Consider the following 273,468-nt stretch of genomic DNA (forward strand, 5'->3'; position numbering starts at 1 on the left):
TTATGAAAATGTGTTAGTTCAAATAACTTAGAGGGTGTTTGGCTAAGCTTATTTTAAAAAGTTGATAAGCTCTTACGTCTGATAAGATGTTTTGAGAGTTGATAAGATGTTACATCTTATTTTTATGATTAATTTTCAGAGTGTTTGGATAATGAGCTGATTTCCTATTTTTACTCATTATAAGATCTTAAATAAAAAGGTGGGATAGATGTACTTATTTAAAAATATCTTATTTGCTCTCCAACAACTTATTTAACAAAAAAGTAAGATTTTTTTTTTTTAAATTTACCAAATATTTTGGAAGATCTTATAAGCTCTAAAACATCTTATAAGTTTCTTTAACATCTTATAAGCTTAGCCAAACACCCTCTTAATAATTAGAAGGATAATCATTTAAAAAAATATATATTTAAATAGTTGAATTTGTAAATGTCACGTGTGGCATCGATCAGGACAAATTGGTGATTAAATCCATAAACAACATTTTGGTGCGTCTTTCTGAGGATGCATGTTTGCAAACCCAAGACTAGGGTATATATAAACGAGTCAAACTCGGTATATTTTTCGAGCTCGAGTTCAATTTGACGAACTCGACCTTGATCTCATTGCGCTTTTGTTTTTTAGTCTAATTTGAGGAGCTCTAGTTCGTAGAGCTTTCATTTTCAAGCATGAGTTTAGTTTGTGGAGTTCGAGCTGATCAACTCATTCTATTATATATATATATATATATATATATATATATATATATATATATATATATATATATATATATATATATATATATATATATATATATATATATATAGTGAAGCCAAACTAATATCAAGCGGCCATTCACGTCGTGAATAGAGGCCGTTAAGGATGGAGTTGCTTCGACTTTCATTTTCTTTGTTGAGATTGGGTTGGTGTTCCGTTTACCAACATAGAAGATCATATATTTATTATTTTTTATTATTATAAACTGTTTATATTATATGATAAAAATGATATAAACTAAAAAATTAGCTGATTTTTTTTTCATTTTATATTATTATTATTATTATTATTATTATTATTATTATTATTATTATTATTATTATTATTATTGTTATTATCATCATCATCATTTATAATAAATATAAATAGAAAAGCTTGCGAACTAGCTCCTGGGCTCATGAACAACTGACTAACTTTGAAAATCTCATGTCGAAAAACTTGAGCTTTTGGTGAACCCACTCGTTCAGCTCACGAGCCGGCCCGCTCGACTCATTTACAGGGTGGCCCCATTACCCATACATCAAAACTTTGGCGAAGAAAAGTATTCTGATTGTTATTTTTTAAAAATCCGGGTCAAAGCCACACGAAAACAAATAAATCCATAAAAAATCTGTAAATGGGCCTACAAAGAATTAGTTGAAGCCCAACTTTGTAAATTCACGGTTTCAGTTCTTGTACCGGCGGCGATCGATCACAGAGAATCCACTCCCTCTCTCTCTCTCGTTCTCTCTCTCTCTCTCTGTGTTTAGATTTTAGAATCAGATTCTATTTGTTTTCCTCTCTGTATTATTATATATTTGATAAAACCGAAGACCTATTTTTGTATAGATCCCTTCTCCCTCTTACCTAATTACCGATCTTATATATAACCCCATCTGATCTTTAACGAGAATTGTATATTTTCAGTTGCCATCGTTTGTTCCGTTAATTGTCTCGCCAATGCGTTGATTAGTGGCTAAGTCTCCAATTGTTATATTTTTCTCTCTCCAAGAAAAAAGAAGAGATGCAGACAACAAGAAGACAACGGAAAGGTTGTTGATTCTTGCGTTTGTGGCGAACAGTTGGGCAAGAAAATCATAAGATTATATTCTTGTCCGATCATGCTCGTGCAGTAGGCTGTTATAAGGTGATTCTATGAGAGATGTGGTTTCAAGCAAATTAAAAGGAAGTACTTCGTTTGAAATTGAAAACTTAAAGAGGAAGAAGAGTCAGAAAACAAAAACAGAGAAAACAGGTTCCCCCATCATTTTTTTATTAAAGAGGAAAATGAAATACACACACAAGACCATGTGTACATTCATCATCACTTGTCACAAAACCACAAAGTACTCAACCCATTTATTCCAACATATTTACTTCGGACAAAGAGTCAAACACTAATCTCTCTAGAGAAAGAGAACATGGAACTGGCATTGCTGGGGGCTGCGGAAGTTGCACTGTCGGGGAAGAGAGCGTGCCTTCTGGTAGACCTGTTCAGACTGTCCGGTTTGGTATTGGCCGCCCTGTTGTTGGATCTCCTTCACTGCTTGCTTGATTGCTTCGCACCTGCATTGCTGGTTCACGTTCTGTAGTTGCTGGCAGCAGTCTCTCAGGTACTGTGATTGTTGTTGTGGGTTGCCGGTTGTCATTTCAATAGCCTCCTCTTCCTCGTATTGGCCCCTTTGGGAGAGGTACCTTTGGCATGACTGGAACCGGCGGCCCTGGATCTGCTGGCGGCACTGCTGCTGCTCGCCTCGGTTGGCCTCGTCGTCGATGGTGGTGGTGGTGACGGTGGTGGTGTAGCTGGTGGCGCTGGCTAGGGTCACCAGAGCCACCAGGAGAGCTGCTGTGAGAACCACCTTAATCGCCATTGTTAGTTTCTTGAGAGAGATTCTTGAAATGGGATATATATGATTTAGTAAAGATGAAATTGTTTTGGTGTGAGAATGGTGAAGGGGTGGAGGGGGTATTTATGGTGGGATTTGTGGGGATGCATGGCGTTTACGTGTTGATTCATTGGAGTAACCGTGTATGCATTTTGCTGGAGGTGTAAAGATTTGCGGTTTCGAGCTTCCACATCGATTTTGCATGCATATGCTGCCAAATATTCAGATTAAAAAAAAATATGGTTTTGGGATTCCGTGAGAATTTCACAAGTTGGTGTAGGATTTGGACATTTCTTGATCTAATAATTTACTTTTATTGAATTTTAGGGTAAGTGTTCCAAAAATTTTAAACTCCAATTTCATGATTTAAACTTCAATTTCGCTCAATTTTATCAATTAGTTAATTTTGATCTTTATTTCAATTTTGACTATCAACGTCGGTCAGTTGCTGTTGACCACCGGTCTCAGACTTATTTTTATTAGTATTTTTTTAGTTTTTTCTGAAGAAAAAAAATTCCAGTAGGTCAGCCACCGGCGTTGACTTTTTGTTTTTAATTTTTTTAAGAATTAAAAAATGGCTGCGGCTATATGCAATACTCATTCCACTTGTACAAGACCAAACTAAAGAAAGATTCCAAAAGATTCTATTTTATTAAGATGGAATGACAAGTATGCCCATAAATTAAATTGGCTTTTTTTTCTCATGTAATACCAAATACAAATAATGAGAAAAAAACAAAAATCGACACCAAGGTGTCGAAAAACTATGCTACAAATCGACACTTAAGCGTCGAATTTCATAGGTAAAAATCGACATTGACATGTCGAATTTGTAGCACAAATTCAAATGTCGAATTTTATACCTAAAAATCGACATCTAAATGTCGAATTTTATACCTCAAATTCGACATCTAAATGTCGATTTTTACCTGTAAAATTCGACCTGTACATGTCGAATTCGTTTGCGCGGGATTTTTTTTGGAAAATCGATATTCTAGCTAAAAAAACCCATAAATGCATACATTCTTGGGTTCTTCCATCGTAAAATCTTCTATTTTGTTGTCTTATGACTCCATACTTGCCATCTTTGTAAGATTTGTTGAGTTTTGATGATTTTGAATTTCTAGGTTTTGTGGGTTAATGGAGGAGGAAGGAGAAAGGTCTTGTGAGTTTTGGAAGATGAAGAAGATGATAGTTGGTCTTGTGATAGGGTTTTTTGTGTTTTTGAATTTTTGGTCTTGCATATTTAGAATTTTTTATTTTTTTAATAAATAAGGGTATTATAGTATTTATACATTGAAAATTTTAATTTAGTCTTGCACAAGTGGAATTAGTCTTGCATATAGCCGCAGCCTTAAAAAATATATAGTTTTGGGAGTCCGTGAGAATTTCACAAGTTGGTGTAGGATTTGGACATTTCTTAATCTAATAATTTACTTTTATTGAATTTTAGGGTAAGTGTTTCCAACCATTTAAACTCCAATATCATGATTTAAATTTCAATTTAGCTCAATTTTATCAATTTTGATCTTTATTTCAATTTTGACTGTAATCAGTCGTTGTTGACCGCCGATCTCAGGCTTATTTTTATTAGTATTTTTTTAGTTTTTTTTAATTTCTTTTTTCTAGTAGGTCAGCCTTCGGCGTTGTTTTTTTTTTTTTTTATTTTTTTTTTCAGCAGATCAGCCTCCATTTACAGTAAATAAAAAAGTTTTCGAAACATATACTGTCTGAGACAGTTACAAAAAAAATATGTAAAAGCACAAGTGTCATCGGCAAAAACTATAACCATATGGGGATTAAGTGTTATTCACCCTTTATATTATCTACTATTTTACAATTAAATAGATTCTCGAGATTTTCTTAAGACATAAGTTATTTTCTTCATTTTACAATTTTTTTAATTTTTTTTAATTGATCATATTTTACCCGAAATTGTTTCCGATTTATTTTTCTTTCATGATTATGTTTGAAGTAGCTTTTTACGAGGATTTGTTAATGATATTAGGTTTGCTGAAAGATATGCCCTAGAGAAGGTTCTTGGACAATTATAAACAATATGGAGAAAATAAAGTTTAATATCTACCTTGTTCTTTTGCCTTTGCATCATCTACAAAATGTATTGGGATAAAAAGTGCGATATTGCCTGCACGTGGCACGTAATATATGTACGATACCGTCTCCAGAAGAGATAAAGTGTACCGGCCCTCGACAAATTTCTTAATCGGACTTTACTACCTCTTCAAATCTCCGTTCCCATACTTGGTTATCGTAATTCTGTTCATGCAAGTCCCTCCCAGTACTATAAACGATTCTGTCTTCGCTAATGAATGTCCTCTGGGCCATGTCCCGGGCACTTGAAATCTGAAAACAATATATATAATTCCGTTTATCTTTTCTGTTTGTCATTAACATTTAAAAACATTGGCATTAAAAATTCAAGAATCGAATTTTGATCGAACAAGTGCGTTTACCTTCCACCTCAGAGGAAGATCCGGTGATTCGAGTGCCTTGGCGCAATGTTCCCTGGCTTGATTCCTTTTACTGATTTTACCATTTGTGATTAGAACGAAGAGCCATCGAGCTAATGGAATTGCAAAGAAAGAGCCAGCATAGATCTGCAAGGTTGTACATTATTAGACAAGTTCAGCAGCAAAAAGTCAGCAAGTACACATTCAGAGAGAGAGCATGCTAATATATTGCCGGTCGGAACAAGAACAAACCATTGAGTAAATCGGCTCCACATAATATATGGTTTAGTTTCTGCTCATATAGTCGGTTTGAAAGTAGATAAACATTAGCATACCTGAAGCAGCGGAAATATAGCCGACACGAATGATATGAACCTAATCTCAACCACTGTCGTATCCCTGTAATTTCAAATTCAATCAAAGAAGTCAGAGAAAAAGGGGAAATATATTATATCGGGAAAAAAAAAACAAGGTAAGCAGACTCGTACTTCAACATGGCACCAAGTATTATAACCCCAGCAAGATTAAGGCCACCAAAACCAATCACCATAGCCTTCCTGAAAGCAGTGGTTTTGCTGCAGAAAACAATCTCTCAATTAATACAAGATGCTTGATTGATACTAACCAAAAGTAAAACATTAACGAATAAGAGTACCTAAATTGCCAATCTGTTTCCTTAAGAAACTTTTTGACTTCTCCAGGCTGATGCCATCTTCTTTCAACGTCCTCCTTTGGCCCCCTCCTCTGAGGAGCAGCAGTTCGTTGTAATGATGGAAAAATGTACAAAATATTCCCCTGCATGCACACATAAAATCAACTATGAAGAGATATTTTGTATCCGTTTTAAAGAGTTACGTATAAGCATAACCCATTCCCAGGTTCAATTGATGCACTAGTATTAGTCTATCAGATAATATAAGATTTGTCCAAAAAGTGGTTTATGACTTGTCAACTTTTAAGTAAATGAAACCAGCATAAGGTAATGAAATGGGAAAGAGAAATGAGAAATCTGGGAGGAAACTAACACACGAGATTGGGCCAAGTTTCCAGAAATTCCACTACGAACTTATAATTAATAAGCTTCATTTAATACTCTAAATGTACACAAAAACCCAACGATGTCCTCTATTTATGGATAAGAAAAGTCGAGAAAATTTAATGCTAGCCATAGTAGATCAACAGATCAGATTGATAGTGCTAGCCAAGTCGATAAATCATTAGAAAAAATGGGCATCATGCAACTGTATTAAAGATGCCAAATCCATTTAGCAATCTAAGACGACATCTTACGTGTACCATCCTATGTAACTTCACTATTCAATGCTCCAAATATGAAACTAAAAATGATTCCATATTTAATTTTTTGTGGATTATGCAAAAAGAGAGCTGTTAACTAGTTTTGACAGGCAAAGATACCGTACCTTCTTCAACCATAGTTTTAGAGGGTTTAAGGAAAATGAAATTAGCAGAGTGTAACTAACCTCTTCATCAACTTCTGGTTGACCATCAAATCGAAGTAGCACTGGTAGTATGTAGGACTCATCTTTCTGGAGTAAATGAAAATAATGTAATAAATAACTCAATAGGAATACTAATAAAGACTTAGGGATCCCAACAAGCAGAAACACAAGCGCACGACATGCACACACGTTAACACAGCTATACATATATTAATAAAAGTGTTCCAACAACTAAATACAAACAAAAGTAACAAAAGTACATGAAGAATAATTATTCTAGTAACTAAGCTTATATTCAATTTATAAGTGAAGTTTGACAGTACCATCATTTCAGTAGTTTCAAGATCCAGATAAGGAGCAAGTTCTTCTGCTGCAACGACGCCACCATTTGAAGCTATGTACTGTCCAATCTGCATAAATATAAGAGAAAAATAAAATATTGGAAAAAAAAGTTGTTTACAAGCAGATGGATAGTAGCCAGTCAAGCCGGCTTCATATATGTGATTGAAGAGGATAATTTAAAGGAAACGTTAATTTAACGAGCAATGCAGAAAAGGTTCATTAAGTACAACCCCAATCAGATTGCAATTGTATAGAGTGCTTATAAAATCAACATGATGCAAAAGAAAAAAATTGAATAGCAGGCCACTGAAATTAGTATTCGTTCATTACCAACTTCCACCTCGTTTCTTCAATACCTTGATTGGGATCACCATCCCCAAATACAAAGGAAAAAACCTGAAAACGAAAGAATGCCGTGATGTATTTTTTGCAAATAAGAAAAAGCCTCCTAATTATCCTATCAGCAGATCAAGAGTTTTGTCCTTACAGATTTAAAGAATTCTATCCCGCCGTCACCATTTCTTACATTCTCCTTTTCAGAAGATGTATCCTCGTACCTGCATAAAGGAATTAATATGTAAACTACCTTCTCATTGTGTAAGAAAAGATTTAGAAATTAAATATGAATTTGTCATCATACGAGCAAATATCTTATTTGTAGTGTCGAGCAATCAATGGTACCACCTAGCACAAACTCCAACTATTAAAACATAGTTTCTTAGAACTGGACATGAATTCTTCCAATTAGACACTCGTTTTACTCTATACATTGCATAAACTGAAAGTTAGAGATATGGATATTACCTTCGACTGCTTCTGCTACTTTTTCTTGACTTAGACTTACTGATGAAAACCATCAAGAACAAAATAAAATTAAGAAACGAGCCATCAATATTATATAGTAAGCAGTTATCGGAAAAACTCAGTGGACGACGTGCATAGGTTAAGACTTGTACCTACTACCCGATGCCATTATAACAATAATCGCGGTAAACACAATAACAATGGAGGCAACCAGAATCGCACCGAAAGTAACCTTCACTAAATTCTTAGCCGCCATCTGTCAAGCAATTTAATTAAATTACAGTGAACAAGTTTCAGTTCACAAACAAAATGCCTATACCTTCCCCTTCTCCAACAGAGGTTCAGTTCTCATCCAAAATGACTTAGCCGCGAGCTTCGATCGATAATCCATGGGGAAAACATACAACACGTCACCTTCATCCGACACCTGTTAGAGAAGGCAGATCATCACAACTAAAATCAGCAATTTCCACATTATAAAGCACACCATTTGTAAGCATCACTTTTAAGTATGAAAAAAAAAATGACCTCTAAGAAGCCATTGGCGTCGGCGGCGAGAGCCTGGAGGGATTTTTGAGCTTCATGCAACATGAGCCCCGCTTTGCTCGCCACGTCACCGATGGTGACTCTCCTCCCACCGGAATCAATGGCGTCCATCGCTCGCTTCCGCACGTCGGACGGCAGCCTGTCGCTCTCGACAATGCCGCCTGGCCTGATTGTTGAGACTGTCTCGACATCAACACAAGTGCTGCTGCTGCTGCTGCTGCTGCTAGTGGTGGAAGCCCTAATTACGGGGACGGAGGCTTTGCGGCACCGGAATTTAGTGGGTGGTGGGAGAACGAGGGACGGCGGAGGAGTCAGATATTCAAATCGGAGGGTTTTGAAGGGTTTGGGAAAGATGGTTAGAGAGTGGGGTTTTGTAGCAGCAGTGAGGAAGTAAGTGGACATCGTCGCCATTTGTCGCTTAGCTTTCCAGATTTTTTTACTGAGCTTGTTAGTAAAAATAAACATTTATTTTCATTTTATTGTTTCTCAGTTTTACTCATTATTCTTTTTTTTTTCTTTTTCTTTTTCTTCGAAATAATTACTCCATTTCAGTAAGTTCAAAAGAATTGAACAGTTGTGTCTATGGGTGTAAATTGGACCGATCGGATAGGGTTAGCCCTTTTGGAAATATTCTGATTTTTTTCGGAAGTGAAAAACTAGTTCAAATTATGTTTTCCAAAAATCGGAATTTCCGAAATTGGAATGAAAAAACTTATTCCGGAATTGGAAATTTTCGGATGGAATCGGCGGAATTCGGAAATTTCCCAATTTTTTGTCACCAAAAATAAAAATTACATAATAATATTGGTATTTTATGTGTAATATTCACGTAAAAAAACGGAATTTTCGGAACTTAAGTCAGATCGGAAATCGGAATCTCATGCATATTCCAAATTCCATTCAAATAATTACTGACGTCGGTATTTTAGAATTCGGGTTTAAAACTATTGTTCAAAAATCGAAAATTTTTGGATCGGAATCGGCGAAAATTGAAATTTCGTTACAAATTTCACCCTTGGTTGTGCGCCTTATTTGGATTTCGTTTTGGGATAACATATTTTTAAAAACTAAGTGAAGAGCGAAAGTAATATTTGTTTATCAAATGAGGAAGAAAAAAAATGTAGAAGCCAAATCATATATAAAGCTGCTGTTAGAAAATAAATAGAAATTTTTGAAATTAGTTTGGCATAATTTTTGAAAAGCTTACTAACATGAATTTATTTTGGGAAACCAATGAGAAGAAAACCATCAAGTGGTAACCAAATATTGACTTCAAGATTTGGTTTGGATTTACTTTAATTATTTGTCTCCATTTTGAATGAAAAAATAATTTATGATAATAAATTCATTGATTTAATATTTTATGCCTCCTAGTAAATTTCAATTAACCTACTTGTATTATGGTTTAGGTTGTGTTGGTAAGAGCTTTTCAAAATGTAGAAGTTGGTATTCAAATTTAGGTCGTGTTTGCAAAACTTATTTAAAAGTAGAATTTATAGACTGTGAGTTAAGTTAATTTTCAAAGCTTATTTAAAAGTAGAGTGCGAGTTAAATTGACTTTAAGTATTTATTTCTAAAAGTTGAGAATATTTGCAAATTTGTTGGAAAATCAACTTAAGTAAAAAAATTATTGGTAATTTACAAATTATCACTTATTTTAAAAGAAGCAAAAATAAAAGTTCATTTTGTAAACACTTAAACATAATTTATGAGCAAAAAAAAGCTCATAAACTGTTTGTAAGAGCTTTTGAAAACACCACCTTAAATTAGTAAGAGAAATTACTCTAGGGAGTGCTTTTCTTATTTCAACTTAAAGAAACTTATTTATGTTGAAGCAAAAGTTGGTATTGCGAACAATTAGAAAGTGATTATGGGCCAAAAAAAAAGCTCAGAATCACTTTCCATAAATATGTTTCAATAATAACATATGATAATAGTTTTTTTTTTTTTATCATGCAAAGTCTACCTTGTTTACTTGCCTTTGAATAATTTAATATAATCATGTACAAACTGTATCAAGGGACAAAGTCCCAACTTGCCTGCATGTAGTACATATATCTCCTGTGAAACACAATGTACTGACCTTGTACATAGTTTTTTTCACTCAGATTTTTCGATCTCTTTGAGTCTCCGATCCCATTCTTGAGTATCATAGTCCTGCTCGTACAAATCTTTCTCGGTACTATAAACGATTCTATCCTTGCCAATGAATGTCCTCTGTGCCATGTCTCGAGCACTTAAAATCTGATAAACATTATATATAAAATAGGGTTATATTCGAGTTCGATCAGTAAAAAAAATCCATCGACAATCAAAATTGAAAAAAGGAAAAGATAACCGTTTATGAATTAGGATGAAACTACTGCATTTACCTTCCGCCTCAGAGAAAGATCGGGTGATTTGAGTGCCATGGCTCGCTGTTCTCTGGCTTGATTTCTTTTAATAATTTTACGGTTTGTGTTTTGAACGACAAACCATCGGATTAATGGAATAGCAAAGAAAGAGCCAGCATAGATCTGCAAGGTTGTAAGCTATTAGAGAAGTCGAACATCTTTTAACTAATTCAGCGGCATAAGAGAGCAAGAAGATTGAGCATGCAAATATATTGCCAGTCGGAAAAAAGAATATGTAGTGAATTAATGTTAGCATACCTGAAGCAGCGGAAATATTTCCGACACGAATGATATGAACCCACTCTGGCTAAATGTCATATTCCTTTTTAAATTCAAATAAAGAAGTCAGAGAAAAAAAAGTGGGAACAGCTTCAAATATCTAAACGAAATAAAATGCAAGTAAAAATCGTACTTTAACATGGTACCGAGAAATATAACCCCAAATAGATTAAGGCCACCAAGACCAATCACCAAAGCCCTCTCTGAAGCACTAGTTTTGCTGCAGAAAGCAATCTCTCGATTAATTCCAGATCCATGATATTAACCGAATTAAAACAATAAAGGAAAAAAGAATGAATACCTAAATTGCCATTTTTTTTCATTAAAAAACTTTTCAACATCTCCAACGAAATCAGCCCATCTTCTTCCAACGTATTCCTTCCGCCCGCTCCTCTGTGGAGCAGCAGTTCGTTGTAGTGATGGAAAACGGTATAAAATATTACCCTGCATGTACAGACAATTGAATATAAAGAGAGATTCATTTCACACGGTTTAAATAATTACATATAAGTAACATAAACCCCACACAGATTAAATTGATGCAGTAGTATCAGATAGTGTATGACTTGCCACCATATAAGTAAATGACAACTAGCAGAAGCTACGGAAAAATGGAAATAGCAAGGGGAAAATATGGGAGGTAACTTAATACATGAGACAGTGCTAAATTTCACGACAGAAGTTACTCTGGATATAAAAAATAAACCAATCCGTTATTTATGAATTAAGAAAATGCATGAAATTTTGAGGATATCCAAATTGATGAAGGGACCAGTTTGATACGTCTAGACAAGTCGATGCATCATTGGAGAAAATGGACATTATGCAACTGTTCCAAAAAGATGCCAAAATCGATATGGGTATCTAAAATGACATCTTATATTAACCATCTTATGCAGCTCCACTAGTATTCCAAATTGGAAATTAAACGTGATTCTATACCAAATAAATTATGCATATTCCACTGGTTTAAATTATCCGAAACTAGCTTATACGGGCAATTATTCCACACCTTCTACAACAACATATTAACATATTTAATAAGGTAAGGAAGCGACGTGTAATTAGCAGAGTATAACTAACCTCTTCATCTACTTCTGGCTGACCATCAAATCGCAGTAGCACTGGTAGTATGTAAGAGTCATCGTCCTGGAATAAACGAAAATAATATAGTCAATCGCAAGAAAGATGGAGATCTCAACTGGCATTGACCAACTTCGATCCATGTTTCTAAACCAGCCACTAAAAACTGGAAAATCAGAAAGTTTGGTGTGTTTCTAAGATGAAAGAGCCAAAAAAAAGGCCAAAGCTTTTATTTTCAATGTATAAATAACTAAATAAGTGAAGTTTAACATTACCGTTTTTTCACCAGTTTCCAGATCAAGATATGGAGCAAGTTCTTCAGCTGTAACAACACCACCATTTGAAGCTATGTATTGTCCAATCTGCAGAAATATTTTAGAAAAATAAATTTGTTGCAAGAAACTACTTGTTTACAACTAAAAGCATAGTAATCAATCAAGATTGAAGAGGATATTCCAAAAGATTTCAGGTTAAACTAACAAACAATGCTAAAAGGTTCAACATCAAGAACAAGGAGCCGTCGGATTTGATATCCTAGAACCAAACCTCATTTCATAGCAAAATACCAGTAACAATAGTATTGTAGAATATTTTGAATAAAAATGGTCTTCCTAAGAATTGGCAAGACGGTCTCGGATTCGTTAAGATTCTTATATATGTTACTTCCAATTCACTGTCTTACACGCTGGTCACAAATGATAATGAACGTTGTGCTCAATGATGAACTTCGGTAACCCCCCACTTATAATCTCATAAATTTACAAGAGTCATGAGAGGTACCAGAGTGATTGAATAATAAGAAGGAACATAATACCCAGTCACTCACGGAAACTGAGCTAAACAAAGGCCTAGATCATGAACTCTAGAGAGAGTCGTAGACTCGTAGTTTCAAATTTGGAAACACCCTACCACCCACTCCACATACAAAACAGCACCATACAAGATCTTATGTAAGAAAAGTAAGGTTGCTTGACAAAATTTTCAGTGAAGTATGCCTTCAACTTCCCTTATACTGCAACGAGAAAACCATGCACTTACCGAACAATTACAGATTTTTTTGCAGGATCTAACAGGTTCCAGTATGGAGCACAATGCACAGGCACAAATGAAAAATCTCAAATAAATGTCACAATATTAGCCCTTCTTTGAAAGATGACTTCAACTAAAAAAGAAAAAGGAAAGGGCAATACTGAAACTAGAAAAATATTTATTTTATTTGTACTTGGATATACAGAAAACAATTCAAATTTGCACAGTAGAATTTCGACAACATTATGAGAAACTTGTTTCCTGCCGGTGGAGTCTGTTCTAATGCACCAAAGGAGACTTAAATTTTGAAATATGTAATTGCTGTCAGTAGGGCAGCAGTTAAGAAGAAATTGAGGAGAAAAGATTTTTCCAACAGAAATTTAAGAGATTACAGTTCACACAAAGTTATTTATTTCTATCCTGACTCATTTTACAGATCCTTCTTACTTAGGTGCACGGGTCCTCAAAAGAGTAGTCTTCCTCTATCAACTTGTTTCTACCAAAAGTTAATAGAAGAAAACATATATTGGAAGAAAGATATTTTGCATTACTTAGTATGTTTCACCAAGCTGTTTTTTGTTCAAGAGGGATCTGAACCTTTAATGTACTTAAAACATCAATGTCCGATGCAACGTGAGATAGAAGAAAAAATGTCGAAAATTATATCCATTTTTGGTGATGCGTAATTTACAAAGTTTTGGAAAAATGGACATTAATAAAAGATATGTAATGTTTATAAAATCAAAATGATGCAATAAAAACATCAAAGTAACGGACCACTGAAATCAGTGCTCATTTATTACCAACTTCCACCTCTCTTCTTCAATCCCTTGATTGGGATCACCATCTCCGAAAACAACGGAAAAAACCTGAAAAGAAATAAATTACCGATAATATATCTTAGAAAGTAGGAAGCACCAATAGCTAAACAATCTGCAGATTGAGAGTTTTTTTTCTCACAGATTCAATGAAGTTCATCCCACCCCCACCATCACCTTCTCTTACTCTTCGTCTCCTGTAGTAATATGGATCCCAGTACCTGAGCAAATGAGTAAATTTGTGCATTAGAAACAGTTCTCCCCAAATTTCTCTAGACCAGACAAAAACTGACAAAACTATGATAGCTTTGTTCTTCTACAACCAAGTAAAAAGTTTAAAGCATTACTGAAAAATCTGTAATAAGCTGAAGAACAAGATATGGAATATATAATAATAATTAAACACCCCATGACTGGTCGAAAGTCGAGGTAACAACCCCTATATGCTTCTTATGCGGTGACTACATCGATGTCCAAAATTAAGTACGTTTTCTGTGTGTAACTATAAACGAGAAATTAAATGTCAAATTTTCACAACATGAAGAAAGCTTGTCTCCAGTGACAAGCAATCAATAATACCACCTAGCAGAAGTTCGCAGTGTCTTAGACATTGATAAGAATGCTTGCATTTCGACCCTCTTTTACTCTACATATTGGATAAATCAAAAGTTAGAGATATTACCAGAACAAATCAGCTGGATTCAAATAAAAATTGAAACCACTTCCATAAGATCTTCCTCTTCTGCCACGATCGTCCGACTCACTAATGTAAACCATCAAGAACAAAAATTATGCCCATAAATATTACATAATAAGAAGCTATCTCCAAAACTCAGTAGGAGTGTAAAGGCTAAGAAAGCGTACCGGCTACTCGATGCTATAGCAATAATCGTGGTATACACAATAACAATGGATGCAATCAGTGCCGTCCCAAAGGAAACCCTCACTACATACTCAGCCGCTATCTGTCACCCAAAATTCCGTTCGAATCAAAATATAACTATAATGAACCAGCATTAGTCCACAAACAATATGCCTCTATTATACCTTTCCCTTCTCCAACAAAGGTTCAGCTTTAATCCAAAACGACTTGCCAGCTAGCTTCGATCTATAATCCTTAGGAAAAACATATAGCACATCGCCTTCATCCGAAACCTATTAAAGAAAAAGATGATTACAAGTTACAACCATTACAAATTCAATGAAATCTTCCACATTACAAATCAAAAACAACCTCTAAGAAGCCATTGGTGTCGGCGGCGAGAGCCTGGAGAGCTTTCTGAGCTTCATTCAACTTGAGGCCGGCTTTGCTCGCCACGTCACCGATGGTGACCCTCCTCCCGCTGGAATCAATGGCGTCCATCGCCCTCTTCCGCACATCGGACGGCAATTTGTCGCTCTCCACACTGCCGCCGGGCCTAATTGCGGTGACATCAGCACTACCGCTGCTGCTGCTACTGGAAGCCCTAATTACGGTTTTTCCGCAGCGGAATTTTGTGGATTGGGGGAGAATCAGAGATGGCAGAGAATTCAAATGGTTGAATTCGGAGAATTTAAATGGTTTGCGAGAGATAATTAAGGAGTGGGATTTGGGAGTAAGAGTGAAAAAGTAAGCAGACATCGAAGAAGCCATTTCTGTAGATTCCTTGAATGGCTGTTACTTGATTCTGCTTAGGTTTTCGGCCATGGATGAAGATAATTTATGGAATTGAAGATTGCGAAGTATGTAGATTATATATTTACTGTGGAGAAAGGCATAAAATTGAACGTTAATTTTTTTTTTCTTGGCTGGGAAAACGCCAACGTCTGTGAGTGGAAGACTATTGTTGATTGGGGGAAGCGGGAGGATGACGCTTGTGAATTCTCTATTTTACCCTCACACGTTCCTGCAAAAATAGTTGTGCATAGAGGTTGAAATTTGAATATAATTTTATTTTATTTTTCATAATTTTTATTCCACGTATTTTGATTAAAAAACAATTCGATTTAAAATATATATATAATTCATTAGGAATTCTTAAAAATATAATTAAATTTTTTATTATTTTTTTAATATTTCAAATACATAAATTCAATTTTCAATATGATTATAGATTTTAGATTTTAAATTTCTTTTTTTTCAAATTTTTTTTCTATACCATCACATTTTTTATGTATTTGTATTATTATTTAGCACACATTTGTAACAACTTTTTTCATTCCCAATTTATCAATTTCCGATTTTTTGAATTTTTTTAGCACATCTATATCCGGTGAAAAGTACCGACTGATTTTGCACCATAGATCTATATAAATAACTACCCATTAAACACACATACACACATGTCACATGTGTATGTTATATAATGTGTAGATTAATAGTGCAGAATCACCCGATTATTTCACGGGGTAGCATCTACAAAATCATTTTATAATTTGTAACAATTTTTTTCTTTTTTTGTTTAATTCGGAATTTTCAATTTCCATTTTTTTTAAGCCCATAATTGGACAGACTTATTTATTTACTATCTGATCCCTCTGATTATCATCATCCTTTGATTAGCTGTGGGTATACTAAAGTATGAAAAGAAAATTGTAGTCCAAATATAATTATTAGAGTAAAAAACAGTTTGCCCACTAAACTAAGGGCCGTTTTGCACTTTGCCCTCCAAACAATTTTTTTTTACACAAGTTTACCTAAACTTGTTAATTCGTTGCACGGTGCCCCCTAAACTCAATTTTCTGGCAATTTTGAACGGAATGTTAAATGATGTGTGTTTCAGGGTGAAACACACATCATTTAACATTCCGAATGGCTAATTGAACACGGAAAACTCGAACGATAATTGTTATTCTGAATGGGAGGATGACATAGAAAATGGTGGTGTTGAGTTTGATGGGGGTTTCAGATATATGATTCTTGGCGAATCAGGCTAGAATGGGAAGATCGATGAGTCACTAGTAGAAAAAATGCTTTTTGCTACCACTCAAATTCGTAGCAAATAGTCCACTTTTTGTAGTAAAAGACTTTTTGCTACGAATTTACTACGAATTTTCTCCGTAGTAAATACGGGCGTGACAAAAAATTTGCTACGGAAAATTATCGTAGCAAATACTTTTTTACTACGGTAAAACTAGTATTTACTACGACCATTGATTTGTTACAAATACATGACTATTTGGTACGGCATATTGTGTAGCAAAAAGGTTGTCCTATTTTGCATCCAAACCCTGCCTTTTGCTACAACCACCTCCCGTAGTCAAAAATATAGTTTTTATACTACGACTTTTATTTGTAGCAAATACTAGAATTTATATACTACAAAAGTTATTTCTAGCAATAAACCTAAAATATGTAATTACATACCTGAAATATATTCAATACCATGTCATATATAATTAAATGATCATAAAATAAAAAAATATTATATCTTAAAATCATACAATATACATCTTACAATGAATCTTTATACAAATTAAAAGTTTGAGAAAGCTTATATGTTTCTCTTGTCCAAAACTAACCAAGATTTTATAAACCAATTCTTCATTCATTTGCTGCAATATTTTATTTTTCCTCTATTGGCCGTCTTTAAGCTTTTGCAACTACTGCTATCTTCTTGTGCCCACCTTGTTGGTGCAGTTGCAAAGATTGCACATCGCTGGGTGGTTCTTCCTAACTGTTGTGATTCTCTTTTCTCATACACTCATGAAATCTTTTCTATCAATTCTTTTATCCTCCATACTCTTGACCCTTTTAGACACTTCACGAGTATTGGGTTCTGCAAAGAAAATAAAAATATAAACAATAGTTCGTTCTTCTGCTTAAACGATTAACATAAATGGGAATAATAATTAGAGTTAGAAGAAAACTATAAGATAAACATAAATAACATTGATCTACAAAAACATAGTGCAACAATCACTTCTCAATTTTGCCAGCTAGAACAGTTGGCATGTTGAACCAAAAAGAAACAACCAATAGATCTAAGTAATTGGTACTAATTTAAGGTGACATGCGAAAAATCATATAGTTACAACACATTTGAAAAAATCCCTCCATCCAAATGCACTCTAACTTTTTTTTTTGGGATAAGTAGACAATAATGCAACTTAATATTGTCGAAAGACTGTTTTTTGCTCAACAAGATATGTTCCAAATGAGAATTTATCTCATAGATTACCCTTAAGTAACATGTTTAGATAATTACTATATAAGAAAACAACCAACGGAAGATAGAAAAGGGATTATTTGGTCATACCGCAAGATCCCTAGCAGCTAGTAATTTCTTCACCAACGAATTTTTCACATAATCTCTCTATTTCAGTTTCTTTCTTTAAGAAACTTCAATATTTCAGCTTTCGAGTAATCGTTTTCTGCAAATGGGCCCGCAGGAAAAGGTGTGATTTCCACAATCAAATGAGGCATAGGGAGCTCATCAAGCAAGGCCCACACATTGTTACAACTTACAACACAGTTTCTCCATGAGTATTTTTCCACCTAATTTGACACTCCTACAAAAGAAAAAAAATGAAAAAATGAAGAAACAGAAGATGCAAGAACTAATAAATAGAGAGTTATAACACAAATTAAGGTAAGTTGAAAGACTCCTACGAAATCGAAAAAATACCACAAACCTAGTTTGCTTAACCTGTCAAACCACTTTGAAAACACCAAATCCGGAGCTCCGGTGTCCATCTAAATCACAAGAGAAAGTCACAAGACGAAGTCAAGCAGATGACTAAAACAAAAATTTAAAACTAATGGTGGCTTACTTTTCTTCCCTTGTTTGAACTGAAATTCCAAAATTTATCAGGTTTAACATCTAATAAAACAGTAAATTAACACCAAAACCAAAACCAAAACCAAAATCTAGAAACATATCCCTAATTTTTTTCATCTAAACTTATGAGAACAAATGGGTGTTTGAAGAAGACAATGTATATCAGTAAATTTACTAATATAAACATCAATTCATACCATTAAACTGAAGAAGATGTCGAATACTACAAGAATGTATCAGATTTATGAGTAAAAACTACCTTATTTTTGTTTTTCGAAGATTTTCGAACGGTCACTTATGCAACGAAGAATAGATAATCTGGAAACGAAGAACATCCATCGGCAATTGAAGACAACAAAACATCTGCTCAAGTGGGCAACCGATTGGCTATGGCGGATCAAGAGAGAGAAGGAGAGAGAGGAGAGAGAGATGGGGGAAGGGGCCGTCGGATTTTATGGTTTAGGGATTTGGGCAATTTTGAAGAAACCCTTTTTAATAAGTACTTACTAATTCATTTTAGTTTTTACTACAAAAAAATAATTCTTTTATTACGGGTAAAGTACTGTAGTATAAAATCAATATTTACTACAAAAAACTCCGTAGCAACAAACAAAACGACTTCGTTTTATTCATGCTTTTGCTACGCTAAACTCTCCGTAGTAATAAATATTTTTTTGAAACAATCATTTACTACAGTAACATTCCTGTAGTAATAAACTACTATTTGCTACGGTATTTTGGCGTAGTAAAAAAATTTGTAGTAACAAGCCATTTTTCTAGTAGTGAGTGGAGGAAAAAGGGTGAGAATAACGGTGGTTTTCCGATGATTCTTTTTCCTTTATTTATTTATTCTTTTTTTTTTTAATATTTATTTGTATTTAATATTAAAGATATAAGTGAAGGGACGAATTTACCCCTCAAAATCTCACGTGCAAAGCACATGTTTTAACATTTCGGTTAAAATTGCCGAAAAATTGAATTTAGGGGGCACCATGCAACGAATTAACGAGTTCAGGTAACAACGTGCAAATTTTTTTTGTTTGAGAGATAAAGTGCAAAACGGCCCTTAATTTAGGAGGCAAACTGCTTTTTACTCTGATTATTATATATTATTAACGTGAATAATGTAAATTTTGAATTTAAATTTCTCTAGAAGAAATTCGTCGCCAAGTTCCAGTACTGACTTATATTGTTCATTGGGCTGACCTCTGTTCCTAGTTATTCCTAAATTGCATTTCAGGCCCACAAGTTGGTTATCTAGAAATTAATTATCCACGTGTACCATTACATTTTCATTTATATTAATTCATAATTTTAGGCGAATTAATTTGTTGAAATTAAGGAAAACACAGAAGTTGATTATTCATCATCTTTTATTTGAAAGGAAATAAACTTACACACGAACATGTGCATGCAGAGATACTTATTACAAAAACAGAGCTTAATTTTTTCACACAGCTCAAGTACGTACTTTCTCTCTCTACTCTCTCAGACCATGCATCTCTCTAGAGGAAGAGAACATGGAATTGGCATTGCTGGGGGCTGCGGAAGTTGCACTGTCGGGGAAGAGAGCGTGCCTTCTGGTAAACCTGTTCAGACTGTCCGGTTTGGTATTGGCCGCCCTGTTGTTGGATCTCCTTCACCGCTTGCTTGATTGCTTCGCACCTGCATTGCTGGTTCACATTCTCTAGTTGCTGGCAGCAGTCTCTCAGGTACTTTGACTGCTGCTGCGGGTTGCCGGTTGTCGTCATTTCAATAGCCTCCTCTTCTTCGTATTGGCCTCTCTGGGAGAGGTACCTCTGGCATGACTGGAACCGGCGGCCCTGGATCTGCTGGCGGCACTGTTGCTGCTCGCCTCGGTTGGCCTCGTCGTCGATGGTGGTGGTCGTGACGGTGGTGGTGTAGCTGGTGGCGCTGGCTAGGGTCACCATAGCCACCAGGAGAGCTGCTGCTAGGGCTGCCTTGTTAGCCATAGAGAGGGAGAGATTATAATTCTTGGATTGGGATATATAAAATTGGTAGAAGTGTAGTGTGAGAATGGTGAAGGGATTGAGGGGTATTTATAGTGGGATTGTGGGGTTTGCATGGCGTCTACGTGTTGATTCATCTGAGTAAAGTTGGCGAACCGTGGATGAATTTTGCTGGGGTTTTGTGGATTAGCGTCTTCGTGCTTCCACGTCGATTTTACATGCAAATACTGCCAAATATACAAGATTAAAAAATTTGGTACCTGATATGTCACTTGTTGGTACAAGGAATTTGGACTATTCTTGACCTAATTTGCGAGCTCGACCCAACTTTTAGTTGTCCGTGAGTTCGCGAATTTTATTTATTATTTATATTTTTTTATATATTAATTATTATTTAAATAATGTATAATAAGATAAAATATTATAGAACTATATGTATATATATATATATGACAATTTAGTATTTATTTTGTAATTTTTTAAAACAATTTTTAATAAATAATAAAATAATAATTAAAAACATTTAAAAATAGGGACTATTAGTCATAACTCCCTCTAATGTTTTTTTAATAAAGAGGAATCCAGCCATATTTACAATATTAGTAGGAAACCCACTATTTTAATAATTCCCGAAAATAGCCTTATAGAAGATATACACACAAAATCCGAAAATTTAAGATCCCTACAATCGTGTGTGATTGATTATATCCCAAAAAAATCGCTTCTCAAATCTTTCCATAAACTTCCATCTGCAAACTATAATCTTTCCATAATTTTTTTAAAATAAATTTAAATTTTTGTTTTTTTATTATTTTATTTCAAAACTAACAATAATAGCTTTAAATAATATTTTTCTTTTAATTTTTTATTTGAAAAATATTTTAATTTTTTCAATTTCAATTTTCTTTTTCTGAATCAATTATAAAGATTTCTGAAACTAACCATAATATTTCCGAAATCGACTATAATTTCGATTTTTTTATTTCATTTTTCTTAATTTTAATTTTCAGTTATTTTTAGCATTTTTTTCCAGAAAACAACTATAAATTGTAAAACAACTATTCGAAAAACTACAAAAACCTATCGAAAACGACTAAAAATAACAGAATAACGAAAACAACTAAAACAAATAGCAGAATAACGAAATCAACTATAAAAATAGCAGAATAACGAAAACAACTATAAATTGTAAACTATTCGAAAAACTACAAAAACCTATCGAAAACGACTAAAAAATAGCAGAATAATGAAAACAACTAAAACAAATAGCAGAATAACGAAATCAACTATAAAAATAGCAGAATAGCGAAAACAACTATTTCCTGGGAAAAATACTCAACATCAAAAGCATCAAAAAAATTTAAAAAGAAGACGGCGACAGGGCAGAGATGGAAGGGGCAAGATGCGGCGGCGGTTGGATCACCAGATCTAGCGGCGAAGACGATGAGTAGAGGTAGATAGGGATTTATGAGTTCTTGTTCTTGTCTTATACAACTATGTCGAAAATTATAGCAATGGCGGCAACGGCAACGACACCGAGATCTCCAGATCCGGCGATGAAGACGAGATCTTTTTGAGAATCTTTCATCACCAGAGTGCTGGGTAGATGGAGTGAATTTTTCACCTTCACGGCGTGCGGAGCGGCTTCGTCAGTAGAGAGGCGGCGGCAAACGGAGGGAGAAGGGAGAACTTGGCGGCATCGGAGCTGAGGTGGAAGGGGGAGATGGCAGCGACGGGGGCTGAGATGCAAGGAGAGAGACGGCGTAGAGAGAAAAGAGAGAGAAGAAGAAGAAATACAATTGGAACGTGATAGGGTTTGGCAATTTGAGAAATAACAAATCTGAAATAATATAAATAAATTATAATTTTGGGGTAAAATAGTCTTATCGTATAAATTGTATTAAAATATTAATCTTAAATGACAAGTGAGGGGGGTATGACTAATAATACAAAAGGGGTTAGATCCAGCATAATATAAGTAAAATAATTGGGGGGTTTTCACTAATTATCCCTTAAAAATAAAAGAAAAACAATAAAATTCGGGCTCGAGCTCGACAAAACGGACACGAGCCAAAAAAGAAGGAACTCGACGAGGTCGAGCTCGAGTCTGCCAAAAGAGGCGAGCTCGGCTCGTTCACACCCCTACATACACCACGTACATGAGGATGAACGAGAATATTGCAATGTGATCATCATTGTATTATTTTACATAAAAAAAAAAAAAATTCCCATATCATTAACTTTCTATGTTTTTTTATAAATATTTTAATAAAAATAAAAAAACAATATTTGATGAGTTTAATCATTTTTTAATTAAACATTGAGGATGTTTCTATAATGTTTTTGAATTATATGGTCTATGTGTAATTAGATATAACCTAGGGGGTGGCAGTTTAATTTATTTAATGTTTGGTCTGAGGGATATAATGGAACTCTAAAGTGAAGTGTTAATTAATATTATACCTCAAGAAATGTATTTGATTAGTTTCCAATCAGTTTAGTTATAAGCATTTTCAGTTGAGAACTACAACTTCTATATATAATTTGATGATTTTGAGACAAATCAGTTTAGTTACTCATACAATTAATATTTAAAAAAATATTTTTTTTTGAGTGACAACGTCAATCTTCAAATGGTTATGAACATATTATTGGCACTATAATTGTTACGAACGGGAAATCAGTTTAGTTACTCATATAACTAATATTCACTACAAAATATATTTTTTAGAGACAACTCAATTTTCAAATGATTAGGCAAATATTGTTGCCACTGTACTTGTCACTATCGAGATGCCGCTAATTATATCTAATACAATGGGATATATCATTAATTCTTATAATGATAATAAAAAAAAAAAGATTTGATGACAATAATAAGAGTTATTAGTAACAATAAAAATATGGTGTCACTTAATGTATTCATGCGTTAAATAACAATTTTTGATATTATCATAATTAGGGTGTCAGTGATGCTATTTTTTTCTTGTAGTGATTATAGTCTCTTAAATTGCATTCCCGCGCCCCATCAATTACTAATGGAGGTTGCGGGAATTGTACACTGTAGCACTTGGTTCTTCTTCTAGGGTTCCACTTCTACCGAGGAATGGAAATCGGACGAAATGAATCAGAAATGTTTTGTTTGGAAAATTTTCAATTTTGTTCGGAATTTAGTAAAATGGTTTTCAATTTTCGTTCCAAAAAATCGGAATACAAAGATTTATTCCAAATTCAGAATACCTCAGAATCGGTGGAATTTTGGAAATTAAATTAGTTTATAATATCTTGTTCCAAATTCAGATATAACGGGAATTTTCACAACACTGTTCTTTGTTTTTTTTAAGTTTTACAGAAAAATGCAAGAAAATCCAAAAGAGAGTTCGACAAAACGCAATTAATCAAAACACATATCAACAAATTGAAATTTAGATTTTCTTATAAAGAAAAATGCACCATAAATTTTCTGATTCCAATTAATGTTTTCTAAGGTTTTAATTTACTCAATCCTTCTTAATTTATATGTTTCATATAAAATATAACATAAGCTATATTATGGAATTACAAAGTATATCTACAAAATTATATTAATTATTTCCAAAATCATAGAAATATTCGGAACTAAAATCATATCAAAAATCGAAAAATTCAGTAATTTTATATACTATTCCGATTCCGTTCCAAATAAATTCGAAAAAAATAAAAAATAGGAACTTCGAAATTGGAATGGAAAATATGGTACTTTCAAATTCAGCTATTATCGAATCAGATTTGGCGAAACTCAGAAATTTCATTATGATTTCCATCTATATATAGTTCTACTAATATGACATTTTAGAAGTTATATATCTTGATGGATTCCTCTTTTGGCACCAAAAAAGAAATGAATTAACTCGAGATTCGAGAAGAAATTTGAGGAAATTAAACAACTCCGAAAAACAGGTTGTTTATTCGCCACATACACGAACACATGTAGTGTACAGATATATCATCGATAGTACTTATTACAAAAACAGAGCTTATTAATTCACATCTCTCTCTCTCTCTCTCTACTCTCCACTCTCCACTCTCAGACCATCTCTCTAGACAAAGAGAACATGGAACTGGCATTGCTGGGGGCTGCGGAAGTTGCACTGTCGGGGAAGAGAGCGTGCCTTCTGGTAAACCTGTTCCGACTGTCCGGTTTGGTATTGGCCGCCCTGTTGTTGGATCTCCTTCACTGCTTGCTTTATTGCTTCGCACCTGCATTGCTGGTTCACATTCTCTAGTTGCTGGCAGCAGTCTCTCAGGTACTTTGACTGCTGCTGTGGGTTGCCGGTTGTCATTTCAATAGCCTCCTCTTCTTCGTATTGGCCCCTCTGGGAGAGGTACCTTTGGCATGACTGGAACCGGCGGCCTTGGATCTGCTGGCGGCACTGTTGCTGCTCTCCTCGGTTGGTCTCGTCGTCGATGGTGGTGGTGGTGACGGTGGTGGTGTAGCTGGTGGCGCTGGCTAGTGTCACCAGAGCCACCATGAGAGCTGCTGCTAGGGCTGCCTTGTTAGCCATAGTTAGTTTCTTGAGTATATATGTATAATTGCTTAATTAGCTGAATATGAATGGTGTGTGAAAATGGTAAAGGGGTGGAGGGGGTATTTATAGTGAGATTGTGGGTTTGCATGGCTTTTACGTGTTGATTCATCGGCAAAGTTGGTGAACCGTACGTGGATGAGTTTTATGGGGATTAGCATTTTGCAAGCTTACACATGGATTATATTTTACATGCAAATGCTTTTGCCAAAAACAAGAAATTTATTAAAAAATAAATAATAAATAACAAATAACAAATAATTTGTTGCGGGAGTCCGTGAAATTGATGTCACAAGTTGGTAAAAGGAATTTGGATTTTTCTTTATCTAATTTACTTTATTGAATTCAATGATCTACTAGTTTGATTTTTTATCCAAATTCAAAGTGACAACCTTAAAATACAATTTTGAAGGAGTCCTAGCATATTCAAGGAAATATATGAAAATTCAAATTTCCAACTAATTCAAACTTTTTTTTTTTATTAAAATTTGACTATGTAACATGGACACAGAAATGGCGATACGAAAAACAAGGAAGCGAGCATGGGGAAACGGTATGTCCAAAAAATGGGAATACAGAAACTTGAGAAAAACGTATAAATATTAAAAGTTTCAGGGGATATTTATAAATATGTTATATTAACATATATAATATATAAGTTTTTATTTTTATATACTTTTTTTCCATACAAATATATTCAAAAAAAATATTATTAATTAATTAATTAATTAGGGAAGTAACAAAAATATATTGAATTTATTATTCAAACATGTTTTTAACTTTTTAGAAATTACAAAATGGCGCGTAAGGTCTCCGACAGGCGTCTTCGAGTGTCAAATATAAAACGTGTTGGAAATACGGAAACGTTAAGAAGTTGAAGTGACGATGATTTATAGAATTTTGGCATTTGTATATACTTTTTATGAGAAAAGTAGGTCAAGTCTAGGATATATATATATAAGAAGAATAGGAAATATTCTTGAAGAGCAAAATAATTCTAATGTTTCTTTTTTATGTAAAATAATAAATATTAGTACTGGAAATTTTATATTGGAAAATTACATATGATTTAACATTAAAGAAAACTGTAAGAACATTAATAATAGTGAAAAACAAAATTATGCTTATGCAAGTAAAGTAATATTGTTTGACGACCTCATTTTTAAAAGTTTAATTTATGAGTCTTGCTCTTGGAACTTTTGAAATCAGTGGTTGCGGAATTTGAACAAGTGACATTTCATTTGGTTTTCTTTTTTGAAAGAAAATAAAAAAAATTCATATAAAAACTTAATAGTACATTAATTAGTGAAGTGAATCATCTAATATTTAAATTCTCAACAAGTAACTATTATTATAAATGGGAGAATTGCACTTTGCGCCGTGAATAATCGAGCCTAAAATTTTAAAATTGATAAACATGACCGTAAATTGTATATACACACTTGTATATATGATTGGAAGAACTATATAAAATTATAAATACTCAACATAAAAATGAGGTAGGGTGCATTTTATGATTTTATCCATGACAAATATGATTTGTGAGTGGGACTTGGCCAATTCTTGAAATCTCGGTGTGCAAATCACCAATCAATGTCAATTATGGTGTGCAAAAGGCAATTAACCTATTTATTAATATTGGTAAAATTAAAAGTGAGTAAACTAAATTGTCCTCCCCCGAAGTATACCTAATCGCTTATAGACTTGTCGTATTTTAGAACTCATTAAAAATGTATATTTTTAAGAAAAAAAGCATATGAAAATTAATAGTATTGGAAAATAAATTTGCTTTTCTATTTTTGTATGCAAAATAATCCAATCATCTTGTTTTTTTGGCAGCATATGCATGTAAAATCGATGTGGAAGCTCGAAAACGCTAATTCTTACACCTCCAGCAAAATTCATCCACGGTTACTCAGATGAATCAACACGTAAAAGCCATGCAAACCCCACAATCCCACTATAAATACCCCTCAATCCCTTCACCATATCTCACAAGTCACAGCAAACAATTTCCTCTTTAATAACATATATCCCAATCCAAGAATACTAATATCTCTCTATGGCGAACAAGGTGGCTCTCGCAGCAGCTCTCCTGGTGGCTATGGTGACCCTAGCCAGCGCCACCAGCTACACCACCACCGTCACCACCACCACCATCGACGACGAGGCCAACCGAGGCGAGCAGCAACAGTGCCGCCAGCAGATCCAGGGCCGCCGGTTCCAGTCATGCCAGAGGTACCTCTCCCAAAGGGGCCAATTCGAAGAAGAGGAGGCTATTGAAATGACAACCGGCAACCCGCAGCAGCAGTCAAAGTACCTGAGAGATTGCTGCCAGCAACTAGAGAATGTGAACCAGCAATGCAGGTGCGAAGCAATCAAGCAAGCAGTGAAGGAGATCCAACAACAGGGCGGCCAATACCAAACCGGACAGTCTGAACAGGTTTACCAGAAGGCACGCTCTCTTCCCCGACAGTGCAACTTCCGCAGCCCCCAGCAATGCCAGTTCCATGTTCTCTTCCTCTAGGTTAACAAAGAGCACCAATCTCTTTGTCCGATGTAAATATGTTTTGGAATAAATGGGTTGAGTAGTACTTTTGTGACAAGCGATGATGATGAATGTACACATGGTCTTGTGTGTGTATTTCATTTTCCTCTGTAATAAAACAAGTGAAGGAAGGAACCTGTTTTTCTTTGTCTTGTTATTTCAATTTCAATGCCGTTGTCTCACTGTGGCTAGTAGCTAGTGGTGCTACTGCTGAAAATGAAAATCGTAAATGCTGCAATTAACGCCCTTTTTTTTCATATCTCCGATTTCGTCGAAATCCTAGTCCACAAAACTACTCTTTTTCATCTAACCACGACAACCTTTAGATTTAGCAAGGCCATCCATGAACATATTGTAAGTTGCAATATCAGGTACAAACCCTCTATCCAACATCTCATCCACCACAGCTTCCCCTTCCTTTCGTCTCCCTTCCCTCGTGTACCCCGATATCAAGATTCTGTACATCACACCATCCGTAACCAAACCCTTTTTCGAAGCCACCAGCCTCATCTTATTCGCCTCCACCGCTCCTCCACCACCACACATATCATCCAACAAACAACTAAAAGTCACACTATCCGGTACAATTCCCTCGTCGAGCATTCTCCTCATCAAACCAACCGACTTTTCAATCCTTTGATTTTTACGTAAACCTTCAATCAGAGTCGTGCAAGAAATCAAACTCGGTTTGTATCCTTTCCCCCAAAACTCATCCATCAATTCAAGAGCCCTATCTGCCTTCCCTTCGATACAGAGCATCTCTATTAAAACGAAATAATCGAACGCCTCAGGCAAAACCCCTCTCCTCAGAAACTCAATCATCAAATCAGCTGCCTCGATTATCTTCCCTTTTCGACCGAGCCCATTCACCAAGATCTCGCATGTAACAGACGAGAATTCGCACCCAAACTCGGTCATCTCGTGCGCCATTTCAACTGCTTGCTGTACTTTTCCACCCTGAAAGAATCCCTTGATCAATGTATTGAAGCTGATTACATTTGGTACACATCCTTTCTCTTTCATCTCTTTGAAAACTTCCAATGCCAGCTCGAATTTCTTGTTCCGACAATGCCCGCTGATCAAGATATTGAACGTGACTGCATCCGGCTTCACTCTGTCATTGAGCATCCTCTTGTAAAAGTTGAAACCTTTATCCAATTTCCCGATCTTGACATAACCGTGGATCACGATATTGTACAATGCGACATTCGGTTTGCCGTCGATCAGTCGTTTCATAATATCGAACGCATGGTGTGCATTGTCGAATCTACCGGACCTGCAGAACGAGCCAATGGAGACACGGAACAAGGGTTCGATTCTAGGGCAAGAGAAGATGCCGTCGGAGCAGGGGCAAGGGTTGGAGGATAGGAATTCGAGGAGGGACGGAAGGGAATCGAGGCGGTTGGTGGATACGAGAGACCGCACCATGTACTCGAATGTGGTGTGATCGTGGCGGAAGGAGTCGAGCGCGGCGGCGTAGCGGAAGAGATGGAAGTCGAGGTGGCTGAGGGTGGGGTGGCGGCGGAGGCGGGATTTGAAGAAGTGGAGGAGTTCTTTGGGTGTGATGGCGACGATGCCGTTCTTGAGGAAGGATCTGAGGAGGGTGTTGAGCTGAGTTATGTGGGTTTGGGCGGCGGCGGCGGTGGTGATGGGAGTTAGAGCGGAGAGAGATGACGAGATGTCCGGGAGATGGGGCGACGGCAGCGGTGTCCGGTGGTGGTGCCGGATTTCTGAGAGACTTCTCACGGCTACATTTCTACTAGACATTCCGATGTTGTAAATTGGTTGCTCCGTCGTCTTCTCGGCGGCGATTTTCCCCCAATTTGAGGTGAAGAAGGTAAAATGATAAACCACGTTTTTCTATTTCTTTTTGAGATATTAATAATAATAACTAATTGACCTAAAAATCAATTCTTTACTAAACACGATTCTTTCCATATATATTTTAACCTGTTAACTACCATCTGTAAATAAAACCCAATTAAAAATTTCAGCCACTCTCCATCTCATCGATCTCCGTACGTCGATTCCCGCCGGTAACCGGGCAACAACGAATCATCCCGTCGGCTAGGTACATTTTCTTGAGAACATATCTAAATTAATGCTGTTAAAATTATTTGGGTGATTCTATTGGTTGTTAATTTCATCGAAGAAACTTTACTGAAGCTTATTCGCGCCATGCCCGCCACCTGTTTGATAATATGTCGCTTCTATTTTATGTATAGGTGAACAATCCCAATCATTTCTTTATTATTATTATTATTATTATTATTATTATGAGGAGCATTCACAACGTTCAAGCAAATTCAATCTGGAAGGATTTTACTGATCTTTCAACCATTTATGCTCCTCGGGGCAAGCCAACGTTAGTGCATGCTGCTCCTCGGCCAGTTTCCGGTATACCTTTATTTCTTCCGTTTACGTGCCTTTTTATCCGGTTAATACTTATGCTTGAGGAAATTGGGATTTTAGAAATAATCGGAATGTTTAATTTCTTTTCTTCAGGAACTCGAAGGCTATCGATACAATGTGAGGTTAAGTTTCGCCCTTGCATCGACATACACAAGGTTCGATTCAGTATCTTGTTTATTTATTCCCTTAACTGTTAATGTGAGTAACTGAGGTCCAGTCGGGTTTGTGGAATAGTGATTCTAGTTCCTCTATTGGAGGATTACGTGTGGAAGTACGGTTATTTTAAAGATATAACTTCAACCATGGATGATTGACAACAAGACCGTTTTTAATAAATTTCAGGGGAAAGTGAAACAGATTGTTGGATCCACTCTTCAAGATTCTAAAGAGGGAGTTTCAAGTCTTATCACTAATTACGAATCTGATAAATCGGCTGCTGAATATGCGAAAATGTACAAGGAAGATGAGCTTACTGGTGGCCATGTAATAATGCTCGGAGCGGATCCATTGAGCAAAGCAGCAGCGATCGAAGCATTACATGAGTTTCCTGGTAGGCATGATTTACTCTATCGTTTGAAGCGTTAATCTATTGTATTATGTTGTATCTTTCTAGAGGCATATATATGTGTGTAAAAAAATATATATATATATATATATATATATCTTATATAAACATTACTGAAGTAAAAATAAACATGGTTAGAGATCATTTGTTTGTCATTAAATATCCCAAAGTCAAATATAAGCTTTGTTGGCTTATAGCAGGACTAAAAACAGTATATCTTGCTGATAATATTGTAGTTAGGCTGATACTTTTACTACAGGGATTTGAAACGGCTTTGTGGGAAGCTTTCGGATATTTTTCTAGCCCCAACTCAGATATTGTTTTGGATATCATTTTTTATCTACATAATTCAGACATTTACAGTTTTCATGTCAAAAATTGAATGACTGCCTTCTTGTGATCTTTAAAACACCTCCAGAAAATTCCTACAGAAACCTCATGATTTATAAACTAATTTTCTTGAATTCAGTATCAGATGTATGCAAAATAATCTCTTGTTTCGAGAAACTTTTTACCTGTTCTCATGTAAAAAGCCACTTCACTCGTCTCTCTGAATCTTCTCTCACCTTGATGTCAAGATTCTAAATAATTAAGAAATCAGAGTGTATGACAGATACATTACTGATTATGTACTTTTCTGACTTCAAAAGCTTTTCTGGTTAATTTGTTAGTGCTTTAAGTTCCAAAAACGTATCAGACACCATTAGCTAACCTCATTTCTTCTCTTGTATCCTAGTCAAGTTTTGCTCTCTGCTTATTTTTCAAAACCTATTTGTAGCCTCGCCGAAGTGAAAGTAGAATCCCTGATTTGGTTTCCTTGTCTTCATAATATCATAGACGAGAAACTATTCTGAGATATAGAAATTACCTAGTGTTCAGAATTTTGTATTGTATTCATAGGGTGGAGTATTAATCTATGACCTTTACTGTTGATAGTGCGCATGTATATACTGACTCTTTTTTTTTTATTATTAAACTTACTTCCTGATGGAATACATCTAGGTGGTTTGCAAGTTGGTGGTGGTATCAATTCAACCAATGCCATGAGTTACATAGACGAAGGAGCAAGCCATGTTATTGTAACATCAGTATGCAATATTTTATTGATTTCTCTCACTAATTCTTTTTAGCCTGCATTTCATGTTCCTAAAGCATTTAAAAAATAACCTTCTTTTCCTACTCCTTCAATCAATACTAAGTAGACTTTATGTGATGTTATGCAAACCATTCATAAAACCATATTTTCACCATACTTCTTGTGCATGTTAGGACCCCGTGATGAGCTTTTACTGAGATGGATATCATTATAAGCCAAGTGATCTGCATGTACGGGAATTGCATTAAAAAATTGTATATATCGGAAGATGCTTGATTGTTGACCGTATAGGAAGGCCTAGAAGCACACCTTTGTTCTTTGATATAGCGTTGTTACAATGTATAAGAGATCTGAAATTCTTGACTTGAATGGTGGTTGATAATCTTGAATATGATAGGCAGCTATGCTTATCGCTACTCATTCAAATAGTACGAAAATGTAGAAAATTGGATTGAGATATTTATGTAAACGTAACTTAGCAAGAGAGAGCTGCATATGGACCGTTAGGAACTCCCAGTGGTTTCAGTGGATGATTTTGACATGTTTTGCATATATTCATATTTTTTATTATGTTCCATACTCTTTTGGATGCAAAACATGCTGACCAAACGTTCTATTTGGTAGCTTATCTTATTGGTATGTGTTCATTGCAATGGCAGTATGTATTCAATGATGGACATGTTGATTTTGGGAGGCTAAAAGAACTAGCCAATACTGTCGGAAAACAGAGGCTTGTGTTGGATCTTAGCTGCAGAAAGAAGGTATATCTATGGTAAAATGAATTTTGGTAAACTGAAATTTCGAATTTAATCTAGAAATTTTTATCTGGTTGGAATTTTATTTTTTAATCACGACACTACCAAAAGATAAAGTTTCAGATCTTATTTTAAAGAAAAATAAATAATATATTAGGGTTGAGCATCCTTTGGCAAAATGTAAGATGCGTAAGTTGTCTTCAAATGCGATCTTGAAGTCCTGACTATATATTGATCATATACGGAGTCCTATAAATATAATAACAGTTTCGTCCGAACATTTTTCTTTTTCTTTTTTTGTATAATTCTTTCCTTCCTAATAAAATCCAAAGACCAAAGGATAAACACTAGAAATTTTCATCAGATATAGCTGTAAATAAGCATAATACTCACTGTAACTAGGTAATATAATATCAATGGTGGTGGCAGGCTCCGTAGAAAAACCTTTTTCTATTGCTCAACAACTTAAAACTTAAAATTTCACAGTAATTATCAAGTAATCATGAGTTTGGTAAATTATTTTATAAAATTACATTGGTGGATCTGATACATGATTTTTATACCAATGATTAGTAATTTTCTGAACTGGATGTAAGAGATGGTCAGTTATATATATATATATATATATATATATATATATATATATATATATTTGCAGCTGTTTCCCTTTCCGAAATAGAAAATGTGTCACGGTCGATATATTAGCAGTATTGACTTAAAAAGTTATATGCAGGGGGACAGATATGCAGTTGTGACGGATAGATGGCAGAAGTTCACCGATGTATATCTTGATCAGAAAGTGTTGCATTTGCTCGCAACTTTCGCTGACGAGTTTCTTGTTCATGGAGTTGATGTTGAAGGCAAAAAGTACGTCTTACCGAATCAATCGTAGATAGAGGGGGTATAATTATGTCTGAGCTTGGTTTATCAGCAGTCGAACCGAGCTTTATTCGAGCCGAACACTAATCGAATTCTAGTATCTTGATTTTTATTTTTTTTTAATAAATCCTTCATTATTTTTGCATCTGATTTCATCTGGCTACTCTGAAATTGCAGGCTGGGAATTGACGAAGAGCTTGTTACTTTGCTTGGCCTGCTCTCACCGGTGAGGAATTTTCATATCAGTTGCATACAATCATGCTATTGAAGTAGTCACCGTTATGCTTCAAAGATTATATATCTATTTATTTATTTATTTATTAATTTTTTTTTTTGATAAGATTCCGGTGACCTATGCTGGTGGAGTCACCGATAAGGATGATTTAGAGAGGATCAAAATGGCGGGAACGGGTCGCGTAGATGTCACTGTCGGCAGTGCTTTGGATATTTTTGGAGGCAATTTGTCTTACAAGGATGTCGTGGCCTGGCATTTTCAGCAACAAGCCTTGCCACTCTGGCACAACAACATGGTTTGACAAAATTTCCCTCTTTCTCGAGCTTTCTATAATTGATCTTTGGTCCTTAAAAAGAAAACTCCGGTGAAGCTGCGTTTTGTGATCTCAAACCCCGACTAGTGTTTTTTTCGTTTTTTTTCTTCTTCTTCTTGGAATTTGCTGTTGCACAATAACTTTTATAGAAAGGGGTGCTTCACAATAAATATCCATGCATAGCTATTTTTCTGTTCTTTTCCACGTCGATTCCTAGTTTCTATCTGTTATGGACAAATGAAGTTTATTCAATGTTAATGCTTCTATTTTTCGTCTCTAAACGGGCTTTCATGTTTCTGTGTCGGATGAAGAGTCTTTGTACAACATTTCTGATAAAAAGAAAAAGAAAAAAGAAAAACACAAGTTGGAATCTGTCTTCTGTTAACTAAAACCCTGATTCTCCTAGTTGCATATTCTACAGACAAAGGTCTTTAATTTTCTTTTTCCCTTTTCTTTAATTTCTTTTCCTCTAATAATAATAATAAAAAAAAAAAAAAAAAAAAAAACTAAAATTAGTGCACTTGAGGGATACATTCAATCTTGATTGTGCTTTGTTCATTCTGCTGCACATGAGAAATCATATCTTCAACAGAAACTCCCTCTTTACTTAGAATTGCTTGCAGCTCCTTTTTGCTAATCACAAGCTTAATTCTCGTCACTCCGTTCGATTGTCGGGTTTTTTCCTTTTCTTCTTCTGCTTCTTCTTCTACTATTACAACATCCTCTGCAAAACGAACTGTCTTCTTCGGCTTCGTCTTCGTCTTCTTCATCGGTTGTGGGACCACCGGTAGAGGAACAAGATAATACAAACGGCCTCGAAGCAAATCAGCATTCGGATGCATGTGGTTTACGATAGGAGGAAGATTATCAGATACTAATAATGCGTGGTTTGGAAAATCGGACAGCACTTGATGTACTTTAATCGGGGATTTGTACTCGATAATCTTCCCATCTGTTCTCATTACATTTACAGACTTGTCTTGAACAACAAATATGCAATTTCCCATACTTCGTTTTTTTTTTTTTTTTTTTTGGCAAGAACAAAAAAACCTTTGAAGAATTAGTAACTGAAAATTGGGTTTTGAATGTTTTTAACTAAGGCTTCCTAGGAGTACATGAGTGGTATTTATATGAACAAAGAAATGAGAATGCCCTTGTAGTTTGTTGATATTACAAGAAAACCTTAGAGCAGCTTTTAGGGCCCACATTTGATGATGATTTTTTTTGTTGGTGGTGCTACTAGGAACCATGATACAAACATGTACGACTCGTTTATTAAAGCATTTGAAATACAAAATTATAGTTAAACTTATAAATCCTATATCCAATCATCTTAAAATTTAAATCTTTAGAATAAAATTTGAGAACTTACAGCTTTAAAAATATCTTATCTGATATAAGAACTTATCAAATATTTTAAACGAGAGATAATTTGCTTAGTATCTCTGGCCACTAGTACTCTTTCAAATCAGGACAACGAGATTTTTGGCGTTTTGCTAAAAATCATTTATGTCTTCTTCTCCACCACTCCATCTATTTCTACTGCAATCTTTCAGATCTGCTTCACTCCCGCTCCCCACCGCTACCATCGCCGAAATTCTTTCATACACAGTCACACACATGCACACACGCCCACATAGTGACACACACGCCCACATACACCACACATATATAGTGACGCACACACACTCACACGAGCACATATAAATCACATTCACGCACAATAATCGTTTGGAAAATCAGATGTACGTATTTTGTGGCTCACTTCGTTTAACTACATGATTCGGAAGAGAGATAATTACAATAGACAAGTATTCCATAGTAGATGACGACCACTGAACATAACTAAGCTCTCACTAAACTTTGTAACTAAACTCTCTAAATAAATTTAAAAAAAAAAAGACCTTTAGCAAATAATAAACTAGTTACGTGTCCTTCCAGCTATAGAAAACATTTCGGAGCAAGGAGGAACTAATTTATTCTCATAAAATAAACTTAGTCAAACGGATCATTGATCACGATATGCTTACCTAAAATATTTGTTATTAGTTATTTCCCATTGTAGTCTCTTCTTACTAAGAACTAAATTTCACAACTTATATTTCTAAGGATGCATCTTATTCAACATACATGCGATTGTTTCAGATTACATTTTTTCATATAAATTCATTATTATATATTTATTTGTGTGATATTTATACCTCAAATAAGTGTCTATAATTTTTTTATATAATTACAGCAAAATTATATCATATGATCCATTTGTACCTTAGTGGGTAAATATGTATATCTATCTAGGGTAGGTCCATAAGGACCAGGAGGTGGAGCATTACCAAACGCTTTTTTTCCTTTTTTTAATTAATTAATTAATTAATTAATTAATTAATATATTTAACTGGGAAATTATGAGATAGGAATTAAGATCGAATCCTCAGTTAGTGGTTGAAAATTGCTTGCCATTAAATTTGTTGACTCCAATTAGATCCTTTTTAATTTGGTCGGTTGGACCTAATTATTATGATTATTACTTTATTTATTTATTTATTTTAATTTAATTTCACCCGTGCATGCATATTATAGTAGGCATATATAGTAATTGAATTTCATTCAATGTACAAGATGCTTGTGATATTGAAAAACAATTACTAATTAGATAATCTTAATGTTGGTCGTTCTAATTTTAGGAATAATGAATCAAAATTCAATTCAAATAATTTCATGATCATTGTTTTTTAGCCTGTATTAATATGCGTGATGCAAATTATATATAAATGAAGACGCGTTTGGTTTGGTTTATTTAGATGGGATTCCATAAAATAATGGTCTCTATTGAAAATGTTCAAATCTAGAGATCTATCATTGATCCCGATAGTCTTATTTGATGTTACCCTCGATGAAATACATCGGATAATTATTAATCGTTCATTTTTATATAATCACATGTGTACGTGTGCTTAATGGAAAGTGATATTTCATCACATCGATGGTTAAAAAATATCTGGTGTATTTCATTAGGTGTAGCATCTCAATGATTGATCCCGATATAATTCACTTGGTGCAATGAGAATGTTCCAATCAATTAGTGGTTTTCATTTAAAATATATATAAATTATACCCATAATAATTTTTGCTTTAGCTAAATATTTTTGTTTCATATTATGCACTTTTTAGAATTTCAATACCATATTGAATGCATTTTGTCATTTTTTATCCATATTCATCGACTATAATATCAATTCTCTCTATCACATCATTAAATTATCAAGATTATTAATCTCTTTAATGTATTTTTTAAAATCAAGAAATATTTGTTGAAATTATTAATACTTGTAAAAAACAGAAAATCAACGATTATTATATTCATATAGTAATTAATTGTGCCACTACGTTGTCATTATACGTAGTTGCAATATTGCATCATTAATTCAATAAAGTGACAAATAAGAGAAAATATTAGCGATAAAATATTTTATATATTATCTGCTATTTTGTTATCGTACAATATAGAACGCGTTACTGAATTAAAATAAATATTGAAACAGGAGACTGAGTGCTCAAATTGAAGAAAATAATCGTAGCCAAGTGGAAAAACAATTTGCTCGAAAGATTCCAATATGCATATGAAGCCATTTTATTTAGGATAAATTAAAGCAGAATACACATTGTTCAGTGGTAAGTGATGCCATAAATACGCATGTTTGATGTAAGGATATATATATATATATATATATATATATATATATATATATATATATATATATATATATATATATATATATATATATATATGCATGTCAATTTCATTTGGTGGAGTAAATTGGAATTTTTCATAATATCAAAAAAAGATGAATGAAGGTGGATTATATCTCATCATGCTATATTTGCATTTATATATGTAGCACGAAAACTTCAACTTTATAACGTATATGTTGTATATATATTCTGGACAAGTTTTGTGTCCGTCACTCAAGAACGCGTTTCGGACGCCTTGTGGGTCATTTTGTAATTTCTAAGAGTTAAAAACATGTTTAAATAACTAATTTTCAATTTTGTTTGCTTTCGTAATTATTTACATGATTAACGAGCAATTGCAAATTGATAGATGATAGATATATATATGTGTATAGAATATATAAAAAGAACTTATATAAATAAAATCTTATTTATGTTTTATATAGCATATTTATAAATATAACCCCATATTTTTAATATTTACACGTTTCCCTCACATTTCCGTATCTCCATTTGTGGGACATGCTGTTTTCCCGTTTTCATTTTCCCGTTTTCCCGTGTCGCTGTTTCCGTGTCCATGCTACATACGCTGCCACTAAAAATTAAATTACCAATGGATAAATTTATTTTATCCAATTATTTGTCAGATTAGAATCCCATTATTCAAATGAATGGCTCATTTTATCCACTACTTCCCTTTTGTCCAATAATAGCTACATATTCAACTAAAGTTAATTTTAAAAAAATAAAAAAATCACCTACAATCCATGAAATATAAAATTAAGTTCAAAATAATCTTGTACCACTTTATAACATTCAACTCCATTACTTCATTTAATTTGTTATTTTGATTAATTATACCGAAGTGTTGAAATATTATATTATTAATTTCTGATCATATTGCAACACTTCCCCACAAGCACCATTTTATTAGTTTGTTTAGAGAGATGCACTGCAAGCATTCTGTTTGATGATGAATGCCTTAATCTTGTTTGCTCTATACTAGGAAACACATTAAACATTTTTATTTATTTATAATTCATGGATTCTCAAAACTATTAATATAATTATTAGTTTATATTTATAATATCGAATGTAAGTGAAGGGACAAATTTATCCCCGTAAATCTCACGTGCAAGTCACAATTGCCGGAAAATTCAGTTTAGGGGAGCACTGTGCAACAATTTAATGGATTCAAGTAAAAACATGCAATTTTCTTTTGGGGGCAAAGTGTAAAACGGACCTAAGGGCATCTCCAACAGTAGTCCTTAAAAATGGGGCATCAAACACTCTTTTTGGGTCTGGTACAGTGTTTTGGGGCCTCTATTAAAGTTTTTTACTTCAGTGCAAAAACCCCAAATTGGGCCATCCTTTTTAATTTAATGAAAAACCCTTGGAAGTTCCCTCCAAATTTTAGCTCCCCACTTTTCAGACCCCATATTTGATGGCAAAGGAAAGGAAGTCCCAAAATGGGGTCTGGTTTGATGGCTCCCTTGGAAACGTTTTTTCAGACTCAAGCCATCAAACCGGCGGTTATTTCATTTGGGGCCTCATTTGATGGCAGCGTTGGAGATGCCCTAAGTTTAGGGGGCAAACTGCTTATTACTCTATATTATATTATTGGGTTTCAGATTTTCCCTTGTGTGATTAATAATTCATGGATTCTCAAAGCTATTAATATGAAGTCTCTAGTTTTCTTGATTTTACGAAAAAATGATGGAGAAAGTTGGAAGTGACGACTCTTGAAATTTGAGAAAAAGGAGTAAAAAGGAAATTAAATTCACTCGTTTTGTGATGAATATGGGATAGTGGAATGCAAAACATCTCTTTCTAAAAAAGTAATCTTTGGAGAATTTTTTTTCTCCATATTATCTGTCACTCCAGTTTATACCCTTATTAACTTTTTTCAATACTCTTTTTTCAACTAATTTCTCTCTTATATTAATTATAAGACAAGGTCATTTTAGGTGGTGTTTGCAAATGATTATTTAAAAGCAGAAGTTAGTGATTGTGAGTTAAGTCAGTTTTAAGTGCTTATTTCTAAAAGTTGGGGTGTTTGCAAATATTCCAGAAAATGAACTTAAATAGAAAAAGCAGGGTTATGGTTGCTTTTAAAAAAATAGCTTAAAACAGATTATTTTAAGAGAAGCAAAAGTAAAAGTTAATTTTGCAAACACCTGAAAACAGATTATGAGCAAAAAAAAGCTCATAATCACTTTTAAAAAGCGTTTGCAAACACCACCTTAGTCTAAAAGCATACATTTTCCTAAAATATATATATATATATATATATATATATATATATATATATATATATATATATATATATATATATATATATATATATATATATATATATATATATATACTGATTTTCACTTATTTTTATATCCTATTTTCTATTGGTTCATTTATTTAGTGATTAATTTCATATTATGACATTTAAGTGTCAAATATTTTTTTTCTGAATAAATTTATATTATTAAATTTGTATAAAATATTGATGTTGTTACTATTATCACTATATAAATGTGATTATAATAGTTATTGTATTGCCATATATATTAAACTAATCACTATTTTCACATCTCACTCGAAAAATTGGTGGAATGACTAATAAAATTAACACAAACCTCCTCTTCGATGTGATATATAATATTAGGGTTAATATGCTAGGAGCCCCTCAAATCAAACCTAATTTGAACTAAATGACAACCTTAAATTTAATCTTTTAATTAAATCCCTATTTTCAAATAATATATGAGGCACGTCCTTTAATTTTTTTAATCCCTAGTTTGCCCTTATGCCCTAAATATAATATCTTCTTCCTTTCGTTTTCTCTCTCTCACGTTCTCTCTCGCCGTTCTCTCGCTCTCACGTTTGCTCCCATCTCCCTTTTTCTCTCCTCTCTCTCTTCTTTTTCTCCAGTAGCACCATGAAGGCCGCCGTCGCCGGCGACGGAGGGAGAAGGAGCAGGGGCAGCGAAGAGCGTCGTGGTGGAGGCAGCGTCGTGGGAGAAGGAGCAGGGGCGGCGAAGTATATCACGAATCTGACGAAGAAATGTTGGGCGACGGATCCGAATCAACGGCCGGGTTTTTCACTATGCGAAGAGGTTTTTGGCGATGAATCATGAGCACAGCCAGATCGACGCGCCGATGCCGCCGATTGATTTTGGGGAGATTGAATTGGGGATTGTGAGGGGGTTTCCGTTGATTGGGAACTCGAATTTGATGTCGATTTGGCAGATTCCGTTTAAGATGTCTGCGTATAGGGTTACGGAGAGGGAGAGGGCTAACGTGAGCCAGAGGGAGAACTCTGAATCGAGAAGCGATGGGGCTTCGACTTGCGACGAGAGCGTCTGATATGATCCATCCATGCAATGAAGTTAACACTGAACTAACCGGAGTTCAAAATCCCATTGTGCATTATGATGAGATGGTGGTGTCGAGGTTTGACGCATTGGGAATTCGAGCTACAAAATATCCATGTTCGTACACATTTCAATGGCTGCAAGATGGTGTGTTCTGCGATGTGGTGCAACGATGTGTTAGTATGCTGCCAAAGAAGGAGATTGATCATGAAGTCAATTTTGTTTATACTCCTTGTGATATTTGTCCGGATTCGAGGACGAATCCTTTTAAAGAGGGGGAGTATGATACGATCCACACAAGCTCAAAGATGAAGAATTGGAAGAAGAGAAAGCGAGTGAGATTAATGGAGTTGTTCGTGTTGGAGTGGAAGAGTAAAGGCTTGAATCAGGCCTTTGAAGAGTCGTTGTTGAGGAATTGGAAGAAAAGGAAGAGGAAAATTCGTTGGACAAGTCGAATTCCATGCATCCGAGATTCTCGCCTATTCTGGCAGAGTTTACCATTCGAGTTATAACTCTTGCATCCGAAGTCCAATTGAGCTGATTCAAAATGATTCGGAAAGCTAACTGAAAGATATACAACTTTCATGTTTTGAGCGAAGAGATATTCGAAGTGGAACAATGTCGAAATTGAGCTTTAATTGCATGCACGTGCACAACCCAATGTCGCGAGTTAAGAAGGGTGATCGAGAAGCCGACTTGAAGATCAAGTTATCTAATTTAATTATGCACGTTTTTAATTTAGGTTTTATTATGTTTTTATTATTTTAGAGTCTTTTATGATTAGGATTTGCTTATTTACAAGTTTCCTTATTATAGTTTAGGTAGGAGTCCTTTTCCTTGTGAAAAAGGAGTCTTTTTAGACCTTATAAATAGGTTGCCAATTTGGCTTATTTTCTAAGACGAATTTTATTGAATATTTGAGTATTTTGAGAGATCAATTCTCCTTCGCTGTTCTACAGCATTCTTCGGAATTTTACAAGTGAATTCTTGTAACTTTCTTAGCGCCATAGTATTGGTTTCTGGTTCTCTATAACCACGGGGTCAATATTATATTTCACCTTGATAATAATGGTTTCTAGCTCTTTATAGCTATGGGGTCATTGTTCCTTGCTTCCGCCAAACTTGAATCTTTGTTTTTGGGTGTTTTCGATCTTGCTTCCGCGTAGGGTATTGGGTCCCGTAACAAGTTCTACGGGGTTCGTATCAGCGTCGTTCCGGTGGAGGATCCGTTCACTTCGCCGTCGGGGAGGAAATCGTCGCTGCCCGGAAATTATGATCAGTAAAATCTCTATGTCGAAGAAATCGATGGAAGTCAAAACCCCCCAAACAACCAGGTAATTATTTTTCTCGTGTGTGTGTCTGTGTGTGAGAGAATAGAGATAGATTAATAAAATAAAATGATAAAAATGTTTGACGGTAGATACGCCGAAGGGGAGATCGAGTTGCATACTCCGACGGGAAGAGCGATGAGGATGAATTCGGAGAGCCAACTACGATGATGACGATGAGTCCACGAACTCGGAGAAGTTCCGGACACGCCTCCGATTCTGAACTGCCATAGTATATATACATATATATATGTAGATATAAACATATGAAGTTGGAAAAAGATGATGATTATAGAACACTTCCATTTTGACTAGTGTCTCAATTATGCAGTGTTGAGCTTTTTTTTTTTTAGTTGTTAGTTTTTAAATTTGTGATGAACTGAGAGTTATATTCATAATTTATTTTTTTCTAATCATTCATTTCAATTTGAATTTTAAGTTATCTGGAACACAATATTGCAATAATTAACTACGAACTTGAAAATTAATAATTGAACATGGTGACGCGGTGTTGGGCATGAGGATGGCGTTCGCTGGTTTGCGGCCCTCGTGGTTGGGGGATGGTGCCGGTGACGCAGCGATAAAGGGGGTGGGGGATGGCGACGACAATGTGGGTGGGGTTTGTGATATCTTTAGCGGCTTGACGTTGGCGTTCGATTTCATATCTACAGTTGTCTATGGTGTCTAACGGCTAGGATTCAAAGGGCGTTCGATTTCATATCTACAGTTGTCTATGGGTGTCTATGGGTGTCTATGGTGTCTAGCGGCTAGAATTCAAAGGAGGAGTTAGAGTTTTAAGAATATTGTGACTTCGGATTACTACAGTTTTCTATGGATGTCTATACGTGACTATGGTCTACTACAACTTTCCTACAATTTTCTGTAGATGACTATGGCCGAATTTTTTTTAAAAAAATCATAATATTCAATATTATGTAGAAAGAAAAGGAAAAAATAGATTATTATAATTATGAAAAAATACGAAAATGCAGAAAGGAAAATGATCGACGAAAAAAAATAATAACAAAAATGCTAGATGTAAAATTTAAAATATTATATGCATAATGAAAATGATAAATACAGTTTAAATATTACTTGGTGCAAATTTTATTTTTTGTGTATGAGGGGTATTTTTGGAATGAAATTTATAAAGGATGTGAAGCAAATGTTTAGTTTGACTTGTCATTTAGTTCTAATAAAGTTTCTCACCAGGGACCTATATCTTAAAGCCCCTATATATTAATTCAATTCTACATGATATCATGTCCACGTCATCATCATCACATATATTTACCCTCATTTGTTTTCATGCACAACACCCAGATATTTAATTCGATGTCAGAGACACGTCGAGATAAGGTAGCTCATAACCTTGCACCTAAGACTATTTGATTATGAGTTCGAGACATTTATAGAGGAATTTGGGAACCAGTAACTAATCAATCCGGGATTCAAAATTGACCCTAAACTTAATTGAATTTGTTGGATTTAGTATGCCATAAACACCAATTTTAGAGATAAAAATTCGAGTTGGGCACACTTGTCGGACTAGATATTGTCCAAGTACATGGTATATGAAACTATGATAAACTATCCTTAAAGCTGAACTAAAATGGAATTATATCAAAAGAACTGCAGACTTTCAGACACTGTGTGAAATAGTCACCATCCACTTTTGCCACCCGCACTCATCAACAAAAACACACACACACACACACACACACTTTCTTTAGTTAGTGGCTTCTAGACGGCCGGACTATTAGGCCAAGACTTTAATTTGGGCCACGCACGCCTATCTGACTTCACGCGCCTCCATTGGCCGCCCACCCACCGCCATGTAGAATTCTTCATATATACCCAATGGCCCACTGTGTGTGTGTGTGTCTGTGTGTTTGAGTTGGTCATAAATCATAATTCATGTTTACAAAGTAATTAATTTGATTTCCATACTCTTTGGATATATATTATGTAAAATATATAATATATTCTTTAATTCTTCGGTCTGATTCAAATTAAAATCATGATAGTTTCTGATGCACCACAATCTGATATTTACAAGACAATCGACACATCTTTTGATCATTAATTGTTTCAAAATCATGTGGGACCTCAAATGTGATAAAACGGGTACAAATTAGATAATATTCCACATAATCTAGAAGATTTCACTGAATTTGACACCAATGTAAAAAGATTCATAGTTGAGTTGAGAGATTGGTTGTAATTACCCAAACATGAAGAGTTTTTTCGTAATTTGACTTTACCTTAGAGAGTTGACCGGAATTTACCCAATTCAATTATGTAAGACCGTAAACTATCATATATAACAAAGCCCAAGAAAAATATATGGGCCAATTAGATGTCCTGATAAATCCCAGCTTGGCAATGCTGGGCAGCCCATAAATGAGTGATTTTTTCGGGTTTTGTTAGATGCGGTAAGATTTCACCGTACACGTTTATACTATATAGTATATATATATATATATATATATATATATATATATATATATATATATATATATATATATATATCCGGTGTATAACTAACTTGAACAAAATGGTTTGAAAAATTGTGTTCATTGCAGCTGTTATTATTTGAATGATTGCATTGCTCCAAATATTTAAAATCTCAGCTCTCAACTCCAGCTGAATCCATTTAAATCCAACTGATGATGCTTGTAGCTCGAAGCCGCATTGTTCTCACTCCCCGTGTTGAGATCAAGTTTTGTCGAAAACAAGGGCATTTTCGTCTTTTCACGCCTCTCCGTTTTCATCAACAGTTTCCCATCCGAACCATCATCTCCTTTATTAAACATGTCTTCTGTACCATAGTACTTCCCACTATCATTCCACTGATCACCACCACCACCACCCTCAAATCCAATGCTCATCGACAAATTATTCCCCGAATTTATAAACCCCCTGTCCACGTCATCACCGCTCTCCTTCGTTTCTTCGCGCCACCTGGCGCCGTCGTCCTTGCGATCTCTCTCCTCCGTGTTTGTCCGGAAACTGAGCGCGTGTTTATCATTTAAGCCCATGAGATTGTTGTACAGCACTACTTCTTGGTCCCGGAGTGAACCTTCGAAAGAAGATGTTAAACAGCTGTCTATCGAACAATCCGTCGGCTGATTCGCTTGCTTTTGCTGGCTCATGCACAAATCCGAGAGCTCTTTCATATCTGAAAACGCAGAACTAAAGCATTGTGTCGATACTTTCGACACCAAATCGGATAACTGAACTTTGGCAGCTTCTAAGCCGACTGTTCCTATGTTCTGCCCTCCGAGTGTTTCTTGCGCCTTCTCCAACACCGATTGCAAGTACTTCCCTTGCGCTTCTATTCGCAACTGCAAATGCCGTTGCACCTATAAATATATACGTATATCTAGTCGTCGCGTTAAAAAATTTCTACTCATGATTCTTGAAAATGGTACTTGAAAAAGATTTATATATAATCGTGATTAATTAATTAATTACCTCGAGCTGTTCGTGTAGCCTTCGTTGCACTTCGATTTGCATTTGTAATGCTTCGCCTATATGCATATTTCTAATATACAACACATGAAATACCATTGTTAGTTGTGACTTGTAAACAGGGGAGAAAATAACATAAGCCGATGATTTTTCGAGTATTCTTACTTATTAGTTGTAGTAAGAGGTGGTGCCGTGTTTTGATTGGTGATGTGGACACCGTTTGGCTCGCCGGGTACTCTATCTACCGTAGCTGCAATTATTTCTCTACTCCGTCAGCAATATATACATACGGTCTCTGTAATAGGTAAGATAATCTATTATTAAACAATGTTTTATTACCAGATTTGTTGCTCACAGTATTAGCTTGTCCGTTGAGGCTCTTACTGAGCCGGTATTTCTGCAGGAACGAAAAACGAGAAAAAAAACCCGAGAATTAGTTACGTAATATAAACAAAACGATAGTATATTATAAGAATACAGTTAAACCTCTATAAATTATTACATTCGGGACTGACAAAATTCTATTAATTTAGCGAAATATTAAATTATCGAGCTAATAATTTAGTACCTTTTTACCGACTCGGGACTGTAAGAAATAATTATTTAAAGGAGCTTATTAATTTATCGAGGTTCTACTGTAATATTACCTGAAGGTGACTCTTCAAGTGGTATAAGGTCAGTCCTTGAATTCCCATAAGTTTCAATACTGATTTCGGAGTCGCTTCTGCAATAAAGCGAAATTATATACGATCGTTTAGTTTCGTGAAAATTTTTGTTTTAATTTTTTTTTTTTTTTTTTTTGATGCTTACTATCGGCTCCGCCTAATTGATTGACGGCTTCTATGAAGCGTTGATGAAGATCAGGAGTCCATTTGAGTCTAGGCTTAGCATCGGTCGATAGTACAAGTCCCGATTGATCTCCATTGTTGTTGCTACTCGTTGGACCTTGAAGAAACAAGTGCCTTTCGGATGGAATCGACATTCTTGTTGAAGCTTGAATGTTCTTTCCTTGGTGGTGGTGGTGGTGATGATGATGGTGATACATTCTGGCTGTCTTAAATCTAATAAATAATTAGACAGATTTTTCGATAATCGTTGTCCACATTGAGAAACGAACTATATGATCGAATATAAAGAGATAAAGAGATCAATATACCTGGGAGGAAATCGGCTAAGTTCCGTTGCCTATTTTTCTTAGCTTGACCAATTTTTACGAATGAAAGTTGTGTTTTGGGATGTCTTATAAGCAATTCTAGAGAGAGAGAGAGAGAGAGAGAGAGAGAGAGAGAGAGGGGGTGGGGGTGGGGGGTGGAAAGGTGGGAATAGAATACAAGTAAGGCATAGAATCTTGAACAGGGGCTAACAGAACATGAGATTCAATCCCATCAATTTAATTACTAGCTATGGAAATTAAAGAGATCTTGTCCTTCCGTTTTTCGCGCATCGGTGGGGTCCGCTCTCGGCTCTCGTAATTAACTTCACTTTCGATTGTCAGACAGCGATTTTCTTTGGAAATAAAATCGACACCTTAGGATGGGGTACTACAAGAATAGATCCACCTTCATCAGTTTTTCTTTCTTTTCGGTGCACTGATATTTGTCGTCTACTAAAAGTTATAAGAACCCTATTCCTGGAATTGAATTTGCGGAATTCCTTGAATGTGGATTGGAGGAATCCACTATCGATGATGTTTCCGGAAAATGTCGTTTTTTTGTTTCACCGTGAAAAGTCTCTCGACTTAATGCACGTCTAATTAGCACTAGATACATATTCAGAAGAAGCTAAGGAAGAAGAAAAAATAATGTTTTGAGCTGTTCATTTTATGTCGTATATATTCGTCTTGAAATAAGGTTAATAATATGTGCATGAATATATCGAAATTATTAGCTAGAAACTAAAAAAATTAATAGAATTGCCATTGTAAATGAATACTAGATTACATTAATCTTTCTCATTACAAATATAATTTAATTCTGATATGTTTTTGGATATTTTATGCAGTTTGGAGGAATCTGGAGAACACCTTTGCATAAAAGTTAAGAAAGCAGAAAATTCCTCAAAATAGTGCTGTCATTTGGATATAGGAACTAACTGATATATGTGTGTATATATATATATATATATATATATATATATATATATATATATATATATATATATATATATATATATATATATATATATATGCATGCAGTGTGAATTTAATTTTTTTTAGTAACTTCAATTGATACTACTGGATCGAGTAACATGCATTAGATACAGTGGCGTATCCAGTGTAGTCCTAGGGTGTGCAACTGCACACCCTTGATTTTGAAAAAAAAATATTCCCTATATATTTATATAATAGAACTGTAAATGAATAATTTGCTAATACAATGCTGTAGCTGAAATGGTAGAGTACTCCCTTCAAATTCAATGAGGTGCAAAGTTCGAGACTTTGATGAGACCCTTCTCCTCTGTGTTGTTTGTTTTCTTTTTATTTTCAATACATATAATATTTCAATTGTTTTCAAAATTTTCCCCTCTATTTTGTTGTTCTTTTTTATTTCTAATACATATAATATTTCAATTGTTTTCAAAATTTGAATATTTCAAAAAATCAAAATTTCCTAATAAAACATATATTTTGCAATTTGCAACTTTAAGTTATTTACCATTCCTTTAATATTTTATATAATCTAAATTATTCCAAAATTCTTAATTTTATATATATATGCTTGTTTTTATTTATTTCTAATACATATAATATTTCGATTGTTTTCAAAAATTTTGAATATGTGGGTATTTTTGAATATTTCAAAAAAACAAAATCTCCTAATATATAATATTTCAATTGTTTTCAAAATTTTTGAATATGTGGGTATTTTTGAATATTTCAAAAAATCAAAATCTCCTAATAAAACATATATTTTGCTATTTGCAACTTTAATTTATTTACCATTCCTTTAATATTTTATATAATCTAAATTATTCCAAAATTCTTAATTATATACATACTAGCATTTTTTCCCCGTGCGATGCACGGGATATTATTTCAAAAGTGAAAGAAATAATTAGTAAAATTTAATAATCTAGTATTATTCATATTTTATATAACATTGGTTTTTTTAAATCTTACATATGAAGATTTATAATCCAAATATATAGATTAAGATTTAAAAAATCGTATTTCTATCTTTATCTCTTACGATTTGAGATATATTGATGAAAAATCGGAGATTGGTAATTGTTAAAAATTATAGTTAGAAATTAGTAGAAAAAAAATATTAAAAATATATAATTACAGAAATACCATTAGGGTTTTTTAGGGTTGCCCAGCGTTTCTTTCTTTTATATATAAGATAATTACAGAAATATCATTAGGGTTTTTTAGGGTTGCCCAGCGTTTCTTTCTTTTATACATAAGAAGATATGCATTATTACAATTATTTTCTAAATTTACAACTATGTGGGTATTTTTTTTTTTTTTTAAATTCAAAATCTGCTAATGAAATTCACATTTTGTCACTTGCAACTTTAATATGCTTACCACTCCTTAAATATTTTCACCAATTTTATGTCTAAATATTTCCTAAATTAGCCCAAAATTTGTAAAATAATCCCTTCAAATTTGAAAATATTACATATTTTTATTATTTAATGTGTATAGTATTAAAAAAAAAACGGGGGCGCTGCCCCCGAACCCCCGTAAACTTTTACCTTTATTACTATATTTAATTTCGAACACCCTTGACAAAAATCCTGGATTCGCCACTGATTAGATACGCAGAAAAACGAAGTTAATCTACGTTCTAAGACGACAGATATAATCTAAGCTTACTTAAAAGGTAGAAAAGTACTAAACATGTAATAATAAAACATGTAAGAAGTATTTATGTATGTGTGACATGCATGCATGCATGCTTAATATATATATTTTCTTTTTTCTATTTTTGAAGAAGAGATAACAGCATGAGCATGGGGGCCGGGCTGCAGGTTATTCTTTATTGTACTTAAAAACTTTCCTTTTTATTTTGATTGCATATAGTTAGTTTCAATCATCAAAATTGTGGGGGCAATTTCAATCATTAGCTACAACAACTTAACTTATGTAGCTTCCTGATTGGCCCGGGGGGCGGTTGACCACACGCGATCCTATTGGCCGATGAAAGCTAGAAATGACCACGGATTGGAATTGTATTCCTTGTGAAGAAAATGAAGGGGGAATCTAATTTTCTAAAGCGATCAGATTCTGAGGAATATTGGAATTTAATATGAGAATCGTAACTCAAAGTAAAAGGCGAAGAATAGTTTTTTTCGATTATTCTTTGCTGCTCAATGCCACAAAAAATGGGTTCCCAATGCTTTTCCTTTTAAATGCTTTATTCTGATGGTTTAGTAGAGTTTCAGATGCTCTTAGTTAATAATCAGGCATTTAATTAATTAATCTAATCATTTGTCATTTGTCTTAAGTACAGTCATTATTCTCAGCTTGCTAATTGCTTCTTCTTTTCAGTATTTATTATTTCCTTTTTTTCCTTTCTTTGGCAATGTTAGAATCTAATTAGTCAATGTTGCATGTTTGATGTAAATATATTATGTGTAGGAGGATTTATTCATTTTCAGGTGCAATGCATTCAAATATGATTAGTTGCCAGTGGCATATTAGTACATACATACAAAAAGATTGAGCGGTGCAACTTTTCTACGTATATAGAGAACCGAATACGATAGCTGATCAATCATCTTGCAATCCTAGCTTTTGATCAGAATGACAAAGTACGACACCCCCCCCCCCCCCCCCCCCCGCGAGCGTCAAGCTCCTTTTCTTCGGTGATAATTCCGGCAATTTTTACTCTCGGATGATTGCTTTGTAATTTATTTTATTGTTGTCCAAAAAAAGAAGTAGTAAAAAATTTAGAATCAACCTCTAAAAACTAAATTGAGATACAATAGTTTGATTACAAATTTATTCTTCTTTTACATTTGAAAATTTACCATGGAAGTAAAACTCGTAGCGCCTGCAAGAGATGCCTTCGTGGTTGGAGGAATTGATCCAAATTCGAATTTATTTGCTAACGGTCGTTATTATTTCTATAGGGACTTCGATTTAATTATTTTACAGAAAACTTTTGAATTAATTTATGCCTAATTTCGAGAAATATCTAATTTTTTTTTTTTGATGAATGAGAAATATCTAATTTGTTATGGAAAAAAGAGCATAATATTTTCCAAAGATAATGACTTGTTTGGTTCAATTATAATTCAAAATAAATAGATATTAACCATATTACCTACCTGTGTTATCCCAGTCCACATGACTTTGTTTGGTTTCAATTACAACTCCACTTAAATTTCACAAACCTCGGCCGCCCAGCACCACCGCGTATTCCTCGCCGGAAAATCATGGCCGGAATGTTGAACATCACCAACGTTCCAATTTTCAGGCCACTACCACCAACCCGCAGAGCAACGAACCACAGAGTGTTTATGGTGAAGTCGTCGGCAAATACTTCAGAAACCCCTTTGAGTTCGATTTCGGCGCCGCCCAATTTCAAAGCTCCGAAGCCCAAACCCTTTTCGATCCGACCCGATAAGATTATCGACATTTTAGGGGCTTCTCTCGCCTTGCTCTTTCGCCTCACCACAAGTGTACTTGTCTCAGGGTACTTGATTTTTTCCCCAATTTTTAAAATTCAATTGTGTAATTTAGGGTTTCGTCGATGTGATTGCGATTATGTTGACGGCAGGTACTCTGTGACTGTTGTGCCAGAAAATGAGATTCCGTCCGACCAGTATGCTCTAGGATTCGCCGGTAATTACCGAATACCCTTGTCTTTTATAGGCTATATTTTTGAACAAATTGAGTTTTTTCGTAGCTATTATGAGCTAGGGCTCTTGGTAATTACGAAATCTTCTATCACGAAAGAGTGAAGAAAAGCAATAATGTATACATACATCATAGAACTATATACGAGTGAACATTTGCGCGTATCGCATCAATCGAATAAATAGAGAGTTGTTGTAGCTAACCGAATTCTTCTTGTTCACTTGGCTGAGTTATTGAATAAATGCATCTAAGAAGATCCATTTCCGTATTCAGGTTATAAGTTGAAAGAGACTTCAAAAGTAGGCCCTCGCCCCGAGAAGCCGATCGAGATATACGAGTTTGAAGGGTACTGTGAATCAAGTTTCTTACTCTTTTAAATAGTATGTAATCTTACCCCAAAAAGAAAAAAACATGACTACAATTTTAGAACAATTAAATTCGGGGTTTTCTATTATATTCATATGTAACTGCTTGAATCAAAGCTAAGTGCATATGTTGCTCTTTCTCTATGTGGGTTTCGGTGGAACACGCGGGAATTTCTTCAGCTGCCCATTTTGTCGGAAGGTATATTCAATATCAGTAATTGCGCCATATGGTTTTATGAACTTTCGGGGCAGTGACTGATATTTCGTTTTTGTTACAGGTTCGGGAAATTGTTGCAGTATTGGATCTTGACGTGCTGTATTATCCCTGTCCAAGAAACGGCCCGAATTTCCGGGCCAAGGTTTCTCAAATGGGTGGAAAACAACAGTATCCTTACATGGTTAGACACTCGTGTTGTTCGAATAAATCATCCTCTGTTTTTACTCATCATGCAATTTCTGTGAGGTTAAAGCTTCTTGTTTTGCTTCTTCTTTAGGTGGATCCAAACACGGGAGTCGCGATGTACGAATCAGATGACATAATTAGGTATCTGGTCGGGAAATATGGTATGTTACTTCAATCTGGTTTTAGATGCCACCTTAATTTTTGTCGTTTTATTTTTCATCGTAATGAGAATATCTTGCAAATACATGATGTCATGTATAGAAGTTTGAGATTCAAGTTTGGTTATTTTGGTATTTTTATCGTCGTCTCATTGTACTTTTAGCTTTGTGAGTTTTAACGATTCTGAATCGACGGTGCTGATTATTTCCTCAGGTGATGGCAAAGTCCCGCTTTCGCTGTCTCTCGGTCTATTAACTGTAAGCAATCCAATTTCGCAATCAGTTTGATCGTATTAAGGATTAGCATGTGTTGATGTAATAACTTTTTTCTACCCGTGTTTTTGTTCTTATAGACTTTGACAGAGGGGTTTGCTATGATTGGTCGAATGGGGAAGGTGCAGTTTCGCTCGTCCGTGCATGCACTTACATGTTCTCACATCCATTGCAAATTTAATCTCATTTCATTGATTCAATAAGATTTCTTCCCACATACTTTTATCGAAAGCTGCCACCTAAGCCTCTTGCGATATGCAGGGTTCTTTGTACACTCCATCAAAGCTGCCGCCTAAGCCTCTTGATATATGGGCATACGAGGTTAGATTGTTGGAGACATCAAAAAGTTCGATATTTTCTAGTTTCATATTATATAACTCTTTTGAAATACTACATTTATTTAACAAATAAAAGAAATTATTTTTATGCTTTATGAATGTTCGGAGAACCGAATTGTTGATTGTACTTTACAACTCATTTGTTTTCATTTCAGGCTTCACCATTTTGCAAAGTCGTACGCGAAGTACTTGTGGAGTTAGAGCTACCTCACATACTTCACAGGTACAACTCCACTTTCGGTGCTGGTATTATTAATTCACGAGCATAGGGATCTATAGTTTGAACATCTATATCTGTGTCACTATTCATTCTCCGAAAGACATAATTACAAATATACCTCAAAATACACCTAAATATTTTTATTTATTTTTTGCTATGGAGTCCAGTTAGAATGAATGTCGTTTTTTTTTTAAATTTCATAACTATGACGTTATCGGTTATTTTTATTCATAATCGTCGTAATGGGGTTTGTAGTAATCCAATCATTTGCACAACAATATCTCTTTTCCTTGCAATTATTAGTTTGACAAAGGTTATGTTGCAGTTGCGCTCGTGGCAGCCCAAAACGGCAAGAAATTTATCAGAGAGTTGGGCATTTTCAGGTGATTTGGTGGTAGCTTTACGTTTAATTACACATATTAGAGGATTTAATTTTGGGGGGTTAATAGTTGGAATTTATTTTAAACAGGTTCCTTATTTGGAAGATCCAAACACAGGAGTCCAAATGTTCGAGAGTGCGGAAATTATCGACTATCTGAGGGCAACGTACGCTCTCTAAAAGTTTTATTGTAAAAACTATTTCAAACATTTCTCGTGGTCTTGTACATGCTAGCTCGATTGAAATACGCTGGTACATATCACTGTAGATTTATATACGAATCACATACTTATACATGTGAATATGTGTATTATTGGATATATACATACACATATGTATGTACCTATATTTCTTGGTATAATTACTCAGTATCTTAAGTTACAACCTCAATAAATGTAGACATAGGTTACGAACTGTGAATTAATTAATTATATGTAATAAAGGGCAATGTCGGGTCAGGAAATTCACCGGGTCAAAAACATCTTGTTTTTCAATTTACGGAAAAAAAAAATCTCGAATTTCATATTTACAGATAGAGAAAAACTTGCATCGTTGAGATTGTATGCTGCTCGAAAGCACGCATCCGATTTGCTGTCGATATATAAATATTGCACGGGACCTTACGAAAACCAGACATTATTTCATCCAAATTAACCAAGAAAACAATTAATTTACGTTACGGAATTTATCGATTGATATTCAAATATTCTTCCCTCCATGGTTGCTCCACGAATGGCGATGTTCGTCCTTGCAACCGTACTCCTCTTTTCCAATACATACGGTTTTTCTACAGGTCGTACGCACATCTCTCTCTCATTTCATTTTATTTATATATATACAGTATTTAAGTGATTATAAGTAAATTAATATTTTTAATTATTATTATTATTTTATTTTTTATTTTTTTGCAGATGAAGGTGAAAAATCTATAGATTTTTCATACTCTGGAGACACAGGGCCTGAGAAATGGAGCAGCCTTAGCACAAAATACTTGTTGTGCAAAAACGGGAAATTGCAGTCACCGATTAATATATTGAAAGGCAAAGTCGTGCTTAATAATAGAATGAAGCCCTTGATCAAGTCATCGTACGATTCTTCCAATGTTACTTTGATCAACGACAAATTCACTGTTGCGGTAATTACTCTAATCTCTTGTTACTATATATTGATCGGAACCCCATACAGAATCTGTTACTTATAACCATATAATGAATTGTGTGCTAGATTATGATCATATTACATATTTCATCTCGTATTTCACAACAACAATGATGTTTAAGCTTGCATGTATCTAAAAGTACGAGATTTAAACATCAATTTTTAAAGCAGGAAGATCGGAAAATGCGTATGTAAATTCTATTATATATCGTACATACAATTAAGTTGTTGAATAATATGTCGATCGATGTTGATGCAGTTGCACTACCCTAAATATTCGGGCGGGATCATTGTAGATGGCAAGATGTATAATTTGAAGCAAATGCACTGGCATGCCCCTTCTGAACACAGGATCAATGGACGACAGTACGTACTCTCTCTCTCTCTCTCTCTCTCTCTCTCTCTCTCTCTCTCTCTCTCTCTCTCTCTCTCTCTCTCTCTCTCTTGTTCAAAAAGGAAAAAGTAATATTGTGACTTCAGATATGCAGCAGAGCTTCATCAGGTGCACGTTTCGGAAGATGGCAATGTTTCAGTAGTAGCACTTCTTTTCAAATATGGGAACCCCAATCCCCTTCTTGCTAAGGTACGTACTTGAACAGAGAGAGAGAGAGAGAGAGAGAGAGAGAGAGAGGGGTTACATATATCTGAATTTTGAAGTGCTCACACAGATACAGAACGAATTGAATGAACTCGCAAACAAGGCGAAAAGACGCGACGAATCACCAATATTTCTCCGGCCTTTTCAGTCCACAAAAGCAAGAAAAAGACCAAAGAAATATTACAGATACGTGGGATCTTTCACCTCTCCTCCTTGCACCGACTCCGAGAATGTCATTTGGCATGTACTTACCAAGGTCGGTCAATTTATTAATTAATTACGACATTACATCGTATTTCATTGCCTTATAACTTTTCCCCACGTATAAAATTACGACATAGTCATGCCCGTATAAATATACGCAGGTGAGATCAATTTCCAGAGAACAAGTAGAGGCACTAAGGGCTCCACTGGAATCGAAATTCACGAACAACTCAAGGCCTTCACAGCCAATGAATGGACGACACGTGGATCTCTACGAGTATAATAAAAAATGTGAAGCATGATATATAATAAGAATAGAAAATCACCAAGGCCAAATTTTAATTGCTTTTTTTTTTTTAAAAGATAATTATTTCATATAGACACGTACTTCATTTTGTCCCTTTTCATAATTACCATTTATTATGGATGATACTAATCATTCTCATAAAGTTTACATGCAAATTAGTTTGAAGTATTAAATATTAATAGAGTGATTACTTTAACAAAACTTCAAAAAAAAAAAAATCTTTGTACTATATCACCTACTCCATTATATAACATATCATTCCATCAAGTACGACAATTCCGACATAATTTCAACATATCTGCATATAAATGAAGAACATATATACATACATACCAAAAAGAAAACAACAAAATTAGGTTTATGTACTGTCGGTAGATCATGAGATAAGCGCGTGCGTCTTCATTTCAAGATATTCTACACACAGATGCATTATGTTCATAATTCATTGACAAAAATATCTGTGATGTGAAATACAAGATAACTTTAACGAAATGAAACGAAAACAACTACCATACGAAATGAAGGAAAAAAGCAAAGCTGGATAAATGAGTTGACTCGTTATCAATACCAAAACGACACGCCGAAAAAGTTAAAAGCGTGCTCCAGAAGTTCCAAGAAAGTAGTGGATGGTGGGCTGTAAGCAGGGACCCCCATCGACATAATTAACAACCAACTTGTAACTTGTTGTTTGGCCTACATATATATATAAATTATTACAAGATAATATATATCGATCTATATATATTGGTGGTCGTCGTGTTGGAGAAGAAGAAGAAGAAGAAGAAGAAGAAGATATAGTTCATATAAATGGCTTCTACTTTGGCTAATTTATTCACTGTCGTCACAGCTACTCTGCTGATTGCGGGCTCGTACGCTTTTACCACACTAAGTACGTACGCTTTTTCTTGATTCTCGTTCTTTAACATAATTGAATGTTAATCGTGGAAAATATATATGTATAGTGGAAAATAACTGTTTTTAACTAACTTTTATTTGCTGTGGTGTGTGTGTGTGTGTGTATAGAGGTTGCTGATGATAAACCTCTGCAGTTCACATACTCGGGGGCAACCGGGCCGGACAAATGGGCCGGGCTGAACCCGAACTTCTCGCTGTGTGCAAGTGGGAAATCGCAGTCGCCGGTCGACATTGTTACGGAGAAAGCTGTAACGAACAACGAGTTGAAGCCACTCGTAAGAGATTATCGTCCGACTGTCGATAATGTTACTTTGGTCGACTACAAATTCACTGTTGGGGTAATTAATTCTCTCTCTTTCGTTCTTTCTTTCTTATTTCCAGCTTGCCACCAGAGGTGTTAATTAGTAATTACAATGAATTACAATGAAGTTTCGGAATTTTGATTTTGAAATACAAAAAATTTCCAATTTTTATGCCTTTTATTTCTTTGGAATGAGATTGGCTCACAAAAGTTCGAACTTGAACTCAAATTTGAATTTTTCGAGCTCTAGCTTTCTGACGAGTCGAGCCCGAGCTCATTCGTAGTTGTTCATGAGCTAGCAGTTTTTTTTTCATTTTAATTTTTTGAATTAATATAAAATTAAATAATAAATTCATATAAATAATTAAAAAATAAATACAATTCATTTTTTTTTTCGAATTTTTTTATGATAATAATAATCAAATTCTAATAATATTAATACAAAAAACAAAATAAGAAAATATACAAAATGGACTGGGGCTGAGGGTCGAGCCAAAAATCAAATACTCGAAGAGCTCCAACTCATCAAAATAGATTTGAGCGGGCCAAAACAGCCGATCTCGGCTTTTTTACACCCCTATAAGTTCCCCCTTTTTAATTAGATTTTAATATTTGAGTTCCGATTTTTTTTTTTTTTTTTTTTTTTTTTAATGATATATGCAGATAGAGTACCCTGAGCATACAGGATCAATAATTGTAGATAACAAGCAGTATTCCTTCAAGCAAATGCACTGGCATTCTCCTTCCGAACACCGAATTAATGGACACCGGTATCACTCTCTCTCTCTCTCTCTCTCTCTCTCTCTCTCTCTCTCTCTCTCTCTCTCTCTCTCTCTCTCTCTCTCTCTCTCTCTCTCTCTCTCTCTCCTCTCTCTCTCCAATAGATATGTGATTTGGTTTACTACAAAGTTTCAAAACGTGTCATGATACAATATAAATTTTTGTGTTAATTTTATTAATTCAAATATATATAGATTTGCAGCGGAGATGCACATGGTACACGTTGCAGACGACGGCAAAGTTGCCGTAGTGGGGACACTTTTCAAAAACGGGCGCCCCGATCCGATTCTTCAAAAGGTCAAAATCCTTTAAAATACCAGATAGATAGATGCACATGATCAATAGAACTATTAATAAGTCTTGATTTTTAAAAGTTGGAAAAGTCTTTAGTTAATGAAATATATTTTTTTTCTATTGCTAACTAATTAATTAATTGCAGATACACAAGGAATTGAACGAACTTGCGTACAATGTGAAGAGCAACGAGGAGGCAGCAAGTCGAATAGTATTCGGGCCCTTTCACACGACGGAGTTAACGAAAACTCCAAACAAATACTACAAATACATTGGCTCTTTCAGTGCTCCTCCTTGCACTGAAAATGTTATCTACCTAATCCTTGCTAATGTAAGAAATTAATAATTTACCTTCTTCATTTTTAGTTTTTTGAAATTTATTAATTATGATCTTGTGTGGGAAATATAATTAATAATACACTATATATGTATATTAATAGTGTTTTGATTAATTAATAGGTGAGATCAATATCAAGTGAACAAGTACAGTCTCTCAAGGCTCCTCTGGATATGAGATGCAAGTACAATGCCAGGCCATGTCAACCTATGAATGAAAGACACGTGGAGGTGTACCAGGATAATTCCATTGCTCATACCAGGATTAATTATTAATTCCATTTGTAAACAATACATATATCATATATGCGATGCAGATGAGAATGAAATTTGCCTAGAATTAAATTAATTGTTGTTGATTGAGTACGTGCGTGTGTGTTATGTTTATTTTCTTGAAAATTGCTCTCCGAAATTAGGCATATGGTCAGATTTTAACTGATAATTAATTAACTAATTAAGTATGTTATGTTTTCATGCAAGATTAATTTATACTTTTAAAAGTCATTTTTTTTCCTTAAATTAAGACGAACACATTACTTCCATTATTACAATGTGGGGATCGGAGAGACAAAAAAACATTAGTAGGATCCGAGCGAAAGTTGGAATGAATTTTCAAATTTTATCGATTCTAATTCAAAATATTAATTTTATAATAATTTCTTTTTCCCATTTCAATTTAGCGTCTTTGAGCCTAAAGCGTGGACGAAACGGTAGTCTTTCTTACTTTTCCGTTAGTAGCGTCGATCGCGAGCGATAGCGGATTGCTACCGCGCTTAACCATCGGGAGATTTGTAAACAACCGCCGCACTTCCCATTCGTCTTGACTTTAGGAGTATAGCTCTCCGATTCATAGAGAATTTGACTTCTCCAAAATTTTGATTTCGATTATTTTCAAGAAAAACTACGTCGGAATTAGATGTATACATACATAAATAAATAAATAAATCCGATCCAATATTAATCTATGAAGTATTGCAGACAATTTGATTTTTTTTTTCCAAAATAAATATATTAATAATATGAAAAATGTTGGAATTAATGCACTTTCTAGAAGTGTATTCACATGCATGTACAATGTATGATAGGATAATGAATAGGCAAATACATGAATACTTAGATACATGTATATCTAGGATTCATGATGAATATATTTATTATGATGCATGTGCTACTTATGCCTCGATTAGTATAAATAGGTGTAAGATTGTATTTGTAATTTAATATGTATTAGCAAGAGTAAAATATGGAGAAGGAGATACGTGCTCCTCGATTATTTCCTTGTTAATCGTGTTCACATACTTCCGCAAAACATATCCAACAAAAAATTGTTGTAGTATTTTGTAATATTATGTATAGCAATTTTCTTTCAATTGTAAAATATGAACATTATTGGTAAAGTTAAGAATATGCTTACAAGGTGATTTTTGAACTAGCAAGAGTAATATACAAGTTTGATGTACACGTTAGACGAGGCATAGATTGGGGTTGACCAAGGACCACAATCGAATAATAATCGTCACGCCCGAATCTTTTCTAAGTATATCTCCTTCTCCATATTCAATTTTGGAGGCCACAATAATTCAACACACCGGTCCAATTAATTACCTAACTTTGCTAATTAAACACACTACCCAACCACCATCTATTAACTAAACCTCAATAATGTTCCCCAAAAGATGGTCTATCGCAGTGTCAGTTGACCAAGGTTCGAAATTCCTTGGCTTGTCATACATGATTAGCCTAGTGTGATTTACGTTTCTTGTATAATTTGTAAGCTATTATACGAAAGTGTATGTTTATCTAGTACATTTATATGGTTCCTTCAATAATTATTGAGTTCATGTTAATCAGGATTCTTCTTAAAATGAATAAAGAAAATTCAAAATTCCCATTTTCAAATCGTACACCATTTAACGCAAATAACAACACACGATTTGAAAACTGGATTCTGGGTCGATTTACTTTTAGATTTAATATATATGCATTAATGTGAATTTGTGCTTCGAAAATGTGAAGTAACATTTCCTCCAACCATTCTTAATTAATTGTTGTTTTTCAGTTTTGCATAAATATTAGGGTAAATAGCACTTAACCCCCTTGTGGTTTGAACATTTTGCACATGACCCCCTTGTGGTATGAAATTAGGCACTTAACCCCCTTGTGGTTTTGAAGTTTTGCACATGACCCCCTTATGGTATGAAATTAGGCACATAACCCCCTTGTGGTTTTAACATTTTGCACATGACCCCCTTATGTTATGAAATTAGCACATAACCCCTTGAATAGAAAAGGGGAAAAGACTAAACTACCCCTATCAATTGTTTTAATTTAAAAATAATTATTCTATAAAATGAAAAGCTTAATGTGTTTGGAGAAATTATAATATATTATTCTATAGTACAAAAAATAATAATATATTATATTTCTCATTTTTTTTTTAATTTTACCGGACATATTTTTTTTTAATTTAATTTTTATTTCAACTTTGGAGAAATACTTTTTTTTAGATTTTTCCAAAAGAATAAAAAAAAATAAAGACTTTGTTTTAAAAAAAAATTAAAGTTTGAAAACAACTATAATATAATATATTATATAGAAAAGAGTAATATAATAATCATAATTAATGATAATATCAAAGATTTTCAAATTGATTTCTAAAATTGAATAAACTTTAGGGGTAATTTAGTCTTTTCCAGTTTTCTATTTAAGGGGGTTATGTGCTAATTTTCTACCATAAGGGGGTCATGTGCAAAATGTCAAAACCACAAGGGGGTTATGTGCCTAATTTAATACCATAAGGGGGTCATGTGCAAAATGTCAAAACCATAAGGGGGTTATGTGCTTAATTTCGTACCAGAAGGGGGTCATGTGCAAAATGTTCAAACCACAAGGGGGTTAAGTGCTATTTACCCTAAATATTAAAAATATCAACAAACACGTCTTATTTTAGGGAGAAAAAAACACCTTTTAAAAACTAATAAACCTTGATCGTTTAGTAATGTAATAACAAAGAGTTAATACTTAAAGTTAAATCGATAAGATTAAAAACAGAAGAGAAAAAATGCATTACTTTAAATCTAAAGTAATTGATAATAATATAGAGCATATAGATTCGAATTTTAATACTCCGTCCGAAATTCATCTACAAATTACCAATCAAATCTAACTTGAAAATTACAGCAATTGAAGAAAAAAAATATCAACTCTCTTTGGTTAATATTGGAGATATTAATATTAAATGGTACATTTCACTAACAACTTAAGCTTTTGGTTGAGATGGTCATTCAACATGGTATCAGAGCCAGGCCAAATGAGAGGTCCTGAGTTCGAATCCCACCGCCACCCAATTCAGATGGTCATTCAACAGTTAACAAATGAATATTTTATTGCAAAGAAGTTGAAACAATGCATGTGCGACAAATCGAGCTGTACTTTGTTGACGGCACAAGCAACCTGCGCTGATTTTCTTGCTCTTATTCCATATATCCTAATTTTATATAAAACAAAATCTTGATTTATTACACCTATTTGAAATAATATTGTTAATAATTGTCCTAAGAAGCACCGAAGCTCTAATAATATCTTTCGTTCATAAATGATAACATTTTAGATGGACCCAACAAAGCGTAATAATCGGGTGGAGATGTCGAGTCTTATAGGTTATTGAAATGCTACACCCAATAAAATACATCGATTAATATTTTATTATTAATATAATGACCCCAAACACAGAAATACACGTGCTTGTGATTATGTGCATATCCATTTAGAATATTATTATTAAATTCAATATCAATTGAGATAGACATCAAAAGGTTAGAGCAACTCCAACCAAAAAATATCAAAATAAACATACATTTATTTGATATTTAATGTTTTATCTTGATATATGTATAAATTTATTTGCTCCAATCAATATGTATTAAATGGTTGTTAACTAAAAATAATTAAGGCTAGTATATATTTAATTGCCCTAAGTGTTATTTTCTAATTGGTTATTTAGGTCTATTAGAATGGAGTAAGAAAATTCGAACTTCGATCAATTTATACATATTACTTCGCTCCAACCACTATAGACCATCGGGGACACAATTAATATTTTTTATTATAGAAGAAAGTCCAAGCATAAAATACAATCCAAAACAAGTATATTTACATTAAGGTAAATCGATAATATGTACCGCCATGTCAAAAATATATAGAACACAAATCAAACATTTGCAAAAAAAAAAAAAGAAAAAAAAAAAGTTAACTGTAAAAGAAAACCTGTCGGTTCGTTAACAGTTATTCAACGCGTGCCACGTCATCCAACACCTCCTTTTTCAACCACAACGGAATATTACTTTTTCTTCAGCCGCCATCCCGCCTTTCAAGTTCTACCCACGCCGCCGTTCCAAGTCACCGGAAACCGCCTGACTAAAATCATCGGAGGTCCAGGACCCCGAACGCCGCCCAGAAACGAACCGCTTCATCCCTCCCAAACCGGGAGGCTCAGCCGCCGGTTCATCACTAACCGGGAATATCTCTCGTACTTTCACACTCACGCTCTTCCTCAGCGGTTCAACAACCACCGCCTCCTCCATCACCACCTCCATCACTTTCCTACTCCCGGACCGGGAATTTTTCCGGTGAATTTTCTTCGACCGGAACATGCTCATCACCTTCGAACAAAACCCGGTTTTCTTCTTCTCACCACCGCCGCCAGATTCCTCGACCGGTTTCTCGCTCCTTTTCACCGAGTTCGACCTCCGCCGGCATCTCTTGGATCTGACTCGTCCCATGCAGGACACCTTCGGAGAACCCGGTTCCGCCACCGGAGTAGCCGACTTTCCGACCGAATCGGTCCGTTTCGGCGGGAAAAGCCGGATATTTGGCGGTTTGCAGGTTCTCCGTTTGGAATCGTTAAAAGTGTTCTTTTGGGTCTTTGGCAATCCGATGATGGATGCCTTGGACTTCAAGTTAACGGAGAACCGCTGAGAATTCGAATTGGAACTAGGGTTTGTGTTCGTCGAGTTTGAGTTGCCCTTGGTCGACTCTTTCCGCTCGTAATTGAACGCGTTCCGATCGAACCAATCGTATTCGGAGTCCTTCGATAGCCAGAAAGATTCCGGCGGGAAGTCGGTCGGCACTTCGGTGGCATCTTCATCTTCGCCGCCGACGATGACTTTATTTTCCGGTGGGTCGTCGTCGGCGAGGGTTTCGCAGGCTACTTTCCGGTCGTTGCCTACTCCGGCGCAGACTAGCGTTTCGAGATCGACTTGAGTCATTTGAGGAGATGGAATTGCTTTTAGAGAGAGAAAGAAGAGAGATAGAGAGAGAGGGGGCGATTGTGTGGGAATGGAAGAAATTTTATAAGGTATATAAGTCTGCAGCAGAAGCCGGGATAGGGGCAAAATCCAAAATAGTATCTTCTAAAAGATATGAAATAAAAATTGCAATTTTCTTCTTTAATTGTTTTTTTAAATGTTTTTAATTAATATTGGTGTAGAGAGTTTCAACTGGTTGACTGTTGATTTCATAATACATCATCTTTTTTCTAGAAAAAAGGGGACAAGGTTTCTTAATTTCGTCAAAAGAATACAAAAAGGCCAATTAAGATCATTGTACACTAACTATTCCATGCAAACTTTTAATTAATATATATTCTAAGCAATCTAAAGACTAAACTGTCTTTGTTAATCGGTTCATTGTTTCATTTTATTTTATTTTATTTCATATAAACTTTATATATAAGTAAGAAATGCTAGAGTATCCTAGAAAGTTCTAATAACATATTTATAATTTTTTTAAATTTATTAGTATTGTTTTCATTATTTTATTTTTCTTTCATAGCAAATCAGATTCACAAATCGAATTATTAAATCCTAATCCATTCCGGTAGTTTTTTTTTTCCGTAAATTTTGCAATTTCTCTGTAAACAATTTATTTTGTGGTTAATATTCGTTTGAAATGTTAATTATTTATAACGAATAAACAAATAAATGGGAAAATGTATCAACACTTATAGAAGTCATCAGGTGATTTGATGAGTTTATATATGCTTTTTGTTTAGCATATGTTTTTTATTGGAATTTGTATGATCATATAATTTGTACGAATATTAAAGCGATTTTGCTACTTTAAATTTCACAACTAATTATTCTAGTTTGTGCAAAAAAAATTAATACAATTAAATTACGATGTATTATAGGAATAAAAGCATGTTTTTAAATTTAAACAACAACTTATTAATTGTGTACATATAACATGAATATACAGGGCAAACTCAGGACATTTTGGACATTTTATAGCTAATTAATTTTTATATAATTCAAACCAACCCATTGAAACTAATCCACTCTTTAAATCCTCATACATCATCAACACACTATAATACTCATAACTAATCCATAATTATTGGTGAATCATATTGGTAATATATATTGAATCACACCATACCATTGATTATATATAAGTGGCTGTCCAAACTCTTCCAACCTACAACCAATATATATATATATATATATATATATATATATATATATATATATATATATATATATATATATATATATATATATATATATATATATAGCAGCTAGTAACCTTTTTAATTAATTATAAGAACCTCCAAAGGAATAATAATTAGTTATCAATCTTAATCTATTATATATTGCCCCCACCAATTAATTACAAGGATAGAAGTAGGAGCCGTCTGATGTAGATATAGTTTGATTATGATAAGAATAGCTGTCTCTATATTTCAAGATCGAGTTGAGTCATTTGAGGAGAGATAAACACATAAAGAAATTTTGAGAGAGAGAGAAAAGGCGATGGTGTCGGAATGGAAGAATTTTGCAAGGCATATATGGGGAAAATACTAAATAAATATTAGATTATGGTAAAATTTATTTTCCACTCCTGTATTATGTGAAATGTATTATATTTATTTACCCTGTGATGTATATGAAACATCAAATATTCCCTTGTTGTTAGTTTTTTACCTGATTCCGTTAGTCAAATCCTTTGACTTGTTGTTTTAAAGAGTTATTGGCTTTTTTTTTTCTTTTATGAAAATACCCCGAAAAATTTCTATACTTAGTTTTGACCGTACCATTTTTCATCAATTTTTTTCACTCTTTTCGGATGTTCTTTTTTTTTTTCACTTTTTCAGTCATTTTAACTCTTTACAAACCTTTTCTATTTCGTTCTACGTAAAAAAACGAAAAAAAAAACAAGAAAACTGAAAATCTCTGAAATATGAAGAAGCCCTAAATTTGAAATGAAACATTAATTAATTTGAAACAATTAAAAATTAAAAACAAAGTTTTTCATATTTATCGCGAAACTCCCAAAAAGGGAAAACTAGAAACCCAAAAAATCACACACTAAAATCGACAAAAAAAACCCATATTTTGAACGAACATAAAATCGTCAACAATAAAAAAATACACCTCATTTCTACTTAAAATCGTATCAATAACCTTTTAAGTTCAGTGGAGTAAAAGAGTCATTACACACTCAAATTTAATATTGTTAAAGGTTTTACCATTAATCGTCAAAAATAGGGAGTGTTTGATTTTTTCTATATATCAGGGGGTAAATGATATATATATTTCGCATATTACAAGATGGAAAATAAACGTTACCCTAAATATTATCTTCTGAAAGATTAATGAAACTAAAATTGATTTTTTTATTTTTTCATTTTATTTTTGCCTAGAATTTCAACTGATTGACTGTTGATTTCGTAGTACATCATTTTTTTTCCCTAGAAGGAGACAAGAAGAGGGTTTTTATTTTTATATTATTTACACTATAATTACTCAATGTAAAGTTATAATCTATTGAAAGTGTAAAGTTTAAACTTTAAACTCCCTTTATGTGCTATTTTAACTTGACATTTTACTTGAATTATATTATGAATCTAAAAATTAATTTTTACATGTATAATTATCATTAATTGATACACAGAATGTGTATTATTATATATATATATATATATATATATATATATAGAGAGAGAGAGAGAGAGAGAGAGAGAGAGAGAGAGAGAGAGAGAGTTTTTTCGACAAATGAAGCTTGTTAAAGATCTTCATTTCTCTTCGAGTTAATTACCGAACCAAATCAAAACATTATGTATGTATTGTTTATAACTTGCAACATCCATTTGTGTTTTTATGTAGATATTATGAGTAACTAATTTTATTATTTAGGATTTTATCAACCATATGTAGATTTGATAAAACATTATCCAATGAAAGAGGGTGAAGCATTACTTGCAAATTGAGTTCTTGAATAATTAAAACATGTTTGGTAAACGGTTTTCTAAGAATTCAAAAGTTTGCTTCTTTAACGTAAAAAAGAAAATGGGTTCTTCATGAGAGAGACTTAGAAGATCTCGGGAGGATGTTAATTGCCGACTAAAGGTGTTCAACGTTGAAGAAAATTCAACCGTGCGGAACACACTGAAAATTAAAGATCACAATTTTGAGTATTATACAAATTTGACCTAATTGCAACGAAACAAATATAATACACAAGTTCCTTCATGATTATGAGCTCATGTTTATGCCAATTACTTACATTTAAGCAACATAAGTAAAACGAATCATAATTCAATGTCAACGTAGTGAACTTTATCATAGTGAATTTTCTTATGCTTCTGTCAAAATTGGATAAAGTTCATAAACATGACCATGGTCTAATTCGAACCGTGAACCGGTTCGTTGAATACATGTCAATTAACTATCGACGGTGAATCTTGAATCGTGAATTGTATCGTGAATGGGACGGGTAAAGATGACCGGTTACAGTTCATACTATCTCATTGAACCACAAACCTTTAGATTGTGAGTTGAAACACATGTTCAAGTATAAAATGATGTTTTACTTAGATGACAAGGCCTAACCCGCGACGAAGCGGTAGGACATCAGGTGGGTTATCATTGAAAGGGAGAATGCGCTCTTGGTTTTGAAACAAATGCTGTTGAATGAACAAATTTTGATAACCCTAAAAAAGCTTTAAACAAGGGAAGGAGACGAAAACTTTAGAATGTATGAGACATTCACCGATGCAGTATGTCGTCTTGGCCTAAGTCGTCGTGATTGCGACATTATGCTTTGAACTAGGGAAGAAGTTGTGCAACTCGCTGCAGTGCCGCCCTATAACGCTTTAGGTAATTGAGACCTTTCTTATAAATGTTATCATTGTGGTTCGTGTATAATTTGGTTGCTTAATAAAACTTGAATGACTTTGGATATTTCTAAAAAAAAAAAACAAACAAACAGAAATATAACTGGAAAAAACATTAATTTAAAAATAAATTGTATTCTTGCTCCTATGCCTAGACGATTATAGTTCGGTTTATTGTTATTTAGAAGTTCATCTAAATTACCTCTACCCGTGTTCAATTTTGCAATTGATTCTTGGGTTTGAGTAAGTTTAGCTTCCAAACTATTTTTCACTTGATCACTTGATATGACTCTCTCTTCAAGAGTAGAAATTCTTACCTTTAGAGTCTTGTTTTCCTCTATAAGCACAAGCTTCTCATTTTCTAAGAAGTCATTTATCTTAATAACGTCAAGCCATTTTTGGTACATTTTTTCGTATACCTCCTTTACTTCTTCCAAAGTTGGTTCTTCCTCATCACTGTTGCTGTCTGGATCATCTGCAGAAGAAGAATCTGTGTTTAGATTTTTGTCATTATCAGAACACACAATTTCATACATGGATTCTGCTTCACAGATTGTTGCAACAGTTGATTCTGAGCTGTTCAGAGGAACTTTGCTGCTGAATGCTACAAAGTTAGTGACCTGATCGTTGTTTCATTGATCATCATCAGAGTCTTTTTCATCGCTCCAAACAGTAGTAAGTGACATTCTTTTCTTTTTCTTCAGGGTGTTTGCACATTCTGATTGAATGTGACCAAAGCCTTCGCATTCTCGGGATTGTATTCTTCTCGGTTTTGACTCCTCTGAGTTATCTTGATTTGAGTTTCTCCTAGGATTTTGAAAGTTCACGGGTTTCTCTGTGTTGGGAGGGTTCCCCTTTTTACCGATCTTTTTGAGAAATTTCCCAAAGTTTTTTGACAGTAGTGCCAAGGATTCTTCAACCGTCTGCTCATCTTCTTGAGTTGAAGAATTTTGGAGAGTTGCATATGAAGTTTCTGCTTGAAAGGCTATCTTCCTTTCTCTAGGCTTTTCACGATGATTTTCACAAAGATTGAGTTCTTGTGCTAGAAGTTTCCCCATGAGTTCATCTAATTTGACCGTGTCAACATCTCTGACTTCTTCAATAGCAGCAATTCGGTAAGCAAATCTTTCAGGTAATGAACGCATTGTTTTTCTCACTAATTTGCTTTCTGAGTAAGGTTCACCGAGTGCGTATGATTCGTTGGAGGTATCGCATAGTTTAGCATGGAAGTCAGTGATCGTCTCATTTTCCTCTATCCTTAAATTTTCAAATTTGGTGGCCAGCATCTGTAACTTGGATGTCCTTACAGTTGACGTTCATTCGTATGTAACTTGGAGAATTTCCAAAGCTCTTTTTGCAGATTCACATGATGCTATTAGTTTAAACTGATTATCATCCACACCACTAAAGATTGCGTTTAGGGACCTTGAGTTATAGTTTGCGTGTAGTATCTCTCCATCACTCCAATCTGCTTCTGGTTTGAATACTTCCACTTTGTCTTCTCCTTTGATCATGGGAGGTGTCCAAGCAGTTATGATGGCACGCCATGCTCTCTCATCTATGGATTTGATAAACATCTTCATTTTTTATATCCAGTATGAGTAGTTTGAGCCGATTAGGAGAGGTGGACGAGTAGTTAAAGCTCATTCTCGTTGAGTGTTCATATTTGCACAAAATAAGAGTAATTAGTTCCCAAAATCTCACTAGATGTATTTAGTGACAGGCTCTTGATGCCAATTTTTAGAATTATTTCGTGCAAATTAATTATATATTTGTGTCGGATGAATCCCGATTCAGTTTTAGATACTGTTTTACTGTTTTACATAGAGTTGCAACAGTTAATGAAACAGTAATAAAAAGACACAAATTTTAAAGTGGTTCGGATACAATTGTACTCTACATCCACGGGGACCTGCAAATGAAATTTACTAATTTTTAGTTTTACGAATACAATAATAGGACTTAATCGAAATACAAAGACTCCTTCTTTGTCGACGCCCTTCTTGTATACTGCGCTGAATTATCAATCTTCACTTTGCAGCACGTCCCTTGTTCCGCACGGTTGAAATTCCTTCAACGCTGAGTCCCTCAGTCGGCGGATCAACCTCCTCCCGAGATCTTCTAAGTTCTCCTCCCGAAGAACCGATCTTCTTTTTACGTGAAAGAAGCAAATCTTTGAATATATTTCTCTTCTCGAATAAGATCAAATATCAGGAGCAGCAACGTAAAGAGCATAAAATTATTTTTCTCTCACGCAAAAGAGACAGCCTTATAACACGTTGGTGCTCCTATATTTATACTTCCTTTGTTGAATAAAAGAGCCCTACAAAAGATTAGAGCCCATTAGGTTAGTTTCAATCTTACGTAAGGAAAAAAAATTGCGTAATAAGGAAAGTCTTTGTCAAGGAAATTCCTTGTTAACACTTGACTTATATAATTAAATAAATTAATGACAAAATAAGAGTTTAAAGCATTAAGGAAACTTCCCTAACTTTAGATACACGTTTTTCACACACGTGCTGAAAAAACAAAATCAGAATCCTCTCGGATTCTAACAGTTATGATTTGTGTAATCTTAGCAGTTAGATTAGACTTTAGCTATCTGTTATGATCATGTGGTTGAGATAAAAGAGACGTTGGACTCTCTCAAACTATAAATAATTTATACTCTTCTTCTTTCTCAATTAATTCAGATTTTAGTTTCTCTCTCCTCTCCTCTCTCTCTCATATGTTCTTCTGAGATTCAATATGAAAGAAAAGGTCACAACATGTTTTTCAGGGGCACCGTCCCCAACTCTTGAAAATTTAAACTCACCATATATATAATAAAATCCCGAATTCACTACTTTTAGAAAAATCATTGTTGTTCATTATTTTTTCTTACGTTATTTTTTAATGTACATTCGGTCCTCCTCCCCAATAAAATCCTAGTTTAGCCATTGAATACTTTTAATCATAAACGAATTGTTGATATTGCCTTGTTCTCGGTCATGAAGAAATGTTGGATAACAATTATTCAAATATATAAGTACTAATGGAGTATATGAATTTTTTTAAACTGGAAGGACCAATTGTGAAATCGTTGCAAACTTGAGGAATGAAAACTGAAAATTTCCCAATATAAATTCTTAGATTCGACACTATAGATTCTTATATTTCCCAATATAAACCTTCCAAATCCTATCAACTTCTCATTGTAATACACAATACATCCTCAATATTTTACACAAATTATTAAATATTTATACAATAAGATAACATTTCAATTAATTAAATAACATGTTAAAAAAAGTCGTAATTGACCATGTATGGAGAGTTAACTGCATAACTATATCTAGCTCCCTTCCATCTCAATGTTATTGACATAGGATATCTAACTATTAGATTATACTAATTAAACCACATTAAAATAATCAAAATGTTTCCACAAAAAAACAACAGAAGAAGTGACTAGTAAATAAGTCAAATAATAAAAATATAGAAAAAAAATAAAAAGGTTTAATTTTGGTATTGACCAAAAAATTGTATATTTTCTATTCAAAATGAAAATATACAACTGTATGGTTTTCCTATTTTTAGTTTTGTACCGACTTCACTTGGATTCAAATCGAACGACCTCGTTTTAATACAATTTTGTTATTTTCCTTTTAACCCACTTACATTTTGTCTCGGCCCACTTCGCGATAAACAAAACACTAATGGGGACCTTTTCACAAATAAGAAAACATATGAGGGGCCCTCGTGTAATTTTACATTGTTCGAAATTCAGGAGAATTACACTATTCATCCCTCATCTTTCTCCCAATTTCACTTTGGTTACCCTATTTCCAAAGTAGATAAATGTCACCTCCAAAGTTTAATTTTAAACACATTTGGTCTGTTCAGATATAACTTTGGAAATAACGGAAATAGGGAAACCAAATGGTTAAATATCTGAACGGACACGTGTCCGTTCAGATATAACGGAAAACACTATTTTGGGACCGAAAAATAAAATTTAAAATTGTTTTGGGGCTAGAAAACAATTAAAAATGAAAAATATTATTTATAATTAATTTGTTTTTAATAATATTTAGTATAATAATGCGAAATTGAATAATATTGAATTTTCAATAATAAAATGCAAAACAATATATTAAATACAAACACGTTAGAATTTTTTTGAATAATATTTTAATTTTAACAAACAAATTGATATATGTATATAAAATAAATCCAAAAATAAAAAAAGTCTCGTCGTCATCTTTGTTTTGACAATTAAATATTATTATTTCTATTTTTATTTTTTTATACTTAATATTATTAATAGATTAATTAAAAATAGTACTTTAAATTTTTATTTGTTTTCAAGCTCCAAAACAGTTTTAAATTTCAGTTTTTGCCACAAAATAGTGTTTTATGTTAGATATGAACAGACACGTGAAGGCCTGAGAGTGAAGGGGGACCAAATGTGTTTAAAATTGAACTATGTAGGTAAACATTGTTAACTTTAGAAATAGAGGGACCAAAACTGAAATTCGGCCAAACATAGGGACAAAATTATAATTCTCCCTTCGAAAATTCCGACCGTTGCCTTATTATGTCTTAAAAAAAACAGAGCACATTTCAAATAAATAAAACAAACTGAAAATCTCCCCACTCCCCAGAAAAAAAAAAACAAAAAAATGGGCTGCGTCTCATCAAAAATGGTGGCTAAAGAAATCGAGCAGGAAAATCTCTACAGAAGAAGCACGGAATACACCCACCACTTCGTTTCCCTCACATCAACCACCTACGGCGCCCTCAACCTCGACGGCGGCGAAAAGCAAGCTCCGCCGCCGCTTCCGCCGCCGGAGAAGGAGAATCAAGAAGCCGAAGTAGTGAAGAAGATCATACAACCCACAGCGGAGGTGAAGATCAAAACTTCGCCGTCTCGTGAAGATCAGCCATCGGAGATCATCAACACGTGGGAGCTGATGGAAGGCCTCGAAGATGGAGGGCCCGGTTCGGTTCAGTCGAAAAAAAGCCCGAAATCGAGGCTCTTCCTTCGTGGGTTTTCGGATATGGATCCCAGGAGCCCGCTTAAGTTCTTGAATCAAATGGGTTCTCCGAAGAAGGTCAAAAAAGTTGGTGGAAAAGAGAACAGAGGAAGAATTAATGGCGGAACAAAGTCACTGGATAATAGCCCGAAAACAGTTTTCAAAGAGTGCAACGTTTTGAAGGACAACACTGTAAGAAAACCATCTCCAAGATTGTGGGCATCTATAAAAGGAAGCCCGAATGTGAAAAGATGCGATTCGGGTGGTGTCGATTTCTCGAAGAGGAGGAGTCTAGGCCCGTTGTTTTGCACCGAAGAAGAGATCAAGAAGTCGGGCTCGATGAATTCCTCGACCGCGGCGGTTCTTGATCTCGATTCGTACAAGAAGAAATGCCCGCCGGGCGGGGAAGGCGCGGTCGTGATGTACACGACGACCCTGAGGGGTATAAGGAAGACTTTCGAGGATTGCAATGTGGCGAGATCCGTAATCGAGTCGCACGGCGTCCAAATGTTCGAGCGGGACGTTTCGATGCACTCGGGTTACAAGGAGGAGTTGAGGGGGCTGATGAGTAGCAAAGAGGTGAGAGTGCCGCTAGTGTTTGTGAAGGGGAGGTTGATTGGTGGGGCGGATGAGTTGGTGAAGTTGGACGAGGAGGGCAAATTGGGTATTTTGCTCGACGGGATCCCGAGGGCGGCTGCCGCCAGCTGCGGCGGATGTGCCGGGATCCGGTTTCTGATGTGTGTGAATTGCAATGGGAGTTGTAAGATTTTGGGGGAGGATGGGAAGAAGAGTGTCAAGTGTAACAAGTGCAATGAGAATGGGTTGATTCAGTGCCCAATTTGTTGTTGATCACTTCTTGTTGTTGTAAGTTTACACACACTGACTTGGATTTTTATTTTATTTTTATTTTTTTTTATTTTGGGACCCTTTTTAATCTATTGGGAGATTAAATGAAAGGGGTTTGTTTGTTTGATTATATGTAAGAAAGGGTTCTAAAATGTATTTGGAATCCTTGGCTAATTTAACATAGCATGTGGAGATGGTTTGTTTTCGGATGCAAGAATTTGTATCTTTTGACATGTTGTGATTTGATATTAATTATATTTATTTGATTTTGTTCCCCTAATTTATTAATTTATTATTGCGTACCTATTCACTCTTGTACAATAGATTGCAAACCATAAGATAGACGTAAATTATACTAGGCTAGCCATATGCGACAAATTCGACATAATAACCTTTGGTAAAGAGTATTGGGATTACAGAATTCCAACTAAGAACATAAGAGTGAAAACACGTATAAGGAACATAAAACCGTTCTTGGACAGGAATAAAAAACAAAGAAGCTATGAAGAGCTTTCTGTTTATGGCTCAGTTTTCTTGTCTATTTTTTTCGTCCAGAATCCATCGGTGGTGGGCACCAATAAGCTCAGCACAAAAGCACAGTCACCGGAACCCTAGGTTAACCGGAATCACTCAGATTTTAGTTAAGACTCTCACTCATACCCCATCTCACACCGATTTGCATCTCTCATATGTATTTCTCTCTCTCGAGTAGTTCTCACGCGCACACAGAAAAATAGAAATCACATAACAACGAAGATTCAAATTGTGTCTTCTTTTCGCACTAGGGAGTTTAGTACCTTGAAATGGATTGCTCAAACCATTCGGATGTGTGCTTAGCTGGACTTCGTTGTTGGGCCACCACAGATGAAGAAAGGGCTTAGAGCAACTCCAATGATAAATACCAAAATCGAATTATCAAATATTTATTTGATATTTGAGTAAATATTTTACTATTGTTTAAAGGGGTCATTTGATATACACCCCTAGAATGGAAAATATGTAGGTATAAGTCCACCCCTAAAATTCTTTCTTTGAGATACACCCCTGGAGAGGCAAAAGTACTATTGTGCCCTTAATTGCAATTTTCAGCAAACTGCATATTCAGTATTTCACCTCTGCATTCAGCATTATAGCTAACTGCACTCCACACTTTTAGACCTGCATTTATCATTTTTTCAGATTTTTTAATAAAAAATTATAAATTTTTATTTTATTATTATTTTTTTATACGTACCTTTTTTGTAATTTTTTTATTTTTTAATTATTTTTAATTTTTAATTTTTAATTTTTTTAATTTTGTTTTTTAACTTTTTTTTTAATTTTTTAATTTTTTAATTTTTTTAATTTTTTAATTTTTTTTTTAATTTTTTATTATTTAATTTTTTTTTAATTTTTAATTTACTGTGTTGAAATTGACTACACATGACTATAGTATACCACAGTCATGTATAGTTATATGTACCAATTTACTGTTTTTTTACCCCAAAGTTATGGTCGATCGATTATAAAAACCGTTGATTATATATATAAAAATTCATCTATAACAATAAAAAAATTCAAAATTTGATTCTTGATATTATAAATAATTTAATGCCTAACAAAAAAGTCAAAAAAAAAAAACACAATCATCAAGATCACTATTCATCAGGAAAACCACATAGCTTTTATATAAATATATATAACTACATGGAACTATACATAACTACAGTTATCTATACGACTAAATTTGACTCAAATCGCACTTGTCAACACGGGAACCGCTTGTTTTGAACAACGAACACAATCCACTCCGCAAAAACTTACTACATAGTAGTTCAAACACCAAAACCTGTGAAAAGGAAAAAGAGTTAAACAAACAACGAATTTTGCTTCAAATTTAAATGTGCACACACGCACTATCACCTACTGGTATACATAGATACTCCTCACATAACTCATATATGACTACATATGACTACATGACTACATAGTTTATATATAACTATATATTACTACATGTTACTACACCGTATATTACTGTACGTTACTACACGTGACTATATATTACTATATGTGACTACACCATATATTACTGTATGTTACTACACATGACTATATATTACTATATGTGACTACACCATATATTACTGTATGTTACTACACATAACTATATATGACTACTGTATATGACCACATGTGACTATATACATGTATGTGACTTTATTTGTCCCTTCAAGTACCGGACTTTGTTCTCCAGGCGATACGAGACAGCTTATATTATCAAAATCAAATTACAAACAGAGTATGCTAGTCATTATTCTTCGTATAACCAAAGGTCAAAGATCAAAGCAAGTTGAAGTGGAACACCATAGATAAAACACACGTAAAAGTAGTCACTTATTTCATTCTCGATAAATAAAATATCAATATCATATTACCAACAAAATATTCTCATCACGAATCTACATATACTCCTAGGTATAAAAAAAAAGTAAACAAATCATTTGAGGACCAATAAACAGTGATTCAATATATTAAGAAGCACTTTAAAATTCATTACCTTTTCTATGCCTTCAATGGATGAACAGTCAGTTTTGTCGCACCACCACCAGGAACAAGTTTCGAGTTTTTTTTTATTATATTTCTTGCCATAACAATCGCGTTTTATGTACAAGTCGACTCCTAAAATTAAACTCACAGCTTCACACACAAAAAAAAAAAAAAATTAAAATCAAAACTCAAAAAATAACTGCATAATTCGATGATGGCTGTACAAAAAATACTTTGGTGAACTTAAAAAATACCTGCAAAATTCGAATTACATTACATGAAAAATACAAAAAAACAATGAAAATACTTTATTGATAAATTTACTTTGGTGAACTATAGTCACATGTAGTTATGTCTCCTTGTTACTACATATGACTATATATGACTATATGTAGTCAACTATAGTCACATAGTTGTGTTCATTCTTGTTACTATATGTGACTATATATAACTACGTGTACATGACCACATGTGACTATATATGTATATAAATAAAATTCATTTACATCACCAAAAAAGTCATGACTATAGTTATCTATAGAAATTAAACTTGTTCGTAATAATCACAAAACAAACATCACAAGAACCAAATATCACATTTTTCTCAAGATGCCGAGCGAACAAAAAAGTATACGATCATAATTTTTTGGGGCAAAGTAAAATTTGCGAGAGATATATTCTGAAAGTATCCCTAAATGAAATCTATCAGCTACACGGTCACAGAAAATTAATTATCAATACAACGAAGGCAATATTTACGATGATAAACCATAAGAACTGTGACAAGGAACCATTGAATTTCTTTAAACTCTCAGTTTCAAGCCTTATATAATCAATTTTACCAGAAAATTAACTTACAATCCAGTGTTTACATATCCAGCAATTTTCGGCGGTTCCGATTCATATGTGTCTAGGTTTTGTATGTACCAAATTAATGAAAAAAACCAGTATCACATTAATCGATTCGTAACTATATTAGACATCGCTTACTGTGCAATCCATAAAGAATTACAAATAATAACAAAATTCTTGTTAATATATATTCCATTAAATATACACAAAAAAGACAAATCATCTTCCTACAGTATGAATGTCAAATGTTTAATGAGCTCCCATCCCACCGACCAAAAGTCCATGAAATCAAATACAGGCATCGAACATGAATCTATTCCGTCCGCAATAATATGAAGAGAAAACTGTAATAAACTATAGATATAGTTCTAGAAAAAAAAAAGTAAAAGGCCGAACGCTTACTTTCTGAACAGATTATTCAGGGGCGCTGTTTTTGAAAAAGTAAATAGTGGCAGGCCTTCTCGTGCTTGCAACACGAAGCTTAGAAGAAGCAGGAATTAGCGGCGAAAAATGGAGGTCCTGTGAAATTCTCGTGTTCGTAGCAGGACCCATGTACTCTTGCAAGACCTGCAATCGCAATTGATAATAAATTATGAGGGTTAACGACTACTGGTTTAAAAAAACAAACACAAACACACACACATTCGTGGCTGAGATTTGTAAACAAATTAAAATTAACAAGCTAATCGACCTACTGTGTGCGGATTTGCTGTAAAAACACAGCGATTTTCCAGATCCGTTGTACTCTTCATTCTTCGCATCTAGGGACAGCAGTTTGAAAGCAAATGGCGGTGGAAATAGTTGGCGGCTGAGCTCGGCAAGGAGGTGCGGCGAAAGAGAGGCGGCGCTAGATGGAAGGCGAGCGACCGCTAGAACGGTGGAGGTGGAGCGGGGATGCGCGTCGGAAGAATGGTTAGAGAGAGAAAAGAACCGAGCAGCGCGATGGCGGAGCAGCGGTGCAAGGCTCGGGCAGAGCAGCAGCGATTTTGCGTCCATGGCGGAGCAGCGATGATTTTACGCCGGTGGCGGAGCAGCGGCGATTTTGCGCCGATGGCGGAGCAGCGGAGCTGATGGGAAGTGAGAGAGAGAAGAGGCGGTGGGAGAATAGAACGAGAATTGTGAGAGAAAGAGTTAGGGTTTTAATTGTAATTAGAATGGCAAAATAGGTATTTCAGTTTGTCTAGGGGGGTCTGTCAAATTAAGATTAGAATTTGGGTTTTTGACTAGGAAAGAAAAATCAATAGGGTCTATCCCTATATATTTTCAAAACTAGGGGGTTATCCCAAATTTTCCCTTGTTTAAAATTCATCTACTCCAACCATGGTTATCAAATTAATTATCAATTGGAGTTTTATAGGTGATTTTATTTGTAATTACCATATGTCCGCTTTTTATTAGGTGTTTAGATAGTTATACTTTTGATAACTCAATTTCCAGCAAGTATTTTTACATTCCAAAAGTTGAATTATCAAAATAGAACCCTAATTTGATAACCCATTGGAGTTAAAAATTTCTATTTTTTGATATATAAATAGTGGTTAATTGTTTGAATACCATGTTTGATAACTCATTGGAGTTGGTCTTAGTGGATTATATATAACATTAATCAATTAGGCTAAAAAAATCCAACAATTCGAACATGAGTCAATTGACATTGATTCACTTACTCTAACGGATGATTTAAATAACATTATATCGTTATTTTCAGTATTTTAATTAAAAAAATGATTGACATTTCGGATATTCTTTTAAGGGCGAATGGCAAAAGGACCCATCACATGGGACTTAAATGCATTTTGGTCCACACAAAAAACAGTCTCTCAATTAAACTCATCCCATGTTTTTAGTCTAAAATACCCTCCATAATATAATTCTTATCAATTCCACCCATTATGCTCTAATTTCCTTAATATTACACATTGACCTCGGATTTAAACAAATATATCACATTAACCCCCAATTTTTTTTTTCAGAAAATAATTTTTTTTTTTAAATGTTTTTTTTCCGGTCAGATTCCGGCGTTGATTTTTTTTTTTTTGAATTTTTTTTTCTTAGAAAAAAATAGTTTAATTAATATTACTGTCTTGGCTACTAAATTACTGTCTCAGACAGTAATATTATGAATATCATTTTCCCGAACAGTAATATTGTTAATATTATTGTCTAAGACAGTTAAATTACCGTTGGAGAAAGTAATTTAGCAGCCAATGCAGTAATATTAATTAAAATAATTTTTTTTAAGAAAAAAAAAACTCAATTAACAGTTAAATTACTGTCTCCGACAGTTAAATAACTGCTGGAGACAGTAATTTAGCAACGAATACAGTAATATTAATTAAAATTATTTTTTTTAAGAATAAAAAATTCAATTAACAGTTAAATTACTGCTGCTGGAGACAGTAATTTAGCAACGAATACAGTAATATTAATTAAAAATATTTTTTTAAGAATAAAAAAGTCAATTAACAGTTAAATTACCGTCTCCGACAGTTAAATAACTGTTGGAGACAGTAATTTAGCAACGAATACAGTAATATTAATTAAAATATTTTTGAAGAAAAAAAAAGTCAATTAACAATTAAATTACTGTCTCCGACAGTTAAATAACTGTCGGATACAGTAATTTAGCAGCCAAGATATTAATACTAATTAATTTTTTTTTTTTTAAGAAAACACATAATTATAAAATAAAATAAAAAAAAGTCAACGCCGGAGATTCGGCGGTCAACGGCAGTTGACCGGCCGGGAAAAAAAAAACAAAAAAAAAAAAGTCAACCCCGAAGACCGGCTGTCTCCGGTGGTGGCGGGTCAAAATTGAAATTATGGTTAAAATTGGTTAATTGATGAAATTGGAGTTGAATTGAGTTTCAATGAATTGGGGGTAATTTTGGTACATATAAAGAGATTTTCCTTATTTGTAAATAAATTTGAATGTGCTGAATTTATTTGAAAAACAAAAAGTTTAATGTCGCTCTTTTAATTAAGTGTCATTGGGCCTATTTGTCATTTACCCTTATTTTAATTAAAAAAAACTATCGATATATATATATATATATATATATATATATATATATATATATATATATATATATATATATATATATATATATATATATATATATATATTTTTTAATTTAATGAAATAAAACTTCAGATTGATTCATTATATATAAATTTCAATTATAATATAATTTCAAAATCGCAAATTCCCTAACACTCAGGCAAACCCTAGGTTGCAAAAACAAAATCAGTGAGAATTCAGACAATGAACCCTGCTCCGACGGCGGAAGTGGCGGCGCAGCTGCAAGAGGGGATCAATTTGGTTCTTTCTCGATGGACTGCCCTCCGAATGGCCGTCGAGAATGAGTGGGGCGGCCGTACCTCCGCCCAGAAATCTCAGCAATTCAGCCGCGATATTTTTCATCGCCTCACCCAATCAAAAGGTACTTAATTTTATTTTTATTTTCCCTTTTCGATTTGAGTTTCTAGATATTGCATTTCTTCCTGTTAAATTTGATTTAGTTATAAGTTAAATAATTTTTGAGTTGAATCGGTATCTCGCTCCTCTGTTATTTATTTCGAGTTTTCTTCTGTGAATTCCGCTTTCTGATTCGTATTAATTGATTTCGACACTTTGATAAACAGTTATAAAAACGAAGCATTTGGTTCAGTTTTTGTAATCAATTTGTTACTTTTGTGCACAGAGCTATATATTCATGAAGTAAATAATATGCTTGAAGAATTCATGTTATCTCTAAACACAGAGATAGAAGATGGCAGTATTGAAGAGGTACACTTTCTTTGTCTATCTTTTTTCGTTTTTTTTCTTCTTGTTACGTCCTTGTGCGTTTATATCCAAAATAGATTGTGTCCTTATGCATTTAAATCCAGAATAGATCGTATTCGATACTTCCTTTATGGTGTATATGTCAGATTATTGAAGTCCTGTTTTTTTGTCGTAACGGATACAATTCTTGACCAATATCTATTTCATAATTGATTTCAGATTTTATCTTGACATGTAATATCTTTTTTTCCGATAGGGCGGAAACGAAATGTGTTGGTATCAATATCCTATTATCAAATTCAATGAGATTATTCTTCAAATCTTGTTAGAAATTTAAATATATGCATAAAAATGATAACCTGTGTATTCATAAGTTTGAAGATTAAAACTTAAAAGTAAGTAACTTAGATTGAATAGTACGACGAAAGTACTCCATTAATTGCAATTGCTACTTTTCCTAATGCTGTTTTTTTTTTTTAAATTTATCTGGTTTCATATGTTGTGCTCGTATCTTATTCTTATTCAGATAGCAGAAAAAATGATGGTTATGCGTGAAGAATGTTTACAAGGTAACTATGACTCGATAAAGACATTGAAGAAAACAAATGTTACAAGCCTCTCTTATTGCAGACAGGTAACTAACTTCCCTCTCGTTTGTTGTTGAATTCCTGAGATGAAATATACCCAGCCCCCTTTAATTCTTCTATTTGATTTCTTCCTGATATTTGCGTGTTCTCGGCTATGTATTTCCATTTGCCAGCCTGGAATTAATGACGAAAATGACAGTTCCGATGATGATGATGATGATGATGATGATGATGATGACATGGCAGGTGAAAACTAGTCGGCGATGTAAGTTGGTATTCGTACTAGTCTCAACCAGTAGGGCAGAATAACTATAAGTAGAAGAAGAGAAAATTCCCATTTCAATAGGCAGAAGATTGAATTATTATTACGGCATATTCGCTATTTTATATCGCGATTTCTGATTTGCGTTACTAAAGAATCTTGTGAATTTTTATTTCCTTTTGTTTGCTGAACTCCGTTTGCTGTCCAAGTCCCACAGTTGGTGGCTCGAAACGGTTGTGTAGATACTATACTCGTGTCACGTGTATAACATGTATAGATAAAATGATTTCAGAAAACGAGACACCAGTATTTTAACTTCATTGTAAATGAATATATCTTAACAAGAGGTTAATGATTTTTTTTTATTTATTATGAATTCAAATTCAAATGTTTATTTTTTATTTCAAAATTTTAATTCGGGACGGAGCATTTTAGTATCGGGGTTGAAGCTCACTGCGTATTTCAACATGGGCTTGAATTTCAAGACTATACATCGACAAACTTAGATGATTTCATTAATCTATTAGGAGTAGGCAAAAAGAAAATTATTTTGGTGTCTTATGGGTCCAAGAAATACATCGGGGTGATCATGCACCATTGATCTACACATAATAATACAAACTGATGTGTACGTACGCGTAGTGAGTAGTTATTGTATAGATTTATGGTGCAAAATTACCCGATTCTTTTTCACCGAGTGTAGCATCTCGTAGCAATCTGATAGACTACAAGGATTTTGTAGATGCTATACCTGATGAAATAAATCGATCGTGCACAATTAATCTACATATAACAATTCATTATATTTGTGCGTAGCAGTACAGGTCCTATGATATGCATTTACGAATCATGATTGGATTTGCAATTTGTTACCATCTAATCCAATTGGATTATTATTATGAATCAAAATGATTGCATAATCAAAACAAAATCCCTCTTCTTTTCTCAACAATAAATCAAATGTAACGTTATATATATATCTTGGAAATAAAAAATAAATGTGTATCAATCATAATAGATAAGTTTCAAATAAAATGGCCAACACTCGCACCATAAAAGTGAAGAAACATTAAAGAGTTGATTCCACCGACACGTGGCAATAATGGATTGGGTGAGTTTTAGGACATGAAAAAAGCCCACCGTTACAGAAAATCGAACACACACACCAAAAGCCACACGTGTTGTTGGGAAGAAAAGGTTTTTTTGTTAGAAATCTCTCACGCTCTGACATCAATCATTCTTACCTTAGCCCTCTCCTTTCCCAACCCTTCTTCTCTCTTCATTTCGCCCACACACACACACACACACACACACTGAGTTTTAATAAAAACCCAAAAAAAAAAAAAAATTTAAAATTAAATAAAAATTCAATCTGGGTTGTGGCAATTATGGCTGGGCGAAGAAGAAAGAAGATGAAATTGTAAGTTTCTTTTGATTTTATGAGCCAATTTTGATTCAGTAGTTTTTTGTCGGCAAGAATCCTATTTCATGATCTGTAATTTTCCAGGGTTTTACTAATTGTTTTAATTCCTTAGATCAGATTTGAGTGAATCTGATTGGATAAGAATGATTCTTGAAGTCTGCACTGAGTAGGGTTCTTGTTTGTGCTTCTGATTTAGGTGACTGTTCTTGATAAATAAAAAAAAAAAAAAAAGTTGTTTAATTGAGTTGCATTTCTCTCTACTTTGATTTGAACATATGAGAAAAACCTTGTTTAATTCAGTTGGGATTTGATATATTTGCAAGATTGATTTTTTTTTTTTTTTTTTTTTAAATCTAGAAGCTTCTAGCTGATCTTTTGGTTCATCGAATATGGTCGATATAATGATGTAAACCGATGTTCTTATTTGAAAAACAAAATAAAAATCGCGTTTTGCTCATTCGGGCACAAAGCAAATGCATTTTATGACTTGTGATTTTGAATTGCTACCTTTTGAATAACTCCGATTGTTTAGTCTTAGTGCCGATTGAATTTACATCAATTATCCGTTGCTGTAGATTGGCCGAAACAATTAGACACAGCAAAAAGCTCTCGAAGCATGAGCCGATAGACGAGCAACAAGAAACGCAAACACAGACCGATCTTCCAACAGAGCTCATGGAACTAATCCTCTCCCAACTGACCTTAAAAGACAACATTCGCGCGTCGGTTGTCTGCAAAAGATGGCTCTCTGTAGCACTCTCCGTGAGAAAATCCAACAAACCACCGTGGCTGATGTTCTTCCCCAAATTCGGCAACCTCTACGAATTCTACGAGCCCTCCAAACGCAAAACCTATTTCCTCGACCTGCCCGAGCTAAACGGGTCCCGCATTTGCTACGCCAGAAACGGGTGGCTCCTCCTCTACAAGCCGAGAACTCAGTCAGTATTCTTCTTCTGCCCTTACACACGAGACTCCATCGCTTTGCCTACCCTAGAACTAACCTACCAAATAGTCGCCTTCTCCGACGCCCCAACTGCCGCCAGCTGTATCGTCTTCACGGTCAAGCACGTCAGCCCCACCGTGGTGGCGGTCAGCACCTGCCGCCCCGGAGCCACCGCGTGGGCCACCACCAACTACCAGAACCGCCTCCCGTTCGTTAGCAGCATTTGGAATAAGCTCGTTTTCTGCAAGGGTATGTTTTATTGCTTGAGCCTGACTGGCTGGCTGGGGGTCTACGACCCCCAGAAGAGCACTTGGGCGGTGCATTCGGTGGCACCGCCCAAGTGCCCGGAGAATTTCTTCGTCAAGAATTGGTGGAAGGGGAAATTCATGGCGGAGCACGACGGGGATATTTTCGTAATTTACACTTGCTCGGCGGTGAACCCCGTTATATATAAGCTGGACCAGGCCAAGAAAGTGTGGGTGGAGGTTGAGAATTTAGGCGGGATGACTTTGTTTGCGAATTTTTTGTCGTCTTGTGCTAGGATGGATCTTCTTGGAACAATGAGAAATAATGTTTATTTCTCGAAGGTTCGATTTTATGGTAAGAGATGCGTTTCGTATTCATTGGAGAATGGTAGGTATTATCCGCGAAAGCAGTGTTATGATTGGGGTGAACAAGATCCTTTCGAGAGTGTTTGGATCGAGCCGCCGGAAGATCTTTCGACTTTTCTTTGAAAGTCAAGTAGCCGTTGTACTCGCTGAATGTTGTTTTAGTGATTTTTTTTTTATCTTTTTTTCGGCCGTCGCTGCCAAATAATCAGTAGTTATCACACCCAATGTAGCTGCCCCCTTTTTTTTTTTTTTTTCTTTTTTCCTCACCTTAATGTTGTTTATTATCGCTATGATTTTCGTAATTTAGGGTATGTAAACTGCAAGCTATAATGCTTAGGTACGATGTTGTAATACATTTTAATCGACATTTAGATTATAAGTATTTGTCTTCTACTTTTCGACATGTTTCACATGTTCTTATTTGCTGGAGTTGTTGCTGAAGTGTTTAGAGACAATGTGAAATATTTGTCTTTAGCTTTTTGTAATGTCTTTCATTATTTGCTGCAGTTGTTGGTTGAAATGATTAGATACAATGCAATGATGCATAATAATTAGAGACTAGTATTTGCAGATCGACTCAGCAAATTATTAGGGATATCAAACGTCAAATAAAGTTTAATTATTTTAGTTAATAATGACTAATCTCCCCAACCAAACGAGGCTTAAGGCAATTAATTAATAATCGCAGTTTTAATACAAGAGGTATTGAATCTAAGATGGGTCATATTGAGATGATATCATTCAAAAAAGATCGACACCAACCAAAATATGCAAAATGATTACAAGACTTCGACGCTTACCATATTGCAGAAAATTTCAAATCGAGACGAATTTAAAACATAATTGAAGATGATATCAGCAGCAGCAACAATCACTAAGACAAGGCTTCTGAGAAAACACTGATAAACTACACATGTTGCCGTTTTGAAAAACACGAATTTTGAACGATAGAGTTTTCAGTTCCAAACCTCAAAGAAGAACTATACCAGACATAAAATTTTATTAGATGAACAAGTGTTTGAAATCCCCGTTCGCGAGTTGACATACTTTGTTGTAGCATCCCATTTCTGCACCAACCAAACGAAACGATTACTTGTAATATAATTATCATTATACAAAAACAATTCTTGATAATATGTAACCGACATAGTTAGTTCCGAATACAAGAGTACATCTTGGTGGCTCCCCTAAACAATAATTTACAGAGCAAAGTCTAACATTACAATCTCTCGATTAACAGCTCGCGTAAATCTAAGCTATGGTAATATACACACATACATACATAATCATCATACATCAACTGTGCCATACACCAGAAGAAGATGCAGACGCATTTTTGAGTTAAATCGATTAATCGAATACGCAACTATCGATTCCTACTTTCATAATACTGGTTTAGCTTGTAAATTCACTAATGCACAATACGTCGCCGTATTGAAGTAGGGCAAAATGCACAGCACATAATAAAAAGACCTAATTTGCTATAATAAAAAGACCCAAATATATCAATCACCACACCAAATTAAGAAATTCAAAAAAAAAAAAAAAAAAAAAAAAAGAGTCGTATTGTTTCAAATACCAAAATTGTCGCCGAAATTGGTCCAGGAATCAGCCTGAATAGATTGATTACTGTCGGCGATGCCGATAACTTCGACGAAAGTGGAAAGAGGGGCTGAGGGATATCCCTTTATAATCAACTGCTGCTCGTCCGTCGACCTTCCGACGACTGAGCCACCACCGTCGGATTTCAGCACCTGAATAACTGTACGGACCCTCCGGCCGACGTGCATACGCAGCAGCTCCGCGTTGACTAATACCGCCGGATTTGACGTATCCATTTTAACAAATTTCGCACGAGTGTGTAATTCTCAGAGAAAATCAGGCAGCGGTGGACGGAGAATTATACGAGTGGAAATTCTAGGGTTTGAATATTGCGTGTAAATTTTTTAACTTTGAATTAGGTTAATTTGGATTTTAATTGGATTATATATAGGGGAAGTAGAAATGAGAGTATTGAGCATAAAGGGTTTAACAATGGCGGCAAAATTTCCCGCCTTATCTAAAATATTGATTTTTGATTGTTTAGTTAAAGATCAAATTATAATTTTTTGAAAATTCAGTTGTCTAATTCATCAAGTACAAGTAAGTGGTATAGAGAGTGAATAACAAATTACTATGATTATTTGTGACAAAACCACATTAAAGAACAAATAATAATTTACACGATTATTTAAAATTCGGATTGGAATATTGAATACTACTAGATAACGAGTGCATTAGCGAGTGAGCCATGTTGACGATGAGCATCCAAAAGATCCGAATGACTCAGTTGCTGCAGCTTCCCATCATTTAAGAGGAATATTCTTTCAGCCATTACAACCGTTTCCAACCTATGAGCAATCACCACGACCTGCAAAAATACCCCCAAAATTGACAAAAAAAATAAATTAATTAAAACACGAATGATTTTGAGGTTTTAATTTGCACTTGAGGTTACCGTTCGATTTTGCATTAGGCGTTGAAGAGCTTGTCTCACCAAAAACTCAGATCTGCTGTCTAATGCAGAAGTTGCTTCGTCTAAAATAAGAATAGACGGGTTCTGATAAAGCGCTCTTGCAATAGCTAGCCTGATGTATAAATGCAGGAACGAAAAAGGGTCACCCTCCAGAGTTAAAAAAATGAAGTTTAATTATATATATAAAAAAAATTAATAATAAAAAAATTGAAGAAAATAATATTGCCTTTGCCTTTGGCCTCCACTAAAATTAGAGCCCCTAGGTCCAACACAGGTTTGGTACTGATCAGGAAGGCGTTTAATGAACTCGTCTGCATTTGCAGTTTGAGCTGCAACTACGACTTTATCCATGTCAATACCACTTATTAAATCCCTGTACCCGATATTCTCAGCAATAGTCCCTGAAAACAGTACCTGCAAAAATAACAATTCACGGTCTTTTTTAACCAAAAGCAGAAATCAAGATTATCCGAGAATTTAAAAGAAGATAGATGTTGCAATGCAAAGACACTTTACCGAATCTTGAGAGACCAGACCAACATGTCGCCTTAAGCTCTCTAATTGAATATTTTGAATGTCACAGCCATCTATCAAAATCGAACCTGTCGATTCCGAAATAGTGAAGTTCAGATAGATAACAGTATAAGATAAAATTGAGGAAGAGAACTCACTCACTCACTCACTCACTCACTCACTCACTCACCAGAAAGTGGTTCGTATAGGCGAAGCAGAAGTTTGACAAGAGTTGTCTTGCCTCCACCAGACGGGCCAACAAGGGCAATTGTCTCTCCAGCATGAATATGAAGATCGAGCCCATTCAATACGGGGCCCACACTGTCTCCATATGAGAAAGAGAGGCCACATACTTTCACTTCTCCACTAACGGTGACTAAATCAACTGCATCTGTTTTCTCACTCACCTGAATATTTTCATTGTAAGCTCGTTCAGAAAAATCTCGAGAAAGTGTTGAAAATGTCATTTTGGAGCATTAAGGAAAGCTTACATCTCAGCAACCAAGAATGCTCAAGTAAATTAAGAAAAAAAATCTGCTCGTTTTGTTTTTACCAACAGTCAAAACTCGTGACAAGCAATATCTGTTATGCGGATTGAAAGAAAACGGGAATGTACCTGTGACTTGAACAAGGTCAACTTAAACAACCGCTCAATGGCTGGTTCTCCTTGTTTTAACTCGTTGTATGCTTTTCCCACACCCTGCGTAATTCTTTATTTCAGATTGATACTCTAAGACAGCTGCACGGAAGAAAAACCATAATAACAAATAAACATGCATTAGAAAATCATGGATATTTGAATTCATGCGAGACCGTCAGACTTCCCAAATGTAAGAGTAATCAATATTTCTGTTTCTGCGTTTAGAGTGCATAAATCATGATGAAGCAAATAAGTAATCATTTCCGATGTCCAGCATTTAGAAAGTGACTTAAGTCGAAAATGTAGTATTCCAACATCGATGATCTCAGAAACTCAAAAGAAACAAGTTAAGTAACCACCTATACGTAAAATTCATTAAGCAGATAAAAGTTACCTGAATTGGATCGACCAATAGAATCAGTGATGTCATGAAAGAAACCATGGCGGAACAATTGAATGAGGCTCTTGAAACTACCAACGAGCTGGCACCGAACATGAATAGAACCCCGAAAAACATTATCTGTACTATCTGAGGTATTAAAACCTTCATCTGCTTCTTTTTCAAACACGCCGAGAGATCAGCAGAGGCAAGCGACTGGAATCTAATACCCTCGTTGGATTCTGCGTGGTTTGCCTTCACGAAAAGAATTGAAGGAAAGACCTTCAACAAAAATAATAATGCACATGTGCTTAAGCTTCTCAACAAAATATTATTAGATAGAGCTACACAAACTGCACAATCAAAATAGAAAGTAAAAATATGCCACACCTCATTTAGGTATGCTGAGAGAGAAGCTGTACTAAGATTTGCCGTATTGGATATTTTACGAAGCTTTTCTCCAAGACTACCAATCGTGATAGCCATGAGCGGAATCACCTTCAAAACAACACCAGAAAAGTGGGCTCTTCAATTCTACTACAAAAACTTAACAAATCCAGTCCCGAAAAAAAATTAATAATAATATTTTGGCTACCGCTTCCTTACCAAGGCAGAAATTATTGAGAGTACGGGACTTATGATTAACATCTGAGTTGCCATAGCTGATACTTGCAGAGTGTTTGGAACAACAGTCTGTTGAGTGAAAAAATGCGAATAAGAAGCAAAGAGAGCAAATAACTTGACAGAGTGATCGCGAATATGTTTGAGAATTCATAATATACAGTATTGCACTACAAAAAGTTGCGATGGAAAGTATTATAAGATATTAAGAACCATTACTAAAGCTTCACTCAAAAAACGTGCAATGAAACCACAACTTGCATTGTCGGAAAGGATCAGGGAAATACCAAAAACAACTTTTAAAATGTGAGTTCCATAGTCGATCATGGAACCCGCATTTTAAATTCACCTAGATATTCAAAATCATAATATTGAATACGACAAATTGACAAACCACCAATCATATTGTACTAGGAAAACATACTTTCACATCACATGAATTAACTCATACGGCACAAAGAAATCGACATCAAATCGAGAAGCAAACCCTCACATTCAAAAGGGAATATACAGTGTCGGCTATATCCTCCGCCTCCGCCGTGATCCTGTACGCAACGTCCCCCGGTAAAACTCCCTTTTCGCCCTCGAAGAATCCCAAATCCCTCTGCAAAACCCTATTGAACACGTAAACCCTAACTTTGTAGGCACAATTCAATGCGGCCTCGCACAGAAACGCCTGCTGCAGATAATTGGACACAATTCGTGTCAAAAAAAGCACCCCCAATATCAAACCCTCATTTCTCAGGCTCGAAAAATCCGCAGCGGCCAATATAGAAGAGAGCTTCCCCGACAAAGGCACGATTTTGGACAGCGAGTAGACAGAAATTGCGCTGCACAGCCAGCCAGAGAGGATGGGCCGCCATTCGGATTGGAGGTAGGGTTTGAGTGCTGTGAGGGAGGCGAATTTGACCGGCGGGGAGTGGCGATTGCTGGCGGCGGCGCTGGGTGTGAGTGCGGCGGATTGTTTGAGAGAAAAGGGGATTTGACGAGTGGGTGGATTTCTGCAACTGTGGGTGGGGATTTTGTGATTGAGGTGAAAGAGGGAAGATGGAGGTGTGAATTGGAGTAATTGAGCCATTAATTCTGATTTGAAAGGAATAATAAGCTTTGAATGTTGAGTGCTTGTTGCAGCAGATATATATGAGAAAGAAAACCAGAGGATTAACAGTCATAACTGATTTTTCTCCATGTGTCGAATTAACATTTGTTTTGGGGATAATTTTTTTTTATTACAAATTAAGTTTAAGAATTTTAATGATGTCTCAAATATTATTATTACGGCAAATTACTGCCAATCCCCTGAGCTATGGCCAAATTACGAAAAGTCCCTTTTTGTTTACATAAAATATTTATGTAATTCGGTTATTTACCAGACCAAATCGTATGAAATGTTGACGTACCGAAATTTCGGTTCGGTTCTACCGATTTAACATCCATAAATTTACCCCTGGAGGGGTATTTTCGTAAGATAATACATAGTTGAGGAAGTGGCTGTAATTACCCAAATAGGAGGGGGTTTTCGTAGTTCGATCATAACTCAAGGGGGTGTCCGTAGTTTTCCCTTATTATTATTATTATTATTATGTCTTTATTCTATTTTTGACCTAAATAAACAAAATAAGTAATTGATGAAGAGAGAATTAAAGGGATTGATATGTTATTTTTTAGATTGTGCTGGTGAATTTCTCTGAGTGGATGTAGATCTTTAAATTCTGTTTTCTCTAGAAATTGGTCTTAGAATTACTTAAATTATGTTTTGAGTTTGTACTTTTGGTGTCATGGGCTTCACTAATTGAACACTTCCAAATCATCATCAAGACATCATTACAAATTAAAGGGGGTAAAGTTCAAACAAAGACCTAAATCTTCAACTAATGAAAAAAAAAAATATAAATTAAAGCAAAATCAATATTCTCTTGGAGATAAATATCAACTACAAAAAAAACGTTGATTAATTTGTTGATGAAAAAAATGTAATCCAACACTTGTTGCAAAAAAAAAAAAATGAAGGCCATGCGTGCATGTTTATAAGGACACTAATTAATTAAAGATTAAGAATAAAATCATTTCTCTCGGAGTTTTTTGGTAATGGCGAAGACTGCACCGGCCACGGCGACGATGATTCCAGAGACGATGACGGCTGTTTTGAAATTCTGGACAGCTTTGTCCTTTTCCTCTTCTTTCTTCTTTAGCTCTTCTTTCTTCTTTTCCTCTTCTTCTTTCCTTTCTGCTGCTTCATATTCTTCCTGCATGCTCCAAACAAACAACCAATACTATAATCAATTACCTATATATTATTATTAGTTACAAGTGGCCAAGAAAATGAGACAAAGAATTACGGTAATAATACGGAGTGTTTTTTGCAATTCGATATAACATGTGGCCAAAGGTCCGATTTGACTTGAATCGAAACCGGATCGGGGTCAACTCGAACCTGGAGTCGGACCCTTATAATATGGGCCGGTTAAGGGTTGTCCATTTCCCAAACCACGAACGGACGTTCAATTGGCGGTTTTTCGACCCTTGTTTTGTATTTTTTTTATTATTGTTTTGTTTTTTTTTTGAAAAAACTAACGGTTATGATTGTTTTTACTTCTCACGGTGGAGATCAACGATCAAGATTGAAATTTCGACCGAACCGTGTAACTCGTCATTCCCCACCCACATTTTTTAATTTTTCAAAAAAAATTAAATAATTAAAAAGAAAAAAAAAAAATTGGTTAACCGGCGACCCGGACCAGTGTTGTTGTTTTTTTTCAAACCGGAGGGTTGGACCCTGACCTATATAAGGGTTGGTTAGGGTTCCACATTTTCTGGATCCGAACCTGACCTATACATTATTCGAATTAAGATATGGTGGATCAAAATGTGTATATATTTCTAGACATGTTCTTAAGAAAGAAAGAAAGGAAAAAGGATATAATGAGTAATTTTTACCTTCATTTGCTTAGACGTAGTAACTTGCGCAGAAACGGGATCGACCTGAAAATCAGTGTTCAAGGCTGGATTCAACTCTTTCTCCGCCTCGGCTGCCGGAAACGACGAACCTGGACTTGCCATATTTTTCTTGATATGATTCACTAGTAGTAGCTTAATTACTTGTTTGTTTGTTTTTTCTTGTTTTTCTTACAACAATTGTATGTTTGTTATTTAATTTTGGTTGTGTTTTAATTTGATTTGGTTTATCGATGTAACATATGTTGGTAGATATGTAAGGGTTGAGCTAACACTTGTCAATATATCCAACAAATGCTTCAATTTCTGAGGATCTCAACTACTTTTTCTTTCAACTCCCCCACCAAAATAGCTTACTATATATATTTTTCTTTTAATTAGAAGATTATCATTAAATTATATTTTATTAAGTGTTCCTAGATCTATATGGAATGTAAGAATTATTTTTATGCAATTATTAATTTACATATATTATTGTGCTTCTTAAAATTTTCGAATGTGTATTATCTTATAAATTTAGCGAATTATTAATTTAGCACATTGTCCTCGAGTCGGGACCGTAAAAAAAATATTATTTAAGCGGGGTTATTAATTTATCGAGGTAGTGTATTTAATATTTTCTTTTTGACTTATGACAAAACAATAAGAGATTTTTTTACAATATTAAGAAAAATGAAGAATGCTGACTTTAACAAGAAATAAAAGAGAACTAAAACATAATTTGTAATATTTTTATATATTTATCATCAATCTATTGTATTATGTATTATTTGAAAAGTTATTTATATGCATAATTAATTTATATATTATATGCTTATTAGAATTCAAATATGTATTATCTTATAAATTTAGTTGATTATTAATTTCCCACGTTGTCTCAGACTCAGGATCGAGCAAAAGTATTATTTAATCGAAGTTCTACTGTATGTATATTCAAATATTAATATATCTTAGCAATCGTTTTTCTTATTTTCTATTTTTTTCTGTTTATGGGAAATTTAAGATATTCCTTAGTTTTTGTCAGGTTCTTGAAGATCCGTTAATTTTGGGGGGATAATTGTAATTTCAACAAAAAAGAGAACGATTCTCGTAATTTTGATATACGTAGGGAGTTATTTGTAAATTACCCTTTTGAAATTAAATATAAAATGGCCAGACCTCTGATTTCAATGCCCACTCGATGAGCAGGCAGAACTTGCTACCATGCATCAAGACAGCGTGCCTTCGGCCAACCAACATAACCGCCGTCGCCGCCGCCGTCGGAGATGGCGGCAAATGGAACACACAACTAAGGGACCTTTCAAAACAAGGCCAGTACAGCCAAGCACTGATCCTCTACCGCCAAATGCTGCGCTCCGGCGCCGCCGCCCCCAACGCCTTCACCTTCCCCTTCATTCTCAAGTCTTCATCCGCCCTATCCCTCACCCCAACCGGAACACAGCTCCACTGCCACGTCATCAAGTTCGGCTGCCACCTCGAACCCTTCGTCCAGACCGCACTAATCACCATGTACTGCAGGTTTTCTTCACTCGAGAATGCGCACAAGGTGTTCGATGAAATTCCGCACTCGACCAGATCAACGGTCTGCTACAACGCTTTGATATCTGGTTTCGTTCAAAAGTCAAGATTCTCAGATGGGTTGCTTTTGCTGCGTGAAATGAGAGCCAGAGAAGTACCCGTAAACGCAGTCACTATATTGGGACTAGTTCCGGGATGTACAGCTCCAGAGCACTTGGATTTGGGAATTTCATTGCACTGCTTAACATCAAAGTACAATTTGATCACCGATTTAGCTGTTGCGAATTGCATTCTGTCAATGTACGTCCATTGTGGGTCGATTTCATCAGCTAAGAAGCTGTTCCACGAAATCCCACACAAGAATTTAATCACATGGAATGCAATAATATCCGGCTATTCACAACACGGACTCGGTACAGAGGTTTTGGATCTTTATCAAGACATGCAATCCGCAAATATCTGCCCCGACGAAGTGACGTTAGTTGGCGTACTGTCATCTTGTGCTAATCTCGGTGCACAGAGAATAGGCCGTGAGGTGGAAGAGATAATAAATCGTCGCGGATTTGGACTTAATCCGTATTTAAAAAACTCGTTAATTAGTATGTATGCAAGGTGCGGTGACTTGGCAAGAGCAAGAGCTATCTTCGATGCAATGCCTGACAAGAATTTGATTTCTTGGACAGCCATAATAGGTGGGTACGGTATGCACGGGCATGGAGATGTTGCAGTGGAGCTTTTCGATCGGATGATTACGGCAAGAATCCGACCCGATAAGGCTGTATTTGTTTGTGTTCTCACTGCGTGTAGTCATGCTGGTCTGACACAAAAGGGTTTGGACTATTTTCATTCAATGAAGAGTGTGTATGATTTGGATCCGGGTTCGGAGCACTACTCTTGCGTGGTGGATCTTTTGGGTCGCGCGGGTCGATTGGCGGAGGCTTGTAGGCTCATTGACTCGATGCCTATGGGGCCCGACGGGCCTGTTTGGGGAGCCCTTTTGGGTGCTTGCAAGATCCACAAAAACGTGGATTTGGCGGAGTTTGCGTTTGCTAAGGTTGTTGAGATTGAACCGAAGAACATAGGTTATTATGTCTTGTTATCGAATATTTATACTGAGACGGGTGATTCTGAAGGTGTTTTAAAGATTCGGGTTATGATGAGAGAGAGAGGGTTGAAGAAGGATCCGGGTTATAGTTATGTTGAATGTAAAGGAAAGACTCATTTGTTCATTGCTGGTGATAGAAATCATTCTCAGACAAAGGAGATTTATTCTAAGTTGGAGGATTTAGTAAAAGGGTGTCGTGAGAAAGAATATGGCGAAATTCCGAGTAATAATGTGTCCGTGCACAGCGAAAGATTGGCGATTGCGTTTGCTCTGTTGAACGGTAATGATTCGGAAAGGGATATTCTTGTTATCAAGAACTTGAGGATATGTGGTGATTGTCATGTGTTTGTGAAATCGGTGAGTAAATTAGTGAATCGTCGGTTTGTAGTTAGAGATGCAACCCGTTTTCACCATTTTAGCGGTGGGTCTTGTTCTTGTAATGACTACTGGTGAAACTTGTTTTTTTTTTTCTCTCACAATTGTGACTCGGCGAATTTTCGGAACTCATTAATCTTTATGAACAAGTTCACATATGAAATATAAATACTTTACAATTGCCAGCTGAATCAGAATGAAAGGAGAAGGAGAAGAAAACCAGTTATCCTAACCATAGATTGTTTTAACTGCATCTGTACCAGACACACATTCGTCGACTACAAATGGTATAGTCTTCCATACAGTCAATTTTGTCGGAAAATTTCTTTTGCCTGCAAACGAAAAAAAAAGAATTTACAATAAATGCCATTTTTCGAGATTTTCTTTTAGTTAAACGAATGGTTCATACCTTCTGCAGAGGCAGCATGCTTCTCTGTGCAAATGGCTGCATAGTGTGAATTAGCTAACTCCAAAAGCGAAAATTGCCAATTGCTTGTAAGCTCGGTCGGTTCGTCAAAAGAATCCACTACTATTTCAGATGCCTGATGAATCGAGTCCTCCTTGAATCGAATCGTAAATGTTTTAAAAGGTGCACCAGAAAATCCCTTTCCTAAAGCTTTCACGTATGCCTCCTGAAAATCGTAACTTCCAATTAGAAGCCTTAAATGTAAATGCAAGGGTAGTTTACGAATTGGATTTGTAATATCCATATTTCGTTTATGAATTCTTCCACTAGTAGGAAACTATTACCTTTAGTGTCCATAATTTGATGAACTCCAGTTTCTGAACTTGTGGATCGGTAATGGAGGCTAAGAATTGAATTTCGAGTTTAGAGAAATAACGTCGAGCAAAAGATAGAACGGTGTGTTTGATACTTCTGTGCTTTTCTTCCACGTCAATACCAATCTACACTCGGAAGCAGGTCGATAAAAGGAACGATCCATTATAGGCAACTATATATCGGTGGTGAAGAAAAATGAAATTTAAATAACGAGAAAAATGAAATAGCTAACTTGAGAATCGACGGTCACTCCACATGCTACCAAAGAAGAAGTGTGGGAGATGTTGAAATGCAACGGAGGCGGAAGCGAATCATTGCTGAATTGCCAATCTACCTGCTTAAATTTCCCGGGTTTAGCAGAAGGCAAGGTTCTTGATTTCGATGCTGAAAAATTCAGACGGTTCAAAAGCAATGCGCAATAATTATACGTAATTACCTCAGGCTTTCCATGTATGTTTTTTCGAAACTTCAATGATCTGGGATTAATCTGCGAGTTTATCTGATCTACCAAAAAACCAATATGATCATTTCGCTAAAAAGAAGTTCTCTCGACCAAAAAAACGAACATTTTTAAATATTGCACATGCTTTTACATAGGAACGAATTTTAAATAGATACATTATTTTCTCCCCTGTTCTCTCGTATGACTCGTGATTTCAAGTTATTGCCTTCACTGAAATCTAAACAGTAGAGAGTAAAATTGAACAAAGAACAATCGGCAATCGTCTCGAACACAACGCTTAAGTTAGCCTTCAAGATAGCAATGGGGGTCGTCAGATACATATATACACACACGATGCAGCACTAGATAATTATTGCATTTGTTGCAAATAATCGATTAAAACAAGAAAATAGATTTTTAGAGGGAAGCAAGAATAAAATTTACGGCATACATCTGGCAATTGTGGTTCGAACCAAGGTACGCGCGAGCAACGCGCTCTTCCTCAGCTCTTCACCCCGCATTTGCATCACATTCTCCCTCTCACGTGGAGATAAAATATCTAAATACTGCTTTAACAAAGATTCATTCTTTACTTCACTGGGTTTTACATACCAGAGATGTGTCTCCCTGAAACAAAAAAAAAAAAAAGGGTAAATTACACACACACCCCTGAGGTATGCTTAAATAACTGTAAGGTCTCTGTGGTATCGATAATTACACCCAGCCCCCTGAAACGTAGTCAGAAACTCTAATAGGATAATGAATTGGATACGTTATTCCGATAGGGTTCTAACGGACTATTGATTTCAGAAAGTGGTGGAGACAACAAAGAGCTATGGGGTGACATGGCTCCCCGAACATTCCCGAACATTTCTTAAATCACCCATAGCTCTTTGTTGTCTACACCACTTTCTGAAACCAATAGTCCGTTAGAACCCTATCGGAATAACGTATCCAATTCATTATCCCATTAGAGTTTCTGACTACGTTTCAGGGGGCTGGGTGTAATTATCGATACCACAGAGACCTTACAGTTATTTAAGCATACCTCTAGGGTGTGTGTAATTTACCCAAAAAAAAAAAAATCAGGTTCTTTTAGATAATGCATACATACATACATACATACATACATACAAACATACATACACACATATATACATACATACACACATACATACATACATACATACATACATACATACATGCATACATACATACATACATACATACATAGGAACAAATAAACTGGCAATAAAGGGCAACGTAATTATTATTATCGGAAAGGAAAACGGAGGAATTTACATGTGAGCGGGGAGTTGAATTGGAGTCAAAGAAGATGAAGAATGTGCGAACGTTCTCTGATAGCAATCCAGCTTCATTTTCGTAAATCCAATCCGCATTCGAACAACGGTGGGCACCAATTTACAGAGACCAAAAAAAAGTTAGCTGGAGATGCTGTCCGGATTAGGGCGGAATCGAAAACCCTAGATGCAGCGCCGCTACTGAGGGGCGTCGTTTCGGCGGCGACGACAGTTGTGCGACGGCGGAATCAATCAAGGATGAAGGTAATCACAACTGTTCTTTCAGAACATCGATTAGTTTAGATTAAATTTCGAATTCGATATCTTTGACCACATCAAGTGTAATGTTTGGGAATTTTTTTTTTTTTTTTACCTTTCATGTTTTCATCAATTTCATATTTGTTGGGCCTATATCTAAAAAACAAAATACATTTCATCCCTCATATTTCAATATTTTAACATTTTTTAATCTATTTCGTCAATTTACTGTTAAGCTGTCAATTAAGAGGGTGTTTGGCTAAGCTTATAAAATGTTAAAAGGAGCTTATAAGATGTTTTAGAGCTTATAAGCTCTCCTAAAGTGTTTGGTAATTTAAAAAAAAAAAAATCAAATAAGATATTTTTTAAAAAGTACATCTACCCTACCTTTTTATTTAAGATCTTATAATGAGTAAAAATGGGAAATAAGTTCATTATCCAAACACTTTAAAAATTAATCATAAAAATAAGATGAAACAGCTTATCAGCTCTAAAAACATCTTATCAGACGTAAGAGTTTATCAGCTGTTTAAAATAAGCTTAGTCAAACACCCTCTAAGTCGATAACGGGCACACGCTTGATTTTTCCCGTTAGTACTAATGGATAAGAGCATGTACAATGGACTAGCCAAACACCCCTCTTCAAACAATGGGCTCCACATGCCACATAATCATTTTCATACACTTTAACTCCTCTCTAAAAATGGGTCCTACATTAATTACTCTCTAAATTAAAATTACTCCAATGGATATATTTTATTGCTCTCCAAAATGACTCTCCAAATATTAAACTAGAATAAAATATCCACTATCAATATAAAAAAAGAATGCAAAATTAAATTTTCAATTTTTTTATAAACTCCATTTTGAAGTTGAAATACCAAATATAGACATTATAAATTAATGAAATAATTATTTTCTTGGAATGATAAAATTATTTATGTGTAGACGATAAAAAAAATTAAATACAATTTAAAGTATTTAAAATTATTATTGATTATAATAATAAATAAATAGAATTCTAAAAAATAAAAATAAATGATTTATTTGAAAGTTAAAAAAGAAACTTCATAATATTTATTAATGAAATGAATATAAAAAACTTAAAAAATTGGCTAATAAAAGATAATAAAATACAGAATAAAGATAATAAAATAATTATGGGTCCACCTTTTATGGTTAGTCCTCTATAACTGTGGCTAGCAAGTTAATCATTCGCCAAATTTGGAGAGTGCTATTGAGTACTATTTGGTCCCACTGCACCATTTTTACTCTCCAAAATTTGGAGAGGTGAAAAAATCTGACACTATTTTACATTTAAGGAGGCCATTGTACATGCTCTATGGGTAATTGGCACTTTGCACCCTCCAAATACACCCATTTGGCACATTGCACCCTTAAATTGCAAATTTGGTACTTTCCACCCTCCAATTAACATTTACTTGGCAAAATACACACTATAGCCCCTTCGGTTGAAAATTTAGCTAGAAAAACTATTTCGATGGAAATGAAAAATAATGGTGTCGAAATCTGGAGACTCGATCACTATTTTGTCATTTCTTTTTGTGGGTCAACACAAAAGGCTATTTGAGTCCATGACTACTGTTACAATCATTATCTTTGTCTTGGAGTTGGCCAATTATATATAAGTACACTTGGTAACCTACACTCTCGTATAATTGCTTGCACATCATACGAGAAACGCAAATTACATTATGCTAAATGTCACAGGGGTTTCTTTGATCAAGAAATTTTCGCCCGTGCGGCCTGATTTGTCCACCAAATCAGTCAGCCTTCCTCTCGATTCTCTTCGTACAAAACGCACAAACACAAGTCTTTTAAGCCAACGTAAACGATAACAAGAGTATGCAGCTGAAAACAAACACACAAGCACATTTACGAGCAATGTCCAACCTTTATATTAATTTCCCACAAAGAATACAAAGGAGACTAAGGTGCACATACAAAATCCTCACTCAGAATGCCCACAATTGCAATCTGAACTCTCTAATGCTAGATGGGTCGGATTTGTGCACTCATAGCCAAATAAATACAAGGAATAAGGTAGTTTTCACATAAAACTACCTAAGGACACATGGCAGCATACATACATGACACTTGGCTAACTATTACAAGTAATTAGGGGCAGTTTTTCATGCTTTCCAGGCCTCAACCGCTCCGCAAGTTCCCTCGAAACCGTCCACAAGGCTGGTTTTCGAGGTCCATCTTGATCGGGCGCGCGCGCGCGCCAAACGGCCCAAACAGCCCGGCCGGTTGCTAGGCAGCCCATCTGCCTTGTCTTTTCCGCACGTTTTGCTTGCCTTGCCCAACACTTGCGAGTTCTTTGTCCACACGGTCATTAGCACACCCGCACATCGGGCTGCCTTCCTTGACTAGCCAACCGATCGTGCCAAATTGCCCACACTTGTCAAGTCGTGGTCGATTTCCTTCGAACGTTCGTTTGCCCAAGTTATCAGCCGCATGCCGATTATTGCCCACGCTTGTCCGCATTCGCTGCCGAGCAACGCCCGTGCCAGCCACAAGTATTTTCGATCACCGTTCCCACTTGAATCAAGTTGATCCTTGCTTTCTCGGACAAACACCCCAAATGCTTGCCCGACACTCGACCACTCATTGGCCGATTGTGTGGCTGTCTTGTGCCAACCTTTGTTTGGCACCATTTCTCGGCCATGACTCGGCCACACTCGAGTCATTATCGATATCACTGATTAAGGGGGTAACTGACCTCCCCCACCAACGGTGTTCGACGCCCTCGTCGAACCGAAACCATCAGCTTCAGCTTTCCCCCGTTTCCACTTGTCTTGCCACCGTCTTCGATTGTGCTTGATCAACAGCACCACATCGAAACCCAAATCCCAAGTCTGATCCCACGAACTTCCCGAAAATTCTTTCAGCCCTCGGGAAAACGAACGCCAATCACGTTCAAACAGCAACACCAACCCACAAGTGAAAATGCTAGTTTTTTGAACCACTAGCATTTTATCTCGATTGCCACACCAACCAAGAAAGGAGACCTCCAGCCCACGGAAATCACCCAAAATCGGCTTCCATTTCATCAACAACAGAAACGAGCCCAACAAAAATCCAACACGCAACATAAATTCAGAAAATACCACATTTCGAACCCACCAATTATGCCACACACGGCAGCAACTTGGAACAAAAGTAAGACCACATTGCCCATTCATAAACCCAAATGAATACCTCAACTTGCCTTCGGCCCTTGTCTCATTTCTCGGCAACGCACGTACAAGCAAACCAGCCCGAGAATTCACCGTCTTGTTTCCAATGGCCGCAATTAGGCTCGATGACTCCTCGTCGTTCGATTCTGCTTCCAATTGCACCGCAGCCAACATTGCCACCGGTTTGTTTCCCGCATTTGCTTTCGTCACGTATGAGCATTCAACGAAGCATGGACACTCTTCGTCCATAATCATCAGCCCTCCGAGAAATGGTATCACCGCAGCCTTGGCAGCAAGTAGGAACTCTTGCCCCAATATCACATCGAAATCATCTATGGGTACGGCAGTCAATCCGCACTGCCCTTTCCAAGAACCGATCACTAGATCGACATTGGTTCTACCTTTCACCGGCCCCGCCTCTGAATTTACAGCCTTTACTTGACTTGCATGTTTTGAGAGAGTCAACCCCATCTTCTTGACTTCTCTCTCGGCAACGAAGTTGTGTGTTGCTCCCGAATCAACCATCGCCTTCACTTCTTTGCCATTGATCAGCATCGTGGCATACATCAAGCCCTTGGTGCCGTTGGGTGCCTTATCCACAACCAAAGCACTCAACAACTGAATCGGATTTGCACGCCTCGTCTCATCCGACTCTTCCTCACTATCCGACCCCCGCATCAAAACATTCAACTTGCTCCTCTTAGGACAGTCCCTCATCCGGTGGTTGACATCACATAGAAAGCAGCCACGGTTTTGTTTATTGACGACGGGTTGTCCACCGGTCTTGGCCTGCACCGTGGATCCCTCGCCATCACCGCTCTCTTTTTGCTTCCAATTACGGCCACCCTTGCCATCGAACTTCTTTCCCTTGAACTTATCCTTCTTCGAGCCTTCCTTATCGGAATCATCGGCCCCCATCACCTTGTAATCGACAAGTTGATCTGCTGCCGAGATGGCACTTGGCAGATCTTTCACGCCTTGTCTCCGCAACTCGGTTTGGGCCCATGGCTGCAATCCAGCCATGAAGTTGAACAGCTTATCGATGTCATCGGACATATCACGTATGTCAATGAGCAGAGAACTGAAATCCTTGACATACTCCCTCACGGTTCCATTGTGCTTCAATTGCCTAAGGGATTCCCTTGCAATCCAGCCCACGTTGCAAGCAAGGAATTGCTCTTTCAATTCCCGTCTCAGCACCTCCCAAGTCTCGATCTTTAGTCGGTTGGCACTTGCATCGTCTGACAAACGAGCACGCCACCACAACTTTGCATCACCCACGAGATACATACTTGTAATGGTCACTTTCTCACGGTCCGGAACCTTTGCTGCTTCGAAGTAATTCTCCATATCCCACTTGAAGTTTTCGACTTCTTTGGTACTGCGCACACCATCAAACGCAGTCGGTTCCAGCACACGAACTTTGGATCCCGACGTTCTGCCCTCAGAACTTGATCCTTCATTTCGAACAGCCCTCTTAAGCACCGTCAAATCCGTAAGCATTCCATCAAGCTTAGTCTCAACGGCATCAATGAGGAGTCCTATCTCCTCAGCAACGGACGTGAATCTGCCCTCCACGAATTGGGGCAGATCATCCAACGATCTTGCCAAGCGATCGAGTTCTTGCTTCCCATCAGCAAGTCGTTGCGAGATTGGTGGATCCGTTGGATCTATGGGCGGCCCAACCAAGGCTTCAAGACGTTGCAGCCTTGATTCCATCTATAGCATCATCACACGAGTAGGATTTGGATTTGTCGAAGATTCAGAATCTTCAGCCATGCCGAACAGCAACACGTTCAGAACCCCTGAACCGGGCACTGATACCAACTGTCACAGGGGTTTCTTTGATCAAGAAATTTTCGCCCGTGCGGCCTGATTTGCCCACCAAATCAGTCAGCCTTCCTCTCGATTCTCTTCGTACAAAATGCACAAACACAAGTTTTTTAAGTCAACGTAAACGATAACAAGAGTATGCAGCGGAAAACAAACACACATGCACGTTTACGGGCAATGCCCAACCTTTATATTAATTTCCCACAAAGAATACAAATGAGACTAAGGTGCACACACAAAATCCTCACTCGGAATGCCCACAATTGCAATTTGAACTCTCTAATGCTAGATGGGTCGGATTTGTGCACTCATAGCCAAATAAATGCAAGGAAGAATGTAGTTTTCACATAAAACTACCTAAGGACACATGGCAACATACATACATGACACTTGGCTAACTATTACAAGTAATTAGGGGCAGTTTTTCATGCTTTCCAGGCCTCAACCGCTCCGCAACTTCCCTCAAAACCGTCCACAAGGCTGGTTTTCGAGGCCCATCTTGAGCCGGCGCGCGCGCGCGCCAAACGGCCCAAACAGCCCGGCCGGTTGCTAGGCAGCCCATCTGCCTTGCCTTTTCCGCACGTTTTGCTTGCCTTGCCCAACACTTGCTAGTTCTTTGCCCACACGGTCATTAGCACACCCGCACATCGGGCTGCCTTCCTTGACTTGTCAATCGGTCGGGCCAAATTGCCCACACTTGTCAAGTCGTGGTCAATTTCCTTCGAACGTTCGTTTGCCCAAGTTATCGGCCACGTGCCAATTATTGCCCACGCTTGTCCGCATTCGCTGCCGAGCAACGCCCGTGCCAGCCACAAGTACTTTCGATCACCGTTCCCACTTGAATCAAGTTGATCCTTGCTTTCTCGGACAAACACCCCAAATGCTTGCCCGACACTCGACCACTCATTGGCCGATTGTGTGGTTGTCTTGTGCCAACCTTTGCTTGGAACCCTTTCTCGGCCATGACTCGGCCACACTCGAGTCATTACCGATATCACCGATTAAGGGGGTAACACTAACCATGTGTGACAAACTCGACCTAGCGACTGTTGGTCATGTGATTCGAACTTGAATCAATTAACACAAGTTATACTTGCTCCAACCATTAAATCGTAGCTGGCTGGACTCAATGCCTAACCTTAGTTTTTACCAATTTTGCATTACCTGTACTTATCTGTAACTTGAAGTATAAAGCAAAGTCATCTTTTTTTAAATAATAGGAAAAGGAATTAAAAAAATAGACAAGCTCAACAAAAATGAAGATAAATTACATTCAAATTCAACACTCATAAAGATAATCTATACAATGAGATCATGCAAAGGTAAACACTAATAATACATGGAATTTGCCACTCACAAGTTAAAAACAACTCCAAACCCAGGAAGTCAATAAAAATATATTCGAACAAATCCAAACGATCGAAAATTACAACGCCAAATAAAAATATATATTCGAACAAGTTCGTTCATCTCCACGCCTCCAATCGCTCTGCACGTGAATTCACATAGCTATTTACGCCTATTTCCTTATTTTTCTCTGCAACACCATTAACTTGACTATATGTTCTTGATCCTTTCTTACCGTTATTTGAATCATTTCGTCGCCCACTTTTCGACCTCCCGTTTCTTGATTGAGTTATCCCACTTCCACTATCAACTCCCACAACTCCCTTTTCATCGGACGACGAGATATTTCCAATACAGCTTACAAAACCATGAGTTTCTTCATTGTCCGTTTTAGATTCAGCTGCATTCGGTTTAATTTCATTGGCTACACTAGCTTCTTCTTCTTCTTCTTCGTCTGAAGGCTCTAACTGCATCGAAGGAGCAGATTCTACTATAGAATCTTCTCTTCCCTTTAATGTTTTCACAATCAAAGTCTTGAGAAAATTCATCACTTGTACAGCGTACATTAGTGCTGTCATAGGATCCGACATCTGCAATAAGCAAACCATACACAATTAAGACGGGCCGAAAAAAGGGTCCAATTCTTGGAGAAACTGTTTTTTTTTTTTTTTTTTTTTTTTTTATCGAACCTGAGTCATATTAGGAGCGAAAACCATTGCGATATTACGAGAGTTCATCTTGTTGAGATGTTCCATTTGGGCAACATCGGCCATAAGATTTATTGCCCAATCCAATAAAGATGATTCTGTTTGGGGAAGTAGAGTCACGAGACGAGTGCAGTCGTCTTCTGATTGGGCCTGCATTACCTGCTCCTGTGTGAGAGAATCTAATATCCCTCTTGGAAGTTCTCTAAACCACGCCTGCAAAATAAATTTAAAAAAAAAAAAAAAAAAAAAAAAAAAAAAACCAGTTTTGAGTTATGTACTAAGTCGAAGCAAAATGATTCATCTGCCTCGACTCGAGCTGAATATTTGTAAGGATTCAATTTTTATTTATTTTATTTATCCATACTGGTTAACAAGTCTAGATGAAAAACTCGTCGATTTGTGTATCGTATTTTTGGTCCACGAGAAAAATGATTTCGATTACGAATAAGTGAAGTATTGAGTAAGAAGAGGTAGCGAAAAAAAGTACCTTAATTAGACCTGCTAAACAATGAACATCGATATTATCTGGAATCAATCCGTTATTTAGTTGTTCCCTAGCGTACTCTTCCTGCCCATTTTCGGGATTAATTCTGAAGATTCCCTCAGACTGCAAATCGGAGGGAAAAAAATTAAATCTTTTTATTGATCTTGAAACAGTGTGCTATTTCTCATTACACATTCTTTTTTGTATCAATCAACAATATGAAATAATGCAATTAAATTACCTGCAGGCCGCCTTGCGAATACAAGCGTCGTTGCATCATGAGTAATATAGTAGGGACACAATTGCCCCTAGTGTCGAAAGAAAGCTGCATAGACTCCGTGGAAACTCCGAAAACTCTCGTACTACACACAATTCAGTTACATGGTAATAAAAAATGTCAGCAAAAATATCTCTTTGTCAAGAATTTTCTTTTCCAACTACAAGAAACATCAACTTAAAGATAGACAATCAAGTTCTAACATCATAAATTCCACAACAACAATCAAGAAACAATTTTATCTGACTAACCCTAATTTAAATTTCAAGAAAATAAAACATAGAAAAATAGAAAAAAAAAATTGTGACCTTGCACTAGGAGGCCTTCTAGAAACTTCAGGTTCAAACTCAACAGGGAGGCCAAGGAAGCCATTGAACCTATCAAAGGTGACGTGGGCAACATGCCTCACATTTGTAGGGCACCCAATCTCCATTACCACCTCTTCAACGCCCACTTATTACAAACAAACAAACCCACCAAAAGGGGGTTCCTTAAAATTTCTGTCTCCTATTTGTATTTGTACAGTTTCTTGTGTACAAAGCAGCAGCTGAAATACTATAAACAGAGGGCTTGTGGGTTTTGGGGCAAAACCCATTACTTTTTTTTGTGTAGGTGTGAATGGAGTTGAAGGTGAAGTAAGTTGAGGAAGGTGCGTGTAGTGTGTGTTTCAAGATTGAATTTTTAAGGGGTTTCTTTATGGTGGGAGGGAAAGTAATCAAGAATTGAATAGTAACAAAGAGTTTGGTGAGTGGGTTTTAATTAATTCATATGGACTTGTCTATTTGAGAGTAGAGTTGGATTTAAGGTAAAGGTTTGTGGAGGGTGAGACTTTTACATCATCACATATCATTCTACCTTATTTTAATTTATTTATTTTCTCATGCTTTTAAGTAACATTTAGTTTTGATGATGCTACAATTAGAATATTATGGTTTAGACTAGTACAATTATATACACACACATACATACATGAGTGATTATGTGTAGATTTATGGTGTAAAACTAGCTATATATTTTATCAAATGCGCATCTACAAGATTTATGATAGCACTTGTCGCGACGACGATTTGTATGTATGAGTCATTCACTAATCACTAGTATATGTTCTGGGTAGTATTCTAGGGGTTATTTATATGCTACATTCGGTGAAGAAACTACACTATGTGATTTTTTTACCGTTCATCTACACACACCAATGTGGGTATGTGCGTTGTGCGTATATGAATGGTCAAAGATCTAACCATATTTCACCCGGTATAGCATAGAATAGGTGTGGAAATCCTCTCAATAATAAGACATAATCAAGAATGTTTTTATTTAATGTCTTTCATTATAGTGTACAACCACCACTACAAGCTTATGATACTTGTACTAAATAACTAAATCAAGAAGTTTGTTAAGAATGAAATACTTTGAAAAACAAAATCCTGTAATTCTAACCATTGTTTGATCAGCTTTATTTTCGTTTGGTGGTCATTTTATCAAGACAGTAATTACTAATTACTAATTTGGTGGTCATTGTTTGGTGCAAGTAATTACTAATTACCATCGGTTTACTGAAAGTAACGTACAAAAATCACACTGATCCCGATTTTTTTACAGTTTCAAGAGGGGTTTTACAATCGAACCTTCAATCCTGTTTTTAGCTGATGTGTTGACCAAATCAACGACTGGTTCACATTTGAACAAAGTAATCTGGTTCAAAAAACATTGCATCAAAATCATAACCGTTACATATAATCGATTCAGTAAGCAAGCTCGTCATAAAATGTAGAAATTACTAAAAATTACAGCATCCAACGTAACCTCGTTCTACAAATTAAGATTGGGACCCAAGCACAAAAATGTACAATTCATTGTGCTCTTTGAACTGGCTCGAGAGCTTCAACAGTAACCACACTGTTTCCCCGTATGACCTGCAATAGAAGCAAAGCAAGGCAAAACACAAACATCATAAGTTTCACAGTCGCAATTGTCTGAAAAGAAGTGAAATTCTTACAACCACCAGAAACGGAAAATGACTCACCACCATGCCTATGTCGGTTTTCTCATTCCCATTCACTTCAACAGTATTGTCAATCACCAGGTTCATGAACTGATCAAATCCACGAAGGGTTCCAACCACCATTCTGTTTGCATTAAGCTTTACTGAAATAGAAAAGATGCAGAAAAAACCGACAATAAGTTTCTCAAGTACTTGAAAAGGAAGATGGTAGAATTCATACACTTGCACAACTCCCGACACAATTTTTTTTTTATATATACATCTAGGGAATAAATTATTTACTGCTTATCCTTAACTCAGTAATACAAGATTGTTTTCCGCAAATAGTCATTTATACTAGTGTTTTCTATCTTACCACACAGGCATACTTTTTCTTTGATAAAAGGAAAACGAGAGCGATCGAGAAAGCGTTTACGGTTCATAACTCCATGAAAGAATAGGATAAATGTTTACGCTGTCAAACTCAACAAGCATTTTCATATAAAACAGCAACAAGCAACATTAGCAGTGTCGGTGAACACAATCTTAGCCTCCACTAAGATCAGACAATTACATCTCTATAACTCTTTAATATAACCATAACTTATTTCTAGACTTTACACACAAGATACAAAAACACTGCACCAGTTATCGACTAATATCCTATTTACTAATTCCAGCCAGCAAGATATCAGCGCTTAAGTAGATTGTACGCAAGTCAAGCGGCGATTAGCTACCAAAAATCAAAACAAAAAATTATGCCCTAAAAAAATAAAATTTGAAATAATCACAGCATTAAAGAATCTCCGGAAAATTGGACACATAAAATATTATTTTTTAAAAAGCAAAAAATTTCTAACTAGCAGCTTCGATTTAGGGTAACGCATTAAATAAATAATTTTCAAAGTAAACAGTCCGGAGTTAGCTGAAAACTTACTCTGTAACTTTTTGTCCATGTACCTGCAAGTATTGAAGAAGAAGAAGCAGAAGAAAAAAAAAAGGTTAAAAAAGTTGTTTTCAATTACGCAAACAAAATGCAGAGAAATAAAAAAATAAAAAAATACGCTGAATAAAATTACTTCTTCAAATCCGGAGGCTGCCCCGATCTGCTCATGGCGAAATCTTAGAGAGAGAGAGAGAGAGAAGGGTTTCTGGTGCTGGGTTTATCGGAGTTCACAAACCCTAGAAATCGGAGGTTGAAACAGTGTGGAAAAGCTTATACAAAAGCTATATAAAAAAGTTTGTTTTGAAGTTATTTAGTAATAATAAGCCCAATGGAATACACAGGGCCTTATTATATAAATTGGGCTTGGTCCATAAACCAGATGGGAAATCTAGCCTTTTTTAGGGGAATTTCTAATTTCTGCAAATTGCGATTCGAAGCTTTTCGATTTTGAATCATATTTTTTCATTCAATTTTTTGAAATTTAGGTTTTTTTTTTTTTTCCCGAATATTTTTTGATTGGATTGGGGCCAACAGACTAGATCCGACATTTGTCGAGAGCGATGGAAAATAAAACATATAATAAGACATGTAAATAAAGATCGAGAAATTATTTATTATGTCGACGAAGGGATGTAGTTGATATAAAGAGAGTGCGATGTCTTATGTTACCATCCGAGGTAACTCGTCAAATATCAAACGAGTAGTCGGTCAAAAGTGAAATAGTTGAGTTTGAACGAGTTTTAATTGGGCCTTAACCAGGTCGAACTCAAGTAACTTAGCAAATTTTATAGTTTATTGAGTAATAATATATGTTACAGTTTATTTTTGTTTTGTTAACGAATTAAACTCAATTGCACTTTTAATGTTTGATTTTGAATCAAGTATCGAGTATTTGATTTAATTTGATTTTCAACTCTACTAAAAATAACAAGCCAGAAAAAAGTTGTCAACGATAAAACAACTTCAACCCTAAAAATCTATAATGAATTAAAAGTTGCCCAATATTATGACAATATTAACATCACTTTAGATTTTAGAAGGGACAATGGAATTTCTTACTACCACATAAATTGCTTGAGCTAAGTTGACCTCGAAATTAAACCTTTGACAAATCCCAAAGTCAACTAAAAAATGCCAAAGTCAAATATTATGTCGGAGTTTTTGCTTACTTATTCTCCAGCAATAGATTAGGAATTTAGGACCAAATTGAATGGGGTCACCACTCTACTAAAAATTGAAATTGGTAGTTGACTAAGTTGGTGGTTGTAAAAACTTTTAGAAAAGTGGAAGTTGATGATTGTTAGTTAACTTAACCATAAATGTTTATATTTTTAAAGTCAGAGGTGTTCGCAATTTCTATTAAAAAAATATTTTCCAGCAACTTATTTTAAGAGAAGTTGATTTAGATATTTTTTTTTTAAGTTATCTTAAAACAACTTATTTTTAGAGAAGTATAAATAAGTTGTTATTGCAAACACTTCAAAAGTAATTTTAAGCCCAAAAAAACTCAGAATCACTTTTAAAAAACTTTTGCTTCACTAGACCAAGTTATCATATTATTTATGTAAAATATGTAATCAACCAATTAATCTCAGCCGTCCACCAATCACAATTCTCTAATTCTTCAAAAGGGTTAGTTGGTAGGATTATTCTTTCCTTCGGTTTAATTTTTCAGTTCATTGTAAGCCATGTGTTAATCAGAGAAATTGCAAAGTTATTACTTGGTAAATCACTCCAACCACTATTATAAAAAAAAAATATTAGCCACGAAATATTAAATAATAGTCATTTCACATACTAAGAGTCCGTTTGACTAAACTTATTTTAAAATAATTAATAAGCTCTTGCATCAAATAAGTTGTTTTGAGAGTTGATAAATTGTTTCGTCTTATTTTTGTAATTTATCTTCAAAGTGTTTGAATAATAACTTATAAGTCGTTTTTTACTCATTATAAAATTTCAAATAAAAAAAATAGCGTAACTGTACATTTTTTTTAAATATCTTAAATTATTCACCATAACAACTCAATCCTCAGTTATCTGATTGCCTTCACAAACCAAGAAATAATTAACGGGTAAATCACAAAAAAGGCCCATGGCAAGGACACTTAATTAAAAGAGGGGCATCCAACTTTTTTGTCTTTCAAATAAATCCAGCTCATTCAAACTTATTTGCAAATAAGGAAAATCCTTTTATATATACCAAAATTACCCTCAATTCATTGAAACCCAATTTAACTCAAATTTCATGATTTACACCCCAATTTAGCCCAATTTCATCAATTAACCAATTTTAACCATAATTTCAATTTTGACTCCAATTTTGACCCGCCACCACCGGAGATCGCCGGTCAGCCGGCGTTGACTTTTTTTTTTTCTTTTTTAAAAACCTTTTTTTCCCTAAAAATTTTTTCCGGCCGGCCAACTGCCGTTGAACGCCGGGTCTCCGGCGTTGACTTTTTTTTTTTTTTAATAATTTTGTTTTTTCTTAAAAAAAATATTTTAATTAATATTAATGTCTTGGCTGCTAAATTATTGTCTCCGGCAGTTATTTAACTGTCGAAGACAGTAATATAACTGTAAATTAATTTTTTTTTTCTTCAAAAATATTTTAATTAATATTACTGTATTCGTTGCTAAATTACTGTCTCCAGCAGTTATTTAACTGTCGCAGACAGTAATTTAACTGTTAATTGACTTTTTTATTCTTAAAAAAATATTTTTAATTAATATTACTGTATTCGTTGCTAAATTACTGTCTCCAGCAGTTATTTAAATGTCGGAGACAGTAATTTAACTGTTAATTGACTTTTTTATTCTTAAAAAAAATATTCTTAATTAATATTACTGTATTCGTTGCTAAATTACTGTCTCCATCAGTTATTTAACTGTCGGAGACAGAAATTTAACTGTTAATTGCTTTTTTTTAAAAATATTTTAATTAATATTATTGTATTTGTTGCTAAATTACTGTCTCCAGCAATTATTTAACTGTCGGAGACAGTAATTTAACTGTTAATTGACTTTTTTTGTAGTATTTTTTCTTAAAAAAAATTATTTTAATTAATATAACTGCCTTGGCTGCTAAATTACTGTATCCAACAGTAATTTAACTATCTTAGACAATAATATTAATAATATTACTGTCCGGGAAAATAATATTCATAATATTACTGTCCCAAACAGTAATATTACTGTCTGAGACAGTAATTTAGTAGCCAAGACAGTAATATTAATTAAAATATTTTTTTTCTAAAAAAAAAAAAAAAGTCAACGCCCGGCGGTCAACGGTGGTTGGCCGACCGGAAAAAAAAATTCACGAAATAAAAAGTTTTCCAAAAAAAAAAAAAAAAAGTCAACGCCGGAATCTGGCCGGAAAAAAAAAATTCATAAAAAAATTATTTTCTGAAAAAAAAAAAACATTTGGGGGTTAATGTGATATACTTGTTTAAATCCGGGATTAATGTGTAATATTAAGGAAGTTAGAACATAATTGATGGAATTGATAAGAATTACATTATGGAGGGTATTTTAGACTAAAGACATGGGGATGAATTTAAATAATGTTATTAGAACCGGACCGAACCGGCCGGTCGGACCGGTTCGACCGTGACCCGGCAATAAAGCGGTTCGGTCTAACATCTAAAACCGGAAAAATCAAAAACCGGGGTTAAATGACCAAAATCCGGTTCGACCGGGTAAAACCCGAGAACCGCCGAGTCAGTCAAGGAACCCGGTTTTTGGCCAAAACGTCTCGAATCACCGTTGAGTTGGTTATTTGTGGCTAGATTTGAGCGAACCTTCACATACTTAGTAGTGGGTGGTCAGATCTAACCATGAGTGGTCGAAGGATTGTCAGATATGATTATGGGCGATCGAATAGGGGTGACTGATTATCGGATTTGAAGAATGAAAAATGGAAAAAGATGGAATAAGCAATAATATATAGTAAAAAGTGAGGTGAAGTAGATAAAAGCGAAAATAATAACTCGGAGATTAAAAATATAAAGAAAATAATATTTTTAAAACACTAAAATTAATAAAATAATAGCATATTAAAAAAAATCAAAAACCCGGTTGAACCGGTTCGACCCTATAAACCCATGACCCAAATGGTCGTCCGGTTCTATAGCCGGTCCGATTCTGATAACATTGATTTAATTTAATTGAGAGACTTTTTTTTTGTGGATCAAAATGCATTTAAGTCCCATGTAATGAGCATTTTTGCCATTCGTCCATAATTAACATACTAATATAATTCAAACGGCTATATCATTCAATGATTAGCTAACTAGCCATCTAAATGTTTTTATAAATAGTATTGTTAATCTAATTGTAATTGCTCCCAACTATTAATTAGTCAAAGTAAATGAAGAAAAATAATAATCACTTGGGGACAAATAAATCACCACAATCATAGCCTCACACAACCTATTTATTTTTCAAAAGTCAAAATGTTGACCACCTTTACTAACATTGCCCCACCCCCACCCCACCCCACCCCATTACACTACAAATTGAAACCACTCTCACCCACCCTTTCCCTCAATGCAATAGTCAAGAAATTAAATCATTAAATTAGCCCCCTCTTGATATATAATTTGCCCCTCAAACTCCAACCAAACCCTAAAACTCAAATTAATTATATTTCCCACACAAAAAAAAAATGTTGGGCAAGAAACTAGGTTCAATGAAGAAACTAGCCAAGAAGGTCAACATGCAGCCGCGACAACCGCGACCACACTACGAATGCTTGCTCGGGGATGGCGGCACCGCCATGACGACTACACCCACCGGAACTTTCCCCGTTTACGTTGGCGAACGGCGAGAGAGATTTGTGGTCCCCACGAGCTATCTCTCGCACCCTTTGTTCAAGATTTTGTTGGAGAAGGCCTATGACGAGTTTGGATTCGATCAAAGAAACGGCCTTGTTGTACCATGCAGCGTCGTTGCATTTCAAGAAGTGATTTGTGCAGTGGAGTGCTGCAATCGGAAATTCGACTTCGGTAAATTGGTAGAGGAGTTTCTTTAAACTTTTTTTAGGTAGCAGATTAAATAGATCTATCATAGGAACACAATATTATGACTTTTTAGGTGTACAATTTCAAGCTACGACTTAATTAGTGCAAAATCAATATATTTCTTTTTTTTTGGGTAATAGTTTAATGCTCTTTGAACGCTGGTTTTCTTTACAATTTCCAGTCAAGCTTACATTTATTCTCAATTTCTTCAAATCAAAGATTTGAAATTGAAAAAAAAAAAAAAAAACCTGGGATTAATTTGTAATTTGAAGAAAGTTGAGGAGGGATTGTGAAAATTGAATGAACATCAAGGCTCGGCCACTCAAGATCACATTTCTTCTCGATTGTCCAAATGAATATTCAGTTTTTCCAAATCCAGGTACTTTTATTTTTTTAGTTAATTGCACAAGTAGTCATTAAAAAAAATACTAGTTACTTGTTTTATATATATATTTTTTGAAAAATAGAAACTTTGTGTCAACCTATGAAAAAATTGAGAAGAGAGATAAGTAAACCTCAAAATTCTAAATGAAAAATTCTAAAGTCAAGACTATAAATCTTCAAAATTTGAGAAGAGATGGAAAATCTCAAAAAAAGAAAAACTTTAGAATGCTATGCAATATAGCACCAGAATGATTCGATATCGTCAATCAAATGAGAGTTTATGGAGAAATCATCGAAGAAGAAACAATTGTTCAAAAATCCGCAATTATTATGACTGAAAAGTATAACCATGTGGTCGCAACAATTGAAGAATCTAGAAGGATGAATCGCAATAGTGAAGAGTCTTTGGAAATTGACTCTATTTCAAAATCAACTTGAATAAATCGAGTTATCACAAAAAAAAGGGCATAAGTCATGCACAAACCTTCATCAAGAGAAGTGAGGAGATTTATCCCCCATGTAGTATTTGTAAAATGAAAATCATATGGAGAAAGATTGTTATCACAAAGGCAAACCTCGATGTGTAAACTGTAATAAATAAATAATAAAAATTGGACATTTGGAGAAGTATTGTCGTTTCAAAGGAAAACAACATCAAACAAACTACTCTCAAGCAAATGAAGAGTGTTTGTTCTTTGCTAGTCATATTCGTAACAAAGAAGAAGATTGCTTATTCTAAAAGAAGCTCGTAGTTACCGATGGAAGTGCATTAAGGAAGAGTATTGAAATTAATGCATTTTTAATATTCATACACTACGTACACTTGGTAGTTTGAAAGTCCATTTTTATTTATCTAGGAAAGAGTTTCAATAGTCATTTTATCATCTATTTAAAGGGTTTTTACCTTTGTAATTGGACCTAAGAAATCCAAGAAACCACTGGAAATAAAATTAGTAAGAGCTTTCCCCGTTTGCCATATAGCAACTATTTTCTATATTTCCTTGATAATTCTTTTTATGTTCTGCAAAATATCCAACAGTTTTTGTAATAATTATATATCTCTTTTTCTTTTTTTAATTAAATTAGTGATTTTTTTTTGTCTATTAGTATCGAACTATTAATGTCTTATTAGTAGCTAAACCATGGAAGACTGAGTTTAAATCCGAAGTTATTCTACCATACAGGGAACTGTAAATAATAGTATAGAGTAGAATCTTATTAAATTAATACTCGATAAAATTAATAACCTGATTTAAACAATAGTATCTTCAGGGACGTTTAGCTACTTGCTCCCTAAAGAAACTACTTCTACGATTGCCCCCACGTTTGCAGTTTCAGTTAAGCTAATTTTCCCCTTAAAAAAATAACTCTTACATTTTTTTCCACAGCTATTTTTATGCTACACCCAGTAAAGATCATACTATGTGACTTTTTACCGTTGATATACACACACCTATGTGTGTGTGTGTGTGTGTGTGTGTTTTTATGAATGATAAAGATCTACTCGGTGTATTTCACCCGGTGTAGCATAGAATAGACATTTCCCACACACGCGCACCCCCTACAAAATCATTTTTGCATTTGCCCCCACATTTGCAGTTTCATTTGAGCTAATTGCCGCTAAAAATACAGCTTTTACAATAGCTATATTACCCCTAAAAAAATCACTTTTTTACATTTCCCCCCACACTTGCAGTTTCACTTAGGGCTGGGCATTTGGGATCGGGATTCGGGATCCCGTCCCGTCCCGATCGGAATTTTACTATTTGGGACTAAAATTTCGGGAATTCGGGATTATGGGATTCGGGATTGGGATTAGGAACAAATACGTGATCGGTATTAGGGAATTGGTTCAATCCCGATCGGGATATTTTAATCCCGAATTAGGAAAAAAAGAAAAAAAAACTAATAAAAATACACACACACACACACACACACACACACACATATATATATATATATATATATATATATATATATATATATATATATATATATATATATATATATATATATAGTGTCAAGGAGATAAAAATACAATATAAAATATATTGTTTCAACTTATTTTTACATTTTTAAAATTTTATTTGTTCCATGTTTTGTGGTAAAAATAAATAAGGCAAGAACAATAGTATGTATATAATATATTCAAGTTGGTTTAGTGTATAAAATAATACTAATGGAAAAAAGATGCAATATTTCTTAGTTTTTAGGCAAAATATGGGATTTCCCGATCCCAATCCCGATTCCCAAAATATTTTGGGATACCGATATAACCGGGATTTAATAGTATGGGACGGGATTGGGATTTAAAATTTCTATCCCGAATCCCGAAATCCCGATCCCGAAAATCCCGAATTCCCGAAATCCCGTCCCGAACTCACCCCTAGTTTCACTTGAGCTAACCATCCCCTAAAAATATACCCCGTTCACAACTTCGTCCCCATACTTTCTGTTTCACCCTCTTCAAATCCCATCTTCTTAAAATTGGACGCATAAACCCCAGATCGGCGTAAACGAAACAACCCATGGCCGCAACTTACAGCCTCTCTACATCATCAACAAATCAGGCGGCCTCATCTGTTACAAGGTAAACATCCCCGAATCTTCAAATTCTGCACTGTCGGAAAATCAATTAAAAAAAAGAGCTAATAGCAAGGACCCCCCTGTGTTATTTCTAATAGTTGAAAAAATCCTTACATTTTAAAAATTAACGAAAACCCCCTATTTTTATTTAAAAAAACACACACAGCCCGTTTATTTAAAAATTAGTTATTGACTTACGTGCAATGACTCTAATGTCCCTACTTATTTTTTTTACTAATATTTTAATTTTGATCAAACAAAATAAAAGAAATATAAATTAATATAAAAAAAAAGAAAAAAAAAAGGAAAATGGACTCTATCTTCTTCCCTTCACCCCTCATCCCAGTTGAAACCAGTTGATTTTCTCTTCCGTTTTACTAATCTTCTTACAACTAATTCTGCCAATAAAAAAATAACACCAGACACACGAAATCGAACAAATTCAGCCAAATTCTTCCTTTAAGAAACAACAAACACATTCATATTCTTCATAGCTCACGACGCTGCCCCAAGGGTCTCTTCTCCATCAATAGTGAGCTTTGGGTTATCGAGAATGGTGAATTTCAAGTTTTGGGTCATCGAGAATGGTGATATTGAGGTCAAAATCGAAGTTTTTTCTTCCAATCTTTTACATGGAAAAAATGACTAAAAGACTCTGTCTTCTTCCCTTTTTATTTTTCTGGATTTGCAAAAAAAATGAGCTTGAGGATATCGGTTCGGTTGATTGTTTTTGCTGGAAAAAAATTCAGAAAAAATGGGTCTGGAAAGATGGCCTTTCTGAAAATAGGAAGGATTGAATTGAAAATTTTAAAAAGTTCATTTTGGTGCAGAAAATTTTGGGATTAATCTGTAATTATAAAAACCTCTATTATGGAGGGTATTTAGGTTATTTGAGGTTCGAAAACGCACCCCAGACGCACATACGGCGAGTGTAGCGCACGATAACCTGTCAGTGGCTTTTTTGGCTTTGAATAACTTTCATAGGGGGTTCCTTGCTAATTTTTTTAACATAGAGGCGTTTTCAGTCATTAGATATTTTACGGGGATAGTTTTTGGAAAAAAAAACCCCTAAAATAATTTTGTGTCTTTTTTGTGTTATTTAGTATTATGGATCAGCGGGAAGAATAGATACGAATAGGGGTGGTAAACGAGCCGAGCCGGCTCGCGAACTCGACGAGCCGGCTCGACAAAGGCTCGAACTCGAGCTCGGGTTTTTCGAGCTCGAGCCCAAATCTATTTCTCAACAATTATCCCCTGTTTCCGGTTGCGCTGGAATTGAGCTTCTTCAGGCTAATGCTTTCGATCTTCACCGGTTCCAATCTCTCACCGGTGAGAATTTTTTTTCATACTTATATTAATTTGATGTATCAGTAGCATTTATATTGTGTTGTTTTTTTGGGGGGAATCGGAAATTTCGTTCCAATTTTGTTCAATTTAGTAATCAAATTGATGATTACGATCAGATGGGAAGTTTCTATGGTAATGGTTAATTAGTAGTGTAGTAATTTTGACACGTGCGAATTTTTACGGTACCGATTAATCATTACATTTGTGGTGGGACTAGTAATTTAGTGAATTTGATTTGTAGATGGAATCGGAGGTGTTGAAGAGTATTTTTAATTGAGCTTGGACTTCCTCGACGTTTACGATGATCGACATCTTGAAGTAAAACCGACATATAGTTTGCCTAATTGGATTGATAAACGTTATTTAAATTTTTTGAAACATTTGGTGTGTGGTAGAAGAATAAGAAGAAGCAACGAGAGGGAAAACTTTAAAATGAGGATGATCTAACTAGCGAATCACGAAGAAGGAAATCTCGTGTTGCTTTGCCTTTGCCTTTTTAGCTCGTAATAGTTTTTCGGTTTTATGATACTAGATTCAATTGATGGACAATAGATACCAATGCTTGTAAAATTATACTTTTTTCATTCTCGAAATTTCCATCTCCTACTTACCTCCAGGAATCTCGTCTTTTTAACAGCTTACGACCCTGCTTCATTTCATAAAAAAAATAAAATTGAACTTTTCTTGACCTTGCGATTCTGATAGTACAGAAATATGACTGACGATAGCTTTCTTTAATAAGTTTTATTTAATTAGTTAGTTGAATTTCACCCGACAAAAGCGTTATCGAGTTTTTAGTAAAGTTTATCCGTGATGACTCACTTCCGTCACTTGTTCTTTATAGGTACGAAATTCTTTGGAACTCTGCATATGGAGACTCTCTTAAAAAGTATTTATGAATTGTACACCGATTATGTTCTCATTACTTCTCAAGAACCCTTTCTATGAGATGGAGATGCCAATTCGTTGCGAGCTGTTCGACATAAATTTAGCACAGTCGGTATTAAAGGATCGTGTTGCCTTATTGGGAAGATAACCGACCTCGGAAACATATCCTTAAATATTTGTTCTAAATCGAGTTGGTTTGTTTCTAAATGTTAGATGATCTAGGGTGGAGATTCGATTCTACTAGCTTTTTATAATTTCATATATGCATGCTACAGCACTGCATTTTATTTCGTGTCATGAAAAGGGTGTTTTGGTAATTGTAAATATAATTTTAACGGTGTTATAGATGACAGGAAGTAGATTTAACTGTAGGGGTGTAGTTGATATGATCTTTATAGTAGAAGAGGAATAGTGAGGACGCAATTGAAATTAGCAAAAGGGTATTTGGGGGTTAAGTGTAATTTGCAATAAGGCCCAAATAGTGCTTAATGGGCCATCAAGTTAACAGTAGACACGTGATAAAGCACGTGTTCCAAATGCAAACAGTGTCGGCTACACGATAAAAAATCACGTGTTTGAAATTTGAATTCCAAAGCAACCAATCATATAAACACATTTATTGGACACACACCGTAGCTAGACTCACTCGGTATGACTTCCGGGTTCTCACTAACCGCTAACCAAATCCACATTTTTTGTAAGATTTTAACGTGTTCAAGATTGGACAATTAGAGCACAAAACACACGTGTATTTGTTTGTTGTAGATATTGAAATATGAAGAGAAAAAAAATAAGCCCGACACGATTTTACTTCATCCCGATAACAACTGCAAGACTTTTCCGAGACAAGTGACATAAATTGAAGAAAACGTAGAAAGAATTGAATGTAGTTTTGTACAAATTAAAGGGTCAATACATTTTGTACATATATACTTTCTACAAGTAGAAAATAAATATGAAGTGTGAAATCACACTTTTTTCCCGGGAATTCCATTAATGATTTAAGATGAACTCATCAAACCCACTTGCCAATAACGAACTTCACAACTCTCATCACCAAATATTTTTTATATTATCTCCTTAGGGTAAATTACAAACACCCCCTGAGGTATGGTCAAATTACAAAAAAACCCCTCTTGTTTGGATAATTACATCTACCCCCCTCAACTATGATTTTTTCTTACACCTCCACCCTTATGGTGCCAAATTCAACATAGTTATCTAGATTCTGCGAAATGTGCTCTAGTTTGTACTCGTTTTGTGTAAAAATACAGTTTCTGATGCACCACAAACTGATATATACAAGTTAAAAATCACATATTATGATCATCTTACTTCATAATGTAGAGTTTGAATGGGATAAAACGGGTACAAAAGTGATAATATTCCATATAATCTCGAAGATTCCACTAAATTTGAAGAGTTGAGGGGGTGGTTGTAATTATCCTAACAAGAGAGGTGTTTTTGTAATTTGACCATACCTCAGGGGTGTTTGTAATTTATCCTATCTCCTTATCACCAAAACTTAAATATTAAAATATATATAACCACTAGGTCAAGTGGATACCAAGATCCTTCCTAATCCCATTCCATTTTTGACTTGTTCCAATAATGTAATCAAGAAAAGTCGGAACAAATTAAGGAAATATAATATTAAATATGTAAAAATCGCTAACAAGGACGACCTCAGTTGGTAGAGCAAAACAATGCATCGAAAAATGATTTTAATTTGAGTTCACTTGTGAACATTCTATAGTTCGAGTTTGTCACACTTGTGTCATATGTCTACTGTATTTTAACGTTTTTCGTGTGATTTTGCAAACTATTGAACAAAATGAAGGTACAATCAGTATACTTATATTATTGGTCGTCGCGGGCTCTTTCGTCATAAAAAAATGTAATAATCACTTGATCGACAAATATATTTTATGTTATATAAACGTGTATTAAAGGAAGCAAAAACACTCGGATGTTCGAGTTTTGTCTAACGAATTATTGAAAGTGGAAATTATATCCTATAACTCTTTGACCACAGCCATAAAGACACAAGGACAAGACAAATAATGCAAATTAGTTAAATCTAGTATAATATCATAGCTTGTCCGAATTTTCTTTGAGAATTATGATGAAAATTGAAAAAAAATCGTCTTACTTGAAATTTCATAACGATTATTAAATGTACATCTTATATACTAATAATGTAAGTTAATTAATGTAAATTAGTTTTTTTTGAATAAAATTGAGAGAGAGTCTCCGAGACTCATTTAAACCTTACTAGAGGAAAACCCTATAAACAAAAACAATAAAATAATTAAAGAATAAAAACTAGTACTCCAATTTTTTTTTAAAGTAATTTTGTTTTAATAAATTAAAATCAAGAATTAAATTCAATTTAAATACTAATTATCATATAAGTACTCCATCTATCCCGCATTATTTGTCTTTTTAGAGAGGTTTTTTCGTTTCAATTTATTTGTCATTTTTGAACGTCCAAATGGGCAAAGATTCTATTTTCTTATTTGTCTTGCTTTTAGATGTAGTTGGATGCACATTATGAGCACACGTTCATATTGAATTGAAATTTTCTTATTACATTTAATTATTTAAATTAGCATTAAATTTTAATGAATTAAATTAAGTTTACTTCCTTTGAGTTAAAAGAAATTAAGAATTTCAAATTTGCAATAACATCTCCATTAATATTATTAGGGAAGAATTTCTAGTGTATAAATCAAATATAATCGTTTTGATCCATTAATTTATCATTCAATTTGTTGATTATTTTTATGTTGCCTCCAAACAAACAATTTTGCTAGTTTGGGGAAGATGGAATTCTGATTTTCGGGATTTTTTTTGACAACTTCTGTTTTCTTTCAAATGATTTTTCCTTTATTAGAATATTTAATTGGTCTGATTATATAAAATTAGTAAAGTAATTTACACAAAATACGAAGTGTGTATGTTGCGTTGCGACTATGAATTATTTTTACTAGGTCCGTATTTTGATTTGTGAATTATTAGGTTGTACAAAAAACTTAATGATCTTAATTATTTACGAAATACTTATTACACACCATATTCAATCGTTTTGGTCTGAGAAGTACGAACCCTTTCATACCCTAGATAACCCTAACCGGCAAATATATTACATATATTTTCACTTTACCGTTTGAAGTCTTAGAGAATCTCCAACCGATGGTTCCAACCAAACCATCCACATTTCATGAATTTATTAGTTATAGTTTATTATTTATGAATTATTCATCATTTTATATTTTTGTTTTATATCATCTAAAATTTTAACATTTCTTTTATGAATAATAAATGTTATATAATACGTTGTGAATGTGGGATCAATTATATAATTTATAGTGTACAAACACGCAACGAAATAAATCAAAATATAAAGGACTAAAAAAAAAGTCTTTACTATATTTCTCACTTAACCAAAACCTTACAAGACAAAGAGTCTCTTTCTTTTATCTCTATCATTTTTTCTTCTTATTTTTGACACCCTTAACAAACCATCAATAGAATTTTCCTAGTATGTATCAAAAAAATACACACACACATAATTAATATGATTTTTCCTCTGTAACATTGTACATTAATATCTCCCAGAAAACATTAATTCATATATTCATCCACATTCATAAATTTTAGTTAATTTTAGTATCTTTAATACTCTGAACTTGATTAATGAATTTAGCTTAATTATAAATGTGAATTTCTCGTTAGGGACAAAAGCTATAGTGGATGATTAATTTAATTTTTATACTACAAAAAGAGTAAACTACAAAAAGTACCATTGTGTAGTCTCCAATTTGACAAAAAACCCCCCTCTATAAATTTAGTCAAAGGCAGAAACCCTGGTTGACTTTCGTGTAGCTCACTCGGTGGATGTACGGCTGGCAGCTGATTTTTAGACGTGATATGTATATATATTTTTCTTTTAATTTGATTGTATAGAAATTAAAATATGATAAAAAAAATAGTAAAGCAATTAAATTGAAAAAAAATATTGAAATTTGGTAATCAAATTAAGTATAGATTGTTTTAAATACAGAATAATGGAATTTAAGTTTTCTTTTGATGTAGGGATAAATTAAAATATATAAAGAAATTATCTAATAATAAAAATAAAAATAAATTAAAGGCCCTATTGTACCTTCATAATTAAGTTATAACCAAAATAAAATAGATAAAACATTCATAAAATATAAGAATTTATTAATTGCAAAATCACGGGGTATTTGTGCATTTTTATATCAAGCAACACTCAAATGAATACGTGTACTATATAAATAATTTCGCACGGGGATTTCTGTTGGATTATTCATCACATGAGGTTTTTGCTATTTGGAGATTACGTACTGTTGTTTTCTCAGTAAAAAACAATATAAAGAAAGTTATTAAAACAAAGGGGCCGGGGAGAAAAGGAAATAAGGGAAAAAGGAGTGTTAGATCAAGTGGACGGAACAAAAAGGAAAGGTATTCTTTTTTGGGCGACGAGTTGGATAGTCGATTGGCTCGGGAATTCCCTCTCTATAAATAGCCATCCATTCGCGACCTTTTCTCCAACTCAAATTCCTTATCCTTCTCTAACCGCAATACCAATCCATCCCCCTTAATTCTCAAACCTTTTTTCTCTACTCAACACAAACTACAAACTCTCTCTCTCTCTAGAATTCTCCTCCTCTCTCTCTCTCTAGAATTTCCAGGCATTAGTTCCAATGGAGAGTCAGACAATAAGCGACATCAAATACGAAGAGGAATACATAGTGAATTCACGTGGAGTGAAGCTTTTCACGTGTCGATGGTCACCTCCTGCTGACGTGGACCCTAAAGCTCTGATCTTCCTCTGCCATGGTTATGCCATGGAGTGCAGCATCTCAATGAAAGGTATATATATTTATATATATACACTGAAAATTATTTTGTTTAATTTGATATTTATAGAAATATATATTGATTGAATATTAATTTGAATTACAGGTTGTGCTACTAGATTGGTTAAGGCGGGTTACGAAGTTCATGGAATCGACTGCGAAGGCCACGGAAAGTCATCGGGGCTTTTGGGATTAATCACCGAATTCGATCATCTCGTCGATGATCTCTCCGAACACTTCACTAATATTTCTGGTATGATGATTATATTTTTTTTATTTTAATCCTTATTTCTTCTTAATTATTGCTACTATTTTGTTTTTTCGTAGATTAATATAATCATATACAAATTAATAATAAATAATTTTGGTTGGGTTTTACTTTTGGTTAATAATATAAAATTGGGTGGTTTGAACGAAGAAATATTCAAAGGTTTTATTTTAACTAATCCCTTGACTAGTGGGGTGGCATGTGATTAGGGGTATCTGTTTTGACTTTTGACTAGGGCTTAATGTAATTTAATTTTGAATATTTAATTTAATTTTGTTAATTATTAATTAATTAATGCAGAAAAGAGAGAAAATAAGAAAAGAATGAGGATTCTAATGGGAGAATCAATGGGAGGGGCGATGGTCCTACGATTGCATAGGAAGAAACCCGATTATTGGGATGGTGCCATCCTCGTTGCACCCATGTGTAAGGTATGTCACTTTTTTTTTTTTTACTTTGCCCGTTTCTGCACTTTGTCACCTTAATAAAATAAAAAAAATTATACAGCCAAACTAAAACCAATTATTTTAACTCACTTAACAAAATAGAGAGAATATTCTGATGAATCTTCAAAATTTTCATTGCATGTGAATTGCACATGCCCTAGTGTAATGGTTTTTTCGTCTTTTCAACTCAAAATAATACTAGTAATATGCACCGAGAACGTGGTTTACTTTGTACATATTTAGATTTGCGGCTTTATTTATAAAATAAAAATAATAGAAATATCATTTATGACGTCATAAAGTACAAGTTTTTCAACTTATGATGTAAAAAAATTGTTTGTATAATTATGCAGATTGCTGATGAAATTAAGCCAAATCCATTGGCTATAAAGATCTTGACTTCTTTGGCGCGCGTCATTCCCACGTGGAAACTTACTCCTACTCCGGACATAGTTGACATTGCCTTCCGGGACCCACAAGTTAGAAAGGAGGTACACACTTCTTTCATTATTTTATTTTATTTTTATTTTGCCAACTGTTAGTAATTATATTTTAATCATCGAGATTAGCGCTTTGTAATTGTTACTTAACATTAATATTAATTTAATATGGCCACAGGTTAAATCCAACCCATACACATACAAAGGCCGACCCCGTCTGCAAACTGGCTACCAGTTGTACACAGTCAGCATTGATTTGGAAAAACGCCTCGAAGAGGTGAGTTTATTTATTTATTTATTTTTTTAATTATTTTATTATTTTTAATTAATTACTTCCTGTCATTAATTCAATAATAATTAAATCATACAAAGACCGTGGGGGCGTGCCCCCCCTCTAAGCTCTACTAAATATCAGCCAATCATTTAGGCAACGTGGATCGCATGTTTTTTTTTTTTTTTTTTTTTTTCAATTAACGGAATCAAATTAACTTATTTTTACTTCCAACGAACTGAAAGGTGTCCTTGCCATTCATTGTCCTTCACGGAGAAGATGATAAAGTGACCGACCCGTCGGTGAGCAAAACATTGTACGAATCAGCTCGCGCCACGGACAAGACATTCAAGCTGTACCCAGGGATGTGGCACTCTCTCTCCTACGGCGAGTTGCCGGAAAATATCGACACTGTATTCTCCGACATCGACAAGTGGCTCGGCAGCCAGTTCTCCGCCAGAAACGCCAAGCTCGAAGAGCAACAGAAGTTTGCTAATGATCACAATGTGGTGTCCGAACAAGAATCTAGTAAATAACAAAATTATTTTTAAAATATAATATTATAATATTGTGTGGTTTATTTTAATTAATTTTTTTTATATTGAGGGTTATACTTATGTAAAATGGGTTGGTTTGGGTCGCATAGATGCTACACTCGGTGAAATACATTGGGTAACCATATACTATTGATCTATACAGAATAAGACCATATGTGTGTTTAATAAATAGTTATTTAAATAGATTTATGGTGAAAAATTACCCGATTTTTGCACCTGATGTAGCATCTTATAGACCGTTGGTTCGGGAGTCATATCGCTTGATTTGTTCGGTTTCGAAAATACATTAATATTGATTAGTTATCCATCATCGTCTTTCAATTTTTATCCACACTAAAATTAAGAGATATGAGTGATTGATTTGGTCGTTTTCTTTAAAGTTGTGATTGCAATTAATTGACTCATCTCTACTTTATCCACGTTTTTTGATTGTATTGAATATTATCGATCCATGGAATTTGAAATTCCACACGCTTGAGGCCGAGAAAAGAGTAAGGCTTTAATGGAGCTAGGCCTACCATGCCGGGAAATATCTAGTTAAGTATATCAATAGGTAAAATTACATTCTCGTTTAACAGTTTGCAAATTACGTGAGAAACGTAAATTATAATAGGCCAACCATGTGTGACAAACTCGAACTAGTCACCATTGACAAATTATGTGAGAAAAGTAACACTTACTTCAACTGCTAACTCGATCATTCCTTGCGGGATGGATTTTCGATATTCCTATCTCACGTGGAAATGGTGAATTAATGACTTCTCATTTGTATCAACATGTTTTCTTGAAAATTTATTTATGGTCTAATTTCACACGTGTTTATATTAGTAGAAAACATTCACTTACCTCTTTGTTCAAACATTCACAAACTCACCTTATTATTATTTTTCGAATTTCTACTCCATTTTATTTTCGTTCAATTTTGTTAAAAAATGAAATATTTTTTTCCTTTATCTTAAGCTTATACACATAAATTAATTCTAAAATTCCATCTAATCGGTTAAGTGTAGGCTTTGTGTGTAATATAGCTTTCTAAATAATTTATTATTAGTTCTAATTGTTTTAAATGTATAATATAATTTTAAATGGTAAATGTAATAGTATAAATCTTCGAATAAATAATATAAAAAACCTTTAGTAAAATTTATTTTCTCTCTAATTTTTAATGATAATTTATATTTTATTATATTTAGAATAAATATCATTTAGATGAAAAATATGACTAAAAAATTTAGTACATATAAATATAAAATAAAATGGAGTAAAAATAAACAAAATAAAAATGAGTATAACTTATACATATGACTTTTTTTTTTGTAATTAAAAAGTTCGAGTTCGCAAAATAATAAAAAGTAAAAAGATTTTTTTTAGTAAATAAAAAAGGGAGAGACTTGGCTTAAAAGAAGAAGAATGAAGAAGAAAGGGTTTTGCTGGTATAAAATCTAATTGAGGGGGAGTAATTGAAGGTTTTTATAGTAAAGGGGCTGAAGTGAAATTAACCCAAAATTTATTTAGTAGTTTTTCAAAATTATAGTGGAAACGTGAAGGCCCAATCTAAAAATTCAAATACCATAGAGGCGTAAGGGTATATCAGTCAATCTTAAAATTCGTAAACTTTCTTAAAACAACATGAGCCGTTAGATCTGAATTTCTCGCAGCGGCTCCTCAAATTTCAAATTCTCAGTCAGACCTCATCGTCCCGCTCCGATTTCATTTCTCAATCCTCACACACCGCCACACACACTCAGTGTGAGAGAGAAATCTACTAAAATTGTTCAATCAGCAGAAATAATTCACACACACACACACACACACACTTGGAAGATGTCGAATCGGCAGGAGAAAGAGAAGGGGGTGAATGTGCAGGTTCTCCTCCGGTGCAGGTAGTCGGCCTTTGCTGTGATTCTAGGGTTTTTGAAATTCTTTATCGATTTCTGCTTCTCCCACAATCTTTGATTTTGTTTTAATTCATGCTGAATTTTGGGGATTTTCAGGCCGTTCAGCGACGATGAGTTGCGTAACAACGCGCCGCAGGTTCTGTCGTGCAACGAGTACCAGAGAGAGGTCGCCGTTTCTCAGAGCATCGCCGGAAAGCATATCGATAGAGTCTTTACTTTCGACAAGGTACTGTATATGGGTTTATTTGTTTATTCGGCTATTTGAATATTTTCAAATTAGAATTTTTATTATTAGCATATGAGGATTGGTCGACTGAACTTATAGAAGAGTTGAATGTATGCTAGTGCTTCCACTAGTTCTTTTGAGACTGTTATTTTTACTACTGGAAAATTGAGCAGTTGAAGAGTATTCGTAGTTACTCGATGTTAGACCCCTGTTAGAGTGCGTGAATTAACACACTGATTTTGATCGCTGTTGATTTTTGTAATAAACTGCATAAATATTGAGATTTTATATGCGTTGTACTGTACTTTTAAGAATTATATTGGTTTTCAGAAGATTACAATCTGTCTTTTTTGTTTATATCTAGGTGTTTGGACCTAATGCCCAACAAAAGGATCTATATGAACAAGCAGTTGTACCAATAGTCAATGAGGTTTTGGAAGGTTTTAACTGTACGATTTTTGCTTATGGGCAAACGGGCACAGGAAAAACGTATACCATGGAGGGTGAAAGTAAGAGGTCAAAGGTACTATAGATTCATATGATTCCACTCACGGTCTTTGATTTTTGGTCTGCGTTTGATTTTTGGTTTCGTTATCTTGAAGGCCTGCCATAATGGAGATTTGCCACCAGAAGCGGGAGTCATACCAAGATCAGTAAAGCAAATATTTGACACATTAGAGAGTCAAAATGCAGAATACAGTGTAAAAGTGACTTTCTTGGAGCTATATAATGAAGAAATCACCGACTTGCTAGGCCCAGAAGATTTGTCTAGAGTTGTTTCTGAGGACAAGCAGAAAAAGCAATTGCCCCTCATGGAAGATGGAAAGGGTGGTGTTCTTGTCAGAGGACTCGAAGAGGAAATTGTGACAAGTGCTAGTGAGATTTTCACTCTACTTGAGAGGGGATCTGCTAAACGTCGAACTGCAGAAACCTTACTTAACAAACAATCAAGGTTCTTTACGTTTCTTCTTGACATGTATTACATGTTTCTTTTACTCTTCTTGAAACTAAATTTTAATCCGATTTGTTTTTTGAATCAGTCGATCACATTCTCTCTTTACCATAACAATTCATATAAAGGAAGCAACACCTGAAGGTGAAGAACTAATAAAATGTGGCAAGCTAAATTTAGTTGACTTGGCTGGTTCGGAGAACATCTCCCGGTCTGGTGCAAGGGAGGTGAATCCTTGATCCTGTGCTCTAGTTATCATTTTTACAAATTTGGCCTGTTTATAAAAAAATAATTCTTTTGAGGCTTCGTTAAATCTGTACAATGAATGCTGTTCGTGTTTGTTGTCTACCAGCATCGTCCTCCATTATTATTCTCCTAATTGATTTGTTCTCTTTTTTTCCAGGGGAGGGCAAGAGAGGCGGGAGAAATAAATAAAAGTCTGCTAACATTAGGGCGAGTAATTAATGCTCTTGTAGAGCATCTTGGACATATTCCCTACAGGTAAATCTCTTGTATGGTGTGAGTGTTTGACTTATTTTGTATACATTTCTTTATTAATTAATTGAAGCTTGACCGCGTGAGCTAATTCATTTTATAGGGATAGCAAGCTCACTCGTTTGCTTCGTGATTCATTGGGGGGAAGAACAAAAACTTGTATTATAGCTACAGTATCACCAGCTGTGCACTGTCTTGAGGAGACCCTTAGCACTTTAGATTATGCTCACAGGGCTAAGCATATAAAGAATAAACCCGAGGTTTGTTACTTATTTGTTGTAGTCGCATACTAAGTTTGCCTTTTTTCATCATTTTTACCGGGGTTCAAGACACCAGGAGGGGAATTAGAAACCAGTAACTATCCTCCTTTTAAAAAAAGAGTAAAACATTTAACCCTTAGGGTGCATTTGGATGGAAGGATTTGGGGAAGGGATTTCAAATCCATAATAACAAATCCCTTGGACTTGTTTGGGTTGAGGGATTTGGGGATGGATTTCAAATCCACACCCCTCCTTTTTAGTCATGTTTTGAGCAATTGAGGTGGATTTCAAATGACTCCAAAATTGGAGTCATTTCAAATCCCTTCCCCAAATCAAATCCCTCCCCAAATCCTTCCATCTAAACGCACTCTTAGAGTTTCTTCCATTTCATTTTTTTTATCTCTGCCTAAATTGCATTTACTCTTTTGAGGAAATAATTCAGTTTGAGAAAATATCTTGTTGTAAAAATAATATATCTTGCAATGAAGCTCAATCTTTTATTTGATACATGTACACATTGCAATATTGTTTGACATCAGCATCACTTTAAGCTCATTTTGTGAGATGTAGTGCATGAGAGGGTAATCTGTAGCATTTATATTGGTTGAAGGTGCTTACAATGATAATTTTGCTTCCTTCATATAGTATATCCTCAAGATCTTTTACTTTAACATCCAGGTGAATCAGAAAATGATGAAATCAACGCTGATTAAAGATCTCTACGGGGAAATTGATAAACTTAAAGCAGGTAAGAACTTTTGTCTTATGAATTAGTGATTACTGATGTCGCTATTTTATTCTATGTCACTTTCTCATTTACTCTCTCTCTCCCTCTGATTAGAGGTTTATGCTACACGGGAAAAGAATGGTGTTTACATCCCCAAGGAGCGATACTACCAGGAGGAGAGTGATAGGAAGGTGCTACCTCTTGAATGCTGCATTCCTTTAAATTTTATCTCCTTCTTTAAAATCATGACAATCCTTCAGAGTTTATTTCTTGGCGAGGCTAATAGCTATACTTTAGTTGAAAAAAATAATATAAGGTTCTGCAGATGAAGTGCTCTATTGGCTGTGTTATTTATAGTAATGGACTTTAATTTTCTGTTCTTTTATCATTACTGACTTTTATTTACGATTTTAGGCAATGGCTGATCAAATAGAACAAATGGGAGTGACAATAGAAAACCACCAAAAGGTCAGTTTACTTGATATTCTTTATACCAAATATTAGCATTTGATTTGACTATTCCTGAAGGCCGAATTGCTTGGCTGTTGATATGCAGCGAATGGAGGAATTGCAAGCTAAATATGAAGGCCAGGTTGAACAATATACTCAATTGAACAGCAAACTCAATGCAACCCAAGTAAGTTATCTTAATTGAGTCAACTAATGTTTTGAAATCGTCTGTCAGCTAATGTCTAGTTGTTCGCAGAAAGACTTGAACCAAACAAGCAAACTGCTGGCAGACACTGAGAACGAACTAAAAAGATGCCAATATTTCCTCAAGGAGCGGGATTTTATAATATCTGAGCAAAAAAAATCTGGTATTTTATAACTTCACTAGCAGTTTGAATTTTTATCCTGTGGTGTCTAAAAAATGTTTCTGAATATATGATCAGAAAATGCACTGGCTCATCAAGCATGTGTATTGCGTGCGGATTTGGAGAAATGCCAGAAAGACAATGCCTCACTATTTCTGAAAATTGGTACATCTTTATGTTGCCTTGTGTGTTTTATTATGGTTGGGTAAATGCCAGTACTTTTAATTGTTATTAATTTGCAGCTAGGGAGGACAAACTGAATGCTGGTAATAGGTCAACCGTGAACAGTTATCAAGCTGATCTCACCCAGCAGCTTGATACCCTCTGCAAGTTGCTGGCTGGATCTACGTCTCAACAAAGTGAACATCTCCAATGTGTTGAAAATCTCTGTATTTCTTTTCTTGAAGTACATGATATGGTAATTTTTCTACCATTCAGCTGGTTATAATATCTTTTCCTCCCGAATTTTGTTCACCTTTGTATAATATGTCTTTCTTTGCAGCAGATTGGACTTGTGAGTTATACAATTCATTTGTTATTGACAAATTTTGTTTGTAGGCTGCTGTAGAACTAAAGAAGAAAGTAAGCACATCAAAGGCTCTGTGTATCTCTCATTTTGAGGCTGTTCAAAATGTTATTAGGCTGCACAAAGCCGGTAATAATGCTGCTTTGGATGAACTGTCAGCTTTGGCCTCTTCTAACTCACAGTCTATTGAAAAAGTAAGACTACTTATAAGATTCTTCTGTGGTCTTTGTAGCTTTGTCTGGTACAATCTCACCCTTATTTTTTAAACCTCCGATAGTTATTAGCTGAAGAGTCTATTGAAGTGAATTCAGTTTTTGACGATCTTCAACAAACTCTATCAAGTCATCAGGGGGAAATGGCACATTTAGTGAGGGAGCTTCGACAGGTTTGCATATTCAGATTATTACTTTTCTGAGCCCCCCTATAAAAGATTGTTGTATTACCACGTAGCGCATTATGGTCTATTTGCCCCTTTTATCTGCTATATTAACTTGAGATTTTTCCAGAGATTTAATGCTAGCATAGAGCTCTTGACGAATACCTCAGAATCCCTTCATGGATTCCTTGAGAAGCTATCGAAAGAATCAGAAAGGCTTGGAAGTCATGCAGCTCAAGTTGATAAAGTTCAGACAAAGTGCATTACTGAATTTCGTAAAGCTTATGAGGTTGGCTGAATAGAAGTTAGTTGTCAATATTCAATACTGAGTGTGCCTCTGTATCTTGTATCTTATATTAGTTTTGATTTCTGCAGGAAAAGTCCAAATCAGACGCAAAGAAGCTTATTGCTGATATGACAAGTCTAGTTTCTGATTGTATGCGCCGTCAGAAAGAGATGGTTGGCATTTTTGTTGTCACCATTTGTTTTTATTTTGGTATTTTCAGTTTCTTTAGGTAACTAACCTAGACAGCTGGCAGGTCGATGCAAGGCTTGGTGATCTTAATGATAGCGTAGTTGGAAACAAGATGTTTTTGGATGGACATGCCTCAACAGTGGACGGCATTACTTCAGATCTAAAAAGAAAATGGCAGGAGTGCTTTACACAAGCAGAAAGTAACTTTAATGATAATGCTGACTTCTCTGCAGCTAAACATTGTCGCATGGAGTTGCTTCTGCAGAAATGGTAAGACTTATGCCAATGCATTTTATCCCTGCCTCATCTCTTTATACATAATTTATTTCGGTAGTTCTCCTTATCTTCTCTCTCTGTTTTTTTTATTGTATGTTTTTTCTGGCTGGATTTGATTTGTTGCCTTTCTTTGCGACTAATCTTTTTCACTATTATTTCTCAGTGTAAACACTGCTGACACAGCTTTGAACAAGTGGCAAACAACTCAAAAGTCATTGACTAGCATGGGAAGTCAGCATGCCTCAACAATTACTTCACATGTCAGGTATCAAAACACAGGAAACTTTCTCTAGTTGCACATGTTCTTTCTCTTACATTATGCCTGGCTGGAGAGTTTACAAACAGACAAGTCATTATATACATGCATAACTAGTATTTGAAGCTCTGTCAAGTAAAAACATGTGCAGCATGATTGTTATCTCTCGAGTGGTTCTGTTTCAGGAGCATGAATGAGAGTAATGAGCAACATGATGTTGAGGTTGAATCTGCGAGAGTTACAGTTGAGGACGATGCTCAACAGAGCGGTGAAGACATCATTCGTTGCTTTGATGGTTAGTTTCTCAAGACTTTTTTGTTTCTTTTCTTTTTAATCGTTCAGAGTTTTATTGCAGTTCATTTTCACAGTTTTTTTGCTTTTCTTACTGATATTGATTGCCAGCATATTAGAATTTTTTTAAAATTGGTGCAAACACTGCTTTCAGCATCGACTTGGTTTATAATAGCCATATCTCTTGGTTTCATATTTGCTGACCAGCTGGCCAATAATTATTAAGCGCTTTATATTTGGGGTGGATCTGTAATAATTATTAAACGCTTCATATTTTCTTTTAACTCTCATTTAAACTATGCGCCAACTGAAATAGGACAGAAATTATTAAACTTGAAAAGCTGCACACTTTTTATTGGCTGGTTTGGTGGTTGTTGAATCCGTGGGCTTCATCAGTGGTCACAATGAATAGGCACGTATGTACAATCATAAAGCGAATAAGTTTGACATGCAGTTTAATGTCCAGTACCTGGACTGCTTATTCAGTTATTTTGCAAATACTTGTAAAAATGTATTTTCTTAAGAAACACGAATTATCTGAATATGTTTATATAGCAGAAGTGAACCTGCAATTTTGATTAATTTGTAACTATATTAAGTGGCAGAGATTGATTTGTAAATTTCACATCGATAGTCTAATGACTAATTAGTTTAATGTTGGTTGCTGTTTGGTCCACTTAACCATTTAGTTATTTTGGTACTTATTGCAGTGTTTATTTTGGTCAGACCGATTTTCTAATTTGACTTTGCATTTATTTAAAATTCAGGTTTGTCAGAGCAAGAAAAACTATCCGTTTCTCAAATTCTGACGACTGCTAGAGCTCATTCAGAAATAATTGAGAACCTTAACAGAGATCATTCAGAGCAAGCATCCTGTATTGAAAAGCACGCGGTTGATACTTTTACGCACAAATACACGGTATGTCTGTCTATATTTTTAATGTACGATGTAGATTTGTAATGGTGAAATATAACCGCCTAACTATTTTGAATATCAACTCTTAGGATTACGAACCAACGGGGTCCACACCTACAAGGTGCGAACCAGATATTCCGAGCAAGGGAACTATTGAGTCACTTTGCTCCATGCCTATGGAGGCTCTTCAAGAAGAATTCCGAGAAAACCATTCATACGAATCGTTTCAAGGGAAGGAACAAAAGTCATTGCTAAATCCTCGTGAGCCACTTTCACAGATCAACTAGCATATATATATCTTTTCTTTTGCATGATGTTTAAATATTTTGTATTTGTACTTATCATGTATGTATTACCTTACACACACCCGGAAGAAATTGTTCTAGAGTCATTTTTAGGTGCAGAACAAGTAGGGCTCATCTATATGAAGAAATCCCTTCTCGGGATAAGAGCTCATTGGTTCCGAGTTGTTTTATTAAAAAAAAATGTAATGAACGCGCTTTATCGATGTAAAACATTGCCAATTTTAATTGATTTGTTGGATCGGACGAGTCTATTACTGGCTAAGGTTTCTATGTAAAAGTTAATGTTGTCTGAAAGCAAGATATGTTGCATATGGTCTTAAAGATAAAACCATCTTAGAATTCATTAATAACAACTGCAAGAAAATGTACATGTTATTTTTTTTTTACAGATTTGTACAAGGGTTCTTCTAACTTAAAAGCGATGGATCTTCATTGGCTTTCGGCATCTCAGTGGTTCATTTCCCGGGGCCTGTTCATGGTCCAGGCATTCAAACTGTCGATTTTGACAGCCTCGGTGCCGTTATTGAAAGCGTACAAGTGTGCGTTTCCGAATAGTGCTAGTGCTGGATAAACCCTCGATGTAATGCAAGTCTTTCCTCCTGCTCCAAAGCTCTCGACTACAGAGTTGTCAATCTGCAAGAAAAAAATGAAATAGCCTCGGTTTAGAGTAAGATCAAAGGATTAGAATTAATCAGAGTATATGAAATGTGAATTTACCAAACTCCTGAGAGAAAGCTTCTTCTCGGTTAGGTCTACATTCACAAATCCTGCGAACGAGGGTCTGTATGCATCCTTCCCATCCTTCATCTTCGTCTTATCATCCTTTATACTCGACCTGTAACCAAAGATTAAATAAGTAGGAAGAAATTACGGTAGATATATACATATATACAAATATATGTAGGTACTTATGTATGTACCTTGATGCATCAGAGCACATAAGAACAAGATGCTTATCTTGATCCTTGAAAACTCTGAAGAAGACGGGAGTATATTCCTCAAGATTCTGTGAAGCCAATGTCAATAGTCCAAACGGTCCTAATCCGCCTTCGACAGTCGAACCCTTTTGGCTGCAAATTTTTTGTGCATCGTATCTATCCCAGCTCGGATCGAACGGCTCGGCTTTATCCAAGCTTTCGAACGAGAATGTAACATCCACATCCGCCTGTGCAGCTGTTATTCCTTTTATTTCGACATTTTCGCCCTTGTTGAGAATCTTATTGCTCAATTCCACCTTGTTCCCTCTTAGGGTTTCTAATTCCTCAACAGGCCATTGCAGCAATTGTTTGCCGTTCGGATCAAGAACAATTGTACGTGGAATAAGCTAATCAAAAAAAAAAAAAACCCATAAGAACAAATGAATTTATTTTACAATGTAATGTCGAAAAATAGGACGACGAAAATAAATAAATACCTGAACACCAGCCCAACCCTTCTTGATATCATTATCAGTAGAATCAGATTCATTAGCCCAACCCCAAAGAATCCTTCTGTTCTTGCTCGGGTCGAAGAAAGATTTCGACGCGTAGAAGTTTCCGTAATCGTACCTCAGTCCATTCCATCCATCAATCATGTCTGGATCAGGGATATATCTGTCTTTTCCAACGTCGTACGAACCCAAAGTGTAGTACTCGAACCTCGTGGCATCAAGACTCACCTTCATCACGTGCTTCACATTGGGCCCCACAACAGAGGTGTCCAATCCATTAGTAGCCGAAACGGGGAAGAAATCCGGGCACTCCCAGTTGCCGGTTCCTGCAGTAGCGTGCAGTGGGTGCTTGGCCTTAACCCAATGCATGAAATCTCTACTTTTGTATAAGTACGAAATTCCTCTGTTGTTCTTTTTGCCGCCAATGGAGATTCTCCAGTGGCCGTCTTTGCCGAGCCATGCGGTTGTCGGGTCACGGAAATATGTGCCGTTGATGGCTTTATCCGCGACGATCAAGGGATTGTTATCGGGCTTAATCCATTCGCGGAGATACGGGTCGGATAGATTAGCCGGAACTGCATAGTTCTGGACTTGTGTGTTCTTTTCGTCGACGATTCCGGTGTAGAGGATAACGGGTTTGTTTCCGGGTAGGACTGTTGCCGACCCGGACCAACACCCGTATTTGTCGAATGGCTTCGAAGGGAAAATTGCGTGCTCTACTTTTTTCCAGTTGATTAAGTCTTTGGACACTGAGTGGGCCCACACTATGTTGCCCCAAACAGCACCTTTGGGATTGTACTGATAGAAGAGGTGATACACTCCATTGTAATACATTGGTCCTGTGGAAATAATTAAAATTTATTTTTTCGGAAATAAAATTTAAGAATATATTTTTTTTTTCAAAATATTAATTAATTACCATTTGGATCTGATGTTGATTCATAGTGTCATGATCATCCACGAGGAGGGGGATACATGAAAAAGAAAAAGAGAAATAAACACGTCATGCATGCATGTCAAAGTACGTAAACATGAAAAATAGTAAACCCTAAAGAAAAATTCCAAACCATGCAAATACATATATATTATTATGGAAAGTGAGGTATGTATGTATACCGTTAATCCAATGTTTGGTGGGTTGGAAATGGTATCCAGATCGGTGTTCTTTCTTGACGTTAACGGCAGACAAAGACAGCACATCTTCCGAGAAAACATCATGGGAAGCATCTACGACGAGGACGAAGTTATTCGTGTTGAAAAGAAAAGCTAAGCAAGATATACACAGAACTGGCAAAACCCAATGCACTCTCTTTGTGAACTCCATTGGGCTTTGACAGTGGGATTATTCTATTTTATTTTTTTATTTAATAGCTAGAAAAAGAAAGAACAAAGTGGGATGAAATTGGAGGAAGAGAGTTGGAATGTATTTATAGGTAAGGAAGAAAACATATGTGTGGTGCGAGATTGTAGATGTTTTAGTGGATGAAATTAATAGTTTTGTTTTTATTTTATTGATTTAATTAATAATACTATAATAGTGAATGGATAAGAAATAAAATCGGGGAACCGTTTGTTTGGCAATTCAGACCATTTCTCTCCTGGGATTTTGTGGTTTCTCACGGATGGGGTTGAATTTTGAGTCAAAATTATAATTAATACTATCATAATTAATTTTCATTGTTTCCTTTATTATACATATATATATTGGTGGTGCAAAATTTGCACTCCAAGACCCATTTTCGAACTCTACTTCCTTGACCTTAATTCGAAAACGCTCTCCTATCGTTGGACTATATATGGTTGTAGGATACGAACAAGAGAGCGGGAAAAGTAGTAAAAAGAGAGAGGATTCGAGATAAAGTATCAAATTGTATTATTGATTGTGTATGAACGTAACCCTATCAGGATTCTTACATTTGTTTCTATGATCGATGAGTTTCTAAATAGACATTTTCTATTTTAGAACCATTCTTATTCAAAATCTAAACCCTAATTGCAAATATCTTTCCCTTATCTGATAAAATATCTATCTATAGAGTCCATATATCTCTCAATCATTCATCTGCAATGGCTTACTCATGCTCCAAGCATTCAAACTATCAATCTTCACTCTCTGAGTGCCATTGTTGAATGCATACAAATGTGCGTTTTCTTGTACTGCCAGAGTCGGATAAACCCTAGACGTAATGCACGTCTTTCCTCCCGCTCCAAAGCTCTCCACTACCGAATTATCGATCTACAACGTAACATATATATACATCCATCGATTAATTAGTCTTATATATAAAACCTTCATTGGATATAAGATATAAATAAAAGTATATGAAATATGAAATAATATACCAAACTCCTGAGAGAAAGCTTGTTTTCTTTCAAGTCCACATTTACGAATCCTGCAAACGAGGGTCTGTACGCATCCTTCCCATCTTTTATATGGGACTTACCATCCATTAAAGTTGACCTGCAGTCAACAAAGATTACCTTGATATATGTATATTGTACTATAAAATTATGCAAGAAAATAAATATATATGTAGATATAACCTTGATGCATCGGAGCACATAAGCACTATATGCTTGTCTTGATTTCTGAATATTCTGAAGAAGACGGGAGTATATTCCTCAAGATTCTGTGAAGCCAATGTCAATAGTCCAAACGGTCCTAATCCGCCTTCAACGGTCGAACCCTTTTGGCCGCAAAGCTTTTGTGCATCATATCTATCCCAGCTTGGATCGAACGGCTCGGCTTTATCCAAGCTTTCGAACGAGAAGGTTACATCCACGTCAGCCTGTGCAGCTGTTATTCCTTTTATTTCGACACTTTCGCCCTTGTTGAGAATCTTATTGCTCAATTCCACCTTGTTCCCTCTTAGGGTTTCCACTTCTTCAATAGGCCATTGCAGCAATTGCTTTCCGTTCGGATCAAGAACAATCGTTCGTGGAATTAGCTGGCAAAAAAAAAATTATATTGAAATGGGAAAATTGTGATTTTAATTTTTCTGGCATCTAAACACAATATCTATGCAAACTTGGCATCTTTTGACCTACTTCACGCGAACTTTGAATTTTACCCGTTGTTTAATGACATAGCTAAACAAACTCGTCGGAATTTAATTATATGGATTCTTAAAAATTATAAATGCTCCTTTAAGCATCTATATTAAGTAATTAATTAAAATCCATCAGGTTTATTTGCCGCGTCATAAAATGAAAAAAGTTATGCAAAATAGGACCCAAAAAAAATGCAAAACAGGACCCAAAAAAAATGCAAAACATGACAAATTAGAGGACTAGATCTCTAAATAAGCAAAAATAGAGGACCAAAATTAGAAAATAAAAATACCTGAACACCAGCCCAACCCTTGCTGACGTCATTATCAGTAGTATCAGATTCATTAGCCCAACCCCAAAGAATCCTTCTATTCTTAATCGGGTCGAAGAAAGATTTCGACGCGTAGAAGTTTCCGTAATCGTACCTCAGCCCGTTCGACCCATCGACCATGTCCGGATCAGGGGCATATCTGTCTTTTCCAACATCGTACGTACCCAAAGTGTAGTACTCGAACCTCGTGACATCCAAACTCACTTTCATCACGTGCTTCACGTTGGGCCCCACAACAGAAGTATCTAATCCACTTGTACCCGAAACCGAAACCGGATAGAAATCCGGGCATTCCCAATTCCCGGTACCGTTCGATGCATGCAGCGGCCGTTCGGCTTTCTCCCACTTCAAAAAATCCTTGCTTCTGTACAAATACGAAACGCCGGTACTCAACTCATTAATATTATTATTAGATTCACTCTGGCCTCCAATGGAGATTCTCCAGCTGCCGTCGCCGCCAAGCCATGCAGTCGTCGGGTCGCGGAAGAAGGTGCTGTTGATGGATTTATCCGCGACGATCAAGGGATTGTTATCCGGCTTAATCCATACGCGGAGATACGGGTCGGATAGATTAGCCGGGATAGCGTAGTTTTGGACTTGGGTTTTTTTGTCGTCGACGATTCCGGTGTAGAGGATGACGGGTTTGTTTCCGGGTAGGAGTGTTGCCGACCCGGACCAACACCCGTATTTGTCGAAGGGCTTCGATGGGTAAATTGCGGGCTCTAATGGTGTCCAGTTTATTAGGTCTTTCGACACTGAGTGGGCCCACACTATGTTTCCCCAGACAACTCCTTTGGGATTGTACTGATAGAAGAGGTGATACACTCCATTGTAGTACATTGGTGCTGTTGGAAATTAAAAGAGGACTAATTAATTTTGAGGAAACTTAGACATGCAAAATTAGGGTTTATTTTAAAAATAAAAATCTGTGAATTATTATTATTAGCAAACTTTCTTTTATGATTCAAATTGTTTTAGGCCTCTTTTGCTTAAGATTGAATTAATATGCCCTACCAACAGTGAGATGTTTGATTAATTAGATTCAATTCTTGTATTAAATTTTGGTATTAAATAAGAAATGTCTACAAAGATTTTTAATTAACAAAATTAAGAATATAATTAATATATTTTTTTTTAAGGATAAAATTGTCTTTATTTAATCACCCGACAAAATTAATCACATAAGGGAAATGTGATACTAATTTAACTAAATAGTAGCATTTAACTGCAGGCTTAAAGTGTAGAACTTCTTAATAAAGCGTGAACTATTGCCTAAAGAGGGGGGTATTTGCTAATATTAAAAATATCTGGAGTTTTTTAACAATTTGATGTAACAAAAGGTACCAAATGCAATAAAATTTTGAAAAAAATAGTTATAAAAATACAAAAAATGGCAACGTTAAGAAAAAAAAAAAAAAAAAAAAAAAAAAAAAAAAAGAAGAGAAGGGAGAAACTTACCATTTGGATCTGATGTTGGTTCGTTCATCACCCACGCAGCATTATGGAAAGAGGAAAATAACAAGTGTCACTAAATATATTAATTCAAGCAACTCAAAAAAATTATATACTAATACATATAATAAGTTATGCCATACTTATTATTGAAAATGTTTTTTTTAAATGAAGAAAATTAAATAGGAATTACCATTAATCCAATTTTTTTTGGGTTGAAAGTGATATCCAGTTCTGTTTGCTTGAGTCACTGTAACATTAGGAGGCATAGATTGGAATTGTGTGAATACTTTATGCGATGCTTCGACGCCGTTTTTGTCGAAGAATGCTAAACAGCAACATACATACAAAATTGGCAAACCCCAACGGATACTATTCGAGAGCTCCATTCGAGTTTTAGGAGAATTATATTATTAGTAAAACAACTTAATATTCAATAAATGAAATTAAATAGGAAAAAATGTACGTTGGTAGTGAGATGAAAATTAGAGAGAGAGTTGGGATGTATTTATAGTCAAATTAAGGAAAATCTAATTGTGTTTGAGAATTCCTGGATTATATTGTTGATTGCAAATTCAGTTTTGCCAGATTTAAATTATAAATATATATGGTAATTATAAGAAGATTTAAATGTTCCTTTCTTTTTTTGATGTGCTGTCTGACATGCACAAAATCTGATGTGCCTACCAAAAAATTTAAAGAGTTCTTAGTATTTAGTACTCATGTGTACATCGAATTACTAGAGATTTTCTCATGTCAATTTATTGGCAAAAAAATCCGTTATAATGCATTTAGGGGTGAATTGCAGTTTGCTCCCCAAAACTATGTGGATTGGTGTTATGCACCCTTAAATTTTGGTATTGGCAAAAGGCACCCTTAATTGCATATCAATGACAAAATGCACCCTACAATTGTTTTTTTTTTTTTTAACTAAAAGATAAATATATCATGATATTTTAAATTTTTAATACAAGATTATCCTCTCTCTCTCTTTTTTTCTTTTCCTTTTTTCCTTTTTAGTGTACCTACAAAATTCATTGCAAGGGGATATGACTACTAATTAATTAATTAGTAAGGAATTTAGTTCATCGGATTATATATTATATTAAAAATTGTTAGAATTTGGCCTTAAATATCAACTCATTCCAATTCAACAATAATTTTATATATCCCTTTTTATAGTATTTTAGGCATAGACAATCATTATTGTCTCTAGTAATACGTGCAACCTACAATATTATTTGGAGTAGGGCAAAACGAATTTTATTGATTAACATTGTTTAATTTTTTGTTTTAGTTTTTGTTGTGGACATTAGTTTATGAATCTTCTCCAACTACACACACACACACACACACAACTAACACCTCAAAATTTAGTCACTATAGTTACAACCGAACAAAATTTATAACATCCCGTTTTGCTAAACTTATTTAAAACCTCTAATAAGCTCCTACATCTGATAAGTTATTTTAGAAGCTGATAAGTTCTTAGATCTTATTTTAAAGATTAATTTTTTAGTGTTTGGATATGAAACTTATAGGTTAGTTGAGTAAAATATTATGCTTTTAATGTTTTAGCAACTAAGTAAATAAGATCGTATATAAAAGAGGTGAAGTGAAGGTATTTTTTTTATAATCATATAAGCTCCTTAACACTTTTTTTATTTTTTAAATAAGATCTTTTCGAAAAAAAATTACCAGACACATTTTAATAGCTTATAAGCTATTTAACATCGTATAAGATATTTTAAAAAAACTATAAGCTTAGTCAAACATACTCTTAATTATAAAGAACACTGACATATACTTATGGAGTTATGGGTTCCAGTTTTAATTACAACCGAAAGTTCCTAGTCGTCCCACCATTTAGTTAAATTTAATAATTAATCAACAAAACAAATTAAGATTCATTCTACAAATGTGCATAATGTTTGACAATAAACATGTTGATATAATACATCAATAAATGAAAATATTAAAATGAAAAACAAATTGGCACACAGAAAAGCTAGCCTAGAAATATTGGTGTGCAAAACTTAAAAGATATGGTTTGCTGCAGAAACAGAAATAGTGCAGAAAAAGTGTCAAAAGACAAAACATCATGTTGATTTTCCACTAAGCCTCCAAGTGGGTGAGATGAGTTATTCATACCTCCACTTATTATTTTTCACTCCATTAAAGTTTCCTAGCAAACATATGCTACAAAAAAGGAACATATTTTAAGGGGGGGGGGAAAGTTGAAAATACCAATTTTGAGGTGTCATAATAATAAACTGGGTAGATTACAATCCCCTCTGAGGTAAGATTTCTTTATGAAAAAACTTTTCATGTTTTTATGTTTACATCCATCCCCTGTATTTTTTGTAGATTTCTTATATTAATACCATTTTGTAGGGGTGTGAATGTAAGAAATTTACAAACTGTAGAGGTTGGATGTAGTTTCTAAAAAATAAGGGAGTTTTTTATAAATAGACTTTACCTCAGGAAGGTAGTTTTAATTTACCCTAAACATTTGATATGGCTCTCAAGCACACCTAGCTAGTGCAAAATTGTAATTAGTAATTACACCCGAATTCATTGAATTAGTAGTCACTAACTCACTATTATGATTAGGGGTGGAAATTGGTACTAAATTTTCGATCCGATTTTTTTTGTGGAACAAAGTCCTTTATTCCAATTTCTGGAGGCTGATTTACGATTTTGTTTCGAATTTCCAGAATCTGAATAAAAAATAACTTTTTTTTCCGAAAGAGTTAATTTCGATCCGATCCGTCCGATTTACACCCCTAATTTTGATGAAGGGATACTAGTTATTGTGGTACATATATATAAATCATTGAGAGAATATGGTGATGCAACTTCGTATTTTTTGCAATAGCTAAGTAATATAAATGTAGCATCACTACTAGAAAAAATTCTTTTTACCACACCATTAATCTATCAAAAATGTACCAAATTTGTAGTAAAAAGGTTTTTGCTACGCATTTTCTACGAATTTGCCTCGTAGTATATATATGGGCATGACAATAACTTTGTTACAATAAATGCCCGTAGCAAATATTTTTTTGCTACGGTATAGCCTAGCATATACTAAGACTCCAAGATTGTCCCGTAGTAAAAGGTACCTTTTGTTACGACATTTTGCCGTAACAAAAAAATTCATAGGAAAAAACCATTTTGTCTACTAGTGCATTAAGTGACATTACAATACATGTAGCTAAGTTTTTTTTTTTTTTTTTTTTTTTTCATGCTATCATATGTTGCTATAGACTATAGTCGTGGTATTATTTCCTCTTCATTCTATTACAAGAAAATACAAGAAATGCTGTCCATGTCATATAACATGTCAATTAATTAAAAAATTTAAAACATACTGCATTTGAATATATATCCTACCTTCCATTTTCTTACTGCAATGATGAATCATTTCAGGTAAGTTGACTTTCTGAATTAGGTATATATGAGCACCATCGAAATTCAATTAGTAGGGATATAACAACAATTATGTCTAGATAATTAACTTTTTTTTTTTTATTAAAAGTTGATGATTAAGTGCATGAGCTCTTCAATAGTACATTACATTAAACTACCAACACTATTAATAAAAAAAAAAAGTAAAACAAAACTAATTAATGGTCTACGTCTCTACGAGATATTACATTTGGCGAAAAGTATCGGACGATTTTGCACTATTGATTTATACAAATAATTATCAAATAGATTCACATAAATATGTTTGTTATTATGCGTAAATCAATGGTACGGTGCAGGATTACTCGTTCTATTTTACAGGATGCAACATTTACAAAACCCTAATTAATTAAAGAGCAAAGTGTTGGGGAAAGCGAGAGAAGATCCCCCATATACTTGTGGAGTTCACTTTCACTATGGCTTTTCTATTCTTGCTATTGTTTTTGTGTGTAAATAAAGAATGTTTTTGTTGTGCGGTTTCTATGAATAGGAATTTGCATAGTGGCATATAAAAGTAATTTGATGTCAAGAGACAAGAATTAATGTAAGGTACTATATATTATTTCTTGGGTATATGTCATGGTGCTGACTACTATGATGTGTACACCTCATCATTTTTCGAGCATGCTCGAGAATCTTTTGTCAATCTAGAAGCATATCTAAATTTACCTGGAATTTGCTAATCATCTCTTCAATATATATATATATATATATACTAGTCATAATATTAAATGATATTTAAAATTTATAAATAGTTAAATAATTTGAATAACCATAACTAAAAACTATTCTACATAGTTTAAGTAGAGGCTCTTTGAGGAAACTCCCTCATTACTTTTTTTTTTTAATGGAGAGAGGCCCAAAATATTTCTCTCCATATAAGAAAAGCCCACACCCATTTTCAGCTATTATGTTTTCCAGCTTTGCCCCCACCCGCCACATCATCACTGTGTCACACGCTCAGCGTTTTTTTTTCCTGTATCAGTTTCCTTAATCGACTATAAAGCTAGTCGATTAGCCTTAATCGACTATGCTTCATAATCGATTAAGGAAATTCTTTATTTTTTTATTTTATTCTTTTTTTAATTTTTTTTTAATTTTTTTTCTATATCAGGTATATTAATCGACTATGATGAAGCATTGTCGATTAAGAATCTGTTACTAAACATAACAAATAACAATTGCAAAATAAATGCAAAATCAAATATATTTTAAAAAATACAAAAAATATACAAACATTATAATTGATTTATACAATTGGAGTCAATAAAAAAAATCCAAAAAAAATAAAAAATTGGAGTCGATCAACCTTAATCGACTACGAGAGCATAGTCGATTAGCTTAATCGACTATTAAATATGTACATAGTCGATTAAGGTTCCAGCTTGCGCAAATTTCTCTACACGCGCTGTCATCCGCCCGATTTACCACAACGTCGCCACACCACACATCGGCATCCCACGCAGTCGCAAAAGATTATTACTTACCAATAAAATAGACAAAATTCATAGTTGATCTATAATTGCTTTAATGCAATGGGAGACAGGGTCAATGCAGTAGGTAACACTAGCTGGTTTCGAACCAGACAAAAGCAGCTGGGGCTGAAATTGGTCGGAGTGATGGATGGTTGTTCGCCCTTGGAAAACCTGCCACAAATATTTAAAATGAGAAGGCTCCTTCTCGTTCAATCCATAACGAGAAAAGGGTTGTGTCCAATTTGATGGCTGCAGCGGTTCTTCACCCAATATGTCGGCCAATTCGTCGGAGCATTTATTTAACGACGCCGGCCAAATTCTGATCGAGCAGAGAATAAGCAGATCGAGAAGAGGAGAGAGAGAGAGAGAGAGAGAGAGAGAGAGAGAGAGAGAGAGAGAGAGAGAGAGAGAGAGAGAGAGAGAGAGAGAGAGAGAGAGAGAGAGAGAGAGAGAGAGAGAGAGAGAGAGAGAGAGAGAGAGAGAGAGAGAGAGAGAGAGAGAGAGAGAGAGAGAGAGAGAGAGAGAGATGATAAGTGTTCGTTTTGCACGATTTTTACTTATCAAATCTTCGAGTTTTGGTCTTCGTTCGTCCGAGTTTCGGCTTTATTTGTATATATTATTGCGTTTCTTGTTTTATTTATATTTCACGGTTTTATTAGGTATTTTTGCCGAGTCGAAGCCATTTGAAAGCGAAACCAAATTTTCAAGCCAATTTTGGGGCCAAGAAGACCCAGATCGCGATCTGACATCTCTGGATCGCGATCTGGGGGTTGTCACAGTGCTGAACTTGATCAAGATCCAGATCGCGATCCAGCAATCCGTATCGCGATCTGGGGTGTCTTACAGAGCTGAAATTGATCAAGATCCATATCGCGATCCAGCAACCGGTATCGCGATCTGGGGGGTCTTACAGAGTTGAAACCGGTAGACTCTAACTACACTGGAGACGGGGGTTAGAGTACATTAGCGTCTGAGTTAACGAATAGGAATGTGGTATTAGATAACGGATTTGTAGATCGTTGGTGATTATACATAGGTGGATTTGGCCCTAGAAGTCCCCTTTAAATCGAAGTCCCCCGCGTTGAGTTGTTGTTTCTTTATTTACGTTCATTATATTTTTGCATGTTTACGATCTTGCATGCTTTCAAATTAGGGTTTCTCACCATTTCAAATATTTACGATCGGCTAGATAATATAACGATAATATAATTACACTACTCAGCATGTGAATCTACAAGGTCCCTGTGGATCGATATCCGGAACCACTGTTCTGCAAAATGCGATACTGTATACTTGCGGTAATTTATACGTGAGGAAAACGCGTATCGAGAGAGAGAGAGAGAGAGAGAGAGAGAGAGAGAGAGAGAGAGAGAGAGAGAGAGAGAGAGAGAGAGAGAGAGAGAGAGAGAGAGAGAGAGAGAGAGAGAGAGAAAGAGAGAGAGAAGAAAGAACGAGAGAAGAGAGAAGAGAGAATAGAGCAGAGATAAGAGAAGAGTGAAAACGAAAAGAAAAACAACGGCGTAAGATGATATGTTAAAATATAGGGTTAGGAGTAAGGGTATAATTGAGAGATTACATTTATTAATTATTCAAGCTAATAACAAAAGGAGTTTCTCTAGTTATTTTTTGGAGGAGGGTTTTCACATTTCCTAGATGAGGGGTTATTGTTAAATTTCCCGTTACAATTAGTTAGATATTGGGCTCTTCAATCAAACTTTTATAAGTTTTTCTCCAGCCATCTTTGTATTTTTTAATAACTTCAACGAATTTTGACAAGTTGAAATATATTATATTTTATTTTATTATATTTAAACAAAGGTTACATATATTTACTTGTTCAATAATATTTTTATACTATTCTCAAAAAAAATATTTACTATTTTCAAAAAAACTTCCGGGTTCTGCCTCTGACCCCATTAATTTTTCCTTTACCTTAACTTTGTCAATATTTCAGTCTTATTTTCCCAAGATTCTTAACTGCTAATAAAAAAAAAAACTTGTCCAGTCGTGCTTGTTAGAATGAATTAATTTTTATATTATACAGTACAAAATAGGGGGCCATTTCTTACAAATTCTCAAAACTCGCCTAGGACCCCAATTTCTCGGGAACGGCCCAGCGTAGCATAACTCAAGGCAAATTAGTTTGGACCTAATTCGAACTCTTTTACCAATACTTTATAGGTCGAACTTGACATACTGATTAATTTAGTGTACGTCTCGTATGATTTTCGAGCTATTGAACGAACGAGTGAGAAATTTATCTTGCACTATATTTAATTAAGTGTGACTTAATCTTACCGATCAATTGTTATGAGGAGTATGAAGTGAGAGCCCAAATTATATACTATTATACAGTACTAGAACCTCGATAAATCAATAACCATCGCTTCAATAATACTTTCTTCCGGTCTCTATTCGGTAAAAAATATATATTAAATTATTAGTTCGATATTTTTATATTTCAATAAATTAATAGAATTTTCTTAATCTCAACTGTATTAATTTAATTAAAGAGGTTTAACCGTGGTTAATTTTCTAACATCATTATGGTATGAGATATAGTTGCAAGTTGTAGCATGGAGGACAATACTTCAATATATAATTATATATTCATCACCATGCTGAATCGTTCATCTAATTTCACACGAGTTTTAATTTATTTATTTTTGTTCCCATGTTTTTCATAATTCTGATTTTGTTTCATTGCTGCATGCAGAAATGGGCCGGGGTATGTTTGAAATTGACACAATAATTGTATAATAAATATGCATGGTAATTAATTAATTAATTAATTAATTTCAATCAGATCCTTGTTTGACTAGAGAGATGGGGTATATATGTTTGAAATTGAGCACAACATTTTTTTTATAATCCTATTTATATGCATCGTAACAAAATCTAAATCAAATTTTTATTTGACCAAAACTTGTATTTGACTTTGAATTGAGGGTGCATCGGAGTTAATTTCGTAACAAGATGTTTTAAATTCAATTAGGGTTCATTGCATTTGGCATCCTTCTATTCTTCTCTAATTGCTAAGAAAATCCTAATGCTATTTTATTAATAAAATCCCCAATTATTCAATTTTTTTAAATTTCTTTACCAAACTGTCCCATAAAAAAACAATCTCTTTCTTAGATGCGAAAATAAATACGCATAGATTCTACTAAATATAACATACTAAATACTAAAATATTCTTATCATTAATTAATTTTTTAATTAATTAATTAAAAGTGATAAGGGGCAAAATTAATGAAAATAAAATGAATACTTTATTAAACTCTAATATAACAAATAAAAAATACCCAAAAAAGACAAGTAATATAAAACAAATAGAGAGTAAATAAAGCGTGTTTTGCTAATATTCATAAGTCATAACACATAAATTCTTAGGAATTCGATACAACACAAGAGAGTAATAAATACAATAAATTCAAAAAACTTACCACTAATTCACTCTGAAATATATAAATAGATATAAATTCATAATGACACGTGTACCAAAATTATATCCATATCTGAAATATCCACAAAATCCTAGGAGATTAATTAGGGCTTTTGAATTGACTAATAATTATGTAAATAAATAAATAAATTAAAAAAACAACCGCATAGTTTAACCAATACACAAATTATAGGGAAATCAGTATCTTATCCAATGACCATTCCCTATCAATAAATCCTCTACAATTCCTCTCGACCACCCACCCCCCCCCCCACCCCCACCCCCGAATAGGTTTTGTTTGAGGGCTATAAATACCAACACTTTGTTCCACAAATATCATCTCACTGCAGATAGAAATATTTATTTCCTTTAGATTAAAGAATTAGAATTAGTATTTAAATAGTAGTAGACTGTCAAAGCCCGGCCCGATGGAGTCAGCGAAGGGAGGAGTGCGTTGGGCTTTGCCAGTTGTGGTGTACGTTTGTTGTTGTTTAGTGTTTTTGCTAAACCTAAACAGCAGCAACGGCGTCGAAGCGTCGCATAACGTTTTCATGCACCTACAGTCTTCGTCCGCCGTCAATGTCAGAAAGGAACACCGTACCGGCTACCACTTTCAGCCCACCAAACACTGGATTAACGGTATGTATCTATCTATGTATGTATGTATGTATGTATGTATGTATGTATGTATGTATGGATGGATGGATCCATAATGTGGTAATGGATCTTGGGTTTTATTCGGATTCGGATTAAAAAAAAGTTCAAACATTGTTTGAATAATTAATGTTGTTTTTTTGTCGGTTTTCTTGATTTTTTTAAGGCATGTTTTAAGGTTATGGAGGTAAGAAATTCAATTTGGTCAAAGATCAAATCCCAGAAAATTGCAGGAGTATTAATGACACATTGACTCAAAATAATATATACATACAAATTATATAGTCATGATTTGGATTATAATATATTTACCATTAATCATGGCCTCTCGCCGTGTAAGTTATGGTGACTCAGCGGACACACGGTACAATTTAAAAGATCCATGTAAATGATTGACAAAATATTCCATTTTGGATTAAATCCACTAGTGTGTGGACTCACACCACCACTATTCCATATGGTCCCCTAACAAGTTGTACCATTTTTCTCTCTTTAATTTTCCACTTGAAAAATGGCACAATGAAATATCCTACTTGATGACGACAGTGATACGTCACTATCTCATGCATCTGTTGCATCTCTATATATCTCTATTTATTATTGTGTTAAATTAAGTTACTTTTTTTAGAGGATTCTTGCATTCTTCTTATTGATTATCTAACCATTTTTTTTTCTTTTTCATGTGCCACGTGTGTGATTACAAAATGAATCAACAACATCAGATCCAAATGGTGAGTATCTTCATACACACTCCATTATTTAATTCTAATAATAAAAAAAAAAATATTCTTGAAATAATCAATAACATACCTTCTTTAAAACAGGACCAATGTACTTCAATGGCGTGTACCACCTCTTCTACCAGTACAATCCCAAAGGTGCTGTTTGGGGCAACATTGTGTGGGCCCACTCAGTCTCCAAAGACTTAATCAACTGGGAAAAAGTCGAACACGCAATCTACCCATCGAAGCCGTTCGACAAATACGGGTGCTGGTCCGGGTCGGCAACAGTCCTACCCGGAAACAAACCCGTTATCCTCTACACCGGAATCGTCGACGACAAAAACTCACAAGTCCAAAACTACGCTGTCCCGGCTAATCTATCCGATCCTTATCTCCGCGAATGGATTAAGCCCGATAACAACCCTTTGATCGTCTCCGATCCATCCATCAACGCCACTTTCTTCCGCGACCCGACGACCGCATGGCTCGGCAAAGACGGCCACTGGAGGATCACCATCGGCGGCAGAAGGAACCGCAGAGGAATCTCCTACTTGTACAGGAGTAGGGATTTCGTGCACTGGGTTAAGGCGAAGCACGCGCTGCACACTTCTGCGGGAACCGGCAACTGGGAGTGCCCGGATTTCTTCCCCGTTTCGGTTTCGGGTACGAATGGATTGGACACGTCTGTCGTGGGGCCCAACGTGAAGCACGTGCTGAAGGTGAGCCTTGACGCCACGAGGTTCGAGTACTACACTTTGGGTTCTTACGAAAAAGACAGATATACCCCTGATCCGGACATGATTGATGGATGGAATGGATTGAGGTACGACTACGGAAACTTCTACGCCTCCAAATCTTTCTTCGACCCGAGCAAGAACAGAAGGATTCTTTGGGGTTGGGCTAATGAGTCTGATTCTACTGATAAAGATATCAAGAAGGGTTGGGCCGGCGTTCAGCTAATCCCACGTACCCTTACGCTCGATCCGAGCGGGAAGCAGTTGCTGCAGTGGCCCGTCGAGGAAGTCGAAAACCTAAGAAAGAATAAAGTGGAATTGAGCAACAAGATTCTCAACAAGGGCGAAACTGTCGAAATCAAAGGAATAACAGCTGCACAATCTGATGTGGACGTTACTTTCTCGTTCGGGAGCTTGGATAAAGCCGAGCCGTTCGATCCAAGCTGGGATAGATATGATGCACAGAAGCTTTGCGGCCAGAAGGGTTCGACCGTCGAAGGTGGATTGGGACCGTTCGGAATATTGACGTTGGCTTCACAGAATCTTGAGGAATATACTCCTGTCTTCTTTAGGGTTTTCAAGGATCAAGACAAGTATCAAGTTCTTATGTGCTCTGATGCATCAAGGTATATATAAAAATTGTCCATACATATATATATGTAGCATTTATAATTTATTTATACTAATTAATTTAATCTTTGTTAATAGGTCCAGTGCATCGGTAGATAAGACTAAGATGGACGATGGGAAGGATGCGTACAGACCCTCGTTTGCAGGGTTCGTGAACGTGGACTTGAACGAAAAGAAGCTTTCTCTCAGGAGTTTGGTATATATATATATAATTTCATATTTCCCTATACTTCTTTTATTTATTTATATAGGTATTATTTAATCAATCGATTTTAATATTTTTAAAAATAATAATTTTGTTTCGTAGATCGATAATTCGGTGGTGGAGAGCTTTGGAGCGGGAGGAAAGACGTGCATAACGTCTAGGGTATATCCGACTCTGGCATTGTACGGAAATGCGCATTTGTATGCATTCAACAATGGCAGTGAGACTGTGAAGATTGATAGTTTGAATGCATGGAGTATGAGTAAGCCAGTGAAGATGAACCATTGAGAGATGGATTGTTATTGATCAATAATGCATTTGACAGAGATTGGGAGACGCACGGACGAATAATAATTTCGATTATTTGATTTTTCGATGCTTTTTTTTTCGGTTTTTGATTCAGTTTTTGTTTTCGAGTTTTAGTCGGAATAATGTATATATTTGTGAATAAAATTTCCGAGTATCTGATTGATATTTGGTTATTTTCTCAACTTCTTCATTGGTTGTTTTGTCTACTGTTCTTTTAATGCTGTTCTTTAATCTCACAAGGCATCAGTTTATTTACATAATACTTGACAATTTGATTAATTAGGTAAACAACAAATTAAGGGTTTACAGAATTTGAAGTCTCCTAAAATCAACTTTTTTGGTGGCTTATGGACTAGGGTACAACACATTGTTTATATTTTATAGTTTTAAAATTTTATTTTAAATTTTGTAAATACTATCTTTTATAAATGATAAATGAATTCTATTGAAAAACAATTAACATATAAATAAAATCTAGTTAATTTTGACTTTTATCATATTTAATATACTACTGAAGTCAAACTTTTAACACTTAATAGTTAGTAAATATAAAAAAAAAAATAAAAAAAAAAATTTAATGCAATTTAATTTCAAATAATAATTCATATAATAGTAAATGTTGATATTATTATTATTATTGTTAAAGTAAATCAATTTGGATTTTAATTCTAATAAATTAATAATATACAACAGAAAATGTGTGGGATTTGCTTTTGCTGATACAAATTAGAACTAGATTTCAATTCTAAAAAAAAAATGAAATCTAAAAATTTATCCATAATTAATAAACTTCGGAGTTTCTTGGAAATCCGATCACATTCGTACTTTTAGATTAGTAATGAAATTTTCCAGACTTTTATTTTTTATTTCTTAATTTAATTCAATTTATAACAAGTAATCACAATAGTGAAAGAAGAAATAAAACTTATATCAATGTAATTAATAAGAAATATAAACTAACTCTTGCTAATATAATTGTGATGGTGGTGGACTGTTTGAGCCTTTGCAGCTATGATTTTATTTTATTTTAAATAAAATTTGAGCATATTTATATTTTTATATAAAAGATATCGAAAATAGGGAAAATCATAATTTTTATCCCTCAAGTTTACAATGATTTCACATTTGGTCCCCCATATTCACAAAAAACATATTTGATCCCTCGTGTTGCAATAGTTTAACATTTTCGATCATTTTCGTCAATTTACCGTCACACGCTTAATTATGTTAGTACTAATGAAAAATTGACGGAGATAACTTAAAATGTTGAATTTCTGAAACATGAAAGACCAAATGTTTTTTTTAGAATACTGGGGTCCAAATATTTTGAGATTATTGGGGACCAAATGTGAAATCAATGCGAACTTGACGGACAAAAACTTTACTTTTCCCTCCAAAATACCTATTATACATATAATATTAAAAATATTATAAGATTTTTCAGAATATTAGCCCACGCACATAAGAGCATCTCCAAGAGTGTAATGTAAACCTATATTATACACAATATGAACAACCAAGACCAAAGATTAAAAAAAAAAAAAAAAAAAAAAAAAAAAAAAGAAATAGTGAGCTCCAAGAGTAAAATGCATAATTAACAAATTGGCTAAATTGTAACTTTGGCTTCTCAAATTTGAGAAACCAAACCTACAATTTAGCTAATGCAAAAAATATTTCATAATGAATTATAAATTTTTAATGTTTATTTATATATATCAATTAAGTTATTGAAATTTCTTTTATCAAATTTAAAATTATTTTTGTATACTTCTTAATTAGTATTATTAGTTATTAGTATATTAACTAAAATAAAAGTCAAATAATTTTGTAAAACAAAAATTATTAAATATTCAACATATAAATATATTGTTTAGAATAATACACATTTTTATTAATATTTAATAATAATTGAATATCATGTAGAAATTATTTAATAAAAATAATTAAATATTATAATTGTGTAAAATAACAATGTTGTTGGAGTGCAATGTTAAAAGTGGAGTGCTAAAACACTATTCATTCGTTATATTATAGATATAGACAACCGTTTTTAGACAAACGGTTGGAGATGGCCTAATACAGAAAACAAAATTCATTTTAAAAGGTTAAATTCAGTGCAATTATGCAATTCAAATTTTCAATATTTGCACCATATATGAACCAAATAATTAGGGATGGCAATATTACCCGACCCGGCGGGTACCCGCCCCGCCCCGCCCCATTTTAGACGGGTAATACCCGCCCCGTTTAGGATTGGGGTGGGTAAGGGTTTTACAATTTATGCCCGCAACGGGTAAGGGGCGGGTATGGGTATAGTAAAATTTCCCCCGTACCCGCCTCGTTTACCACCCGTATTTTTTATTTACGTATAATACCCTTGTAGGTATTATTTTTCTATTTATTTTCTTTCTATTTATTTTGTATTAAGTATTGTTGAACATAGGTGACTGGGTGGCTTGTTAAAAGACAACGATGCTTGCTTTTAATCTATGATGTAATATGTTATTTTATAAAATGATTGTTGATTTGCATTTATATTTTAATTGTATTGAGTACTTAGTATATATATATATATATATATATATATATATATATATATATATATATATATATATATATATATATATATATATATATATATATATATATATATATATATATTTTTGCATTGGAAAAAAAAAAGTTATTTTTTTTTGAAGGAACATAACTAGAATTGATTTTTATATTCAACATAAGAAGGAAAAGTTTAAATGGAAGAGAAAAGGAAAAACGGGTCCTCAAACGGGGCGGGTACCCGCGGGTGCAAAATGGGTCGGGGGCGGGTTCTAAAATTCCAACCCGCAACGGTATGAGGCGGGTGCGGGTAGCTTGATTTTCTAAACGGGGCGGGTGCGGGGATTGCGATACCCGCCCCGTACCCGCCCCATGGCCATCCCTACAAATAATACAATTTTTCATGAAAAAAAAAAAAAACCAACAAATGAACAGTTTCACCTGACTACATTTTTCGTTCTATACGACCCTTGTATACGGTTATTACTTATTAGAATAGTCACAACAATCGAATCATTTCTTCCCGAACTCTTGTAATCTTTTTTTTGTAAGAACTTAGAGTCGATCCTCACAACATGAAACTCAAACGTAGAAAAACTAGTACTATTATAATTGAAGAATAATCGTAACATAAACCCTCCAATAACCATTAAGGGCATCTCCGACCGGACGCCATATAACGCCATTTTTTCATCTAATTTAGGTGTTTTTAGCCTTCCACCCGAAATTTCTATATCACCATTACACCTAAAATTATAGAGGTTTGGTTTTAGCCTCCCACCGTGGTCAACCTCCATATCACCAAATACTCAAATCCTATTTTACCACCAAATTTTTTGGTGAAGAAATTTTCATCTCCCACCGGTCCACCATTTTCCTATTTTTTCCACCAAATCCTATTTTTCCTATCAAATATAGAGGTGAAAATAGTATTTGTCGTAATTAACACCATTTTATTAAGTACCATATAAAATAACGATTTTAATTAATTGCCCCCGATTACCAACTTATTAGCATATTTATCGTAAATACATTGGTATTAATTATTAAATTAGTTTTTAAAATATAAATATAGTTGTTATAATTAACAAAACATTAATTCTAATAACATAAATATGCTTATTTTTAATTAATTTGTATATTTTGCTAGTATTAATGTTTATTAGCCCATTTCTTTACTTAACTAATACGCTAATTGCTATTAATAAAATATAATAAGCAACAATAGAATGATTAACGAAACACACTTTAATTGATGAAATACGGAAGAGACATTTATAGACAATTATAGACATTTAATAGAATGATAACATAATTTTTAAATTATATAATTAAGAAAATTTGTTTCTTAGCATTGGATCGATAATTAATATTTAGAAAATAAAATATTATAAAATTACAATTAACATTAGATTTACATTTTTTGAGCATATATGGTGAAATGCCATAGGAGATCAAACCAAATCTTTTTTTTTTTTTTTTTTTTTGGTAATAATCAAACTAAATCTCATTTCCTATAAGTGGTGAAATGGTGAAATATTATTATTTTAATTATTTGGCGTAAATTTAGGTGAAACCCATTAGAGACCAAAAACACCAAAATTCCACTAAAAATAGCGGAAGAATAAAATGGTGTGCTACCAGTGGGAGATGAATCCATTTTTTCACCACCATAAATAGGATTTGGTGAAAAAATGGTGAGACCGGTCATAGATTCTCTAACACAAGACCCACCAAATAGACTGCACAACAAAATCTAGTCATGTAACATTCAAGAAAATCAACTGCAACGGAATGAATCTAGCTGACAAAGTAAAGAATGATAGTCGATGTAGGGAATAATAATACGCTCTTTTGCATTAATGGCAACAGAGACATCTAATTATATTCCCAGTTGAAATATGAAACAAATAAACCACACTAAAACAACGAAGTAAATATGCAAACTCAAATAAGAGCATATAAGAAATAGCAAATAACATTAAATTTTGAGAAGAGACAAGATGATAATTTTATATTCCGAAAAATTCTCTATCCCTCAACTATTGGTATCCAGAAAATCAGACAACATAATCCAAGTTGTTCAAATTGAAATGGTAACTGCAACGGATTTTGTCGTAACAAATGATAAGTTACAGCCTCCTTCCCCTTCTGCCACCCTTTCTCCTGGTGCTGTCGGTTGGAATTGGAGTCACATCCTCTAAAAGATAGATAAACAGGTATATTCAGTTAAACATATTCAAAATTTAGATATGCACAAAAAAAATCAAACAATTCCGAGAAATTGCTACATTCAATAAACAATATTTATTTAAAAAGAAAGAAAAAAAAAAGTACCAATGCGACCAATCTTCATGCCAGAACGAGCAAGGGCTCTGAGTGCAGACTGTGCACCAGGACCAGGGGTCTTAGTCTTGTTACCACCAGTAGCACGGAGTTTAATGTGAAGTGCGTTAATACCCAACTCCTGTATATTTTTCCATCTTCAGTAACCGATTAATGATTAAAAGTAAAGAATTGAGTTTTAGAACGGAATTATAAATAACCTTGCATCTTGTAGAAACATCTTGTGCTGCAAGCATAGCAGCATACGGTGATGACTCATCTCTATCAGCTTTCACCTTCATACCACCTAATATTACATCAAATGTCATCAAACTTGAGAAGAAAAAAATCTAAAATAATTTAGGGTTTACGAAATGAATGTAACTCAGAACAACTAAACATTAAAAAAACATTAGCCTACACTTAATCAGCAGAAAGGTGAATCAATTTCAGGTAATTTGTATATAGTACGCAATTACGAAGAACTTCACAACATTTTTTATTACCCGTGATATCAACATCAGATGATAAATCAGGTCTACAAGGTCGTGTAGCATCAGCAAAAAGTATCAGATGCAAATTACCCATTCAAATTAGTTTCATCCTCTGCCCTGATATCTACAACTAAATACGAGATCACATACACACACGCACACGGCACATAGTAGATAATCGTACTTGGCAGGTTAAAATTAACTAGAGCCAGTTAAAGTTATAAAACAGGTAACGAATTCTTTATAAACAATAACCACAAAAACGAACATGCATGCATGTGATCAACAAAGGATAACCCCCAAGCTGCATACAAAAAAGGTAACATATAAGACAAGTAAACCAATCAAATCATACCTGTAATACGAACCATGGTTTCCCTTCCCGATAAATCTGTCACATGCTGCAAGTAAATTAATTGCTTAGCTATAACTCTACAAAGGTGGTGACAGTAAACCAAAATATGAGTAAAATCACTGCATTTCTCACAATGAAGGTGTCGTTGAACGAGGCAAAGACATGAGCAACGCAGAACACTAATTCTCCATCCCGAGTGGCGGGTCCGAGGGTGACATTCTCTTCTTTAGGCTCCCTAGTCTTTCTCCTAGACTGTAAAAACCAACAAGTCATTTTGTAAATCAGAATCCAAAGGGAATAAACTCCAAAGCTCGTGTCACTTTGATATTTACATCATTTTTCGCAAGGGCATCTAGGGAGTGTTAAAAAGACCAGAAGCAAAAGAAACCCATCGAAAATAGGAAAAGGAAACGGTTACATTTGCACCGCATTGATATAGCAAAATACAGACGAAAACGTCAAAAAGAAAATCAAGATGCACACAAACCAAATAATTTCACTTGACAATCACAATAATCGACACGAAGTACTGCTAAGAATCCCCATGTCGTTTTTACAATTAATAAATCAGCACAAGTTACAAATTACGAGTGCCGGCACAGCAATTCACGCAGGAAGCGCAACATATGAAAATTGAATCCCAAACCCTAATGATTTATGCTGAAGCATCTACCTCATGCTACGATTTGCATAGAAACAAGAAGGGGAGAAGACGAATCAGAAAAAATTGCATCAATCAGAGGAAGATTTAGCCCTCCGGAGCGGTACATTGATAAAAATCAAAATTTTAAACACTGCCAAATTACACAATTAAGCAAAGATTTATATGCAGACATACAAAACAGAAATTGAAGCACATACCATTGCTTGGGCTGCGAATTCGAAGACGGCTGAGCTCTGCTATTCGAGTGTGATAAACCCTAATTTAGAAAAGACGGGGCTTATGAAATGTGAAGAACGCTACTGTAGAGACTGTATTAAGTCATAATTTTATACTTTTGACACATAATTTTGTATTGTAAAATATTAAATACAACGACAAATGTAAAATAGTATATTTTTTATTTACTAAATAGAATATTTAAAGTAATAATTGCATTTCTTTTGTAATATCAAATTTCATATAATTAATTGTAAGTCGCGAAGATGTGTAATTTTAAATGATTATTTACTACAATTATTGGATTAAATTTTATTTAATTATTTATAAAATAATACATTTTAAAAAAAATTACATACCCCATCTACATGTAAAATAATAATGTATAACTAGGGGTAGAAATCGGATGGAATTGATCGGAAATACCTTATTCGGAAATTCTCCAATTTTTTTCGAAAGTTAAAAATAGTTTTCAATTTCGTTCCAAAAAAATCAGAATTTCAAAATAAATTCAAATTTCGGAATACATCGGAATCGGAGGAATTTCGGAATTTTCGGAAATTGCATTAATGTTTAATATTTTGTTCCAAAATCGGAAATAATGATGATTTTAAGATTTTTTTTCCTAATATTTTCGTAATTTTCCGGCAAAATACAACAATCCAAAACAAAAGTCAATATGATGAAAATATAAACACTTGTAAAAACAACATAATCAATTTATCAAAGTAAACATAGTTCTTGCAAATATATGAATAGAAAAATAACTCAGAAATACTATATATATATATATATATATATATATATATATATATATATATATATATATATATATATATATATATACACACACACACAGAGAGACCAGAAATCTAAACTGATATGCCTAATTCTTAATTGGGTTTTTGGCCTAAAAGGCCAAATCAATCCAATTAATAATAAAAGCCCAATTATCATATCTACTAAAATTCAATAGGATTTTAGTTATAACATATTGTCCCACATCGGATTTCTACAAGAAGTCTCCATATTCCATCACCTATAAATATGTGATTTAACTCATATAATAAGGTAAGCACTATTTAGGCAATTAACTAATATTATTTGCTTACATTGTGATAGTTTTCTGACTTGAGCGTCGGAGGACAATCGCCGAGCCACCCCCGGCGTGTCACCTAGTGTTTTCAACTGTTTTGTAGGTTAACGAGTGGAGCGATCCCTTCGACTACCTCGGACGCGTGGCAAGGACTCTCGGCATTCCCGATATTGGGCTTGAAGATTCCCGGACTTAGAAGACCTGTGGGCTTCAAGACCATTGGGCTGACCCATCATTTTTGGAGCAACATCATTTTGGCGCCGTCTGTGGGAAGGCAAACTAGATCACGTGTCATGACGAAGAGGATCAAGGCGATCCCAACCACTCGCCTCGAAGAGCGGAGGAGTCTTAGGGCAGCCTCGATGAAGCGACGGAGTCTCAGAGCCGCCCCGAAGAGCGGAAGAGTCTTAGAGCCGCCCGCCTCGAGGAAGCGACGGAGTCTCAGAGCCGCCCCGAAGAGCGGAAGAGTCTTAGAGCCGCCCGCCTCGAAGAAGCGACGGAGTCTCAGAGCCGCCTCGAAGAGCGGATGAGTCTTAAGGCCGCCTCGATGAAGCAACGGAGTCTCAGAGCCGCCCCGAAGAGTGGAAGAGTCTTAGAGCCGCCCGCCTCGAGGAAGCGACGGAGTCTCAGAGCCGCCCCGAAGAGCGGAAGAGTCTTAGAGCCGCCCGCCTCGAGGAAGCGACGGAGTCTCGGAGCCGCCCTGAAGAGCGGAAGAGTCTTAGAGCCGCCCGCCTCGAGGAAGCGACGGAGTCTCAGAGCCGCCCCGAAGAGCGGAAGAGTCTTAGAGCCGCCCGCCTCGAGGAAGCGACGAAGTTTCAGAGCCGCCCCGAAGAGCGGAAGAGTCTTAGAGCCGCCCGTCTCGAGGAAGCAACAGAGTCTCAGAGCCGCCCCGAAGAGCGAAAGAGTCTTAGAACCGCCCGCCTCGAGGAAGCGACGAAGTTTCAGAGCCGCCCCGAAGAGCGGAAGAGTCTTAGAGCCGCCCGCCTCGAGGAAGCGACGGAGTCTCAGAGCCGCCCCGAAGAGCGGAAGAGTCTTAGAGCCGCCTCGAGGAAGCGACGGAGTCTCAGAGCCGCCTCAAAGAGCGGAGGAGTCTTAGAGCCGCCTCGAGGAAGCAACGGAGTCTCAGAGCCGCCCCGAAGAGCGGTAGAGTCTTAGAGCCGCCTCGAACCAAAAGAACTACGGGAGCGGCCAACGAAGGTGGTCAAGGCGATCTCAACCAACCACTTCAAGGTAACGCTGGAGTCATAGAGCCGCCTCGAAGGGAGAGAACGACGGGAGCGGCCAACCTTGCGGGATCTTCAGCGCCGGTCATTTAGATGACTGCAGAGGAATTACAAGCCTTAAAAGAGTATCGCTCGACAGCCAAAGTTATTTCTCTGAACGAGCTCCTCGAAGAGGCTCACCACCACTCGCCTCAGTGTAGCGCATCCTCAGATCGTGAGCCTCGAAGATACGCTCGCCACCAATCGCCTCATCACAACCCATCATCGAACCGCCCCCTTCGAAGAGAAGCTCGCCGCCGGTCACCACGCCCCTTGAGGCAGAGGGCTCCTCCAAGGGAGAGAGCGGCGCATAGCCGTCGAGAGAGAAGTGTTTCTTCTTGGCCGGGTGTGGCACGCCACGAATCACGATACAACAGGAATAGCGAGCGCTCCTATCGCCATAGAGACTCTATTGGAAATAAATTTGGAAGTAGATATTCCCAATCTGAAAAGAAAATGAGTCGTGATGGCATTGATGACCGTAACTCAAAGAGACCTCGACGAAAAGCTTCGAGGCCAACGACCGCTCGCTTTGAAACATTCCCCGCTCGAATAAGCCCATTTGTTCCTGCCATTATGGAAGAAGTCTTACCCCTCGGATTTATGATCCCCCAATCTACCCCAATTTGACGGGACCGGAGATCCCCAAGAACATTTAAATAACTTTTACGCCAAGCTTGACCTCTACGGCCTCAGTAACGCAGCTTACTGCAAGATTTTTCAGACTACGCTGACTGATCACGCACAAGTTTGGTTCAACGGCTTGCCCGGAGGGTCCTTAGACAATCTGGACCAACTAGCGACACATTTCCTTAACCACGACTCAATGAATAAGAAATATGCCAAAACTGGATCGTATCTCTTCAAGGTCATACAACGAGACGGAGAGCCACTCAGAGATTACATACAACGATTTGTCAAAGCAGTACAAGAAGTGCGCCACGTTACTCACAAGATGTTAGCCGGCATACTACAACAAAATTTGAAGCATGTTCGTTTTCGAGAGTCCATCACGGGCCGACCCCCTAAGACCCTGGATGAGCTCTTGAACCGCGCTGGGAAGTACATACGGAGTGAGGAGATCACGGAGATGAGAGTACCCCTTAAATGAAAGCGCGAGGTGGAAAGCCACAACTGTAATAGAGAAGAAGAGAGACATCCCATCGAAAATCGCACCTTCGGGAAGTTCTCACCTCAAGGATAAACTGCTTGACATTATGATCATCGCTGAGCAGAAGGGTATTCTTCAACCACCGAAAAGGATGAATGAGAATCCAGAACGACAAAAGTCGGATAACTACTGTGAATACCACAGAGATCGGGGTCACACTACTGATGAGTGCTTTCAGCTTAAGCAATCACTTGAAAGACTTCTCCAAGATGGGCACTTGAGCGAATTCCTAGAATAATCGCAATCCTGAAGAAATACTTTACTTAATATTTATTATTGCCTCACGCGGGCTCCATGTAATTTCTTTTCAGCAATAAGTCGGGGGCATATCGTCCCGCGCAATATTTCCAATCAGGTAAAAAGTTGCTAGCATACCGCACCGCTCAATATTTCCAATTATGTAATAAATCGGCGGCACACTACCAGCCGCAAGATTATTAATAAACTATTTTAGCCGGTGGGATACCGCCGCCGTAATTTCTACATCAACAAAAGTAGCTAAATGGGAAGATATCAAGGATCACAAAGGGTCTGGCCAACTCTAACCTTGGTTTCTCGCTCCCAGAGCTCCAAAAAATAGAGCAACTAAAGCTCAAGGAAGTCTGATCTGCCATAAAAGTTCGTATAAAACACTTAGGCAAACGGACTTCCCACATAAAAAACTTGAGGGTCTGATCAACCGCCAAGTACAGAAATACGGACTCCCCACTAGGCAATAAAGCCAAGGGATACCGTCTCACCGAAAAAGATGAAGCATAACTCATTCTTTTCAAAAATGGACTTCCCATTAGGCGTTAAAGCCAACGGATACCGTCCTACCAAAAAAGATAGAGTAAAAGCTTATTCTTTACGAGAGTCGAGCCTCCTACTAGGCGATATAGCCAAAGGGATACCGTCTCACCGAAAAAGATGAAACATAACTCATTCTTTTCAAAAATGGACTTCCCATTAGGCGTTAAAGCCAACGGATATCGTCTTACCTAAAAAGATAAAGTAAAGCTCATTCTTTACGAGAGTCGAACCTCTCAATAGGCAATATAGCCAAGGGATACCGTCTCACCGGAAAAGATAAAGCAAAACTCATTCTTTAGGAAATGCGCGAGTCCGATTAAGCACTAAAGCCAAGGGATATCACCTATTAAGGAAGATAAATTAAGTTCTCGTTCTTGAAGAAAAACGGACTCCCAATTTACGAAGTCTCGAAGCATTTTCCAAAACAAATTAGCCATTGGCAATTTTTTCCGAAAAAGATAAAATGCAATTTCGGTATTTTCTCCTAACAGAAAAAAAAAGGGGGAGATACGTATTCAAGCGACCATTTCTTATTTACTCCCAGGCAGGTCCACGAGGCCGTGGCCCAACCTGGGAGTGGGGGGCTTAATGATATGCCTAATTCTTAATTGGGTTTTTGGCCTAAAAGGCCAAATCAATCCAATTAATAATAAAAGCCCAATTATCATATCTACTAAAATTCAATAGGATTTTAGTTATAACATATTGTCCCACATCGGATTTCTACAAGAAGTCTCCATATTCCATCACCTATAAATATGTGATTTAACTCATATAATAAGGTAAGCACTATTTAGGCAATTAACTAATATTATTTGCTTACATTGTGATAGTTTTCTGACTTGAGCGTCGGAGGACAATCGCCGAGCCACCCCCGGCGTGTCACCTAGTGTTTTCAACTGTTTTGTAGGTTAACGAGTGGAGCGATCCCTTCGACTACCTCGGACGCGTGGCAAGGACTCTCGGCATTCCCGATATTGGGCTTGAAGATTCCCGGACTTAGAAGACCTGTGGGCTTCAAGACCATTGGGCTGACCCATCATTTTTGGAGCAACATCATAAACCATATCATACATTATGTATTTCGGAAATAAAATCGGATCGAAAATCGAAATTTTCAATAATTTTATATATAATTCCAATTCCGTTCCAAAAAAAAATCGGAAATCAAAATATCGAAAATCGGAATGAAAAAATGGGTTCCCATTCAGATATTTACGGATCGAAATTGACGGAATTCAGAAATTTCATTCCAATTTCCACCCCTATGTATAACTCAGAAAATACATAGTATATGATAAATCTATAAAGACTTACAATATATGATTGGGTTTTCTTTTATTTTTTGTTGAAACTGACAATATCACATTAAACCGTATCAATCGCTATTCTTAATATGGTAAAAACTTTTGACGTACTTTTATTATAACTCGTTGCTCTATGAACTTCCGTCCGAGTACTTTTATTATAGGGGTAATATGTTAGACACCCCTTAAATCAAACTTAATTAGATATTGGGGACAACCTCAAATAGAATAGTTTAACTAAATCCTTATTTTTAAATAAAATTTGAACCACATCCTTTGATTTTAATTTAACCCGAAAATACCCTTAATATAATTAATAAAAAATCACATGTATCTTTTTCTCCTCACCCTAATTTCTCCGCCGCCCACCCACCCCTTTTCTCTCAACCGTAACACACACTCTCTCAAAGACAGAAAATAAATATTTTGAGAAAACTAGCAAACTTGTGAAATTGCAAAAATTAAAGAAGGATTAAAGATAAGAGATCAGAGGATCTAAAGAGCAGAAGTATAGAAGTTGTGGTTGACCGGGGCGGCGAGTTGTGGTGGTCAAGGCGGCGGGCTGTGGTGGTCGAGATCGCGGCGGGCTGTGGTGGTCAAGATGGCGGCGAGCGATTGTGGTGGTCGAGGCGACGGCGGGGGGCTGTGGTGGTTGAGGCGGCGGCAGCGGGCTGTGGTGGTCAAGGCGGTGGGCTGTGGTGGTCGAGATGGCGGCGAGGGGTTGTGGTGGTTGTGGCGGCGGAGATATGGTTATGGAGGAGATCTGATCTGGGTTTTCCAACTGTTGGTAGGTGACTACGAGAGCGACGGCTGCAGATCTTGGCCGCTTGGGTTTGAAGGTTGCTGCGTTGACGGCTAGGGTTGTGTGTTGTTGGCTGCTAGGGTTTGATTGTATACCGTAGTAGACCATAGAATACCATAGTATACCGTACCATAGTCTACTATAGTATTACAATAAATAAAATATTAAATAAATAAATAAATATATATATATATATATATATATATATATATATATATATATATATATATATATATATATATATATATATATATATATATTGAATTTACAAAAACGAAAAACAAGTTTAGTTTTGTAATTTTTAATAATACTGTAGAATTTTTTTTTTTTTGATAATAGTGTAAAAATGATAGTACACCATAAAACAACATAGTACATCATAGTATACTATAGTATTTTTAAAATCTGCTAAATTATTTAACAAAAGGAAGAAGAAAAAATCGTAATTTTCAAAAAAAATGTTATAAATAAGGAAAAAAATTATTTATAATAATGTAAAAAATGCATACTGAAAATTGAAAAAATAAAAATGAGTGAAAGAGCATTTTTGGAATGAATTTAATAAAGGATGTGAAGCAAATGTTTAGTTGAGCTTGTCATTTAGTTCTAATTAGTTTTGTCACTAGGGACCTATATCTTAAGACCCCTTTATTATAACTCGTTGCTCTATGAACTTCCGTCCGAGTACTTTTATTATAACTCGTTGCTCTATGAACTTCCGTCCGAGAAACAAGGTTATAGTATCATTAACCTCATTCTCTTCATCGGTTCCAATGATACTCTCAATTATTTACTCGTCGGTCAACATCTCTAAATTGTACTTTTGTTATAACTCGTTGCTCTAAGAACTTCCGTACGAGAAACAAGGTTATAGTATCATTAACCTCATTCTCTTCATCAGTTCTGAATTCCGATGATCCTCTCAATCATTTATTCATCAGTCAACATCTCTAAAACTACATTGTTTTCTTTAGAGCAGTTTAAGAATACAACATTCATTTTGTCACAATAATTCAATTCATATTTTTTTTATTTTCCTATTCTTGAAAAATTTAACCGTCTAACAATTCATCCTTACATTGTTTAAAAATTTACTAAAAATAACGATAATAAAAATAAGGGGTAATATGCCTCACACCCCTCAAGCCAAACCTAATTAGATATGAGTGACAACCTCAAATGAAATATTTTAGCTACATCCCTATTTCAAAATAAAAATTGATACACATCCTTTATTTTTTATTTAACCCCAAAATACCCTTACAATACCTAATAAAAGTCACTCTTTCTTTTTCTTCTCCTCTCCCTCTATCTCACGCCGCCCAACACCCCGCCTTCTGACTTTCTCCTTTTCTGCCCCACCCACTCCCTCTCTCTCTTCTCTCTCTCATATGCCGTACCCAACACCCTCTTCTGACTTTCTCTTTTTATCCCCCACCCACCCACCCACTCCCTCTCTCTTCTCTCTCTCATATGCCGTGCCCAACCTCCTCCTCATTTTTTTCTTTTTTTTTTCCTTTTTATTTATGTATTAACATATTTGTATTAAATAAATGATTAAATTCAATTACAGTGGAATAGTTATGGAGGCTATGACAGTGGTTATGGTAAGTGTCGACGGTTATGGTAGCGGTGGTTATGGTAAGTGACGACGACTATAGTGGCGACGACATGGGTTGTGCAGTGGGAGTTGTGGTTATGGTTGAGATGTTATTGAAATCATATTTTGAATAATTAATTGCATCTGATTTTCTTTTCTTTTAAATTTTTTTGCTTAGTTTGGGTTGTTGGGGGCTGCGGTGGTCGGCGGTGTTGGGGGTTACGGTGGTCGGCGGTGTTGGGGGCTGCAGTGGTCGGCGGTCTTGGGGGCTGCGGTGGTCGGCGGTGTTGGGGGGCTGTGGTGGTCGGCGGTGTTGCCTCATATGACGGCTGTTGTGTTTACGACTAGGGTTGGTGAAATTGGGTGTTGTTGGCTGATAGGGTTTGGTAGTACATCGTAGTAGACTTTACTATAGTAGACTGTAGTATACCATAGTCTACATGGTATACTACACTTTACTATAGTACACTGTAGTATACCATAGTCTACATGGTATACTACAGTATTGACAACAAATAAATTATATATAAAAAAAATTATATGTAGCTTGAATTAACAAAAACGAAAAATAATTTATTTTTTTCGTAATTTTCAATATCATGAAGGATTTGTTTTTTAATAATAGTGTAAAAAATATAGTACACCATACTATATCATAGTGCACCATAGTATTTTTAAAATTTACTGAATTATTTAACAAACTTTTTTTTCCCGTAATTTTCAATAAAATATAAAAAATAAGGAAAATAAACTGTTTATAATAATGTAAAAAATGTTATAGTGAAAATTGAAAAAATAAAAATGAGTAAAAGGGCATTTTCGGAATAAATTTTATAAAGGATGTGAAGCAAATGTTTAGTCGAGCTTGTCATTTAGTTCTAATTAGTTTTATCACTAGGGACCTATATCTTAAGACCCCTAAAAATAATTTCATAAACTGATTATTTAATATTATTAAGTAATGTATAAATTAATAATTATTAATTTTTAGATAATTTAATATCTCAATGAAATAATAGGATTGCGCGAGTCCCATTTTTAATAATTTACAGATGATTAGCCGTAATAAATGATTTAGAGAATTCACCAATAAAAAAATATATATCATCTTGCAGAATGATGAATGTTTTAGAACTTAAAAATATTATAATCAATTCACTGGCAAATTAAAAAATAATATTTAAAAAAATAGATTCATAGAGTCTTAGATTGATCCAAAAATCCTACACATAAGTTTCATGTGTTGTTTTATAGTTATTTATTTACTACTGTATTTTAATAATCACTAAAATGATTATATTAGATTTAAAGATAAATGATGACTCTATTTATACTACTAATAACATTACTAATCAAATTAAATTAAAATTCAAATATATACTAGTCATGTATCATTCTTGAAAATCAACTGCAACAGAATGAAGACAGCTGACAAAGTAAAGAATGAGACTCCATATAGGGAATAATAACACTGTCTTGCATTTATTGGCAAGAGAGTCATTACATTTTATTCCCAGTAGAAATTTGAAACGAACATAACCAAAGACACAGAAAGGAAAAAGAAAGAAAATATGACGAGAAAATAGCAAGTAGGATTAAATTTTCAGACAAGACATTGATATTGCATGTTCCAGAAGTTCGACAGACTCTCAACTACAATCAGACATCAAAATCCATGTTTAAACTAAAAGTGGATCACATTGTAAAAAAATAAACAAAATTCGAGAAACATTCGAATGGCAACTGAAACAAACGGTTGTACCAAGTAAAAAGTTACAGCCTCCTTCCCCTTCTACCACCCTTTCTTCTGGTGCTGTCAGTTGGAATTGGAGTCACATCCTCTGAAAGATAAATAAACCAGCATATTCGGTTAAAACTATTAGAATTCCGTTATGTTCAAACAAATACAATAACTGCTACATTAAAAAAAATCGATAAATGATGTTTGTGAATCGAAAAAAAATGTCAAGTACCTATGCGACCAATCTTCATGCCGGAACGAGCAAGGGCTCTAAGTGCAGACTGTGCACCAGGACCAGGTGTTTTAGTCTTGTTACCACCAGTAGCGCGGAGCTTAATGTGAAGTGCGTTAATACCTAACTCCTGTATATTTTTCCGTCTTCAGTAACCGAATAGTGATTAAAAGTAAAGAATTGAGTTTTAGAACGGAATTATAAATAACCTTGCATCTTGTAGAAACATCTTGTGCTGCAAGCATAGCGGCATATGGTGATGATTCATCTCTATCAGCTTTCACCTTCATACCACCTATATTACGCGCAAGGTCATAAAAAATCAGAAAAAAAAAAAGAATAATAGCAAACTAGTAATTTTGGGCTTCAGACGAAAAGTAATAAACTCAGAACTAATAATAAAAATATACAGGAGAATAGATGTGCCACGAGGACAGAAATCAAGCAGTAAACGAATTAAAAAACTTATCAACAAATTGACCCCAAAGTCGCATACAAAAAGGCAATATTTAAGAAAATTAAAATAATTAAATTATACCTGTGATACGAACCATGGTTTCCCTTCCTGATAAATCAGTCACATGCTGCAAGGAAAATGGAAGAGTAATTAATAAAGTATATAAATTTAGCAAATATATTAACATTTACTCTACCAAGGTAACAGTAAACAAAGACATAGAGTATATCGAAGTGAAGTTCTCACAATGAAGGTGTCGTTGAACGAGGCAAAGACGTGAGCCACGCAAAACACAAGTTCTCCATCCCTAGTGGCAGGTCCGAGGGTGACATTCTCTTCTTTAGGCTCCCTAACCTTTCTCCTCGACTACAACAGCCAACGAATCATGTAAATAAGAATAAGAATCCAAAGGGAATACAAAGATAGTGTCAATTCAATATTGAACAAATATATTTATAGATAGCTACATTTTCGACAAAAAGGTCAGAAATTTACCCACTCACAAGATTTGTACAAATTAAGAGTGAATGAACAGTGTTAATAATAATCCATATATCCTTTTTTTCTTAAATCTAATAATTGAATAATAAATTACAAGCACCAGCATATAAAATAGACTTCATAAAAATTAAATTCACTCAGAAAATCCCCATACCAAATGCAGAAGTAAACCCACCATGCTAAGATTTACACAGCAAAAAAATTGAAGAAGGAGAATCAAACGATTTACATAAATCAGTGGAAGAATTTGCAGACGAAGCAAAAAAACACAAAACAAAAAAATTCAGAATTCTAACACTTACGAAGAACAATCAGATTTAAACTTCGCAAACAGCATAACGAAAAATGTAAAAAGGAAAATGTAAGGGGTGTGATTTGAGGGAATTACCATGGCTTCGGCTGCTGGAAAATGGCTGTCGGATGTCGAAAACCCTAATTTTGAAAAAAAAAAATGGGTTTAACTGCGGTGCCTGCTAACGAGAATGAAGAACCCTAATTGTAGATTTTATAACGGAGATGGGCTGCAGCTTATTAACTAATGGGCCTTGGCCCTTTTATTTCAATGCCCAATTGCCCATAGATGATTCAAATCATGTACTTATTGGTTATTACTATTCATAAAAAAAAATGTTTTAGATTGTATAATTTTTCACATATTGGATGAAATTATTTACTTTAATAATTTAAATTAAAAATTATAAAATTATTTTATTGATTAATCATTATGATGAATTCGATCTTGATATAAAAGAAAAAAAAAATCATCAAATGGTACGTAAGTTGGTGGACGTAATAAGAAGATTCTTTATGCGAGATTGATGTTTATTTTATATTTTTCTCTTTCTATTTTTAATAATTAATTTTAAAAAGTTATTTTTGGCAATTTCTTTTTAATCGTACATTATTTGTGTTGTTGTAATTGACAAAATATGAGAAGTATCAAGTCAAGCATGAAGCACTTTATCTAATAATAAATAAAAAAATAATAATAATAATAGAAAAAAAAAATCAGGAATCCTTAAGCAAGAAGATGCTCTTCAAACCAATTATAACATAAAACAATTTCCCCATGCTCAAAGATTAAGGTCTTATTCCAAGCAAGAAAAGAATTAGGTATAAATTCACGACCGATTTCAGAATCACGACCGATCGAGCCGTATCACAGTGCTTACAGCAATCAGCTAACTCCACGATAATTTGATACTTTAAACTAGTGTATAAATTCAATACAACTTGAAGATAAACAAGCAGCTAACATACAGAGGCAACTCTGGGGGCCACAATTTCAAGAAGTCCTTTCGGGTTATCTACGTGAACCCAGTGCCCCGCATTGGGAAGAACATGAAGCGAGACCTTCCCCTCGGTTTCACTTTCCCGTTTGGAATCCAAGTGCTCAAGTTGCTGTATAATATCTCGATTCCACCTGTCACTCTTCTCAGCACGCAGAATATTTATCTCCATGCCTTTGGGTGTGTGCTCCAATAGGGACCAATAATCCATCTCCCTAAGATAATTTTCGGAACAAAGTCAACTATGCATGTCTTGTGAAACCGCAATATGTAGAACTAATGAGAAAGTTACAAGAATGTTAATCGAACCTGTAAGAATTAAACATCTGCACAGCCCCGTCAAGATTAAATGCCCATGTCTCGTGTTCTCCTGATTTCTTGAGGTTGCTTCCTATCCATTCCGATAATGACTTTGAAAACCCGAGCTTCAGCATGTGATCTACCAGCCACCTTACCCATCGGAAATAAAAATAAATTAAAAAAATAAATCGAACCAAGTGTAACTTTAAAAGCACAAGCACATTCAACACTTCAAGCTGGCCACATCACCAAACACATCAATAAGCAATGCATTGATCAATACAACATTGCACGTACGTGAGTTGCAGGGTTAAATGACAAACAGATAACAATTATCCTAACATAATTACAGAGGTGAATAAATAAATAAACATATAAATAAATCGAAGAGAAAATACTTTCTGGACGGTATAGTTGAAGGCAGACTCTGCAAGGTTTGCAAAACTTTCTCCACCTCACCATCACCATTGTCTCGGATCACTTCTCCGATAACAGAGTCCAATACCCATACCTGTTCTGCAACAGTTTCACACATCCGTAAGCCGATAAATCAAGGCTGTTAAGATTAGAATATACAAACATCATACAACACAAAAAAAAAAAAAAAAAAAAGTAAAAACGAAAGATGTACTATTTCGCAATTAGTTTTTAGCAAACTAGATATGATCATTTGAAGAACAAAGAACCAGCATTGTAGCTTAATTCATAGAAGGAAGAATACCTGTTTGGGCAAGGTAACGTTATCACCGTAATTTCCGTTAGCACAACTTTGGGCAAACTGCATAGCTACCTTTCCACCGAGCGAGTGGCCAATAATAACATCCGGCCAATCCCAGCCTTCCGATTTCACCAAATTCGCCAGATCATTCGCTGCATTTTCTAGATTGTGAGGGGGCAATAGTCCTTCTATTTCTGCCGAACTCCCGTGATTCCTCAAATCCACAAGAACCATCCTCCATTCTGCATACATTATAAGCTATTCTTAGGTAAAACGGACATATCAAAACACGCGAGTTATACAGAGATAAAAAAATCATGTTGTGCAGAACTCAAATTCCAGAAGGGGAGAAACATCACTTCTGCTTCTGCACGATACGAAATCGGAGGTGCACTAATTGCGCCACACTTTATAGAGCTCTACAAAAACTGATTTTACAGATTACTCATCTAAAAAGATTACCAAATTGAAACAAAAAAAAAACATTATTATTAAAAAAACAAAAAGGCCAATTCTTTTAGCACTATACTTTCTGAGTATTGCACCACGTAAACAACAATGAAAGAGAATCAATATATTGATATACACAACAACAACAAAATCTGAAAAGTATACGTCGAATGATGGAGAAAACAACTGATTCCACAAATTAAAAGGATTTGAATTTTAGAAAAAAAAAACTGATCGGCGATGAAATCAATTTACTTACGGGCGGGGGAGAGGTAGGAAGCGAGGGAGCGGGAGAAGGAACGCCAGTTGCGACCGGAGCCGAGGAGGCCGTGGACTACAAACGCCGTGAATTGATGGGGCTTTTCCGGCGTTGATTTGATCTCTTCAAATGCTAGGGTTTGAATGGATCGCCGGGGGTGGTGGAGGATCGGTGCCGGTCCATGTAGGAGCCGGTTCTTAAGGAGACTGATTAGACCCGGTTTGCTCATAGCTTTCGACATGTTCACGCCGTTGAATGTGTGACGCAATTCTGGAAGTAATGGCCAGTTAGCTTTCAGACGACGTCGTCTAGCTTTTATTGGTCTAAATTAGCAAATAGTAGTCTAAATTAGCATTTTATATCTTTTGTCCGTATAAAAACAAACATCATTTTCATTCTCAAATTATACAAACGTCGATTATAAGGTGCAAAACACCTATATTTTATTTAGGGTAAATTACGGCCATCCCTTGAAATAAGCTCAAATTATGAAAAAAGAAAAAAATATATTTGGTTAATTACAAAACCATATACTTCAACAATGAATTTTCTTACGCATCCACCTTTATGGTGTCAATTAAACATAATCTACAAAAATGCAATTTTTGAAGCATCACGGGCTAATATTTACAAGCCAAGAGACACATCTTATGATCATCTTGTTTTAAAATGTAGAGCTCGAATAGGATAAAACGGATACAAACTGACGAATATTTTACTAAATTTGACACCACAAGGGCGGACGTTTAAGAAGATTCATAGTTAAGGAGGGGATGGTTGTAATTACTCAAACACGAAGGATTTTTTTGTAGTTTGACCTTATTTCAGGAATGGCCGTAATTTACGTTTTTATTTATTTCCTCTATCTAATCTAAAGTTCAATCACAGTCCGATTTAACATCCATTATGAATCAGGGAAACTTCAACAACAAAAAAAAAAAAAAAAAAAAAAAAAAAAAAAAAAAAACTATGAAAACCCTGATAAGAAAAACAATTTGAAAAGAAGCACAAGTAATAAAATGGTGATAAAAGGCAAAACCCAACTCCCAAAACTTTCTCCATCTTCATATGGATCACAACTCCATGCCAAAGCCTCTTTCATGTACTTATTATACTCTCTCTGCTTCTTGAAAGAACTCATTTCATCTTCAGCCAACTCAATATGATTTTGTATGTGTGGAAAAACCTTCTCATCTGATTTCTGACCAATCAAAAGATCCGAATGGCCGAAACCATCGACCACCACCCTCTCGTGCCTGTAGCCAGGCTGGTGCAGCTTCATGTATTTATTCGCAAGAAACGAAGTCTCGGTTCTCACAAGTAGGGTTCTTCCGCCCGATATATATAGCGTCGGCACTGCCATTCTCTCGGGGTGAATCAGATAAGAGTTGCTACCTTTACTGTCCACTATGAAACCGGAATTACAAATTCGTCGGAGGTGAGGAAATGCTGCCATTGGAAGCTTCGGCAGATTCTCCTTGTTCATCCAGTGGTGCATCGAATCGCTTATGTTTTCGTGCCAATACGCGTTGCCGAATATGCCTGAGAAGACCTCGCATTCGTCACAGGTGCATCTTTCGTAGCGAGGGATTAAACGCGCTATTGATTTTAGAAGCTTGTGTCTGTAACTTGCTGCAGATTCTTGCAGCATGGGCAGTATCTTGTTCTTACCGATTATTGTCATTGACATCTGCAAGTTGGTTGCAATTTGTAAGAGATAATAGTTAGACCATTAACCAAACTGAAATTTTAGATGTCGTTTCCATTTTACTAATGCCGTTTTTTGGCTTCGAGCATGATTTTAACCTTTTTTTTAGTATGAGTTTGACAAAATTCAAAACACGGAAACTGTAGTGTTCATTGATTCATGCATATCTTTCTCACTCGATATCCAATATTGGTGGATCAAGTTGGATTAGAAAGCGTTCTCACAGAACTACCAACGCCGTCTTTTGAGTTTTGCCAAATTCAGACTTGAAAATGGTCAAAATCACGTTTAAAGTCCAAAACAGTACTATTAAAACTGAAATGACATTTATCACATGTAATAATAACGAGCAAGAAATGCTTAACTGGGAGAAGGGGAAGCCACATTTTGACCAACGAGGATGTGGTGAGTTTATAAAACATTGAGGAGTTTGTACAAGACAGAGAAGCTATATGTTTGGCCGGTACAAAGCCTCCCATAAGCGAGATATGAATGGCTAAACCTCCAACACAGTGTGCTACTACGTGTACTCTTATGGATTCACCGTAGAACTCAATAATCTTATTCATTGCTGCACACACAAAAAAAAATTATAAAAAATAAAAAAAATCATCAACTGAAATATCGGTAAGCTGCAAACGGCATATATTTACATAAATTTTACCTGCTGGAATGTCTATTTTGCCTATGTCATCAACTGAGAAGTTGTTTGAAGGATTCGACCAGTGCACTCGTGAATGAAGTAACCATATATCGTGCCCATCTTTTAGTAGAGTTCTAATAAGATCATTTTGCTCGGTTGGTAAACAATAGCTTTCTGTTGCATAACCATTAATTAGAAGAACAGGGTATGGTTTTTCCTCCCGTTTGAGTTGTCGGTCACAACTTTCCCAATGCTGGCAAGATATTGTAAAATTATCCTCTGAAAATTTCACAGTGACAGTGATTCAGTAAATTATAAGGATGGTAAGATTTGGACAAACATACACAGGTTGAATTAAGTTGCAGGAGTATCGGAATTAACTTGTCACCTGTTTGAATCTCATGAATCGTACTGTGTGGATAAGGTTCGCTAGCTAATTTCACGGGACTGAATTTGGCGAGACTTCCTCGAGGTGCTCGTATAATATAGGTTGTAAGAAGTGATTGCATTAGAAGAAATACGAACTTATACTTGCTTCCACCTTCAAGAGCATAGACACTCTTCAGAAGCTCTAATACGGAAATACGAAGCTTTCCTTTTAGATTCATCGAATCTTCTCCCGGCATTTTATCGTTGATTTTCGCCAGTGTCACATTCAATGTCGTTGATTCTCTCCATGCATACAGAACTAGTAGATATGGATTCATTATCTTTCTCCCTTCAAGAACATACCTGCATGAAAAAGAACAACCTCCATCAATCTCGAATTCAACAAATATATAATAGGAGAACAATTCGACATTCAAAACTCGTATTCGAACCTCGAACCAGAAGAAGCTGCAACAAGGAGATGATAACGCATATACTGTGTGTAAGGAGTTCTCGTATCTGTTTCACATAAATCAACTTCACCATGAATTATATACATCTTCTCCATTTCCAAAGCCATGCATTCGACATATCCACCCACTTCACCTCGTAAAAGAGGATGAGATTTTTCGGAATCATTATTTGTTCCGAATCTCAAATTTAGATAAGCTGTACACGGCATACCACCAACTTGCCCTCTCATGGTTTCTTTAGTCACAACTACTTCCGACTCACAACCCTTTTCCATCTTACCATTATATATCGAGCCTGGTTTCTTATCGATTTTTTTATTTACAAAATTCCCACTAGTCTTCACAGAGTCCTTGACAAGTTGTCTACTTACATGCTCAGCAACTGAAGCAACAGTGAGACAAGGGTTGATTCCAATAGAACACGGTAATAACGAGGCATCACAAATATAAGTCCAGAGTGGACCCCACTCGGACTCGTTGTATCGAAAACTTGACCGTTCGGATTACAGACACCAGACGAGACATCCGTTGAAGCAATGCACCCTCCTAAGAGATGTACCGAGGTGCTCCTATATTTTGACATGAAGAGAACTCCTCCTATTTTCTTGGCGATTTTTTCGAAAGCCTCGATTTTTCGCGGCAGCAAATGATCGTGCGGTGGCTGAAAGAGAATTCTGTTTGTTTCTTTTTCGAACGTGAGTTTCCCACTGCTGTCATCATGTCCCATTGCATTGAGAATTATTTCTTGCCCGCTCTTCGAACCTAGTACACGCTTTATCCTGTCTGTTATGCCGTGTAAGAGCCAGTAGCTAGATTGCCATCCGTAGGTTGTTATTCCTTTAAATAGGAAGCTTGGATAGGCTGTTGGAATTACTGCACTCTGCAAAAGAGAGGAGAAAAAGGCTATTCATTTTTCACAATAACAACTCGTAATAAGTATACTAAGTAGGTTCGATATAAAGGAAATTTTTCCAATATAATATGACTCAAACCTGAATGGTGAATCCCAATGAAGTATATGCCGAAGAAATCGAAGGCCCTGGTCTTTCTTGAAAAGGTATATTCGAAAACTGATTCCTATTTAGTCCAATAGCATTTAAAGGGGCCGAGCTTTCAGCTACATAGGCGACGTTATTGCCATTGCAGCTCAATCCTGAGCCAAGCTTCTCCGAGACAGCTAATCCTCTTAATTGGGATTGAAAAAGTATTTTTGCTGTACCGAATACTCCAGCTGCAGTGGAAGTATTTATATATTAGAAATCACATTTTCGCTTAATATTAGTAAAATACGAGCAAGTTATCTTGAGCACAAATTCACCTGAGAGTATAACTATATCAGATGCTATATAGTCGAATTCATTCAGAAATACAAGCCATCGACGCTCGCTTCTTCTTTTCGATCTTCCGTCCTTGTTGCATGTATTTTCTTTGTTACTTAACACATATTGAACCTCACATTCTGTTTTAATTGTACATCCTGCCTACAAACAGAAAACAGAAAAAAAATCTACTTCAGTTTAACTTATCTAAACTGTGGAAACAATCTGAATTAGACTCGGTGTTTGACTGAGCTTATAAGCTGTTTAAAGTCGCTTATAAGATGTTAAGAGCTTATAAGCTCTTTAAAAGTGTTTGGTAATTTTTTCCAAAAAGATTTTAAAAATTCCAAAAATAAGCTGTTGGAGAGCTTTGAAGATTTAAAAAAAAAAAAGTACATCTACCCACATTTTTATTTAAGATCTTATAACGAGTAAAAATAGCTTATAAGCTCAGTATCCAAACACTTCAAAAATAAATTTTAAAAATAAGACGTAACAATATATTAAGAGTCTTTTGGACATAAATTCAAAAGAGAAACATACTTGGATAGCAGATACAAGATAAGTTCGATCGGTCGAATTTTTAGCATTGTAAGGACAGCCACTAAGACAATTCCCACACGCTAGACAGCTTCCGGTTTCTTGAGACACCCTTGAATCAGAAACCTGTTCGATATCGAAATTCATGCTGACTTTCATGTTATTGTTGATGCTCTTATCGAATTCTTCGCCTAAGACACCTTCCATAATCTTGGAGTTCTGAAATTTCAATGGAATTTTCTGTGCCCTTAGCATCTGTAGAGCAGAAGCCTCGCACTTTTCCCAATCTTCTTCCCAAGATTTTGGCCATCTGGGATTTCTTCGAGCACGAGCTGACGTGGACAACAGCACTCCTGCATTTATTAGTGAACCGCCACCTAAGCCACATGCAGTTACTGCTGCAGCATCATCTTGTAGATGTACCTGTATTCGTATTGACATAATTAATCATTCTCGAGAACAAGAAAACAAACAGATGAGATAGTTTTGTGTAAGCTATTGCATCTAAACTTTTATAATTCCGCGACGAATATTAGGCAATAGGATTCTGCAAATCGGCATATTGCTACTCGATAACATATGTTATTATCGCGATTCGATAGAAAATATTTTACGACGAAATCTTCTATACGTGTTTAAAGAAGACCAAATGACCTGAAACAGAGCATCTTTCGGACCGAAATTGATTCCTACGTTTCTGTTTTCCACCCTGACAGCAGACAACATCTTGAAACTATCGGTCGGAAAGTCCTGTGCTTCCCACTTTCGCCCTTTCTCTAACAAACAAACCTTAAACCCTGCTATGGACATTCGACATGCAGCAACCGAACCTCCATATCCAGAACCAATAACAACAACATCATAACCACCATCCTCCGATTTGGGATTCTCCATTTTCGAACAAATTGTAAATTCAATATAATTGATTGAAAAGATAGAAGCAAAAACAACGACAGAAAAAAATCACGTGGTTTCTACTCGAAAATATTAAGAATACAGTTAGAAGAACCAACAGAAGATTCCCCTCCCAAGTTGGTATTGCAGGTTATATTATATACAACATGTCAACCATCATTTTTTAAAGGAACAAACCGTTGAACGGAAAATAGTCAAACCGCAAAATTGATGACGGCTCACTAAAAAAAAATCTATAACTTTGAATTAAAAACCATATCTACTTCAATGTGAACTAATACTAGACGAGTCCACCTTCTCGACGAACAACCCAACTACACCCGGACCCGAAAATTCAAACATTTCAAATGATCCCAAATTCAATAATATCTCAAATAATGGATGTCCAAAACATAGGGTTCATTAATGTGTAGGCCTAGATAACAATGTGCAAGTTGCTAAAATCGGATCGAAAGCTATAGCCGGCAGCATTAATAACTAGAATCGGGGATTTTCAAACTTTTACTTAATTAGTACTCACGTTAGTGCTTTAAGTCCAAATTCAACATTGCAGCCGTCACCATTCAAAGGATTGAAAGCAGAACGCAAAAATAGTCAAAAACATGAAGCTGGTGTTCTAAATTGAAAAAAAAAAAAAAAAAATTGAAGGGTAGAGCCCACCACCTTGATTTGCGTCTTTTAATTGCAGTTGACTTTTTGGTGCAAATTGCTGATTTTCTGCCCAACAAAAATTGAAACGGAGAAGTACGCTTTACACATAAGCTTCAATTAGTCGTCGTACATAATCGTGCGGAGGAGATGGAAGTTTCAGACGATTGTCTCTCTGCACTTGTTTTGGCGATTTGAAATGCGTCTCAGGTAGCGTAAGCGTTTTTTGTGTTCCTCGTTCGCGCCAAAAAAAAATGTGAGGGTTTGGAGGAATACTGAAGCTTTGAAGTACGGATTAATGGCGGAGTAGAATACTGAGAGAAATAATTCATCTCTCCCTCTCTCTCTCTCTCTCTCTGAAGTGTAAACAACTGAATTTTTTGGACCATATTTATTCTCTTTTAATTCTACCTCTTCCTTTTTCCTTCAATTTTTACTTCCTTCAAATTTGCAGTAACCGGCAATGTTGGAACCATTTCCAATTTGTTTTCATTATTTCATTATTTTGTATTTTATCTCCTTTTAAAATTGGGTAATTACGGTAAAAACCCTCTATGTTTGGTAATTACAACAATCCTTCAACTATGGATTTTCTTGGACATCCATTCTTATGGTGTCAAATTCAATAGAAGTTTCTACGTTCCGTGAAATGTTTTATAATTTGTACTTGTTTTGTGCAAAAATAGAGTTTCTGATGCACCACGATCTGATATTTACAAGCCAAGAGACGCATTTTATGATCATCTTGTTTCAAAATGTGTAGCTTGAATTGAGTAAAACAGATACAAACTGAAGAATATTTCACATAATCTATAATCTAGAAAATTTCACTAAATTCAATAAACATTTATTGATTTTATAGAAAGATATATATGATAGGCAATTCATGCTTGACAAAATCTAGGGGTAATAATAGGCAATTCATGTTTGGCCGGGGATATTTGCTATTTTTTTTATAATAGGGGGCTCGCACATTTGCGATTTTCAGAAGGGTAGTAAATGCAATAAACGCGTTAAAATATGTGATAACAAATCCATGAAATGATTTCAAATTCATAGCTCTCGTTTTTAGCCATTGTTTGGGAGCATTTTCGTGAAATCTTTCAATCCCATCCCGACTGGAGTCGTTTCAAATCCGATCATTTCAAATAACTCAATCCAAAACATGATTAGCATTAGCATAGTCATCTTCTTGATAAACTCAACCAAACCTCAACAAAGAAAAATAATTTGAAAAGAAGCACAAGTAATAAAATGGTGATAAAAGGCAAAACCCAACTCCCAAAACTTTCTCCATCTTCATATGGATCACAACTCCATGCCAAAGCCTCTTTCATGTACTTATTATACTCTCTTCTCTGCTTCTTGAAAGAACTCATTTCATCTTCAGCCAACTCAATATGATTTTGTATGTGTGGAAAAACCTTCTCATCTGATTTCTGACCAATCAAAAGATCCGAATGGCCGAAACCATCGACCACCACCCTCTCGTGCCTGTAGCCGGGCTGGTGCAGCTTCATGTATTTATTCGCAAGAAACGAAGTTTCTTTAGTCACAAGAATCGGTCGTCCCCCCGATATGTACAGCGTCGGCACCGCCATCCTCTCGGGGTGAATTAAGTACGAGTTTTCACCTTTCCCGTCAACTATGAAACCGGTATTACATATTCGTCTGAGGTGAGGAAATGCCGACATCGGAAGCTTTCGCAGATTCTCTTTGTGCGTCCAGTGGTGCATCGACTCGCTTACGTTTTCGTGCCAGAATGTATTCCCGAATATACCCGAGAACACCTCGCATTCGTCATAACTGCATCTTTCGTAGCGTGGGATTAAACGCGCTATTGATTTCAAGAGCCGATGTCGGAAACTTGCGGTTGATGTCTGAAGCAGAGGTAGTGTCTTGTTCTTGCCCATTATCGCCATCGACATCTGTATACGAACTTGAATTATTGCTTTATTTGTCTTTTTGTTCGTAATTTACGCACAATAAAAAAGGCGCTTACTTGAACGAGGGGCAGCCGCATTTTGAATAACGACGATGCGGTGAGCTTAAAGAACATAGAAGAATTTGTACACGAGAGAGAAGCTATATATTTGGATGAGATATAACCTCCCATTAATGAAATATGAACTGCTAGACCTCCGACACAGTGTGCAACTACATGTACTTTCGTCGATTTCGATTCCCCGTAGAAAACTTTGATCATATTCATCGCTGCATGCAAAAAAAAAAACAAAAAAAAACAAAAAAAAACGAGACTATATTTTGAGCAACGAATGGAAGGTGAGAAAACGGGGTTAAGCTTCGGTAAAAATATTAGTTTATATGTACCAGCTGGAATGTCAGTTGTGCCAATATCTTCGATAGATAAGATGTCTGAAGAATTATTCGATGGATCCAATCTTGTCTTAAGTAACCACACATCACGGCCTTGTTTCAGTAAAGTTCTTACAAGGTCATTTGGCTCGGTTGGTAAACAATAGCTTTCGGTCGAATAACCGTTGATTAAAAGGACAGGGTACGGTTTTTTCTGTTCGCTAAGTTCTGTTTGGCTGTAGCAGCAAATCCAATGCCGGCAATATATTACACAATCTTCGTCTGCAAAATTTTGTAACGTCGAATAAGTAGTTGATAATATAGTTTGAATTAAGTTTTGTGTATACTATATGAACCACCTGTTTGAACCTCGTGAATCGTACTATTTGGATAAGGCTCCCGAGTGAATTTCGTCGGGGCGAAAGTGACGAGGCTTCCTCGAGGTGTTTGCGTGATGTAGGTTGTAAGAAGTGATTGCATTAAGAGAAATATGAACCTGTACTTGCTTCCACCTTCGAGTGCATAAGCGCTTTGCAGAAGCTCTAGAAACGAAATACGAAGCTTCCCTTTTAGATTTATTGCGTTTTCTTCGATATTATTTGTGATTTTTCTCAATGTCACATCCAATGTTGTGGATTCCCTCCATGCGTATAATCCAACGAGATACGGGTTCATTATCTTTCTTCCTTCGAAAACATATCTGCATCGAATAAAAGCCTTCAAATTATCAAGAAACGAGTATTTCGAAAAAAAATGTGTAGTGGAAGAAATAAAAAAAAAAAAAAAAAAAAAAAAAAAGAACCTTGAACCGGATGAAGCTGCAATGAGGAGATGATAATGCATATACTGCGTGTGAGGAGTTTTCGTATCTATTTTACATAAGTCGACTTCTCCGTGAACAATGTACATTTTGTCCGTTTCGATACCCTTGCATAAAATATACCCTCGAACTTCGCCTCGTAAATTTCGACGAGATTTTTCACTATTTTCCAAAGAATCGAACCTCAATTTAAGATAAGCTGCACAAGGCATTCCACCAATTTCCCCTCTCATAACTTCTTTCGTCGTAACTTCCGAAACGCACCTCTTCTTTGTCTTAAACTTCGACACAAATCCCCGTTTCTGTACGTAGTTTTTATTACCGACAAAATTTCTTACGTACTTGGTCGCATTTAGGACAAGATTCTTACTCACATGCTCAGCTGCAGCTGCAATAGTGAGACAAGGATTAATCCCAACCGAACAAGGTATTAACGAGGCGTCGCAAATATAAAGTCCGGAGTGGACCCCACTCGAAGATGAGCGGTCGAAAACTTGTCCGTCGGAATTACAGACACCCGAAGAAACATCTGTCGAGACGATACAGCCGCCTAAGAGATGTACGGAAGTGCTTCTATATCTTGACATGAAGAGTGTTCCTCCTATTTTCTTGGCGATTTTTTGGAAAGCCTCGATTTTTTTAGGCAGCAGAGGGTCGTGCGGGGGTAGAAACGTAATTTTGTTTGTGGTTTTTTCGAATGTGAGTTTCCCGTTGCTTTCGTCGTATCCCATTGCGTTTAGTACCATTGCTGATTGGTTGTGTTTCCAGCCTGCGATGAAATGCTTTAGCCTGTCGATAATGTCGAGTAGGAGTAACGAATTTCGATACTGCCATTTGTATGTTGTTATTCCTTTGAATATGAAACATGGATATGCTGTTGGAATTACTGCACTCTGCATGAAGAAAAAAAATAAGAAATAAAAATGATTTCATTATTTGATACATCTAGGTGTGGAAATTGGAACGGAATTTGCGATTTCCGAGTTCCGAATTCCAATCCGAATATTTTTTATTTTGGAACAATATTTTTCATTCCGAATTCTGAAAGTTTCGATTTAAAAAAAAAATAAAAAATTTCTTTTAGTGGAATTGGAATACATATTAGATTACGATTTCGAATCTGACTTTAAATTTTCAAAAATAATTTATGATTTTCAAAAACTTTGGACTGGAATTGGAATGAATACATATTAGATTCTGATTTCCAATCCGATTTTAATTTTCCGAAAAATTATTTTCGGAAGTTTCAATTTTCCGCGGAAATTACACTTATAATATCAATTTATTATGTGTTTCATATTATAAGTGACTGAAAAAATGAAAAATTCAGAATTCCGTTGATTTGGGGCCAAAAATTTCCGATTTTGGAACAAACTTTGCCATTCCAATTTCCGATTTTTCTGATTTTGTTTGGAACGGAATTGGAATTAGTTTTCCGTTTTCCACCCCTAGATACATCATACTCCAAAAAATAGTCTAGAAATATCGAAATTGTATCAACGAATTCGTAAAAATTATCTACGAAGCAACGATAAAAAATCCAAAGAAATACCAATTATGTGCCTCAAACCTGAATGGTGAACCCCAATGAAGAAGTATATGACGAAGAAATCGAAGGCCCTGGTCTTTCCCGAAAAGGAATATTCGAAAACTGATTTTTATTCAGACCAAAAGCATTTAATGGAGCCGAGCTCCGATCGAGATAAGCTACATTATTGCCATTGCAGCTCAATCCCGAGCCGAGCTTCTCCGAGACTGACAATCCTCTCATTTGAGATTGAAAAAGTATTTTTGCCGTACCGAATACTCCAGCTGCAGAAGAATATTACGTATATAGATTACATTTTACGAAGAAAAAAAAATAATATATAAAAGTTACCATCTTTCTTGATTACTATATACCCGATAGTATAACCATATCACATGTTATATAGTCAAATTCGTCGAGAAATACAAGCCATCTTCGCGTGCTTCTTCTTCCTTTGAAATCTTCTTCTTCGTTGTTTCGTACCACGTATTGAACTTCGCATTCCGTTTTAATAGTACATCCTGCCTGTGGAAAAATCAAGTCCATTTTAATTTTTATACGACTTCAAAAAATGAAAGTCGAAAATTAAAGAATAACGCATACTTGAATAGCCGAGATTAAATAAGTTTTATCGGTGGAATTTTTGGCGTTGTAAGGACATCCAGAGAGGCAATTCCCACACGCGAGACAGTTTCCGGAAGTTTCTAGAGACTTTCTCGATTCAGAAACGTGTTCTTCAATGTCGAAACTCATGCTCAGTTTCATTGGATTACTGTGGATGTTTTTTTCGTACTCGTTGTGATCAATCACTTGTTGCATGATTTTGGAATTTTGGAACTCAAATGGAATATTCTGTACCCTTAGCATCTCCGAAGCGGACCCCACGTATAAGTCCCAATCCTTTTCCCAAGGCTTCGGCCATCGTGGGTCCCGTCGCGCACGAGCTGGCGTGGGCAACATCACTCCTGCGTTTACTAACGAGCCGCCGCCTAAGCCGCATGCTGTTGCTGCTAGAGAATCGTCTTCTATATGTACCTGATTTTTTTTTATTAATTATTCGATAAACTGAAATGTTAAATGTCGACTCAATTTTACTAATACTGTTTTGAATTTGGACGTGATTTCGACCCATTTCCTAGTTTGATTTTGACAAAATTCAGAATATTTTCTAATCCAACTTTAATCAATTAGATTGTGAGAAGTGTTCATTGATTAACGCATATCTTTCTCATTCGATATCCAATCGTGGCGACTCGAGCTGGAGTAGAATGCTAACTGAAAGATCCACTAATTCCTTGTTTAGAAAATTTTGCCAAATTCAAACTCGAAAATGGTCAAAATCAGTCAAAATAATATTATTAAAACTGAAACGACATTTATCACATCCGTTGGATAAATAATGAAAACAAAATCTTATAAGAACAAAAAAGAAAGACCTGAAATAAAGCATTGTTTGGACCGAAGCTGACTCCCAAGTTCCGGTTATCGATTCTGACAGCCGAAATCATCCTTAAACTATCGGTTGGGAAATCTTTAGATTCCCATTTTCGCCCTTTCTCTAACAAACAAACCTTGAGACCTGCTATCGACATTCGACATGCAGCAACAGAACCACCGTAACCAGACCCCACTACTACAGCATCATAACTATCATCTTCCTCTGCTTCGAAGGAATCCTCTGAGTCGGGATTCTTCATTGTTACTTACACTTGTTTGTTTCAGAAGTTTATGGAATCTGCACACACACACACACACATATATATATAAGACATAGTAATGAATCTTTTTTGTCTTTAATGGGAATTTGAGTTGAGATTCAGATGATTTTTTTTAAAAAAAAATTATTTTTATTTAATGCAGGATAATATATCTCCGGCTGTAACATATACGGACGAAAAATAATTTTAACCGGCCTGTTCTTGTTTTTGCATCTTTTAAAAATTTTATTTCGATTTAAAGATAACCACCTTGTCTGAAATAACTTAGTAATGTGCTCCCCAAACAATGATTCATTTTTCGTTGGATAGCATATTTACGTTTCGTTTTTTATGCATGACTAAAGACGCGACACAGAGGGAGTTTAACTTCACAGTATTCAGCAATGCTGGAAAGAAAACAAAATATTAGTTATATTACAACTGTACTAGACTACTAGGTATAATAACAAACAAAAAAATAATAATAAATTCAAACTCGTGCTATTTCGACGCACTTTTTTAATGCGTCCAATAGGCTTCGCATGATTCTTGGCTCTCCAGGTGGCGGTTGATCTTTTTTGGGGCCGTTTCTTATGGCGCGGAAAACCGGAGCGGAATTATCTGTGCCTGGATATACTAAGCAATCGATGTACACTACTACTTCGGTTTCTCCGTCTCCAATTGTGATGAAACCAAGTCTTGCTCCACCCGGGATTTTATCAACCTGCTCATTGATTACATTCGTAAATGATCTATTAGCAACTATACACTACATTGAAGCAACTACTACCATTTAAAAAGTAGTTAAGATTAAATTCTTGTATTTAAAGATTTCGATTAATTACGAGTTAAATGCAACTATCGTCGATCACTAACTAACCTTGAGTGGTAACGGAAGCGGCAAATTAGAACCTTGGCATAGGCTGTTCCCCCACTGTAAAAAAAGTAGCGTCGCGATTTTATGAATGAGTAAAATTATTATTCCAATCCACATGTAATTGAGGCCTTCGATTATATGAAAGCAGAAACAACATCTATCGAGTAACTAATTAGTTCATTAACGACGAGTCACCTATATATTATCGTTTTTAAGTTGTTGTCTGAAGGAAATGTATATAAACTCTATCAAAGTCGAGACAAAAAGAAACTGAATTCATTTGAAGATGATTATGGCCACGCAGCGTCGAAATTCAGCACTCTCTCCCCCAAAGGCATAGGTAAACTTAACAACGTAGGTTTTGTCAGCTGGTTATTTACACTGGGTGGATTTGAACCGTAAATCTACGCACATAATCACACACACCCATGTGTATGTGTGCTTAGTGGGTAGTTATCTAATCAAATCTACGATTCAAATCCACACGATATAAATAACCAGGTGTAGCATCTAACTCTCGGTTAGTTCTTGATTTTTGCTTTTATAATGGGATTTGCTTAAAACTCCCAATTTCTTTCCATGAATAAATAAATGAGTTATAAGTGCGTTGCAATATTCTTCATTTGGACAAGCTAATTAGATAGACACTGAAATAGGAAAAATACAGTTTTCTTCCCTTAAATTTGCACCGATTTCACATTTGGTCCTCTATGTTCACAAGAAACACATCTAGTTCCGCATGTTTAAAAAATTAGACACACTTCTAGTCATTTTCGTCAATTTTATGTTAGTACTAACAGAATTAAGGTGTACCCATCACTGCATCAACTGACGGACTAACGGTAAGACGACGAAAAATGTTCAAATTATTCAAACACGAGGGACTAAATGTGTGTTTTGTGAATATGAGAATCAAATGTGAAATTTGTACAAACTTGAGGTGTGAAAACTGCATTTTTCTATAAGACCATATACAAATATATGTCACCATTTCTAATTTTCTACATAATTACTTAGACTAGACAAGAAAAAATTAGCAATTTAAAAAAAAAAAAAATCTACCTGAAATAGCAAGGTTTCGAATCTAGCGACATCGGTGTTGGAGGGAAGTTTCATGGTTCCTAACGAAACGCCGTCGTCATCGGCTGCCGGTGAAACCCTGTCGGCCGGTGATGCTTTACAGACCGGAATTATATTACGGTTGCTCGAAAATAACTCGGCAAAAGTGTTATTACTGATTAGGAACTGATTATCAATGTTATTGTTGGTGGTGATGAATGCAGAAGGTGATTTAGGTATAATAAAACCAGATAGTGAAAATCTGACGTGGGAAGCATGTACCATGTTAATTGCTTGTCTCATCGCCATTGAAGAAGAAGCAGCCGCCATTGTTGTATGTGTTTCTAATTTGCTTCACCACTGCTCTGTTTATTTTATATTTTTTTTTTCTTTAGTGTATGTTTTGTGTGTGTTATATGTGGTGCTGGGTTGGTATTTAGGATATGAATGTAGATAGAGTTTTCACACACCCACCGCGTGGGCCCCACCTATTTCTTATTGTAGTGATTAGCATTTAGCATATGAAGTAACTACAATTAGTGCCCCGTGTTTGTTTATTGAAAGATACACAAGAAGAAAATCGGTACATAGAAGAATTGTTGAGAAAATCGGTATCGAGAATTATTAGACGGTACTGAGAACTCTTCAAAAATTTCGTCTTCTTTTTTTCCCTTCCATTCCCCCCCTTGTTCGTCAAATGGTTGCTTTCGACAACGGGGGCAAACGGTGGGCGAGCGACGGGGGAAAAAGGTGGATTGGATCCTTTTCTCTTTCCCATAATTGTTTGTTTGTTTAAGTGGTGGTGTGTGGAGTCGAATCTAAATAGTATTTCCCTTGTTAAAAACGTCTTTCTGAAATATTAATTATGGATGTTCATAAACCAGCCAAACCTGACCCAGCCATATAGAAGTAAATAATAGAAAATATTTTTCATTGCATTACTTTTCGGTCACCGCGTGGATAAATGTACACATTAGACATGCTATTACATTAATGCATATCAAAGAAATTTCCTATGATAAAGTACAGAAATCAAATCATTTCACAAATGATATTTACAATTAAAACAAATATTATGAAATATCTTGAAAATTATCTCTATCATGCCCCCTCAGTATGGAGCTCTGGGATGAGAGTCCAATCTTGTCCTCGATAGTAACAATTCGAATCTGTGGTAGTGGTTTTGTGATCCCGGAGAGTCCAATCATGTCCTCGATAGTAAAAATTCGAATTCGTGATAGTGGTTTGATGAGAGTATCCGCTAATTGATCAGAAGATGAGACATGAGCGACACGGAGAGCTACATTTTGAACTTGATCTAGAATGAAGTGAAAATTAATGGCGGCGTGCTTCATGCGAGAGTGGAATACTGGATTTGAACATAATAGTGTAGCTCAAATATTATCTTAGTGTGATCATTGATGTAGTTGAACATGAAGATCAGTAAAAATAAGAAGCGCACACACGCACGTCAATTCAGCAGCAGTGGCAATAGACCGTTATTCAGTTTCAGTAAAAGAATGAGCAATCGTTTGCTTTTTGGAACTCCAAGAAATATGATTTATACCAACACAAACAATATAAGCACTATTAGAAGAAGGTTCCTCTGTATTTCATGCCAAATCAACATCAGATAAGGCATGAATTGATAGTGGTGAGTCACGATGAAGAAAATTGCCATAATTAAAGGTGCCACAAAGATAACACAAGAGACATTTCAATTTCATTGTCGTCCAATGATCGGTGGTTGGACAATGAATATATTCCAGTAATTTATTTACTGCAAAAGCAGTTTCTGGTCGAGTAAGATATAAGTACTGTAAACTACCCACAATGGCACTATATTAAGTTGGATCTGCAAGGGTTGTGCCAACATGTAGCATAGGCATTGGACTAGTTCGAATGTGGGTGATTTACTCTCCATCATGTTGGTATGAGCAAGAAGATCAAGAAAATGTGGGCATTGAGAAAAAATAATTCAATGCGCATGCGAAATTACTTCCATACCAAGAAAATAGTTAAGAGGCTTAAGTTTCTTAATGGAGAAACGTTGAACAAGAAAGGTAACAACTCAGTCGACCATTTCATTATTGTTACCTGAAATGATAATATCGTCAACAAACACAAGAAGATATACACATTGACTTCCATTGATGAGAACAAAGAGAGATGTGTCTGCATGTGAATTGCAAAATCCAAAAGCAATAACAAACTGAGGAAGCTCATTGTATCAAGAACGTAGAGCTTGTTTAAGACCATATATAGCTTTACGAAGTTTACACACATGAGTGAGATAAAATCATAGCACTCATACTATGACTATTAGAGTTTCAACCGTTCTTGTGACCTTTTTTTCACATTTCTCTTGCTGTCATTTCTTTACTCCCAAAACGAAAGTGATGGTCGGAAGAAACCCTTTTATAATTGGAATTTGGGCAAACTTGATGCTGGAGGTGCTGAAAGGATTTTTGGTGAAAAAGAATGAAAGTAAAAGGTCTCGAGACGCGATTTAGAGAGTGGTGACATAAAAACATCAAAATAACGTTGTTTAAAAATTCTATCGGTGCGGTTCAGAATTCATTTCAGGGATTCAATTAGATTTTATTCAGTCTGCACCAAACATGAACCAATATTTTTTGTTATTAAAAAACCACAATACCTACAGTTTTTTAATTGGAATTGTTCATATGGGACAATCTTTTTAATTTTCAGTCAGGTTTTTGTTTCCAGTTTTATTTGCTCACCCAATGGTGTTGTAACCGAGTTTTAGAGATTTATATGAACTTTCAAGAAACCTCTATATTGTACTTACATTTTATAAGATACCTAAAACGTTTGCATAGTGATCTACATAGTCACTCTCAAGCATATGATTGAATCAATTTCCCAGGGAGGTAGAGAAGTATAAATAGGAGTAGGATTTCAGTTGTAAATTAACCAAACAATACTTGTAAACAGTGAGAGTAGTGGTGGAAATTGGATGGATTGAATCGGAAATGACCTCTTTGAAAAAATTTCGATTTTTTCCGGAAGTGTAAAACGCATTACGATTTCGATTCCGATTTATTCGGACATTTTAGAAATTCGAAATTTCTAGGAATTGTTTGAAATTTGATTTTGTTTTTTAAAAAAATTCGAAAATACCAATAAAAAATACAGAGACACTCAAAAATGCGTATTAGAAAGATGGATGAGTTTAAGAAAACAAAATATTACCTCAACATTATGAAATCGAAAAAGAAATAATGGTTTAGTATCAACCTGATTTTAAGGAGTTTAGGATTAAATATTTAATGAATATAATTAAAAAAAAATTACGGCCCGTGAAACGTGGCCCACTTCAACTCTTTCCCCCGCCCGCCGAAAACTCACCTGAACAGTAGTGGGACCTGCCGTCGGAACTGGAGAGGATGAGGTCGAGCTGGATGAGCTTCAACGCGTCCACTGAACAGTAGTGGGACCTGCCGTCGGAACTGGAGATAGTAAGGTCGAGCTAGATGAGCTTCAACGCGTCCACGTTGCGTTTCATCACGGCGTAAAATTCCCACGGACGCATGATTTTAAGATTAAATATGTAATGAATATAATTGACCATATATGTAAAATGTATGACACATATAGTGTATAATAAATATTAATAATATTTGTAATCATTTGGAAATTTCAGAACTATTTTCCAATCGGAATTTGGAAATTCGGAAATTTCCATATTGATTTTCGATTATGATTCGATTTTTTCCGAAAAATTCCAAAATTGGAATTTCGGAAGTTGGAAGTGAAAACATGTTTCAAAATCGGAATCTATCGGATCGGGATCTGCGAAAATCGAAAATTCCATTCCAATATCCACCACTAATTAAAAAAAATACAAACAACTATTACCGTAAGATGAGTGCCAAACACAAATACGAATCCAATCAAATACTTGAAATGTCTCGGTCTGATTTATACATGCATCATCCCTCCATGAAAATATCAAAAACTGCTAGATTATCTTCACTATCAGAACATCTAAAATGAGTCGGTGCGCCATTAGGGGGGAAATAAACTTCTCAAGAGAGATAGATAGTCAAAGTTACACACCTTGTAACCAAAATCAAATTACACCATACCTAATAAAAAATCTTAATAAAAATATTAACCGAAAAATATTATAAAAAAAAGTGTGTCCGACTAATTGGTTCTAAAGTTACAAGTGAAAATGATTTTTTTATCTTTTCTTTTGCTCGGGGGGTTTGTACAAGATACAAGCTCAAATTTCAGACAATAACAAATGCGCCTTAAGAGGAGGGGGAGCAATTTTCGAGCTTGGGAAGAAGGCTTCGCCATGCATCGGCAATGCCGTTTGCCAGCTGTGCCTGACCTTTCGCAAACTCGTGAAAAGCTAGACCCATATCCAGGGTTTTCTCTTCTTGAAATCGAACAATCTCTTCATTCATTAGCTTCACTATTTTGTCGAATCTTCTAGCTGCCTCTGCCCCGTCAGCTCTTAGCTGCATCAGAAAAAAAAAAAACAAACAAATATCAGTCAGTCGTGCGATGAAGATTCTAGAAAGTAGAAAAGAAAACTGCCACTACAATCTTTTACAACCTCCTCATATTCATGCTCCACCTCACCCAATTTCTCTGATCTTGTTAATCTGAGCTTGTTCCTGCAAATACACACGGGCAGTTGTGATAAAATTCCAGGATCAAATCAAATCCATCGTCTCTTTATTACCAAGGAATGAAAGAACAAGATCCTTTCATTGTTCGACTCCAGAAAATTCAACAGTTAACTAAAGAAATCCTCGTATAGGAGGTGCTTTTGGGGCTGTCCAACAACTCAGGAAAGATGTTGAAGAACAAGTGCATATGTTTTCAACCATGCCGGAGTAGAAGATTGCTTCAGAACATTTTGAAAATATTTTTGCAAAATCGTGAACTCGTATTTTCCAAATAAAAAACATACAAAATTAAGGAACAAACTAGCATATAAGGAAGAAATTAAGTCAACAGCCTTTTACCATATCAGTACCGATGCTAGCTGTGTTTGTTAAAACGAATTTAAGAAGTCAGTGAATGTCCAAGCGAGCATTGTTTCTTCGTATATGATGCAAAGGATGTAACATTTAGTATATTTCTATATAATCAAGAGGGCATCATGGAAAGCGAGCAAATATCTGAATTTCGGAACGTACATATCTATTTCCTTAAACTTGATTGCTTCAGCCAGTTCACAATGATGCCTGAATGCATTTGCCCTCTCTGCTATTGTTGCCTGCCACGGGAATAAGAGAAAGTAACATGTCAATTTTTCCCGAAGGCAATCATTTGTACTTTCCTTACTCTACTAAACAGTCTGGTAATCTTTTATAAACACTTAAAAAATACAGCGCATATTTCAACTTGTTATATAACAACATCAATCAATTATGCTGGTATAGATGCCATACTTGCAAAATGAGGACATGAACTCACCTTAATTGACTGTACGGCTCGAACATAATCTTTTAAAGGTTCCTCAAAGTTCATCAAAAGGTGGTGAGCCTAACAGCAGGATAGGAGAAATTAATAGTTTTTCTATATGAAAGAATCACTTGCAACATATTAAATCATACCTCTCTCTGCAGCTTAACCGACAACATCTCCGATTTTGCACCAAGCTCCGAGAATGCCTTTCCAAGAGAATTTCCTTCACAGTTCCCTAGTAGAGTGACTGCCTTACCGAAGTCTGATAAAGACTGTCCCAACTCTGTAGTAATGTATAAAAAGCTTATCTATCATATGGACTTGAAAAGAAAAAAAAAAGAAAAAAAAGAGAGGGAGACAAAAGTGAGGTGGAACAGACATGAAAAAACAATTAAACTATGAGATGTCATAACACCATTAGTTCCTGCTAATAACTTGCAAATCATGGAGGCAAGATGGAAAGAATTCATAATTTCTACAGACCACACAAATAACAAGTACTCAAAGTTCGCATATACCCCGGTGTCTCTTTACAAGACGGTAAGCATGTTTCTGGGCTTCGGCTAGGTGGTCTTCGAGCTGAAAAATGTAATTCTTCAGCTTCTCATATTCCGGATTTGATTCTTCAACTGGTTTCTCCTTTCCAAGAACAACATCACTCACTCTAGACTGTACATCCTGACAACATTAGAAAAGGAGGCCAATGTCACACAAAAAATATTCGCCCCTTTCTACAAAAATATATAAATCAATCTAAATGATTGCTCAGGCCATCTACACAAAATTACAATTAATGGAGTTGCAGTTAAAAGCAGCTAAAGTCCTCTTTCAATCAGAACAAACAAATGTTGAAACTCTATATGCTGGTGGAGGTAGAAATTGATAAAACTCAAACTAGCATCATATACAATAGTTGCCCCAACTATGACAATGACTACTTCTTACTGCATGTATGAGATACCTTGAATATTTGCATTAAATCTGTTGGCTTCTTCTTGAAAATACCAGTTTCCTGGGATCTTGCTCTTTCCATTGTCTGCAGATCATGCAAAAAAGTGAAACAATCGGACCAAGTACGACGAGTATGAAACAAAAATGGAAAAAGAAAGAAGTACTTCATTTTCAAAATTTAGATGCATAAACAGCATATTTGTCTTGCCATACAAAGCACATAAATACTTCAATTGAAAATTTACTTACAGTTTGTTATAATATTCATTATCACCTTCTTAACTGATTCAGACTTTTCAAGATGACAGTAACTAACTAAGAAAAACAACAACAAATGGGCTGGAATAGGCTAGAGTAGCAATCTCTATAATCAAACCCTAACTACACTTTGCATAACATTGATCAAATCAGCTTTATATTGAAACTCTAAGGCCATCCCACTTTTCATTTCCAATGCACTGGGCATTGCAATATCCTACTATCTGAAGGCACAAATAAGACTCAAATCCTAATAGTGCGACACAAATTGCATGGATTCTACATTCAACACTGAAGTCCTTGGACTCCCATTCTTTGTAATACATGCTTGCACACTCTCCACATGACTTTCTTTCATATAGTATGATTCTCAGCCTCCTAGAGAAGCTACCACAAATTCAAGTGTCTGATTTAATTTGTTGGTTGAAGAAGGAAAGTTGCATTTGTGGAATTACCTGTTCATCAGCCTGCAAGAAGATTCTTAAATCCTCACTTTGCTGAAGCTCATGATGTGAAGCTATCCGGTTGACAAATACATCCAATGCTTGACGTCTCATCTCAATGAACTCAGCACTAAATCTGAACTTCTCTGTATGACAGAAACCAATTTTAGGCACCAATCAACTTTGTGCTATTGCTAAATATATCATCAAATCTGACATATGAAGCTATTAGACCTGTCTATCTTTTTTATAATTTATAGATGTAAGCTTAAATGAATAGTTCCGATAGGGGTATGATCTTTCCTAAAATACAAAACAGATGGCATAAATAGATAATTACACCCAAGTTTGATGAGATAAAGATGATTATTGTCAATAACTTAAGTTGAACTGGTGAAATTCCATCAGAAAGGAAGGGTGCTGATTTGATCATTTTGCATCTTGAGCTGATAGATTCTTCTTTCTTTTTCTTTTTGGGGGTGGGGGTGTGGGGGTGAAAGTAATGGTCAATTTGATCCTAAAGCCGTATTCAAAAGAACATATGTTGATGAACAAAAAGGAAATGACCAGAAACAAACTAAATAGATGATCAAACTGTATGTCCTTTAATGTCAATCAAACATCTTTTAATTTGGTTAAAAAAAGACAATTATTCAAGTTGGAAGTAACGATGTATCTATGGCGGTGATGAGAAAGGAAAAACAAGTCTTCAAATCATTACCTACAGTGCTCTTCTCTGGAAGAGGAGGGATGAAGACGCCTTTGTACTTTTCAGATATGCGGTCTCTTAACCAAATAAAATCACTGTACCGTCGTATAACAATTTTCTCAGGGCCCTCATACTCAGGTAAATTTGTCTGAAAATCAAGTGCCAGAATTTGTTATGCCATCAAATTTTGGGTTAAGGTTTCTAAATTTAAATTGTATAGCAGACAAGGGAGTGCAGCATAGAATATGGAAACCAAGTTATCAATTCAAGTTGGGTGCAATCATACCATTAATTAATAGCATCCAAAAAGATGCACACAAATCTCTACTTGAATAGGTTATGCAGTATGGAGCTGGCTAAATCATGCATATTTTTACAAAGTACTTTCTCAAAACCACAGAATAAGATGTTAGATATTATCAAAACTTGGTCGAAACTGAACTCTACTTTTTTTTTAACACCCTTTCTTTATTCGTCACACACACGTGCCTCGGAAAAAGAGATGTGCCTTCAACCTAGAAATTAGCAAGGTCCTATATATTTACTGAACCTGATACGTTCTAGAAACCCCTCCTTCAACCTAGCTTTAAAAACGATTAGAAGCTGATTCGAGCTAATCGGTATTCTAATTCAATAAATTCCGGAAAGAGACGACGAGTCCACGTAAGCATCATTTCTCAGAAGATTAATTACAGACATAAATGGGCGAATAATTGCAACGAAAACCCTTGTAATCTAAACCCAACTCCAAAAGTCGAATCAGAATCACAGATGAACACAACTGGAATAATGTACACATGCACGAACCAATGAATATTACCTTGGTGATAACTTTGTAGGAGATGTAAGATTGAACTCCGGTGCCCATTTTAGCTGGATCGGATACCGATACCCTTAAATACGGTGATTGCGACGATGGGGATCGAGGGCTTTGTACCAAAGCTCCTGATCCACTTCTCTGCTGAACGTTCATCTTAATTACGCAATTTCAAGCAAACAAAAACAAAATTTAGCGCTAATCAATCCCAGTCCACAGATTCGCAAAATATCAATCAAAGGCTTAAAAGATGGTGGAGGCGAGTTTGGCGATTGATTACCGTAGTTATCATTGTTGCTTCGCGGACGTGGCGAGGCCGAACCTAAAGTACGCCGGCGGTGTGCTGCTTTACTATTCCGGCGGACGGAGGAGAGCGATGCGGGAACGGAAGTTGGGTTACAACGGGAAGACTCGCCGACTGGTGAGTTGCGCTTCGAGAGGTGCACGTTTATGGAGGAGACTTCGATATTTATGCGATGGGACTCTGATTTTTTGAGTGTTGTAATTCTTCTCGCTCTACTTATTCCTTTTTGATAAATGTTTAAAGGGTAAATAGCACTTAAGCCCCCCTTGTTTGACCTTTTTGGACATAACCCCTTTATACTTTCAATATAAGCACATGAACCCCTTGTACTTTAATATTAACACATAACCCCTTGTACTTTCAATTTTTTCCTCTTTCTAATGAGCATGATAATTTGTCTAGTACAATTCCACAAGGAGTTATGTATTTTTTCTATTAAAAATACATGGGGTGATATACTTATATTGAAGTACGGGGGTCATGTGTAAAATGTTAAATCTCAGTGGGCTTAAGTGTTACTTGCCCATGTTTAAATGGATGCTCTAAGAAAAATTTTAAATGGATTATTTTAGGGCAATTAGCTATAGCTAAAAAATGTTTCGGTTAAAGTTTATGGCTCATTCGATTGAAATACCCCCGCTTTTATTAGCTATAAGTTCATGGACATAGTGTAAGTGCGTCATGTAAACAATACGAGGACGTCTTGGGTTGTGAGTTACTACTGATTTTCAAAGGTTCACCCATTAATTTTCACTACCATGTTTTTGTTAATATATTAATTTTCAGAAGTCCATTGTCAATTTATAGAAGTTTAAAGCCATATTTTGTTAAATTACTCAAATTCAGAAATTCTCTGTCAATTTTTTCACAAGTTCATTGACAATTTGTTGAAGTTCAATGTCAATTTTTTTAGCCAATTTTTAGGCATATATGACCGATGATGGCCAATTTAGCATTCTATTGGGCTCATGTAAATCTTTGAGATTGAATTTCATTGGTTGGCCATGACCCAACTTTAATGAAATGCTATTTACGGTTAGAAAATTGCTATTTGCGGTTTATAAAAAAACCCTCAAAACTTTCCAAAAAAATCAAAAAACCCCTCAAACTGCAAATAGCAAAAAAATAAAAATAAAAAATTCGAAATCAAGCTTGAAGAAGGGTTGGGCTTCGATTTTTTGATGTAATTTAGACTCTTTTATGTGTAATATGCATTGGGTAGGTCGATTACGGAACCAATTTCATGTTAAAAAGCCTTACAAATCGATTTGTAGGACTTTTTTTTTCGCAAAAAAATGTTGGAACGCCCAAGATGGGCGTTCAATTAATTTTATTTTTATTTTTTTTGCACTGCACGCCCAACTTGGGCGTGCACTGCATGAATGGGCGCCCAAGTTGGGCTTTTACGCATGTTGGGGGAGTTTTTTGACTTTTTTGGGAGTTTTGGGGTTTTAGAGAGATAAAGTATTTTTTGTTATAAACCGCAAATAGCAATTTTCAAACCGCAAATAGCAAGTCCCCAACTTTATCATGTTTAATGAGCTCAAAATTAGGTCAAAGCCTCAAGAGTAGGTATGACTTATAAATACTCAATATTCTCCACCATAAAATGTACGCTTTATTTTACACACACTACACACATTAAAATATACGATCAAATCACATGTCTCACATCGTCTTCTTCTCTATTTCGTTTTCCTATCATTTTACTCTCTCTTGAATTATTTCTCCAATTAACTTGAGCGTCGGAGGGTCAACCCGGGGCTCAAACCCCGGAATTTTAGGTGAACGGAGTAATTTTCCGGCAATCGAGATTGGAGAAGGTGTTCGAGAAGAGCTAATAGTGATGGTGGTTAAATCGACCTCCATCAACGACATAAAAGGAGTTTGGTTTGCATATGTATAAAGAGATGAAATTATATATGTAAGGTAACGATAACATTTTTAAGAGACCCGTCAAATGACTTCAAGTAAGTACACATCTGAACTAGGGAAATTTAATTATGGCTGAAAATCAAATCAAAATACTCGATGCTCCGCTTAAGATGGAGCATTAAAAGCTCATTTGAGCTCGGTTTGTTAATATAACAAACCAAACTTGAACACATATTTATATTCGAGAAATTGTGAAGTTCGGTTCAAGTTCGATTAGAGTAAAATATAAAATATGTGCAAAAATAAATAAATCAAACTACTTGAGCTCGATCCGTATACGTCTCAATAATAGCTCTTTGAAGCTCGACTCAATAAAAGCTCGATATAAATTCAAACAAGTTAGAATAACCATGTGTTAGGCTAAAAAATAACATTATATCAATACAATCCCCTTAAAACTCTTCAATTTGCCAAAGGGTGAAAAAGTGTAGAAAATTCAAATTTAGGGGTTAAAGTATAAGTTCTGAATATATCTCATTATTTTAATGAAAATCATAAAATTTGGGGACTGACTTGAAACTTTTGAAAAAAACCCAAGTGACCATAAAATCAGATTTGTATTCTTGCAATTGACCCTGCCCAAATCATAACAAATATTAAATTGTTTTTTTTTTTGGATAAATTAATATAACTGTGCAATTTTAATTTTAATTTTTTAAAACAAAACACGACCCCTCTCTTCAATAGTCGGCGTCACGAGCCCTAATCCAGTCCCGCTGCAACAACACACTCACACCGGCGGAAGCCGTTCGAGCCCATTTTAGTCCGTTCCGTCTGATAAATCGCCGCCGCGGTCCACGAAAGCGGCATATATTGCCGCTCCGGCGGATTAATCGCCGCTGTTAGATTCTAGAACACGCCAGCCGCTATTTGCCAGAACTTTGTCGCGGTGGCAGCCGTTCCGGTTCACTAACCCCGTTCCGGCAGATGTAGCGGCGTTCCGGCGAACTATGAGCTGAGCTGAGTTGGTACAGTCAATGTTAAAATTTAACGAGCTCGAGCTTGATCAGTTTTTTTATTGGAGTTCGTACTTTGATTTTAGAAGATTGGTGATATTTGGCTCAAGTAAGTGCGTTTGCAAACTTGGGTTGGAACGATGAGCAAAATTAATAGATGCTGCATTTTTGTCTACAGATATTCAAATGGCGAAGGCCAAAAAGGCAAAGAATGATGATCAGAGAGCTGGAGACAATGGTAACTCAGAGGCAGTTGTCAAGCATCAGAAACTCTGCCTCTCTATTGACATGGACAACCGTCGAATTTTCGGGTGCTTTATTCATGGCATTTCCTTTCATGGCCAATTCTTAATCTTTGTTCACTTTTCTTTTAATTTGAAATTATTTGTGTACTTATATGTATATATGGCATATAAAACTCAAATATAAGTTTGAATCGGATTTGCATATTTCCACCTGGATTGTAGATCAATAAATATGACAAGATTTGTTTTGTTCCAGAAATACTGAAAATCGTAGATAGATAGGCTAGACAGAATACCAGTTTGACTTTAACTTTCATGGCCAATTTTTAGTGTATGTTTGTTTATTTTAGCAATTGAGTGTTATGTTTCAGAGTTGAAATGTTTGTTGCATTTGCTATTTCATTGGGTTGTCAAATCTTGTTTTCGCTAGAAATCAGTTGATCCTGAATTAGAATGTTAGAATTAAGAATCTGCAGAATGAAACTTCCCTTATAAGCTTCAGCTCCCCAACTTCTCTTATGAGCTTTGGCACTGCAACTTCAGGTATACAGAACTGCAGATAGTCGTACCGGACAATGGAATTGTGGGTTTGCATGCGGATAATTTGGTCATTGAGAAGGTTTCTGTTGATGGGGAGCCAGCAGAATTTGAAGTCTTCCCACATTATCAGCATCTGGACCCAAAGGATAGATGGTCTGTGGTTTCATCAACCACTTCAGCTGCTGATGCTTCTGGGTCTGTGTACTTGTCATCTCTTGAGATTGAACTACTTCCGAATTTGCTGATAATGTGTAGCAAGATGACTAATACTAACAACGAACAAGAAGAACATAAGCAGATGGATAATGGGGAACAATTACCTGCTGATGCTAGCAGGTTTGAACGATTATTTATCTATATTTGATTTTTCTATATTTGGTGTTTTTCTTTTATTTTCTTCTTTCTCGTCATACTGGTAGCATCTAATTTTTGGTATACCTCGCTGACATGATGCTAACATGTTCCTGCAATAAGATCCGTCCCGACTCATCCCTATGGCTTTCCCATAATTGTGATGAGGTGATATAATGAAATGATATCCAAATCTCACATGAAAGTTAAATTTTATCTGAACATATAGTTGTTTCTAACCCCGTAGTATCAGAGATTCCATAAAACGGATGAATTATTTTTGAAGTAATTTAAAGTATTACCGAATACATGAAAAATGAGAGAATATTTGTTGTTTCAAGATCCTAGAAAATAATATTATTGGCCACTTTTTTCTTTTTCTTCATTTTTCGTAGACCAACTGAAGGCCGAGAGGAAAGAAGATCCCCAATTATTCGTCTTGCAAGTTCCATTCTTTTGTTTCCCTGAAGTAGGGAGAATAAGTCTATCATTACAATATTTTTTTCTTCCATTATATCTGTTGGTTGAAAACTGGTGGACTTTCTTCAAGTTACTGCTAGTTGGGCTATATCCTGGTCGGATTCATTAAGAGGACTTAACAAAAGAAGTATGGCTCCTGATAGCTTTTGGTATTTTTTCGGTCGGAGATATTTCGACAAAGCAAGTATGTGAAGCATACTATAAAATTATGTTAGAGAAAAAGTGGTATCCTTTACCTTTTCAATTCATCCAGTTCTTTCATATGTATTTATTAGAACTGTGATGAAATGTTGAGGATATTCAGTTGGTGGTTTGCGACATCCATATATGGCACCCGATGAATGTTTTAGCATATCGATCAACCTAGACAACTCAAGTTCTCAACCTCCATGTCACACAATAATTGAAATTTATAACAATTATAGCTGTGTAATCAAGACAAATGGATTCATTTGAACTGCCCAACTAGGTTTTGTAGTCTTACTTTTATATATGCCAGAACTAGGACATAAATCTTATGAAGACGGGGTTTATTTCTGACTTGTGTGTTGGTTTTCATGTAGGTGGCTGCAGAATGTGAAACTCATACGTATTGAGTATTGGGTTGAGAAGGCAGAAACAGGGTTTCATTTTAACGACAATGTCTTGCATACGGATAACCAGTTGCGGCGTGCACGGTGCTGGTTTCCTTGTTTAGATGACAATTTGCAGAGCTGCTGGTATGTGAAGGCTAAGTTGATAAGTTGAAGCATTTTCATGACATTGTATTCTTATGCATGTGGTCATTTTCTGTGTTTTGTTTAGCTATGACCTGGAATTTACAGTTGCCAGTAACCTTGTGGCAGTTAGCTCTGGGACCTTACTTCATCAGGTGAGATAAGGTTGTAATTTTTCTGGCCATGATTAATTTTGCAACAAATTTCTGGAACATACATGTACTGAGAATGGAATGCTACATGTAAGATATTTTAGGGCAACCAAATAGCTGAAAACATGATTAGTATTAGTTATAAGTTGTTGCCCAGTTTTTTTAACTGATTTTTGTTCATTTTGCTATTGAGAACTGAAGTACAATTAATACACCAGACATCTTTATTTCCCATTACGAATCCTTAAAATTCCCATTTCCCTCTAACCATCAAATGAGTAACTTCCTCTCTGTGAATAAGGGACACTTTTTGTCAGAGAAGATGGTTCTTCTGCCATTATAGCCGTCCTTGTATTAAAAATTGGGAAGACACTTTAGATGTAGTTTAGCGGTTTGGTTTCGCATGCCAATTGGAGATTATTGAGGGACCAAGTGTTTTGGAAGGTGGAACCCTGAGGGAATTGGGTAAAATTATTTGCCTCTAGCACAAGTAATCATTGCTTCTAACTTCTGTGCCTGTGGATTTGTGCTTGTGATGATAACATTTTAGTTGACATAGCATTACAGAGGTTTTTGGTAGGGGCAAGTCAAATGTGTTAACGGGGTAGTGTTCTAAAGTTATGCCGATTCTTCCCTGTTCTTTTAGTTAGAAAACTTCTTTCAGAGACATATTTTCTTTGTGCTGATAATTCGTCCCCTAGCAGGTTTTAACCAAGGATGATCCTCCACAGAAGACATATGTTTATAAATTAGATGTTCCTGTTGCTGCTCAGTGGATATTTCTGGCAGTTGCACCATTTGAAATTCTTCCTGATCGGCATGGTGGTCTGCTGTCACATTTTTCTCTACCTTCTGACTCGTCAAAGCTGCAGAATACAGTTATATTTTTCCATAATGCTTTTAGGTATTTCCTAGTATTGATCTTTCTCTACCTTGATTCTCCCTTGCAAATGTAACTGGGGTCTTGGCAAGTCAATTTTCTAGCGAGAGTTTGACTGGCCCTTATCGAGGCAGTATTAGTTTATTTTGTGTTGGGAATTTCCCTTGACTTTTTTCTGACCCATAAACAATTTTTGAGCAGTTACTATGAGGATTACCTCTCTGCGTCATTTCCATTTGGATCATACAAGCAAGTGTTTATTGCTCCCGAGATGACTCTATCCTCGTGTAGTTCAGGCGCTTCTATAAGTATCTTCAGTTCTCATCTTCTGTTCGATGAGAAAGTGATCGATCAGGTATGTTTATAAAAGATTCAACCTTTCAAGTTTAAGATATGGAGGTTATTTATACTTCACCCTGTTGGTTCTCGTATTAGAACTTTTTTCTTATTGATGAGCATTAAAGAAAATCTTCATTTGCTTAAACAATTTTTGTGCATGATTAGCTTACTTTTGTTTTTCCACTGTACACATTTATTCTATCATGATGTAATTGTTAATTTTGCGTTAGACTATAATATTATTGGAATAAGAAGTGAAATCGTTTAATTGTGCCACTTAAAAAAAGTCAAGCAATTGTTTAATGAACAATCTGTGATAGCATAGAAAAACTAATTTCAAGGAATATGGTCTGTTAAAAAAAAAGAGTATGGTTTTGGAAATTATTAAAGAAGTATTAAACATAACTACTTTTTCTTTCTTCATGGCATTAAATTCTAATGTTTTGTTGATTGATAGATATCCACATTTAAGAGAAAAAATCTCTCTTGATAACTAGGCTTTCCTTGAAAATAAGTACAGAAAATAATTTCAAAACGGGTATAAATGATTTTGATAACTAGTTCCGGATGATTATGGAAACTGCTAGTTTCTCAGCCACCGAAATTCACTCAATCTACTCGCTTTGAAATCAGTAAACTAACACTTCCATGACAAGTATAATTTGCATCGGGTGGGACATTCCCAGGAGAGGACCATGGTTTAGAGAAGAATTTTGTGTTTGTATTTGTTCAAGTATATCTCGCCTTCCCAGCTTTTATGATCCCAAGCTTCAGCTGTCAGTTCTTATAAGTCATAATCTCTTAAATCTGTTCTTCTCCAGGCTTTAGACTTAAACTGTTTTAATCTCTCGATGGAATTTTTCAGCCCAATCCTTTCTCAAAATATAACAAAAATAGCAAAGTTCTTCAAATTTCGTCTCCATTCCAGCTTATAATGGCCCACTAATACTTGCTTTCTTTTATTATTTTTGTTTCTGATGATGGGTTTATTGAACAGACTATAGAAACAAGGATTAAACTTGCTTATGCTCTTGCGAGACAGTGGTTTGGAGTATACATCACTCCTGAAGCTCCAAATGATGGTAATATCCTAATTTATATGTTGAACCAGTAATTGTAGAAAGATCTAATCTAATGCAGCTGCTCTCTTACTTGCTGTAGAGTGGTTGTTGGATGGTCTTGCCGGCTTTCTTACTGATTCTTTTATTAAGAGGTTCCTGGGAAACAATGAAGCACGCTATAGAAGATACAAGGTCCGGTTTTCTTTCAGCACCCCATAAATTATAATTGCTGATGTTTCTAATATTAGAGAGAATATGAGTTTAAATGTGCCTTGCAATATACTACTCTGTTTGGGAATTAGTCATCCTTAAAGTAATTGAAAATTTAAACGTACTTGAATATTTGTAGAAGTCTAAATTTTGAAAGTGGATATTTGCATATAGGTTGTCAAACACTCACTACATTCATACACACCCCTTGTGCATGCTGTGTATAGTTTGGGTCTATTTTTCAAATTACCAGGAAAGAAAATGACTGAAACTAAGATCTGCTTGATGTAACTTTGCCTCTTTTTATTGTAATTGCAGGCTAATTGTGCTGTTTGCCAAGCAGATGATAGTGGTGCAACTGCCTTGAGCTCTACTCTTGCGTCTAAAGACTTGTATGGAACCCAATATATTGGATTTTATGGAAAAATAAGATCATGGAAATCTGTAAGATATATTTTGCTGGATTAATATTTTTTTTAGATATCATAGTTTCTTTTTATGACTCATTACTTGTGGTATGTAATAGGTTGCTGTTCTTCAAATGTTGGAAAAACAGATGGGTCCCGAGTCCTTCCGTAAAGTAAGAACCAGAAAGCCTGACTTTTCTTTAACAAAATAGTGCACAAGCAAATGTTGACTGCTTCAACTTGTAAGGCAGAGTAGTGTATTAATGCTTCTCTATACTCATTAATGATTATGCTAAGCAATAAAAGGGCCTGCTGTCTACCTACCATTTCTCTTCTATCATCATTCGGATGGGGCTGCCTTATATTTATGGAAAATATCTGGAAACTGTAGATGATCTTGAAACTTATTTCTAGTTACGACTCAAGAAGAAACTTTAGTAAATTTCTTCGTAATTTTTTTATTGAAGACAAAAATCTATCTCATAGTCTGAATCGTCAATTAATTCATATGTGGATAAGCTACTGGTGATATACATATGAATAATATTTTTTCTCCTTCTCTTTGCATGTGGATTTACGGTTTGCCTTTCTATTATATGCAAATGATGTTACTGAAGTTGGTATTCATTTATTAAGTATGTGGCATACTCGTGTATACATATGGGATAATGATGATAGGTGAATTCATCTACAGATTCTACAAAATATTGTTTTGAGGGCTCGAAATGATGGTCGTTCTTTGAGAACTCTGAGCACCAAAGAGGTAACTCAATGGCTTTCTTTCTTGTTCATTATTGCCGATGCTATTTTCTTACATTGCAGATTATTTCAACTTATAGCCAAGTCTTAATCAAAAGTTTCTCGAATGTGAATTCCTGATAAATTTTCTAGTTGTATTTAAAGCAGTTCTTAGGACGAATTTATCTATTCTTGCGATTTGTTACGGTCATTGCATCCATCATTGAATGGGTAGTGCGGTATTGTTACAGTTTCAGAGAATCACTAGCAAGTTTTCGGTCACATGTTTATACTGCGTTTGCAGGCTAGTTAAGAAGCATTACATAATCTAGGATAAAGCTATACATGTATTACTCAGTATCTGGTGAAGGATACTATAAGTTACTTTTGCGGGAATCGCCATTAGCAAAATATAGTGTACTTATTTTCACAAGCTTTTGGGAGGAATACACTTAGATATAACATTTCCAAGTTTTGTTTATTAAAAAAAATCATCAGGAATATAAACAAGTGTATATGTAATGGAATATGCAAAGACTTGCAACAATACTTGCCATCAAGCAGCAGGGGAAACTACTATAGTAGGTATTATAAAGACTGAAATTTCGATACCACGACTGAATGTAGCCTAATTCTCCTCGAGAGTTGAGTTTTAGGCTTATTTAAAACCACATTGTATTGACACCAACATATCAAGGAATCCCACCTCTATCTTGTTTTTCAGCATATGCTGTTTTAGAGGTGTGGAAGGAGAAAAAAAGATAATAGTTATTTGGCCTGGCCACCCACTCTCTCGCTCTCTCTCATTTAGGGGGATATCTCTTTCTTTATTCCTTTTGATTCAGTGTCCTGTTTCACCATGTTACATTCATACGCCTGAACCATTCTCTTGTTACAGACTGTTGATCACATTATCGTTCTGACGCTTATTTTTTGGCAGTTCCGACACTTCGCTAATAAAATTGGAAATCTTGAGCGCCCATTTCTTAAAGAATTTTTTCCTCGCTGGGTTGAATCTTGTGGTTGTCCGGTGCTGAAGTACGATTCTTGCTGGATATTTGCTATTTAGAATTTTTTTTGAAATTTTTTAGTGTTCTTACTGATACCCATTTCATTTTCAACTTCCCTTGGTTCAATTAAGGATGGGATTTTCTTATAACAAAAGGAAAAATATGTTAGAAATAGCTGTACTGCGGGGATGTACGTCTAGACCTGATTCATTGGTTGGCGTTGATAACGTCAATCTTGATTCTGAAAATCGAGAAGGCGGTGTTGGGTGGCCTGGGATGATGAGTATACGGGTTCATGAGCTCGATGGCATGTATGATCATCCAATTCTACCAATGGCTGGTGAACCATGGCAATTGCTGGAAATTCAGTGTCACTCCAAACTTGCTGCGAAGCGCTTCCAGAAACCCAAGAAGGGCACAAAGAACGATGGTTCCGATGACAATGGTGATGCTGTGACCACAACAGATGTGCGATTAAAGTATGTGTATTTGTATAGCATGCTTTGATGCCTGCCTTCATTTGAGTTTAATCTTTATCTAGTGGTGCCGTATTACTAACATTCTCTTAAAATGGATGCTGCAGTTCCGAGTCCCCCCTACTGTGGCTCCGCGCGGATCCAGAAATGGAGTATCTTGCCGAAGTGCATTCTAACCAACCTGTGCAAATGTGGGTGAGTGTTTTGAGAACAACTCTATTGTACCGGAAAAGGGAAAATACAATAATTATCTTTTCATGGTCGATTGTGACTTTTGAGGAAGGTTTGCAATAAAATTATAGAACATTTGTTTATTTAGATATAAATAAATTTATACCAGGTCTATTATAGCGTATTTATCAACTTTTAGTAGCTAATCGTTATTTGTATAGTCATCTTGGCCTCGTACACCTTTCACCTGATTCCAGCATTTTGTTGGTGGATTCTAACTATTATCTAATATTGAAATCCCCCTTAAACAAAATTGAGCCACTCTATACAGCCCATAAGCACGAAGTCAAAATGAATTAAACAAGTCTAAAACAAAGAAATTTGTCGTCAAATTCAAAATATTCTCTCCATCTATATGGAATTATTGTTTATCTAATACTGCTTTGCTATGCATAGGTGAAACAATCACTGTTTTCTGTCTTTAGTTTTAGTATTTGTATGGTGAATTTGTCTGTTCTTCGGAATGACTAGTTTCAACACGACGTCTGAAGAAATTACGAACTATATTAAATTGATTATTGACGAGTTATCATAGAAGAAATGAATTGATTAAATTATGATTCTTTTTTTTTTTTTTTTTTTTTTTTTTTTTTTTTTTTTTTTTAACGGCCTACAATACCGAATAACCCTTGACCTATTACTACCCTCCCAACCTCAATAGCCTTTGCGGTATTGATTAATTTATAGTTAACCACTCGCAACAAGAAAATTTGAATATTTCATCTACATTCTGTTGATATTTCTGGAACACCACGAATCTTAATGTTGTTCTGTTTGCTTTTTGTAGATAAATCAGTTGGAGAAGGACAAAGATGTTGTTGCTCAGGCACAAGCTATATCTGTATTAGAGGCGCTGCCACAACTTTCATTTTCTGTTGTTAATGCTCTGAATAATTTTCTCAGTGACTCCAAGGTCCTTTTATCAATCTTCGCCTTTCTTTTTTAGGTGTTACTGTGTCTCTTATCTGTGTCCACTCAAATCTGTTTCTCAACTTCTATTGTTCAGGCTTTCTGGAGAGTGCGAATACAGGCTGCATACGCATTGGCTACTACCACATCTGAGGTATATTTAAATGCTTCCTTTTCATAAACTTTTTTTTTTCTGTTTCTGGAAGATTACAAATGTGCTCCAGTTATAGTTGTTAAATAATATCCTTTCCGTCCATTTTATTTTCGATGGAAATTTAAATGTGTTATTCTTTGCTATGAAAATGCCTACATGGTTTTGGTTTTGAGATGAATCACTTTAAAGCTGCCTTTACATGTCTCCTGGTTATGTCTGTGTGTGGACTTAGATGTGTATGGTTCCTTTAGATTACTTATTTCACTATGTGGTTGATGCAATAAGCTGATCCAGTGTCAATTTCTCTTTTCTATATTTCAGTTGAGCAGGTTACAAAGCCAGCATCTCTTTCGTTAGTGATTATTGTCGTGTTCACTAGTGGTGCTATTGATAATTTAACAACCGTTTTTCTGAGTGTCACTCATATATTGTCACTGTGTTTGATTGGGTTTTACTGCATATTGGTTTTCAATTTAATGTTGCTTTACTGCCTAATCAGGACACTGACTGGATTGGCTTACTCCATCTGATCAACTTCTACAAAAGTCGGAGATTTGATCCAAACATCGGGCTTCCCAGGTAGATTATAGTAAGATCAGAAATCGAAAATACTCGTGGAATCATCAAGTCAACGCGTTAATTATAACTTCTTTTCATTGTTAGGCCAAATGACTTTCATGATTTCCAGGAGTACTTTGTACTTGAGGTAATGCATTAAGGTAGGATGTGATATTTTTAGTTGCGATAGAATCTAAATTTTGTTATTTTGCTTCTCCTTGACCTTTTGTCTCAATCATTGTTAATTTATTTGCTTCCTACAAAGTACTTCGTCCCCTACTATTCTGCTGCAAATAAAATGAGAATTGTCTTGTAGAACTCCAGATTTATAGCATGATTGCTTGCTTTTGGGCCGAGTATATTGTTTCAACGTTTCAAGGACTGTTTAACAAATCAATCATGTCTAGTTGTGTTTGGAAAAAAATATTTTAGAAGAATTTGAAATTTTTAAGTGATGTTTGTTTGTTTTTTAGTGAAGACATTTTTAACTATAGCCGTCAAATCATGTTTGAAGAGGGAAAATTTTGGAATTATTATTATTTATTTTTTGGAATATTTTAACAATCGTAGATTCATTCTGGGAGAAGTGTCTGAACAAAATGGGAATGCTTCAGAACATTTTTGTTCTGTTAATGGAATATTAACAGGATTTCAAAAGGAAAACCAAATTTAACTGTTTTGCCTCTTCAGAGTTTTATGTCAGAGTGTGGTTTTATTTGGCAAGGTAAAGTGTAAACCATTGACATTGTATTTCTCTGGAAGAGATAATCACACAATTGAGATTGAAGAGACAATACATCACTGAAGCTTTAGCCTAAGTGGTATTGAAGTTTTACTGCAGTGTGGTTTGATGAGAGGTCGAGGGTTCTATCACTTTAGGTGCATGTGTTGTAAGGCCATGTCATAAGGCCATTATTTTCAAAGATAAAAAGGGTCTAAAGAGACAATACTAAATGGATTCTTGTGGTTATATAAATAATTTAGAGGACTTCTTATCAGGTTATTATTCTCACGAGAATAAACTTCTATTATTTCAATTGTCTTGTCAGCGAGTTCTTCTTTTCATGTGCAGGCAATACCACATGCCATAGCCATGATCAGGTCTTCAGACAAGAAAAGCCCTAGAGAAGCTGTTGAGTTCATTTTGCAACTTCTGAAGGTATTTATTTCTTATTTAATGATCATAGAGAGATTGATGTTCAATGCTGTTACAGTGGTTAGGCAATCCTTACTATAAATGAAAGTCATGGCCCACTGGAAATAAGTGATCATGTGTAGCAATGTTTTTCGTTTCTGCTGTTTCTTTATTCGTTTCTAAAAGATGTGGGTGGCCTAGTTAGAACCGCAGGCTACATGAACTACTGTTTGGTCTTATAAAGTAGTGTATGGTTCTGAAAGAGCATAGGTTTATATTTTTTCATTTGCCAAAGAGTTGACCAATTGTTCTTTCTGCTGTCAAATGGTTTAAAATGGGAGTAGATGGTGAGTGCCGGTTAATTATGTGTGGGCCTGTCTCCTTATTTCACAGCGTTTACGTGCATGCTCATTTTAGACACACTTAACTTTTTTGGTACATATTTGAAGGAAATGCATTTTTTGCACTACATGATTGGTTTATGGTTCTTAATTGGTTTCTCAAATCTCTATCAAGTGTATACCCTTCTTTTCGTCTTGCTTTCTTGCATTGGGCCTCATCTTGGTTGAACAAATAGTTTACTTTTTCCATAGTCTCAATATGTTTCATAGTAGATTTCATTGAAAATTTTGCGAGTCTGCAGGGTCTTGTGCTGTAAAAGATTGGTTACATGAGTTATTTGTGAAATTTACCGTAAATAGTATAATAGCCTGATATCATCTTTCAGAAGCAGCCAAGTTCATATTTGGCTGGAAATATTTCCATTCTACTGGGAGTGCTTTTTGTTGATTTTTCCTGGTATCTATTATAAAGGTTTTTTTGACACTCTTACTTAATTTTTGGGTTAATCTTGCTTGTAGTACAATGATAACAATGGAAACACATACTCGGATGTCTTCTGGGTAGCTGCATTGGTGCAGTCTGTCGGTGAACTTGAATTTGGACAGCAGGTATGATCTAGTTCACTGCGATAATTGCTATTGCTGTTAGTTTAATTCAGAGGGACAGAACCTTAAGTTTCTAGTTCTTGTTTATCATGTGGCAGAGTATTGTCTACTTGCCATCACTTCTGAAGCGGCTTGATCGTCTTCTTCAATTCGACAGGTACCACTTATCGACGTTTGATTGCAGAAACACGTGTATTTATGTACAACTTTTCTTTATGAAATTGTGAATGATAGGTTAATGCCAAGCCACAACGGGATTTTGACAATCAGCTGTATTGAATCGCTGACTCAAATGGCACTCAAACTATCAGAATTCATAGCTCTTGTAAGTTTTCCCCTTATCTTCTAGGTGGTCTTAACTTGCCATTTCTGACATGGTGTGTGCTGACATGTCCAGGATAGTGTCATTGAGCTTATCAAACCATATCAGCTATCAAGGACATGGAAAATTCGAGTTGCTGCAAATAGAGCCCTTCTTGAACTTGAATTTCAGTGTAAAGGAACAGATGCAGCGCTGACTCTGTTCATCAGATACACTAACGAAGAGACCTCTCTGCGAGGTGTTTCTTTATATGCTTTGCTCTTTCTGTGTCACTCCTTTGTTGCATGCATTTTTACATTCTTTTTACTTATATAGCGCAGGAGGAAATAAGTTTTTGTGGTGTTAATAATCACATGCCTTAATACTGGTTTTCCAATTTATCCAGCTGTCTAGCTGAGTATGCGATTCATTCTGAATAAGCTCATTCTTATTTATAGGACAAAATAAATTAGGAGTATGTGCTTTGCGGTTATCTCAGCTGACTGGTCCATCCGGTTACGACAATGATGTGAAGAGTGACACACTTGTTGCCCTTTTACGCTTGCTTGAGAGCCCACTGGCTTTTAACAATGTTACGCTTCGTCACTACATCTTCTGCATTTTGCAGGTTCTTTCCAGAAGGTGCTTATACTTGCAACCCTTTGTTACCACACATTAATTATTCTGTTAGCTTTATACTATATTTTTATTATATGATACGATGCGATGGGAGATATATTCTTTAATTATCTGCCGATAGGGTGTGGTTACTCTTGCCTCAAACTTGCCAAGGATTTTATTTCATTAGGATAAAGCAGCTATAAACCATTGTAGAAGGGGTGTAGTTTTCTTAGATTCCTCATCATGAACTACAACTATATTTAAGTCCCAACTCTGCTTTGAATTTTTTTTTTTGTTTTTTTTTAACTTTTATCTGGACTGGTGATGGAACTATTAGTCCCAATAATTACTACTAGTCCGTCTGGCTTGTGAATTTTCTTTTTTTACTAGTCCGCTGCTTGCTTTTGAAATATATTTACTGATTACATCCCACATATTTAGGGCTCCTACACTTTACGGGGTTCCAAGAGACGAGACATTGAGGATGGGACACACGAAGACATGCAGTGAACTTAAAAACATTTTTGCCGCTCTTATTAACCATTCCAAGATTCCGGAGCCGTCTTCTTGTGCTCCCGACCTTCCACGCCATACGGAGGCAGATGCTTTTCTTGAAAATCATGAATTGAGTAATGCAGTATTGACAACAACAACTGCACCTGATGATACACCTTTGATTCTAGCTACTCAACCGCTTGCACATGCCCCTGATGACGTTCCTGAGTTAGGGAACTCAGTGCCATATCTTCCTGAAGATGATCGGATATTGGCGCCAAAACTGCAAATGCCTGTTGAAGTTCATGAGCCCATTCGTACCAATTCTTTAGGTGAAGCTTTGGTTGATGCAGAAACTTCCAGAAAAACAGATAGTTTGTTTATCATTAGTCATGGAACTGAAACGGTGTTTGGCCCTCCTGTACATGATAGTGTGGTCAAAGAGGAAGCCATCAAGATACCCGAAACTGTTGACAACAGCAGTCATGAACTAAAGAAGCCAAAGCTAAAGATAAGGGTCAAACAGTCAGCTGCTAACAATCGAGCCGAAGATCCTCCTAAATCATCTACTCAGGCTGAGGATCCTGATAAAACCAGAATCTTGAGCACTAGAGATGCCGATAATGGGGCAACGAGTTCAGTATCCGTGGATGCTCCTCACAGAAATCTCGCCGAGACTGTGAGCACTGGTCATCACAACTTTGAGGATTTCAATTCGTGGCAAGATGAAGTTGGCTCCAGAGTAACTGTTAGTATAGGCAGTGCTAAGCCCACAATCAACGGTGAAGAATTGGTGAAGGAATTGCAGTGCACTGCAGATTCAAGCAAAGTCTCTTCACCACTTCTTCCACCTGATGTTGATTTACCTATCGACAACGTGAAAACTGATATTGAAGGCCCATCGGGGCCCACAGAGCAGGATGGTTCTGGCAAAGACAAGGAAAAGAGAAAAGACAAGGAGAAAAAGGAAAAGAAAAAAGATAAAGACAAGGAAAAGAAGAAAGATAAGGAGAAGAAGCGAAAAAAGAACGGCCACAGTGATGATCCGGAGCGCGCGGAAATGAAACGGAGAAAGAAGGAAAAAAAGGAAAAGAAGCGAAAGGAGAAAGACTTGGCGAAAATCCTTGCCGATGAACCGAAAACTGTGCCTTCGATCAATTTGCCAAGTCATGAAAAGACAGTGGAAGGTGTACTCGAACCTGAAACTAGACAAGATATTGTTGGTGGGGAAAGAGCTGCTGCTGCTGCTGCTGCTGCTACTGCTTCTGCAAAGGAATCTTCACAAAAGATAAATGATTCTGAAAGTAATGTCGCAAATTTACAACCCAAACAAGGTGAGGTGAATGTGGTTGTTCCCAGAACTGATGGCAGTGTAGGTGCCACATCGGCTAGTGCACCGTCGTCTCATAAAATCAAAATCAAGTTTAAGAATCGAACGCTTGATAAATCATGAGAAGGTTAACTGTATGAATCATCCTTTCGTTTTTTTAATTTTTTTTATTTGGATTTAGGGTGAAAGCTAAAATTACTTGCACCGGTGATTGATTGTAATATTGCTTGCCATTCTACCTCATCTTCTGGTATCGCATTTTTGCTGTGATATAATAATAGCTATCTTTTGAAAATTTCATCAATTTTTTGTTCAGACTTTTTTCGGAACTAAAGTTTTGTATTTGGTTGAGGGTTTCCAATTTGAAGGACCGAGAAAAAAGGAATTTCATTCTATTTTATATAGGATTTCAAATGAGATTTTAAATATTTTAAGTTTATTTTTATTTGTTCTGTACCTAAGCAATTCTTTATTTTTTAAAGGCTAATTACAATCAGCCTGAGTAGTTAAAAAAAAATTCCTTTATGATTTCAGTTAAACAGAAATATAGAATACGAAAAAGAAATATAGAATACGAAAAATAGCCTTTTTTTTGCGTAATTACATGCAACCCCTATAGTCTTACATATACGGCTCCACCCAAACCCTAAATCATCCCTATAGTCTTACATATACGGCTATCTGTAAACAATCACTGTAAAGGTAATTTGGACAAACCACAATTTATGTTAGGGTTTTCTTTACATATACGGCTATCTGTAAACAATCACTGTAAAGGTAATTTGGACAAACCACAATTTATGTTAGGGTTTTCTTGCATCTGTTAAGTGTTGGGGGGTTAAATGTAATTTTGCAAAAAAAGAGGGTTTTTTTCGTAATTATGCATTACCTCTAGGGTGGTTGTAATTTACCCTTTTTTAAATGCTTAGGATTCTTGATTCTCGGGATGATTACAAATGACTGAGATTATCACTATTTATACAATTTCAACTTCTCAACTGATAGTGGTGATCATCTTGCATTAATATATATAATCATAGATGCTATAGCCTCACATTGTCATAAATCGAATATACTCGATCTCCGTAAATTCAGCAATCGCCTCGTTACTTACTAATTACTATATATAGACAAAAGAGCGTTGACATGTCATTAAAGTTAAAGTTTTATTACTAAATCTGTTAATAAGGGGTAAATGTTACATTTGCTACTTAAAGTGTATTTAAGTAATTAAAATTTCTGCAGCAACTCAAAAGACGGCGCGAGCATTCAACCCGAATAGCGTCTGCATCGTCAGCAACCCGTCCAAACCCGAACAACTATTCCTCTTCATCAACCCGAACAATCCGAATAATGTCTGCATCCTCTCCAAACCGGTATTTCCGGCAATCATCAAGTTCAAACTATTCGCCCGTGGGTCGCGACCCCCCATCTCCAAGCAATTCTTCATCAACCCAAAAAACGCATGCATCGTCAATAAGCTGTCGGAGCCCGCCTGGTGACTTTTTCCGACGACCCTCTTCAAGTTCATACTCCGAGCAACCTTTTCCAAACCCCCCAAACCCTAAATCATCACCACTGTAAACAAACGGAAAGTGGCTTCGCACGAAGGTAATTTGGACAAACCACAATTTATGTTAGGGTTTTCTTGCATCGGTTAAGTGTTGGGGGTTAAATGTAATTTTGCAAAAAAGAGGGTTTTTTTCGTAATTATGCATTACCTCTAGGGTGGTTGTAATTTACCCTTCTTTAAATGCTTAGGATTCTTAGGATGATTACAAATGACTGAGATTATCACTATTTATACAATTTCAACTCCTCAACTGATAGTGGTGATCATCTTGATCTAATGACTTTAATCAACTCTTATCATCTTTACATTAGTGAAAGGATTTTAGAAGATCTTCTAAAGATCTCTACTCTTCGATGGATCAACTCTAGCCCTTGACTCTATGTAAAAATGTGCGGTCCGTGATAGTATGCTTTGAATATTCTGTTCAAATCTCGATCACATCCAAACGTTCAATTGCACGAAAAACGTATCTAATTAAGTTGCCCGGAATTTTCAGTAAAAGAAAACAACAACAGTTATTTTAGCATCTGATTAGTAGTTAGAGAATTTCGATTTCGATCTCTACCAATCACAACGTGGATTGATTTATCACGAACACAATATCTAAAATTCTACACAATCTGACGGCTAGATCCTCCGATATGGCCTATGCACGAAAACTGTTCTGAAAAAAACTAATCATATTTTTTTCAAACAATAATTTTACAATTATTTTTAATTAAAATATGTTTTTTAAATTTTTTTAGCAAATGTTTTTTTCCAGCACGTGGGTCATATTATTGAAAAAAACTATAAAAATCAAAATCAAGTAAAAAAAATCGAAAATGAACCAAAAACGTAAAAAGAAAAATCGGAAACAACTAATCAAAATAGCAAAATAATTAAAAACAACTATGAGAAATAATAGAATAGCAAAAACAACTATATTATTATTATTATGAAAAATACCTAACATCAAAAGCATAAAAAACAAAACATCAAAAAAGTGCTCAAATAAAAAATTCAAATAATTGCTATTAATTAGCAAAATAAAACCATTAGAAGAAGAAGAATCATTGCCACAAAATCAATTAGAATAGCCCTCCTCTCATCATCCCTTCAACTCAACAATAGAGAAATCTTAGAATGAATAAAGAAACGAAACATAAGTTGCCACAACCTGCAAATCCAATCTTCAACGAAACGAAACAGCAAAACTGCGCACGTGGAAGATATGAAATGACTATAGTGGTGCAAAGGTGGAATGGAGGAGTGGAAGTCGGGCAGAGGTGTAATGAAGGAGTGGCGGCGGCAGTGCGGTCGTGGGATATTCCCTCATCGTTGTCGAGACATGGTGCCGCCTTCTCATCTCCTTGGCTACCGCCTGATTTCCAGTTGAGGAAAGATAATAAGTGGTGGAGAGAAAAGTCGACGAGACTACGGCTGTTGGGCATAAAGGATGTTGCAAGCATTTTATGGGTTAATAATTATGGTAATATAAGTATAGGGCAAATTTCGGCCACCCCTTGAGGTAAGGTCAAATAACGAAGAAATCTGTTGTTTGCATAATTACAGCTATCTCAATTATTTATTGTCTTACCCGTTCACCTTTATAGTGTCAAATTTACCTAGGGGTGTTTATCCGGTCGGTAAACTGAAAGAAAATATGGTACATGCCGATTATCGAACCGGTAATTTGATGTGATATTCCATTTTTTTTATTATCTTTTATATATAATATTAGTATTTAAGTTAAACTTAATTAAAAATTTAAATATCTTTTATAAAATTTCGGTAACTCAGTTGTTTATCGAACCGAATATTAAACGGTATGAAATTTTGGCGTACCGAAATTACGGTACAATTTTTACGGAATGAACACCCCTAAATTTACCAATTGAAATGATATTTTTGTAAGATAGTACATAGTTGGCGGTGACTATAATTATGTAAATATGAATGATTTTTTTTTCTCATAATTTGACCTTACTTCAGATGTGACCGTAAATAACAACTATATAATTATATAAAATATTGATTTAAAGAAACAATTGAGTGTTTCACTAATGTTAGAAAAAAATGAGAAAATAAAACGTGTAGAAAAGAGGGTATATAAAACCAGTGGCAATTTGGCAATTGTATCGAAAAGAAAGGGCAAAATTTGAAAACCTTTGGATAGTATATTCTTCATTGTTTGCAAACCGACGAACACCAGGGGCTCCGTAGTTGGGAGACATCAAAGCCTCACTGTCACCACCCCGAGGCCCCCCCCCCCCCCCCCCCCCCCCGCCCCCCACACGCGCAGCCGCGCAATACCTCAGCCAAGCACAAGAAACAGACGCGCCGCCCCCATGTGTTGGTTTCGAAGATTGTAGTGGGAAGCTCGGAATCTTGGTTGTGGGAAAAGCTTCGGAATCAATTGATTGTAAGCTCTTAGTAAATTGTTTCAAAGCACAGTTTCACTTCTCTGTCTATTTATCGGTTAATTTTGGTTTTGTGTTGTTTATTTCTTCCGTTTTTTTAGCTTCGGAATCTTGATTACTTTAGAAAGGAAAGGGTTGGGTATCATGTGAAATTGGAGTCTGTGTTCAATTTAATGGCTGTTCGTAATCTATTTAAACGTACGGTACTGTTCGGCTTAGAGGCGATAAATTGTGTTGATCAAGTATTTGATGAAATTACTGATCAGGAGATTTTTTTTTAAAAAGTATTTACCTTTGTGTTTGGGGTTCTCTGATAATTGCACATGGCGTATAGTATCGGTACCTAGGATGTTTTTCAAGATAGTCCTCATGACTTAGCATCAGCTTTCGAGTAAGCAAGCACATGTAGTTAGTTAGTCAAGACAATGAACAATGTGGACTGTGGAGAGTTCGTTTCTCGCATTGTGTGATTGGGGGAAAGAATATTCCTTCTTACAAGTACTGCTAAAAGATCATGTTATCTTGTATGGATATAGTGGTTTGATAAAACATTGACGAAGATCTTTAAAACCCAAGTTTGACTCGGTATTTCCTTAAAATGAGCTGTGCCAAATCTATGGACCTAGGGTGGTGATATGCTTGAACGTACTCAAGCATACCGGCCTGCGTGACCCTCATCAAGAAAATTAGATCTTTAAACTTGAGCTCGTTTGTATTCTTTCTTTCTGCCATATGCTTATTCGGTGAGTGTAGAGTGTGGGCCGTACTTATTTAGTTTTGGGGCCTTGTGCTCCTAGATTAATGTACGCTAATCAGCTTATATATAGTGAAGAGAGGTGATGGATGAATAGGAAGGAAGGGAAAGAGCCATCTACATATTCTTATAGAGAATGGTGCAGATATCAGATGGCAAGAAGCACAAAGAAGTGGTGAGCGGTCTTCAAATGAAAAATGAAGAAAGACGAAAAAATGAAATTGAAATTGGACATTTTTAGCCTGACTACTAGGGTTGCTTAGTTGCTGTACGGCTCTAAGCAAAAAAATGAATTTTTTTAGCATTTCCAGATAAGTTGCTTCATCTCGTGTATTATATGTTCTCCAACTCCTATCTACCTGATCAATTCAATTTATGATAGAATAATGTATTTTCAGCCATATCTAACAGTTTGTTGTCCAAGACTCCACTGTTTGACAGTTGACACACATGAAATCCTTTAGTAGTGAATTCATTTTATCAGTTACCAAATCAAATTGAAAGCACCACATTTGGTTGTGTGAACGATTTCCATGGAATTTCAACTTTTACAATGAGAGGATGACTGGATGATGTCCTTTAGGAATTAAGCGCTTTGTTTTTTTTTTTTTTGTCATTACCCTCATCTTCTTTATTCAGCAACTGGCTGCATAATTGGAAGGGAAAGGGAATTCTAGGTTGGTTCATTGATCAATTGGGTAAGGAGAACACGATCGGAATGCATTTTACTTTTGTTTCTTTGTTTCCTTATTTAAACTAAGGAGGTCCTACTGTTTCTTCTTTAATGTTCAAAGAATCAATTTTTTGCTTGAATTAAGGTCACTTGGTTTGTGGGTTAAGTGTCTTTCTTACTGTTAATTATCTTTTTTTTTTTTCAAGATTCTGAGTCTGTTTGTCAAGTCAGATGGAGTTGACAAAAAAAGAGGTTGACAATGAAAAAGTCTTTGTCGACGGCCATGTTTTTCTAAAAGAAGCTCAGCCTTCTTCTGCCAGTAAAAGTCCCTCGGGCGCTAGTGCTATGAAGAAGAGTTTTGAAGGGAAAGATGCTTTATCATATGCCAACATTCTCCGCTCTAGGAATAAGTTTGTGGATGCATTTGCGGTCTATGAGAGGGTGTTGGAGAAGGATGGCGAAAACGTTGAAGCTTATATTGGTAAAGGGATTTGCTTGCAGATGCAGAACTTGGGGAGGCTTGCGTATGAGAGTTTTGCCGAAGCCGTGAGGCTGGATCCACAAAATGCATGTGCTCTCACACATTGCGGTATCTTATATAAGGATGAGGGTCGATTGGTGGAGGCAGCAGAGGTATTCTTTCACACACTTTTTACAGATGTTGTTTGAAGCCCCTCCATTTTTTTTTCCCTTAAATCTTAATTACGAGTCTAAGAAAATATACTTATTTTACTTCTCAAGTGACATCTGTTTTCTTCAAGAACCTTCATTATCTGTTGACATGTTCAAACTTATTATGAGCCCTTTAAGAATTTGTAACCCTAAAATGGTCTCTGTAATTTCCGTTTCTCCAATCTTCTGAACTGCTCCTCATCTTCTTCACCTCCAAAATCACGTTTTCTGATTCATGGCCATCCACCTTTAGGCCTGAGTACTACTTATATTAGATCAACCACTTCTCTGCTTGTGCTTTTTTCAGACTTGTGCTCTTAAACATAGTCAACAACATTTTTCATACTCTTCCGCTATGATAAAGATGAAACTAATTGATTGTAAGAACTGTGTGACTATAAAACGTGTACTTCTTGTTTTATCCTTATTCTTGTATGACCACTTGTGGAACTGTAAATGTGAATTTTCTTTCTATACTTGAGAGTGGAATAGTAAATATTAATATTTCTATCTGATCTTATTCCTATTCACCATATTTTTTCTTTGAAAACACAAAAATGAAGCCAAAAACAGGAATGTACATACTATTCTTGAGAGTGCAAAAGTGCATTGTGATTTTTCCATCTTGTTTGAGTTTTCCTGTTCTGGTTCTACGAACAGGGAAGCTGCTGTAAACCAGTTTGATAGTTGCTAAGTTATCTGGTCATTAGACTATTGCTTTGGCAAGCTTCATGCCACTTTGTTACATTTAGAGCTACATTGCGTGCTGAAATTAGGCATGTTTCCTTTTCCTTGTGAGGCTTTCCACCTTTCATATTTATTGGATTTGCTTTGGTGCAGATGTATCAGAAAGCTCTAAAGGCTGACCCTTTGTACAAGCTAGCAGCAGAGTGCTTGGCAATTGTCTTAACAGATCTTGGAACCAGCTTAAAGCTTGCTGGTAATACTCAGGAGGGAATTCAGAAGTATTATGAAGCTATCAAAATTGACCCACACTATGCTGTAATTCCTTCCTACCTTCCATGATCATAATTCCGTACTACTTTGAGTTTATTGTCAATCATTTGAGTTTTTTTGTCCCTTTTTTACAAGCAGCCTGCTTATTATAACCTTGGCGTTGTCTATTCGGAAATGATGCAATATGAGACGGCCCTTAACTGCTATGAAAAAGCCGCAATAGAGAGGCCCATGTATGCTGAAGCATATTGCAATATGGGTGTTATCTACAAAAATCGTGGTGATTTGGAGTCAGCAATCGCCTGTTATGAAAGGTGCTCAGTTAATCATATGAAATATGTGCTTTCGGTTACTGGTTTGGTAGATTTTCATCCATCTGATCCCATGTATGGTTCTCGTACTCTTATGTGCAGGTGTCTAACTGTCTCTCCAAACTTCGAGATTGCAAAAAATAACATGGCTATTGCCTTAACTGATTTAGGCACAAAGGTGTGGCTTCTATCCGTTCTTAGTTAAATTACGTCTTCTAGAGCTTTTGAGGAAAAGTGTGAGGCTTGTATATATTCTACATTCTAACACATTTTGAATTTATTCCTGATATTCTACAAAGTTCTGAAAGGGCCATTTTGTCTTTTCTCTTGATCCAGGTCAAATTGGAGGGTGACATCAACCAGGGTGTTGCATATTATAAGAAAGCTCTCTATTATAATTGGCACTATGCTGATGCCATGTACAATCTTGGCGTTGCTTATGGAGAAATGCTGATGTTTGACATGGTAATTGAAAATGAAAATCATGGTCCAAGTTGGTGTTTTTATTGGACACTGCTCATCATAAAACATAATTTTGGTATAGGGCATCAGTAGGAGAATTTCATATCGGCCATTGTTTCTTGTTTCTTATACTGTGCACATTTTAACCATCTGTTAAGCAGTATCCTACTTGGTTTGTGTTTTCTGTTGCAGATTGGATTTCAGAAGATAATTTTGTATTATTAAAACATCACTTGGTCGATGTTTCTTGTTTCATCTGTCATTTTTCGTAACTTATAATCATCTTTCTAATTGACATCCTACTTCTGCTGCAGGCAATTGTATTTTATGAGCTTGCTTTCCACTTCAATCCACATTGTGCAGAGGCATGTAACAATTTAGGAGTGATATATAAGGATCGAGATAACCTTGACAAAGCAGTAGAGTGTTACCAGGCAAGATTTAAACTGGAAAATTATTGATGAAACACATAATATGCTTTTCCATTGTTTTGCTTATACTATACTTATACATTTGCAGTTGGCTTTGTCAATCAAACCCAACTTTTCCCAGTCATTGAACAATCTTGGAGTTGTTTATACCGTCCAGGTTTTGTATCTATAATCTATCCTGTTCACTGTAGAATTTATTGGTGCTCGGATGACATACTATAATATTATTTCTCTTTGCACAGGGTAAAATGGATGCTGCTGCAAGCATGATTGAGAAAGCTATTGTTGCAAATCCGACCTATGCGGAAGCATATAATAATTTAGGTCCCTCTCTTTGCCTTCCATCCCCCTACTATCAAATAAAAATAAATGCCTTGATCTCATTGATCAGTTTCTTATCTGTGTTTCTGCAGCTTATTTTGGGGAATGAATGATACCAATACTTAATACTTTATAATTGAGAATCCATTAAGGATAAATAAATAAAATTCAGATAGATATAGTTGACCTTGTACTGTATGCTGGGGTACATGTGTATTCGGTGATGGGGGTGAGTGGGGGAGGAGTGGAGTGTGTGGAAAAGTGACACCTGTAAATCTTTTCACATTTAGATACATCTGTTTTAGTCTTCAGTGGACTTTAAGTATGATTTTTTTTTTACTTATCGGTTGGGAATTTTTTTTATAGCAAACATATCATTGTCAATGAATCAAGTGATAAATTAGTACCTCTTTCGGATGTCTGTAGGAGTTCTGTACAGAGATGCTGGGAGCATATCTCTGGCAGTTGAAGCATATGAGCAGTGCCTCAAAATTGATCCGGATTCTCGCAATGCAGGACAGGTATTGCTTCCTTCAGCACGTAAAATTTGAGCTCGGGTCATTTAAGGTTGAAGTTATGCAGAACATGAATTTTCTAGCTGTTAGATGTTTATTTTTCTTAAAAGTTCTGTAGAAAAAATGAAAGCTAGTTACTATTTAAAGAAAGAAGATTTGCTTTATCCTGGTTTGGTGGATATGTAAAGGTTCTGCAGTTCTGCTGTTTCAGTTTTAAAGATTAATGCTTGAGTATGGGTTCTCCATATATGTTTGGCTTTTCTTTCAAAGTTCTTATCGTGGTTGTACCTTCTTATATATTTCCCATTTTATCTGGGTGGCTGTGGGGGTACGTTCTTTCCTTTTGTTGGGTACTAATTTCTTGGATGAGTACAAATATTTGAAGCTCCATCCTTAATATCTTTGTGATTGAATAGGCTTAGGAACTATAAACTGTGTTTCTTATCTAACTCAAGGACATGTTGCAGAATCGGTTGCTTGCAATGAACTACATAAATGACGGCAGTGATGACAAATTATATGAGGTTCACAGGTAAGATTTTAACCTTAATTGTGTAATTGCCTTCTTTCAATAAGCTTATTGAACTGTTTCATTCTATAAATCTATTGAATTCATTAATTTTGTTTAGTTAGATGCATCAACATATGCATGCATGTCTATCTTCTGTATCTCACTGTGTCTCGGCAAGCATTTTGTGTGTATATTTTATATTACACTTTGTGTGTATCCTTATATCTCTTGTCTTGGTAATTGTCTGAAGTTGAGGATCAGAATAGCATGAAGTAATATGAAAGTTACAAACATGAATGGAGACTTTCAAAATGCACTCAAGTTTACAAACATGAAGTTATAGTTTTCTCCACGATCGATTTTTTCATTGCCAATATATTAGTCGGTTGCTTGAACTGAATCTTGTGAAGTGACTAGCTCTTTATTTTTTAGATCTGGATCTTTTGGTCTTCATTTTTTGTCTGTATGCACGAGTTATATATTTATGTACCGATATATGTTATGAATTGTGACAAATGTTTTCTACATAAAGTGAATTTACTGAAAACACATTCTGCTATTGTTGTATTTTGTGGTGCCCCCATTTGAAAATGTATAATCGCAGGGACTGGGGTCGGCGTTTTATGAGGTTATTTCCGCAGTATACTTCCTGGGAGAACATTAAGGATCCAGAAAGGCCACTTGTTATTGGATACGTCTCTCCAGATTATTTTACTCATTCAGTGTCGTATTTCATCGAAGCACCACTCATCTATCACGACTATGCAAACTATAAGGTCGTTGTTTACTCAGCAGTCGTGAAGGTAAAAATCACGTCGTAACCCATCCCTCAGCCTCTCTATTTTGCCGGGAATCAATTATTCTTGTTTAAAATGATTTGTCTCTAGAAGCAAGTCGAGAACCTCCAGCCACATTTTTATCTTAATAACCTCCCTCTTCTGATGTGGCAGGCGGATGCAAAAACGAGCAGATTTAGAGACAGAGTCCTGAAGCATGGCGGAGCATGGAGGGATATTTACGGAATTGATGAGAAGAAAGTTGCGAGTATGGTTAGGGACGATAAAATTGATATATTGGTGGAGCTTACTGGTCATACTGCAAACAACAAGTTGGGAATGATGGCTTGCCGCCCTGCACCTGTTCAGGTATTTCCGAGTCTAATAATTATTTCACATTTACTGCATTGTCTAATTATCTCTTCAGATTAATTATTTCATTTTACTTGGCTTTTCAGGTGACGTGGATCGGCTACCCTAATACAACTGGTTTGCCTACCATCGATTATAGGATATCTGATGCACTGGCTGATCCAATTGATACAATGCAAAAGTGAGTCCCGATTCTGTTTTTTTTCAAACGTGTCTTCTATTGGCACAATGAAGTTTCAATCCAGTAGTTAGCTCGAGTAAAACTCGTATTCAATATTCAATATTTCTGTTAATGGCAGGCATGTTGAAGAGTTGGTCCGGTTACCTAACTCGTTTCTGTGCTACACTCCTTCTCCCGAAGCAGGACCAGTGGCTCCTGCTCCTGCTCTATCTAATGGCTTTGTCACTTTCGGTAGCTTCAATAACCTTGCAAAGGTAACGGCAACAGGCGCATAAGCATCTTACACTCGGCATTATTAAGATTTTATGTTATTCTCACGTGTTTAATATTTCGTATACATCAGATAACGCCGAAAGTGCTGCGAGTTTGGGCGAGGATTTTGTCTGCTGTTCCAAATTCCCGGCTAATTGTCAAGTGTAAGCCTTTTTGCTGTGATAGCGTGAGACAGCAGTTTCTTACTACACTAGAGAAGTTGGGATTGGAGTCGCTGCGTGTTGATCTTCTGCCGCTGATTCTTCTCAACCATGATCATATGCAAGCATATTCGTTAATGGACATCAGGTGAGACTGTTATTTCTTTTTCCCGTCGGTTGATAGTAGGTAAATCTTTGTAGAAATCGTAATTATTCTTTATTTTGGGTGAAGGCGTTGTTGCATAACATATTAATAAACATGTAATTTATATGCTTCTTGATTTTAATGAAAGATTTTTGTATTCATAGCTTGGACACTTTTCCGTACGCGGGCACGACTACTACGTGTGAGTCTCTATACATGGGAGTCCCGTGTGTCACTATGGGAGGTTCAGTACATGCTCATAACGTTGGTGTGAGTCTTCTAAAAACAGTTGGTACGTATTCTTTTCTTTTTCCATGCTCAGTTATTTAAAAAAAAAAAATCGACTTTCTCATGAACAATACATTATGGACTACAGGACTGAACAATCTGGTCGCCACGAACGAAGATGAATATGTCGATTTGGCTGTGAAGTTAGCCTCTGATGTAACTGCCTTGTCGAACTTGAGAATGAGACTACGTAATCTCATGTCAAAGTCACCCCTTTGTGACGGAGCTAAATTCATCCGAGGCCTCGAGTCAGCATACAGAAAAATGTGGAGGCGGTATTGTAAGGACGACGTGCCATCTTTGAAGCAAATGGCATTGGCACAAGTGCCACCTCAGCAGCAGCAGGTTGTTCCGGAAGAGATAGCTGTAAGAATAACCGAACCCAAAAAGGTTATTAGTACCTTTGCTGCACCAATCAAGGCCAACGGATTTTACCTCGGGCAATGTTCGTCGGCGAAAACTTCAAATGCAGAAGAAAATGGGTCGCTGTTGAATCAGAGTAGAAATTCGGGCAAATTGAGTCAAAAAGTTTTATTCGATTAAAACTAAGGTTCTGAAATCCTTTTGTGTAACACACGACTGGGTAGCCCCTTGTACCATAGTATTGAATGGGGCTGTTATATATGAAATGGTAGTAGTTTAGGTAAGTGCTCGAAAAATATGTATTTTGTCAAGATATGAAAATCTAGCAGCAGGAACACGAAATGGTAGTGCCTTGTATTAGGAACGCTCTCGATTCTTCTACCCCTTGGTTACGAGTGGGGATTTTTGCAAATATCAAGGATGATTGGTAGCGTTGTGAAAGTTGATTTTGTTAAGGGCTAGTTTATGTTACGAATATGATGATCTTATGTTTTATAATCGAACTGGTGACCAATTCAATTGTACTAGTGATAATTGATTTTCGATATGATTGGTTTTGATTAATGGTAATACAATAAAATAATTAGTGTGTTAAAAATAAAGTTTGAATAATCACAAAAAAACCAAACATAAAATTCAATCATTATTTGAAAAAGTGGAAGAAAAAAGAAAATGAATACGCACCGACACGAGTTTCCCGATTTTGACAAAAAAAAAAAAAAAAAAAATCAAGGTTGAGAGACACTGTATGAAATCAATATATTGTCAGAAAACTCGCAATGGATATATCAAATTGAAAATTCAATCCGTAATAAAGATTTTCCACAAGACAAAATTTATCAGTAAGCATTAGCATAGTAGCAGCTGCATGGAGTAGAATTAAACATTTAAACCTGGTTTCTTTAGCAGCGTTTCAAATACAGAAAGAATCTCGAATGTGATAATAGTAACAAGTATCACATTGGCCAAAACCAGAAATCGAGATGTTTGAAAAGTACTTCATCGTGCAACTTTTTTATAAGCTTCATCGGAAATTAAACACCCGCAACATGACAAAGTGTGGTCTGGAGGGTTCAGCATCTAATCGATTCACTTTTGATGTTAAACAAGCTACTCTTTAATGGCTGCCCTGAGTATCTTCACATCATGTACAGGGCTGCATTAACCAAGCAAAGAGAGTTGTCAAATATTCTGAGCGTAATGTAGCTGATAAATATTGAATTGTCTTTTTTGTGTAAATAGCTAAGAAAGATGATTAAAAAGGCTTACCGATCGGTGTTATCGGTTTGAACGCTTCCAAGTCTCTTGACAATTTCCATTCCTTTACATACTCTTCCAAATATTGTGTGTTTCCCTGTAAACGAAATAGCCTCAAAAGTTGTTACAGACGCACCGGCATATTATATACCAATGGTTAAATTCATCGACATCAAGGTGGAATAAAGGCATCAGATACTACATCAAAGCATTTGTGAGCGCTTTTTATGAAATAATGGCATGTCAAAAGTTGTTATAGTTAAATTGCCACAAACAAAATCAAACATTGATATCGTAACTCTACAATATCAGGAAGAATGACCTAAATCAGACACACCGGCATATTATACGTCAATTGTTAAATTCATCGATTTTCAAGTTGAAATAATGGAAAGTCGGTATTGATACATTAGTGCAAAGTCTTCTTAGCTAACAACATAATTACGTAATTACCATCAAGAGAGGGTGCAGGTGCCAAAGTTATAAAGAACTGGCTTCCGTTGGTATTCGGACCGGCATTCGCCATTGATATGATACCAGCTCCTGTATGCTTCAACTCCCTATCTATCTCATCTTCGAAGTGCTTACTGCATTAAGGAAAAAAACGAGATACGGAAATCAATTTGCAAGCCAAATTCTCCAGACAATGTAATCGCACCATAGAATTCCCTAAACACTAAGAATGTACCGGATTACGAACATACTCAACGAAATGTTTTTGAACATACACAATATCCTTAAGTCCGAACAAATTGAGATATCTAACTACACATGCCTTAAATAAAAAATAAATTAAACAATAAACAAATTTAAATCTTGAAATTTTATTAAATATCTGATTAGTCCAAAGTCCAAACCCTAATTGTGATAAGAATTAGTACTATCAGCTGAGAGAAAAATTACACAAAGAATTAAGAGAGAGAAAAATAGATACCCGTAGATGGATTCGCCGCCCCTGCCAGTTCCGGTAGGGTCGCCGCCTTGCACTATGAAATCCTGTAAAGCAATTTCCAAAAACAGTCCAAAAATACAGAATTAAAAAAAAACAATTCCCAAACAAAATCAAATTGCGAAGAAGCAGAGGAAGTTGTTTTGCGTGTGCGGAAGAGTAAAATGACCTTGATGATTCTGTGGAATTTAACGTTGTTGTAGTAGCCCTTGCGAGCGAGCTTAACGAAATTGTCGCAGGTTCTCGGCGCGTGGTGGTAATACATCTCGATGGTAAAGGGGCCCATGGAAGTCTCCAAGGTGACTTCCGGCGGACCTCCGCCGGCGTCCGCCAAAGTCTCTCTCCTCTCTCTGAGCGCCATTAATTCGACAAGTGTGAGTGTGAGTGTGTGTGTGTGTGTGTGTGAGTGTGTGTCTGTTTGGAAAGGGGGTTTTGCTTTTTTACTTTCCGGAGGGGCGATGGGTCGGGTACGGGTTAGTCAAATCGTTGGATCTTTAGTAATTCTGAAATTACCCCTGAAGTTAGATGTAATTATATCTAAACCCTCTGATCAACTCCAATGCTAAATACCAAAATTAAATTATCAAATATTTATTTGATATTTGAGATAATATTTTAATATTGATTAAAATTCATCTACTCCAACCATTGTTATCAAATAAATTATCAATTGGAAGTTTATGGGTGATTTTATTTGTAATTGCCCCATGTCCACATGTAATTGGATGTTTAGATAGTTACACTTTTGATAACTCAATTTCCAGCAAGTATTTTTACATCCCAAAAGTTGAATTATCAAAATAGAACCCTATTTTGATAACCCCATTGGAGTTAAAAATTTCTATTTTTTGGTATATAAATAATGGTTAATGGTTTGAATACCATGTTTGATAACCCCATTGGAGTTGCTCTTATAGTTTGAACCATTACGCATAGACGACATCTATTCGGAAACCCCGAAAACTCCTAAGAGAAAGACCAAATCTAATTTTGCTTATAAAAAGAACTATTGCACCCGTATTAAAAAAAAAGAAAAAAAAAAAAAATCCACGATCAGCTAACATACCAAATCCGTTGTGCGAGACCACACCATTGAAATCTATCTTGCCTTAACCCCATTACACACAAATTCCTCAAAAAATGTCTTCTTCTTCAAAAATCCAAAAACCTCAAAATATACTAAAACTTGTAAATGAGGAAATTATTGAGTCACAAGGTATCAATATGGAGAATTTTAGGGTCGAAGAACACAGTGAAGTTTGAAAAAATGTACATTTTTATCGTGGTGGTAGTTTTTCTCGTTTTTACAAAAAAAAAAATGTTCGTCAGAAGATTCAGTTCAAAGATAAAGCTGGTAAAACTCTAATGTAATCGTTGATGTTGAAGTTGTGGGAAAATAACTACTTCGAGTATCGTAGATCGTTGAAGGGGACCGGCGAGGTAATGAACCTGTTGTGGACCCACCCTACATGCATTAAATTTGCATGTAGTTATCTGTATGTATTGGTTATGGATTACACGTACAAAATTAACATTTACGGACTCCTAATTCTCGAGATTGTGGGTATTACTTTTACGAACAAGACGTTCTCCATTTACTGCACACCTTCGGGGGAAAAAACAGAAAATTATTTATAAGCCTTGAAGAGCTTGGCGAAGATCATGGAAAGTTGTCCGATGCCTAAGTATATTGTCACAAATCAAGAGTTGGCTTTGATGAAGGCTATAGAGGCTGCATTTCCATCCGGTCCACAACTTTTGTGTCGGAAGCATGTGAGCAGCGTCATTAGAGTTTTGCTCGTCGTTCTTCTCCCACATCTCTTCCCTCGTTTCAAATTTCCCCCTTTTTTTTCTTTTGGTCCTGCAATAGTAATTTCATATCATTCGAATAAATAATATGAAAATGAATATTGAGGTTATATTCGTAATTTCCACTTTTACTATTAGTAAGTTATTGGAAGAGGCAAAAGCGTGGATCTGGTTTGCCAACTAATAGAGGGTTTAATGTTAAAATGAATAAAGCGTGTTATTAGTAAATAAATGTAAAATAACGACTATAGTGGATTAGGGAAGGTGTTTGTGTTAGTTGACTAATCATGCAATAGTCCTCTTTGACTTATTGAGCTTAATCAGTTTCCCTTATAGATTAAAGCCTTAAGCCTCCATGCAATTTGTTTTTTTTTCTCTTTTATATATTGTTATCTACTATTCCAACTTGTAATCCAAAAAGCAATCAAAATTTATAAATGAAAAAATTAAAAAAAATTAAAAAGTTAGCATATTTTCAAGTATACAACAACTCTTCTTAGCTTGCTCCATTAACTGCACTTTCTTGCCATCCAAGTTTATTAAATATTAATTGTAATACAAAATGAATTAAAACCAACTCTCGTAAGCAAAGTGCATGCATGTTTATTCCTTCTTTCCACCCTCTATATAAGATTGGTCCCTCTCTTCCCATTTCCATATCGCAATCAAGAAATCAATCAACACCTATAACTAAATTAATATAAGCACAAAAGCAAAAGCTAATTAATTAATTAACCCTTCGTTAATTTATTAATCAAGATATCGATGGAGAAAAGCGGAGCGACAACCATCGAAATTGCGGAAACAAGCAGAGAAAGTAAAGGGAAAGCCCCACTTCTCGCGGAAGCTAATCAAACTGCACGAACCGCAGGATCGTACAGAAGAGGGGTCGCCATTTTCGACCTCATCCTACGTGTCAGCGCCGCCACGTCAGCTTTAGCCGCCACCATCACCATGGGCACCACTGAGCAGACTCTCCCCTTCTTCACACAGTTCTTCCAGTTCCAAGCCAGCTACGACGATCTCCCTGCTTTCACGTCAGTCCTCATCTTCTCTATATATACACAGTAGAACCTCGATAAATTAATAACCTCGCTTAAATAATAGTTTCTGCTGGTCTGGTCTGGTCTGGACACAGCAAAAACTAACTAAATTATTAGTTCGATAATTTAATGTTTTGCTAAATTAATAGAATTTTGCTAGTTACGACTGTATTAATTTATAGAGGTTTAAGTGTACGTGCGTTAATTTGAATTTAGGTTCTTCGTGATAGCGCTGTCAATAGCTACCGGGTACCTTGTTCTCTCGGTGCCGTTCTCCGTAGTTTGTATTGCTCAGCCTCTCGCCGTTGTGCCGAGGCTTCTGTTGATCGTCTGCGACACGGTAAGCTCGATTAATTAATTAATTAATCAATTAATTAATTAGTATTAATTAAGATTGACGATTAATTTGTATTTTAATGTTGGGGTTTTTTGATCAATTTATTGTTATTATTGTAGTTGACGGTGACTTTGGCTACGGCGGCGGCGTCTTCGTCGGCGGCGATAGTTTACCTGGCACACAACGGGAACGCGGACGCGAATTGGCTGGCGATATGCCAGCAGTTCGGTGATTTCTGCCAGAGGGTAAGCGGGGCGGTGGTGGCGTCGTTCGTGGCGGTGGCTCTGCTCATATTCATGGTGGCGCTCTCCGCTCTCGCCCTGAGGAAACGTTGACCGACGGCGTTGACGTTATTCATTATTGGATCGGAGGGTGGTGTGAAATCTGAAATGTGAATGCATTTGATTTTTCTTTTAATTTCTCATTTTTCTTGTAAACAAAATTGTTGGTTTCGTGTGTGTGGTTTTTTTTTTTTTTTTTTTTTTTTTTTTTTTTTTTTTTTTTACTTTTAACACTAATTCTTGATTTTTGGCTGAGAAGGGATTTCAGCTGGAAAAATTCAAAACCAATTAAATGTAAATCACATTTGTATATTTACCTTTTCTTTTTTGGAATGCAATTTATCCACTAGATTTTCGTGTTTTCGGGTTCTCGATCGAATTTTTGTTTTGACGGACGAATTAAGGATTTTAAAATTATAATAATAAAAATTAAATTAATGAATTTAAAATGTTATTTGGGAATTTTAAAATCAAATTATTCTATCAAATTCATTAAAATAAAATTATTAAAAATGACCAGTAATTTGTTGTCTATCATTGAAGAATTAAACTACTGTAGCAAAGAAGATCAAATAAGCTTTTGATTTCTTATTATTTTAATGACTCAATACTATTGGAGTTGATGGACTCACATAACGTGACATATAGCAATTATTTGGAACATTGCCAAAGCTTGTAAGATAATGAAATATAATATAAGTCTGATTAGGTTGGAGAAATTAGCCTAATAACAAAATGCACTTCACTCTCTGTAAATTTCATATTTTTATATTTTTCCCTAAACAATAACCCCCTTTTGAAAATATGATTGCACTTTACACCAAAAATATTTTTAGTCCCCTTTTGAAAATATAATTGCACTTTGCCCCAAAAACATTTTTTTATTGAGCATCGTACACCAAAAATAACATTTTAAAGGGCCTTGTAAATTTTTTTTCTTTTAAGGTCAGTGTGCACTAAAAATTAATATATAAAGGGGCAAAGTGCAATAAAAACACTTTATTCCGGTAAAATAATCTAGGGTAAATTCCACTTTACCCCTTTGTACTTTGGCTGGATATCACTTTACCCCCTTGTACTCTCAATTGCATCGATTTGCCCCCTTGTACTTTGGTTCGATATCACTTTACCCCCTTCTTCTCTATATTCATCGATTTGCCCCCTTGTACTTTGGCTCGATATCACTTTACCCCATTCTACTCTCAATTGCATTGATTTGCCCCCCTTACTTGAAAAATTGTCTCAATGTGACCCTCGCCGTTAGTTTTCAGACATTTGACATTAACACCATTTGATTTAAGTCTGAAATTTACTAAAATGTCACCCCTTCAGTTTAAATAATTATTAAAAAAATTAAAAAAAATAAAAAATAAAAAACAACAAAAAATAAAATAATAAAAAATTCAAAACAGCGAGAAAACATAGTCTACGACGCCGACCACAATTGTTTTTATTAATAATTATTTAAACTGGGGGTGGCTTTTTTGTAATTTTCAAACTGAGATCAAAAGGTGTTAAGGTCAAATGTCTGAAAACTAACGGCGAGGGCCACATTGAGATAATTTTTAAGTATAGGGGGGGGGGGGGGGGGGGTCGATGCAATTGAGAGTAAAATGGGGTAAAGTGATATCGAGCCAAAGTACACGGGGGAAAATCAATGAATTGAGAGTAGAAGGGGGTAAAGTGATATCGAGCCAAAGTACAAGGGGGCAAATCAATGCAATTGAGAGTACAAGGGGGTAAAGTGATATCCAGCCAAAGTACAAGGAATAAAGTGGAATTTACCAATAATCTATTGCAATTTTGATATTGGGTCAGTGTGCACTGTGCACACACGAATAACATTTTGAAGGGACATTCATTTTTTTAAGGGTAAATTACACACACCCCCCTGAGGTAAGCTTAAGTAACTGTAAGGTCCCTATGGTATTGATAATTACACTCAGCCCCCTGAAACGTAGTCAGAAACTCTAATGGGATAATGAATTGGATACGTTATTCCGATAGGGTTCTAACGGACTATTGGTTTCAGAAAGTGGTGGAGACAACAAAGAGCTATGGGTGATTTAAGAAATGTTCGGGAATGTTCGGGGAGCCATGTCACCCCATAGCTCTTTGTTGTCTTCACCACTTTCTGAAACCAATAGTCCGTTAGAACCCTATCAGAATAACGTATCCAATTCATTATCCCATTAGAGTTTCTGACTACGTTTCAGGGGGCTAAGTGTAATTATCGATACCACAGGGACCTTACGGTTATTTAAGCTTACCTCAGGGGGGGTGTGTGTAATTTACCCTTTTTTTAAAGTTGGAGGGGGTAAAATGCAAAAATTAGAAATTTATAAGGGGTGACATGCAATTTGCCCAATTATTAATTAAATAATAAGATTTTGTTTGATGTTTGGTATGCTACTAACTTGTAGGTCGACTAGCAAATATTATACAGTTCAATTAGTAATATATATTTGGACAAAATGCACTTCGACCTCTAGAATTTTTAAATTTTCTCATTTTTTCCCCTTACAAATTCTATGGTAGTTGCACTTTGCACCAATCGACACTTTCCGGCATCTTTTTCAACGGTATTTTTATTTTTCCGTTCACTTGAAGGGCATTTTCTTCTGTTCACTTGGGCCAAGTGCATTTTTTCCATTCAATTTAGAGAAACAAAATTCAATATAAATCATATTCTTCCCGTGACACATTCACACTAAGTCCCACCGTCAAACAACTCTGCATCCACCTTATGCTCCATTGCACCTGCTTCGCCACCTGCAACCACCCACCACCAAACTGCAGCTGCAACACCACCACAAAGAACCCATCCCAAATTCCGATAATCAGCCGCCTACAATTAATCTACAATAAATTCAAACAATCCTTCGTCCACCCTTACATATGATTTTAGGTGGCCAAATAAATTGAAAGGATTTATGCGTCAACGAGTGTGACTGGTCGTCGTATTCATTGCCGCAGAAGATGTCAATTTTGGGGAGGGATAACTGGAGAAGGCATGACCAACTTCAATCGAGTTGCAAAAACTATTAATGGAAAATGTGAAATTTGAGCCAACGTGATGATATATAGTTACGGTAGTGCTTAAAGAAACTAGTGTTGTGAGGAACTTGAAAATGGTAAGAGCAAGCACTAGGCAGTGGATCTTCTGCCCAAAGATGATTGTTTTCTAAGATAATGAAGAGCGGTGGTAGTGGAGGAGGTGGTGGTGCCGTGGTTGAAATTGCAATTTGGTTGTTAGAATTAGATGGATCAATTTAAAATCTGGTGAAATTGAATTTTTTTTATTTATAAAATGACGCATATACCCCTTAAATGGACGGAGAAATTTGAAATCCTTTAAAAGATGCACCGGAGATCGAAATTTGAGGCAAATTGCAACTATAACAAATTTTGAAGGGGGAGAGTTTCATTTTTTGAATTTGTAAGGGTGAAAGTGAAAATTTTGGAAATTTCTAGGGGCGAAAATGCATTTTGTTCTAAATTTAAAATTTCTAATTTTTATACTAACCCACCCTAAAAAACCACAAATCCATTTTCAAAAGGGTCGATCACTTCTCTCTGCTTCAACAGCAACACAGAACAGACAACCATGGCGGCCTTCAGAAATCTGTCAAAGAACATGATTATGTTTTCTTCCCGCCTCCCCAAATCCAACTCCACCGTTTTGATCCCCGCACTTCTTATTTCTTCCAGAGGCATAGCTTCGAAGCTCTTCGTCGGAGGTAGGTTACCCCTGATTCTGAACTCGCACAAACAAAATCGGATTTCTGATTTTAATTTCTTCTTCTTGTTCAAATATTCAAGTATTAATTAATTTTCTCAGCACCTCACTTTTGATTTCGCCCTCATGTGTTTGATTTGATTCCCCCCCTTTCTGGGGTTTATCAAGGGTTTACGACATTTAAAAATTGGGGTTTGTATATCGTTACGCAGTCATGGAATCTACATTGCTTTTCTCTGATGATGGTGATATTAGTACACGCGCGTGACTGTAAATTTGAGAATTGCTTCATTTTTAAAATAAATAAAAAATTGTTTTTTTTTTTTTTAAATGTTTAATCCCATCTCAGTACTGTGGGTTGGCCACTCAATGAGGGGTTTGTGTTATGTTGAACTTCTTTATATAACAGTGTATTTCAATCTAGCCGAAGTATCGATTCATTGCCCATAGCTCGTAAGATCTCACAATATCAGAGCAGCCGTGATAAAATTGAACAAAAATGTTTGTAATCGAATAATCGATGGATCCTTTTTAACTCTCTGAATTAATACACAGTAAGTTATGCATTTAAATCGTGTTTCCATGTGAGTTTTACAGTTATGTTATATATTACTTTGATTTTTAATTTCCACGGAAAACGAATCCCGTTTGCAGGTCTTTCGTTTTACACCACGGAGCAGGGATTGTCCGAGGCATTTTCTCAACACGGACAAGTTATTGAAGGTACATTAATCACCATCGATCAATTCATCGTTAGTTCGGTATTTCTAATTAGCGAGTCAAATTTGACGAGTAATTCGTTTTTTTGGCAGCTACGATTGTGATGGATAGAGTATCGGACAGATCAAAGGGGTTTGGATTTGTCACATATGCATCTGAAGATGAAGCAGAGAAAGCAATTGCAGAAATGAACGGAAAGGTGCGGCCTTTTTCGGGTTTTTTTTTCCTTTTTCTCCGTTTTCCCTTTTCAAATTAGGCACCTCCAAATTAAAAATTTTAAGACAATTTTGCTGCTTAATGCAGCCACTTAATGGGCGCACTGTTTTTGTGGACTATGCGAAGCCCAGATCGGGCTCGAGTAATTCGATGCCGATAGCTAGAGGACCGCCTGAACCTGCACCACAAAATTGATTTGTTGATCACCTTTTTTACTGCGAGCGAAATGCATCGAGTATAAGGGTAACTGTACTTGCAATTCGAACAACACATTTACGGGTGATTAGTATAAATGCTTGCATTAATGAGAGCTTGTTATTGTTGATATTAATCGAATGTCAAGATCGGTATTCTATAGATAAAAAGGAATCTAGAGCATAAGAATATTGATTGTTGAGTACTTTGTACTTTTCTGGATGTAGATTTAGTAGTATTCATTTATTTATGTCCCACGAGAGGGGTGAAGTGGAAACGAAATTTTCAATTTCTGCCGACTTGATTTGACACTTTTGTTCGAAGTTCATCCTTTGGTGGTGTTTGCAAAAGTGTTTGCAAACTGATTGTTAGCTTTATTTTGGCTGAGTGTCATTTTTTGCAATCCTATCTTTTTATTTATTAAGTAATTCAATAGGTTTATTTATTTATTGGGTAAATTGCAATCACCCCTGATGTATGGTTAAATTATAAAAAAATATTTTTTTGGATAATTACAACAACCTTCCTCAACTATAAATCTTTTTACACGTCCACCCTTGCGGTTTTAAATTTCGTGGAATTTTCGAGATTATATAGATTATTATCACTTTTGTACATGTTTTATCCTATTCGAACTTCACATTTTAAAGCAAGATGATCATAATATGTATTTTTAAGCTTGTATATATATCAGATTGTGGTGCATCAAAAACTTTATTTTTATACAAAACGAGTACAAACTAGAACACATTTCATGAAATGTAGATGACTATGTTGAATTTGACTCCATAAAGATGTATATGTAAGAAAAATCATTGTTGAGGGACAGATGTAATTATCCAAATAAAATGGATTTTTTCCTAAATTGACCATACATCAGGTGTGGTTGTAATTTACCCTTTATTTATTTATTGCGATGTTGATTTGTCCGGAGTTGATAGATTGCACCAATGGATTTGTCCAAATCAACTTAGAGTGGGGTCATAACTCACAAGTCAAATCGACATCGAAATTAGAAGAAATATATCTAATTGCTAGAAAAGACCCTATGTTAAAGAAAATAGCATTTATCCTCCTATGTTGCGATTTATATAGCTCATTGGCCCTTAAATCAGATTTCGATGTCGATTTAATTGAAAAGACCAAATTACCCTAGGAAATAAAGGCACATCCCCTCTTGTCCCTCAACCCCACACAAACGACTCACACCTGCACCACCGTCTCCTTCATAAGAAGAGTCAGAAACTAGGGTTTAGGGGAAATCTGAGAAAAAATAATGAATGAATACATTTGGATTTTTGACGCGAACTTTAGATTACAAGGCATAATTGTTCTTGAATGAACACGTGGACTTTTCTAATAATTAGATCTATCGCAGCCGCTTACTAAAACCCGATAATATAAGAGCAACTCCAATGGAGGCACTAAATGAAGTATCAAATTAAAAAAATACCACTTTGATGCTCCAAAATTAAAAAATCCTCCTCCAATGGAGGCATTAAAGTGAGAATTATTTTGATACTCAACTACCCCGAGGTGCAAAAATACTCCCTGAAAAATGAGGTATCAAAAATATAACCACCCAATTAACCTATAACTATTTGACACGTGGCATTTAAAAATATAATTATTCATATACTTTAAATTTGATAATCTATTTGATACTTATGGTTGGAATGAATTTTTTTTCAAGAAGTATCAAAGTATTATATCAAACGTCAAATGAATATTTAATGTTTCATTTTGATATCTCCAATTGGAGTTGCTCTGATGCCTGATGATTAATTATTCTTAAATGACCACTTTTTCAGGTCTAATGTCTAATCAATTCACACCTCTAAAGACCAAGTCTTGTTAAAGTATTTGGTACTTTTCAACTAACATTTTTTTCTAAAAGAAACAATTTAGATAAGGTATTGCCTATTGGGGTCAATGACTATTTAATTACAATCATCGCACGTTTGATATGATCAATTTAAAAGTGATTAATATTTTTTTTAATCATTTTTATTCTGTTAGTCCAATTTGAAATTTTGAAGTTCATTTATCTCATTAAAAATTACTTATGGAGTTTCTCCTTATGGCTTTTAAAGAAATAAACTTTTATTATTATATAGTTCATTTTTTTTATTTATTATAATCAAAATTGATTTTACAAAAAAAATGGTTTAAATTATATTTAGGGTAAATTACACCCACACCCCTGAGGTATGCTTAAATAACTGTAAGAACCCTGTGGTATCGATAATTACACTCACCCCCCTGAAAGGTAGTTAAAAACTCTAACGGGATAATGCATTGGATACATTATTCCGATAGGGTTCTAATGAACTATTGGTTTCAGGAAGTGGTGAAGACAACAAAGAGTTATGGGTGATTTAAAAAATATTGGGGGAGCCATGTCACCCCATAACTCCCCATAACTCTATGTTATCTCCACAACTAGCTAAAAGTAATAGTCCATTAGAACCTTATCGCAATAATGTATCCAATGCATTATCCCGTTAGAGTTTTTAACTACCTTTCAGGGGGTGAGTGTAATTATCGATACCACAGGGACCTTACAGTTATTTAAGCATACCTCAGGGGTGTGGGTGTAATTTACCCTTATATTTAACAAGTAAATTTTAGTTATAATAAAATGACCATTTATTAAAATGACTATTTTTTTGTCCCTTAGATACAGAGTTAAATTTGATACGGATAGTTAGGATTTGATTGTTTTAGGTAGAAATGATCGTTATTTAGTTGATGGGTGCCTCTAATTTTAGTCGATTTGAGCATTGATTTAAGATTTCGTGGTTTGTTCTTCGTTTCCCCGAAATCGACACATTCAGGTCGATTTTGCGTATTATCAAAACTTTGAGTTATCAAATTTTGACAGATTCCTAGGGAAAATTGTGGAAAAATCGACAGATTGCTGTCGATTTTTGCACCATTTTTGACAGGAATATGTCGAAAAAGGTTGTGCTTTGATTTATCGACAGGTAAGTGTCGAATTTCAATGAATTTTCGACACTTTGATGTCGAAAATTCAATGTAATTCGACACTCACCCGTCGAAATTCATAATATCTATTATTTTATTTTATTCGACACGCACATATCGAAAAACACACACATTTTCGACCTGTATGACTCGAAAATGGATGGCGGCTTAAAAAAAAACTTTCAAAATTGACTTCTAAGCTAAAAAAAAATGAATATATATCTTAATGGGTTCTTCTTACTCGTAAATTGCATTTTTATTGTCATTTGACTCCATTTTACAAGTTGTGTAAGCTTTTGATTTCTTTTAGTTTTGAGATTTTTTAGGATGGTTTTGTTGGTAGAAAGAAGAAGAAGAAGAAGAAGAAGAAGAAGAAGAAGGAGTGGACGAAAGATTTATGAAGAAGGAGATGAGTTTGAGAAAGGTTTGTATGTTTGGTACATAATAAAAGAAAAATGAGATTTATAATATATTTTTGATTTTAATTTCCATTTAGAATATTTATGTCATTAAATATTTATTATTTAATTTTTATTTTGATAGTGTTAAAGTAAGATATATTTGTATAATTGTATTAGTTCTGGCCACCCATTTTTTTAATGGGAATATCTATTTATGTATTTATTGAACACTATAAAAGCATGCACCATATATAACTTCCAATCCAAACACGTGAATGGCAATTTCCTTAAAAGATTCTTTACTCGCGCCGACAAAATAGAATTCTCTCAAACAATATATCCTATTATTTTAATAATAATAATAGTCAATATCAATGTGTATTAGTATTACTATTTACATTCTTTAATTAATTTCCTATTATGCCCCTTTGATTTCTTATGCTCATCTTTATCTGCACAGAAGAAAACAGCAGAAACCGACAAAAAGAGATATCCCAAAAGCCACACAGAACATATCCAATGCCGATTCTACCCTCAACTTTCTCTCTCTTCTCTCTCTCTTCATTTCCATGTACTTACAGTACCGCCGTTGACCCTCGTCAACCCGATTCTTCCCGGTTCCCTTTTTGCCCTCCAGCGCCCCATGCAAAAAGACCAAACTGTCCTTCCCGGTCAAATGATTTCCATCCATGTCCTCCATTTCTACGCTGACTTCCCCCACCTGCATCTCCCCGCCCTCCGAGGCGGCGCACGTGACCACTATCCCGCACTGCACGTGACCCTGATCCGCCGCCAGGATGGAAGCGTACCGCACCTGCACTTCCCCCGACAGCCAGTGGCGCTGCACCGCCACTGGCTTGTGGGACGAGAGGTTCACCGCCCGCCGCCGTCCGGTCGGGTCGATCAGAATCCAGCTCAGGACCATGTCGTCGATCATCTCCGCGCACGCGCCGTCGCCCTCCGGGTGCTTGACGCGCGTGGGGACCACGTCCTTGGGGTCCAGCAGGTCGATCCTGAACGGCGAGCACCGGAACCAACCGGTAACGGTCTCCGTCTCCTGAACCTTCGAGAATATCAGCTTTCCCTTGTAGAAGATGTCGACGGCGGAGATCAATTCCGCCGGCGGATTTGACGGCGGACGGACGGAACCGCCGTCGGCCACGACGACGGGGAAGGCGTGCGAGAAGAAGGCGCGAGCGCCGCCGTCGGGGAAATTGGAGATCAGGTGGCTGAGACGCGGCGAGCTGGCCGTTGACGGCCACGTGGAGTGGCATATGTCGGACCAGAGTTTGCCGTCGTCGGAGATGTGGCGGAGTGTGGCGGAGCAGCAGGCGGCGGAGCCGAGAGCTGGCCCGTCCAGCCTGGTGAGAACGTGGGACTTTATGATGTCCGGGTGCAAGGCGGAAAATCCGGCGGCTCCGCCGTGCTCAGTCGTCGTCGCGGTGGCTCCATGCTGCATCTTTTTCTCTTTCGCTACTTATCGCTTTTATAAACTGAACTTAGATGAATGTTTGAAATTTGGTTTGTACTGAAGTTGCTTATATAGTAGTTCAATATTGATGATGTAGATGTGAATATACGGGAATGCCCTTGTATAATAAATATCATATCGCCGGCAAATTAGGTTCTTAATTAATTAAAAATTTAGTAAAGTGTAAAAAAAAGTGGTCTTGCAGTTTATTCATAGATTGCGTATTGGGCAGGTTTGATTAAAAAAAAAAAAGAAATACATCAATTTAATGGGGCCCACAGTTATGGAATTGTTGTTACCGGGGTTTTAACGCTAATCTTGTTATTATTCCACTAATGGAAAATAAAATAAAATTAATTACTCATTATCTAGAATTATTAGATATGATATGTACCTGCATAATCTGAAAAGAATTAGTTGAATATTTTATATTATTTTTTGCGATTTAATCAGATTGATGGGATGCACTACCTCGCACCAAAAATGCGAAATCCCTCGCCCCTAGGGCCCCCATCCCTTGGCCCGACAAGGATTGATGGAGGAATGTAAATCATGGTAACTCAACGGCCCGTTAAGGTAGCGGACCCGGACCTGGTGCCCACAAGGAACCAATCTCATTGGAGTTGAAATTCCCACACTGCACTCCCTCCATCTCATGTTATATGGTTGTTTGGGTGGTGGCGTGTATATTAAAAAATTAAATAAATATGCATGAATTCTAGCAAAATTGATTAAAAAAAATACAATTAATACTTTATTGAAATACTAAAATGACAAATAATTTTGAAAAAAAATACCCAAAAAAGAAAAAAAAAATATGTGATAGAGGGAGTACTATTCCAGTATCCACATACATGAAGATAATCAATTCGGTTGTTGTGGTCGAACTCTGTTACAAATTTCTTACCACATTCTCCAAAGGGCCCCAATGCTTGTGTAGCATATGCGAAACAAGGGGTTACAAGATAGGGGCATCCATCTTGTCTGGTAGACATCTATGCCCGAGGCGTCTCTGTACTGTTGTCGTACGGTGCTGCTGCCAGAAACTTCTCCCCAGTGCCTCGGTGACAAAAATTTCTCGTCCTCGTCAATGCCACTGTCATCGTTACGATTATCGATCTAGTTGTAGATGACGACAACATCGATAACTCATAATCCCCTCTCTACATCCACCCCTCATCTCCGCCGTCGTCGGATCTGGTGAGACCTCACCGCCACCGCCTCGTCCCCTTTCATATTTGTGCCCCAAGCCATCATTTTGATTTTTTTTTGTGTGATGCTTTTGATGTTAGGTATCTTCCACACCAATATAATAGTTTTTGCTATTTTGCTACTGTTTATAGTTGCTTTCGTTATTCTACCATTGTTTTAGTTATTTTCGATAGTTTTTAGTTGTTTTCGACATTTTTAGTTGATTTTTGATTTTTTGGTAGTTACAATAAATAAAAACTAAACTTTAGTTGATGAGTTTTCTTATAAGGATAATTAATATGGCCAGTGGCAAATTTATAAATTTATCCAAGAATGTTTGAATCTTGAGTATAGTAAAAATATAAATGATATGGCTAGTAAATATGCTGGACTAAAAGTTTACTAGAGTTCGGGGTAGCAACCCCAATTTTTTTAATAATATGAACACTTAAATAATAAAAATTGCAAAAAGTTCTAAATTAACAAAAGATGGTTTGCAATTTTGATGAGAATGTTAGAAACATTTAGAAAAATTTAGAAAGGAAATTGGTGAAATCGTAAAGGGGCGATTTTGTATAATGTGCCAAAAATAAATATTTGGAAGTAGAATGAGTTTGAACCATTTATCTAAGAAGTGCAGGTGAAGCTTCCAACCATTTGCACTATAGCTCAATTCAACAAAATTGTCACATGTAATTGTAATTGTAATTGTATATAATTGATAATTATATAGGTAACATAAAAAAAAAAAAATCAAGAGCGTGCAACTGCACACCCTTGAGTAAGGTTGGATATGCTATTATATAGAGTCAATATTAGGTAAAAATAACTGTAGTTTGGATACATTGACAATATATACTAAGGGCTCGTCCAATTATTTATGTTTGATTAGTTTGAATTATATGAGATTCATTAATTATCTACCAACTAATTACTATTTAATTAGTAAGACGTTCAGTTCATTCGCTTAGATCTTATATTAAATATGTTAATTAAATTATGGTATTTTATGTAATTTGCTTATTAGATTTCTTTATATAATAAAATTAACATGTTATTTAAAGGATAAAATAGTCTTTCACTTATTTAGTCGCTCTTATTAAATTTGCTACTAATTTAATAAAATAATATAATTTAATACATGATTTTGATTTTGATTTTAGTAGCGAATTTGAAGAATGTATGAATCTTGTCAATCGAACCGAGCAAACCATAAATACATAATCTAAATTAATTCTATTTAGTTAGGTAATTAATTATCGAGTAATTGAAAAAATAAAATCTTAAAAAAGATAATTTTATGATCATAAATTTGGCAAGATAGCGAACTACTTTCATTCTCTGAGAAACAATTTGGTCTAAAAGAGAGAATTGTTAATTGGTTGTTAAATATTGGTTTGTGATTATGTACCAGACATTATTAAATCGATATATCAGACCAAAAATGTTTGAAAGTAGTGTCGTTATCTTGCCAATTGCTTCAATTTTTTTAATGCATATAATATTATTTTTTTAAATAATATTCTTGATTTGTGCATGTTGACCTATCATATGAAAACATTCTGCAAGAATATTTAATTAATAGGAGCAATTAATTAACCCGCAAATTTCAGTCAATAATTTTGACCTTATGGCACTTTTTCGTTTTGTCTGTAGCAGTGGAAGGCAAAAGATATTCTTAATTCTTAATTATAACTGATTAATATAATATATGAGTTGTAGAATATTTACAAGGTTTCAATGTGAAATTGGCCTCGGAATTCTCTTGTGAGGAAAAAGGCGAATGCGATCACATCACTTGGACCTAATCCACTGGCAGTACGAGTTTCGTAGATACTACACTCGATGAAATATATCTATGTTCCATAAAATACATTGAGTGATTATACACCACAGATCTACACATAATAACATGCATATTCATAAATATATATACTTAGTGGTAGTTATTTGTATACAGAGGCGGACCGAGGGGATTTTGGGTAGGGGGCTAAAAATATTTTAATGGACTAAAAGTGTATAAAATTTTAACTTTTGGGGCTAAAATACATAAATTAATAGATAAATAACACAATAATAATAAAAAAGTAAACTAAAACTGGTATACATGGTCTGTTTGTATAGATCTACGATGCAAAATCATTAAATGTTTTTTTACCGAGTGTAGCATTTCATAATCAGATGTTAATGTGAAAACAAAGCAAAAGTGTGAACAAAATAAAATAGAGGATCGGAGATATTGAAAGTTTGTGCATGCGAAAAGACTATTATATAGTTCATACAAAGACTTCATTACATATATGCACAGCCAATTTCTTGATTAGTTAATAATAATTATTTTAGATGTCAACACGCAATATATTGGCTTCGATTTTCCTTTGTTTTTATTGTTTCGATAGCAACATTTGTTTACTCATGCATGACATACATGATCACCAGCTATATATGCATGCTAGTTAATTGCTAATTAATGCTATGTATATAAGGTGTTAATAGACTCTGATTCCTCAAACTAAATCTAATTGGAACTAAATAATAATCACAAATGATGCTGCGCTCCAAAATGTTGGATCAGTCTAATGATCTTGAAGCCCACAGGTCTCCTAAGTTCGGGAATCTTCAAGCCCAATATCAGGAATGTCGAGAGTCCTTGCCACGCGTCTGAGGTAGTCGAAGGGACCGCTCCACTCGTTAACCTACAAAACAGTTGAAAACACTAGGTGACACGCCGCCGGGGTAGCCCGGCAATTGTCCTCCGACGCGCAAGTCAGAAAACTATCACAATATAAGCAAATAATATTAATTAATTGCCTAAATAATGTTTATCTTCTTATGTGATTGATAACACGTATTTATAGGTGGACTTTGTTTTTTCTTGTAGAAAACTAATGTGGGACAAAAAACATTAGATTAATTCCCATAATGTTCTTATGAAGTTCTTAATTAAGGGCCTTTGTGTTGGGCTTTTCCTTCGAATGAGTCTCTTGGGCTTTTTGGGTTAAAGCCCAATTAGGCACATCAACAAACTAGTTTTTTTAAGATATCCATAACTTGTGATTATACCCTACATGTAACATCTATTTTCTCTCCCTCGTTAGATCTCTCGATCTCTCGCTCCTTAGTTATGATGGGGTGGTTATGCGGGCGGAAGGTTTGGTGGAAGTGGTTATGGATGCGGCTAATGAAGGCGGTAGGTATGGTGAGGGTGATTATATAGACAGTGGTGGCGGCCGTTATGGCGATAGAAAAGGTGATGGCTATGTTGACGGCGTGGTTGCAAATCTAGGGTTTATTTTGGACGAGGGTAGATGACTATGAGTGGTTATGAGTTAGTGTGAGTGTCTACGATTGGTTGTCGGCTAGGGTTCAAAGAGGAAGTTACGATCTCAAATTATGTTAGTACAAATGACTACGTGTTTCTACGAGTGTATATATATGACTATTTCCGATAAAAAAATATGTTTTTTTAAATAAGTTTTAATATTATGTAGAAAAAAATGAAAAAAAAAAAAGATTTTGATACAGTAAAAATACGAAAATGAAAAAAGAAGGAAAATATGTTCTAGGTAAAATTGTTTTCAACAAAAAAAGTTAGCTACAAAAATAACGATATTAAATACATTAATAAAATGTTAAATGCAGTTTGAATGTTACTTGGTGTATATTTCATTTTTTGATATGTAGGACAATTTTGGAATGAATTCAATAAAGCATATAAAGCAAAACTTTAGTTGGATTAACTATTTCTTGGTAATAAATTTCGTCAACCAATATCTTAAGCCCCATATATATAATATGTCTGTGTGCAATCTAAGACCACATACTTATTCAAGGCAATATATAACAAAGACATTTTTGTCTATTCATTATTCATTGTATACATAAATTTATTGAGATAAATGGAATATTTGAAGTTTTAATAGTTTATGGGGTTATATTATGGGTATGGTATTGTTTAATTGTGCAAATTAAAATGTATTTAATTAATTAAGTAAAATGATAACACAATATCTATAAATTTAATTATATAAAATTTATAGACTCCATTAGTGTGGTCATATGTGCCTTAGTGCACAAGGTTGACCAAATGTTAGACTTAATTAGATTTCCTTTAATTTGACTTGAACAAATTAATTTTAAGGTTGAAAGCTGTAGTCTATACATTGTTTCATTTGACTGAAACGCCACGCTGTTGGAAATGCTCACGACAACTTAAATGGAACAGACTTCCATTAAAATATTACTGCCTAATTTGGAATTTCATGTCTTTAATTTGTTCGACCTATTTTGATTTTTGATTTTTTTTTTTAAATAAAGTTATATTTTAGCTACCTTAATTGGAATTAAAGAAAAAAAATATTAGGGAAAAACTAAAATTTCGATTCTCATTATGAGATGATTAATTTGACTCACATAGTAAATGTCATTATTAAAATAAAGATATCCATCATTTTATTTTCAATTTCTTTAAATTATGGCAACCCTTGATGTAAGGTCAAATTACGAAAAAATTTATCGTGTTTGAGTAATTACAACCACCTCCTTAACTATGAATATTCTTACACGTCCACCATTGCGGTGTCAAATTTAGTAGAATATGTTAAATTATATGAAATATTCTCCAATTTACTCCCGTTTTGTGAAAAATACAGTTTCTAATAAAATTTTTTTGTCGCGCCCCATATTTATTCGGGGCATGTAATACCCGAGAATTTCGACGCGGGACGAGGCGAGGTTCTATCCCTGTATAGTACAGTTAACACAAGGAGAAAATATGAAACAATCTTTGAACAATTCACTAAAATTAAGAATCCAATTTAATAGATATAATTAATTATTACTCATCTGTTCTACAATAATTGTCTCTTTTTTAAAATAATTTTGTTCCATATTATCTGTCACTTTAGATTTCCAATACTGCATAAAATGCATTTTTTCCTGTTTTAACCTTATTAATTCAACTATAAGTATTAACTCTCTCTTATCACATCATTAAATAATCAAGGTTATTTTAGTCTTTCTAATATATTTTACCTTAAATCAAGACACGTTTGTTGAGCTTCTTAATTCTTGTGCAAAGCCAAAAACGACACTTAATAGAGAACGGAGGGTTTAATCTATATTAAACCCACTGAAAAATAAATTTTCCATTCAAAGACACTACAATGTAAAGTGTTAATATATAATGATTTATTTAATAATGAAACAGACAAAAAAAATCACAATTGAACACTCAACATTTCAATTAAAAAAGATATGTGATTAAATCATTATCCCAAACCAGTTTATCAATACACTAATATTTATGCAAAGATAAAAAAAAAAAAAATTACAATGTTAATTAATAGATCTAATACAACAAATCAAACATACTACAGTTAAACCTCTATAAATTAATACATTTTGGACCATCAAAATTTCATTAATTTAGCGAAATATTAACTTATCGATAAATTAATAATTATTAATTTATACATTAATTAATAACTAATTAATTTATGAAATTACTTTTATTATTATTTTTAATAAATACATTTTTTTTAATTTTTTTACGTGTATATTATTCATTGTACCATTAGTTCAATGCACTATAGAGCCCGTTTCACGAACGGAAGCTCTTAAAGCAGCAATGGTATATAACGATTTTATGTTGTGTTGTGAGAAAACCACCGGAAGTTCTAACCATGTTAAGAAGAGTGAGGGACGAGATTGATGGTAATGTGAACTTCAACAAGAAACAAGCGACAATTAAATTATATATTATTAAGCTTTCATAGATCTACAAAATATGTACTCTACCATGTAATTTAAGAATTATTTTTATGCATTATTAATTTATATATTATATGGGGCTTCTTAAAATTTTCGAATGTGTATTATCTTATAAATTTAGCGAATTATTAATTTAGCACGTTGTCCCCGAGTCGGGACCGGGAAAATTTATTATTTAAGCGAGGTTATTAATTTATCGAGGTTCTACTGTACTAGTTGTTAATTAATTAATCAATAGTTAAAAATGAATTAAAATCATATAACCGAACGAGCTAAGGCCCAGGGTCCATACCCGAATACGGCCCATTTTGACATGTGATGATTCGCTTCCCCACGTCTACGGATAGGATCATAGGACTCACCCTCCTGCCACGTCAGCAACCACAGCTTTTTCTTGACCCCAAAAATAAAAAACAAAAAAAAATAAAAAAATAAATATTATTTTCTGTTCTTCCCCAAATTTCCCACCATTTTCCCTTTTTTCTTCACTCTTCCGAGTCTTCTTCTCCCACAAAATCAATTATTCCAACGACATTTGTACATTGAAATCTCACTGATAAATTCTGTATCTAGCTATGTCTTTCCAGGCGCGCCACCAGAACCTCGTCTCTTCCAGGTAATTTTTAATTATTTATTTATTTAATTAATGTTTTGATTATTCATTTTTGCTTATCTCCACGATTTGTTGGGGTTTTACAGTTAGTTTCGAGAACAATTATGCGGTATTTGTACTAGGTTCGGTTTGTGTGGTGTGGCAATCTCCTATGATTAGCTTCTGATAGTGTGGGCTGCTTCCTAAATCATAATCATATGAAGCTTATTTATCTGAAAACTTTGTGGGTAGCTTCATTATAATGAAATCAGTATAATGAAGTAGCTATTTTTTTTTTGCAGTTGATGTGCACTGTGATTTTTTTCTTTTGGTTGGATATGCAACTTTTTGCACAGAGTTTATCTTATATTTTCTAAAATTCTTATGAAAAGTTGGAACTAGGAATGAGATGATTAGCAAGTTGTTAAAAAGAGTCGAGTGTGTTTCTGTATTGCCAGGAACGTAATTTAGAAAGAGAATCAACACGGGTCAAGATTAAGAAGCATTATGGATTAAATTGGCAAATTGGAATGTGTTCTGTGAATGTTTCTGTATTGCCACCTCGCTTTCTTAAGTGGTTTTAGAAGCCAAATTTTGTTTTTAAACCTCCATTAAAGATATAAAATGCTCTCTTATGAATAGAATACAAAGACTATGAGCAAAAAGAGAAAACAATACAGAGAACTATGTTTGGTGGATGGACTCACCACTTATGTTTAAGGAAAGAAAAGAGGGACCTGCCATTGTGTTTTTTGGTTATTTCCATCTGGAAGACACGAACACGTATGTTTTCCATGGTGGCTAATGAAAACACAAGAAGGGTTGTGGGAAATCTTCCTTGACAATTTTTCTTTTTTCTGAATTTTTTTTCCATTTCTACTGCTCTTCTGCAGCACATAGCGCTTTCTTGATTACAATTCCTGACATATTAACAGTGCTGGAGGGCTTCCATATAATTACAGATAACTGATGACAAACTAAAGTCAAGCATGTGCCATGAAACTAGGAAGTTTTAATAATTTAGAATTCTAGCTTTAATCTTATGTAGTAATGGAAGCATTTAAAATTGAAAATGCAGTAGTTTTAACTAGTTCTATTCAAGATCTATGAGCTATCAACTCTCTTCAGTTTTCAGTCTTTTGGGTACACTGAGATTTAATATATGAAACTTTATCCATTTCTTATTTCGGTAGAAATTAAAAAAATGGTTCTGTGGGGGGTGGCTGTGAAAGAGCGGGACCTGAGTTTATTGATGGCAAAAGGAGGACAAAATATAGTCTGAGAGTATATTGATTTTAACTTAGTTATATATGTGACCTCCGTATCCTTCTTTCAAGAATTAAATAATTTCCATAGTCTCCGAATTCCTTTCTTTACGAACATATCATCTAAGAATATATTTAAGCTTCTGTCTATTTTTTTGGTGTTATCATGGTTGAACAATGGTTTTTTTTCGCTATGTTGCTTCAAGTATATTATTTGGGTAAAGGACTGTTTGGGATCTAGGTGTCAGAATTCTATTAGAAAATGGTTGTGGCTCTAAGTGCAGATAGCGAAATTATTAGAATTTATATCTCTTGGATTTTTTACAAGGGACCTTGGGCATGTTGATATGAAGACATTGTAATAGTAAACTCAAGATAACAATGCTATATATTAAATATGTATCAGATAATTTGAAGTACACGGAAAGATCATCCTATTTCACCTGTTCTTGACGGTTCACACACTTTTTAATGAGTTCATCAGCTCAAAGAAAAAGAAAATAACCTAGATTTTGTAACGGTTCTTTGTTCTCATAGCAGCTAATTTCAACTAGGGAACAAAGACTACTATCTTATTATAGAAGTATGCAAATTTTTGTTTTCTATTGCATGTCGCTCATCCTTTCACTTTTCATTTGCAGCTCTTCGAGTCCATGGGTTCCAATTAAACCAATCAGAGACTATTTCTTTAATGGAAAAATTGTCTGCGTGGATCACTTGATATCTAGTCATTTTTATACAAGGAAGAAAGGTCGTGTAAGGATATCTCATTTGGGAAATGGTAAATTTAGTCTTAGCTGCAGTTTGTCAGATTCAGGAAAACAACCGAGTAGCTTTCGCAAATTAAGAAGGATAGATCATCTCCTGCCTTTGGCTTCTGCTGATGATGGTGTGACAGTTAATGGGAGTTCCAAGGCCAGAACCAGCAATGATGTTGAGGAGATGAGGTACAAATTAGATCAGTCTTTGCAGGATGAGGACTACTCTACTGGCCTAGTTCAGTTATTACATGATGCTGCAAGGGTATTTGAGCTGGCAATAAAAGAACAGAGCTCATTATCAAAGTCAACTTGGTTCTCAACTGCGTGGCTTGGTGTGGACAAAAATGCTTGGGCTAAGGCACTTTCGTATCAGGTTGACATTACAATTTAATAGCTCAATATATTGTTGAGGTGAGTTCTATTGGAGCCATGAGATTCTGTAAGACCTTGTTAAAAACTTCTGAAATCTGAGGCCAGTCTGTATGGAATATAGAAGTTCTTCACTTATCCTTTATCTATATCTATTTACGAGGGCAAAAAATGTAACTTACATTTATACCATTTATATCTGAGACCAGTCTGTATGGATTTGAGATTAGTAGAGGCTAGGTACCAGCTCTCCTAATGAGGATTGATCCATGGAATTGGCTCAGTAGACTTAGATATAAGTTTCTTTTTTCCAAAGTAAGTTTTGAAAAGCTTTCTTGTGTATTTGATCTCACTTGGTAAATCCTCCAAGTGCTGTATATCTTGCAAAGTTTCTGTCCCAATTGATTCGAATAGTCAAAACTATTTTCCAAACAATTTTCTTTTCTAAAAATATTGTGTCCGCCAATGTGCTATTTTGATCAACGAGTCCATTTTTAGTGACACGCTTTACCAATTTCTTCGGAAAAAGTTGTATGAATTTTTGGACAAAGTCGATTCATTTCCATGGTGTGTACTAGATATTGATGAAATTTATATAGTGCAGGAGTAAATTGACTACCCTTTTCTTCTCTCTTACCTTGTATCTTTCATGTACCCCTGCTGAGGCATTATGCTAGAATACTGAAATAAATGATCACTGAACTACCATTCAGTGGTATTTCTTAAAGTATCTTCTGTCAACCCAAAATAGAAGATTTTATAATCTTCTTTCTTTCTTCCCATGACATATTAAGTTAACTACTAAACCAATGCTATCTGAGCTACTTAGTGAGTAGAATTTCTTAAGACATCTCCTGCAACAAAATTGAAGATTTTGTTTCACATCTCTCCTTGCTACCACGAATGTTGTTAAGCTACAATATGAAACAAATGCTAGCTGAACTACTTGTGAGTGACCATTTATCTAGAAATCGAATTTCAGTCAATTAGTAACATATTTCGTCTTTCTTCTCTATTTCTTTTTCCGTAATGATAAATAACTAGAAATACAAAATTAATGCCAGATGTTCCCACTCATTCATTGGAATTTATTAAGAAATCTTCATTGGGTTAAAGAAAGAAAATGTTTACGGCTTTGCTTCTTGGAGAATTGATCTCTCCTTCTGGAATATCTTATTGCCAATGCACTATTAGGTGGTGTAATATTCAAGTCACTCTAATTCCTATCTGGTTATACTCTAATGAGGGTTCCATATTGATCTTTTCAAATGTTTCAGTATTATGTAAGTGGATAAGATTTATAATATGATGCTATGACCAGCGTTGACCGTATGACAAGATTATAGTTGGTTATCCAGTTTTTCTTGTTATTACCTGTCAATGTTGCCTAAAGACTTCTATTATCTTCAGGCATCTGTATACTCTCTTCTGCAAGCAGCAAGTGAGATTTCTTCTCGAGGAGATGGTCGAGACAGAGATATCAATGTTTTTGTCCAGCGGATGTAAGAATCCATTTCTAATTTTCTGACTTCTGGTATATTTGGAAGATATTTTTAACACTTCTATTATTTCATTAATGTAGCCTATCAAGGCAATCTGCTCCTTTGGAGAGTGTAATTAGAGATAAGTTGTTGGCGAAACAGCCAGAAGTTTTCGACTGGTTTTGGTCTGAGCAAATTCCAGCTGTGGTGACCAGTTTTGTTAATTATTTTGAAAATGAGCAGCGTTTTGCACCTGCAAATGCAGTGTAAGTAGTAACTTTAATGTGCTGTACAACATGTCTATATTCATGAGGAACCGGATGCTAGAGTCAATGAATTTGCTTATTTACAGGTACAAAAAAGGCCTGTCCTCAGTTTCAGGCAATTTAAGTGATGTATCCCTGCTCATGCTTGCACTTAGTTGCATAGCAGCGATCATGAAACTTGGCCCAACAAAAGTTTCTTGTGCGCAATTCTTTTCTCTTATTCCCGACGTAACTGGTAGATTGATGGACATGCTGGTTGAATTTGTCCCTGTTCGCCAAGCTTATCATTTGATAAAGGAAATTGGCCTGCGCAGAGAATTTCTTGTTCATTTTGGTCCTCGAGCAGCTGCTGGTAGAATGAATAATGACCTGGGTGCTGAAGAGATTATGTTTTGGGTGGGTCTAGTACAAAAGCAGGTGCATCGAGCTATTAATCGGGAGAGAATATGGTCCAGACTCACAACTAGTGAAAGTATTGAGGTTAGTCTGAAGAAGTTTCTATTGTATTTGCACATATTTTGATAGTTTATCAGAGACTGGTTTTGTCGAAATGTCAAGCTATAACTAATTATAATTTTAGGGGATAAAATAATTGATACATAGGTTGTACTACTTTCGTTTATCAAGTTTTAGCTGTCAGCATGTTTTTGCATTTTCAAGATTGAGAATGTTTACCTCAGAGGAAGTGTCTAAACTCTAAAGTTTGTTATACCAATGATGTCAAGCAACTAGGTTATTCATTGTATTGCAAAAGAAATATTCTCCACTTTTCCATTTCCATGACTCTTTTGAGTAGTTTGTGAGCTGTGCTAGAAGTTCTGAAAATTGGCCAAGAATATCCGGTACGACTTCTAGAACATGTTTTGAGCCTTTGCAGTTTGCCCTAGGAATATGAATTTTTAGTTGAAGTTTCTGTAGAACTGTCAACAGCAATGAGATTGAGCTTGATGATATAGTCTTACTATATATGTTCCCCAGTTGGTGAGTAGCCTTGTTGCATTTTGGTGGAGTGCATGGTATGGTGATAATAATGAGCTGAAATATAAATCAGATCTCACAAAACTAATTTTTTAGTTTATGATCATTTGGTTATACACAGTATGTTTTAAGGAAATACTGTACATTTTGAACTTTTGACTTTATGTGCAAAACATGTTGTGAAAAGATAAATGGATTTCTTCTTTCTTGCTTTGTTTCTTAATAATGATGATCTCTTTCCCATCTATTGTAATGGAGGTTTTGGAGAGGGATTTGGCTATATTTGGGTTCTTCATTGCCTTGGGGAGAAGTACACAGTCCTACCTATTCGCTAATGGCTTTGAAACCATGGATGGCCCTCTTGAAGGATTTATACGGTGCAGCTTCTAAGTCAGAGATACATTCCTTTTTCTTTATATACTTACTTCGCAGTTTTTTCTATACCTTACTATCTTCTCTAACAGGTACTTGATTGGGGGCAGTGTGCTATATTATCCTCAGCTCTCAGCAATAAGTTCTTATCAACTGTATGTGGAGGTTAGCATGGAGAATAAATCAGCACTAAGAAGATTCAACATGGTGAAAGAAACTAAAATATCTTTGATGTAACAGGTTGTGTGTGAAGAGCTAGACTGGCTTCCTTTTTATCCTGGCAGCAGCAGTACTTCCAAACGGACATTTGGACACAAAGATAAAGAAGGTCCCCCCAATTCTGAAGCTATTCCCCTGGTGTTAGATGTCTGCTCTCACTGGATTGAGAGCTTTATAAAGTACAGTAAATGGCTGGAGAGTCCGTCGAACGTCAAGGCAGCTAGATTTCTTTCCAAAGGGTAATGAACTATAGTACTTTGAAATCAATATATTGAATTTTCAATCTATATCAACTTAACTCAATAGACTAAAATTAAAATCAGTCACATTAACAATGCTATTTTTGTCTGAACTTTTTTCAGACACAACAAATTGAAAGCATGCATGGAAGAGCTGGGAATACAAAAGTAAGTTGAAGGATGTGAAGCCATATTTTCTTTGTGTTTGAGAGTGTTTGTGTGTGTGTGTGTGTGTGTCTGTCTGCGTGAATGTGCACTTGGTAGAAATTCTGTTACTTAAATTTCTGGTGGGCAGTGAAAGTACATCCTCGAAGCATTGGTGTGATGAAATATCTTCCATGTTTAATGTTGAATTGATAATAGAAATAAATATCCATTTTCTGCAAATGATTCCGATAGTTAACTTCTTCTCAGAGCTCCACTGGGTTGAAACAATATCACCTTCATGGCTCAGTCAGCACCTCCCTTTTGAATTGTATTAGTCATCATTTTAGTGGAACTTTTCTGGACTCTATAGGTACTGCAATTTTATATACTCACTATAGTATTGATTGGGAGGGTTATATGGTGCTTAATCTCAGACAAAAATGAAAAAAGTGGAACATTTTTTTTGGTTTTATTTGGGAATGGCTATGTCCTAGTTGAGCATGTATTAGCCGCTCTAATTTTATCTTAAATCATATGATTAAGTTGTTGATTAATTTGTGGTGGTTCATGTCAGCATGCGACTTTTTCCAGAAAAGATGTTATGTTCGATAAATCTCAAGATTGCTGATTATATCTTTTGATGTGCACTATTGGAGTTAATAATGCCTAGCTACTTGTTGACAGGGGTTATTTACCAGTTGAAAAGGAATCGCAATCCTTTGATAAGGTATTTAGAATCTATCTTGAGTGAAGCTATCTATAAATGTGTTTTACTTACATGCCACTATGCAATTAGTCTTCCATTATTTCCATTCTGTTGGAACTAGGAAGTGCATTTTCAAATATGAAAATAGAGTATGTAACATATCCCTACTCTCTGGCCTCTGCACCCTCCATATCCATTGTTATTAGTAAATGAGTATCACGAGACTATTCTGACTTATCATGCATTACTAAAAAACAATTGGCTGAATATGAAATTCTATAGTATGGAAATGATTATAGTTTCTTCTATTAATCAATTGCGAAGTTGAGTTTTTTTACAAGGTTCCTATCCTATACCTTTTCTTTTGATTTCATATTTTTTGCATTGATAGGATCTGATTTTTTTTGGAAACTTACGGACTCCAGAATGTAGCTTTTTATTGTTTTATCGTCGATAATTTAAATTAGTTGCTACAGAAATGTCTATATTTTATTGATTCTTTAAATTGAACCAGTCCAAATTAACTATCTTGTGCTAGAACTATGAGAGATATTGTTGCATAATGCATCGATTTTCTAATTTTGGATAGGCATTGGAGAGTGTTGACGAAGCTCTTTTACGGCTTGAAGAATTACTTCAGGAGCTTCATTTATCAAGATCTAATTCTGGAAAGGAGCACTTGAAAGCTGCCTGTTCAGACCTTGAAAGGATACGAAAGCTGAAGAAAGAGGCTGAATTTCTAGAGGCATCCTTCAGAGCTAAGGCAGCTTCTCTTCAGCAGGTATGTGAAATTTCTCCAGAATCAGTGGCTTCGTCACCTTGGGTTAGTTTTACTTATAGTTGAAATGTCTGTTTATTTTTTTGCGAGTACAAATATGTGCAGCAGCACGGAACATGACAATGAAATGATAACAGGCTAAATATAAAAGCTTGACTTCAGTACTGAGTGTTTAGTATTGTTTTTGGGTGCTTATGGAGAAGTATTTAGGTGAATGCGTTCTGGGAGCATGTATTGGACAATTTTATGTATTGTTGGTTTGACTTTGGTAATGTGTTTTGAAGAGTAAATAATATGATGTTTTGAAGCATTTCTAGCGAACATTTATTGGTTTGCAGGGAAATTTATTGGAGGATGTGTGTATATTTGGTTTTATTTTGGGAGATGAAAAGGGAGTTTCTGCTGAAGCTTCCGAGAAAATATTTTGAAAATATAATGTATAGAAGAAAGGTATTGTATAATGTGTGCAAGCGTGGTTTTATTTTGGAAGTATCAAAACTTTTTGGAAAAATGAAAAGAGACATTGGGTAAGATACGGTTTATTCTATGCTACACCGGGTGAAATACATCGGGTAGATCTTTACCATTAATATACACACAAACACCCCCACACCCACATTGGTGTGTGTAGATCAACGGTAAAAAATCACCAGGTGTAGTCTTCACCGGCTGTAGCATAGAAATAACGTAAGATACTGTGGCAATGATACAAAGGGGTGTAATAGAAAGGAATGCATGGATCTATAAGGACTACTAGTTGACTAATAGTTGTATTTGATTTAATATTAACGTTTGCCTCTTTGGTACAATGCATTATGTTTGTTTATCGGCTATCTTTGAGGGAGTTTCTGATAATCGACGAGAAAGATTCATGGAACTTATTAATGTGTTTCTGAGTACTTCTTGAGTTTCTTCTTTGTAATTTTTCTTGTCTTCCTAGTGATAAAAAATACTTCCTTAGATTTTGCTCACCGTTAATGTTCTTTATTCGTTCTATTCACTATTGATTTTGATCTTGTTGACTAAACGAAACAAATAAGCATCGTGATTCTCTTATTTCCTTATCTTTTAAATTAGCACTGCCACCACGTTGAAATCTTGGCTTATTTAATTCTATTTTATTGCTACAAAGTGGTGGTCGGTATATTTTGTTGACCATATTGTTCACTACTCAATTTACTATACTTGGGAAAGATCAATGTCCCACTTCTTTATATTCTTCTTCTTCTGTTTATTATACTAGGGAGATGTCAGTAGCTCTAGAACTCCAGCTAGTGAACGGCAACAATATTCTAGAGGAAAAGGTAGCAAGAGTACTGACATGAAAATGGAGAGGAGCAGGTACAAGACTTTTCAGATAACTCGGTGCTCTTATTTTAGTTTAATATCCAATTATTTAAATTATTTATGTAAATTTGTTGCTGCTTTTAACACTGTTTTTTGCTGATTATTCTGTTTTGGTTTAGCAGTTCTCTTGGATTATGGAGTTTCATAGAACGCAACCCAAACAAATCCTCTGGCCCAAGTTCTTCAACTGCCAATGATAGTGTATTATACCTTATACAAAAGCTTATCAATTACTTGCATTGTACATTTATATGTTCGTAGGCTGCATTTTGTTCCTTATGTTAATGAACTTAGGATTTGAATTTCTCATGGTTGTTTTTTGCATTGCTTGGTGCTTCACTTATAATAATCTGTCAAATGTGTCGCTTGCTGTGCAACTACAGGAAGTGCACACACCTTGATATTGGTTGATCATTCATTCTAGACAGACACCATATTGTCTAGTACTACAACTCAGTCTCTCGTAGGTCTTGGTTTAGCCTTTAGTACCTGTACATGGACAATTCGTTGGTGTCCCATGGATGTTTTTATTTACTTATTTGCATTCAGTAGCCTCCAAGAACATACATTCAGTTACAAATCACATATTTCCAATTCCATTAATCATGCTGAAGGATAGAAATTGACCAGCATAGAATTTTACTCTGCTTTCTTCAGCATTTTTGTCATTCTGATAGAAGTTAGAGCTGAGTGGTTTCATAAATTGATTATGAAATAAAAGTTATCCCACTCTATCGTTGGTTTCTTTTTCAGCAGAATGATGGGTTCTTGGAACAAGAAACTGAAAGCAAGGATATAGATGACTCAGAATCAAATGATATTCAGCGATTTGAACTTTTGAGGAATGAACTAATGGAACTTGAGAAACGAGTTCAAAACAGTGCTGACCGATGTGAATCTGAAGCGGTACGTTGTGATTCTCCTTCAGTTAATTCTTGACCATTTGTATGCACAGAAATATGGGTTCACTTTCAATTATCCTACTTATTTTTGGTTTTATGATTGATAGTGCCTTTTACAGTTTAATGCTTTTTCCGCTCCCTACTTTTGGTGCAATTGTAAGACTGACAGGTTGTTCTTTGAATCAAAATTGGTTTGTTATGAGGAATACTCATAATGATGGCTTTGCCTGAATGGACTTATTTTATGTTTTATTCCTACTTAATCCTACTTATTCATTGAGTTTTGGTCATCTTTTACGTCTGTTGCAGTCTCTTTCTAATACACTTTGATTTAAGGAAGTATGTAAAGAGGATGATTTTTTAAGGAATTATTCAATATATTAGAGGTGAACTATAAACTTTAGGCACTTAGAATCTATTTCATGCACTTCAGTTCATAATTACGTGTTTATAGTTGATTACCTTTTTCTGCTCACCTTAAGGCTATTAAAAATACTGTATATGTTGATTCAAAGCTTTCACGCAGGACGAAATTCAGGTTAAAAATGGTGCATCCAAATACGGTAATGATGGTAAAGGCACTGGGTTGGTTCAGACTCAGAAGAAAGATGGTCTTATTGAGAAATCATTGGATAAGCTGAAAGAAACAAGCACAGTACGAATATCTCGTCCCTCTATATTTGCCTATTAAGATTTCATATATATTTCGTTACCTTTCTTTCCGTATAACGGTTCTAAGATGAAATGACATGTTATTCTGACAATCAATCAAGTTGCAAACTAAATTGTTTCTTCCACTCTTGAGTTTAAACAGCATTTTTTTAACACGAGTTTGTTATATAGCTTATCTATCTGCAGTCTTACTTAATTGAGGGAAAATCACATTTCAAGTTATTTAATGTAATTTGGACTGCCAAATATTTCTTGTACGACTCTATATATTAATCGACAGGCCATGCATCTCGATCACTAATAGGCGACTTGCTATGAACTTTATTATCTAGTCAATATGAATGGAGGATAAAATAATCCATTCTATTGTAATAACAATAATAATAATTATTATAATTTTTTTGCTAGTTTCTCAAATTCTTTTACGTTCACGAGCAGGATGTTTTGCAAGGCACTCAGCTTCTAGCCATTGACACTGGTGCTGCTATGGGGTTACTTAGGAGGGTTCTAATAGGGGATGAATTGACAGATAAAGAAAAACAGGCTCTGCGAAGAACACTGACTGATTTGGCATCAGTTGTCCCGATCGGTATTCTCATGCTCCTTCCGGTAAGCAGTGACGATATAATACTTGTCTCTAATTGTGTGTGTGTATTATATATTCAATAAGCTGAATATTTAATGCCTTCTGTGTGTGTGTGTGTGTGTATATATATATATATATATACTTACAGGTGACTGCAGTTGGTCATGCTGCTATGTTGGCTGCAATTCAACGTTACGTGCCTTCATTGGTCAGTAGTATTTAAGTGAAACCCTCTAAAGTTTTGTTTACTCTTTTAATTTTGAAACACGTGCTATCTTTATTTTTCTCGACAGATACCTTCGACATATGGACCTGAAAGGTTAGACCTGTTGAGGCAGCTGGAAAAGGTAAAGGAACTAGAAAGTGACGTAAGCATCAACGAAAATGCAGAGGAGTGAACCCAACCAAAGCTTCGGGGGAGATATTTTACTCCTTTTGTGCCCTACATAATCGACATTTTCACACGCCTCAGTCATAATCAAATACACCATGTTTGGAAAAGAAAACTGGATATTTTTCGTATTTTCTGTTTGTATGGCTAATATTGTAAATATATATATCGGTGTAGTTTACCTGAATTTCGAAACTTTTTGTAGTCCGTTTATGGTTGTTCTCTACTCATACATAGCTCGATTGAAGAGTAACTTTGATCTCTTCACCTTGTCACTGGTAACAATCAAAATTTGATACAAAACACAGACATAGAGCGGCAAGTTTACCACACCTCCACCTATCCGTAATTACCAAAATTCATCCGATATTTATTTCCGTCTTACACCAACCCCTTGATTTGATTTTTCATGAAATCTTAGTTCCCCTTCAGAGAATATTCTCCAAAGAATGTCGATTCTACACCAGTAACCTCATCTTCTTCAACATCACACTGTAGTTTCACTACCTACACTTCTTGGATTTACTAATGTGAACCATCATGGCTTACATAGGCCATTTTCTAAACATATGTGCATGACTACCTTAATCTGTTCCATGCTGCAGGAGTAGAATCGGCATTTTTCAGAGAATATTCTCTGGTATCGGAAAGAATCCATGAAACATTACACAACAATGGTGTTCGTGTAAGACGAAAACAAACGTCAGTGGAATTTTGGTAGTTGCAGATAGGTGGGGAGGATGTGTTTTTAATAATTTAGTGTAAATTCATGGAGATTTTTGTATTTTACCCTAGTTTTATTATTTTTTAAAGTGAATAAAATGATTATTTAATTATATGACAATAACGATTATAATAAGAAAAGTATTATACTATTATAATAAATGTTTTAGTAATATTTAAACTAACAATATCAATATTCATACAAATCTGGTAATATAAATTTACTCGGCAAAAGATTATAAAAACGTAATCATCATAAAATGAAATTAATGTTAAAGAAATGAAGCAATTAATAAAATAAAATTTAGATAAAAAAATAAAAACGAAGAAACTTGTAAATATAATTACATACGCATGGTTAAAAAATAAACGGTTTGATTCGAATTTTGGACTTTTTATAATTGAAAAATTGGTGGAGAAAAAGATAATTTTAAAAAAATAATTACAAATTTTTCATTAGGATTGTTTACTCTTAAGATTATGAGTTGAGGCTGCCTTAATAATTCTGACAAAAAAGCAAATTTCTGACAAACAAAAATTGGCTCATCTCAGTGGAGTCTAAGTCAAAATCAACAACAAATCTCAGTACTTCTCTTTTCCCCTCTTTTCAAATCCAACAATCAATTTATGAAAGTTGGAAGAAACTGGAATTCATCGTTTCGAAGTTCAATCTCCAACAGCAAGCAAGCATTGGTCGGCTGCTTTTGATCAAACCCGTAATTAATTGGATCACTATTTGACAGTGCGTACTATGTACCCTACCTCAATCTCAATCTGATTCAAGGTAATTAATTACATGTATGGATCCAATTTCTGTCTTCTGTTGCCCCTCTTTCATTTTTTTTTTCAATTTCTTCGATAAAAATCCCGCAATTATTCGAACATTATTCACCAAATCAAGATTTTGTTCAATACATACGGGACTATCGCAATGTTTAGGGGCGATTGAAGCTCGATTTGATGCGAATTGCTTGCGATTTCGACTGGGTAGCGTTCTTTTTTCGCGATTTAGGCACAATTCTGGCCGAATTTGGTGCGTTCATATTCGATTTAGGTCGGGATTTGTGTGATGTAGACTGGGTCTCGCTATTTAGAACTTGAATTTTGAAACTTGAATCTAGATTTGTTTTGAAATGCTAAATTTTTAACCGATTTATTGCAGGATCACGATTAACCTATATTACTGGGTATTATATTCTGTTATATTTCAAATGTCTCTATATATGCAAATGTGGTTTGTAATTTCTGTTACTGATTGTAATTTGATGCTGTCTGTTCTAGGCTACAATGTCCGCCACCCCAAGACAAAACAGCCTCGGCACTGGCGGTGTCCCTTGGAATCAGGATGCAGAATCTCTTTTCCGGACAAAACCCATCTCAGAAATCCGAAATGTCGAAGCAACCACCAGGAAGCAGATTCAAGATAAGAGTGAGGAGCTCCGCCAATTGGTCGGAAACCGCTACCGCGATCTCATTGACTCAGCCGATTCCATTGTTATAATGAAGTCATCCTGCGAGTCCATCTCTGCAAATATCTCCGCCATCCACCACTCCATTCTCTACTCTCTCTCCTCCCCTGATATTCCAAGGTCCCCTCACTCTTCCACTTTTAACCCTGTGGGAGCCCGTATTTACGGAATTGCCTGCCGGGTCAAGTACTTGGTCGACACCCCTGAAAACATCTGGGGCTGCCTCGACGAATCTATGTTTCTTGAATCTTCTGCACGTTACATCCGTGCAAAGCACGTGCATTTCAACTTGCTGAACTACAAGGATAACAATAACGTGCTCTCGAATTTCCCGTTGTTGCAACACCAGTGGCAAATAGTGGAAGGTTTCAAGGTTCAGATCTCGCAGAAGAGCCGTGAGAGATTGTTTGATCAAACCATTAATCTTGGAATTGGTGCTTATGCAGATGCGCTGGCGGCTATTGCCATTGTGGACGAACTCGAACCGAAGCAAGTTTTGACCCTGTTTGTGGAATCGAGAAAATCAATCATGTCTCAAAAGCTGAGTGCGTGTTGTCGTGATGCGAATGCTGATAGTTCTGAAGTGATTTCCGTCTTCTGCTATGTTCTGAAGATAATTCAAATTACTGTATGCCAAGTGGGGGAATTGTTCTTGCAAGTGTTGACTGATATGCCTTTGTTCTATAAAACCATACTGGACACTCCACCTGCTTCTCAGTTGTTTGGGGGAGTACCAAACCCCGATGAGGAAGTGAAACTGTGGAATTTGTTCAAGGACAAGTTGGAGTCCGATATGGTATTTCTTGGTCGGGATTTTATTTCCAAGACTTGTTCTGATTGGCTGAGGAATTGTGGGAAGGAGATCACTAGCAAGATTAGTGGAAGGTACTTGATTGATGTAGTGGGCAGTGGGTATGAGCTTTCTCTGGCTGAGAAGTTGATAAGGGAGACAATGGACAGTAAACATGTCTTGGAAGGTAGTTTGGAGTGGCTGAAGAGTGTTTTCGGTTCCGAGATTGAGTTACCATGGAAAAGGACGCACGAGCTAGTCTTAGGTGAAGAGTCGGATATATGGGCTGATATCTTTGAAGATGCTTTTGTTCAGAGGATGAAAGGGCTTATTGACTTGAAATTTGATGCATTAAGTGGAGATGTTGATGTGGCGCAGTCAGTTCGATCAATTGCTAAACCTCCCGATGATCGCACCGATTCTGAAGATTACTTGAAGAGATTACAAGTTGGTGGTGGCGTTTGGTTCATTAAACCCAATGGTAAAATGCTAGGTTCTGTGCCTGGCTCAAAACTACACCATTCCCAAGACAATGATTTGCTTAGCTGTCTCGGTACTTATTTTGGCCCAGAAGTAAGCCGGATTAAAGATGCTGTGGATAATTGCTGTCAGAAGGTTCTAGAAGATCTCCTCAGTTTCCTGGAGTCACCCAACGCGCCACGTAGGTTAAGGGATTTGGCACCGTACGTACAAAACAAGTGTTACGAAAGTCTATCAACCATATTAATACAACTCAAGAATGAGCTTGACCACCTATACAGCGACCTAAAAGATGAAAAAAAAGATGATGCCTCGTCACTTTCTCCTGCTATACTTGTTGAGAGATCATTATTTATTGGGAGACTTCTCTTTGCATTTCAGAAGCACGGTAGGCATATCTCCGTGATACTCGGTTCACCTAGGTCATGGGCGAGTGAAGTTTTGACAGCTGTCACGACTCTGTCCCCAATTGGATCAAAACATATTAGAGTGGCAAGCGGCTCGCAAATGACCGATAGTCCTGGGAAAAAGATGCTTGATTCCAGCAGGAAACAGACTTCTCTAGTAATGAATGCTTTATATGGAGTGGATGATAAGTCGAGCCCACAACTTGAAGATTTAAGGCAGACAACCCAAGATCTAAGCGTCAGAGCTTACAATCTGTGGATAACATGGGTTTCTGACGAACTTTCAAACATATTCTCCAGAAATCTCAAACAGGACGATGCCTTGTCATCCACTGCTCCAGTCAGAGTAAGTGATCTATAATACTGGACACGTTTTCTGTTGAATGATATAGCTCCCTTATATTGCTGTGACTTATTTGAATTCGCAACCATGCGCAAGATTATTATTAATATTTCTTGGAAATTGTAAACCAAACTTATTTATTTTTTTGCTAGTATCAGCACAAGAGAGTTGCTTTGTTGTGTCTGAGTTGTTTCTTATTACTTGGCAGGGTTGGGAGGAGACTGTAGTCAAACAGCAAGAACAATCCAGTGAAGGGCAGTCAGAGATGAAGATCTCTCTTCCTTCTATGCCTTCTCTATACGTGACATCATTTTTATGCTATGCGTGTGAAGAGATTCATCGTGTTGGTGGCCATGTAATTGATAAACCAATTCTTCAGAATTTCGCAACAAGGCTTTTCGATAAGGTACTTGGTGACCCATTTTGTTAGTTATATTGGTAACTGTGGCTTCATTACTTTTTGTTAATCGTTGTAATCTTTGGCCTGCACTCTTTCTTATGTGACAACATTAGCTTCTAACACTTTTTTAGATCTTTTTGGGACAAAATTCATGTACTTAATCTAATAGTGAAGTGGTTTTCTTTGTGTATTCTACACAGTCATAGAAACCTCCTTCCTATTAGATGACTAGGTAGTTTCATATTTAGTTTTCCTCTTGTACACGATTTTAACTTCCGTTACGCTTGCATAGGTTGTTGCAATTTATGAGGCTTTACTGTCAACTGAAGAAGTTCGTGGGTCTCAAATGTCAGAGAAGGGTGTTCTACAAGTCTTGTTCGATTTGAAATTTGCTGCTGATGTTTTGTCTGGAGGTAGTTACAATGCAAATGAGGATTTATCGGAAATTTTTACCGGGAGATCTCCTTTTAGAAGGAAGCAGAAAGCACAGCAATCCAACACGGTCATAGGAGAACGTACTAAACCGTTGGTAAATCAGCTTTCACAGAGGCTAGACCCCATTGACTGGCTAACGTAAGTTGTTTGGAACTGATTTTTTGTTCTTGAGGGATTTTTTATTATTTAAGATGCAATCTTTACAAATTTTTTTTTTATTTCTCCTAAACTTGTTTTATTTGCAAAAATTGCTATGCTGTTATATTCATTTTAAATGCAGTTATCTTACCGATTTCTTTGATACATCGAAGGTACGAGCCATATCTTTGGGAGAACGAGAGACAGGCATACTTAAGGCATGCTGTCCTTTTTGGGTTTTTTGTGCAACTTAATAGGATGCATATGGATGCTGTGCAAAAGCTACCCACTAATTCTGAATCGAATATTATGCGCTGCTCTGTAGTACCTCGTTTCAAATATCTCCCCATCAGGTTCTCATCATTATACTTTACGAGAAAATTTACTAGTTCATATGTTGATTTTTTAGTTGCTAATCCTTTGAGTTGTTTCCTGTTTTTTCCATTCAAATAGGTTCGATTTCTGGTACTAAATGTTTTTATGTTTATTTATTTATTTATTATTATTATCCAGTGCTCCAGCATTATCTGTGAGGAATTCAGCGAGGACATCTGTGTCGGCATCTACAGATGATGTTTACTCGAGAAATTCATGGAAAAGTTACACGAGTGATGAGATATCCCGAAGTACAGATGTGGATGAGGACTCGAGTTTAGGTGTGGCTGCACCATTTTTGAAGTCCTTCATGCAGGTATATTTTCTATATCCTAATATTGTTTATATTCTTTGAAAAATTTCATTCCGGTGGTGCATATTTCATCATAGGATTCCTCATAAACGTTGTTCTTACAATACACACCTTCGGTTTCAGTTTGATCAGTGGCTATATATACTTGCGTATTTGGACATTGTAATGAAAATTTCAAAAATAAAACTGTAACTGTTAAATTTGTTTGCGGCCGAACAATATTTTCAGGTAGGGAGCAGATTTGGGGAGAGCACATTAAGGCTGGGGTCGATGCTAACAGATGGTCAAGTAGGAAGGTTTGGTGACATATTACCTGCTCAAGCTGCCGGTCTCCTTTCCTCCTTCACTACTGCCAGATCAGATTATTGACCAAAATCATTGACCGTGGAACTAACCATGGTTAGTTTCGTCTCCTCCTCGTGAAAACAACATAAACGAGTTCAACTTGTTGGAAAATTCGATTTTTTAGGTGCTTTTAAGTCTTGATGATGCTTTGATATTGTTGAGTGCCTAAATGTTTTGAACTTCCGTGTTGCTTTTGGCTATAGTTGATTGAAGCTCTGGATCGAAGCGGCAATTTTTTCAACTGGTTTTGCAGAAGCAGTTTTTTGCCTTGGTATGTAAGCTTTGAGAAGGAATCATATGCTGAGGTGAATTTACATATATAACCTTGTGCGTTGTGTGAGGAGATTACAAGAGCTTTGAGACGTAGGCCAATCTTCATACCAAATGGTGTAATATCATGTAATATATTACCAACTTTCACCCCCTACCCCCCACCCACCCACATTCCATTGTTTCATTTGAGAATTTACTATCTATATATTGAAATTTTGACTTATGATGGAATAAATTTGATTAACAAAAATATAAATAGATATGTGTAACTAATTTGTTAACCTTTCAATTCCCTTATATATATATATATATATATATATATATATATATATATATATATATATATATATATATATATATATATATATATATATATATATATATATAAGGTTTTTGGCTATTTGAACTCCACCAAATTTCTTAGTCCACTCCACCATTTTATGCTTTCTCAATTATACCCTTCACTTCATCAACTCCACAACCTAAGCAGGATTTGTTTTTTTTTTAAGTTACACAATAAAACCTCATCCCTCTCTCTCCACCGCCGCATTCATAGAAGTCCGCCGTAGACCTGCCAAACCCTGACACACTAAACACCCTTTAGCTTCCACCTCCGCCATTGAAGACGGCGTCGATCGTCGTCCTTAGAAGCATTTATCGGGCAATGGGTAACGTAATACTCTTTTTGATTTAAAGAATTTATTCTTTTTATCACACGCCTATGAATTAAGAAGCCCTAGAACCCCGATACGCCGAAGCCTCTTACTCCGGTCCTTAGGCTAACTACGAACAGTCAGGAGTTGCGTGAAGAGAAGAAACGTCGTAAGTACAAATAGTTAAGTAAAACCACGCAGCGGAGATCCACAAAGATTAACCCGATGCCTAGGGCTTACGACAATGAGAAAGAAAAAAAGTTAAAAACAACACTTCATTTAATCATGCCTGTAGACAGGGGCGGACCCAAGGTATGCCTTGGGGGGCCTCCGTCCCTGCAGATTTTTTTTTTTACCTCTTTTTTAATATTTTATGTTATTTATCTATTAATTTATACCGTTTAGCCCCTCAAAGTTTAAATTTAGTATCATTTTAATCCAAAAAAATTTTTTTAGCCCCCACCCAATACTCCTTGAGTCCGCCCCTGCCTGTACATATCTTTCAATTTTACATTTGACCGAATATGGAGTAAGTTATATCGAAGAAAGTTATGTCTAATTAAATAATGCTAGTAAGTTAATGCATCACAAAGATCTCCCTTAAAGTTTAGTTTTATAATAAAGAAACGAATTTGAAGTAATTAAATATTATTTGTAGTTTTTACTAAGAAAAGTAATAACATTATGCTTTGGTATGTAAAATAATAAAATATTGGAAAAATAATAATGTTATTATTTTTTACATGAAAAAGAGAAAAAAACTATTTTCCATTATTAATTTTTTTTTTTGGAAAAATATTTTAGTAAAAAATAAAAAAGCAGAAACTATGAAGGAAATAAAAACATCGAAAAATGAATCATTTTATATTTAATTAAATGACAAAAAAATTCCAAGCTTGATTTACATGATTTCAAGCGGGGAGGCAAGGGCCCATCAAAACCTGGCAACAAGCAAAAAAATTGACGAGAAAAAAAAAGGTATTGAACCATTTCCATGGTTTCTGAATCTCATCCTCCGTTTATTTCGATACCTCTGAAGCCATGTATCTCGCGAGTTATGAAGTGTTTGACCATGTTTTGTTAAACATAATTTATGCCGACGAACTGCTCGATGAAATGCCTCAGTGATGAAGAAACTTTTTTGAATCCGTAAAGTGTTAGCGGAGAGTTGTTTTCAGTAGAACCCACCATTATTCCATCTCGAATCAAATTTCCGACTGATTTGCCTTCATTTCAGCTTACAGTACACTTGCTTTTTTTTTTTTTTCCTTTTTTTTTTCTTTTCTGTTTTTCTTGTTTATGTAGTAAGGTGGTGTTTCATGCAAGTGCTAAGATAGGAAATGAAGTTCAACGTGGTGTGCAAGAAACTCTACAATTATGTTCGGTACGATCTCAAGGAAATAGCGTTTCCCTCCTCCTTGCCGGATCCTCCCCACATCAAAAAGCGCGGAATACTTTCGTGGAAAGAGCGCTTCCTTGTTAGTACTCCCAATCGAAATGTTTGCACTATTGTACCATTTTATTATTCAATGGTGTTTTGTTCGAATGATTTTATGTTCACGGGCTCGTAAAATTGAAACGAGATGAAATTCTGATTGGATTGCCTAAAAAATTGAAACTTAATCGTTGTATTAATTGCCATGTGCTTGTGTGTGTGTGTGTTGGGATGGTAATTTATATGACGTTTAATTGTTAATATAGGTGTTGAAGGAAGCTTCTAGATTATATGGTGCGAGCTGGGTAAGAGATATTGGTCCGGAACTTAGGCCACACGAGTACAGAAAGAAAACAGAGAGTGAAGAAGATAAATCCAATCGGGAAAAAGGCGCACCTAACGAGAGGGAGCCATCAACACTAGAGGATCTTGGTACGAAAAATTTGCTTTTTATTTTTTGGAATGAAAATGAAGATAAATTTGCATTTTAAAGGAAACTGAAACGATTACTGTTTCTATCTTGATTTTTGCCTTGCCGTATGTTCATCAATTCAGATGTCGGTTCTTAAAGATACTTAGACGAATCCATGGGCACATCACTGTTTCCCTTATTTATATTATCTTTAGCTTGCCTTTCTATATCGACTTTCGTGTTACGTTTTTGTTTCTTTAGCTTAAGATATCGACTTCAGATATTGTGCTTTTGTTGCATTCCATTGTAGGCCGCTATAGTAGTTTCTGTAAGTACGAATATTTTAAAGTGTAGTTGATCGAATTCGTCGATACGGAGAATTTTATAAAATTTGATGAAATTTAAAACTAGTTTGATTTGTACGTAATGTTGTGTTTCCATTTTTTTCTCGTATAAAAATATGTTCTCTATTCTGCATGCAACATATGTTCTTTTCGGTTTTTCGGCTGTGAATGGTGGATTATATAGCTGTGGCTGCAAAGGGGGGAATGGAGAGTTTAAGGCCAGCTCTGCAGAGAGTGTACATGACTAGGGCTTCGGCTTATAGAGATGCTCTGAGAAGTTTTATCGAAGGTTATCAAGAAGGTATACATCAAGTTATGGAGAAGAAGGAAGATCACAAATCTCAAGGAGCCGACACTCCAAAAGGATCAAATTAATTTCTCTGAAAAATGAAAAAATAAATCGGTGAGTCCCCTTTCTCCACGTTTTACTGTTCGGATAATTAGTTATGGTTGAATTAATCTGAACAAATTTGGACAGCCAAATCGTTTTTTGTAGTTCCACTTCTGTGAGAAAATCTGGATCCTACATTGAACTCAATAAGTGCAATGTAAAAAAAAAAAAAAAAGTAGTGTCATACTTGCATATCGAATACTTAGATATTCTAAAATATAATTTTATAGTCCTAACGTTAAAGTAAAAATAATAAGTAGGGGAATTATAAATTCAAAAGTTGTAGTAGACTCAAGATAATCACGTTGCAAAGGCATATTATGCCATCCTAATAAGATATATAGATAATCAAGTCAAATAAATGTTAAATACATATTGCTATCCTCCAACGGTATATGTTACGGAGTTGCAATACAGTCATCCTAAGAGATAAAAAAAAATGATGCATTAGAAGTGGTTCATATTCAGCCTTTCAGCAAAGAATAAATTGAACTCAATTCGAAACTGAATTAGCAGTTCAAATCAAATTAGGACCGGTACGGTCATGATTTAAGTGGCGTAGAAAATCGAGAGACGAGGGCATAGAAGTGAGACAGGGGATCTAGTAACGACCCTTTTTTCTTTTCCATGGGTTTGTCTCTTTTATTAATTCCAAGTCTTTTTGAAGATGATATTTATTTGGTAGCAAGAACTAATAATTACTGTTTATTTTCCCATTTCAGATGATGATTCTCTCTGAATAACAGACCCATTCAGTGGATTCACATAGTGCCTCGAATGGTGGTGGTGACTTTGGTGGGTGGGGTATATCCCTCGTCTCATTTCTTCAACTCTTTGTATTATTACGATAAAAGTCTCCGGTCTTTTTTCCCATCCAATGAGCCATATTAGTTAGTAGCATCGACTTTTATCATTATGGTACAGTTTCGGTTAGTTTGATAATTCGTTTATTTCGTTTCTCAGTTCCATTCATCTAAACCGGTGATTTATGCTTTGTGTGTGTGTATGTGTGTGTGTGGCTCTCGAATTCAACTTCCGTTTCGACTAAAATTACAGTGTGGATACACTAAAGCTATTGTTTTTCGTTTATTTATTTATTAATAACTTAGCATTTGACTCTCAGAGCATGAGTGGGATGGATGTCTTCTTCAAGTCAGATATATAACATGAAAATTCTGACCCAACTCTTTCCACTTTCCACCCACCAGGTACTGCAACTTTATCCTTTCCCCACCTTGTGCATGATATATATATATATATATATATATATATATATATGCACTATTATAAATTGTCGATTACTCCTTATCAAGAAACTGTGGTTCCAAGTGAATAGGCTGGGTGAACTCCTAAAGGAGGGTGTGAATGAATAGAGTATTGATTTGAATATCGCCTAACTTAGATTGCAGAAATAGTTGAATTAGGGTAAACTTCTATTTTTGAACAGAAAAAAATACATGTTTGTATAGTATTTATTCCATATTTCCACATTATGCTATGTGTTATCCGTGGGTGGGTGTTTGGCTACGCTTATAAGCTGTTAAAAATATATTATAAGCTTTTTTAAAGTGTTTGGTAATTATTTTTACATGAAGATGCTGATCATTAATAAAAAAAAAACATTTTTTAAAATTAAAATTAATAAATAATTTGATAAACTAAATTCTCTAAAACAGCAAAATATTGTCACTTGGGTACACTCTGAAAATATTGTCTTCTTCCATAATTTATTAGGTCAAGAGTTAGTTGTACCCAATATATTTTCCTGTTTTCAAAATTTGTACTTAGTAGTTGTAAAACACTAAGGGCAAATTATGGTCACCCCTTTAACTATATATCATCTTACGAAAAACCATTCTTTTAGTAGGTAAATTTAACATCGAACGTATTAAATGGTTGAGGGGTTGTAATTATTCAAACATTAAAGATTTTTTTTCCGTAATTTGAGCATACTCAGGTGGGTGGCTGTAATGTGTTCAAACATTAAACATCATTAAGACAACCTCTTTTTCGAAGCAAGGCAATTCGAACATAGTTCCATAAAATCCAAAGCTTTTTACACGGTTTGATATTACTACTACTACTACTTTGCAGGTTTTATTTTCTGTCAAGTAATCACATTAATAAATGCTCAGCAAAAATTACTACATCCCAAAAAAAAAAAAAAGACATTAAATTTTGTTCCAAGAAAAGTACTAAACTGCAGCTAGGGAATTGCCATTTGTCCCATCAAAAGTAAAAGTCTCTATCTCCCACACCCACTCCCCATTTCTTACCCACCATATACATACATGTATATATATATATATATATATATATATATAGTGCTGTAATAATGGTGATTATGATCTCGTCTGAAAAATCTTGATGCAGAATCACAACAGTAGCAAAATTCTATTTTTATGATTCGTACAACTATATGTTAGAGATTCTTGATTGCAACCATTCCATCCCTGCCATCTGGGACACCTCTCTCTCTCCTCTTTCTCTCTCTCTCTCTCTCTCTACATATATATATAGATATATATAATATAGAGAAAGTGGGACCCACAACACCCTATCTTCTCATACATCTTCACTTTCCCAGTTGGGTGTTTATCTTCTTTACTCCTTTTTTTCCCTCCTGGGACTTGTGATCAGTGTGTCTTTTCTGATTGTTTTGTTTCTCTACTCTAGTGAGAGAAACTAATTACCCCTGAAAATCTGGGATTTTTCACCCCCTTTTCTCTCTCTCTCTCTCTCTCTCTCTCTCTCTCTCTCTCTCTCTCTCTATATATATATATATATATATATATATATATATATATATCTTTACCTTATTTTTTTGTTCTTGTAGTAGTAAATTTGGACTGATTTATGTTGCAAGAAATATA

The 273,468-nt window shown here is 35.3% G+C and overlaps 46 protein-coding genes, 3 long non-coding RNA genes, 1 other non-coding gene and 2 pseudogenes across 66 annotated transcripts in view; 22 read left to right on the forward strand and 30 right to left on the reverse strand.

Annotated features, from left to right (window-relative positions):
- Positions 1-1,974: 1,974 nt before the first annotated feature.
- On the reverse strand, positions 1,975-3,168 carry LOC105960092 (2S seed storage albumin protein). Its single transcript, XM_012984263.2, has one exon. It carries the CDS (start codon positions 2,604-2,606, stop codon positions 2,142-2,144), a length of 465 nt encoding a protein of 154 aa, XP_012839717.1. The 5' UTR covers positions 2,607-3,168; the 3' UTR covers positions 1,975-2,141.
- Positions 3,169-4,681: 1,513 nt separating this feature from the next.
- On the reverse strand, positions 4,682-8,694 carry LOC105960087 (uncharacterized protein At5g03900, chloroplastic). Its single transcript, XM_012984257.2, has 13 exons — positions 8,227-8,694; positions 8,018-8,125; positions 7,851-7,954; positions 7,699-7,737; positions 7,382-7,451; positions 7,225-7,290; positions 6,876-6,962; positions 6,574-6,639; positions 5,748-5,887; positions 5,581-5,667; positions 5,428-5,491; positions 5,096-5,239; positions 4,682-4,985 (listed from the first exon to the last, which is right to left on the reverse strand). The coding sequence occupies exons 1-13, from the start codon at positions 8,653-8,655 to the stop codon at positions 4,842-4,844; spliced, it is 1,548 nt and encodes a 515-aa protein (XP_012839711.2). The 5' UTR covers positions 8,656-8,694; the 3' UTR covers positions 4,682-4,841.
- A 1,448-nt stretch (positions 8,695-10,142) lies between these two features.
- On the reverse strand, positions 10,143-15,749 carry LOC105960088 (uncharacterized protein At5g03900, chloroplastic). The gene is made up of 13 exons (XM_012984259.2): positions 15,081-15,749; positions 14,894-15,001; positions 14,711-14,811; positions 14,529-14,609; positions 13,989-14,067; positions 13,832-13,897; positions 12,275-12,361; positions 12,000-12,065; positions 11,218-11,360; positions 11,050-11,136; positions 10,896-10,959; positions 10,617-10,760; positions 10,143-10,488 (listed from the first exon to the last, which is right to left on the reverse strand). Exons 1-13 carry the CDS (start codon positions 15,477-15,479, stop codon positions 10,345-10,347), a joined length of 1,569 nt encoding a protein of 522 aa, XP_012839713.2. The 5' UTR covers positions 15,480-15,749; the 3' UTR covers positions 10,143-10,344.
- A 1,423-nt stretch (positions 15,750-17,172) lies between these two features.
- Positions 17,173-18,427, reverse strand: LOC148767301 (uncharacterized). The gene is made up of 2 exons (XR_016034062.1): positions 18,085-18,427; positions 17,173-17,604 (listed from the first exon to the last, which is right to left on the reverse strand). It is a non-coding gene; the product is annotated as an uncharacterized LOC148767301 (long non-coding RNA).
- Positions 18,428-19,961: 1,534 nt separating this feature from the next.
- On the reverse strand, positions 19,962-20,612 carry LOC105960089 (sweet protein mabinlin-4). Its single transcript, XM_012984260.2, has one exon. The coding sequence runs from the start codon at positions 20,577-20,579 to the stop codon at positions 20,112-20,114; it is 468 nt and encodes a 155-aa protein (XP_012839714.2). The 5' UTR covers positions 20,580-20,612; the 3' UTR covers positions 19,962-20,111.
- A 4,026-nt stretch (positions 20,613-24,638) lies between these two features.
- LOC148767302 (sweet protein mabinlin-4-like) lies at positions 24,639-25,126 on the reverse strand. The gene has a single exon (XM_088824284.1). It carries the CDS (start codon positions 25,118-25,120, stop codon positions 24,656-24,658), a length of 465 nt encoding a protein of 154 aa, XP_088680410.1. The 5' UTR covers positions 25,121-25,126; the 3' UTR covers positions 24,639-24,655.
- A 2,047-nt stretch (positions 25,127-27,173) lies between these two features.
- On the forward strand, positions 27,174-27,832 carry LOC148767303 (sweet protein mabinlin-4-like). Its single transcript, XM_088823833.1, has one exon. The coding sequence runs from the start codon at positions 27,204-27,206 to the stop codon at positions 27,666-27,668; it is 465 nt and encodes a 154-aa protein (XP_088679959.1). The 5' UTR covers positions 27,174-27,203; the 3' UTR covers positions 27,669-27,832.
- A 55-nt stretch (positions 27,833-27,887) lies between these two features.
- LOC105960090 (pentatricopeptide (PPR) repeat-containing protein) lies at positions 27,888-29,580 on the reverse strand. The gene has a single exon (XM_012984261.2). It carries the CDS (start codon positions 29,454-29,456, stop codon positions 27,996-27,998), a length of 1,461 nt encoding a protein of 486 aa, XP_012839715.2. The 5' UTR covers positions 29,457-29,580; the 3' UTR covers positions 27,888-27,995.
- Positions 29,581-29,621: 41 nt separating this feature from the next.
- Positions 29,622-34,225, forward strand: APG10 (Aldolase-type TIM barrel family protein). The gene is made up of 9 exons (XM_012984262.2): positions 29,622-29,760; positions 29,915-30,086; positions 30,195-30,256; positions 30,444-30,651; positions 31,669-31,754; positions 32,422-32,523; positions 33,251-33,384; positions 33,574-33,622; positions 33,738-34,225. The coding sequence occupies exons 2-9, from the start codon at positions 29,966-29,968 to the stop codon at positions 33,930-33,932; spliced, it is 957 nt and encodes a 318-aa protein (XP_012839716.2). The 5' UTR covers positions 29,622-29,760; positions 29,915-29,965; the 3' UTR covers positions 33,933-34,225.
- An 83-nt stretch (positions 34,226-34,308) lies between these two features.
- Positions 34,309-35,036, reverse strand: LOC105960047 (uncharacterized). Its single transcript, XM_012984217.2, has one exon. The coding sequence runs from the start codon at positions 34,949-34,951 to the stop codon at positions 34,457-34,459; it is 495 nt and encodes a 164-aa protein (XP_012839671.2). The 5' UTR covers positions 34,952-35,036; the 3' UTR covers positions 34,309-34,456.
- Positions 35,037-40,515: 5,479 nt separating this feature from the next.
- LOC105953997 (uncharacterized) lies at positions 40,516-42,787 on the forward strand. Its single transcript, XR_016034011.1, has 3 exons — positions 40,516-41,032; positions 42,254-42,380; positions 42,467-42,787. It is a non-coding gene; the product is annotated as an uncharacterized LOC105953997 (long non-coding RNA).
- A 2,148-nt stretch (positions 42,788-44,935) lies between these two features.
- MYR2 (Homeodomain-like superfamily protein) lies at positions 44,936-47,147 on the reverse strand. Of its 3 annotated transcripts, none has more exons than XM_088824170.1 (7): positions 47,005-47,147; positions 46,659-46,902; positions 46,496-46,572; positions 46,188-46,245; positions 46,014-46,098; positions 45,852-45,921; positions 44,936-45,739 (listed from the first exon to the last, which is right to left on the reverse strand). In XM_088824170.1, the coding sequence occupies exons 2-7, from the start codon at positions 46,891-46,893 to the stop codon at positions 45,011-45,013; spliced, it is 1,254 nt and encodes a 417-aa protein (XP_088680296.1). In that variant the 5' UTR covers positions 46,894-46,902; positions 47,005-47,147; the 3' UTR covers positions 44,936-45,010. The 3 variants fall into 3 exon arrangements, with proteins under 3 accessions (XP_088680296.1, XP_088680295.1, XP_088680297.1); XM_088824169.1 differs by having other exon boundaries at positions 46,659-46,909; positions 47,005-47,138; XM_088824171.1 differs by having other exon boundaries at positions 46,659-46,898; positions 47,005-47,127.
- A 3,540-nt stretch (positions 47,148-50,687) lies between these two features.
- LOC105960093 (Thioredoxin family protein) lies at positions 50,688-54,177 on the forward strand. The gene is made up of 12 exons (XM_088824942.1): positions 50,688-51,493; positions 51,578-51,642; positions 51,931-52,003; positions 52,203-52,221; positions 52,301-52,420; positions 52,517-52,586; positions 52,798-52,841; positions 52,937-52,978; positions 53,118-53,177; positions 53,350-53,417; positions 53,740-53,797; positions 53,884-54,177. The coding sequence occupies exons 1-12, from the start codon at positions 51,234-51,236 to the stop codon at positions 53,971-53,973; spliced, it is 969 nt and encodes a 322-aa protein (XP_088681068.1). The 5' UTR covers positions 50,688-51,233; the 3' UTR covers positions 53,974-54,177.
- A 142-nt stretch (positions 54,178-54,319) lies between these two features.
- Positions 54,320-56,163, forward strand: LOC148767304 (alpha carbonic anhydrase 1, chloroplastic-like). Its single transcript, XM_088824943.1, has 6 exons — positions 54,320-54,586; positions 54,705-54,928; positions 55,211-55,317; positions 55,432-55,534; positions 55,620-55,805; positions 55,915-56,163. The coding sequence occupies exons 1-6, from the start codon at positions 54,511-54,513 to the stop codon at positions 56,053-56,055; spliced, it is 837 nt and encodes a 278-aa protein (XP_088681069.1). The 5' UTR covers positions 54,320-54,510; the 3' UTR covers positions 56,056-56,163.
- Positions 56,164-56,507: 344 nt separating this feature from the next.
- On the forward strand, positions 56,508-59,031 carry LOC105960094 (alpha carbonic anhydrase 1, chloroplastic). The gene is made up of 6 exons (XM_012984265.2): positions 56,508-56,949; positions 57,084-57,313; positions 57,940-58,046; positions 58,251-58,353; positions 58,496-58,681; positions 58,810-59,031. The coding sequence occupies exons 1-6, from the start codon at positions 56,868-56,870 to the stop codon at positions 58,960-58,962; spliced, it is 861 nt and encodes a 286-aa protein (XP_012839719.2). The 5' UTR covers positions 56,508-56,867; the 3' UTR covers positions 58,963-59,031.
- A 3,738-nt stretch (positions 59,032-62,769) lies between these two features.
- LOC105960063 (uncharacterized) lies at positions 62,770-64,101 on the reverse strand. The gene has a single exon (XM_012984232.2). It carries the CDS (start codon positions 63,951-63,953, stop codon positions 63,063-63,065), a length of 891 nt encoding a protein of 296 aa, XP_012839686.2. The 5' UTR covers positions 63,954-64,101; the 3' UTR covers positions 62,770-63,062.
- An 8,372-nt stretch (positions 64,102-72,473) lies between these two features.
- On the forward strand, positions 72,474-74,005 carry LOC105960096 (Glutaredoxin family protein). The gene has a single exon (XM_012984266.2). The coding sequence runs from the start codon at positions 72,526-72,528 to the stop codon at positions 73,726-73,728; it is 1,203 nt and encodes a 400-aa protein (XP_012839720.2). The 5' UTR covers positions 72,474-72,525; the 3' UTR covers positions 73,729-74,005.
- Positions 74,006-75,280: 1,275 nt separating this feature from the next.
- Positions 75,281-78,251, reverse strand: LOC105951411 (uncharacterized). 2 transcript variants are annotated; one of them, XR_016033828.1, is made up of 4 exons: positions 77,802-78,251; positions 77,509-77,673; positions 76,265-76,404; positions 75,281-75,553 (listed from the first exon to the last, which is right to left on the reverse strand). It is a non-coding gene; the product is annotated as an uncharacterized LOC105951411 (long non-coding RNA). The 2 variants fall into 2 exon arrangements; XR_016033829.1 differs by having other exon boundaries at positions 77,798-78,239.
- Positions 78,252-80,280: 2,029 nt separating this feature from the next.
- Positions 80,281-81,896, forward strand: LOC105960064 (uncharacterized). The gene is made up of 4 exons (XM_012984233.2): positions 80,281-80,549; positions 80,811-80,896; positions 81,420-81,527; positions 81,654-81,896. The coding sequence occupies exons 1-4, from the start codon at positions 80,372-80,374 to the stop codon at positions 81,735-81,737; spliced, it is 456 nt and encodes a 151-aa protein (XP_012839687.2). The 5' UTR covers positions 80,281-80,371; the 3' UTR covers positions 81,738-81,896.
- A 1,005-nt stretch (positions 81,897-82,901) lies between these two features.
- LOC105960097 (F-box/kelch-repeat protein At1g57790) lies at positions 82,902-85,122 on the forward strand. The gene is made up of 2 exons (XM_012984267.2): positions 82,902-83,162; positions 83,741-85,122. Exons 1-2 carry the CDS (start codon positions 83,131-83,133, stop codon positions 84,840-84,842), a joined length of 1,134 nt encoding a protein of 377 aa, XP_012839721.1. The 5' UTR covers positions 82,902-83,130; the 3' UTR covers positions 84,843-85,122.
- Positions 85,123-85,574: 452 nt separating this feature from the next.
- Positions 85,575-86,689, reverse strand: LOC105960065 (replication protein A 14 kDa subunit B). Its single transcript, XM_012984234.2, has 2 exons — positions 86,299-86,689; positions 85,575-85,786 (listed from the first exon to the last, which is right to left on the reverse strand). The coding sequence occupies exons 1-2, from the start codon at positions 86,555-86,557 to the stop codon at positions 85,722-85,724; spliced, it is 324 nt and encodes a 107-aa protein (XP_012839688.1). The 5' UTR covers positions 86,558-86,689; the 3' UTR covers positions 85,575-85,721.
- Positions 86,690-86,790: 101 nt separating this feature from the next.
- Positions 86,791-90,586, reverse strand: ABCB29 (ABC2 homolog 12). Its single transcript, XM_012984268.2, has 10 exons — positions 89,881-90,586; positions 89,373-89,459; positions 89,157-89,264; positions 88,782-89,048; positions 88,364-88,447; positions 87,938-88,154; positions 87,751-87,836; positions 87,461-87,648; positions 87,217-87,346; positions 86,791-87,129 (listed from the first exon to the last, which is right to left on the reverse strand). The coding sequence occupies exons 1-10, from the start codon at positions 90,463-90,465 to the stop codon at positions 86,980-86,982; spliced, it is 1,902 nt and encodes a 633-aa protein (XP_012839722.2). The 5' UTR covers positions 90,466-90,586; the 3' UTR covers positions 86,791-86,979.
- A 673-nt stretch (positions 90,587-91,259) lies between these two features.
- LOC105960101 (uncharacterized) lies at positions 91,260-92,566 on the reverse strand. The gene is made up of 2 exons (XM_012984274.2): positions 92,325-92,566; positions 91,260-91,633 (listed from the first exon to the last, which is right to left on the reverse strand). Exons 1-2 carry the CDS (start codon positions 92,445-92,447, stop codon positions 91,451-91,453), a joined length of 306 nt encoding a protein of 101 aa, XP_012839728.2. The 5' UTR covers positions 92,448-92,566; the 3' UTR covers positions 91,260-91,450.
- Positions 92,567-93,456: 890 nt separating this feature from the next.
- On the forward strand, positions 93,457-95,518 carry LOC105960099 (Pentatricopeptide repeat (PPR) superfamily protein). Its single transcript, XM_012984271.2, has one exon. The coding sequence runs from the start codon at positions 93,523-93,525 to the stop codon at positions 95,416-95,418; it is 1,896 nt and encodes a 631-aa protein (XP_012839725.2). The 5' UTR covers positions 93,457-93,522; the 3' UTR covers positions 95,419-95,518.
- Positions 95,413-98,160, reverse strand: LOC105960102 (4'-phosphopantetheinyl transferase superfamily). Its single transcript, XM_012984275.2, has 7 exons — positions 97,866-98,160; positions 97,015-97,190; positions 96,558-96,625; positions 96,354-96,455; positions 96,091-96,246; positions 95,750-95,972; positions 95,413-95,672 (listed from the first exon to the last, which is right to left on the reverse strand). Exons 1-7 carry the CDS (start codon positions 97,961-97,963, stop codon positions 95,569-95,571), a joined length of 927 nt encoding a protein of 308 aa, XP_012839729.2. The 5' UTR covers positions 97,964-98,160; the 3' UTR covers positions 95,413-95,568.
- Positions 98,161-104,411: 6,251 nt separating this feature from the next.
- LOC105960100 (rho GTPase-activating protein 1) lies at positions 104,412-106,753 on the reverse strand. The gene is made up of 5 exons (XM_012984272.2): positions 106,282-106,753; positions 105,938-106,058; positions 105,700-105,819; positions 105,195-105,425; positions 104,412-105,095 (listed from the first exon to the last, which is right to left on the reverse strand). The coding sequence occupies exons 1-5, from the start codon at positions 106,404-106,406 to the stop codon at positions 104,625-104,627; spliced, it is 1,068 nt and encodes a 355-aa protein (XP_012839726.2). The 5' UTR covers positions 106,407-106,753; the 3' UTR covers positions 104,412-104,624.
- A 916-nt stretch (positions 106,754-107,669) lies between these two features.
- LOC105960103 (putative small nuclear ribonucleoprotein G) lies at positions 107,670-109,224 on the reverse strand. Its single transcript, XM_012984276.2, has 4 exons — positions 109,037-109,224; positions 108,895-108,917; positions 108,000-108,121; positions 107,670-107,889 (listed from the first exon to the last, which is right to left on the reverse strand). Exons 1-4 carry the CDS (start codon positions 109,069-109,071, stop codon positions 107,827-107,829), a joined length of 243 nt encoding a protein of 80 aa, XP_012839730.1. The 5' UTR covers positions 109,072-109,224; the 3' UTR covers positions 107,670-107,826.
- A 4,229-nt stretch (positions 109,225-113,453) lies between these two features.
- LOC105960067 (auxin-induced protein X15) lies at positions 113,454-114,005 on the forward strand. The gene has a single exon (XM_012984236.2). The coding sequence runs from the start codon at positions 113,570-113,572 to the stop codon at positions 113,933-113,935; it is 366 nt and encodes a 121-aa protein (XP_012839690.2). The 5' UTR covers positions 113,454-113,569; the 3' UTR covers positions 113,936-114,005.
- A 2,831-nt stretch (positions 114,006-116,836) lies between these two features.
- On the forward strand, positions 116,837-119,492 carry LOC148767305 (uncharacterized; annotated as a pseudogene). The gene is made up of 3 exons (XR_016033814.1): positions 116,837-116,898; positions 117,998-118,223; positions 119,086-119,492. The product of XR_016033814.1 is annotated as an uncharacterized LOC148767305 (transcript).
- A 4,081-nt stretch (positions 119,493-123,573) lies between these two features.
- LOC105960104 (caffeoylshikimate esterase) lies at positions 123,574-126,307 on the forward strand. The gene is made up of 6 exons (XM_012984277.2): positions 123,574-124,031; positions 124,125-124,271; positions 124,587-124,717; positions 125,086-125,223; positions 125,351-125,449; positions 125,689-126,307. Exons 1-6 carry the CDS (start codon positions 123,863-123,865, stop codon positions 125,977-125,979), a joined length of 975 nt encoding a protein of 324 aa, XP_012839731.2. The 5' UTR covers positions 123,574-123,862; the 3' UTR covers positions 125,980-126,307.
- A 1,234-nt stretch (positions 126,308-127,541) lies between these two features.
- Positions 127,542-135,045, forward strand: LOC105960106 (kinesin-like protein KIN-5C). Its single transcript, XM_012984278.2, has 23 exons — positions 127,542-127,883; positions 127,995-128,124; positions 128,489-128,647; positions 128,727-129,076; positions 129,165-129,303; positions 129,480-129,577; positions 129,675-129,831; positions 130,510-130,579; positions 130,673-130,749; positions 130,973-131,026; positions 131,115-131,195; positions 131,265-131,376; positions 131,452-131,538; positions 131,616-131,791; positions 131,932-132,093; positions 132,177-132,284; positions 132,406-132,564; positions 132,651-132,734; positions 132,815-133,020; positions 133,190-133,291; positions 133,468-133,577; positions 134,341-134,492; positions 134,579-135,045. Exons 1-23 carry the CDS (start codon positions 127,825-127,827, stop codon positions 134,774-134,776), a joined length of 3,030 nt encoding a protein of 1,009 aa, XP_012839732.2. The 5' UTR covers positions 127,542-127,824; the 3' UTR covers positions 134,777-135,045.
- Positions 135,046-135,096: 51 nt separating this feature from the next.
- LOC105960107 (beta-fructofuranosidase, insoluble isoenzyme 1) lies at positions 135,097-137,626 on the reverse strand. The gene is made up of 5 exons (XM_088823915.1): positions 137,340-137,626; positions 136,209-137,062; positions 135,715-136,118; positions 135,512-135,629; positions 135,097-135,427 (listed from the first exon to the last, which is right to left on the reverse strand). The coding sequence occupies exons 1-5, from the start codon at positions 137,545-137,547 to the stop codon at positions 135,242-135,244; spliced, it is 1,770 nt and encodes a 589-aa protein (XP_088680041.1). The 5' UTR covers positions 137,548-137,626; the 3' UTR covers positions 135,097-135,241.
- Positions 137,627-138,072: 446 nt separating this feature from the next.
- LOC105960108 (beta-fructofuranosidase, insoluble isoenzyme 1) lies at positions 138,073-140,450 on the reverse strand. The gene is made up of 4 exons (XM_088823752.1): positions 139,567-140,450; positions 138,768-139,171; positions 138,567-138,684; positions 138,073-138,459 (listed from the first exon to the last, which is right to left on the reverse strand). Exons 1-4 carry the CDS (start codon positions 140,443-140,445, stop codon positions 138,274-138,276), a joined length of 1,587 nt encoding a protein of 528 aa, XP_088679878.1. The 5' UTR covers positions 140,446-140,450; the 3' UTR covers positions 138,073-138,273.
- A 9,323-nt stretch (positions 140,451-149,773) lies between these two features.
- On the forward strand, positions 149,774-152,885 carry LOC105960109 (beta-fructofuranosidase, insoluble isoenzyme 1). Of its 2 annotated transcripts, XM_088823916.1 has the most exons (4): positions 149,774-150,092; positions 150,928-152,185; positions 152,268-152,385; positions 152,497-152,885. In XM_088823916.1, exons 2-4 carry the CDS (start codon positions 150,933-150,935, stop codon positions 152,680-152,682), a joined length of 1,557 nt encoding a protein of 518 aa, XP_088680042.1. In that variant the 5' UTR covers positions 149,774-150,092; positions 150,928-150,932; the 3' UTR covers positions 152,683-152,885. The 2 variants fall into 2 exon arrangements, with proteins under 2 accessions (XP_088680042.1, XP_088680043.1); XM_088823917.1 differs by lacking the exon at positions 149,774-150,092 and having other exon boundaries at positions 150,795-152,185.
- Positions 152,886-157,218: 4,333 nt separating this feature from the next.
- LOC105960111 (small ribosomal subunit protein uS11z) lies at positions 157,219-159,434 on the reverse strand. The gene is made up of 6 exons (XM_012984284.2): positions 159,292-159,434; positions 158,563-158,682; positions 158,431-158,476; positions 157,803-157,888; positions 157,594-157,723; positions 157,219-157,456 (listed from the first exon to the last, which is right to left on the reverse strand). Exons 1-6 carry the CDS (start codon positions 159,292-159,294, stop codon positions 157,389-157,391), a joined length of 453 nt encoding a protein of 150 aa, XP_012839738.1. The 5' UTR covers positions 159,295-159,434; the 3' UTR covers positions 157,219-157,388.
- Positions 158,106-158,194, reverse strand: LOC148767306 (small nucleolar RNA Z101). The gene has a single exon (XR_016034163.1). It is a non-coding gene; the product is annotated as a small nucleolar RNA Z101 (small nucleolar RNA).
- Positions 159,435-168,912: 9,478 nt separating the features above from the next.
- Positions 168,913-170,984, reverse strand: LOC105960110 (small ribosomal subunit protein uS11z). Its single transcript, XM_012984283.2, has 6 exons — positions 170,660-170,984; positions 170,017-170,136; positions 169,852-169,897; positions 169,523-169,608; positions 169,314-169,443; positions 168,913-169,181 (listed from the first exon to the last, which is right to left on the reverse strand). The coding sequence occupies exons 1-6, from the start codon at positions 170,660-170,662 to the stop codon at positions 169,114-169,116; spliced, it is 453 nt and encodes a 150-aa protein (XP_012839737.1). The 5' UTR covers positions 170,663-170,984; the 3' UTR covers positions 168,913-169,113.
- Positions 170,985-171,302: 318 nt separating this feature from the next.
- LOC105960112 (alpha/beta-Hydrolases superfamily protein) lies at positions 171,303-173,681 on the reverse strand. Its single transcript, XM_012984285.2, has 5 exons — positions 173,288-173,681; positions 172,582-172,820; positions 172,259-172,371; positions 171,870-172,010; positions 171,303-171,775 (listed from the first exon to the last, which is right to left on the reverse strand). The coding sequence occupies exons 1-5, from the start codon at positions 173,526-173,528 to the stop codon at positions 171,523-171,525; spliced, it is 987 nt and encodes a 328-aa protein (XP_012839739.1). The 5' UTR covers positions 173,529-173,681; the 3' UTR covers positions 171,303-171,522.
- A 538-nt stretch (positions 173,682-174,219) lies between these two features.
- LOC105960114 (uncharacterized) lies at positions 174,220-179,352 on the reverse strand (annotated as a pseudogene). Its single transcript, XR_016033742.1, has 9 exons — positions 178,994-179,352; positions 178,343-178,762; positions 177,799-177,961; positions 177,473-177,711; positions 176,460-177,360; positions 176,027-176,370; positions 175,660-175,917; positions 175,361-175,566; positions 174,220-174,977 (listed from the first exon to the last, which is right to left on the reverse strand). The product of XR_016033742.1 is annotated as an uncharacterized LOC105960114 (transcript).
- Positions 179,353-180,923: 1,571 nt separating this feature from the next.
- LOC105960050 (uncharacterized) lies at positions 180,924-186,392 on the reverse strand. 2 transcript variants are annotated; one of them, XM_088823751.1, is made up of 10 exons: positions 186,146-186,392; positions 186,003-186,034; positions 185,170-185,601; positions 184,941-185,091; positions 184,609-184,850; positions 183,021-183,931; positions 182,578-182,918; positions 182,234-182,500; positions 181,905-182,116; positions 180,924-181,830 (listed from the first exon to the last, which is right to left on the reverse strand). In XM_088823751.1, the coding sequence occupies exons 1-10, from the start codon at positions 186,261-186,263 to the stop codon at positions 181,087-181,089; spliced, it is 3,450 nt and encodes a 1,149-aa protein (XP_088679877.1). In that variant the 5' UTR covers positions 186,264-186,392; the 3' UTR covers positions 180,924-181,086. The 2 variants fall into 2 exon arrangements, with proteins under 2 accessions (XP_088679877.1, XP_012839674.2); XM_012984220.2 differs by having other exon boundaries at positions 186,003-186,392.
- Positions 186,393-186,645: 253 nt separating this feature from the next.
- On the reverse strand, positions 186,646-188,625 carry LOC105960115 (uncharacterized). The gene is made up of 3 exons (XM_012984288.2): positions 188,203-188,625; positions 187,144-187,197; positions 186,646-186,987 (listed from the first exon to the last, which is right to left on the reverse strand). The coding sequence occupies exons 1-3, from the start codon at positions 188,527-188,529 to the stop codon at positions 186,754-186,756; spliced, it is 615 nt and encodes a 204-aa protein (XP_012839742.1). The 5' UTR covers positions 188,530-188,625; the 3' UTR covers positions 186,646-186,753.
- Positions 188,626-192,231: 3,606 nt separating this feature from the next.
- Positions 192,232-197,341, reverse strand: SNX1 (sorting nexin 1). Its single transcript, XM_012984289.2, has 11 exons — positions 197,109-197,341; positions 196,832-196,984; positions 196,024-196,159; positions 195,315-195,448; positions 194,612-194,686; positions 194,169-194,328; positions 193,800-193,933; positions 193,660-193,728; positions 193,380-193,459; positions 192,791-192,851; positions 192,232-192,692 (listed from the first exon to the last, which is right to left on the reverse strand). The coding sequence occupies exons 1-11, from the start codon at positions 197,118-197,120 to the stop codon at positions 192,480-192,482; spliced, it is 1,227 nt and encodes a 408-aa protein (XP_012839743.1). The 5' UTR covers positions 197,121-197,341; the 3' UTR covers positions 192,232-192,479.
- Positions 197,342-199,653: 2,312 nt separating this feature from the next.
- Positions 199,654-214,613, forward strand: TAF2 (TBP-associated factor 2). 2 transcript variants are annotated; one of them, XM_012984290.2, is made up of 26 exons: positions 199,654-200,035; positions 200,202-200,334; positions 200,812-201,144; positions 202,203-202,358; positions 202,444-202,510; positions 203,212-203,411; positions 203,589-203,742; positions 204,724-204,808; positions 204,888-204,979; positions 205,316-205,441; positions 205,524-205,577; positions 206,099-206,167; positions 207,083-207,180; positions 207,284-207,631; positions 207,736-207,823; positions 208,647-208,772; positions 208,866-208,922; positions 209,422-209,501; positions 209,586-209,628; positions 210,553-210,639; positions 211,476-211,565; positions 211,661-211,719; positions 211,797-211,887; positions 211,960-212,122; positions 212,322-212,505; positions 212,926-214,613. In XM_012984290.2, exons 2-26 carry the CDS (start codon positions 200,210-200,212, stop codon positions 214,430-214,432), a joined length of 4,482 nt encoding a protein of 1,493 aa, XP_012839744.2. In that variant the 5' UTR covers positions 199,654-200,035; positions 200,202-200,209; the 3' UTR covers positions 214,433-214,613. The 2 variants fall into 2 exon arrangements, with proteins under 2 accessions (XP_012839744.2, XP_088680707.1); XM_088824581.1 differs by having other exon boundaries at positions 199,701-200,132.
- A 3,362-nt stretch (positions 214,614-217,975) lies between these two features.
- On the forward strand, positions 217,976-226,870 carry SPY (Tetratricopeptide repeat (TPR)-like superfamily protein). 2 transcript variants are annotated; one of them, XM_012984293.2, is made up of 19 exons: positions 217,977-218,286; positions 219,678-219,736; positions 219,918-220,344; positions 221,224-221,385; positions 221,479-221,654; positions 221,754-221,829; positions 221,988-222,116; positions 222,428-222,547; positions 222,633-222,701; positions 222,787-222,868; positions 223,292-223,386; positions 223,848-223,912; positions 224,496-224,694; positions 224,842-225,036; positions 225,126-225,220; positions 225,339-225,474; positions 225,564-225,781; positions 225,943-226,070; positions 226,155-226,870. In XM_012984293.2, the coding sequence occupies exons 3-19, from the start codon at positions 219,943-219,945 to the stop codon at positions 226,607-226,609; spliced, it is 2,802 nt and encodes a 933-aa protein (XP_012839747.2). In that variant the 5' UTR covers positions 217,977-218,286; positions 219,678-219,736; positions 219,918-219,942; the 3' UTR covers positions 226,610-226,870. The 2 variants fall into 2 exon arrangements, with proteins under 2 accessions (XP_012839745.2, XP_012839747.2); XM_012984291.2 differs by lacking the exon at positions 219,678-219,736 and having other exon boundaries at positions 217,976-218,286.
- Positions 226,871-227,191: 321 nt separating this feature from the next.
- Positions 227,192-229,106, reverse strand: LOC105960068 (Cyclophilin-like peptidyl-prolyl cis-trans isomerase family protein). Its single transcript, XM_012984237.2, has 5 exons — positions 228,805-229,106; positions 228,621-228,682; positions 228,140-228,273; positions 227,699-227,783; positions 227,192-227,585 (listed from the first exon to the last, which is right to left on the reverse strand). Exons 1-5 carry the CDS (start codon positions 228,994-228,996, stop codon positions 227,540-227,542), a joined length of 519 nt encoding a protein of 172 aa, XP_012839691.1. The 5' UTR covers positions 228,997-229,106; the 3' UTR covers positions 227,192-227,539.
- A 1,995-nt stretch (positions 229,107-231,101) lies between these two features.
- Positions 231,102-232,435, forward strand: LOC105960069 (casparian strip membrane protein 2). The gene is made up of 3 exons (XM_088824759.1): positions 231,102-231,481; positions 231,704-231,827; positions 231,944-232,435. The coding sequence occupies exons 1-3, from the start codon at positions 231,210-231,212 to the stop codon at positions 232,157-232,159; spliced, it is 612 nt and encodes a 203-aa protein (XP_088680885.1). The 5' UTR covers positions 231,102-231,209; the 3' UTR covers positions 232,160-232,435.
- A 3,200-nt stretch (positions 232,436-235,635) lies between these two features.
- On the forward strand, positions 235,636-237,264 carry LOC105960070 (RNA binding (RRM/RBD/RNP motifs) family protein). Its single transcript, XM_012984239.2, has 4 exons — positions 235,636-235,845; positions 236,499-236,567; positions 236,657-236,763; positions 236,868-237,264. Exons 1-4 carry the CDS (start codon positions 235,713-235,715, stop codon positions 236,973-236,975), a joined length of 417 nt encoding a protein of 138 aa, XP_012839693.2. The 5' UTR covers positions 235,636-235,712; the 3' UTR covers positions 236,976-237,264.
- A 3,352-nt stretch (positions 237,265-240,616) lies between these two features.
- LOC105960071 (F-box family protein) lies at positions 240,617-241,975 on the reverse strand. The gene has a single exon (XM_012984240.2). The coding sequence runs from the start codon at positions 241,821-241,823 to the stop codon at positions 240,813-240,815; it is 1,011 nt and encodes a 336-aa protein (XP_012839694.2). The 5' UTR covers positions 241,824-241,975; the 3' UTR covers positions 240,617-240,812.
- A 7,168-nt stretch (positions 241,976-249,143) lies between these two features.
- On the forward strand, positions 249,144-261,064 carry LOC105949967 (uncharacterized). 7 transcript variants are annotated; one of them, XM_012973280.2, is made up of 18 exons: positions 249,144-249,414; positions 251,297-251,789; positions 253,196-253,287; positions 253,368-253,532; positions 253,619-254,012; positions 254,769-254,887; positions 254,975-255,047; positions 255,123-255,340; positions 255,464-255,508; positions 256,172-256,214; positions 256,783-256,974; positions 258,215-258,312; positions 258,441-258,519; positions 259,072-259,224; positions 259,747-259,875; positions 260,331-260,501; positions 260,627-260,686; positions 260,772-261,064. In XM_012973280.2, exons 1-18 carry the CDS (start codon positions 249,374-249,376, stop codon positions 260,874-260,876), a joined length of 2,670 nt encoding a protein of 889 aa, XP_012828734.1. In that variant the 5' UTR covers positions 249,144-249,373; the 3' UTR covers positions 260,877-261,064. The 7 variants fall into 7 exon arrangements, with proteins under 7 accessions (XP_012828734.1, XP_012828733.1, XP_088680919.1 ...); XM_012973279.2 differs by having other exon boundaries at positions 249,159-249,414; positions 258,438-258,519; XM_088824793.1 differs by having other exon boundaries at positions 249,159-249,414; positions 258,438-258,519; positions 259,759-259,875.
- A 958-nt stretch (positions 261,065-262,022) lies between these two features.
- LOC105949974 (Vps51/Vps67 family (components of vesicular transport) protein) lies at positions 262,023-267,610 on the forward strand. Of its 2 annotated transcripts, none has more exons than XM_012973289.2 (8): positions 262,023-262,376; positions 262,874-265,084; positions 265,290-265,487; positions 265,774-266,054; positions 266,228-266,407; positions 266,568-266,745; positions 266,971-267,141; positions 267,291-267,610. In XM_012973289.2, the coding sequence occupies exons 2-7, from the start codon at positions 262,880-262,882 to the stop codon at positions 267,109-267,111; spliced, it is 3,183 nt and encodes a 1,060-aa protein (XP_012828743.2). In that variant the 5' UTR covers positions 262,023-262,376; positions 262,874-262,879; the 3' UTR covers positions 267,112-267,141; positions 267,291-267,610. The 2 variants fall into 2 exon arrangements, with proteins under 2 accessions (XP_012828743.2, XP_088680967.1); XM_088824841.1 differs by having other exon boundaries at positions 262,324-262,625.
- Positions 267,611-268,857: 1,247 nt separating this feature from the next.
- Positions 268,858-271,711, forward strand: EMB2735 (embryo defective 2735). The gene is made up of 5 exons (XM_012973236.2): positions 268,858-268,991; positions 269,319-269,491; positions 269,715-269,880; positions 270,389-270,607; positions 271,318-271,711. Exons 2-4 carry the CDS (start codon positions 269,354-269,356, stop codon positions 270,577-270,579), a joined length of 495 nt encoding a protein of 164 aa, XP_012828690.2. The 5' UTR covers positions 268,858-268,991; positions 269,319-269,353; the 3' UTR covers positions 270,580-270,607; positions 271,318-271,711.
- A 1,690-nt stretch (positions 271,712-273,401) lies between these two features.
- LOC105949937 (B3 domain-containing protein At2g36080) overlaps positions 273,402-273,468 on the reverse strand; it is a 4,380-nt gene continuing 4,313 nt past the window's right edge. Inside the window, exon 3 of the mRNA XM_012973243.2 lies at positions 273,402-273,468. This exon is cut by the window's right edge and continues 103 nt beyond it. The gene's annotated coding sequence lies outside the window, so the exon portion shown is untranslated.

This window comes from Erythranthe guttata, chromosome 10 (genome assembly GCF_056151865.1).
Source record: "Erythranthe guttata isolate IM_541 chromosome 10, IM_541, whole genome shotgun sequence".
Taxonomy (NCBI): domain Eukaryota; kingdom Viridiplantae; phylum Streptophyta; class Magnoliopsida; order Lamiales; family Phrymaceae; genus Erythranthe; species Erythranthe guttata.

What these genes read in the sequence shown, in the direction of transcription:
- LOC105960092 (XM_012984263.2), bottom strand. Translation starts at nt 2,606, where the DNA reads ATGGCGATTAAGGTGGTTCTCACAGCAGCTCTCCTGGTGGCTCTGGTG.
- LOC105960087 (XM_012984257.2), bottom strand. Translation starts at nt 8,655, where the DNA reads ATGGCGACGATGTCCACTTACTTCCTCACTGCTGCTACAAAACCCCAC. An exon ending in ACGCCAATGGCTTCTTAGAG is followed by an intron (nt 8,126 to 8,226) that starts GTCATTTTTTTT and finishes CTTCTCTAACAG; the next exon opens with GTGTCGGATGAAGGTGACGT. An exon ending in GGATAGAATTCTTTAAATCT is followed by an intron (nt 7,291 to 7,381) that starts GTAAGGACAAAA and finishes TTTCGTTTTCAG; the next exon opens with GTTTTTTCCTTTGTATTTGG.
- LOC105960088 (XM_012984259.2), bottom strand. Translation starts at nt 15,479, where the DNA reads ATGGCTTCTTCGATGTCTGCTTACTTTTTCACTCTTACTCCCAAATCC. An exon ending in TTTCTCGGTACCATGTTAAA is followed by an intron (nt 10,960 to 11,049) that starts GTACGATTTTTA and finishes GAATTTAAAAAG; the next exon opens with GAATATGACATTTAGCCAGA. An exon ending in AAATATTTCCGCTGCTTCAG is followed by an intron (nt 10,761 to 10,895) that starts GTATGCTAACAT and finishes ACAACCTTGCAG; the next exon opens with ATCTATGCTGGCTCTTTCTT.
- LOC105960089 (XM_012984260.2), bottom strand. Translation starts at nt 20,579, where the DNA reads ATGGCTAACAAGGCAGCCCTAGCAGCAGCTCTCCTGGTGGCTATGGTG.
- LOC148767302 (XM_088824284.1), bottom strand. Translation starts at nt 25,120, where the DNA reads ATGGCTAACAAGGCAGCCCTAGCAGCAGCTCTCATGGTGGCTCTGGTG.
- LOC148767303 (XM_088823833.1), top strand. Translation starts at nt 27,204, where the DNA reads ATGGCGAACAAGGTGGCTCTCGCAGCAGCTCTCCTGGTGGCTATGGTG.
- LOC105960090 (XM_012984261.2), bottom strand. Translation starts at nt 29,456, where the DNA reads ATGTCTAGTAGAAATGTAGCCGTGAGAAGTCTCTCAGAAATCCGGCAC.
- APG10 (XM_012984262.2), top strand. Translation starts at nt 29,966, where the DNA reads ATGAGGAGCATTCACAACGTTCAAGCAAATTCAATCTGGAAGGATTTT. An exon ending in ATCTTAGCTGCAGAAAGAAG is followed by an intron (nt 32,524 to 33,250) that starts GTATATCTATGG and finishes AGTTATATGCAG; the next exon opens with GGGGACAGATATGCAGTTGT. An exon ending in GTTGATGTTGAAGGCAAAAA is followed by an intron (nt 33,385 to 33,573) that starts GTACGTCTTACC and finishes CTGAAATTGCAG; the next exon opens with GCTGGGAATTGACGAAGAGC.
- LOC105960047 (XM_012984217.2), bottom strand. Translation starts at nt 34,951, where the DNA reads ATGGGAAATTGCATATTTGTTGTTCAAGACAAGTCTGTAAATGTAATG.
- MYR2 (XM_088824170.1), bottom strand. Translation starts at nt 46,893, where the DNA reads ATGTATCACCATCATCATCACCACCACCACCACCAAGGAAAGAACATT. An exon ending in TCAATTAGGCGGAGCCGATA is followed by an intron (nt 46,573 to 46,658) that starts GTAAGCATCAAA and finishes GCTTTATTGCAG; the next exon opens with AAGCGACTCCGAAATCAGTA. An exon ending in ACTTGAAGAGTCACCTTCAG is followed by an intron (nt 46,246 to 46,495) that starts GTAATATTACAG and finishes TCGTTCCTGCAG; the next exon opens with AAATACCGGCTCAGTAAGAG.
- LOC105960093 (XM_088824942.1), top strand. Translation starts at nt 51,234, where the DNA reads ATGGCCGGAATGTTGAACATCACCAACGTTCCAATTTTCAGGCCACTA. An exon ending in GTATCTGGTCGGGAAATATG is followed by an intron (nt 52,587 to 52,797) that starts GTATGTTACTTC and finishes TTATTTCCTCAG; the next exon opens with GTGATGGCAAAGTCCCGCTT. An exon ending in TGTCTCTCGGTCTATTAACT is followed by an intron (nt 52,842 to 52,936) that starts GTAAGCAATCCA and finishes TTGTTCTTATAG; the next exon opens with ACTTTGACAGAGGGGTTTGC.
- LOC148767304 (XM_088824943.1), top strand. Translation starts at nt 54,511, where the DNA reads ATGGTTGCTCCACGAATGGCGATGTTCGTCCTTGCAACCGTACTCCTC. An exon ending in ACGACAAATTCACTGTTGCG is followed by an intron (nt 54,929 to 55,210) that starts GTAATTACTCTA and finishes ATGTTGATGCAG; the next exon opens with TTGCACTACCCTAAATATTC. An exon ending in CCAATCCCCTTCTTGCTAAG is followed by an intron (nt 55,535 to 55,619) that starts GTACGTACTTGA and finishes GTGCTCACACAG; the next exon opens with ATACAGAACGAATTGAATGA.
- LOC105960094 (XM_012984265.2), top strand. Translation starts at nt 56,868, where the DNA reads ATGGCTTCTACTTTGGCTAATTTATTCACTGTCGTCACAGCTACTCTG. An exon ending in GTACGCTTTTACCACACTAA is followed by an intron (nt 56,950 to 57,083) that starts GTACGTACGCTT and finishes GTGTGTGTATAG; the next exon opens with AGGTTGCTGATGATAAACCT. An exon ending in CACCGAATTAATGGACACCG is followed by an intron (nt 58,047 to 58,250) that starts GTATCACTCTCT and finishes AAATATATATAG; the next exon opens with ATTTGCAGCGGAGATGCACA.
- LOC105960063 (XM_012984232.2), bottom strand. Translation starts at nt 63,953, where the DNA reads ATGACTCAAGTCGATCTCGAAACGCTAGTCTGCGCCGGAGTAGGCAAC.
- LOC105960096 (XM_012984266.2), top strand. Translation starts at nt 72,526, where the DNA reads ATGGGCTGCGTCTCATCAAAAATGGTGGCTAAAGAAATCGAGCAGGAA.
- LOC105960064 (XM_012984233.2), top strand. Translation starts at nt 80,372, where the DNA reads ATGAACCCTGCTCCGACGGCGGAAGTGGCGGCGCAGCTGCAAGAGGGG. An exon ending in TCGCCTCACCCAATCAAAAG is followed by an intron (nt 80,550 to 80,810) that starts GTACTTAATTTT and finishes TTTTGTGCACAG; the next exon opens with AGCTATATATTCATGAAGTA. An exon ending in GCCTCTCTTATTGCAGACAG is followed by an intron (nt 81,528 to 81,653) that starts GTAACTAACTTC and finishes TCCATTTGCCAG; the next exon opens with CCTGGAATTAATGACGAAAA.
- LOC105960097 (XM_012984267.2), top strand. Translation starts at nt 83,131, where the DNA reads ATGGCTGGGCGAAGAAGAAAGAAGATGAAATT. An exon ending in AGAAGAAAGAAGATGAAATT is followed by an intron (nt 83,163 to 83,740) that starts GTAAGTTTCTTT and finishes CCGTTGCTGTAG; the next exon opens with ATTGGCCGAAACAATTAGAC.
- LOC105960065 (XM_012984234.2), bottom strand. Translation starts at nt 86,557, where the DNA reads ATGGATACGTCAAATCCGGCGGTATTAGTCAACGCGGAGCTGCTGCGT. An exon ending in CAATTTCGGCGACAATTTTG is followed by an intron (nt 85,787 to 86,298) that starts GTATTTGAAACA and finishes TGGTTGGTGCAG; the next exon opens with AAATGGGATGCTACAACAAA.
- ABCB29 (XM_012984268.2), bottom strand. Translation starts at nt 90,465, where the DNA reads ATGGCTCAATTACTCCAATTCACACCTCCATCTTCCCTCTTTCACCTC. An exon ending in TCTCAATAATTTCTGCCTTG is followed by an intron (nt 89,265 to 89,372) that starts GTAAGGAAGCGG and finishes GTTGTTTTGAAG; the next exon opens with GTGATTCCGCTCATGGCTAT. An exon ending in AGTGGAGGCCAAAGGCAAAG is followed by an intron (nt 87,347 to 87,460) that starts GCAATATTATTT and finishes TTTATACATCAG; the next exon opens with GCTAGCTATTGCAAGAGCGC.
- LOC105960101 (XM_012984274.2), bottom strand. Translation starts at nt 92,447, where the DNA reads ATGGCAAGTCCAGGTTCGTCGTTTCCGGCAGCCGAGGCGGAGAAAGAG. An exon ending in CTACGTCTAAGCAAATGAAG is followed by an intron (nt 91,634 to 92,324) that starts GTAAAAATTACT and finishes TGGAGCATGCAG; the next exon opens with GAAGAATATGAAGCAGCAGA.
- LOC105960099 (XM_012984271.2), top strand. Translation starts at nt 93,523, where the DNA reads ATGAGCAGGCAGAACTTGCTACCATGCATCAAGACAGCGTGCCTTCGG.
- LOC105960102 (XM_012984275.2), bottom strand. Translation starts at nt 97,963, where the DNA reads ATGCGGATTGGATTTACGAAAATGAAGCTGGATTGCTATCAGAGAACG. An exon ending in ATTCAACTCCCCGCTCACAT is followed by an intron (nt 97,191 to 97,865) that starts GTAAATTCCTCC and finishes TTTTTGTTTCAG; the next exon opens with GGAGACACATCTCTGGTATG. An exon ending in TCAAATTATGGACACTAAAG is followed by an intron (nt 95,973 to 96,090) that starts GTAATAGTTTCC and finishes TACGATTTTCAG; the next exon opens with GAGGCATACGTGAAAGCTTT.
- LOC105960100 (XM_012984272.2), bottom strand. Translation starts at nt 106,406, where the DNA reads ATGGAGATTGGGTGCCCTACAAATGTGAGGCATGTTGCCCACGTCACC. An exon ending in ATTCGCAAGGCGGCCTGCAG is followed by an intron (nt 105,820 to 105,937) that starts GTAATTTAATTG and finishes TCCGATTTGCAG; the next exon opens with TCTGAGGGAATCTTCAGAAT. An exon ending in TCGCTCCTAATATGACTCAG is followed by an intron (nt 105,096 to 105,194) that starts GTTCGATAAAAA and finishes TGCTTATTGCAG; the next exon opens with ATGTCGGATCCTATGACAGC.
- LOC105960103 (XM_012984276.2), bottom strand. Translation starts at nt 109,071, where the DNA reads ATGAGCAGATCGGGGCAGCCTCCGGATTTGAAGAA. An exon ending in CATGGACAAAAAGTTACAGA is followed by an intron (nt 108,122 to 108,894) that starts GTAAGTTTTCAG and finishes TTTCTATTTCAG; the next exon opens with TAAAGCTTAATGCAAACAGA. An exon ending in AAACCGACATAGGCATGGTG is followed by an intron (nt 107,890 to 107,999) that starts GTGAGTCATTTT and finishes CTTCTATTGCAG; the next exon opens with GTCATACGGGGAAACAGTGT.
- LOC105960067 (XM_012984236.2), top strand. Translation starts at nt 113,570, where the DNA reads ATGTTGGGCAAGAAACTAGGTTCAATGAAGAAACTAGCCAAGAAGGTC.
- LOC105960104 (XM_012984277.2), top strand. Translation starts at nt 123,863, where the DNA reads ATGGAGAGTCAGACAATAAGCGACATCAAATACGAAGAGGAATACATA. An exon ending in ACACTTCACTAATATTTCTG is followed by an intron (nt 124,272 to 124,586) that starts GTATGATGATTA and finishes TAATTAATGCAG; the next exon opens with AAAAGAGAGAAAATAAGAAA. An exon ending in TCGTTGCACCCATGTGTAAG is followed by an intron (nt 124,718 to 125,085) that starts GTATGTCACTTT and finishes ATAATTATGCAG; the next exon opens with ATTGCTGATGAAATTAAGCC.
- LOC105960106 (XM_012984278.2), top strand. Translation starts at nt 127,825, where the DNA reads ATGTCGAATCGGCAGGAGAAAGAGAAGGGGGTGAATGTGCAGGTTCTC. An exon ending in GTGAAAGTAAGAGGTCAAAG is followed by an intron (nt 128,648 to 128,726) that starts GTACTATAGATT and finishes GTTATCTTGAAG; the next exon opens with GCCTGCCATAATGGAGATTT. An exon ending in AGGAGGAGAGTGATAGGAAG is followed by an intron (nt 130,750 to 130,972) that starts GTGCTACCTCTT and finishes TTACGATTTTAG; the next exon opens with GCAATGGCTGATCAAATAGA.
- LOC105960107 (XM_088823915.1), bottom strand. Translation starts at nt 137,547, where the DNA reads ATGGAGTTCACAAAGAGAGTGCATTGGGTTTTGCCAGTTCTGTGTATA. An exon ending in CACCAAACATTGGATTAACG is followed by an intron (nt 137,063 to 137,339) that starts GTATACATACAT and finishes TTATTTCCACAG; the next exon opens with GACCAATGTATTACAATGGA. An exon ending in AGCTTTCTCTCAGGAGTTTG is followed by an intron (nt 135,428 to 135,511) that starts GTAAATTCACAT and finishes TTTTTCTTGCAG; the next exon opens with ATTGACAACTCTGTAGTCGA.
- LOC105960108 (XM_088823752.1), bottom strand. Translation starts at nt 140,445, where the DNA reads ATGTACTACAATGGAGTGTATCACCTCTTCTATCAGTACAATCCCAAA. An exon ending in AGGGTTGGGCTGGTGTTCAG is followed by an intron (nt 139,172 to 139,566) that starts GTATTTTTATTT and finishes TTTTTTTGCCAG; the next exon opens with CTAATTCCACGAACGATTGT. An exon ending in ATGTGCTCCGATGCATCAAG is followed by an intron (nt 138,685 to 138,767) that starts GTTATATCTACA and finishes TGTTGACTGCAG; the next exon opens with GTCAACTTTAATGGATGGTA.
- LOC105960109 (XM_088823916.1), top strand. Translation starts at nt 150,933, where the DNA reads ATGTACTTCAATGGCGTGTACCACCTCTTCTACCAGTACAATCCCAAA. An exon ending in ATGTGCTCTGATGCATCAAG is followed by an intron (nt 152,186 to 152,267) that starts GTATATATAAAA and finishes CTTTGTTAATAG; the next exon opens with GTCCAGTGCATCGGTAGATA. An exon ending in AGCTTTCTCTCAGGAGTTTG is followed by an intron (nt 152,386 to 152,496) that starts GTATATATATAT and finishes TTTGTTTCGTAG; the next exon opens with ATCGATAATTCGGTGGTGGA.
- LOC105960111 (XM_012984284.2), bottom strand. An exon ending in AACCATGGTTCGTATTACAG is followed by an intron (nt 157,889 to 158,430) that starts GTATGATTTGAT and finishes ATGTAATATTAG; the next exon opens with GTGGTATGAAGGTGAAAGCT. An exon ending in CATGAAGATTGGTCGCATTG is followed by an intron (nt 157,457 to 157,593) that starts GTACTTTTTTTT and finishes TCTATCTTTTAG; the next exon opens with AGGATGTGACTCCAATTCCA.
- LOC105960110 (XM_012984283.2), bottom strand. An exon ending in AACCATGGTTCGTATCACAG is followed by an intron (nt 169,609 to 169,851) that starts GTATAATTTAAT and finishes CGCGTAATATAG; the next exon opens with GTGGTATGAAGGTGAAAGCT. An exon ending in CATGAAGATTGGTCGCATAG is followed by an intron (nt 169,182 to 169,313) that starts GTACTTGACATT and finishes TTTATCTTTCAG; the next exon opens with AGGATGTGACTCCAATTCCA.
- LOC105960112 (XM_012984285.2), bottom strand. Translation starts at nt 173,528, where the DNA reads ATGTCGAAAGCTATGAGCAAACCGGGTCTAATCAGTCTCCTTAAGAAC. An exon ending in ACGTTACCTTGCCCAAACAG is followed by an intron (nt 172,372 to 172,581) that starts GTATTCTTCCTT and finishes GTTGCAGAACAG; the next exon opens with GTATGGGTATTGGACTCTGT. An exon ending in TCAACTATACCGTCCAGAAA is followed by an intron (nt 172,011 to 172,258) that starts GTATTTTCTCTT and finishes CCGATGGGTAAG; the next exon opens with GTGGCTGGTAGATCACATGC.
- LOC105960050 (XM_012984220.2), bottom strand. Translation starts at nt 186,263, where the DNA reads ATGAAGAATCCCGACTCAGAGGATTCCTTCGAAGCAGAGGAAGATGAT. An exon ending in CATTGGGGTTCACCATTCAG is followed by an intron (nt 183,932 to 184,608) that starts GTTTGAGGCACA and finishes TTCTTCATGCAG; the next exon opens with AGTGCAGTAATTCCAACAGC. An exon ending in TGCGGCTGCCCCTCGTTCAA is followed by an intron (nt 181,831 to 181,904) that starts GTAAGCGCCTTT and finishes GTTCGTATACAG; the next exon opens with ATGTCGATGGCGATAATGGG.
- LOC105960115 (XM_012984288.2), bottom strand. Translation starts at nt 188,529, where the DNA reads ATGGCGGCTGCTTCTTCTTCAATGGCGATGAGACAAGCAATTAACATG. An exon ending in TCGAAACCTTGCTATTTCAG is followed by an intron (nt 187,198 to 188,202) that starts GTAGATTTTTTT and finishes CTTTTTTTACAG; the next exon opens with TGGGGGAACAGCCTATGCCA. An exon ending in CGCTTCCGTTACCACTCAAG is followed by an intron (nt 186,988 to 187,143) that starts GTTAGTTAGTGA and finishes ATCAATGAGCAG; the next exon opens with GTTGATAAAATCCCGGGTGG.
- SNX1 (XM_012984289.2), bottom strand. An exon ending in ATTTAATGCAAATATTCAAG is followed by an intron (nt 194,329 to 194,611) that starts GTATCTCATACA and finishes TAATGTTGTCAG; the next exon opens with GATGTACAGTCTAGAGTGAG. An exon ending in TCTTGTAAAGAGACACCGGG is followed by an intron (nt 193,934 to 194,168) that starts GTATATGCGAAC and finishes ACATTACTACAG; the next exon opens with AGTTGGGACAGTCTTTATCA.
- TAF2 (XM_088824581.1), top strand. Translation starts at nt 200,045, where the DNA reads ATGTTAAAATTTAACGAGCTCGAGCTTGATCAGTTTTTTTATTGGAGT. An exon ending in TTTTTCCATAATGCTTTTAG is followed by an intron (nt 203,412 to 203,588) that starts GTATTTCCTAGT and finishes ATTTTTGAGCAG; the next exon opens with TTACTATGAGGATTACCTCT. An exon ending in GAACTCTGAGCACCAAAGAG is followed by an intron (nt 206,168 to 207,082) that starts GTAACTCAATGG and finishes ATTTTTTGGCAG; the next exon opens with TTCCGACACTTCGCTAATAA.
- SPY (XM_012984291.2), top strand. Translation starts at nt 219,943, where the DNA reads ATGGAGTTGACAAAAAAAGAGGTTGACAATGAAAAAGTCTTTGTCGAC. An exon ending in AAATTGACCCACACTATGCT is followed by an intron (nt 221,386 to 221,478) that starts GTAATTCCTTCC and finishes TTTTACAAGCAG; the next exon opens with CCTGCTTATTATAACCTTGG. An exon ending in GCTTCAATAACCTTGCAAAG is followed by an intron (nt 225,475 to 225,563) that starts GTAACGGCAACA and finishes CGTATACATCAG; the next exon opens with ATAACGCCGAAAGTGCTGCG.
- LOC105960068 (XM_012984237.2), bottom strand. Translation starts at nt 228,996, where the DNA reads ATGGCGCTCAGAGAGAGGAGAGAGACTTTGGCGGACGCCGGCGGAGGT. An exon ending in GGCGGCGAATCCATCTACGG is followed by an intron (nt 228,274 to 228,620) that starts GTATCTATTTTT and finishes TCCTTAATGCAG; the next exon opens with TAAGCACTTCGAAGATGAGA. An exon ending in ACCTGCACCCTCTCTTGATG is followed by an intron (nt 227,784 to 228,139) that starts GTAATTACGTAA and finishes TTTCGTTTACAG; the next exon opens with GGAAACACACAATATTTGGA.
- LOC105960069 (XM_088824759.1), top strand. Translation starts at nt 231,210, where the DNA reads ATGGAGAAAAGCGGAGCGACAACCATCGAAATTGCGGAAACAAGCAGA. An exon ending in GACGATCTCCCTGCTTTCAC is followed by an intron (nt 231,482 to 231,703) that starts GTCAGTCCTCAT and finishes ATTTGAATTTAG; the next exon opens with GTTCTTCGTGATAGCGCTGT. An exon ending in TGTTGATCGTCTGCGACACG is followed by an intron (nt 231,828 to 231,943) that starts GTAAGCTCGATT and finishes TTATTATTGTAG; the next exon opens with TTGACGGTGACTTTGGCTAC.
- LOC105960070 (XM_012984239.2), top strand. Translation starts at nt 235,713, where the DNA reads ATGGCGGCCTTCAGAAATCTGTCAAAGAACATGATTATGTTTTCTTCC. An exon ending in ACACGGACAAGTTATTGAAG is followed by an intron (nt 236,568 to 236,656) that starts GTACATTAATCA and finishes TTTTTTTGGCAG; the next exon opens with CTACGATTGTGATGGATAGA. An exon ending in TTGCAGAAATGAACGGAAAG is followed by an intron (nt 236,764 to 236,867) that starts GTGCGGCCTTTT and finishes TGCTTAATGCAG; the next exon opens with CCACTTAATGGGCGCACTGT.
- LOC105960071 (XM_012984240.2), bottom strand. Translation starts at nt 241,823, where the DNA reads ATGCAGCATGGAGCCACCGCGACGACGACTGAGCACGGCGGAGCCGCC.
- LOC105949967 (XM_012973279.2), top strand. Translation starts at nt 249,374, where the DNA reads ATGTCTTTCCAGGCGCGCCACCAGAACCTCGTCTCTTCCAG. An exon ending in AGGCAGCTTCTCTTCAGCAG is followed by an intron (nt 256,975 to 258,214) that starts GTATGTGAAATT and finishes TTATTATACTAG; the next exon opens with GGAGATGTCAGTAGCTCTAG. An exon ending in ACCGATGTGAATCTGAAGCG is followed by an intron (nt 259,225 to 259,746) that starts GTACGTTGTGAT and finishes GCTTTCACGCAG; the next exon opens with GACGAAATTCAGGTTAAAAA.
- LOC105949974 (XM_012973289.2), top strand. Translation starts at nt 262,880, where the DNA reads ATGTCCGCCACCCCAAGACAAAACAGCCTCGGCACTGGCGGTGTCCCT. An exon ending in CATCCACTGCTCCAGTCAGA is followed by an intron (nt 265,085 to 265,289) that starts GTAAGTGATCTA and finishes ATTACTTGGCAG; the next exon opens with GGTTGGGAGGAGACTGTAGT. An exon ending in CAACAAGGCTTTTCGATAAG is followed by an intron (nt 265,488 to 265,773) that starts GTACTTGGTGAC and finishes ACGCTTGCATAG; the next exon opens with GTTGTTGCAATTTATGAGGC.
- EMB2735 (XM_012973236.2), top strand. Translation starts at nt 269,354, where the DNA reads ATGAAGTTCAACGTGGTGTGCAAGAAACTCTACAATTATGTTCGGTAC. An exon ending in CGTGGAAAGAGCGCTTCCTT is followed by an intron (nt 269,492 to 269,714) that starts GTTAGTACTCCC and finishes TTGTTAATATAG; the next exon opens with GTGTTGAAGGAAGCTTCTAG. An exon ending in ATCAACACTAGAGGATCTTG is followed by an intron (nt 269,881 to 270,388) that starts GTACGAAAAATT and finishes TGGATTATATAG; the next exon opens with CTGTGGCTGCAAAGGGGGGA.